Source organism: Trachinotus anak, unplaced genomic scaffold (genome assembly GCF_046630095.1).
Source record: "Trachinotus anak isolate AG129_WGS33_773 ecotype Australia unplaced genomic scaffold, CSIRO_AGI_Tana_v1 ptg000012l, whole genome shotgun sequence".
NCBI classification, from domain to species: domain Eukaryota; kingdom Metazoa; phylum Chordata; class Actinopteri; order Carangiformes; family Carangidae; genus Trachinotus; species Trachinotus anak.
The window spans coordinates 2,415,436-2,702,770 of NW_027273863.1; the positions used below are offsets into that span (position 1 = coordinate 2,415,436).

Consider the following 287,335-nt stretch of genomic DNA (forward strand, 5'->3'; position numbering starts at 1 on the left):
AATAAACGTCTCTCATGTTTTCACCTTTGAAAAACCCGTCAGATAAAGTCAGTGAACTGAGAGGAGCTGGTGGTCTCTGATGGTCCAGGACCAGCAGTGAGGCTGAGTGGATGCTCTTTACTCTGTGAGGATCTCTGAAAGGTGACTGGGTTCAGCCTGCCCCCACTGTCTTTCAAAATAAAACACACTGCACTGAGCTTAATTCAGGGGGAGGAGTAAATAAAAATACAGTAATGTGTCATTACTCAGAGGGAGAAGTCAGGTCATTTAGGAAACTTTATGTAGATTAGAAAACCTAAGGAATTCTGCAGGCGAACCTGAGTCTGTACCTTTATAAGGATCTTTGTATGAAGAAAATATGTAGCCAAGTAAAATATACATATAATAACACATGGAAGACCCTCTGCCTGACTGTGATGACGTGTTCAGGTGCAATGGGACAGTCACTGAAAGAAACCAAACAATTAATGAACCACAACTGAGAAACTATTTCATGTTTTATTTGCTTTTTTCTTTCTAATGTGTTTCACATTCAGAAGCACGAGCATGTGAAAACACTGCAGCAACCAAGGCACTAACACTGACCCTGAATAAGCTCAGAGGAAGCATGGTTCAGGATAAAGTTTACATAACTAACTTCTGTTCAATGACCTGACAGTCAGGTGGAGACTGCCCTCTTCACAAGATGCTGTCTGTGGCTTCACATCTGCTCACAGCTCATGCAGGTGGTTGTTCGGCTGTGATCTGCATCTTTTTGATCATCTCTCCAAACACAGGTACGCCTTAATACTGAGTTCAAAAATAAGGAGGAAAGAGCCTCTCCTTCACAAAATTTTACTTTATCTGTGTGTCACTTCAGCAACTGAATCAGAATCAGAATCAGTTTTATTGCCAAGTATGTTTCCACATACAAGGAATTTGTTTTGGTGATTGGTGCAATTGGAGGTTCTTGGAGGTTCTTGTAAACAACAGGTTTACACAGTTTTAGTTTCTGCCTGTATGTGGGAATCAGGTGGACCATGACATGGTCAGAGTGGCCCAGTGCAGCCCGGGGGACGGCGTGATAAGCACCACTGATTGGGTGTAACAGTGGTCCAGAGTGTTCCCCTCTCTGGTCGGGCAATTAACAAACTGTCTGTATTTGGGCAGTTCGTGACTGAGGTATCATCAATCTTGAATGTCATCAAGCTGGTTTGTGACACCCTGGGTGTCTTGGGGGGAGGGACCACAACATCCAGGGAAGGCATAAAATCTCGCTCCAGAATAAAACAGACAAGCATTTTCTGGTCTGACACGTGTATCAACAGATAAACCTGTCACCCAGAAATGTACTTTCTATACAACTAAACAGCCACAGCAAACCACCAGGTCATGGTTGGGGTGGATGTTGGCGAACATGGTGCACGAAGTTTGCATCCGCATCTTAACCTTACCCAGAATGCTTTTGGTTAAGGTCAGGTCACTGTGAACTTCTCTTGTATTAAACCAGACCAGTATCTTTCACTAACCTGAACCAGGAGCTGTGAGCAGAGGAGGACTGGAACAGACACACACTGTTTGTTGATGTAACAGGAACCAGTTACTCATCTGGCCACTGTGTTCATCAGGGAGTAAAGTTATCCATTTGGGACTGACCAATAAATATGAAAAAAGGTTTAATTATATTATTATTATTAGTAGTAGTAGTAGTATTAGTATTATTGTTATTTACAATTTTCGCATTTGCACATTGCTACAGGAGGAAGTAAAGGCTATGTGTACTGTATAGGCTAGTCCTACAGATATACTTAAATATTTGTATTTATATATATTTATAATTGTGTCAATAAGTTAGCAGAACATTGTAAACTCTGCTCTCTGAACTCTTTCACTTTTCCGACCGCTGTGGACACACAGTGCAGCTGCAGCAGCTCAGTCAGGTGGAGTCATACACAGGTGAGATGATGGAGAGGTCCATCAGCTCTGTCCTGCCTGTTTGGTCACGTTGACTGTTCAGGAAAAAAAAACCCTTGGGCCCCGGAAATGATGCGGCTCTCCTGATGGGCTGTTTGCTGCTGGTGTGGGAGTCTGAACAGAGCAGTTTAATAAAGCTGGAGTCTTTGCTGCAACATCACATATTTTTATGGGAAACAAACATGTCGTTTTAACATTTTATCATGTTCAGTATCAGCATATGTGTGATCCACCTAATGCATCAATGTATAACTCAGCTGAAAGAATAAATCCAACCTGCTGGTTAAGGTTTGGTGTTGATTCATTGACATAAGAGCTAACTTCCTGTCAGTGGACACAGTGACCACAGCTGCTCCAACACAACAACATACAGGTCAGCATCTAAAGATAAACGTGCAGGTGGACATACACTAATGTACAGATGACAAAAGTGATGTTTGCAGATATGATTCATCAGTATGTCACTTGTTTGGATTAAAACTACCACCTCTTTCAGATGAGGGGACCCTCATCGTCATGGTTACAATCACAACCACAAGGTTCAGGCCACGGAGCGATCACAGTTAAAAGAAACACAGCAGGAAACAGGAGGGAAACAGCTGTAAGCTGTGTTGTCTGACATTGTGTTGACCTCTGTGTCCACAGCGACTCCTCACTTTGTGACATAACATCACACAACCTGACACACACAAGGCCGTGACACTGCACGGCCACTAGAGGGCTTTGTCACTGGCATGTTGGTGGGGTTTTTTCTCAACAGTCACATCACTCTGACATAATTTGTGTTTCATCTGAAGATGAACAAACCTTGTGTATCAGCAGGTGTAAGGTCATCAGTAGAGGGGGGGGTAAAGGGGGGGGTCACAGTGGACTGTGGAGTCTCCAGCAGTAAACCTGGTCTGTCCCAGACCTTGACTCAGTGCATTTTGTTGCCTAAAACCTGAACCACAGAGGTGGTGGATCAGAGTCATTCACAGACCCCCTGCTGAGATCAGGACAAGTTAGAGGTGGACTCACTGAATTCCTGGAGGATGATGAGTCTGGAGTGGAATCTGGTTTTCTTCAGGTTGAAACTAATCCCACTGAGACGTTGGTGCACATAAGGATCGATGACCTGATGCTCACTGACACTACATTAAAATCAAACTGAAAACAACAAATGTCATGATTCACTGCAGCATTTGTTTAATCTGAAGTGCACTTCCTGTGCTGTAAGGTGAGAGTTAAAGAGTCAAATCCATATATGGTGTTTTTTTTCTTCCTTCTTCTCTCTCAAAGGGGTTTAAACCAGGCTACAGCTCAGCTGTAAAACCCTGGTTTAAACCCCTCGTGCCCTTCTTTAGTGCTGGACTCAGATACTGAAGGTGAACATGATGTAGTGTGTTTATTTTTTATTTTTATTAAAAGCCTCTTTGCTGCCAAACCAGGCTCCAGCTGTACAGATCTGATCCAGCTCAGGACTGTGGTTCATTATCCAGGTCCTGGACCTCAGAGGCTGCTGTCAGATCCACAGAGAGCAGAAATGAAAGCACACTGTACTCCCCCCAACCGCTGCTGTCATCCAGGGTGTGTGTGTGTGTGTGTGTGTGTGGTGCAGCGTCCAAACAGTTTTTTGTACAGCAGTTCAGACAGTCTTTGTTCAGGACAGTAAAGGTGAGTAGAAAAGATGAAACTGTGACTCACTATGTTTTCAGATGTGGCGATCATTTACCAAATTAATGATTCCATTAAGAACAAATGATCAGCGTCCTGTTCGACCACATCCAGCACAGCCACCTCCCACTTTGGGGACACACACTTTTAAACTGTTTATACACAACTGTAACAAGCCAAAGAAGATGAAGTAACTGTAGAAAACATAAATATTGATCACCATCAATCAAACGTCAAACTATTGATCTCCCACAGTTAACTGCAGAATTCTGGCTCTTGCACTTTCAGTTGATTAAGTACCTAAATACACAGTAGGTGATATTATGCCGCTCTTAATCAAAACAGACAGCATTGGGAGATATCATGAAGCAGCGTGGGATCATGGGAGTTGTAGTCTTTTCCTGGTCAGAATCCTTCAGTGTCAGTGGTTCAGGAGGTTTTGACCTGGAGCTGAATTCTCCACAGAGTCTCCTCCTCTCCACAACAAACAGAGCTGCTGATCAGAACCAGTAGAAACACTGAATCAAACTGTTTCACATTTAAAGTCACTGATTGGTCGACGCTCTTCAGTGACACAGGACGTCTCTGATTGGCTGGAACTGAGCTGTCTAACATTTCCTCAGCTTGTTTCTCTGATAACTTCAGATCCAGTCGTCCGACAACTAAAATCCTTCATCTGGTTCAAACACAGAGCTGAAAACCACCAAGGTGGAAAAAAAGAATCTTAGAGCATATGACATCACTGACAGGCAACCAGTGAAATGGAGCGTTACCATGATTAAAATCACTGATTTCTCTGTTTGAGAGCTGATGGAGACATTTGTGATGATGTGAGAACACAACTCAGCAACATATATAACAGAGGTCTGGTGGTTTTAAGATGGAAACAGCCACACAGACGGAGAGAGGGACGAGGAGGAGTCTGGGAAGATCCAGATCCAAAACATCTGGAAGGAGGTGCTGTGGCCAGGAGAGAGAGAGAGGTTCCAGGACGGCCGATGGTCCAATACAGAGAGCGGGAAAAGACAGGAGGGACAAAAAGGGAGGAGAGAGATAAAACACAAAAACAAATGAATACTCACAGAGGACGACACATCGCTATGAACTGATGTACTCCTTTGTTTCTTTGTAATAATTAAAATCAATGGTTATTCATCCTGTCACCAACAGTAACAGTACATCACTGTTTTCTTCTTCCTGCCTCCATGAACATCTTTGTCCCAAGATTAAATTTGCTGATTTTTGTTTTTAAAACCCAGAATGAACATTTGTCTTTCTGCCCTTTCAAAATAAACTCTTTAACAACATGAACAATAGTGGAACCAGTGAGAGTGGAAAACTGTTTCCTGTCAGAACTAAAACCTGGATCAGTTACAGAGAGGAACACTGACTGCTGCTCTCCACTGTGGGTCAGGTTCCTCCTTTATTAATGGTGGCTTATATAAACCCCTCCCAGCAAATCTGACATCATCTCTCAAGATCAGGTGACCTTGCCAAGGTGTGTCAACCTAAGTCAGGTCACGTTTAGTCTACGTTACAAAACTGATAGCTTGACATGTTATGAAAAAATAAAAATCCAAATATGCTTCATTGTTTGCAGATTATTGTGTAATAACTGTAATTTTACATGTATGAATGTAGTTTTTTCTGCAGCATGAAGTTGCACCATCTAACAAAAGCCAGCACTAAAGGAAGTCTGATGACTGACAACAGCACATCTACCCAGGTACTGTACTTAAGTACAACTTTGAGGTACTTGTAGTAAAATTCCTAATGTATTTTCTTCTCATGCTACTTTATAGTTCTTTATATCTCATGTATTACTGTTTAGCTTACCACTTTTATCTGACATATTTAGGTTCCAGTTACTTTTCAAATTAATTTTCTTACACACAAAACATATGGAAAGTTTTGTTATAAACCCAACACTTTAAACAAGTGCTGCTTGAACGATTAGTCAGTTAATATGTTGGTTGAACCAATAAGGTTCATATTCCTCTGTGCAGCCAGCAACACCAATTTTTTCAGCTACTGAGCAGTGTGGAGTTGCCTCTCTCCGCAAAGGGCAGAGGATGATGTAAGCACCGGATGGTTTAAAAAGATGTTGTAAAGACGTTGTCAGCAGGCGAGAGTCTGTGCTCAAAAGTGAAATTTTTATTAACCAAATACTACAAACAAAAAAAAACACAAATGAATCCCGGGCAATTCAACGAAACAGAACTTAAACCATATCAAACAAATATTAAAATTGCAGCCTCACTCCAAGCTGCCACCTGCTCTACGTCTTTTCCCTCTCTCTCTGCCCCTCAATAGCCTGCACTTAATCTTCCCCTAAGTGGAGCATACCATCTTCCCAGGTAGGTGTGGGGGTGAGCTAAAATGCTCCCCATTCCAAGCACCCCACCCCACACTAACATCTAACTGGATCTGCCAGCCCACACCTGTTTCCTCTCTCCCTGATGGAGCAGCCAATCAACCCCACTCAGAGAGTCCACTGAAAATATCCAATGTAGGCTGACCCTTCCAAAATAAATCACCAAACATCTTCAAACTCATCTATAAAAAAAAATCAAACCCTGAAGAAAAATTAATAGAAACATTTACTCAAACTCCAACAATAATAATAACAACCATGATAATGTGGGGGATTAGGGCACAGTGAAAAGGGAATAGAACCACCTTTTCACAAGCAGTAAGAGAGTGTTGTCTGAACTGCCTTTGGTTCCTACCCAGGTTACAGGTGATGTCTGTGCAGCTGCAGCTGTTGATGGTAAAGCTGGCCCATGCAGCTGCATGGCTCTATTTGTATTCTCCAGATGTGCATGGAGAGAACACCCTCTTCACCTGTAGACACCTGTGTTGTGGTGGGGTTCGTGTTAGTAGTTGCCACTTACAGTCAAGGTCAAAATTATTGGCCCTTGAATTTCATGTACATAATTCAGAATATTAGTGGCTTCCTTTAACATTGTTAATAAAAAATGATGAGGAGCATGAACTTTCTTTCTCTGCATCTGAGTCTCTGTTACATCCTGTTACAATCAGTGGGAAAAAGGCAAATACCACACCCAAAGTTTTATTTAGGACGATAACTATTATATAAGACCATCCATCATGCTCCTCAGTCCACATCAACCTCTGAACCTTTCTCTCTGCTGTTTGACACATTATCTCACATATGAAAGAAGTGCTGGACTATGTTTGGCCTAGCAGACATAATTAATAACTTCCTGGTTGATGGCTGTGTCCCATCTTGCTGACTTAGATTCTTCTGTCCTGAAAAGTCACAAAAGTCACATGATGATGTTATGGCAAACGCAACAAATGAAAAGAGTCAAATCAGCAGCTGCAGCAGAGAAGAAGCTGCTGATTGGATGAACCACCCAAACACACCTGCCATATTGTGTGACCAACAGGTGCATGCTGGGTCAGGCTAAATGCTCAAGTACTGACTGTGGATGCTTCCACTGTGACTTCCATTCAATTTCAATTTCAATTCAATTCAATTTTATTTGTATAGCGCCAAATCATAATATACATTATCTCAAGGCACTTTACAGGGTAAGGTCGAGACCTTACTTTGTTATAGAGAAAGTTGTATATTGGACACGGGCTCACCTGTGACATTAATGTCTGAAACGTCGTTTTTTACCAATGCAGGAAGTAGGTCCTGTTGGAGACCTCAAGTGGCTACGTATGTAGGCTACGCCATGATGGATGTAAAAGTGGAGGACCTGGCACTGGGTGACTTGGGAGTGGTCATCACTGAAGATATAACCGGTGACCCAAATGAACCACCTCTGTTGGGTATGAACATTATCCAGTGCTGTTGGAATGCAGTTGGATCTGATTCACAGGCAAAACATAACTTTGCTTCTGCCCCAACCCCAGTGAAAAGGGCCTGGGAAATGTCATTTGAGGTTTGCAGACGCATTGATGTGGCACCCCCCTCTGGGACCCTTCGGCCACCCTACAGGTCTCCTGTTTGTGTTCCAGGTCACAGTGAGATCTTGCTCTGGACGAGAGCACCATCCAGCGTCCTCGATGGAGATAGTGTATTGCTGGAACCCTTGGAAGAGTCCGGGCTGGTTTCTGCTGCTAGAGCGTTGGCTACTGCCACCCGCGGACGAATACCAGTACAGGTAAGAAACCTGGCCCCTTACCCTATATGGTTAAAGTGCTACCAATCTATTGCCACTGCTTCAGCCTGTCCACCTGACATAAGAGAAATGGAGGACCTCATCCTAAAAGAAGTCAGCCCTGGTGTTGTGGAGGTGGGTGTAGGACAGGTGAGCACCGACTGCAAGGACAAGATTGTACAAAATCTGTGTTTCCAAGGTGATGGCTTGACTAACATCCAACAGGAGAAGATGCAGGCCATGTTGCAGAATTGGGGACATTTGTTTGCCAAGCATGACGAGGACTTCGGGTGTACAGGACAGGTGCAACACAACATCCCCACTGGTGTAGCGGCACCAATCTGTGAGCGGTACCGGCCCATCCCTCCAACCATGTACCAGGAAGTCCGTGGCCTCCTGAAGGACATGTTGAAGGCTGGAATCATAAAAGAGAGCTCCAGCCCATGGGCTGCCTCCATCGTCCTCGTCCGCAAGAAGAGTGGTGAGTTGCGCTTTTGTGTTGACTATCGCAAACTAAATGCTGTCAATCATAAAGATGCCCACCCATTACCACGCATTGAAGAGGCATTAACTACCCTCTCCAAGGCAGAATACTACTCCACTCTGGACCTGGCCAGTGGCTACTTGCACCTCAAGACAGAGAAAAAACTGCCTTTTGTACCCCATTTGGGTTATACGAGTTTGAACGCATGCCCTTTGGCCTCTGTAATGCTCCTGCGACATTTCAGAGGCTGATGCAGAGATGCCTGGGGGGTCTAGTCTCTGACTCTGCATTAGTATACCTGGATGATGTCAGCGTCTACTCTGCTGACTTCGAAACCCACATGAACGACCTCAAAAAGGTATTTAAAAGACTATCTAGTTTTGGCTTGAAGTTACGCCCTGACAAATGTGCTTTATTCCAGAGGCAGTTGAAGTTCCTCGGACATGTGGTGAGTGGGGAAGGAGCGGCTCCAGACCCTGAAAAGATAGCCTGTGTGCAAAACGGGGTCACACCACAGACTGTCAGTCAAGTGAGGTCATTTCTTGGTTTTGCGGGCTATTACCGGCGCTTCATTGCTGGCTTCTCCAAAGTAGCACAACCACTGAATGCCCTTTTAGCCGGTGTCCCCAAAGGTGAGACGAAAGCCATGGTACAATGGTCCACAGAGTGTGAGGAGTCCTTCAAAACCCTGAAGGAGGCACTTGCCCAAGCCCCAGTTCTTGGTTTTGCAGATTTTGCCCTCCCCTTCAAAGTTTACACTGATGCCAGCCTCACAGGCTTAGGTGCAGTCCTTGCACAGGTTCAAGACGGAAAAGAACGTGTGATAGCCTATACGGAACGGAACGATGCTAATTATAGTTCGTTCAAGCTTGAACTTCTTGCTTTAAAATGGGCTGTGACTGACAAATTTAAAGACTTCCTCTGGGGCATGCAGTTCACTGTGTTTACAGATAATAATCCTCTTGTTCACCTTCAGTCAGCTAAATTGGGGGCCGTTGAACAATGCTGGGCAGCTCAGCTTGCTAATTTCCACTTTGATGTGAAGTATAGGCCAGGAAAGGAAAATGTGCTGTCTCGACTCCCAACACAGGTCCAAAGCTCCCATCCCCCAAAAGAAACCTCTGAGATCGAGGCTTGTACAGTGCATGCTGTATGGGCTCCTGGCCACTGGCAGCCATTACAGGAGGGAGACATCACCATTCAGCGCCTGAGGTATTACATCAGCAGAGAACAGCCACCTACAAAAAGAGAGCGCAGTAAAGAGCCGGCAGCCGTGACCCGACTCCTCAGGCAGTGGGACCACCTTGAAATGGTGGATGGAGTGTTGATTCGGTGGGTCCAGGACCCCGCCTCTAAAGAATTAATGTCTCAGATTCTTGTCCCCCTACAGCATCGTTGGGCCACATGGGATGAGTACCACAGACGCCAAGGCCACTTGGGTGCTGCAAAGATCTGTTCCATCCTCCGTAGAGCTTTCTATTGGCCTCAAATGGAAAAATATGTGGCCGAGTGGACATCCAGGTGTGAAAGATGCATTCGACGAAAAGCAGGACAACACCCTACCATCCGGAGGGCAATGCCACCTGTGAGCGTTGGAACCAAACCCTGCTCAACATGTTGGGTACCCTGGAAATCGAACAGCGTTCAAATGGAGGTACCATCTGGAGTGTGGAGGCCCACCACCATGGTTACCACAGAACAGTAGGTACAATGTCACCGTGAAAGACTGGCCTTGGCCTACCAAAAAGTGGGTGAGAATCTTGCCAAGGCTTCCTCCAGGGACAAGGAGCGCTATGACAGAAAGGCAAAGTCTCAGCCTTTTCTCCCTGGTGAGCGGGTGTTGATACACACAACTCGCCGCTACAACCAAGGGAAACTCGGGGAACCACATGTCTATGTGGTGGTCAAGCAACCTGCCTCACCTGGGGGACCAACATACCAAGTACGGCCAGAAGGTAAGGAGGGTCCCCTCCGAACCATCCACCGCAATAGATTACGTCTGTGTACTTTCCATATTCCTGTGCACGAAGAAATCCAACCAATCAACGACGATGCCGGTGGCCCCATTGCAGACCTGGCAACTCAATGGCTGATGCTAGCCTCCCAGAGGACAGTCCATGAGGCCAGAGAAGATGACCGTCCGGTTGATCCAACCAGACGTTCACAAAGAACAAACCTAGGCCAGCCACCGGAGCGTTATGGCTGGTGAGTGCAAAATATAACTGACGGGGGGAGGTTGCTACCAGGACCAACAGGAACAATTGGGTCCCCGAGGACGTGGACAGGAAAAAGTTGGGGAGTGTGTCATAACATGGTGTTTTCAACCAGCCATTGTGTTCTCTGGATATCCTACAGTGTCAGTGCACCTGAACGCACCATGAGGAGCTGGAGGTGACAGCTGCATTAAATTGACTAATCAGTGTGGAGTGGTGAAAAAGACTGTGTTTTAGGCATTCAGTGTGAGGACTGGCTGTGAAGAGGAGGCTGCTGTGCTGTGCTGTGCTGTGCTGTGCTGTGCTGTGCTGTGCTGTGCTGTGCTGTGCTGTGCTGTGCTGTGCTGTGCTGTGCTGTGCTGTGCTGTGCTGTGCTGTGCTGTGCTGTGCTGTGCTGAAGAGGATTGGAGCTGGTTCCACAGGAGAGGAGCCTGATAGCTGAAGGCTCTGCCCCCCCATTCTGCTCTTACAAACTCTGGGAACCACAAGTAGACCTGCATTTAGAAAGCGAAGTGTCCTATTGGGAAACTAGGGAACTAGAAGCTCTTTAAGGTATGATGGTGCCTGACCATTAATGGCTTTGTAGGTGAGGAGGATTTTTAAATTGTATCCTGGATTTTACAGGGAGCCAATGCAGAGAGGCTAACACAGGAGAGATGTGATCTCGTTTCCTGCAGCATTTTGGCTCAATTGGAGGCTTTTTACTGAATTTTTGGGACATCCTGACAATAAAGAGTTACAGTAGTCCAGTCTTTAGGTAACAAATGCATGAACTAGCTTTTCAGCATCCTTTAGACACAGAATGGGTCTGATTTTTGCAATATTGCACAGGTGGAAGAAGGCTGTCCTAGAGACTTGCTTTATATGTGAAGTAAAGGACAAGTCCTGGTCAAAAATGACACCAAGGTTTCTGACTGTAGCACTGGAGGCCAAGGTAATGTCATCCAGAGTCAGTATATTATCACATAATGTATCTCGTAGGTGTTTGGGGCCAATTACAATAACTTCAGTTTTGTCTGTATTTAAGAGTAAGAAATTACTGGTCATCCAGGTTTTTATGTCCTTAAGACACACCTGAAGCTTGGCTACCTGGTTAGTCTCACCTGGCTTCATGGATAAGTACAGCTGGGTGCCATCTGTGTAACAATGGAAATTTATCTGCTGCCCCCTAATAATGTTTCCTAGAGGAAGCATATATCGACTGAAAAGTATTGGTCCTAGCACAGAACCTTGTGGAACTCCATGACTGACTTTTGTGATGAAGAGTCATTATAAACATGAACAAACTGGAGTCTGACAAATATGACTTAAACCAGCTTAGTGCGGTTCCTTTAATGCCAACCATATGCTCTAGTCTCTATAATAAAATCTTATGATCGATGGTGTCAAATGCAGCACTAAGATCTAGCAGGACAAGTATAAAGACAAATCCATTCTCTGAGGCTATGAGGAGATCATTGGTAACCTTAACCAGAGCTGTTTCTGTGCTATGATGGACTCTAAAACCTGACTGGAAATCTTCAAACAAACCATTCCTGTGCAAATAATCACATAACTGGTTTGCAACGACTTTCTCAAGGATTTTGGAAATAAAGGGGAGGTGGGATATAGGTCTATAATTGGCTAAAACATCTGGATCAAGAGTAGGCTTTTTAAGTAGAGGTTTAATTACTGCAACTTTAAAAGCCTGCGGTACATAACCTGTTGATAAAGATAAGTTAATCAGACTTGATATAGAGGTGTCAATTAAAGGAAAAACTTATTTTAACAGCCTTGTTGGAACAGGGTCTAGAAGACAAGTTGGTGGTTTAGAAACTGTTCAAGAAACTGTTGAAGTGAGCTCAGAGAGATGTACAGGGGAGAAACAGTCAAAATATAAACCAGTTACAGTGGACTCTGAGGCTGCTGAACTGGACAGTACATCTGAGTCAGCTGTGGGGAGGAGATGGTGAATTCTTTTCTCTAACAGAGACAATATTATTTGTAAAGAAGCTCATAAAGTCATTACAACTGAGGGCTAAAGGAATAGATGGATCAACAGAGCTGTAGCTGTCTGTCAGCCTGGCTACAGTACTAAACAGAAACCTGGGATTATTCTTTTCTTTTATTAATGATGAATAATAGGATGTTCTGGCTTTACAGAGGCTTTTTTTTAATACGCCAATAGGCTGTCTTTCCAAGCCTTTAGAGATTCTTCCAGGTTAGTAGAACGCCACCTTCTTTCTAGCTTCCTTGAGTTTTGCTTTAAAACTCATGTTTCTGAGTTGAACCATGGAGTGAGTGAGGCGACATCATTGGTTGATTTCAGTGTGGTTCTCACCTGGAAACAGCAAATTAATGCAATGAAACACATACACACCTGGTGGCCTGCAGAAGTCATTTCAAACTGGAATAGTTTTATTATTATCAGCATATTTTTTACCACTCTTCTTCTCCCTTTTAAAAATGTAACACAGTAATATTTACACACTCAGTTTTCCTGTGCTCTGTCCACCCCTGATTGATACCGTATATGAAATAGGCCTGAGGCTCCTTCATATGATGGCAAGTCTCACTAATATAAGTGGTATAAGGGCTCTGTTCCATTACTGTGGCTTATGGGATTCCCTGCTCCATAACCAAGGTAACTGCTGCTGAACTAGCCTGCTCTGTAGCCTGCTAATGTAGCTGTGTTTCAATTAATTTCCAATGTGGAAATTGGTTAACTTCCCCCCACCACCACAAAACCATAGTTTGAAACTTTTTTCCTAAATTATGAAAAAAAAAATGTGTAGGCTGTGTTTATGAATGGTACAGGACAGAGTGATGAGAGTATTTATGTAGATGTTTGAAACAGTGCATTGTCACATTGATAATATAGACTATCAATCATATTTATGAATCATAAAAGAAATAACTAGCCTAATTTCAGGCCCACATCCAAGTGAATAGATAGAATATTAGCATGATCAATCTGCTGATTGTTGCCTTGGTATATATTATTGCTTTATTTTATAATACAGGCCAACAGAGACCATAACATAGGCTACAGTTGGAAATATGCACTTAATTTAAAGAATAGGCGTTTTTTTGCCTTTGTTCTTATAGCCACAGTGAGAGAGAGGATGACATGCAGCAAGTGCCACTGTTGGACTCAAACTCGTGACACTATGGTTACAGTATGTGCTCTACCAGGTGAGATATCAGAGTACTTTGAGGGCACAGTTTAAAAGTGAAATGACATGTACAAAAAAAACAGCAGCAACATTTTATTTCCATATTATACAGGACGGGTGAACCCTAGACCCTGAGAAGAGAACAGATCTTGTTTTCCCTTCTTTCTGCGATAGGATCTTCTTTTCAACAATGGACTGTTCTGGTCTGCTTATATAGTCTGTGCGCACACATAATGCACTGGTTCAAGTTAACGCTGACTAGGCATGGCTAGATTATGTGTAAGCTTGAGCCTGAAGTGAAAGTCAACGTTAACTGAAACTGGGCTTTTTCAAGTGAGCACAGATTTCCTTAGACACATTGATGGACTACCCCCCAGGAAGGGACTGGTCCAATTCAATTCAATTTAATTTTATTTGTATAGCACCAAATCATAATATACATTATCTCAAGGCACTTTACAGGGTCAGGTCGAGACCTTACTTTGTTACAGAGAAAAACCCAACAGTTCCCACAAAGAGCAAGCACCACAGGTTTCACTTTGATAAGAAGCTGATCACAGTGACAGTGGACTGACAGCATGTGATGACTGTACACATCACATCACTGAACATCCAGCACTTTGACTGTGTGTGTGTGTGTGTAGGAGAGGGAAAGAGGCTCCACTACCATATAAAGACAGGCTCAGTTTGCTCAGGGGGCAGGTCTCTCACATACATCTGTACTTGTGTTTTTTTATGTCCACTTCACTGAAACGTCCAACAGTCTGTTCCTAGAAAACTAAATCATTCACACGCCACTCGGCCAAATTTGACTCTGGCGAGTTGCACAAGATTAACAGTGTGGCTGTTTTCATAGACATGTAGAAAAATCTTTGATATGAACTTAAAACTGTTCAAACTCCTTTCATCAGGAACTCTGTAAGTGAGTGAATTTTATTCCTACAGAGAAAAAAATCACAAAGTGCTTTACATCATAAAAAAGTACAAAAGTTCAAGATGAAGAAACAGGACAATAAAAACCATAAGATAAAAAAGAAGAGGTATTCAGACTGATGGACCAAAGCCTGTCTGAACAGAAATGTTTTCAGCTGCTTCATGAAGACCTCACAGGAGTCTGTGAGGGCCACACTGAATCAGAGTCAGGATGGGGGGGGGTCATTAAAAAGGGCTGGCAGCTACCCCCTGATCCCCCAGGTTAACGTCCACTTGTTTTATCATGACAGGCCTCTTCTATGGACTGCACGGCCAAGTGTCCAGGGAACGGGACAGGAGCATCCAGTAGCTCTGTTGAAGCAAGTGCCGCTTTACATATGACCTGGCAGACTGTGTCTGTTCTGCATCACCTACAACATGCACAACGACAGGAAGTAAATTGACATAATGCAGCACAGTCTGTAGGACTGTGAGTGCAGAGCTGCTACTCGTCGCACTAACGATGTACCACTCCCCTCTGATGAGTATCAGCATCTCCTACAGATGAAGGTGATGATGTCACCAGTCTCTGAACGCTCAACCCTCCTGAGAGACTCTCACAACCCCCACACTGAGCTCTTTTATACACGATGATCTGTCGATCTGAACTTAACCTGCTCTGGAGCAGGTTAGGAGCTCAGCTTCAGTTGCCATGGTGATGTAACCACCTGAACACCCAGGGTTAACCTGAGCCATAGTGCAGGTCTCTGGTTTGATAACCTCTGGCTCCAGTTACACTGTGAATGTTTGAATGATGTTTTCAATATGGACAAGAACAGCAATGATTTATGTGATCAATTAAAACAGACTGTGTTTGTTCATTATTGTAACAAAAATCTGATCATATTTTAAGACTTTATACATAAATGCAGAGGGTTCACTCACTTTTTCCCTATTCCTTTACTTTCTTTTTTTATTATTATTGATGCAAAAAGCTTGTTAATTGGAGAATTTACAGTTAGTTCCTTAATAACCAACCAGAGACAACAGGACTCTCCTCAAATTCACATCACATATTAATATTCACTCTTTGTTTGGAGCTGTTGTGGAGCCGCTCATTAGCAGTTTATTAATTATCAGATTGTTCCTGATTTGTTCACTAACTGCTCACATTTCTGTGTTAGCCAACAACAATTAGCTGAAGACGTAACCAGACGATTGTTAGATGATGACGGTTGAGCAGCTGCAGAGTCTCACTGCAGCAAACAAACAAATAATGACTTTTTTCCACTGAGACACAGGAGAATCATTCCTTCACAGTATCAGACTCAGAGTGTATGTCTCTGATGGTGTTGTGTGTCTCCCATGGTGTTGTGTTGTGTAACTCTGATGGTGTTGTGTTGTTTAACTCTGATGGCGTTTTGTTGTGTAACTCTGATGGTGTTGTGTTGTGTTGTGTTGTGTTGTTTTGTGTTACAGTTTTTCACAACCGCTATGACCCGTTGTTCAATACAAAACGCTTTTTCAAAACTCTTCACACAGTTACCACAACATCAGCCTGTGTGGGCTATACAATTAACACAATTCTTCTTCTTTTGACACAAAATACACACATTTTACATGTTTAAAATGAGTTTTAACTCCTTTTACACACAAGCTCAATCAAGACCAAAACAGTAGATGTTAACTGGTGAATTTTCAGTTGCTTTCACACGATTTGTCAAAACAGAAAACCTCATGTTCAAAACTAATGGATTGAAGATTACATTGATCACAGCTGATTCCCGTCTCACCCAGCTCAAGTGCTGGGCTTTTTTCAATCACATCACCAATCACATCACCTATATTTATAGGCGGATCTTGTGAGGGAAAAGAACAATAGATAAGACAAGGGACAAGGTGGAGGACTTGCAAAAAACAAGTGAGAAAAATACCTAGAGGTAGAGGTAGAGGGAGAGTTAGAATGCGTGGTGGGGCTCAAAGAAGGGCCAGAGATAGGGTGACAGATGAAATACGAACTACCATCATCGACCATGTCATCTACCATGGGTTGTCACATAGAGAGGCTGGAGAACGTGTGCAGCCAAATCTCAGCCGGAGCACAGTGGCATCCATTGTCCAGATTTTTCGAGCAACCAACAGGTAGATTACAGTATTCACTGTATTGTATAAGGGCCTTTCCTACTGAACAGTGTAACATGAATTACAGTAACTGTATTCTTCTGGCCCCTACAGTAATATATAACCTTGTCCCTCTAAGGGTTCAACGTTTACGTCCTTCAGGGGGCAGGGGCAGGCTTCTACATGAAGAACAGGAGCTTGCCATTGTCAACATGGTGATTGCTAACAATGAAATAAAACTGAAAGAAATTCGGGCCAATATTTTACAAGACAACCTTGTCTTTGAAAACATCAGCGCAATCAGCCTTACATCTATTTCTTGGACTCTGGCTGAGTCCTGATGAAGAAACTTTATAAAGTCCCTTTTGAAAGGAACAGTGTTCGCATCAAGGAACTCCATCACCAATATGTCCAGGTAAGGTTATTACTGTAAATCCAAAATACACTGTACTAATTGTGCGTTTTGCAGTAAACTACTATGACCCTATATACGTATAGTACTCTAAATCATTTACATACATTTTGTTTGATTGCTTACAGAGAGTCATGGAGTTGGAGACCAATCAAGTCCCACATAACATAATATACCTTGATGAGGCTGGCTTCAACTTGGCCAAAAAACGTAGGCGGGGCAGAAACATCATTGGTAAAAGAGCCACAGTTGCTGTGCCAGGCCAGAGAGGAGCCAACATCACCATGTGTGCAGCAATATCTAACAATGGTGTGCTCCTGCATAAAAGTCAAATTGGCCCCTACAACACCGAACGCCTTCTCCAGTTTTTAGAAGAGCTGTATGATAGACTGGTACCTGAGGGGGAGAGGGGACAGGGTGAGTTGGGGGGTAACTTGCTAACATATGTGATCACCTGGGACAATGTGGCATTCCACCATGCACATGCAGTTACAGCTTGGTTTGATGCCCATCCCAGGATGATGTCCCTTTTCCTTGCCCCTTACTCCCCTTTCCTCAACCCAATAGAGGAGTTTTTTTCAGCCTGGAGGTGGAAAGTATTCGATCACCATCCACATGACCAAATGTCCCTCCTGGATGCAATGGCTGCTGCATGCCAGGACATCACAGCTGACAACTGCCAGGGCTGGATAAGGCATGCAAAAAGATACTTCCCAAGATGCCTGGCCAGAGAAGACATCAGATGTGGCCCAATGCTGACGACCGAGCAGATTAGCTTTTTTTTCTTCCTCTTTTACAGTGATTTCTTCTGCTCCTTTTTCTTTTTGTGTATTTGACAATACAGTAATGAATGACAGCTAAATGCTGATTTTTTCCCTCTTTACTCTACTGCAAGTCATTTTCATTTGCAATACAGTAAAGTGTTTACTGCAAATCCTGTCATTTACTGTCTTCTTCTTTCATAAAAATTCTGCAAAGCTGCTCTGACATGGGTCGTTCACTTTTTGTACTGAGTGTTGTACAAAAAAAGGAACAAAATTCATGCCCAACAAATGAAAAATGAAGAACATAATCACAAACATTAATTTACATGTATGATCAATACAATAATCTATTGATTGTAAAAGAAAAAGGAAAAAAGTAGATTTGACACATGCAAAGTGATTCAGTTTGTGTTATTCCATCAGTTGTCAGTGTTTTTTATGACACTGTGCTGTGACTGACTAAATGTTTCTGTTGGAAGACAACGTGTGTCAGTGCTTTGATAGATTTGGTGAACTGTGTTAGTGTATTATTGTATTTTGGAAGTGTGTGTCTGTGTTTAGTTACACTGCGTGATTTTGAGCATGAAATTAACTGTTTGGGGAATTGTGTGTTTCAGGTGTGATGTGCGTTAACAGTTTTGAAAAAGTGTTTAAGGTTCTGACAAACGGGTCATAGCGGTTGTAAAAAACTGTATGTTGTGTTGTGTACTGACGGTGTTGTGCACCTCTGATGGTGTTGTGTTGTGTAACTCTAATGACGTTGTGTACCTCTGATGGTGTTGTGTACCTCTGATTGTGTTGTGTACCTCTGACGGTGTTGTGTTGTGTACTGACAGTGTTGTGCACCTCTGATGGTGTTGTGTTGTGTACCTCTAATGGTTTTGTGTACTGATGGAGTTGTGTTGTGTTTTGTTGTGTTGTGTTGTGTACGTTGTGTAGCTGCCCTGGCAGGACGGCGAGCAGCTCTGATACAGCATTTGAAAAGAATGCATCAGACCTACACCCTGATCATGAGGAACCAGCTGCTGCTCCAACAGCTCAGGATCCCACTGACCTCATCTGTTTATGAGCTGCTCTCATGTCTGTCATGATATATGAAGAGAGTTGAGTTGTTGTGAGACAACAGTAGTTTTCATTGTGTTGTTGACAGTTTGTGGTGAGAACTGTCAGCAGCTCGCAGCTGGTGTATTCCTACCACAGCAGTCTCTCTGGTTCTGAAACCTTCGCTGGTGTGTGTTCAGCTTTAACAAGAGCAGCTTACAACATGACGGTATGTAACAGTATAGTAAAGAGCCTGTACCCGCTGCCCCCCACCCACCACCCTCCCCCACCCACGGCTGAAGTCATTGTTTCTATAAAAGCAGAGTGACGCAGCTCTCCTGTGTTTTCACTGGCTGATACACTAGAGCTGATAAAACACAGAGGGAGCCAGAGTGGTAGAGAGACACTGAGAATGAATAGGGCCTTGCAGCTCTCTCTCACACACAGTTAGACTCCCATATAAAGTCCAGTGATGGATGATTAGGAGCTTGTTCCCAAGTTGGCACCCTCCGGCTGTTTTTCTGTTGTCCCAACATCGTCCAGTATTTTCCTACTTTCATTTAAAGGGAGAGGAAACGACGGCTCGTTACCTTCCACAGTCAGGTCACAGTCCAGGGCTGAACCTTGCTCTGGTTGGGTATGAGTCTGTGTTTGAATAAACTGCAGCTTCATGTGACCCTGCAAAGACCCCAAACAGCAAAATATCATCCCAGCTCATAGCTGATGTTTTCAATCAGCAGAGACGTCATCTGGAGACATTCAGGTGCTGCTGGACACTATTAAAATCAAGGATTCAGCAGAGCTGTGGACAGTGGTGGCCCGTCAGTAGAGTGCTGCAGGAATTAATCCAAAAACATGGAGAGCAGTTGCATATCAGCACCTCCGGTGCCTTTGTCCTGACATTTACATTGATTCATTCTGCAGATACTCTCCTCCACAGAGACTCAGTGAGGTGGATCAGTGAAGCTTCAGGTCAGTAGTGAAGGAGATCAGGTGAAGAAAGTGAGAGTCAGAGTCAGAGCTAGTTAGACATGTTAGGGTGTCAGAGGTGTTTGGAGAGGAGGTGCTCTCTGAAGAGAGGAGTCTTCAACAGGGTCTTGAAGATAGAGAGGGACCCCCCTGCTCTGAGAGACTTCAGGAGCTGGTTCCACCATCAGGGAACCACAGACCAGAACAGTCTGGACTGAGACTGTCTGTGTGCAGGGACGGTGATGACAGACCACATTCATTAGAGGAACACAGTGGAGGAGAAGGAGCATCAGGCTGGATGACTGAGTTCAGACCCAGAAGTCTCTCTGAAGGCAGCATCAGAGACTGGATCTGGTCAGGGGTCGTTATTGATGAGTACCAGAGTGACATGTGATTGAAGACCAGACCGGCTGCTGCGTTCCGGACCATCTGTAGGGGTTTCACTGTGTGTGAAGGGAGGTCTGACAGAAGAGCACTGCGGTAGTAAAGATGAGAGAGAACCAGGACCTGGACCAAGAGCTGCTTGGTGAGGACTGAGTCAGGTAAGATGGTAAATGTTTCTGATGTTGTATAGAGAAATGAGACATGACCTGGAGAACCTTGATACAACATGGTCATCAAACATGACACCAGGGTTCCTTAGACCTTAATGGTTGGGGTCAGAGATGAGGAGGAGATTTTAATATTGATGTGATGAAGAGACTGATTGGCTGGGATGACTAAGAACACAGTCTTAGAGGTTAAGTTGAAGGTGTCGTGGCTTCATCCATGTGGATACGTCAGATACATATATGGGTAGTTTGAATGTGTTTCTGATCGATGACTGAAATAAAAAAATAAATAAAATCAGTGTTTAACACAAGTTAAAGACAGTTTCAGGTTTTATTCTTCATATTTAAATCCATCAGTAAAGTAAACCCCAGTCCAGTCCTTTCCATGGTTAAGGCCTAGAAGTTGTAACAGTCTGGATAAGAGATCAGGTGAAAAATACAAGACAGTTGTGAGGAGACGACAGCTGAGTGCTGCTGTGTCCCTCAGTGAAATTCAGTTCGTCCATTAGTCCATTAATTTAGTGCCAAACCTTGATATCTGGAGGAGATAACAAGCACTGCCTACTCAGCATAATTATTTTCTGAATCTGTTTATCTATGTTACATTAATGTTTGTGCTATGTGGCTAAGTTAGCTAGCTGTCTAGTAGCCAAATGTCAGAAATGGTTTTGATGACTTCACACTTCCCTTCGTAGTCTTGGATACAGCTGGATATGTACAGATTACATCATTTTTGCCTTTGCTTGACGAGGTGGATTGGATCAGGCGGTGCACATCACTGACGTTGAGTCGTGGGCAGCGACTATATAACGACATCTTCACCAGAAACGTCGGTGCTGGCTTGTGGAAAAGCAGGAAGTAACCTGTGCAGATAGGGAATTGTGTGTTTGTGTTTCTATTACATAAGCAGCAGACCTTTTAGCAGAATATGACAATCAGGTCAAGACAATGTTTTATTCTGTTCAAGAAGATGAACATTTAACTTTTATGTTTAATTGTCTGGACTTTTTTTTTCCTATAGGATGTGTCTGCTCAGCTGAATGACGTCAGGGTGGAGCTGCTGGATCAACAGGTGGCTTTTCTCTTTAAATGTGACCCTTTTCTGTGGCTGGAGTCGAAGCTAATGCATCGAGCTAAAGCATAACAGTGGCAGTGTGCAAGCAGGAGTCTGACGTTTTAAAACTTTTACTTCACATGTATCTAACATGTTCATGTGACCTCGAGGACACACACAACACTGGATGTAAACACAACTTTCTTTCTTTACTTTGACCTTTAACCTTAATAATGGACAATCTTGGATTGTTTGATGCTCAGATTTCCATGCTCCTCCACAAACTCACAGTTGGCAAGAAACCAGCAATACACTAGTGAAGAAGTGGCAGACTGAACTCAGTGTAAAGACAGCCGGTCCAGCATCACCCTGAACTGTGAAACCCAGATTTTTCACTAGATGGCAGTGTTTTAAACTGAATGGGGACAGCCAACCCCTCCCTCATCCAGCTGACATATGCTGGACTGCTGCTGCTCACTTCACTGAGTTTATGAACATGACTGGTTTACAGGCTTTTCTTAAAATAGAAATAACCTGTAACACCGATCAGTGTTGGTATCTGTTACTTTGAAAACCAGGCGGTGCTAACTTGTTCTGTTGTGTAGAAACTGACAGACGTGAATCCAGAGGCTTCAAATTACGTGACAAATGACGAGGGAAAGGAAAGCAGAACAATGGTTTTAGCTGGATGTTGTTGTCCAGCTGCATATTGTTGTTTTATTTTTTCTGGATAGTTAACACAGTCACCACAGACTCGGACAAAATCATCATCATCATCTGCGAAGATTCTTGGTCTTCAGGTCGCAGTTATCCAAGACGCGTCACTGCTCATCCGAGAGTCTTCTTCACGTCTGTTCATTATCAGTACAGAACCAAGACATTCAGCGTTTGAACCTCAAACACATGAAGAACAAGTCATTTCTTTAAAAATTACACTTTCAACGAAGAATGAAACAGAATTTGACATCAGTTATAAATATTTACACTGAATTCCAATCTACTAATAATCACTATTATTGATAACTTAACAACCCTGTGCAGCTGGAGTTCTGTATTAGCAGAGTCAGACGATACTCTCCTGGGTGATGAGGGCCAGCCCACAGTCACCTTGTTGGATTCAACTTTTTTTCCTGTGTTTTGCTGGTAGACTGCTGATGAGCTTGTGTGCAGCTGCTGAGAGTCCAGTAGGTAGAGCTCCACCTGTCTGAAGCAGTTTAAATCTTTGTTGACATGTGAACTGGATTTCACATCATGTAGCATGATTTCCATGAACCTCTCTGTGTTTCTGGGGAGTCATAGATTATGTTTATCAAAGCTGTGATTTCACTGATCTTGTTTTCATATAGGCTCATTTAAAGTGTTCTAAAGCATCCTAATTACCCTGATTCACTGGGAACAGCTGTTTTAATCAACTCAACAGGTGAAACAACAGCTCTCTGCAGTTGGTTTGTGGTCGGTCATGGCTAAGACAAAGGAGCTCAATGAGGACCTGCGGCTGCTCACAAGTCAGGAAAGGGCTATAAGGCCATATCTAAATGTTTTCAAGTTCCAGTGGCTACAGTGCAAAGTATTATCAAAATTTACAAGACGTTCTGCACTGTAGAAAATCTCAGAGGACGTGGTTGGAAGCCAAAAGTGACACCTATGCTGGCCAGGAGGATAGTGAGAGAGGTGAAAATGTATCCAAGGATCACCACCAAGGCCATCCTGGTGAATCTGGGCTCTGCTGGTGGCAACGTCTCAAGGCAGACAGTCCAACGGACACTGCACACTGCTGGGTTCCACGGACGCAGACCAAGGAGGACACCTCTTCTCCAGATAAGGCACACAAAAGCCTGCTTGGCCTTTGCAAATGCTCATCTGGACAAAGAAGAAGACTTCTGGTCTTCTGTTTTATGGTCAGATGAAACAAAAATTGAATTGTTTGGCCACAATGATGTATCCTTCATTTGGCGTAAAAAAGGAGAAGCCTTCAACCCTAAGAACACCATCCCCACTGTCAAACATGGTGGTGGGAACCTAATGCTTTGGGGTTGTTTTTCAGCCAATGGACCAGGGAACCTAATCACAGTAAATGGCACCATGAAAAAAGAGCAATACATCAAGATTCTCAACAACAACATCAAGCAGTCTGCAGAGAAACTTGGCCTTGGGCACCAGTGGACATTTTCAGCATGACCACGACCAAAAACACACAGCAAGAGTGGTGAAGAAATGGTTAGCGGACAAAAACATTAATGTTTTGCAGTGGCCCAGCCAGAGTCCTGACTTGAATCCAATTGAGAATCTGTGGAGGGAGCTAAAGATCAGGGTGACGGCAAGGAGACCCTCCAACCTGAAAGAGATGGAGCTCATTGCTAAAGGTGAATGGGCTAAAATACCAGTGGAGACATGCAAAAAGCTGGTCAGCAATTATAGGAAGCGTTTGATTGCTGTAATAGCCAATAAAGGCTTTTCTATTGATTATTGAGAATGGTATTTGAAAATTTGCCAGGGGTATGAATAATTTCGGGCTTGACTGTATATATGTTTTAATGCAGTGGCCTTAAGTGAACTCTACAGGTAGTGTTTAAATGAATAAATGAATAAACATGTGGCAGCAGATCTCATGAACTGTGGATCACTTCCTGTGGCAGACCTGCACTCAGACAGGCAGCAGTGAAGGTGGACAGTTAAGTACAAGTTGAGCCGTGTTTTTGCTTTCAAAATAAAAGCATACTACTTACTGCTTTTGGGTAAAGTAACGTTGTCATATGTGCTTACTGTTAAGAGGCCAATTTTAATAAATCAACAACAATCTCATTCACAGCAGTTACTGTCTTGAATATATTGTTGCTTTCACTGCAGCTCTTTGGTGCCCATATTACATGTGCAGCTTCAACGGCAGTGAGAACAGCTGGTGTCATTTCTAAATTTAGAAACCTTAAGAGCTTGGAATAGATTTTTTTTTAATGTCTGCACAGGGAATACCCAGGCACATTCAATTCCTGCCCTACTCAAATGGTTGCAGGCAGCATTTGTTATATTTTAGTACAAGTTCTTTTACCAACAGCCTTTCAAATAACTATGGGAATTCTTCCTATGACCCCCCCAAAAAAAAAAAATTATATCAGCCTTTTGTGGCTGCTCTCATGTTAAGCTAGACAATTTAACATAATAATGTATGTAAATAATTATTACTGTGATTCTTGGAACAGGAGGAGAAAGTTGTATTTACCTTTGCACAGATAAACATATGCAACAAGAACAAACAAGATCCAGGTAGTTACAATTAATTATATAAAGTAAACACAAAAAAAACAAACACAGAGGATTCTCACAGTGACAGAGAAACGAGGCTGGAACTGGCCTCCAGGGTCACACTGACACCTGTCTGTACAGGGGTCAGGACCTTTATATAAATTACTGGACACAGCAATACCTGCAGGGTCAGAATTTCAATGAAGGACTTCTCTTTGGACTGCTGAACATTTGGCAAAGTACAGTAAAGATTTAAATGATGTGCAGTCTGCTGTTTGCACGTGTTAAGAACAGACCTCTACCATAATTGCTGTTCTATAGGTCTCAAGGGCCCCTGGCTCTGAGTATAAAGTATGCATTAATATAATGTATTAATTAATGTATTTAATTTAACACCATGAAAATCTTTCTAATTGACAGAGATTTTGTCAAACTGTTTAGATGCTAATCCTTTCAAATCTCTGCTTGTTTGAGTGGACCTGGACGTTTTATGTATGAACTGTTTCCTGGTTGAGTTCCCAGTGAATGTGTTTATATCACAGTGTTACTATCATGTTGTTTTGACTTCTGCAGTCAGATCTGAGCCCCGTAATACTGGGAAACAGTTGGCTTTTATTTTGAAAGGGCAGACAGGAAGTACCGTCTTGTTTCATCTTGGTTAACTTGGCCGTGTTCAGTTCAGTGAGAGGAGTGGGAGAGACCCCCGGCACTCGGCAGTGGAGCGACTCTGGCAGCCGCGGCGGCCGCCTCTCACCCTCCCAAGTCCCGCTTTCAGTAACCGACACCGCGCTGCCGATGCGCCCAGCCGCCGTCATACCCGGTTCCCTCACACCTTCACTGAGAGCTCTTACCGTCACCGGGGCTTTCCCGTCAACATCACCCCGCTTCTGAAAACACACTGGACTTCACCGTGAGACACCAAGTAGTACTTTACCCTCCGTTTCTGAATGACGGGCGGTCGGTTCGACTTTGACGATGGTGGCACCTACTGCGGAGGCTGGGAGGAGGGCAAAGCCCACGGCCACGGCGTGTGCACGGGACCCAAGGGCCAGGGCGAATACTCGGGCTCCTGGTCCAACGGGTTCGAGGTGGTCGGCGTCTACACCTGGCCCAGCGGGAACGTGTACCAGGGGTACTGGGCGCAAGGGAAACGCCACGGACTCGGCGTAGAGAACAAGGGGAGGTGGATTTACCGGGGGGAGTGGACACACGGGTACAAGGGCCGGTACGGAGTCCGGCAGAGCCTGAACACACCGGCCAGGTACGAGGGCACCTGGAGTAACGGGCTGCAGGATGGCTACGGCGTGGAGACGTACGGTGATGGAGGTGAGGAGGGGGAGGGGAGGGGAGGGGAGGGGAGGGTGGGGGGCACCATGGGGGCCACCAGGGGGCTTATGGGAGTACAAGTTATTTAATGTGTCTATTATCAGAAACTACAGTGCCCAGTGACCAAACATCAACCAGGATGCCACACACACACACACACACACACACACACACACACACACACACACACACACACACACACACACACACACACACGTGGATCAGGGTTTGTAGTGAATTTCTCAGTTAACACAACAGAACAACTTGTTGGTCTCCAGACTGGAAGCTGTGTCGCTGTGTGTAAACAGCCCCCTGGAAACACCTGTTGTGGAACCTAAGTGTGATTGAAATTAAATTTAGATCAACACACAGCAACACAACTGACATGATACAACACAACTGACCTGATCGACACAACTGACCTGATCAACACACAGCAGCACAACTGACATGATACAACACAACTGACCTGATCAACACACAACAACACAACTGACCTGATCAACACAGTAACACAACTGTGACACTCATTTCTTCCTAAAGCTTTAAGTTGGTAGTTTAAGACTTTGACTCAGTCACCTCTCACTGTGTGGGAGGTCTGGGAGTGTTTTTATATATATATATATATATATATATATATATATGTGTGTGTGTGTGTATGCAGCTTGCAGTGTGCAGAGAATACATGGTGGTAGTTCTCACTCAGCCCCAGTGTGTGTGTCTCATGTATTCACACACACTGAGGCCACAGAGGGAACCTGTGACAGGTAATGGACCTGTGGTGTTGGTGAAACTCAGAGGTTCATTTCAAGACTGACTCTGTTCTGATATTAAGCCCCAGAGACCGAGCCATCTGACCATCAGGAGGAATAAACATTCTGTCCACTGCACGACGAAGAAGACTTTTAATCACTTTGACGAGTTGTGACTGTGTGTCCTGTCCATGTAGCCGGCAGGCTACCATCTTTGTTCTGATTCGTAAACTGAACCACAGCTTGGGAGATGAGTCATAAATCTTTTTTTTTTTCAGTAGATGAAATATTTTTATACCTCCAGGATCCTTCTTTAAAACCAACAGTAAGTTTTTGTGATGACTCTATGGGTGTTTCAGGCACATTCAGTTCACTATTTGTGAAAGAAACTGGTGGTCTCCTCTGTGACCTGAATATATCTTCATACAACACAAACTGAAGCCAGTTTTGCATTAATGATCATCAGTAATGCACTGCTGCTTCACTGTGGATTGTGGGATGTGTTGACAGACAGTCAGCAGTGAGGAGTGAAGGATTGTGGACGTCAGCCTGATGGATCTGATCTGTCAGTGAGCACAATTAGAGTGATGTTCAACTGATCCTGTTCAAACTGATCCGGTTACCAACATGATCAATAACCTACCTGCTTAATTAACAACTGTTTTATTTGTAATACAGTGAATTATCATCAAACTAAGAATGGACAACAACCAATGACGTTTATCCTCAGGAACTCTAACTGACCAGGACTAAGACTTTCCATTCACTATAATCCATAGACTGATTCAACACAGACATTGTTACATTTACCATGATGACTGGAGTTTCATGTGGTGGTTAAACTGGACCAACTGAGGGACACCAGCAGGTGTTCAGCCATGTTCTGGAAGTAAAGAGGGTTCAGTTTACCATTTAGTCCTGCTCTGTCATCAGGTTCCTTCCTGGGTTATTAGATAGTTCATTAGATGGTTTTATTAGATCTGTAGCACGATCACAGACTAGAAATGTGTCCATGTTGAAAAAGTAGATCTGTGACATTTTGTTTTCTGTTTTGCTCGTTCTCTTTTCTCTTTGCTCTCGTTGTCTTTCCTTACATCCCAGTCTTCCTCTGACAGTAGTATTAGGAGTCACTTGTTTTGGAGCAGTGTGACAGTAATGTACAGTCTGTGTAACAGTTCACCTCCGAAAACTTTGATAAAGTAAAAACAGCAGTTTTCCAGATGGCTCATTATGTTTTCAGCCTGTATTTATTTTCTGTATCTACTGTCTTGTGATTAATGGAACCACTCTTTAGTGTATTAACCTGCTCAAGGCTCAGCCAGTTGTCAGTAGTGTGTATATTAAAATCCTAATATTATATTGTGCTGTATTTATTCAGACAAACTGTTTTGGCTTTTTGCTTTAAAGGTCCACATTTCACTCAATGTTTTCTGACATCAGAAGATATGTTTTTAGATTTGAGCCTCTCCTCTGATGGGCTGACACTCAGAGAAACCAATCCTGCAAGGTAGGATCGTGGGTCCTGGTGGTTCTGACATCACAAAGTTCCAGAAGTCCTGACGGCTGGTTTTAAGGCTCAGTTTCTGAATACAGGCTGTGTGCATTTCTCTGTGGACTGAGGCTTTGATACTTTCACAGCATTAATATAGAACCTAGACCTGCTTTATAATCACAAACACATGGACATCTACCTTTAGACTGGATGGAGCTTTAACTCAATGTTGTACTCTGATTCTGGCTTATTTAACTAAAAGTACAAAACTATGTTGAGAGCAAGTGGCAACCCACCGTGACGTCACCCATTGGTTTGTGAATTGCCGTTTTGAAGCCTCGAGTTTGCAATTTGGCCGCCGCCATCTTGATTTTTTGAAACCAGAAGAAACCATATTTGGAGAAGAGGGTGGAGCTGAGTAGGAGCGAGGGGTGGGGCTAACCTGAGAGCCGAGGTCACTATGCCCACCCACCTAAACTGTCGACCTGACAACAGCATCAATCCTTCGGCTATGCAGCGCTGCTGAATCCGAAGTCATTTTCCATAAGTCGAGGTAAACTTTATTACGAAGTGTTAAAGTACTTTTAATAGTTAATAGTTAAAAGGGACAGCTCTTGATTGACGAGCCAAAATGTGTCAATCATACGTTAGCCACGCCCCAATGCATACCTTACTTTATCGTCTATTTTAAATTAAATGGGACTATAATTTTAAAAATGAATATCATGTTGTATTGAAGAAGACTTGAAACTAGCAATCGAGACCATAAACTCGTTATGAAAACGTTCACTGGGGTCATAAACCAAGTGAGAAGTAGGGTCATTTTCTCATAGACTTCCATACAATCTGACTTCTTTTTGCAACCAGTGGAGTCGCCCCCTGATGGTCATTCGATAGAATGCAGGTTTAAGGCACTTCTGCATTGGCTTCATTTTCCGGACCCGGCGTCGATGTCCATTTTTATATAGTCTATGGTTGAGAGTCAGGCAGAGTTTCATCAGTCTGTCTCATCTTGTAAAGGATCCACACTGCAGTGAGCACTGACCACTGCTTTGGGTTAAAAAGTGATGATATATAAATGATAAATGAGATAAATGTGATATTTATCTATCAGAGATTTTATACTGGTTGTACCGTGGCTCGGTACTTGTAACATCTCTGTTGCAGGCAGTGCTCCAGTTTAACCCACTGAGCAGGACTGCTTTATGCCCATGTAGCATTTTGAACCTGGATTTACCAGGTGTTTCTTTTGTTATTATGGTATTAGCTAAACAGAAAAAGACAATTTGCCTGGTCGGCCGGTCCAGGCAGATAAATTCACTCAGTTTCACTTGAGGTGAATCTCACATTAGAAACTTATTTTACTCTTTTTGTCCTCACACCTGTCAGAAACTGAATGGAGACCAGAGGCTTCTCTCTGTGTGCAGCTGCTCAGCTGTGTCTACTGCATGTGAGGTGTTCAGGGAACGTCAGGAAACTGTAGCCACAGAAAATAACCTGGGTTACTCCCTCCCCTCTAAGCTGCATTAGTCTCTGTGTGCACATCAGTCACATGCTGCACCACCACCACTAATGCTCAACCACTGGGAAACACTGAAGAATTACATATAGTTTGTTAATGGAACTTTTTTACTGTCTTCATCAGTGGATTAAGTTCACTCTGTTGTCATGGAGATATCTTAGTGACCAATGCGTGACCCATACTCCAGAGATACATCAGATAAAGACTTAATGAGACTGAATATCAACATTTCCTGATTGATTTTCCATAACATTTGGAACCGTTGGCACCAACATAAATAAATGTGCACAGTCGATTGCATGCATTTAAAAAGACACACAACTGATTGAAACCTATGGAATCCTATAGAGGACAAAATGATAATGTAAACTTGTAAACTTAAAAATGAAAATGTTATTCCAAAATAACATTATCATTTTCCACGTGTGTTTGTGTTTTTGGAGTAAAAATGAAAATGAAATTGCAAAACTCCAATCTGCATTTTCATTTTCCTGTACTTGTATGTAGGGATGGAAATTGATAAGAGTTTATTGATACAATAGATTATCAATTCTGCTTATCGGCCTGATTTTTTATCGATGCCTTTAATGATTCCTGATCAGTTTTCTGTGTGGTACAGAACAATCCTGCCTCTGTCAGACTAAGATTTAGTCGACCTACATAGAACAGAATGAGGTATAAACTATTCACTGAGTAGAATATTTTCAATAGAATCTTTATATAAGTGAATATTAACATTAATGTTAATAAGAAACGGTAGAAAATATAGACTGTAGAAAATGATAAAATATATTAGACTGAGCTTTGGCTCTGCTGCCTGGTAATTACTCCAGTCCTCACAATATTATACAATTAGCTGTAGCTGTACAGCTCACTCACACCAACCCCCCAAGGCTTCACTTTAGAAATACTCAAATATAAGATACTGTTCATACTGTGGCTGAACACATGATGGTGAGTATTTACTGAGAGGTGTGTGTCTGTATTGTTGATTATGTCCAGCTAATCAACATTTTAAATTCAGCATTAAATCAATAGTCAGTGTCAGTGCATGGCTGTAACTGAACAGACGACGACGACATTGTCTTGTTTTAAGTCGATGTGCGTGGTATATTGTCTGGACTGGTCCCCACAGAGGTTTCTTGCTGCTGCAGAGCATGACGTTCATTTGGTGCATGTGTTCACACATGATGTGGTTTTCTTTTCTGAGCTGCCACAAATAAATCAGTGTCTGGAAAACACAGCAGAACAAGGGACTACAAGATGGGATCTTCGAGTCCCTCAGCTTTGTGGAAGAGCAGTGCCAGACTGTCGGACATGCCTTTTAAATTTGAAGCCTTACTAAAAAACTAACCAGACTAAGCTGCTGCATTAAACACTGAAACACTCCTCTTCAGCACTTTAAAGTAAAACCTGTGCTCTTAGATTAGACGGCACTAAAGGGTCTGTGGAGCTACTTTTACCCACTGCTGGTCATATGAAACCGTTTCTCCCTCCCAGCCAGGGGCCTCTCTCTCCCCCTCTATCTTTAGCTCTGCCCTGCACCTTGATGGAATTAATCCACCTGACTTCATCAAATTGTTCTTCGCTTGTTCTTCCATTGGACTTTGTGAGACTGCACTGCATACATTTAAAACAGCAGTGTAGCAGTTTGATTGTAACTTGATTTTTTTTATTTTTTTTTTATTTAAAATAAGTAGAGTGTAGATCTACTTAAACAAACAGAGACAATGCACTTTTTCGATTCTCAAATATTTCTCTGTCTTCAAGTGAGTAACAAGTCAGTGTAAATGAATGTTCAGCAATTAGGTGTCTTATTTGTCAATATTATGATTATTATTGTATTTTCTCAGAAGCAGAACAACAGCAACAACAACATATCTGCAGTATACAGGATATCGTTTCATCGCTGACCCATATCAGTTGACCACTGATCACTCGTGTGAAATCAGCCTGCTGAGCTGATGCGTTTACCACAGTCCAGTTACATCAGGTTCAGTGACCATTTTCAGGCATACCTCGGTCAACTTATAGAGCCATGGACATTTAATTCAATCTGAATGTAGTGGAGTTTTAATTTGTAGGAACTCCAATAACTCAATTTCTCTCTTTGTTGTCGGTAGTTTTCATTTAAGGAACTTCAGGTTTTCACGTGGAGGAGAGAAACTGAACCAAATTACCTGGACTAAAGTAGCTCACACAGTTAATTTAGCATCATTTGTGTTTTTCTGACTTTAACAGAAGTCTTGTTCAGTGAATCTGGATCGGCCACTTGACTGGAAGATTCATGGCCAGTAAACCTGCCAGCAGACACTGTGTTACTATATTTACCAAGGACTCCACCAAATGAATGAGTTTGTTCCAGAACGCTGATTTTTTTACAACATGTAAAGTGAATTTCACAGACGGGTTCTGCTTTTAATTTGACAGAACCATAAAGCTTTTGGAAAGTATTTTTTCCAGTGTCTTCCACTGTGGAGGAGGCCTATTCCACATAGCAAGATAGCTGCCTGGAGTTATGTTTGGCTTCCCAGTGTCTCAAGTTACTTCCATCTTTTAAAATAGCACATTCTCACATTCTCCAGCTGAGGTGTTCAGGGCAGGAGACTGAACTCTCCTAACCAGGCCACGGAGCTGTTTTATCACCTACTGATGCTCACCGGTGCTGGTTTCAGGATCACAACTGCCTCATGTCCCGGCCGTCAAAATACCTTCAAGACGCAAGTGTTGGGCTGTTAGTCAATGATTTAGTGATTGGAAACACAATGTAGATGCCATGTTTGTATAATTTCGCAGCAACAGCTCAAGAATATGATCACCTAATTAGTCTTTAATGTGTTTGTGATTAATAAATAATTAAAGATAAATCTTAGATCACAATTACAGGGACAAAAATTATAACAGTTATTGGTATAATCACAGTTTTGTTAAAATGTGCTGAAAATGTTCAAAAGTAATAACACAGAAACTGAAATCACTTCACCAAGTTTCATAATGGAAACCACAAATTAATAATTAGCGGCACTTTATGTTTACAACACTGAACACTGATCTGTGTCACAGATGAGATGATGCTGACCCACTCTGTAAATAAGGGAATAGCAAATGTATTATTGTCATAATTATTTTCCTGCTGTAAAAACTTTAAGAACACACCTGTCACCTGTCCAGCATGATGCTGTTAAAGCAGAAACATAGCAGCTACACTGCGCTCGGGGATGAAAGCGAGAGCTGCAGCCTCGAAATAAGTTTCAAAAACACAGACTCACTCATGGAAGCGTCTCACACAGAGGCTCCAACACTGACAGGAACACAAACCTAAAATCAATCATTTTCACTCAGTCTTTTCTCTCTCTGTGTGTGTGTCTGTGTGCAGGAAATGACTTTGCTCCCCACAGTTGTGTTTGTGTCCTCTCCGAACAGAGAAAGTTCACTGGTCTGGCAGTGGAAAAGGAGTCAACGCCTTTTCTTAGTGGGTGAACCCGTATTTAAAGAAGCTGCTTATACCTAACTTTGGTGTAAAAAGGTGTAAAATGTGCGGAGAAGCGCCGTCACTGCCTTCCTCCGTGTTGTGACTGACACAAAACAAACCTATGTTGCTTGACGTGCATGCATGTAGGAGAGGGTTGCTGGTTGATGCTACAGTAACGTGAGTTAAAGTAACCACAGTAGTTAACCACAGTTGTCGTGAGAAGTAAAATTTATTTGAAAAAAGGCTGTAAACACAACACTGACACATTTACACAACCAGCAGGCACACTGATTTAGAGTCATGTTTGTATGATGACTCTGAGTACAGTGTTCTCTCTGTTAGCTCCAAGTTTGGCCTCCACCAGCTCCTGGCTCTAACTGGTCGGGCTGGTAGTGGACAGTGGGAGCTGAGCTGAGGGTGAATACAGGGTTAGAAATAACTGTTACGACTAGCAATATCTTTGACGTACAAGTAGTCATGTGACCCACTGTTAAAATAAAAGTGCTGTAGACTCTTTACATGTGGTGGTTAAATAATTGTGACTGAGCTGCTGGTTGTATGGAGCAGGACTTACATGGAGGCAGATACAGAACTTAAGCTACTTCTTCTCAGAGTCATGACTCAGTCAAATCTGAGCACCAACACATGAGGCACATATTTGTAGACTCAGTGTGACTTACACAACTTTTTTTATGCTGTGGCTGAATTGTCTGTAACCAAATAAAACAACCTAGGTGGTAACTCAGAGCATAACTCACTGATGGCAGCATTATCCTTCCTACATCTCTCAAAGCATCATGGGAACTGTAGTGCTGGGGTTGTTCCTTTTAATAAGCTACTGTTGACTGATATATGGTCCTAGCTATAACAACTGTTAAACCACAAGGATGAGGACTCAGAAACCCAACATGGAAACAGGGACAGGGTTCAGTGATGAAAGACTTCTTACGCCAGAAGGTCACAGGTAAACAGTCGGTAAAGCAGGCAAACAAATCAGACAAAGACCAGAGCTATGTCAAATAATCATTAACTAGGATAAAGATAAACACGAGGAAAATATCTCTGGAACGTTTGACTCAAAAGACAAACTGGTTCAGGTGAAGGGATGTCACAAGAACTGATACTTTGGTTCCAGTCCATGTTCTGAAATTCTGAAAATGTGAAACTTTAGTCTCTTCAGTACCAAAGGTAGCACAGATGTGGAAAGTACTGAAGATTTGAGTCTTCAGGACTGACGAGGGAAGTAAAATAACACTACAAGTGTTTTAGTCCGGCATCAAACTCAAAGAGAAGAAGGCACAGTAGACAATCACAACAATAGCTGTGTGGAAATAATGAAAAATATAATGATTAAAAGCTTAAGACGCCAAATTATCAAGTACTGATCCACAGCTTGATTTATTTGGTTCTAGATCAGTGGTTACCGCTGTCAATAAGGAAACAGCACTGGATATTCTTGACATCGTATATAGAGAATATGAGTTGCATGTTTCTTTTCAAGTGTTTCTCATTAGTTAACAAATTAAAAGTGCAAGTTTAACTTTGTTTTTCCAGACACAAAGCTACATGGAGCAGAAACCTGAGGGCAAACAGGGTGTCCTCACTTACCTGTTCTTCTTTTCTAGCCTGTAACTGTCCACCCTGTACTGCTTTCTGGGGATATAACGAAAGTACTATCAACAGATATTTTCCCTTTGGATTTGCAGGGAACTGTGCAGGTCACCAGTGTAAAACAGGCTCTGACCTCTACACATGGGCTCCGAAATGCAAAACCAGGACGTTCTGCAGACACCATGAAGGCAGAGTGTCTCAGGCTTTAGGGCCAAATGTCTGTCTCGGGGATTCTTGTTGCACTTTTTAGTTGCTTTGAGTTCTGTCTTTGTTCAAGGTCAAATTTAACTTGGTTGTGATTTTTTGCATTTTTTGCAAATTTTAAATTATTCCAATAGAAACCTCTAATGAATAAACAGAAAACAAGAGTGTTTGAATACAGACAACCATCATGCTGATGTGATTTCATCCATCAAAGGGTTAAATCCTCCAATTTACGGAGTGCTTTACAGGTGAATCATGATACAGCGATACTGCGATATTATTTATAGGTCATATCGTCCAGCCCTGCTTCACAGTACAGCTTTGGAGATATTTTCTGTCCTACCAGGAAAAACACTGGTATGGCTCACTGGGACACTTACATGCACCTATGACAAGTGAAAACTCTGTGAAGGCTACAGCAAGTACATTCTTAATACATTAATGTGATGCATGTGTTGATGTACTTGGCACATCTTTGTCCTGGTTTTCTAACTGACGCCTTGATACCAGTGGAGATGGTGGTGGGGTGGTGGGGGTTGGGGACTGCACATCAGCCTTACAAAGCTGTGAGGCAGCCAGACCCGGGGACACTGATTAGTGATTAGTTCCTGCACAGCTGGGAGAGACGTGTTAAGATGAAGTGATTGAATATCGAGGGGTTGCACCTTCCTGATTTTAAAGTGATTGGATAATAGCAGGAAGAAGGTGGCACAAAGCCATGAGGTGCAATCACTGTAGAAGCAGCAGCGATTCAAAGATTAGAGGCAGATTTCTCTCACCGAGCTGAAGCCAAGCTGCATTTAAATGAATGTGATCATGCTGACGACCGCCTGACCTTTTCCTCGCTGTGAATAATCCACGGCAGGCATGATTTTATCCACAAGTATCAGAACAATGACATTTAAGACTTCAAGGCTGTTCCATGAGGCTGTTTACATAAAACAGTTTTCACGCACAGTGCTGTAAAGTTTAAAGAGAGAGAGAGCACTTTGTTTCAAATGTTTGTTTCATGAGCCTTTTATGTGTTTGTGTGTGTGTGTGTGTGTTTCTGTAATAGGCGACATTACGTGACAAATGTCATGCTAAAGACCAGTTCACTAGGGACACTTTGTCTAGTTGGGGACATGTCCAGGAAATGAATGCAAGTTTAGGCCGATAATATAATTATACTATTGGGTTTCATGTTTCAGGTGTTTTTTTACAATATATAATTATAGTCAGTTTTATTTGTCACATGCCAGGGTGCAATATACAGTAAGAAAAGCTGTTAAATGAGGGTTGGACTCAGATATAATGATATATAATATTTGATATCATTGAATGTAGTCTGAATAATATCCCCAAACCCATGATAACGTTGTGTGTGTGTGTGTGTGTGTGTGTGTGTGTGTGTGTGTGTGTTATATTGTTTATCTGTCCACTTAAATAATTGTATTACAGCCTGACTCATACTGGATTTTTGGCTGGACCGCAACAGCCAGGCCAGCCCGACAATGTGGAGTGCCCCTCAATGACTGACTGACTGATCATGTTTCCACCACTGGTCAGCTGAATGAATGTCTCTGGCACAAACCGGTTCTATTGGGGGGTGGGGGGGGTGGGGGTTACAGCCTGCAGTGTCGCCAACTTAATGCATTGTCTCTAGATTTAGAGAGTGAGACAGACTGGGTATAAACCTTGTCCAGGTCTGGACTGTGTATTGATGCTGACCAGGCAGTCTACTGAGCTGCTTTGGTTTCCTGGCTGCTCAGGAACTGCAGGGAAGAGGAGGAGCTTCAATTCACTGAGCCCCGCCCCCCATTACAGCAAATAAACTGCTGTGATTACATGAATGATTATTACTGAAGGAGGGATTGGAAGAACTGAACATGAGACACACTGAGCAGAGAGAGAGAGAAGTCAACTCGCTAACTGCTGAAGAAACTAGTAGATCTGAATAACATGTAAACAACAGGAAGTGGGGACAATACATTTCCTGCAGCACAGCGATAAAAGCCCTGTTAAGAAATAAAATTTGGAGGGCTTTTAATTGGAAAGGGTTACAGGAAGTGCTGAGTGTGTATTAACACATAATGCAGAAAACAAGGCTTCGTACTAAAACACAGCTGTGACCCGTTCTGCATGTCAAACAGAGGGAGTTGGACATAAGGAGCTACCTCTGATAAGAGTCTGTGACGCTCTGCAGTTGGATGTAAATAAAAGCTTAACTGTTACAGACCCAGACAGAGGCTCTGTGCTCCAGTCATTTTACAGTAAATCAGCTGAAGTCACAGCTCAGTCTTTGTCTTTGGTTTATGTGTCTGGTGATTCTTTCAGATAGTGCTGTAAGTGCTGCAAGGTATAGAGTGCTCTCTGCTAGATCACAAGTCAAACTTCTGCAAATAGTGTGTTGTGCTTATAGGCTGGAATTACAGTTTGTAAAAATTTTTGTCTCACGTTCGAATAAATGTTTTGAATATAAATAACAGCTGCCTTGGGTGCTGGAAATCCTTGAAAAGACATTTTAATGAGGTATTTTCAAGGCTTGAAAAATGCTTGGATTTTGAAAAAAAGTGCTTGGAACAGCTTTAAATTGTAATAGTTTCACCTTCATAGTAAATAGGTTGGTGACACATTTTGAAACTTGAAGCGTTGTTGCGTTTTCCCCTTTAATCTGTTTTCCTTCTGGAGAGTTTACTCAAACATTATTTGGTTGTTTATAGACCAATAATATTTAATGTGATGAAGAAGTGAAATAATCATTTTGAGTATATATCTACACTACAGTGTATATATACTGTGTGCATATGTGTGTGTGTGCTGTATGAATTAGTAAGCTCCTGGAAAATGTTGGAAATGCTTGAAAAGTGCTTGAATTAGATTACAGGAAAGTTGCAGAAACCCTGTGAAGAGTCATTTCACTGTTCGCTGCCTTCTGATAACACCCTTACTCTGTCTCAGTGCGTCAGCATTTGGTTTTACTGTCAGCAGTAACAGACTGGACTGTAAAATGAGAGCAGCTACTTTTATTGATGAGGGGGCACAAGGACAAACAGAGTGAATATGAATTTGAAGGAGGGAAGTGGTTGTAACTAATGATTCTTGTCATGAAATATGTTTTTGCAAGTTTATTAAAAATCAAAAACTGGAATCTTCCTTTTAAAGTATTGAGTACCTTTAATTCCTGCCACATCCTCTCAGGCATCGTACATTCTTGTTTTCCATATGTTCTTCTATTCAGTGGCTTCAGTATTATCTATAATCTCTTAATGTTGTTATTATTCATCGTCACTCATTTTTATCTACTTACCATTCTATCTCGGATTTTTTTCTGTCTGTAGGTTACAGTTCACTCACTGTGTGTCTTTTCTCTCCCTCCCTCTGTTCCTGTAGGAACGTACCAGGGTCAGTGGACCGGTGGGATGCGTCATGGCTACGGTGTTCGTCAAAGTGTCCCCTATGGTATGGCCTCTGTCATCCGCTCACCTCTACGAACCTCGCTGGCTTCCCTCCGCAGTGAGCAGAGTAACGGTACAGTACTGCGTGACAGCCTGTCTGACAGCCCTGCTGGCACACGTGGAGGCTTCGTGCTCAACTTCCACTCAGATGGCGAGGGTTCAGAGAAGAAGAAGGGTCTTTTTCGCCGTGGCTCCCTCTTCGGCAGCCTTCAGCGACTGCGCAAGTCAGACTCGCGCTCATCAATCTCCAGTAAACGCAGCTCAGCACACAGTGACACCACCATGAGCCGAATCAGTTCAAGCGACGCCAACTCCACCATTAGCTTTGGAGATGGAGACCCGGGCGATGACTACCTGACTCAGGAAGACAATGTAGATGCCACCACCACCGAGTCCTACATGGGTGAGTGGAAGAATGACAAGCGCAGTGGCTTCGGTGTCTCTGAGCGCTCCAACGGCATGAAGTATGAAGGTGAATGGTTGAACAATAAGCGCCATGGCTACGGCTGCACCATCTTTCCTGATGGCACCAAGGAAGAGGGGAAGTACAAGAACAACACGTTGGCCCGGGGCATCAGGAAGCACCTGATCCCGCTGAAGAACACCAAGACCAAACAGAAGGTAGATCGAGCCATCGAGGGAGCAGTGAGAGCTGCAGCCATCGCCAGAACCAAAGTGGAAATTGCCATCTCCAGGTAAAACGTCCTGTGTAAGATCATTTCTGAAGACTACAACTAAATCACAGCTTTCCCTTTTTTTCTGTTGCATTCAACTAAATGTAAAAGATTAGACGGGGAGCTGTAGAGTGCTGAGAGAAAATGAGGGTCGAGAGCAGTGGGGTCCCACAGTGTCTGTTTACACACTGTTCACTGTTTACACATCTGAGTCTATCAACATGAATCTGACATCCTTCCATCATTGTGTGTGCAGTTTTTCAGGGTTATTATTGACTTATATATATATATATATATATATATATAGGATTTATTGGCAGAAATAAAATATAATATTCTTAATGAATAATTATTATCATGAATGTATCACCTGAACCTGGAACTATTGTGTTTTCATTAGCTTAGAGTGCAGCGTATCTACGTAGAAAGTGGGTCCTCTTCCACAGAGTCCACCATGTTTAGCCCATAATGGACAAACCAAACACTGGGTCTAGAGTGGGCCATTTTTACGGGAGGGGAGGGGAATTAATTTGGTTGCAGTCTGCAACCTCACCGTTAGATAGCACTACATCTTACACACTGGTCTGGGCATGTTCATTTTGAATCTTTTTAAAAAAAAAAAGTGTTAGTTAAAAAATACTAACATACAGAGGTTAAAGTGGACTGAACGATACAAGTCTTCTAAACAGAAAGCAAGGCAGACGAGCACACACACAGACAGGTAGGAAGCACCCCCCCTCCAGATCATCACACAAGACCATGGTCCTTTTAACTTCACTGTTACACAAGTGATGTGTCCTGCTGAAAAAGCTCCACGTTATAAATTCATGAGGTTCTTATTAAGACCAGCTCTGCCTGTGATTTAAAAAAAGGTCAGAGGAGTAAAATCATAAATGTGCATCAAGTGTGAACACCCAGGCTGCTGCTCACAGCAACAGAGTCAGACTGGCATTAAGCTGAAAATGAAACAAAGAGGCCAGTCCTCCCTCAGTCCTCAGAGGCTTGTCTGCCTTTTCTTATTCTGCTTCAACACCTGCACTTTTTAGTCCAGTTAAATCAAACCCTGGTTTGTTTGTGCAGGTGTGAAAACAGTAATCACACTCGGGTGCAGACCCAAATAATCGGACCATTTCATTTCTGAAACTGATCCAGGATGTAGAGAATGTCACAGTCCAGAGTGCAGGACCTTCTTCCTGTGTTTACTGTCCTGCTCCCGCCAGACAATCTGACCAATCAGAGGAGTGAACATTGTAGTGATGTATTTTGGTTCATGTTTAATGGTTAATGGTCAGTTAACAAGCGTTGGCTGTTGGTCAGAATGAAATTAGAGATGAGTATTCCTACTTCAAATCAAATGATCAGCAGGGACTCTTCAGGTTGGTTTTCTGTCTGCCTGTCTTTGTGTGTCCGCTGTAGAATTGTTGTGTTAGTTCATAAAGGAAATGGTGTCTGGAGACGGAGAGGACTTGGCTTTCCTCCATGTTGTTTTGGCAGTTTGATCTAATTCCATCAAGTAAGGAGCTCTGCACTGTTCAGACGGTGGTAAAAAACTGTCCACGCAGAAACACCTGAGTCAGATCCAGTCTCTGATGCTTCCTTCAGAGAGACTTCTGGGTCTGAACTCAGTCATCCAGCCTGATGCTCCTTCTCCTCCACTGTGTTCCTCTAATGAATGTGGTCTGTCATCACCGTCCCTGCACACAGACAGTCTCAGTCCAGACCGTTCTGGTCTGTGGTTCCCTGATGGTGGAACCAGCTCCTGAAGTCTATCAGAGCAGGGGCGTCTCTTTCTAACTTCAAGTCCCTGTTCAAGTCTCCACTCTTCAGAGAGCACCTCCTCTCCTAACTCCTCCTCCTAGCTCTGACGATGGGTGAAAGAAGCTGGTCTACATCCTTTAGTGTGTGTGTGATGATTATTAACTGTCCTCTACCAGGCGTCTTCAGTTATTCTGTGTTACCAAACAAGCCAACACACACTCTGCATGAGCTCTGCAGACAGAAGGAGTTATAACACAGAGGAGGAAGTGCTCACATCTGAATACACACAGACACGAGTGCATGCTCAGACAGTGCAGAGCTGGTGGCAGAATGTGGGAAATGGGAGCTGCAGTCTTTGAAGGTTGCAGTGCCGCCATAGCTGAAGAATGCTGTTCAGAACTCAGGAACGTGTGGAGGGGTTTCAGCTTGCATCACTTTTCCCGTCATCTGGGCAAACGGCGAGGGAGGGAGGGAGGGAGGGGGAGAGAGAGAGAGAGAAAGAGTGGGAACAAAGTGAGAAAACAGAGGCAGGTCAGGAGAGTAGGTGAGTGGGCTGCAGAGAGAGAGAAGGAAGTAGGCACATTCTTGGCCAGTTTGCTGGTGTGTGTGTGTGTGTGTGTGTGTGTGTGTGTGTGTGTGTGTGGGGGGGGGGGGTTTACTTACCTGTGTGTCTCTGTGAGGACCAGTTTGAGTGCAGGCCCCTTGCAGTGAGGACATGTGGCCTGTGTGAGGTTGGGACTTGGTTTGAAGATCAGGGTTGGGGTCAGTCGTTCAGCAGTGATGGGTGAGGTTGGAGTAAGGGGTTGGGGAATACATTATGCCAGCGTGCGTCCTGGCAAAGATAGAAGTAGAAGTATGTGCGTGCGTGTGTGTGCGTCAGAAGTAGTGCTTGTCTAAATAAGGCCAGAGAGAAGGACGCTTATCAACAGCTGACAGGAATACTGTCTCACACTGCCCGCGTAGGCCCAGCTTCACACACACACACACACACACACACACACACACACACACACACACACACACTCTCCATCAATCAGTTGTGTGCTTTAACTGGTGTTCTCCACGGTCAGTGTAGACACTGACCTCTGCTTCCTTCATGGTGTTTCTGTAGTGGCTCTGGGTTGAAGCATTTTCCTAGACAGAGCTGCCATGGTTAATACAGAGTCTTCATCACATGTTTCCCTCCACAAACAGCCAATAGGATTTCTCCATTGTGTTTTGGATGATTAGAGAAAATCAGCAACAGTTTCTGATCCTGACAAAGTTAGTAACAGTTTCAAGAAATCAGGACTGAGGGATTTACTGACAGATTTGATGTCAGAGAATCAAACCTGAAAATGTCTTGAGCTGCTGTTAAACACAGACCTGATTTCAGTCATCAAGCAGAAACACAGAGACTTCAGGAGGAGGGAACAGGAAGTGATAACATGTAACTCATTTCTGGGTTTGAGAACTCATTCCTGCAGAACTCTGTACTAACACTCAACACTAAAAGATTGACTAAGTGTAATCAGTTGTAGATGTCTTGTTTCCAGCCATTTGAACATGTGTTTATTAGTCTCTAAACTACACACTGGTGAAACACTGTTTCAGTGTCTGTATCGTACCTAATGAAACTGGTTTGAGGAGTTAGTTGAGTTTTTGTTGATCATGGAACCATTATACAGCAGATGAGTGGGGACATTAATCATTGTGACACCATGAGCCGATGCAGGAGAAAAATGCAAAGGAGAGACAAGAAGTACAAAAAACTGTCAAAGCAACTGGATCACTTCACTTTGAAACACGTGCCCTGCTGCGCTAGCTAAAGACTAGCAGCTAACACCACTGTGTTAGACCACTGTAGTGTGTCCCCACTGCACACCACTGCATGTGGTGTGCCCCACACCACATGCAGTGGGGCAGAGAAAACAGGTCCAAAGAAAACAGGTCCAGGCAGAGATGGACATCCCAGTCAAGTTGTTTTTGTCCCTGATCTTGATCCAAGTCGTTCAACACTGAGTATCTGTCAGTATCTGGTCCTGTCCGGTTCTTAATGAGACCTAAATGTTGATTAAATGAGTATCTGACTCACTGAAATAACAGAGGTAGCTACTAAATCTGACACATTATTTTCCAAGGTTTCTTGATTCAAGAACTTAATACCCTAATTAAAAACTGTGAGGTTTGTAAAGGAGTCTGCTGAACCTGATGGGACAGGATCTGCAGGAGAGAAGACATATCACTCTGCTGCAGCTGTGGGACAGCTGCGCAGTGGTGTCACAGAGTGGAGGCTCTGCACTCACAAACAGTCTTCGGCAGAGGGCAGACATTAAATCAATGGTGGATGCGGAGTGTGGGGGGAGGAGGTCCACTACCTGTGGTCTGCCCAGAGGGGGAGACACAGAGTGCGGTGCATACAGAATTATAGTCTGGGGTCAGTTCTGAAATGTGGCAGTAAAACCTGGGTTCAGTCAGATCAGGTCCTGTAGACCCAGGTCCTGGCAGCACCTCTGTCTCTGGGCTCCTGTTTCCGGACCATGTGTTGAACAGAATCCCTTCTGATAATGAAATGAAAGGAGTGATCCACCTCCTGATGAAGTGCTTTGGTTTTGGTGTAGACATGTAAAGACTCAGCTGCAGAGAGAACAGCAGTAACAGGTGGTGGTTGCAGGGTATGATGGGATGTTACTGCTCAGCTGATTGTCAGTCAGAAATCAAGGAGCGCTGTCTGTAGAAACGTGGGGTCAACTAGTCACTTACATGATGGATGCTGACATCATAGTGCGTGTGTCTTTTATTTGTGTGTCTGTGCAGGACGTCCCACGCTCGGGCCAAAGCAGAGGCTGCAGACCAGGCTGCGCAGTCAGCCAGTCAGGACTCAGACATCGCCAGAGCCGTGGCCAGAGAGCTGTCCCCCAGCTTCCATCAGCCAGGTACTGTTAACAACAACAACACAACAACAACAGCAACACACAGCAGAGCAGGAGTCGTCAGGTGAATTATTTCCTGTTGTTCTCAGTCTCAAGTCCAGAAATGATTGTTTTTGAAAGTGATTCTGTAGCAGTATCCATTCTGTATCACGGGGGTCACCTGAGGTCATGACAGAATCATCACAGGAAGTAATGATGTCATCCTGTTGGCCTGTTGAACTCTCCTGTGTTGTGTCACTCACCACCACTATGTAATGATATTATTGTATTTATTTATTATTGTATTTTATGTTTCAGGTAGAAGTGATGCTGCTACTGAACAGCAGTTCATAGTTTTATGACAGAGCTTCTTCAGATTTGGCACAGATATCCACAGGATGAACTGATTGGATTTTGGTGGTCAAAGGTCAAAGGTCAAAGACTTAAAGGTTTCATATTTGATCTGACTCTGGATAAATAGGATGTGATCTGGGACTAGTCTGAGTGGTGGAGGGATACTAGTGGTGATTCTAGTTCTTAATGTTCTCATGTGTATTTATGATGTCTTCTGTGTCACATTTCAACATGTCAGTATCTCTGCTACAGATTAATACTTTAAAACTCCAGCTGCCTCATGTAGAATATTTACTGAGCTCATAACAAACATAAGCCAGGTACAGAATCCGTCAGGACTCAGAACGCCACCTGTGAACACCTGTGCTGGTGTCACTTTGGGGAAGGTCTGCCGTGTGACCATGAGCACGCGGGGAATGGCTGGAAACCTAGACCAGGTTTCTGAACAAGAGGCTGAGGGCAGGCAGTGAGGTCACTGTGACATCGCGGAGACAGGTTCCTAATAATGAGTCATCAGAAGCAGCTCAGGCCAAGAGATACGAGGAAGTCAGAGCGAGCAAGTCCATGTCTCCAGACTGTCATCAGCTCAACATCTGGCCCTCGCAGCTGTTTCCTCTTCTCTGTATGTGACTAATGCTCAGTCTTCATCTTCCAGTCTGAGGACGCTCACATGATATGAGCAGGTGACTGAGTCACAGCAGCGCTTCACTGAACCACACAGTATACCAGCGCAGAGATGAGGAGTGATGTGTGCCAGGCAGAAGGGTCCACTGTGGTGTTTCAGTCCTCAGGGTTGTGAGTTGTCCTTTAATGCTGTGTTACTTTACTTACTTCGCTCTCGTCCTCTCTCTCCTCCAGGCCCTGACTACATACGGCAGAAGTACAATGAGCCCGTGGAGATGAATGAGGCTCCTGTGGAGGAGAAACAGGAGAAATCTCCCTCAGGGAGCCCTCATTTCTACCGGAAAGGAACAACACCCACCCAGTCTCCGTCTCAGAGCCCAGGTCCCAGCCCCACTCCTTCACCTGCCGCTGTTAAGAAGTCCTTTTTCAGCAGCAAGGCTCCATCAGCCGCTGCTCCTGCAAAGTCTGCTGGGAAAGAAAACAGAACCACAACAGCTGAGTCTTTGACAGCAGGTAAGCAGCTTGGGTTACAGTGAGTCTGAGCCAGAGTCAGAGGTTGAGCTTCTCCTGCACAGTGAGCATCATGGTTACCTGCAGCAGCAGTGACTGTTGTAACAGCCATGTTTGTCAGTCATTTGAGTCTTTGCTTGTTTTGCATATGTACCTAGAGTGACAGTGCACTGGGTTCTGAGAGCTCCCAGCATGCAGCAGTACTGGAGGTCTCCTGCATGGACACTGAAGGAGGAGTAAAGCAGCAGCTGTGCTGCTTGTATAGACCCAGAGTAAAGCTGTGGCATCTTTCTACAGAGTGTATAGGATACCTGAATGTTGGAGAAAATGTCTCGAAGACGCCACTGTCTCCACACACAGCTGCTAAAACAGTTAAAAAATATATTTATATTTTTCATGTCTGTGTCATGTTCAGATTCAGCCTGGACATAGAAAAGTATAGTGGAAGGTGTCAGTTTGATGTGATGCTGCTGGTGTGTCACTATGACATCAACAGGTCTCTTCTCTGTCTGTGTAAAATAAAGTAGGTGAGACTGCAAATCTCTAGATCACATGACGCACAGGTGTGAGACACTTGTGGCCCGCGCACGCCACGCAGCCAGTGTGTTCCTGACCTAACAGCTACACAATCAACAACAGCAGATGTTTCCAACACTTCTAACCCCTCCAATAATCTCAAATAATGTCTGGGGGCTTGGTCGACACGAACAAATACAGGCCGGTCCCCAGATGTCATGTAATGTGCATTTAAAGCACTCAAATAAACTCAACAGTATAATCCAGCTGTTTTCAACCCCGTGTTGTTCTGGATTACTGAACAAAAGTATTTGATTCATTCAGTTTGATCCACTTTTCTCTGACGTCCTTTAATCCTGTCCGGCAAATTTTTCACGATAAAAGCCCTGTGAAGAAATTGATTGTTTCTGTCCACTGAAACGCTAGAGGGCTTTTAATTTGCAACGGTTACATGGAAGTGTTGAGTTTGTTTCAACATGTAATGGAGTGATTTTAACAGGGAAAACAGGAGCGAATCAAAACCAGGCTCTGAGAATTAGAAATAACGACGTGCCTCTAATAAAGACCGCTGTCACTATTTGGGGAAAGTTATTAAAATATTAAGTGAAACATCTGGCTGTAATTTCTTTTTCCTGCTGCTCTGTTCAACCAATCAGCTCGCTCCAGCGTCTGAGCTTCAACCAATAGATGTGTTGTTTCTTCGGTTAACTGTTTCTCTTCTCTTTTCCTTTCTTCTGCTCGGCAGGCATCACAAAGGCAGCATCAAAACTTTCTCTCAAACAGGAAGTGAGGCAACAGGAGGCTCCTCCAGCAGTCAAACCAGCTGTTACCACGACAGTCAGCAGTTACCCCAGCAACGGGCAGATTCACTCACAGTACCACGGTTACTACGTCAAGGCAGACGTTAAGAGTCCACCGCCCGATGAACCGATTGGTGTAGAGGACGACTTCCACCCATCAAGCCTTGCACAGCTGCCGCCACCTGCCAAACCGATTCAGACACCAGCACTAAAATCCCCGCCGACCCCCAGTCCTTCACCGGTCCCACCAAAAGAGAGCGCCAAAGCACCGGAGCCTGCCAAGCCTAGAAGACAGGAATCAAGCAAACCAAAGAGCCTCGCTGAAACCAAGAAAGCGAGCATGGAAATAGCCCCTGAAATAGTAGAGGAGGAGTCGGTGAGTCAGACCAAGTTACCACACAAAACTGCAGCAGGAAAAACACAATCCTGCTAATGCTAATGTCATCCTGTCTCTTAGAGGGTGGAGAGCTCCACCTGACTTAAACCGATCTACTCTGAAATCCGATCAGCGTTAGAAAGTCTGTACTCCTCACAGGAAGTAGACTGTCTAAGCTTTCAGTGTTGGTGCCTTGTTGTACATATTCAACTGTGTCTGAACCACAGCTTTAGCAGTATTCTTATGGCTGTGAGGAAGGAGGAGCTGGGACAAATAAAAGAGCTCTTAAGATGTTGTTAGCAGGGCTGAGTGATTTGAGGAAAATATGTAATTCTCAATTCCCATTTACCAATATTGTTATTTTGGGTTAAACCTCCATCCAGTCTAAAGGTAGATGTCCATGTGTTTGTGATTCTAAAGCAGGTCTAGGTTCTATATTAATACTGTGAAAGTATCAAAGCCTCAGTCCACAGAGAAATGCACACAGCCTGTATTCAGAAACTGAGCCTTAAAACCAGCCGTCAGAACTTCTGGAACTTTGTGATGTCACAACAAAGCAGTCACTACTCCAAGCCCCGCCCACCTGGACCCACCATCCACCCTTGCAGGATCTGGTTTCCCTGAGTGTTTACCTGAAATCTGCTGTATTTTTATTGGATCACTTAGAAAACAGCCAGCCAATCAGAAGATGATAATAGATACAATAATATTATCACAATAATGATACAATAATATTATTACAAACACTGTGTGTCACAGTTGTATGTAATTTTTTTATGAAAAGAAGTGAATCCAACCCTGCAGCAAACGGTAGAAAAATTAAATGTTAATGTCTGTTATAAAAAATATGTCATGACCCAGACTTCTGCGCACAACTGTACATATGCTACAAACACAGTGTGTGCTATGTGCATATGCTAATGTAACAGAGCACATAATCCAACACACTCGTCTCTTGTCTCCACAGGGTCCTAATTCTATACTGGTGGCTCTGGTGATGCTGCTGAATGTAGGTCTAGCAATCATTTTTGTCCATTTCCTCACCTGACCAAACCTGAACTCAGGTAAGACTTTACATCAACCGCTCACCTGAAACTGTGCTGGTCTTCAGGTCATAACACACACTCATCAGTGTGTTTCTAAACGTGCATTAGCATCATTAGCATCATCTTAAAAGATAAATGCACATCAGCTAAACTGGGTTTGTGAGGCTCCTCTGGATCAGGGTTCAATGTGAGTTAGACATTCATTGATATGCAGGTACTAGGACCAACATGGTCCTGTACTGAGTGATGCCACACACATGACCAGTTTAAATCAATAATTATCTCATCATGATCATCATCACATCAGTTAATAACAAAAGAAACATGCTTAGTTTACAAACTTGTTCATCTTCAAACTTTAATTGCGAGGCTTTAATTTTGAAAGGAAAAAAAATAGCTGATGAGGATTCACTGATGTGTTTGAGTGTAATTACCTTGGGAAACATTAGCTGCTAATGCTAACTCTGATATTGTCCAGGAGCTGCTACCACACAGAGAAGAAATTTAACATACAGCTTTTTATTGTAACCACACACAGTTAGTGAGATTTTATTGCTGCATAATGCCTGGTGTCTGCTGTCTGCTGTACATAAGAAGTTAGTCAGCAGGTTAACACACTCGCTTATTTGCTGAATCCATTCTTACACTTTTGTTCTTGTGATTTTGGTTTTGGACATACGGAAGCCCAGGGAGGGAAGTGATTTTTGTTTTTTTCATCTCTTTTTTCATTCAACAAATTCAACAAAATCTGAAAGACAAGTGAAGTTTTTTCTTCTGGGAAGAAAAAAAAATTGAATTTTTAAAAAATTTATTTATGTATTTTCTCTTGCCTCTCAGAAGTTGTTTTCATAGATGAAAAAGTTAATTTCATCAGGACTTTTGTAAATGTTTGCTTTTGTTATACTGATTTTGGCCATGAACTCTAAACACAAGGTACATATAATGTGTGTTAGCAGCACATATGGCTGGACATGCATTTTTTCTTATTTATACATTTATACAGATGAAAAAAAAGGAAAAATCATCCTGGCAAAAAAAAAAAAAAAAAAAAAAAAAAAATTCTCGTGCCCCTCAGGGCTTCCATATGGAAATGATGGAAAACCACCACACAAACATTTGAGCTGCTGTGTTGCTGTTAATGGAGCCACATGCACATCACTGTAACACACAGAGAAACACAGAGACCTGTCGTACCGACATCCAGCAGATGAGCTGTGATTGGATAATCTGAGGAGGGATTCAGCAAAACGGGCTGTAACAGGGGGAATCTGAGCTGAGCGCCTGCTGCTCTGTAGTCCAGGTAAATAAAGCATTTCGCCACATTGTGAACATTTCTATTTATTTCTGTTTATTTCTGACCCTGCAGTGGACTCATCCAAACTAGTCGCCCGAGCTGCTAACCCTTCATCAGCCAACGGGGGCCTTTAAAAAAAAAACCCAAAAAAACGACACCAGTCAGAACGGCAGACACGGGCAAAACGGAGGACTGAAAATAGCCTAGTGAAGGAGGAGGAGGAGAAGTGTGGAGGAGAGAGAGAGAGAGAGAGAGAGAGAGAGAGAGAGAGAGAGAGAGAGAGAGAGAGAGAGAGAGAGAGAGAGAGAGAGAGAGAGAGAGAGAGAGAGAGAGAGAGAGAGGGGAAAAAGCAGAGAGAGAGAAAGATGAAACGTCCACCACCACCACCCGACCCCCCCACCACCACCTGGATGGACTGTCTTTGGTACCCGAGTCCCACCTGATTTGACTGGCGATGATTTGTGACTCCACTCAGAGTGCAGTGAAAGCTGAAGCAAGCAGTTGCTGGTTGGAAATGGGCTCCCGGCCCCGGCTCTGGATTCTCTGTCAGGGTTAGAAATAAGAGGAGGCCTGGAGAGTGGAGTGGGTGAGAGCGAGCGTGAGGCCTGGCATCTACACTGCCTATACATGCCTGTTTATGTGTGTGTGTGTGTGTGTGTGTGTGTGTGTGTGTGTGTGTGTGTGTGCGTGCGTGTGTGCGCTCCTCTGTCTACGGCTCCATTTCCATCCAACTGTTCAGAAAAAGTTTTGAAAATGCTGCAATAAAAAGTTTGTGCCTCGTCCAGCTGAGTTGAAGAGAATTTGTTTCCTAAACGATTCACCGGGGGAGGCGAGCCCCCGAGTGGGTCAGTTTACCCACCGTCACACTGTGGAGAGACGGGACCTGCAGCTGTGGCACTTCAACGGAACTGTGCAGTCGGTTGATGCCTCGCTGCGTCGTGTGTAAGAAAACACTTCCTGCTTAAGGTTTCTGTTGAATTCACTCAACTTTTCTCTCCCACATAAAAATCCACACACAGAGATTTGGACGGAAACCAAGCTTGTGCTGTGTGTGTGCGTGTGTGGGTGGGTGGTGGACTGGATATGTTCGGAGATGCACTTTGAGCTGATGGACGCCAACAGCTGCCTTACCGTTTTACAGAATGACGTGTTGGTGGGTGAGAAGGGCCCGGGCAGGAATGTGCAGCTCTTGGCTGACTCCCCCCCCTTCCCCTCCCTCTCTCCGTCTGTCTATCGATCTGTTGGTATCTGTTTTTATCTGTTTCCGTGGGTCTCAGCACCTGCTGCTTTCTGCATCAGGTGCAGGTTCGTCAGTCAGAGGGAAATTCTCCCAGGGTGCATTTCCTGCCTGTGCAGCCTCTTTTATAAGAGCCCATGTCATTTTGGAGAAGGAATGAGTGACAGATTCTTTGTGACGCGATCATCATGTTTCTGCTTCACTGACACTGAGTTGATGTTTGTAGGTTTTCATTCATGCCGCTGTGTCATTTAACCCTGGCTCCTGTTTATGATGGAGTGGCTGTGTCCAGCTCTCTAAGCCCAGTGTGATACGTTCAGGTTCCCTCCCTCAGTGCAGCGCTACACTCCCAGCGTCATGGTGACTAGTTGAGGGTGTGAATTTTAAGTGAAGGTTCTTCTTAATAATCAAGTCCTGGTTTCATCAGCTGAGAGCTGAGAAATGTTTTCAGCTGGGGATCTGTGGTGAAACCAGTGACCAGTGTGAAGCTGTGCCTGTGTCAGTGCAGTACACACACAGTGGACCCAACATAGCTCAGCAGTTGTTGTCACTTGCTGCCGGGTTCTGTAGTCCGCTCCAGTCTGATCCAGGACCAGTTGAGTCGGTCTTCCCGACCACCACAGACGTCAGTTACGCCTCTTGTTGTGAAGTGAGCTCAGACGTTTGCAACCGACAGTAGCTTCACAGTGATCAGAGTGAAAAACTTTATTAAAACTGAGGAACGACAACAGAACAAAGCAGAGACAAGTCGGTTTTTAAAGCTGAAGTCTGGTGTCAAGTTGCTGTGAGCTCTCAATCTGCTTCACACCACAGCTGACAACAACATCACCTGAAGCACCATGGCGACCGCGACGCTGACTGGATGAGTGTGTGTGAAATGTATCAGTAAGCAAAAACATGTGCATCATGTACAACACAATGCGTCTTTTGTCTTTGAACTATATTTTCTATAGTGCATTATATTTTGGAATATGCAACACACTGAGGCACAACCTTGTTTCTGCTCAGAGCTGAGGTTTGATCCACTGAAGGGCTACATTTATGTTTTCGACTGACTATGTTGTACAATGTTTTTGTACCACTTTAGTTTGTGTTACTGTATTTGTACTGTGGTAGAGCCTTTGTCAGCCTTTGTTTAGTAACACAGAAAAGAAAAGAATCCTGAAATTACTTGGTTTAAGGTATTTTCACTTTCACAGCATATATGCAACAAACATACAAACATATATATATATATATATATATATATAGTATTTATTTATTTATTCATGTTTTAATGTGAAAACATGCGTTTTGCAGCGTTAACCAATCAAATCATTGGTATGCTGATTAAGATGAATAAGAGGCTTGGGCCAATAATTGATCATATCAGATATCGCGATGTTGCCAACCATATGAGGTATTTCAAAAACTGCTGAATAAAAAAATCAGACTTTGAACTGCTGTTGAGTGGTAGCATCACTTATACCTGAAACATAAAATACAATAATATCAGTATATATTATAAAAAAACAACTGACGTGTTATATTATTATTATAGGATATGGTATACAGTAATATCGCGATATTTGGGCTTTGACTGTATGAAGATATTAAATTTTGGATTGAGCCCAAGCCTGATCGGGTGTCAGGTGTATTTTACACCTCTGAGATTCCTGTTGTAGGTTTTTTATGTTCTTGGTGATCACAGTCAGGGTTTGATTTAATCTGTTGGACAATGTTGATCACTCTGTGGGATCCTGTTGGGATCTGATCAGGCAGAAGGAAAGACTGGGATTGGGAATGTGATTGGGTGGAGGGTGTGCGTCATCATCGTCACTCACAGCTGGAGTACGACCTCCTGCTGGGAGAGAGCAGCAGCTGTTTGAAGATGTAGAAGGTTTGATTGTTGGAGAACAGACTCTGTAGGAACAGAGGGTTTCACATCAGTGATTTACCAGCTGAGGAACATTTTTCAAAGCTGCTGGTGTGTCTTCAAAATAAAGTACTGGCCTGTTGAAATCAACCACTGCTGACACACGATGTTGAATGCTTTCATGTCTTTGGATGACTTGGTTTGGATGGGAATATTTGAGCTCTTAAGTTTACATTAGGAAAAGAAGAAGCGTTGTCTTAAATCTGTTTCCACCCTGATGGTTGGATTTAACTTATTTTTGTTATGATATGATTGTGGTGCCTAGTTTAGCATGCAGATACTATCTGGTTGTGTTGTGTTAGATTAAATGCCAGAGTAAAGTGTTGTATAAAGTGTGCATATTCAGTCGGTTTGGGATGGAAAAGGTCACTTTTAGTTTTCTTGGATTTGTTTGCAGCTTTGGTTTTAGGTGAATATCTTGATTAAAAAGCTCCATTCCCGTTTGATGACCGGTTCCCACTGAAACTCCACCAAAAACTCCACCAACATTTATCTTCTTCATTCCTCCACTGGTAACGTAGTTCTGTCCACAATCTGCAGGGAGAGAGAAAACCAGATCACCAGCTGTAAACTATCAGGATATTACAGAAGCCCAGACAGGCAAGTTGTCTTTTTTTGTTTTTTTTTCATCTGTGAAAACATGATTTTTTTTTCCCACTTGCCCTGAGATGCAAGTGACATGAATTTATTTATTGTCAGGATATTTCTAAGTGTGTGTTGTTGTAATACTCATTCCAACCACAGGAGGCTGTAAGGCCAGTCTAAATGGAACCAAAAGCATCTGATTTTTAATTTCTCTGCTTTGTTCTAAACAGGAGGTACAAATATAATGTGTCTTAGCAAGTTACACAACTTTTTTGGCAGAGATGTATTTTAATCTACAAAATTTGGGAAGTCAGGTGAGGGAATGTAAAGAGAGATAAAGTCCACACAAAGAACAGGCTGTGATGGGAGGATGGATCACGCAATTTTTTTTTCTCACATTTTCACAGATGAAAAAGAAAACAGAAAAATGATTCTATAATTAAATAAATAAATAAGCCACTTGCTTTTCAGGGCTTCCGTAGATATTTGAACCACAGTATTGCCGCCTGTGAATAGTGTAAATAGCTCAGAGTATATATCATAATCTGGAGGTTGTTTCCACTGTATCACCACAGGTTAGTGGGAGATACAGGAAGTGGTTTTAAAGGTTTCAACAACCTTTAATGGCTCGGAGAAACCAGCAGCAGATATTCAGTCTTTAAAGATGGCTGCATTTGAAACCTTTCTCTGAGCCCCATCTTAAAGACTTTAACAGTAGAACTGAGGTTATGTACATAACTATTCTTTAGACCTAAGACTGAAGAAAGAGGTGGAGCCAGCAGTTGTTCACATATGTAAAGGGGGTGTGTCCAAGATGAAACAGGGCATTAAATCGTTCTTTAAACAGTCAAACTCCACTGCAGGCCTCCCGCCCAGCGACTGTAGGAGGCGTGGCCTCGTGGCGACGTAGCATGGGAAGCCAGTGTGAGACTGCCACAATTAAGGTGGAAACAACCAACCAAACAGAGCGAAGACTGTGTCCTTTTATCATGATGGTGAGGGAGGAACCAACCGAACCTGCAAATCTTAGCAAACAGACACAATATGACTCTGAGCAGAAAAAGCTCTATGAGTACGAATTGTGTTGGAAACATCACCATCGTATACCAACAAATTAAACGGAATTGAAGTCAAAATATACAGTCCAAAAAAAAAAAAAGTGAGTAGTTCCTCTTTAAGCATCTTGAACCTCGAGCTATTGGACAGTTTACATGATGTCACCTGACACGTTGCACTCAGACAGTTTTTGATGTAAGTGATAAAGTGGTAAACTGGAGCTTTTTGTTAGTCTGGATTTTTGTACATGTTACTTTGATAAACCTTTAAGTTTTTCTTTTCCCAAAGCTGGTTTCCAGTTTGTGGTGGCTCAGGCCCAGGAAGTGACCCTTCAAAGAAATCAGTCAAATTAAAAGCCATTAAGTGGGGAAAAACCAATAGTTTGTATTTAAGATCATTTATTACAAAGAAAGATGCTTTTTTTTAGTTTTAGTTGTGGTTTTATTTCTTCTCTCAAACAGACGACAGCGGATGGAAGCTGCAGAGCTGAGATGAGCTGCAGACGTGATGAACGGAGTATGTGAGCAGACCTCAGGTTGATTATGTGTTCCAACCTTTTTTACTTGAGTTTGTTGATGCTGTAGTGAAAGATGAGCAGAGTGGACAGTGATGGTGTGATGTCATCGACGCTGCCGCCGTAGCTGTGTCCAGTTCGGGGGCCGCATCCTTCAGAGGACCTGGTCTACGAAAGTTTGGCCCCTCGTAGCCGTCGTAGACCTTGAAGGCTGAACTGAAATGAGAGGGTCTGGTCTGCGGAGGATTTCCATTTTGTGTCACCAGCTGTTCCCGCCCTGACTATTAAGTCTCAAAGCATGGCTCCTTTTGCCTAGCAACCTTGACAACACGTTACTTTTTTTCACAGAAACTTGGGTTTTAAGGTCCTTGGTTTTAACAGTTGTACCATTACTGTTGAACTGAGCTGAAACACAATACTGACAGTGTGATCCTCAGGGTCTCTGTCAGTGGTGTTTGCTGACACATTATTTTCATTACTGGTGTGCAATGAATCTTGGGATATGTCGGGTCACGAAGGATCCACCTGTTGGACCCTTGGTTGTCCAGGTAAAGAAGGACACATCTGAAGGAGTCTTTGAACTGGGACACAGCTGCTGTGTGTTCAGTAGGAGGAGGTGACCTGAAATACACTGTGGGAAACATGAAGATGGTGCTGTGCAGTTGTGACTGGTGGAGGACCAGTTCGGTTTATTGGTATTGTAGTAGGTGAAGTGAGTCGACATCATGGTATTAAAGCTCAGAACTGGATTAGACCCACTCTCCAGCAAATTCATGACTGTTTATAAGCCCAATAAAAAGTAAACATGAAAACCTTCCTCAGGATTGTTGTATCGTTTTAGCCAGGTCTACAACTGGCTGTATTTATTTCACACGTGTATTTCACACATGTGGCCAAAGTTACTGGTGCCCCTCCTTATTTAAAGACTGACTCTCTCTCGGTCTTTCTACCTCACCTTGAGTTTACCTTCCTCTTTAGTCTTGTCCATGTTCAGTGTGGCGCACACAATGTTAACAGCAATGAGCATTATCATCACCTCATCAGTTATCATTACGTCTGAGGGTTATCAGTCACTTTGTCCAGGCAATGATTCAGCTCCTCTCTCAGCTTCTTTGCTTTATTCTGAGACAAATCAAAGACTCAGAGGTAAACCCGACAAAGAGCTTTAATTTCAACACTGTACAGGAGGAGCCTTGTTTCACTGAGGTGTCAGGCTCCCTGTGTGTTTGTGTGTGAAACAGGAGACGATGCCGCATTCATCTTTTTGATGAAGTATTGAGCAGCTGTAGCACAACTCCTGCAACCATCAACCCTCTGATATGACCCAGAAGAGTGTCTCCTGAAATAGCTCCTCTACGGCAGAAAGCTTACCAGACCTTGGTTGTCACGGTTACAATAATAAACATGTGGACTGTACTGAATGCCATACCTACCTTCATCACCATGGTTACTACAATAATGGTCATGGCTTGGTTAGGTTTAGGAAAAGATAGTGATTTGGGTTGAAATAAGTACTTCCTCAACATTAGCTGACCTTTGTTGTCATGGTTACAATAATAACAACGCACAGTTATGGATAATAGAAACAACACAAACTGCTACTGTCACATGGGAATCGAACACCGCTCTCCTGTGTCATATTCCTGTGTTTAGTTGGGCTTAGTTTGGTTTTGACATTAACACACAGGACGGCATCTTCTCACCGTAGCAACATGTCGACACCAAACAGACTCAGTGAGGAGGAGGAGGAGGAGGAGGAGGAGGAGGAGGAGGTGTTTGGGCCTTCATCAGTGTAGCTGATGGATGCAGCTCGCTCTGAGGACGACCTGTATCAGGACGGAGGTTAACTCTCAGGTCCTTTGCTGGAGTGTGGGTGTTGTTCAGTTTTCAGCAGAGAAAACACAAACACCTGCTTCTGATCTCAGAGGAGGTTGTTGGAGAATGAGGTGGTGTGAGGAGGGAAGAGACAGAGGATTCACACAGCAGAGGTCGGTGACTCTGAGGAGGGAAGAGAAGGTGAGAGGGAAAGCTCAGGGATGCCAGCAAATCTGAAACTGAACCTGGAGGTACAGATTAAATGAGGCTGGAGGGAGGTGCAGGGTGGAGCCTGCATGTGTACAGTATCGTTTCCACTAACTCTACCTAACGTGCCGTCGACAGGACAATCTATGAGGACTCATGTCTGAAACGACGATGACAATCCTTGGTTTTCTACGTCCCTGTGTATTGTGTTTGGGTTTTTAAGGCGTTTAAAGAGCCTTTTTCTAAAACTCTTCATGACTGTACTTTAGATATTTGTCTTGTTTCCCTGAATTTAACATGTTGACTGTTGCTGGTGATACAGTACACACACTACTATAGGTTATTTTACAGCATTGTGTTTTTTTTTTTTCCTGTTTTGTTTTTGTGTTGTTTTTCGGCTGTTGTTTCTATGGAGATGAATTAAAAAATGGGTTTACATTTTACATCATGTGTCTGTGTTTTTTTGTGTATCACTATCACTACGCTGCAGTCTTATCCAGTCAGACAGTGGCGGGGGGAAAAGGGGGCGGTCCCTACTGCTGAAGTTGGCCTGGCCCTCAGCGTGCTGTGTTCTGGTCCATCACAGATGCTCAGACTCTGTAGTGTGAAACTTGGCTCGACTCTCCTGTTACTGAAATAGTCCTGATGGCCGACAGCTGCTGACCTGCCTGGAGACGGCAGCACAACACTGACGCTGTCAGGGGGGGCGGAGCTTCAACACAGAGTTAAACGTGAAGAAGAACCGAAGTGATTGTGACTCTGCAGAGTTAAAGCTCCATATTTGACTCTTCTTCTGTGTTTTATCTGAAGTGTTGATCTCCATCAGAAGATCTGTGGTTTTAAGAACCAAAAACCCTCTCAGTGTAGTTTTACATCTCCTCTTTCAGGCTTCTCTCTGGAGCTCTAGTAACAACAGGTCAGCCAGCCAATCAGAAGTGAGGATCTGAGCCTCTCTTCTGATTGGCTGACTGTTTTCTGAGTGATCCAATAAAAATACAGCAGATTTCAGGTCAACACTCAGAGAAACCAAATCCTGCAAGGTTGGATGGTGGGTCCAGGTGGGCGGGGCTTGGAGCAGTGACTGCTTTGTTGTGACATCACAAAGTTTGACAGCTGGTTTTAAGGCTCAGTTTCTGAATACAGGCTGTGTGCATTTCTCTGTGGACTGAGGCTTTGATACTTTCACAGTATTAATATAGAACCTAGACCTGCTTTATAATCACAAACACATGGACATCTACCTTTAGACTGGGTGGGACCATGTTCACTATTATCATTAGTTTAGTTCAGTTGAAGTTGACAAACTCTTTTGTGGAAAAAGAGGTGGTACACAGCATGGCTGCAGAAATGTATATTTGTCTCATGTGCCACATTCAGTTACAGCTAAAACCTCTTTAGAGAAAAGCATCATGGGTGAATGAAAGTCACAAATTATTCTTCAAGAACAGTGAAGCTGCTTCATAAAACCCAGCTGACAGATGTGGGCTCAGGCCTGTGTCGTCCTAACAGCTGATTCTCTGTGAAATGAGCTTATTCTGCAGAACACCTGGGTCCCTGACCTCCAGAACCCAGAACAGCTCAGTCACAGATGTGTCTCTGCTGCAGAAATACATTTTCACAATGACTTGGCCTTTGCCAGACCTGCTGAAAACAAATCCCCGACCCATGAAGAGCTGGGCTCAGTTGACCCAGGACATTTGGGGGGGTTTTGGGGGGGCTCAGACATTCATCTGCCAGTCTGTCTGTGCTGTCAGGATAGGATTAGGGTGAACTTAGTCCACGTTCTACGGTTCGGGAAGAGCGGTATTTCAGTGTGAGGATTGCCAAGGTCAAACAGCATCGGTTTCAGGCTGCCACCAGAATGTGAAGAGAGACAGTGTCAAACCTCAACCATGTCCCGATGCACACACCCTCTCCTATTTCACAGGTCATCACTTCTGTGCTGAGTGATACCACACACCGTAACATTTGCATTGGTTTTCACCAAGCAGGGAGCAAGTGGCCCGGGACTGAGGACCGTGGTCCACGAAGGAAACAGCAAGAACCGAGCACAGGTTCTGCAAACGCTCTGTGAACAGCTGAGTGGAGCAACAAGCATTTTGATTCTTGTATCAGACTGTTTTTCTCTCTGAGAGACGTCACCATTTTTTTAAGAGCAACACTGAATCTGCTATATGTAGTAACAAATGATCCGTCTGTATTGTGTTGTATACACTGATATATATTATATGTGTCTTGACAAAGAGACAAAGGAAGATGAGAGAAGCAATATGAGCAAATACATAAGGTAACAATGGTTTCATACCTCCCTCTAATTTTATCATTGTAAGTAATTAAAATGATCAAAGGATCAAATATTTGATATTTATTGATAATTGATCAATATTGATATTGATAAACTATGGACAGTGGACACCGAACAGTTGTGACAGTGGATTAAATTATGTTCGTTATGGTCTATTTTGACTGTTAATGTTTGGATGGTTGTTGATTTCCTGTTTTATTTTGACATAACTTCCCTTGGTTGCTTTACTTCCTGTCTGTGTCCAGTTTTCCCTCGTTGTGATTGTCTGCCCCGCCCCAGAGTGTCCCACCTGTGTCCAGTTACCCCCTGTGTCCCTAGTGTCTCCTGGTGGTTGTGGTTGTTACTGTGCTGGAACATAATGTTATCATCAGTGACAGACAGGACAGGCTGGTCTGAGGCAAAACACCAGCCAACAGGTGAGCAGAGTGCAGGAACTGCAGTGGCCCTGAGGGTCAAACACAATAATATTTCAGAGCACAGAGAGTTGGAGGACAGGAAGTGATGTTCTTTCTCTCAAAGAGATTTTATCTTGTGTCAGAAATTGTTCACGTGTGGAGCGACCACTTTGTCAAAGGTAACGTGACTTATGTGGCTGTGTTTATGAAGCTAACTGCGTCTTTTCTTTGTAATGTTGGTTTGTAGCAACGATGACTAACACTAACTACAAAGTGTTTGCAGGGTTCAGCCTTTTTGCTACAACACTGAGTGTGCAGACCGGGTCCCCACAGTGAACCTCTATTATCACAAAGGCGAGACCATGACGTTTGATTCTCAGCTCCTCCTCCAGTCTGCAGTGCATTTCATTCACCATTTACCACATCAGAGGCATCGTGGAACAGACCTGGCTTGACCTGTAGACTTCATCTGAAACGTTGCTGAAGCTTCCTGTCAGTTGATTTATTTGGTAACAGGTAGGACGACCACATCCACATAAATCAGCTGACGGATAAGGCTACAGCCTCAGGCAGCGGCGCCAGCAGCAGTAATCCTGTAGCACTGTATGTAGTTTTTTATGATTGTGTTTGTTAATTTAGCTCAATGAGGGAATCTGTTGCTGCTTCACGTCAACTTTTGCAACATTTTTGGAGATATCAAAATGCAGATACACACTCTGTTATAACCCAACAATATCAAGGGTAATAACAAATGCAGTGTACTACAGCTTGATGATGACGCAGATGACTTGAAACCCCAGATCAGGTTAAAAAAAAAACACCTGTCTTTATATCAATCAGTGAATTAAAAAAAAACCTCTTCTGTCTACATGATATACATGATATAAATACAGGTATACAGGTAATCTCTTCACTGTGAATTTCAGTGCCCACACTGGGCAGTCTGCCTCATCACTGAGGATGAGGATGATGTCACACAGGTCAAGGGCCTCACTCACTGCACCGCTTCATGTTGTTGATGCTCAGCACAACTGATGTAGTTTGTCACAATTCAATAGTCAGCCATGAAAAAAGAGGAGACTGTCTTCTATGATCCCTCCATGTGTCTGTCAGTAAGGATTAACACTGAGGTACCCATGGTGCATCTCCACGCCCCACTAACAACAATCATCACTTTTTGGCCAGCATTAAGTTTGCTAACACAACCAGTCCCGAACCACCTCACCAGACTGGGTCGCTCAGTGTCATGGTTTTAATGCGTGGATCAGCTGATGCAGTCAGGAGGTCAGTGTGCGTCACAAACCGTGACTTCCTGCCTCCACCTTATCCAAGCTTTTCACCAACAATAATTATGTTGTTGGTAAAAGGACCTGTATTTATATCAATGCAAAAAAAATCTAGGTGATGTGTCTGCAAAAAATAATTTAGTGTGTATTTCCTTTTAAGTGCACTAAACCTACTTCATAATGTTAAAAAGGTCATTTATTACTGAAATGAAACCAGTGTTAGTGTTATAACACACTCTCGGTTGGTTGTTAATAATAGGTACAGTGTTATATCTGCTGCTTCCTGCAGGCAAATCCAGCAGATTAGGTCTCACTTACCTACTCAGGACTGGAGCTCCTGTCTGTGCCTCACATTTTGAACACATGTAGCCTGTGTACAAGTGCACTTTTGTTACTCAAGCTTGATTGCACACGCTCAAACACACACACACCTCCCTGTCTTGTTGCTTCTGAGAAGGGCAGTAATTATATCTGGAGCTCAGAGGGCTCCTAATGAATGACAACAGTGAGCAGCTGATTATGTTCCTCTGTCCCACCGACCACAAACCTGCTAATTATAAACTCAGTTCATATATAACATCACAGTGTGTGAGCATGAAGCTGGAAACGCAAACATTAAGTCAGAAAATGTCTTGCCACTTCAATATAATGAGAAGAGTTAGTTCACCCAGATCAACAGACGATGACGCAGTCAAAAGAAAAGCTGTTGACAAGATAAAGAGCCATTAACACAACACAACCCTCACACAAAGCTGTGGATAAATACACACCCACAGTGTCATGGGCTGATCACACCTGTGACCTGTCATCTGCAGTGATATGTCATTCATCATCATCATCATCATCATCATCAAACTCGTCGATAATGTTGTAGTTTTTAGCTAAACTGACACTGAAAGAAAGAGTGTTAATATAAGATCAGATGAAAAGAACACAAAGAAATAAAATGTCAAATAAAAAAAATAGGAAAATCAACATAATCTATAGGAGTTAAGATCATTTTTATACTTTCAGTTCCACCATCAGAGCCCTCCAGTATGCTGGTGTGAAGTACATTACAAGATCATTCAAACGTCCTGTTAACAAGATTTTAAACAATAACACAAGAAGGAAAAACAACTATTTTCTATGTAAAGGTTGAGTGGAGTCATGGTGTCCTGAGCAGAGAATGAATTCCCTGCCGTCTGCTTTGGGAGCTGGTCTGATTGCACGTGCATGTTAATGCATGTGAGTCCCTCCTGTTAAACCACTGGTCCTCCCCATGTTTAAAAACACACAGGCTGAAGAAGAAACCACGTTTTCATTTTAAAAGCTTGCGACAAAGAAAGAGATGAGACCAGAGCACAGGAGGACTGGACTGAGGGATACCGGCTCAAATCCTGGTCAGCCGATGGACCATCACAACATCCAGAAAGTTCTGTACTGGCTCCATCAGTGTCATTCGTGCAGCCGGTCCCAGTGGATCAGTCCAGGGCTCAATGTCTTTCTCAGCGACCGTGGAGCTGACACTGGTCTGTCTTTACTGAGATGGAGAAGACAAGCTGCTAAAGTAAAATTTCACTCCCAACTCCTGCCAAGGCAGTAGAGGCATATTCATTCATCCATGTCCCTAGGATTAGTCTGCCACACCGTGGATCCGCTCACCCATCGCCTATTGCCTGGTCTGCAATACACCCTACCCCAGTGTTGATCCCAATGGGTGGTGGGTCCACATGGCTGACGAAGCGTTTGGTCTGAGATGCTGGTGGTCTAATGCGACATAGCGGCAGTGATGATTGGTTACAGAACCTTTAAATGTTTATAAAGTACTTAAATAATCTATAATCCATCCCTCCATTTCATATATGCTCCGGGATGAGCCAGCCTATCCCAGCATTCACTGGGTTGCAGGCAGGATACACCTGGACCAGCCCTATTTTCTACCATAGGAATCATGTCCATACCAGGTGATTTGGCACCTCACAATCTTCATTCAGCTTTGAAAAGCATGTGTGCCTTGAGATGAGACTTGAGGGTTCATACTGTGGTGCTAAGCTTGAGTTCCTCTGGCTAGGTGCTCCAAAGTCAGGGGGACCTTGGTGAAACCACCACAAACAGAAGGAGGTCCTTGCCGGAGATCCCCAGGTTGTAATCTGGCTCATGAAGGGTAAAGAGTTCAGAAATGTAGTCAGAGCAAAGACATTGTTTAGCTTTGAATGTAACTAGTAAGATTTTATAAACCAATTATAAAATTAATGGTGAAGAAAGGCAAAGGTAGGGGTGATGAATGGATTAGTCAAAATCTTCACTGTTGCACTTTGACAAACTGCATGAGGAAGAACTTTGTCTCAAGAGTAAATGGACTTACAGTAGTCCAAACGTGGCAAGATAGACATGAGTATGACTTTCACTAGGTCAACAGAGGATTAAAAAATTAACTTTGGTTCTATTTCTTAAATGGAGGAAGCAGGAAGCTGAGGTCAGAGTCAACAATGACAGGTTTAACATGTACTGATGGTCCTTCAAGGTGACTGTGGATACCCAAGCCAAATAAAACAATGATCTGCTTCCTCAGTCCTTCACTGCCCCAGTCTCATATTATCACCTTATTATCTACAATCTGGAAGCTCAGTGTTTCATTTTGGGTCCAAAGCAGTGTAGGATCCAATATTATGATGAAACAAGTATTTTAATATAATTCTTGTCCTGTAATAAGTAACAACTGTCATATAATCATGAGTTATTCACCCTGCAGAGTGTATCCGCCCACAGGCAATGAACAGGAAACAGCTCCCACAGTTATCCAAGATACAGCAACAGCAATACACAAAAGACTACAAACTAATGAGGGTTCCACTCCTGATCAAGAGGCAGGTGGAAGGGAAACCCCCACCAATACAAAAAAGGATGTGGAGTGTGTTAGGAGGAGGAGGAAGGTTTTTTTTTTTCTTGCTTTTGATTTTCTTCACTTTTACCAGAATGTCTTTACCACTGTCTTTTTTTCAATAAGGGACAGTTGTATGTGTGTTGTTTCATGGTGCTACAGTCTAAAGTACAATTACAGACGGTGACAAATTAAAGGAGAAACAAACATAAAGTGTCATACTTGGGGGGCGGCCCGGTAGTCGAGTGGTTAGGGTGCGTACCATGTTGAGCACAAGACGCTCTTAGCAGGGCAGTCACCCGTCCGACTCTTTCCTGCATGTCATTCCCCTCTCTCTACCCCCTTTCCCGTCAGTCTTCACTAACCTCTAACCTATAATAAAGGCATAAAAAGCCCCAAAAAAGAAGTGTCATACTCAGGTGTTGTTCCACCACATTCCAACAGCTTCAATGCTCCACGTCTCTGAACTCTACTGGAGGATGAATACTGTTCTTCCTTAAGATATTCCCTCTTTTGGTGTGTTGATGATGTTGGTGGAGAAGCTGGACTGAGATCAGGTGACTGTGAAGACCATAACATTTAATTCATATCATTTTCATACTCATCAATCCATCAGTGATGCCTGTGACCTGTGGATGGAGACACAGAAAGCTGCAGGATGATGTATTTCTATGGTCCAACCCTGAAGTCATTATCACCATCATCTCTGTTGTGTTTTGGATGATTAGAGTAAATCAGCAACAGTTTCTGATCCTGACAGGTTTTGTTCAGCTGGATAATCTTCACTAATGACTCCACTTTATGATGTTTGAAGCCTAAATACAATCAGCAGCAGTAAAAAGCTCATGTTAGGCTCTAAACCAACGACACCACAGTCACATGACTTCACCGTCACCACCACTAAACTTCAGCTTGTAGTGTGATTTAGCTCTGAGCTCTTCTACAGAAGCCTTTCCTCTGACAGAGTTAGTGACAGTTTGTAGAAACACAACGAGGCTGTAAAGGTGGACTGGTGAGGAGATCGGTTTTCATGTTGAACAGGAAGTGATAACATGGGTTTTAGGACTCGTTCCTGCAGAACTCTGCTATCGCCCTGGCTCTCTGCTCATTTTTCATTTTTTTCCTTTAATTAGTCACCATCACTTTCATTTTCCTCTTCCTGTCTTTCTCCTTTTCATTCATTTATTACATCTAACACAAACATCAATACAACAATAACTCCTGTTGTGTAGTTCCATCATATGTTAACATCTCAGCACTACTCCAGATCTGTTCACTTTTATCTGAGTTAGACTTTTACCATTCAGCCGCAGGTCTTCTCCCACAGTGTCACATACAGACTGTAAATACAGATGGACAATGATACAGTGACAGTCAACTTTTTGTTTGACTGAAGCTGTTAAATAAATGAAGTGTAGTACAAACTACAATAATGTAGAAAGAAATGCAGCGGAGTGGAAGTATAAAGTACTATAAAATGGAAATACTCAAGAAAAGTACAAGTATCTCAAAATTGTACTTAAGACAGTACTGAGTGTAAATGTACTTATTTACTTTCTACCATTGCTAATACAATTACTGAGCCTTCAGCACACATGGATTTTAATGTAGTTAATGACCCAACAGGTAAAACTCCTGAAGAGTGAAGGAACATGGAAACTCTGGGTTCAAAGGTGAAACAGCTCTGATCATTGAAACGTCGTCCCACCCATATTCAATTTAATCCTAAAATTCACAGGTAACATGTGCAGAGTCTCCTCTTTCAGACTAGACTGATAGTCTGCCTGCATCATTCTGCATCGCTGCAGAGTTGAGTTTTTCCTGCTGGGCTCTGGATGAAGGGGGTTACAACCAGGTCTGGAGGACAGAACTACTTCTTCTTTTTAATCATGTTGTAGTCTGCACCAGTGGATGGAGCCGCCCTGTTGTCATGGAGATGATTCAGGTTTACTCGTTTTGTTTTATTGTTTTGTAACTTGCGCAAATAGAATGAAAAATCAAAAAGTAAAAATAACACAAATCACCACTTTTTACATGTTGTACATCGTAGATATAGAATATGTGGTATCGGTTGAAATGAACCTCCACTTGTATTTAAAATACAGTTCTGTAGACATGAACAATTCTTACCTGCACAACATCACTGTGGTTCAGTGTAGTGGTGTGTGGACTCCAGATAGATGTCGTGTCGCCCACTGGTGGCTGAAAAACAAAACGTCAGATGTGGAGGGATCTGACAGAAAAATGCCTCATTTAGAATCTCCCAGGATAAATCTTAACCACACAGATGGACAGAGGAGAGAGAGTCCACAAAACTGAAGTAATTATTTTCCAGAAAAGGCCCACAACCTAAAGAACACTGTAAACCTTCCTACTGAACAAACAAACAACCACACACGTCGAACTGAAATCAGATCAACACTGGCTGTGTAAAATCTAAAAGATCATTGCACATCATGCCAATAACAGCCTGACACTTCAGTGTTACTGCTTCAAAAGTATTACTTTTCTCCAGAGTATAATCCTGTTATTTTTAAATGCAGAGTGGTGATGTTAGTTTGCGTTGGTGAAATGGACTAAACAGAGATCATGGTAAAGTTACAGCACTGACTGCTCAGAGGAAAGAAAACAATTTTGTACGTTGTAGCAAAGACTGGGGACAATTGCAACACTCTGTATTTCTCTCCCTTACTCAGAGACTATTTGAACCAGACCAGTGGTTCTCAACCTTTTAAAGGTCCACTGGAAAATATACTATGCCTCAAATGTCCTGGTGGGAGGCTCAGGGGCAGGCCCAGAACACGATGGAGGGATTGTATATCTCATCTGGACTGGGAACACCTTGGAATCCACAAACAGGAGAAAACAGTTGGTTGGATCCATCCATCCATTTTCTTCCATTTATCCAGGGTCAGGTCCTGTTTGCAGCAAGCTAAGCAGGGCATTCCAGACATCCTTCTCTCCAGCAACGCTTTCCAGCTCCTCCTGGGGGATCCAGAGGCGTCCCCAGGCCAGATAGAATATATAGTCCCTCCAGCATGTTAGGAAAGGGCACTTCCAAAGGAAGGCACCCAGAATGCATCCTAATCAGACGCCCAAACCACCTCAACTGGGTCCTCCTGGAGCCAGACTGGCAAGGGGAGCTCAGCAGCGAGTGTCTGGTGGCCGGGCCTTGACCCATGGGGCCTGGTTGAGCTCAGCCTGAAGAAACAACATGGAGCCGCTGCCATGTGGACCCACCACCCATTGGGATCAACACTGGGGTAGGGTGTATTGCAGACCAGGCAATAGGCGATGAGTGAGCGGATCCACGGTGTTGCAGACTAATCCTAGGGACATGGATGAATGAATATGCCTCTACTGCCTTGGCAGGAGTTGGGAGTGAAATATGGTAAGGCCAAGTGCTGCAGGATCATGGCTGTGGTCGAAAAGTCTAACTAATCTCCTTTCCTAACCACCTTTCCTTGACTTTGATGGAAAATGTCGTGAGGTCAAGGAAAGACATGAAGGAGAGGTCATAAGGACTTAAAGAAAAGACAACAGCGATGCAGAGAGAATCAGACTGAACCTTCACTGCTTTTTTTTTTTTTAAACCAGCTTTATGTATAACACATGGACAATAAAACCATAGACTGTATATAAAAACACATAAAACATAATAAAACACATGCAGAGAAAGTTGATCTATTAAAATAATAATCAAATAAAAATAAGGAACTGAACAAAAGGTCAGAATGAATTATATTCAGACATAGAGTTTCCCAATATGGATGCTTTTGACCTTTTTATACATTTTTTAAATGGAGAAAATTGTTTTGAAAAGTTTATTGTTTTGCACAATGGGAGAGGTAAAGTAAAATGACATTTATGTAAATAGTATTTTGTTATGATGATATTCTTTCACTAGAAACCTGGACAGATTTAAAGAGAGTAAACCTATATTTATGGATTTGGAGCTCAGACCAGGATTTACACCAGTGTTGGATCGTTTCACCAACATTAAACAGATGCTCTGATGTTTCTACATTTATGTGGGTCAGCTGTGGTGATGGTGCCCCCAGTATATCTACAGGTGCGTTGTTTTAAATGTCGCTGCTGCAAGGAATTGTGGGAAGGACATTTTCTCCTTTTGTTTCGTAAAGGAAACCCCCTGCTTTTCATATACTAAAGGATTGAAGCTCCTTATCAATTAAAGAATTGGAATAGCTGTTATCATGACTGCCACTTAGATACTTCCGGGTCATTTCATCCGGTTATGATCCTTCTTAACTAAATCAGTCAGGGCTGTGAAGCGGCCCTTTAATTCAGGGTTACGCCTGTACAAATAGATCCGCTCCGAACTGCAATCTAGCCCCGACCTGTGGGGGCAATGTGCCGCAAGTCTCCCGGAAACCCGGGGGGGGGGGGGGGGGAAGAAGAAGAGGAGCCACCACATCCGTTTTCAGCAGCACCACGGAGACTGTGGGGTTTTAATCAGGACTCAGTTTCTCCTCAGCTCTGCTTTGACCTCTCACCGGAGGACCATGCTGAAGCTCCAGGGTCTGAAGGTTTTCATCAACCAGCGGCTGACGGCGGCGGTGGAGGAGGTGATCGACCGGTTGGAGAAGGCTATAACCGAGTACGAGGAGGAGCTGGAGAGCCGCCATCAGAGGCTGCTGGACTCGGAGCAGCACAGAGCAGGTCGGTGTGAAACCACTTTACTGTCCTGTTACTAACGAAACTAGCCTCTTTATTCAGCTATCTTGTTTTCACCTGGAACCAAAAACACGCCTATTTCCTCCCTTTTCCTCTCATTATCCGCAAATATATGAACTTTTATTTTACTAATATCAACCTGGATTTTCACAATAAAAGTATGATAGCCAACAGGTAATGTGCTGTCTGTCTGTCTGTCGGACACAAGTTAGAATTTCCTGCTGCTCATGAACTGCTCAAACATGGACTCATGTTTGTATTTATGTTTTGAATCAGCTGATGAACCTCACGGTGACGTCAGAGCTCACCTGTCTGTGTGTCTGCAGCTGCAGCTCATTTACCCTCCAGGACGCGTGTCCTTAGATGAATGGCCTGTACGATAATAACAGAACATTTCACTCACTGGCCTCAGTTCAGAACATATGAATCCCACATGTTACTAATGTCTGTGATGATAAATGTTTGGACTTATTTCAGATCAGCTGATGTCACAGGGACACATGATGTCTGAAGATATATCTGAATATATCATTAGTTGACTCCTGTTCACTCTGCCAGAGCTGCAGCTGCTCACCTGTCCCATACACCTGTTCAGTAGCTCCGCCCCATCTCTCTGTTCCCGCTGACTGAGGCTTCCAGTTGTGTTTATGGAGGATAAATGCCGAGAGAGATCACACCTGAAGCAAAAAGACTCATCCCAACGTGGGGGAATCCACAGTGTTTCTGGAACGACTGATTGTCTAAGACTTCCTGTTTTCAGACGTCACCAGATTCACCAGTTTCCTGTTGACAGATCTCGTAGTCCTTCCAGTCACATGTGGGTTATTTTACAGCCGTGCTGACGCCTCAGTCAGGCTGTACTTTAACGCTAACGTGTTGGTGCCAATAGCTTGTACATTTACTCTGTTCACCATCTTACTTTAGTGTGTTAGCATGCTAACTGGCCCTAAACATAAACAACAGCTGAGGCTGATGGGAATGTGAGTGGCTTTGCAGGTTTTTGGTCATAAAGTATTGTACTGGACAAAATAAATATTTTGACCTGATGATGGTGCAAAGTTATGACAGTTCATCGTGAGGGGAACAAGCATGAACCACATTTCATGGTGATGCCTCTAACAGCTGTTGGGATATGTCACTGTAGACCAGAGTGCAGCACTGACAGACTGACAGACAGTGTAGTACTGTGTTACTGCTTTCCTGGTAACAAGCTGTGTAAACAGGTTTGTCTTTGGTTAATAAAGTTAGCAAAGGTTTAAATCTTGGGTTAACTTAAACTGGACTCTGTGTCTGTATTCCAGTGTTTTCTGCAGTTGTGCAGCAGCAGCTGGTGATTAAAGAAGAGGCTCTGTCTGAGCAGCAGGAGTGGAGTCCAAACCTGGACCAGGAGGACCTGGAGCGCCCACACATTAAAGAGGAGAAACAGGATTTCTGGAGCAGTCAGGAGATCACGGCTCAGGTGCAAGGACGACATGAGGACACGGAAGCTGAGCAGAGCCGAGAGACAGAGGCTCCAGCCTGCAGCTCAGCTGAGCACGTGAAAACAGAGGCTGAGGAAGAGGCCTGTGGAGGACCAGAACCAGAGAGGATCTTAGTATCTGGTTTGAAATCTCTCTCTGGATCTGATAACAAGAGCTCACATTCTTATGAAGCTGAGACTGAAGACAGTGCTGATGACTGCAAGAGGACCAGGAAAGCCAAGACAGTAGAGACAGTTCCTGTCAGAGATGCAGGACGTAACAGCAGCATTAAAGCCTTCAGCTGCTCAAAGTGTGGGAAAAGATTTGGTCAGAAGCATCATTTACAGACACACATGAGATGTCACACCGGAGAAAAACCCTTCAGCTGTTCTCTGTGTGGGAAGAGGTTCGCTCAGAAAGGAAACCTGACCCAGCACCTGACCGTCCACACACGGGAGAAACCGTGTAACTGTCCAGTTTGTGGGGAGAGGTTCTCTCAGAGAGGAAACCTGACGCAGCACATGACGGTGCACACACGGGAGAAACTGTGCTGGTGAGAGACGGACAGAGAGGACAGGAGCGCAGCCGTCACACAGCAGACTCACAAAGAGAGGGACGCTGTAGGGTGTTGGTCCAGGTGAAGTCCCAGCACCAACTGTGTAAATGTCCATCTACTGAGCTCTTCTAGAAGCTTCTCTGTATCATGTCAGGGCCTGAGGTTCACCTTTAACATCTGCAACGTTTTGAATTTCCCTTTAGGATCAATAAAGTTTTCTTTATCTTTCATCTGGGAAAGTCACAGCAGCTCACAGATGTCTCATCATGCTGCTGGCAGACTCTCCACAGTGTTCAGTGGCAGTTGTGGCCATGTTTACAGCCTGAACCTGCAGCCTGACGACAATATGAGCTTCATGATAAAAAGAACATTTATTAAACCTGTGGCATAAACAGCTGTAACACGATCAGATTAAAATGTTGACGTATCATTTAAACATAAAGTTGAGCTTTAAGCTTCAGCTTTATAAAATGTGTCATGTTAACAAACCAGATCATAAGTAAGTGAATCAGTCTGTGCTGAGAGTCACAGTCACAGTGAGAATACAGTTCATCAGCATGAAGACTCAGTGTGTGGACTCCTGAGGACAGGAGAGGGAGTTTACTGTGTGATCATGTGCTCATCAAACACTCACACTGAGTCAGCAGGTCAAGTGATGACATCATACTTCAATAACAAGTCATATATGAGTTACCATCGACATCACAACTCCTGTTCAGATGATGTAACAAGGTGAAGTTAACTCCAGCTGAACTCTTTATACCTCACCATCTAGTTTCTCTTTGTTCTCTGGGACAGTGACATCACTCAGGCCTCCAATCATTTTATTCTTTAGCAGTCTGACTCCATCAGCATGCCTTTGTTTTCCGGTTCAAACCAGCTGAAGTCCACACAGGTCTGCAGGTCTACAGATCAGGTCTGCAGATCTATGGGTCTACAGGTGGGTCTGCAGGTCTACAGGTCTACAGGTCAGGTCTGCAGGTCTACGGGTCTACAGGTCTGAAGGTCTCTGAGTGTCACCTGAACACACAAAACATTGGTTACTGCAGATGCATCATATATTAACTGGCTGGTTGATTTGACCTGAGACCAGTTTCATAATTAACATCACATGTACCTCAGATATCTGTGACATGAGTCTCTCGCAGTGGAGCATTTTGTCCTGCACGCACAGGAGATCAGGGATCATGACTCTGAAGAGCATCTAACAGGTTTCAGTGGTTTAGAACCACAACAGGAAAACGAGTCAGGGATTTTTATGTGTGTTGAAGAACCAATAAACAATGAGAACACAATGTGACACATTTGTCATTGTCGTTATTTAAACACATAGTGAATAAATCAGTTCTACCGACAGGCAACTCTTCTATTTATTATGTATGTGCCACTAAACATCAGAGATGACAACTGTTTACAAACACCACAATAACCTGTGCTGTCAGACTTCACAGTCTGACAGCACAGGAAACCCTCAGATCATAGAGCATCGGATCAAAGAGGAAAAACTCCTCAAAAACAAAAATGGAGGAAACCTGAGGAAGATCCACAGAGGATGGATCCTTTATTTCTAACTCTGGTAGTTCCTCAGGTCTTCAGGTTCTGGATCCAGATGGTAAACTTTCCTCTGAGACTCTGCTCCATGTTGACAGACTGCATCACATTCATGTTGCAGGTCTCCTGTTCTACCACATCCCAAAGGGGGTCTACTGGATCCAGGTCTGGAGACTGAACTGGACTCACTGTCATGTTGATGAAACCAGTTTGTGACATGGAGCATTATCCTGCAGGGAGTAGCCATTAGAAGATGGTGAACTGTGGCCATGAAGGATGAACATGGTCAGCAACAACACTCAGATAGACTGAGACATCCAGACCAGGACTGGCTGGTTCTATGGCCCAAAGTGAGTCCAGAAAAACATCCCCACACCATCACACCACCACCACCACCACCTGGACAGGTTGGGTCCATGGATCCAGACTCTGATTCTACCATCTGCTGCCTCAGCAGAAATCCAGATCCATCAGACCTGGTCTTCATCAGTCCAGTGTTGGTGAACCTGTGTCCACTGCAGCCTCAGGTTTCTGGTCTTGCTGTCAGGAAGTGGAACCTGATGTGGTCTCTGCTGTCGTAGTCCATCCACCTCAGGGCTGGACGTGCTGTTCACTCTGTTCACCTTCAAACTCCTGAGGACGATGCCAACATCACATTTACGGTTGTGTATGTTTGACATGAGGAAAGTGAATCTGTTTAAGTTCCTGATCAGCATCAGTGTTGGAGGGATTTTATTTTTTCTTATTTGGACAATGTGTATTTGTTTCTTCTATATTTACTTAGTTTTATTATAGTACAGATAAACCATCTCTGTGGTCTTAGTTGTTAGGTCACATTCCATGGTCCAAATTCTTTTTCAGAACATTTTTAACAAATTACGAAATCGTCCATTTCAGAAAGTGGTGTGGACATGCCCCCACCCAGAGAACAAAATAAATCCGGCACATTCTTGGGCCACATGCTGGTTTTCATAGGACCCAGGCATATGTTGGGCCAGAGGTTTCTTTTCTATCAGGGCACCGTCCTCACTCCTGAATTTAGACCCCTTCACTTTGTGTACATTTTGTTGTGATGTAGATTTAGTTTTAGAGAGTAGATGAACTAAAAAAATATCCATTTAAAATTAAATCTACAACACAGCTCAGTGAGCAAAAAGTGAAGTGGTCTAGTTCCTGAAACACCAGATGAATCTGGGGTCACAGGGTGTTTCAGGTCAGTCCCCTGCTTGTATCCAAGTAGCACACTACATCATGGATCAACAACCACCTCCACTTGTTCTGCAGCATCAATGATGTTTCCTGCAGCCCTCTGATGTGCAGGGGACTGACTGGTCCGCAGAGCCCCTGTAGCCCTGCAACAATCCTGCGGGATTCTTTCCACAGTGCTCCCTCAGGATTGAATTTCCTGTGGGACTTGTTCTGATTGTGAAGATGTTGTATTGAAGTTTATGAAACATGATCAACGATGACCTCAAATACTGTGTGTGATGTGCTGTTTAACTTGATGGTGTAATGAGGTGGGGGTGTGAGTGTTCTGTTGTTGTGTGACCCTCATGTAAAGGGGGTGGGGGTGGGGTTAGTGACGTCACAGAGTGGTAGGCGAGCTAACTGCAGTAGGAAGGTCGGAGAAACAGGTTTTTCACATTCTGCTGTCCCAGGGAATATGTCCACTCTGCGGACGGTGAAAACTTTCATCCACCAGCGGCTCGCCGTGGCGGTGGACGAGATATTCGGGCTGCTGGAAACAACCATTTCAAACTATGAGGAGGAGCTCGACCGCCAGCGGAGGCTGCTGGAGGATGATAGGTCCGAGTTCCGGACCAACAAAGCAGGTGAGAGAAGTGTCTGTGGACGTGTCCGGGTCTGGGTCTCAGTGACGTCACGGCTCAGGCCTCAGGTATTGTCTGAGCTGAATGAATGAGGAGCCGCAGCTGTGTTTCTGCAGCGTTGAAGAAAAACGTTTTTCCGCTTCCCGCCGCCGAGTCAAGCCAAAACACATTAAAGGCGGAAGTTGAGCATTTAGGGCCTTCAAAGTAAAAGCAGAAAAAGAAACAACAGCGCACTGTGTTGTCGTTGTCGTTATTGTTGTTGTTCAGTAAAAGATGTTGTTCATCATGTTGACAGAATTTATCGTTATTTTTAAGTCAATGCCAGTATCACACTCTGTCTCTGACGTCAGGTTTTCTACGCCATGACCTTTGTAGTCGCGATGAAGGGGATGATACCGGAAGTCATTCCCAGCCTCCAAAAATCCTAAATACGACACAGAGTTACGTTTATGAGACATTAGAGGAGAAACAATTTAGGAGAACCAGTGTCTGAAGTTCACAGCAGCAGCAGAGGAGGAGGTGGATTAAAGTGAGCTGCAGAGATTGTTTTACAGCAGGAGATGCAGAGAATGAGCGAGAAGGACAATGTCTGAACAAAAGATTATGTGACTTTGTGGGAATACTGTGATTAGGTTTTTTTTGTTTTTGTTTTGTTATTCTTTCCAGCTCAGACTGTTAATTTTATTTTGATTATGATGGGGTCCTAGCATTAATTGTAGGCTCCATATTGACACCACCAGCATGTAACCAGTTTGTTCCTTTTCCAACTCATGACCCACTTGAAAATGTAAAAAATGTTGGTGGTCCACATCCGGCCCCGTAACAATACCAAGGACAAATAATACATTCTCATTATTTTAATGATTCGTTCTTCACCATCTGTCTCTGTGTGGTCCAGCCTGCAACAACATAAACGTTTCCTTCATTGACTTTTTACAGTGATAGGCCTTAAAACAAGAAGGAAAAAAATTTGAGTTTTTCAGCATTTTTATGTTTTTGTAAAGATCATTTCGTGTTAAAACATTTAAAAACGGTATTGATATTTTTATTATTTAGAATTACATTACATCTTTTCACCAGAATTGTACTGTTTTGCAAATTATTTGTTGTGCCACTTGGAATATCGTTGCGGACCACCAGCATATTAATGGAAACACACCTAGTGACGTGGTCATTCCTCTGTCAGCTTGTGTTGGTTTATGTGTGTCCATGTTCTTTAATGAACAAAAACAGATGAATTCAGTTTGTGGTCATGGTGAGAAATCCTGGTTTCCTGGGAGACAGATGTCATTGTGTCGACGTGTGACAGCTCCTGTCTTTCCTCCTCCTGCAGATATGCAACATGCTGTGAGATTTTCATCAATCATGATATCAAGAAGATAACTTTCCAAAATGGCCTCCCCTCGTCTGTGGAGGACATGATCAAAGTGTTTAAACAAGCCCTCTCCATCACCACAGACACTGGCCTTCAGTACAAAGATGCCAACTTTGACGACTTCTTCACTCTGACCTCTACGAGTGACCTGAAGGACAAAGACACTCTCAAAGTCGTGCATGTGCCACCACGCATAATTATGACGTCAGTCCCTCAACCCCGACACCTCTGACATGTCTTCAGTAGATGACATGTCAGAGGCACAACCTGTGACCTGCCGTCTTTCCCATCCCCACCTTCAAAGCCTCCAATACAAGTGTGCAAACTACCGGAGCAAACTGAAAGCGCATGGGAACCCCGAGGTGATGATAAACACAATGAAACACAAGCAGGAGGGCAACAGGAAGCCCGCCAAGAACATCTAGAAACCCCACAAATCAGAGGTGAACTTCCTCCCCCCACATCCTGCCGGGGAGACGGACAGCAGCCTGGAGAGCCTTAGACTGGAGCAGGTTGCAGTGAGCAGGACGAAGGACAACACGCACACGATCAATGACATGATGTCCGGGACGTACAGCTGCAGGCGCAGGGAGGTGGTGGGCCAGTCCATGCAGGTGGCAGAGCTCAAAGAGAGGTGGCCCGCCCTCTTTGACCCAGTGCAGGTAAATAAACCAACTCAGTGGTTCTCCTGTCACACCAGGAAATACAAAACAACCAGCTCAGGACTTTAGACTCAGACCAAAACCACCTGGAGACACCTCACACACAGACTATGTCTCAGTTTACAGTAACCCTACATAAACAGGTGATGAAGATCAGCAGAACAAAACACCTGCTCGTGAGTCATGTTTATATTGTTTTGTAATGTTAAAGTCTAGTTTTTATTTACATGACAGATCAAGTGATGATGTTATTGTTGTCATTGTAGTTCATGGAGGAAACCTGTGGTTCAGTGGTTCATCACCAGGATCAGTCAGGTTGTTCCTCCAGCCTCGGTCCGTTCGAGATATTGTGGTGCAGACTGAGACTAGTGTGTCCTTGTTGTCCAGGCTGGATCACACCTGACCCGCCTCATCATCTGAGCCGAGCTGACAAGCCTTGGTTTCTGAAAGTTCACTTCCTCATTTCTTTTCAAATATCTCTTAAACGACATCCTCGGCGTTAGTGGAAATTTCTCCTGTAGAAAGTTGGGATGCTTGTGTCTGTCTCTGAGAACTGCTGCTGTTGCGTCACAGTCTGTTCTTGGTGCAGGAGAACCGGATCACATGTGTTACAGCATGTCTCAGTGTTTTTAATCCTGTGCTACAGATAAACGATGAGTTCCGCAGGTGTAACACCGTCCCCCTGGAGTCGACCTTCATCTCCCAGCTGGACAGGTACACACCAAAGCTCCTGGAGCTGTTCAACTCCAAGCGAGGAGCTGTGGGACAGCGCATGAAGATTGTGTTGGTCGAACTGATAAAGGTGAGGACGGATCCTGATCTTTTTTTTTTTTTTCATTTTTGGGACAAACTGATGGTACTTAACAGAAATAAGAGAGTTGCATTCTGGGATGGAACAGATTCATGATCCACTGATTAACTGCAGGACCCTGATGTAGTGAAGAAGAGAGACATGACCCTGCGGTGCCTCATCGAGTACATGGGGGAGAGTGTGCAGGAGCTCATCTCAGACTACTCTGTGAGTATCATCACTGGGTTCAGGTCTGGGCTTTAGGTTCTGGTTCTGGTTCTGGTTCTGGCTGCTGACTGTTGACTGTGGTACCACTGTACCCGCACACACTCAACAACATCTATGTTAAACACGTTGAGTCAATCAGCAGAGCACAGTTCCCTTTTGTAATACTGACTTCAGCCACCGGAGGGTGAAGTGCTCCACCCGCTGGTCTGAGCGGGCCTGAAAGTGTTCATGTTTCTTTCTTAGTGATTCCTAATTTCTCCACACACTGAACACAAGGTACATGTTAGCAAGTTATGTAACACTACAACGAGCCCACAGCAGTAATAAGCTGTGATGGGAGAACAGTCCTGTTATGTTTATTTCGTTCACTTTTCTTTTCTTTTTTTTTCTTTTTGCATTTCAAACCTTTCCTCCAGAAAAACTTGAAGGCAACAGGAGCTGCAGGCGCTGTCATGGACGCCCTGACAGACTGCCACACAGAGGTCCTCTAAAGAGACAGACTGAGACGTAAACACTTCATCATGAAGGCTGAAGAGAGAGAGAGACGCTAGTGTTTAGAGAGTGAATTGTTTACCTCCTACCTCAGTCTGTCTCTTTACCAGAAAACTTTTTTTTTCTTTCTCTTTTTGGAAAAGCTGTGAAAACAGTCCTCCTTATTGTCTCTCAGATGTTGTTGACACAGATGAAAAAAACAAGAAGTTAGAAAAATGATCCTGGAAAAAAAAAACTGGCTTCTGGAGCCGAGGGTCTCATTTATCAGGGTTCCCTCATCCATGAGGAAAAAAAAACAAGGCCTTTAAAGTTTTTTAAAATATACAACTGTTCTTCTCGCACATCAGCTGAGTCTCACGTGAGTGTGTGTGTGTGTGTGTGTGTGTTACAGAGAACACCAGAGGACAAAGTGCACGAGGACCTTAAAGCTCAGAGTATGAGGATCTACATCTGTCAGCAGCCTGTCGCAGTGGGCATCATCATCGACGGGACCCCGGTCCTGACGGGTCTGGACAACGTGCCCAGAGCCTGCTGCCTCCTCCTGGGCCTCACCTGCTCCCTCAATCTGGATTATCCTCCCAAACTGGCCGAAACCTTCAAGGTCTTTCAGAGACAGAGACTGCAGCTGAAACCAACATCCAAGTACATCAGCTTGAAGAACAAGCTCCTGAGCCGAGCCGAGCAAGGACACTCATCACACCAGACTCGGGGTCTGAGGAGAGTCTCTGGATTCTGCGGAGTACTCTCAGTTTGACTGTGGTTCAGGTGTGAGACCCACCACCATGAAACGCTGACCTCAGACTGTCCACATCACTTTAACACCAGCTCTGAGGGTCTCTGAGGGTCTCAGATTCTGTGATGAAGTCCTCATCCTCTTCCTCTCTGAGCGTTCAAGATTGTTTCACCAGGTCTCTGAGGGTCTTCTGCTGTTTCATATAAACTGTGAAGTGTATTTTCTCACCCGATTAGTTTTGTACTGAGCTGTGGCTCAACTGTCTCCTGAGGGAAATGACTCTGAAACAGAGACTGATTTTATACATTTGTAAACTGATGGTTCAGAGGTTGTTCACTGTTGAAGAGGGTCACACCTGGTGCTGACAGGTGGCAACCAGAACAGACACACAGAATTAAACCTGTGTTTAAAAAATAAAATGCTCTGAGTTTATTCATCTGTGTCTGGATCATAAATCTGATCTCACACTTCCTAAGGTTTCATGGAGCATCACTGACCTCAGATCAGTCTAAAGAACATTATAGATAAAAATTGACATGGTTTGGCCAGATTATTGTGAACACAGGTGCTGAAACTGTGGGTGCGTCTGGGCCTGAGCACCCATGTGTGGGAGCGTGTAGTCGGGGCCAAAATTACACTGATTCAATGACAAACTCCCCCTAACTGTCCCCACCAATCACAGAGCACTGCTCCAATGTAGAACGAACCACAACCCCCCGACCCAGCACACTGGGTTAACACAGCTTAATGGTGTATTGTTTTAATTGTTTTCAACTTTTCATTTCCAATTCCTCTGTGTGTGTGTGTGTGTCGGCCATCGCTGTTCATTTCCTACAGTGCTGAAATGCCTGTATTTGACTTTTCCCTATCAGTACAGCATGAAGTCATGTAGGCTGTTGTTTGTATTGGGCGTGGGGGTGGGACACAGTCTGTCTTGAGCATCCACCGGTAGAGACATAAATCACACCTATCATTAATTTCAAAATAAAGACATCCTGGATCAGGCTGGATCACATCTCAACTGTCTCATCGCCTGAGCCAAGCAGATAAACCAGTTTCTGAAAGTTTTACCTGGCGAGCTGGGACGCTGCCTCAGGAGTTCTGGGAGCTCTATGCTGATCACTCCTTTTCTCCAACCAAGAAAGAGTCCAGCAGTACAAAGCCCCATTCAGTGGAACAGTATAATACCTGAGCAAGACTACTAGTGGTCCACTACAAACCTTTTAACAAAATATATAACACAAAATATAAAATGAATTCTACACCTGTTGCAAAATATTCAGTACAGGGGAAAAAGAAAGTCTGATTGTATTGAAGTGGGAAAATGTCTCTACTTCTCACTTGATTTATTACCTCAGTAAACATTTTCCTGATGAGTTTCTGGTCTCAGTCTCTAGTTTCAAGTCTTCAACACAACATGATGTTCATTTCTTAAATTATGCTCTATTTAGAGGAAAATAGACCATAAATCAGGTGATTAGGGCGGGGCTACCGTGTGATTGACAGACTGTATCTGACAATCAGGATAGAGGACAGAGCAGGTCAGCTCCACCCCTCACTCCTCCTCAGCTCCACCCTCTCCCCCAGATATGGTTTCTTCTGGTTTCAAAAAACCAAGATGGCGATGGACAAACAGGAGGCTTCAGAACAGCAGCTCACAAACCAGTGGGTGATGTCACAGTGGGTTAATACTTTGGGAAATCTAACTACAGAGACCAGACTCCACTTGTTACCACAGGAGGCCACAAACCCTTTACTGACCCACAATAGTCGAGTATAACTGAGGTTAGTAAACAGTCAGTAAACAGTCAGTGTGTGGGTAATATGATGTGTTGTGTGATGCAGCAAATTAAAGAGACAAAGGAGGAAGGTGTCCTGGACCCAGAGAGAGAGGGGAAACCCAGAGGACCAGGTCTGAGCAGACGAGCCCCCCCCACCCCCCAGCTCCACCTACCGACTCCCCACAGAGGAAACAGTCTGAACCCCTGTACAAACGAAGCCTGTCTCCTGCCACAGTCACATGACATCATTGGTACCTCAGGTGTTTTCCAGTCGACCTGAGCAACACAACCGTCACACCTGTCTTAAAGATATGTAGAAACTTCTGGTTCTGTCAGATGAGTTCAAACTGACGCAGACTCACAATCAGCTGATGTATGTTTTATTTATAATGTACAAACCTTGTTGAAAAACAGATTAAACATAAGGCCGTGTGTCTGATGGAGATAAATAATGACGAAGTGAAGCTTCCTCCTCTTTTTTAGTGGCTGGATCCAGTTGTCATCACGATCTGCCTCCTCGTATCTTTACATGAGCTATCATCATAATGTTACTCAGTTACACAACTTTCAGACTATCATCATCTGTGTAATGATGAAGGAATACTTTTTTTTTTTTCAAACAAGACAACACCTGCAGAGGAAAGTGTGGTGGTGATAAGTGGAGTGTCCATCTCTAACTCTGACACAGCTGCCGGATCCTCTCTGCCAGCTCCAGGCAGTGCAGGATCCGGACTCTCTCTCTCTGCAGATCCTCAGGACCCACCTGGCCTGCCAGCTTGGCAGAGAAGTGGATCAGGTCCTGCATGAAGAGGCCCACGGCTCCTCTGGGTACAGGAGGGATCTGGGTCAGAGTGCCAGACTCAAACTGGAAGTTGATGTTCTTGGCCCTGGGGAGGCCTGGCCCCCGTTCCTCGATCCACGTCAGAGGTCTTGGAAGACACAGATGAAATGGATGTTTATTGTTTGACAGGTAACAGGTGTGTGAGTGGGCGGGGAAGCTCAGGTGGATGGAGAGTGGCAGGTGGAGCCTGAGTCGGCGACTGTGACACGTCTGTCCATCCTCTCTCACCTGTTGTCAGAGGTTCGCAGCTCTGCGGTCATCTTGCTGTAGTTCCCAGAGTCGCCCTCCATGGTTGCTGTGGTTACTGAGAGCTCACCGAACAGCTCGACCAACCAGGTAAGGCGAGCGATGCCACTGAATGCTGGGAAACCAAACCCAGGCTTCAGAGTTCCACCTGCAACAAATTCAAACAAACAACAAGCTCCAGCTCCAACTAAACCACAAACACACAGTCAGGACTTATCTTTAAGCTGAGGCGTGTTGTCACGGTAACCACGGACACACACACACACACACACACACACACTCCATCCTGACCTGTGAAATGAAGAGCGCCCTCCTGCAGGGTTTTTCCCTCCACCTCTCTCTTCAGCTGTTTGTAGTCCTCTGTCAGCAGCTCTATGTGCTCCTCATGGAGAATCAGCCCTGACACACACACACACACACACACACACACACACACACACACACACACACACACACTTATTTACCCCAGACATCGTCCTCACAGTGAGATGAAGATGTTGCTCACTATCCCCAAAACATGTCATCACTAGCACTGATGATGATGATGATGATGATGACGGTGTATCTTGGGGATACAGGAGGCACAGCGGCAGATTTACAGGTGTGCAGAGACACGCTGTGAGCCTGCAGCCTGCAGGTGCACACACACCTGTGAGTGTTAGCACACTGTTAGCAGTTAGCATCACCTTTCTCCTGGGCGAGGTCCCACAGCTCCACAGCAGCCTTGTGGCTCATGGTCATGGGATACTCGACGCAGACGTGTTTCCCTGCCTGCAGAAAAGTTCTGATGAGAAAGGAGGAGTTCTCAGGGTCAAAGGAGGTGACAGGAAATCATTCAAATCTGTTTCTCTGCAGGAGAGGACAGTCTGTCTCAGTGTGGTAGAAGACACTCTACCACCAAAGACAACTCATATCATCACTTTATCAAGCTACAGATTTACACTTTCAGCAGCCTTACAGTAACATTAAAGCTCCACATTTTAACTGAACTATTTTAACATATTTTAACTATATATTTGTGGTTTTAAGAACCAAAATCGGACCAGATCTGATTGGCTGACTGTTTTCTGAGTGATCCAATAACACTCAGAGAAACCAAATCTTGCAAGGTTGGATGGTGGGTCCAGGTGGGGGGGTTGGGGCGGTGACTGCTTTGTTGTGACATCACAAAGTTCCAGAAGACCTGACGGCTGTTTTTAAGGCTCAGATTGAATACGAGCAGGTGAGGAGCTCTGTGTTTTACAGGTGGATGTATGGATTAGACAAATCTAACTGAGTGAAATAAATGGTGGTATTGAAGTGCAGATGGTTAACGTATAGGTCACTGTAATGACAAAAAATTGGGAACAGAAACACAACAAAAGGATCTTAAACAGGCCATCACCTGGCCCTGGCTTCATGTCTGAGCTGCTGTGTTCATATTTAACTCTGAGAAAACTCCCCACACATTCACAGACTGTCAAGTCCATGAGTTCTCTCTTACGTTATGCCTTTATACACACTTCTTGTATGTCTGCATTTCTGCAGACTTAGCTTTACCCACAGTTCATAGCCTTGAGACATTAAACATGAGGTTACCATGGTTACCATCCATGGGACGCCCAAAATATCTCTCTCTCTCTCTCTCTCTCTCTCTCTCTCTCTACCTGACACTGTCCTCATGTGACACATTCTCCGTGCAGACGAAGGCCACCTGGATGTCCTCTCTGCTCACAGCCTCCTCCACTGAGATCTGACCCACCCCCTGATGAGGGTCCAGGCTCCTCCTGTGGACACAAACACACCATCACTATCTCACTCACACACACACACACACACACACACACACACACACACACACACACACACACACACACACACACACACACACACACACAAACACACACACGGTGGACAACAACTGACAGTCATATAAAGTGTGGCTATGCCTTTTGACACTGCCGCTGAAACAGCTCCACTGTAACAACCCCAGAGGTCTGATGTTGCATGGAAACCAAACACTCGAGTTAAACAGGAAGCGTTTGTCCAGATGTACCAACTGTGCGAAACAGGCATTCATAAGAAGAGTGTGCCTGGGTTAATGCAGTGTGTGTTTTAACACTGTAACCTATTTTAAACTAATGCAGTTTATTGCAACAGCTGTGCAGGAAATTCATAAACAACAGGACTCAGTCGGCCCTTCAGGCTCAGGGATCAGCTCAGTTTCTTACTGTACACTGAACCTCATTATGTGATAATAAAACTATGAACTGCTGTTTAGTGGCAGCATCACTTCTACCTGAAACACACACTCACCAGCCACTTCCTTAGGTACACCTTACTAGTACCAGGTTGGACCCCTTTGCAGAGATTTTGGTCCATAATGACATGACAGCATCACACAGTTGCTGCAGATATGTTGGCTGCATGTCCATGATGTGAATATCCTGTTCCACCACATCACAAAAGTTCTCTACTGGACTGAGATCTGGTGACCGTGGAGGTCATTTGAGTTCAGTGAACTCATTGTCATGTTCAAGAAACCAGTTTGAGATGATCTGAGCTTTGTGACATGGTGCGTTCTGGCTGTTCTCCTCTGACCTCTGGCATCAACAAGGCATTTTCTCCCAGAGAACTGCTGCTCACTGGATATTTTCTCTTTTTCAGACCATCCTCTGTAAACCCTAGAGATAGTTGTGCAGGAAAATCAGTTTCAAAGCAGTTTCTGAAATACTCAGACCAGCCCATCTGGCACCAACAACCACGTTCATTCTGATCCCTGGTTTGAACTTCAGCAGGTCTACGTGACTAAATGCATTGAGTTGCTGCCATGGGATTTGCTGATTATATATTTGCGTTAATGAGCAGTAGGTCTAACTAATAAAGTGCCGGTGAGTGTATAATACAATAATATACACTGTTGCTCGTGTTTACCTGTGCAAGCTGGATTACCTGGATATGAATCCTTTGACGCTGAGGTTCTCTGCAGGACTTCCCGGCAGTGGAGCCAACATGTCTCTGATTCTCACCCATCCAGCTGTGCCGATGCCGACCACCACAGCTCCAAACATCCTGACTGAGAAACAGAGGAACCAGGTCAGAGAGTAGTTACGTGAGTTCAACTGGGTGTCCAGACATTAAGAAATATAACTATAGAGAACCAAGTGAATCCTTTTATATCTAAAACCAAGATTATTGAAAACACTCAGGTCATAAACACAAGAAGTCACATTCACATCCTGAAGAGACATGAAATACATCTGTAAACATTTTAAAGGAGATTGATTCTCCTCCTTTTTTATTCTGGACTCCACCAGAGCAGCTTCACAGGACTGTACGTTCAGTCCAGAAGCAGCAAGGACGTCAAAGTGACCAGAGGTTGTCCGTTTTCTGTGTGAGCCGGCGTCTCTTGGCAGCGAGCAGCAGCAGCCGTCTGTGGTATGGGCATCAGGAAAAGTTAAATTCAACTTTATGGTAATGAGCTATGATGCAGTTTTGCGACAGCCAATCAGAGTGTAGAAGTGCTCCCCTCTGGAGAACACTTTTGTTCTCATCAAACTTTTGTTTCCAGCACAGTGGAGGAGAAACTGATTATTTCAGTTGTGGGTTTCTTCTTCCTTTACGACGTGTCCCTCTGTGGACAGGGACTAAAATAAAAAATAAAAATGCAAAGGTGTGTGATACTGTAGGTGTTCCAGGTGTAGCCTGGGACATACTTTGTGATAATAGGAGGGAAGTGCATGCTAACTAGCGCTTTAGCATGAAAAATAGTGTTGTGCCTGTAATGTTAATGTAGCTAATTTAAAGACTTTGTGTCTGTTGTGTCTGTTTGCTTTGTGGGTCCTTTAAATAAAGTCAGTAATGAGTATCCTGGACAAACTTGCTCATCTCCGTCCGGGGCAGGGCAGACACTGTGGGTGTGCACATGCAGGCACAGGTGAGGAGGTCCTGAACGCAAAGTGTGAAACTAACTAACTAACTAACTAGAAACCAAAAATAACAGGACAACTTCTCATATCCATCCATACGTGTCCGAATCAGACAGTGGACAGAAGCAGAGATCAGTAAATATTTGGCCCTTCACCTTCTTATGGTGACAGAACTCTGGATTTAGTTTCAGTTGGTTTCATGAGCTGAGCTGTGACTGAAGAGAAAAATCTGCTAACAGGAAATGACTAAGCTGATGTTGCTAGTGCAATGTTATTGTACTGAACAGTGAAGCTGCATTAGACTGGAGAACGAGCTGAACTTTACTGAACTGAACTGAACTTTAACTGAAACTGTGGCCGCGTTAAACATGAACATCTGACATTATATTTATCTATCTATCTATATACATACATACATATGACAGGAAATAAGGAAAACAGATCTCCATTAATAATATAAGTTATAGAGGTATGGTGTGATGTAAAAAAAAACATTTAAAAGAACCATAAAACAATGTTAAAGGACAGCTTTGCTTGCTGACATCTTCCTCATCTGAGAACTCACAATACAAGTTGAATGCCTGGAGGGAAAACTTGCAAACTGAGACCAGTGGGAAAGTATCTTGCTCTAATGCTCACACCAACTCTATAAACACACGCCTTAAACTAACACAATAGGAATGGGTAATGCAGACGTTATGTGACATTGGTGGAACTACATCAATATCACAAAAACATGCCAGACATATACACAAAATATACGGAAACTAAGGGATTTCTGTCTTACTGTATGTGGCAGTGTAGGAAGATTAAAATGTTCCAGAGGAAGTGAGAGTTATAATGCAAAAGATTATTTCACAACACATTTTACTGGGTCCTGAACTATTTTTGCTGGGTTATAGTATAGTAAAAATGAATGAGCATTCACAGACCTCAGTTTGCTTCATGCCAAAAAATGCACAGGACTGTTATAGAAAAAATATGTTAAAGGCTGAGCAGCACATATTTGAGAGCATATGGAGGCTCTTCATTAATTGCGTTAAAGATTTAGATTTTACAGGAGATCAAGTGATCGACAAATTTCTGTTTCTGTAATGTTATTCTTTTTTTCGCTCTTCTTTTAAACACCTGTGTCAGACCTGCTTCAGCCTGCACGAGGAAACACAGAGTAAAGAGTCGAAAGTCTCCTGCTGTCGACTTTCTATTAAAAAACATTATGTTTCACTTTAAATCATTAGTGTAAACCCAGAGACACCAGGGCAGGCAACTGCTTGGGGCCCCTGGCTGTCAGGGGGCCCTTGAGGGCTGACAAACTTTGCTCCACAGCAGTATCTCAAAATGCAGCTCCCTCCCCCTTAAACGACCAATCACATCAGTGGGAATAATTGCTGCAGCACGAGTACTGACAGGAACTAGGAAACGGGATCACATCTCTCCTGTGTTAGCCTCTCTGCATTGGCTCCCTGTAAAATCCAGGATAGAATTTAAAATCCTCCTCCTCACCTTCAAAGCCATTAATGGTCAAGCACCATCGTACCTTGGAGAGCTTATAGTTCCCTATTTTCCCAATAGGACACTTCGCTCTCTAAATGCAGGTCAACTTGTGGTTCCCAGAGTTTGTAAGAGTAGAATGGGGGGCAGAGCCTTCAGCTATCAGGCTCCTCTCCTGTGGAACCAGCTCCCAGTGTGGGTTCGGGAGGCAGACCCCCTCTCTACCTTTAAGATCAGGCTTAAAACTGTCTTGTTTAGTAAAGCTTATAGTTAGGGCTGGCTCGGTATGTCCTGACCCATCCCTTAGTTATGCTGCTATAGAGCTAGACTGCTGGGGGATTCCATGATGCACTGGGCGCGCTCTCTCGCTCTCGCTCTCTCTCTCTCTCTCTCTCTCTCTCGATGACTTTATGCCATTAACTTTGTATTTTTTCTCTCCCGTAGTTTGTGCTTCTCCTCTCTCTCTCTCTCTCTCTGTCCTCATTCTGCAGGTCTCTCTGCCTCGGGAGCAGCAGGATCCAGATCCACCACTACTCATCTTTACTATTAACCACTGTTACCTGTCATTATTATTGATAACACCATTACCTACACAGCTGTCCCTGGTCTCTCTCTCTCTCTTTTCTCCTCTCTCCTCCCCCCACCACCCCCTTTTCTCCTCCTAAACCCAACCGGTCGAGGCAGACCCCCCCCACCCTGAGCCTGGTTCTGTTGGAGGTTTCTTCCTGTTAAAAGGGAGTTTTTCCTCCCCTCTGTCGCCAAGTGCTGCTCTTTGTGGGAACTGTTGGGTTTTTCTCTGTAACAAAGTAAGGTCTTGACCTGACCCTGTAAAGTGCCTTGAGAAAATGTATATTATGATTTGGCGCTATACAGATAAAATTGAAAATTGAATTGAATTGAATAAGGCGAATAAGGAATATGACTCATTTCTTTCCTGTGCTGGTGAGGCAGGCAACGAGCTAGTGAAGCACACAGGGACCGTCTACAAAGTGCAACACTGAAAACAGATATATCATATAAATATATCAAATATATCACAATCTTCCTTCTCACACACTGTAGTGTCTCAAAAATCACTTCACACTTAAGCAGTCTCCTGTTGGTTACTGCACTACACTCTTATAGTACGACACTTAGTTCATAACAGAAGCCTGAAGCACAAAGTGTGTGTAACCGACAGGAGAACCAGGTTGGGCTGATTTCTCTGACACTACTGTGCATGACAGTGAATTTACTGAATATTAGAAAAATGTAACCAAAAATTAACCAAATTTATGTAAAAGCACATCTTTCCACCTGAAGTGTTGAGGGATACCCATCAGGAGAATGCTGACGTGTGAAGGGATTTCTGTGACTCCACAGTTACTGACCAGTGTTGTTTCTCCAGCTCGTTTTGATGAAAACTAGGCTGTCGCTCGTTGTCTACCTCCCTACGGCAGGAGAGAGGGGTCATTTGGATCACAACAACAGAGACTCTCCATGTCCCAACACAAGCATGAAGCAGGACTTCATCAAATCCTGTAAATGGGTCCTATTCCCTATTCTCAACGTTTCACGTTTTTATATACAGTCTATGGTTATAACACACAGAGACCGGGACACAGAGACCTCCGTGCAGGTGTCATGGAGATGCAGTTTGTTGTGGACCTTGGTCCGGATCCAGCCTCGGTCTGTGGAGGAGACAGAGGACACGTCCCTGCCTCCTTACCTGCTGCTTTTTGTCCCACACGAAGAGATCCAGCTCCCGCCGCTGAGCGCTCCTCTGTTAGCCTGCTAGAAGTGACATAATGGAGAGAAACAGCAGTTGTCTAACCACCGGTCTGCGCATGGAGCTCGTTTTTAGCATTACATAAGGAGCGTTTGTTATGCTGCACTGGTGGCACAGGCACCGGTGGCAGGGGGGCGGGGCTGCTTTTAAATGCCTCTCCTTCACTAATTACTTAATATTATAATCAATATTGAATTTATGAACATGACTCATGAATGGACTAAATCATCCGCTAAACAAGTTGGTTACAAATGGTCATTTTTGTTTTTGTCAACCAAGCAGAACACTGAGACAAACAAAACAAACAAACAGGACCAGACCCTGCAGCATCACCAAATTCACTATTCCCCAAAAATAAACCAGCAACAAAAAGATACAGATCCTGGAGAGTCTTTGATCCAATCAGAGATCTCTTCACTTATTAATCACTTATAGATTCTGACTGAATGTAGAGAAACAACACGAGACTGACTGTAAACAGAATGTGTGGAGACATTTAAACCTATGATAAAACCAGCAGATGGAAACAGAAGGAGCCTTTCACTGGTTCACTGCCAACATATATTCACAGTTAAGACTTTTTACTGTGGTACAGTAGTAAGATTTTAGTCTACTGAGCTCAGAAACCGCCTGAGACACACCCGGGGAGTTCCCTGGGCTGTCCTGCAGAGATAAGACAGTTTTCAAACTGTCCCCTCCTGTTCTTCTAAAGCAGTTTTAGAGCCATGAGCTCTGGTCTCCCTGCTGCATGTCTTTCAATAAGAGGCTCATGATGACATATTTAGTCTACAAATCTCTGGGAACACATCTGGGTCCAGGAGGCGGGGGGAGCAGGGCGGGGGCAGGAAGACACATCACTGTGAGAGGAGGAACAACCAGGGGTTTAAACAGCCATAGTGATGTAATAATCAGGGTGTGTGATCAGCAGTGCTAACCTGGCTGACGTTAAATGCTAATGCTAATGGAACAGCTCAGCTGACTAACTCAGTTTATTATCATCACATCAAGAAGCTGGCTCACTCCATAGATCACCATGGTAACAGATGCTGCATGGCTCACCTGTTCTAACAGGTGGACTTCAGAAGATGGGCCTGACTACAGACTGATCACATCACAATCAAATCACTTCCTACAACAATGTGACGAGTAATAACGACTGACTGTCATCAATCACTATAACTACATCATAACCAGTATAGCTTCATTTGAACTGAACACAGATTCTTTAATCCTGACAGTAATGAAGCTGTGACTCTCCTCTTCATCACTGCAGCTCAGAATAACATGATAACAATATTAAAGTCTCTAATCTGTGTTGATCCTGTTCAGCTAATTTCTTCAGTAAACAGAAACTTCATGTGTATTCTTATTTATTTTTTTCTCACTTTAAAGTGAGATGTGACGTTCTCAAACTCTGCAGTAACGGAATGACGTCGTACAGCAGTACAGACGCCGCCTGGTCTAACTTAAGCGTCACACGCCAGAGTACGATTGGAGCGAACCCACACCCGATTGGCGACAGTCAATGTGACGTTTACGGAAGTAAACGGAATCGCGTCGTCCTACCGGTTCAAAACAAGGTGAGTCTCTTTATCATTTTATTTCAAGTGAGGAACAACGACCAGTGTTAAAAGCTTAACCACCTGACCTTGACAGTCAGAGGTCAGAGGTCACTGCACATGAGCGCTGAAAACGTTATCCTTGAGCTGCAGCGAGGCTCTGGTTTCTGTGAGTTTCCGCTCAACTGCAGCTCTGTGTGTGACCGGGGCGGAGGGATACGGACAGATGTGTATGTGTGCCAATGCTGTAGCCTAGACAGAGAGAGAGAGAGAGAGAGAGAGATGCATCACTGCTGAATATTTACTTAATGTATTGACTTGGTTAAATCAGGACCTGTGCCAAACTTCTCAGATTATCCGCTGACATTTTACACTTCATGTGCTACCAGCAGGTAATGTGCTGCGACTCTTACTCCTTCTGTCAGTCTGTTGGACTCAAGTCAGAGTTTCCGACCTCAGCACCGTGATCAGTCGCTCTGGAGGAATCAACATCAAAACAAATCCTGACCACCATATACACCATACTGATTTCTGAAGTCAGCTATTCATCCATCTAGGTGTGTGTGTGTGTGTGTGTGTGTGTGTGTGTGTGTGTGTGTGTGTGTATGTGTGTGACATAGGAGATATTAAAATATCTCTCTGCATCTACCTGCAAGGCACGTGTATTTCTACAGCACCATTCAGAAATTTCAGTGCTTAACAGAGGCATGGTAAAACATTAAATAAATAATAAACATTAAACAAGAAAAACAAATGTGAATAAATGAAATAAAAATATTTGAATAAGTCATTTTAAAATGATGACTTAGCTGACAGCCTCAGCAGACCTCAGGTGTTCAGAAAGCTGGTTCTACAGGTGAGGAGCAGAGGAACTAAAAGCTACATCACCTGGTTCTGGTTCAGGGAACACTGAGTCAACCTGTCCCAGATCACCTGAGGGGTCTTAGATGCTCATCCATGGAGACAGAACTGAAACAAACCTGACTGAGCTCAGCTTCTTTTCTTATTTCTCCAGTTCCGCTGAGGATCAGGATGAAGGCAGTTCAGGGCCTGATGTGAACAGCTGACGACGTCTTTCTGCATCTGAAACAAACGCCTGTCGCCTGTAAGTGCAACAACATGACTCATGAAACCTCAGGCTTAATTTGGATGGGCTCATGTAAAACACAGGGAGCTGTAGAGGTGATGTTAGCTTCATTTCAGCAGGAAAACCTCAGAGGCAGACATGATTCATGTCTACGTTTATTTTGAAAGGGCTTTTATTATTATTATTTATCATTACTTACATTATTTCCCTCCCCTGCACGTCTCACACATGCACAACATGGACCTTGAAGGTGTGGTTAGTCTGACATCACCTGTCTGCTGGATGAAGGTATGTTCAGCTGTCGCTCCTACAAACCTTCTATCTGCCTCTGTGTGTGTTCATGCTGCTGCTTGTTAGTGCAGCGTTTAGAACCAATAGTTAAACCATGATGGTTCTCAGTTCTGGATGGTGGTACGTTATTAACACCATCTTTGATCTGATTTCTAATTACACTGATGAAGGTTTATTCTCGATTTGCTTGGGAAGTCTAATTCACAGTGAATCTAACATTTTCTAACACAGACACAAACGTGTCTCTTCCACCTCATGCAGCATCTTCGCCTCTATATCTCTGGTCCTGTAAACCTCAGGCCACACACTCTTCATCCAGCTGACTTCAGGCTGAAGCTGAGCTGTCGTGAGTTTTGTGTGTTCACATGTTTCCCAGTGAGCTGACCCAGTCGTGTCTGTGTGTTCACACTCACAGGGAGGGAAACATACATGAGGGTTTCCACCAGTCACCTGCAGCAGCTCGCCATCTTCACCACCGTGCTGACGGGCGGGGGCGTCGGCACCATGTACTACCTGCTGCAGAGTGAGTGCGGACAAGGGGGGGTTGACACTTAGACCGGTCTACACACCTTCAGAAAGGGTTAAGACTTTAAGAAGGAGTATTTCATTCTATTTCATCTGTTCTTTTATCCTTTTCTTTTAATCTGTTCTTTTATTATCAGAATCAGAATCAGAATCAGTTTTATTGCCAAGTATGTTTTCACATACAAGGAATTTTTTCTGGTGATTGGTGCAATTGATCAGCAACAGTGGGGCTCTCTAGCCTTGTTGATGAGGCTAATAGCAGATGGGAAGAAGCTGTTTTTGTGGCGAGAGGTTTTGGTCCTGAAGGACCGCAGCCTCCTGCCAGAGGGGAGTGTCACAAAGAGTTTGTGTCCAGGGTGGGAGGAGTCAGCTACAATCTTCCCTGCACGCCTCAGAGTCCTTGAGGCGTACAGGTCCTGGAGGGACGGAAGATTGCAGCCAATCACCTTCTCAGCAGAGTGGATGATACGCTGCAGTCTGTTATTGTCCCTCTCCGTGGCAGCAGCGTACCAGATGGTGATGGAGGAGGTGAGGATGGACTCAATGATGGAGGTGTAGAAGTTCACCATCATAGTCCTTGGCAGGTTGAACTTCTTCAACTGCCTCAGGAAATACATCCTCTGCTGAGCTTTTTTGATGAGGGAGCTGATGTTTAGCTCCCATTTGAGATCCTGTGTGATGGTGGTTCCCAAGAAGCGGAAATGCTCCACGGTAGCCACGGGGGAGTTGCACAGGGAGATGGGGGTGGGTGGGGCTGGGCTCTTCCTGAAGTCCACTATCATTTCCACTGTCTTCAGAGCGTTTAGCTCTAGGTTGTTCTGCCTGCACCAGGTCACCAGACGCTCAGTCTCCCACCTGTAGGCAGACTCATCGCCATCAGAGATGAGTCCAATGAGAGTGGTGTCGTCTGCAAACTTCAGGAGCTTGACAGACTGAAGGGTGGAGGTGCAGGTGTTGGTGTACAGGGAGAAGAGCAGAGGAGAAAGAACGCAGCCTTGCGGGGATCCAGTGCTGATGGTCTGGGAGTCAGACACATGCTTTCCTAGCTTCACGTGCTGCCTCCTGTCAGACAGGAAGTCGGTGATCCACCTGCAGGTGAAGTCAGGCACGCTCAGCTGGGAGAGCTTGTCCTGCAGCAGAGCCGGGATGATGGTGTTGAAGGCAGAGCTGAAGTCCACAAACAGGATCCTGGCATAGGTCCCTGAGGAGTCCAGGTGCTGGAGGATGAAGTGGAGAGCCATGTTGACGGCGTCATCTACAGACCTGTTGGCTCTGTAGGCGAACTGCAGGGGGTCCAGTAGTGGGTCAGTGATGGATTCGAGGTGGGACAGGACAAGGCGCTCAAATGATTTCATGACCACAGAGGTCAGGGCAATGGGTCTATAGTCATTTAGACCTGTGGGCCTTGGTTTTTTGGGGACAGGGATGATGGTGGAGGATTTGAAGCAGGCTGGCACGTGGCAGGTCTCCAGTGAGGCGTTGAAGATGTCTGTGAACACTGGAGACAGCTGATCAGCACAGTGCTTCAGGGATGATGGAGAGACAGAGTCAGGACCGGCTGCTTTGCGGGGGTTCTGCTTCTTAAAAAGCCTGTTGACATCTCTCTCCAGGATAGAGAGAGATGTTCCTTTGGTAAGGGAGGAGGGGGGTTCTGATGTGGCTCTGATGTGGAGGTTAGTGTCAGGCTTGTCCCACTGTCTTTCAAAGCGGCAGTAGAACTCATTCAGATCGTTGGCCAGACGGAAGTCGTTAGTGGAGTGGGGGGGTTTAGGTTTGTAGTTTGTGATCTTTCTGAGCCCTTTCCAGACAGAAGCAGAGTCATTGGCTGAGAACTGGAGCTGAAGTTTCTCAGAGTACAGACGTTTAGCTTCTCTCACCGCCTTGCTAAACCTGTACTTGGACTCTTTTAGAGTCATTATTAATGATTAATTAATGATTAAGCACTTTGAACTGCACTAACCTGTTATACAAATAGTTTGATTGATTGGTTTGAAGGTGAGATGTACATGTGTTACATTAATTCTGTGAAAGCCTCAGTCCACAGAGAAATGCACACAGCCTGTATTCAGAAACTGAGCCTTAAAACCAGCCGTCAGGAGTTCTGGAACTTTGTGATGTCACAACAAAGCAGTCACTGCCCCAAGCCCCGCCCACCTGGACTCTGGTTTATAGCTCCACCCAAATCCAGCTGGAGCATTTTAGCCTTAGAGCTGGACTCCACACTCTCCCAGCTCCACTGCTACATCTGGGGCAATCCCCCCCCCCCCCGCCCTATTAAGGCAGAGATGAGCTGCCCTGCTGGGACAATGTCTGCACGGCCCAGGGACTCTGCACAGTTGTTCCCAGCAATGTCCCGCCGCATGTCCTGTCCATGGCTCCTGTTTCCTGAGCAGATCAGAACAAGTATGACTGGTTGTCTCCAGAGGACGTTTGCATCATGATGAATCTGTCTCTGCTGGGATGTTGGACTGTGGGTGTGAGGTGACAGTCTGTGGGGCCTCTGATGTGTCAGTCTGTATCTGTGAAACAGGGGCCGCTCTTCACCTGACAGAGCTCAGTCTCACTGACCTGCAGCTGCTCTCACCTCTGATCTGATCACCTGACAGTCTGCCTGGTTTGTGTTTTCATCACTTCCTGTTGGTATCACTTTACAACCCTCTGCCATGTCTGCTGTTTAACCAGAGAAACTCTCTGGATCAGCCTACCACAGACTGGCTCTGCAGAAGTTGGAAGAATGTCCAGTTGCCATGGAAACCCTCGGGGCCCCGCCTCTAAAAGTCTACAACATCCACCTGAGTGACAGACACAACCGTATGGATCGGGACACTGCACAGGTAAGATGATGGAGAAGTGTGAGCTCAACACACTGCAACTGAAGAAAACACAACACATTCAGAAAACATCTTCAGTTGGTGAGTGTGTGTCGGTCAGGTCCCTCACTCTTTTGTGTGCCCTGGAAACACTTCTGTTGTCAGCTGTGCTACTTGCAGTATGAATGTCTGTATATTTGGTTGTGTTGTGAGCATCTGCACCACATGTTTCCTGAATGTGTTTGTGTTTTGTGTGTTTGCATAAGTTGCAGTGTGTTGAGCCCTCAGGGCCACTGTAGCCTTTCCCTTGCCTTTATAAGACGCCCCTGGATCCCCAGAGATTTGCTGCTTCAGGTCCTCCATGATGTGTCATGTGACTCTGACCCTGATGGTGAACTTTGTGTTGCAGATGAAGATCCCTGTGACGGGGTCAAACACTGGAGGTTACCTGTATGTGTCCTCAGTGAGAGACCCTGATACCAACAGGTCTGTATGCTCTGCTCTGAGCTCACTGTAAATGATCTTTTAACTTTGCTGAGACATGGTGATGTTGTTAGGATAATGACAACATCTTCACAGAGAGGCACAGCAACACATGAAGCTGATGTGACACGTGTGGTGGTGATGTCTCTCTGTGTGGTGTCTTGGTGCTCACCTCATTCATGTGAAGCAGCCGTTCGTATTTTGATGGAAATTCAGATGTGTTTAACCACGTCTGACTCTGTCACACACCGATCACACTGATGCCAACAAGAACAAGGTAAATACTTTACAGCAGCACAGTTATGAAAGAATACCTCCAGCACAGATGAATCAGTGTAATGTTGCAGCAGGAGCATCGTTAGTCTGCCAGCAGTGTTCTGGACACGAGATTCTTCAGTGTCTGTTATGTATCAGCAGGACTGATGATGAATCTGCAGCCTGCATTTTAAAGTGCCGCAGTGACCATCACAAAACATAACACAACATTCAGTTTGTTTAGGTCGGAGACGTTGAGTCACAGAGGCTCAGTAATCCTGTCTGTTTTTTGTTTTTTTACTTTTACTTCATTTATTTTATTATATTTAATTTTCTTCCCGCAAACAGAGACAAAAAATAACACTGACTGATAAACTCAAAAACACAAAAACACAGCCTCCCGCCCGTCCACCCACCCCCACCTCCACCCCTTCCCCCACCCCCACCTCTGTTCAAAAACAGGACATAAAATGAGAAAAGCACAATAACAAAAACTAGACGAGACAAAAACCACAGCGTATCATCGGCATCAGCAGCGTAACCAATGGAGGGAAACCCACCCTCACCAACAGACTGATCAGGAACCTGCCCAACTGTTGTGTGGTACATCAGGATGACTTCTTCAAGTCATTACTGCTCTGGACATGGACACCATGATGAGCACCATCTACGCATGGTTGGAGAACCCAGTAAAGTTTGAGAAGTCGCATGGCGTTAATAACACCCTGGATACCGAGATCGTTCCAAAGTCCGACCCTAAGGAGGAGGAGACTCAAATCCTTATTGTGGAGGGCTTCCTGCTTTACACCTATGGACCTTTGATCGATGTGCTGAACCAATGTTACTTTATTTCCATCCCATATGATGAATGCAAAAAGAGGAGGTGCTCGAGGAACTACTTGGTGCCAGACCCCCCCGGCCTGTTTGACGGCTATGTCTGGCCCATGTATTTGAAACACAACGAAGAATAGCTGAATTAAATATCATGGAACAGGGGCCTTAATTCAAGTTCAGTCAAATCTGGGGCCCCTAATGTTGGGCCCCAGATGTGAGACCTGAGACCAGTTCCCTGAAGCACCTGTAGGAAGAGGAGGATTATCCTCCTTTTGATGTACAAAGACAGGTTCAGGTTCAGTCTGTAAATCATGAAGATGCTCTGCCAAAGAGGGAAAGTCTTAGACACAGGGCCCAGAGTTACTCCTCAGCAGTTCAGACAGAGGGTCTGCACAGAGGTCAGTGGTCACACCAGTGGTTCTCAACCCTTTCAACATGTGGACCACTTGAAAGTCTCACATCTGCCCCTGTAACGATACAGAGGCCAGATAACACACAGCCACGGAGCACTTTTTATTTCAATGAACATTCAGGACTGAACAGAAGCTCAGTTTTTCCTTCAGTTTGGCGAGGGAGAGCTCACCTGTCTCTGACCCTGTAACTTCCTGTTGTTAACCAGCTACTGATTTGATTCTTCTTCTTTCGGCTGTTGATGTAATCTTTTAGTGCACTCAGTCAGACGGAGATAGTAAACAGGTGTATGATGTGGTTCTGAGGTGACAACATATTGGTTTATCACAGTGAGAGGTCTTAATGTGAGAAAAAAAACTACCTGCATCCTCTGATCTATGCATGACTGAAGTGAATCAGCTGCAGTCTAACACTGACTGAACCCGAACAGACCCTCTTTTCCACCTCCTCACACATCCTCTGTATACTGATGGCATATCAGAAAACAGTGACACGACTTCTGAAACAAGATGTTTAGATCCAAGATATGGTTTCATCAAGACCATCATAGACAGAGTTCTTCCTGGGTGGGTTTTTTAAGTTTTCAGAATCATTTTAACCAAATGTCTGACTGGTAAATAGAGAAAGTGTCAGCTCCTTAAACAGAGATTGTTAATATAGATGTTTGTGCTGGACGTCAAACCTTCATGAAACAAACAGGAGACTTTACAGAGAGTTTTGCAGGACAAAGGTGCCGTCATTCAGCTGATGCAGTGGATAATGTTTAGTTGAAAACAAGTTTCTCACTGCATGAGACTCCAGCTGCGGCCACTGGGGGCATCAGAGAGCTCTCCTGTTATAAACTCTGACTGCTCAGTAACAATGACGGAGCCAAGTGTCTGTTCTGTAAGGGATCTAGCTACGCTAGGTAGAGGTTGCTACGGGGACCTGTTTATGGGACGCACAAGAGAGTTAAGAAAAATACAAGTTTGTACTCTGGTCTCCGTCTCGTCATTGTTGTCGTCCGACATAAGACATAACACAACAGTGTCAACCCACTGTGACATCACCCATTGGTTTCTGAGCTGCTGTTTTGAAACCTCAAGTTTGTAATTTCTACATTGCAATCTTGGTTGTTGTTTTTTTAAACCAGAAGAAACCATATTTGGAGGAGAAGGTGGAGCTGAGGAGGAGTGAGGGGTGGATCTGACCTGCTCTGTACTCTATCCTGATTGTCAGGCAGGTCACTGTGTGTGGTACAGTCTGTCAATCACACAGTGGCCCCGCCCTAATGCATACCTGCATTATGGTCCATTTTCCTCTAAATGGACCATAATTTAAAAAATAAACATCATGTTGTATTGAAGAAGACTTGAAACTAGAGACTGAGACCAGAAACTCATCAGGAAAACGTTTACTGAGGTAATAAATCAAGTGAGAAGTAGAGACATCTTCACATAGACTTCAATATAATCAGACTTCTTTTTACAACCAGTGGAGTCGCCCTCTGATGGTCATTAGATAGAATGCAGATTTATGGCTCTTCAGCACTGGCTTCACTTTTCAGAGTCTATGTCCAGGTTTATAAACAGTCTATGGTTTGAACGCCGGCAGTGGAATATTTTGAAACAAATACCTGGGGAGTGACACTATTTTGATCACATTTAAACGTTCTGTAATGTAGGAGAGTAAATGGCAGAGAAAAGAGGAGAAGACCTCCAGGAATTAATATTTTTCTTACATGTGTCAAGCAAAAGTTGTGGAGCTGTGGATTTACACGAAGAGATGACAATAACCAATAACCTTTAAATTCCATTATTGCCACTGCAGACATACAGCACAAGGCTGTAAATAATAATAAGTAAATCATGTTGAAACCTCCACCCCTGTAACCTTAACATATAGTCTGTGTTTCCATGTACAGTGGCAACAATGGTGGTGACTTTAAATCCCTCACTAATGACAGTGACAGAATCTCACCCATTCTTGAAGCACCACCTCCCAGGTACACCTCCAGGTACAGGAACACCTTGGTGGACTATTTTCAGATAAACTTGGTGTAATTTTTTTTTTTTTTTTTGGAGGATAGAGGTTGGCTGAGTATTGTCAGTCCTTTGTGTGCACTGTTCCTGACTTGTGTCTTTCCTCCCTGCAGGTGGAGTCTGGAACAGGCAGTGCTGAAGCTCCGGGAGGGAGCCACCATCAACCTGCTGACTCCTCCTCCACCGGCAGCAACACACACCCAGACGACAGAGCACACACTGGGGCTGGACACAGGTCACTAACACTGACCAACTGCATGCACTGATGAGAACAGTGAAACAGGAAGTTGTCCTGCTCCACCAGCTGCTGAGGAGACGTCTAATTAACCACCAAATGAGGAGACTCGGGTCCAGTATCATCCTGAAGAGATATCAGTCAGACCTCTGACACTCTGATCCCTATCCTTGTTGTGTTCGTGTGGTTGGTTTAGAGTAAATAATGTGATACAAACATGTTGTTGTTGCACATACTCATTTTTTTCCTTTTTAATTAATTCCCTTTAAAAAAACATTAAATTATGTGTCACAGGTTCAGACCTGAGTCTGTCAATCAGTTATCTTTTAGTAACAGCATTTTTCAAAGTAAGTGTGTGTGTGTGTGTGTGTGTGTGTGTGTGTGTGTATGTCATACAGCAGGACACAAACTTGTGGTTTCACTGACTTATTTCACCGCAACCCCCTGTTTCCTGTGCAGATGTAGATACAGGAAGTGCTGTCATTTCACCCACGAAGTGTGTGTGTGTGTGTGTGTGTGTGTGTGTGTCCCTGTTTTATTGCATAAAGAGCCGTATAATAATCTTCCAATGAGCATCTTTGTGTTGTCACAAAGGCCCAGAAATATCTTCATGATTTGGGCTCAGCATGCCACCACATTGGATTTGAAATGAAACAACTACAACGGAATTGAAGTGCAGACTTTAAGGTTTAATTCAAGGGGTTGAACAAAAATATATGATTAAACATGTAGGAATTGTAGCTATTTTTATACAAATGCTCCTCATTTCAGGGGCTCAAAAGTAATTGGACAAATGAACATAACCCTAAGTAAAATGTTACTTTTCAATATTTTGTTGAGAATCCTTTGAAGGCAATGACTGCCTGAAGTCTGGAACCCATGGACATCACCAAACGCTGGGTTTCCTCCTTTGTGATGCTTTGCCAGGCCTTTACTGCAGCTGTCTTCAGTTGTTGCTTGTTTGTGGGTCTTTCTGCCTTAAGTTTTGTCTTGAGCAAGTGAAATGCATGCTTGATTGGCTTGAGATCTGGTGATTGACTCGGCCATTGCAGAATATTCCACTTCTTTGCTTTAAAAAAATTCCTGGGTTCCATTTGCAGTATGTTTTGGATCATTGTCCATCTGTACTGTGAAGCGCCGTCCAATCAACTTTGCTGCATTTGGCTGAATCTGAGCAGAAAGTATATCCCTATACACTTCAGAATTCATCCGGCTGCTTCTGTCTTTTTTCAATTTATCGATAAACACAAGTGACCCAGTGCCATTGGAAGCCATGCATGCCCATACCATCACACTGCCTCCACCATGTTTTACAGAAGATGTGGTGTGCTTTGGATCATGAGCTGTTCCAATTCTTCTCCAAACTTTCTTCTTCCCATCATTCTGGTACAGGTTGATCTTAGTCTCATCTGTCCAAAGAATGCTGTTCCAGAACTGGGCTGGCTTCTTCAGGTGTTTTTTGGCAAAGTCAATTCTGGCCTTTCTATTTTTGAGGCTGATTAATGGTTTGCACCTTGTGGTGAATCCCGTATTTACTCTCATGAAGTCTTCTCTTTATGGTAAAGGCCGTGGACGTCCAGGCCTTTTTGAGTTCACAAGCTCACCAGTGCACTCTTTTTTTCTCAGAATGTACAAAACTGTTGATTTGGCCACTCCTAACATTTCTGCTATCTCTCTGATGGATTTCTTCTTTTTTTCAGCCTCAGGATGGTCTGTTTCACCTCCATTGAGAGCTCCTTTGACCGCATGTTGTGTGTTCACAGCAACAGCTTCCAAATACAAACACCACACCTGGAATCAACTCCAGACCTTTTAACTGCTTAATTGATGACAGGTTAACAAGGGAAGAGCCCATGCAGCCTTGTTATTTTTTTTTTGCAGCCTTCTGAGTCAATTGTCCAATTGCTCTTGGTCCCTTGAAAAAGAGGCAGCTACGTATTAAAGAGCTGTAATTCCTAAACCCTTGCTCAAATTTGGATGTGAATACTCTCAAATTACAGCTTAGAGTCTGCACTTTAAGCCCATATTGATTATATAATTGTATCCTGAATATGTTTTCGTAAACAGCTAAAATAACAAAACTTGTGTCACTGTCCAAATATTTCTGGGCCTAACTGTAGGTTTACTGTGGTGATGATGAAGACTCAAACTGTTTCTGTCATGGACTCTCAGACTTCACCATGTGTGAAGCAGCAGAATCTCACCTGAAAAAATTATGTTTTCAAGAAACTCTTCACACAAGACGGCAAAAAGAAAAATACTAGAGCTAGAGCTGTTGCCATAGCAACAAGTCCTTAAGACCAGCTTATTCATGGGTCATTGCCACATATGATGACTGTCTCAGATTGATTCTTAGAATTCTTAAACTCTTATTATGTGTTTGTGTAATGATCACAGTTTAATTTTCACAAATAAGAACAAAATAAAATAAACACACTTCAAAATACAATCCACGCACAGTCTGAGATATTTAGCTTGGTCAGATTTCAGGGGCCGCATCCTTCAGAGGACATGGTCCGAACTCAAATGAGGCGGTCTGGTCTACAGAGGAACGTTGCTCTGTGTCACTGTGCCTGCCCCCACTGTTGCGTAACATTTTCTCAGTAACTTGAGGTTTTCAGGCATTTGGTATCTGTTAACTGAGCTGAGACACAATACTTACATTTAACAGTGTGATCCTCAGGCTCTCTGTCAGCGGTGTTTGCTGACATATTATTTTCATTTTAAAACTGAAATGAATGAAATGTTCTTGCACTATAAACACAGACGGCATTTAAGGTTTATATAAATCCAGTGATGTGTGGTGTTTTATAGTAATACCACACATCACAGGCTGTGTGGTGACCTGTGTGTGACAGTCACTGGGTTATTCCTTCGAACTGACACTAAACTTATCAAATGTGAAATATAGAAGAAAGATATCTGTAGCAATCTTCAAAATATTTTCACTATCTGTCTCAAGCTTACTGCAGACCTTGCACGGGGAAGCCTACACCTGTCACACCTGTACACCTGTTGCTATCGGCTTCGTCTCTCCTCACTCCTCTGTGTTCCTGCTGTTTTCCCTTTCTTATGTGTCCTGCTTGTCCTCAGTTTGTCTTTGTCTCAGTTTGTCTCTGTCTGTTTATGGTGTTGGGCCTGGCCTTTGCCTCTGATCACCTCATCATCTCAACCAGCCCCTGCAGTAGTTTAACCCCAGCTCTTCCCTCTTCATCACATCATCTGTTCACTCATGTGGTCCCACGCTACGACCAAAATCCTAGATTCTGACTCCATGTTTCCTCGTGTTGATTTTACTCCGGCCCTAACTGTTGTCTGCCTGCGCTCCGGGTTCACCTCCACCCTGCCTCGCCCTGCTCCTCATCACCTAAGCTCCAGCACTCAGCCAGCTCTGTTCATCCTCCAGCCCAGTCCTCAGCTGCCTTACACCACTGACCTGCCAAAACACTACATTTAATTCAAAACATAACATCTAGATTAACAGACAGGAAAATGTGTGAATATGAAAACTAAAAAGTAGAACAGAGGGAGTGATTCACAGCTGCTCCACATTACACCCCAACTCCTCATGATCACACATGTTGAACAAGATGATTACAAGGACAATTTGAGATGATAAATCAGTATAATTCAGTTTAGATGCTGCGGAGCTCCCCGAGAATCTGACCACTTAGCAGTTAATCTGACCACTTAGCAATTCTGCTAAATCCCACTTACATCAAATGGCTGATGGCTACCCCATCTACAATCAGGACTGTTAATACATGGACTGATAGCGGTCTAGCAAGCCCGCAGGACCAGGTTGAGCTACAAAAGTCTGTTAGAGCTCCAAAAAGGGCATACAATCTGTCACTAACTACAGGAGGAACAGAAACAGGAGTCAGACCCGAGACACCACCCACCAGACAGCCTCAACCGTTTCTAGAGTATCTTCACAAATGGCATCACTGCCTGGTTCAGTAATTCCACTCAGGCAGAAAGGAGAGCTCTACAAAAAGTCATAAAGACTGCAAGGAGGATAATTGGAGTTGACCTCCCATCCATGGACACTCTCTACACACAACGCTACATAAAAAAAGCACAGAGCATCCCCAGGGACACACACCACCCAGCACACTCTCTGCTTAGGCACAAACACTCTACATATGACCTGAGACACTGCAGACCGGATAGCATTATCACACACAAAACAAGTTTTTGGAACAGCTTTTTTCCAGCTACAGTCAGACTGATGGCAAAACACATTACAGGAGGAAGGAACCTGTTTGCTCTCTTGGCTGCCCCCCTCTCTGGTCTCTGTCATCAGGACACGTCCACAAGAATGACAGAAACTGTAGATACGGCTGTAGTCAAACCAAGCATCAACCCCCGACTGAAACATGAAGCCAACACTAACATGCTATTAGAGATTTATTTTCCCTCTTCAATAACTTTTTATTGAATGAAATGGTGCAGAATATTGAACAAAATGCCAGTGGCAAGTAAACAGGAAGTAAAGATGAGCTGCCAGTTGGCTAGCAAGTTAATGGTTAGCATACCAGCTAGAGCAGCTTCACCATTAGCCAGCTTTCAGGCCCACTTTGTGGTGTGACCCCATTACACAGTGAAAACCAACTTATGGTGGCACAACCTCATTTGATTTCTATGGGAAATAAGCTATAATAACTTTGCAAGGTATTGTGGGATTCAAGTCGACTGACCAGTAATATAAAAAACTTAATTTTGAAAAATTCAACTTTATGCATATGAGGGCAACATTCATAGTTACACATTGTTTTGCCAAAAAACTGACAACAAAAAAAGTGGTGATGTGAACCAGCTAAAAATGACAGAAACCATCATTGGGAAAGTGTCCCATCAGCTAACATGGAGAAGGCGGGGCTTATAGCCACCAGGGGGCAATCCAGATGTTCTGGCTTCACTTTTTGGGAAGCTGTGATGTCATTCATCTTTATCAAGCATCAACCTCTGGATCTGAAACATGAAACATCAACAGTGCAGAGCTAAAAGCTGCAGTTCCTCTAATGGCCACTAGAGTCTGGCTCCAGCAGTGAGTCAGTCCCCATAGACTCCCATGTTAAAATGTCCAACTTTACAGCAGAAATAAACATGTTTATTCATGCACCAATCACCAGCACAAATTCCTTGTATGTGGAAACATACTTGGCAATAAAACCGATTCTGATTCTGATTCTGATTCTGATTTACAGCCTGGGACAAAAAACAGTTGAATTGGCTTGTAGAGGGTTAAGACCTGGTTTTCAGATTCCGTTCGAATCAGTTTCAGGTTAGGGTAAGTTATTTATCAGTGATGGTTAAGGTTAGGAGCTAGGGAAGGCATTACGTCAAGGATAGTTCCCCATAAATATAGTAAGACAGGGATGTGTGTGGGTGTGTGTGTGTGTGTGCATCATCATGGCAAAGTGTGTCCCTGTGACAGGATCTATCACAGAGGTGGTTCTGAGTACTTTGGCTGGTGTCCTTGAAACTTCACAGGTGTGTAGTTGAGACCAAAATGAAGGTCAGGTCCAAAGCTGGGTGCAGTCCAACCCATGAATACTGAGCGCTCATGTTATAATGTAGTAATGACTAAGTATTGTTAGTATATTGTTAGGTGGTGGATGAGCTGACTCAACCTTTCTCTTCATGTGAGCAGAAAACTGCAGTTGTGTTTTTGTGTTTTCTGTGAGAAGAGAAGCAGAGGCTGGTTCACAAAATACAACAGTGCATGTGAACAATAAGGAAAACCTCAATGGCCCAGCAGGCAGTGGTTAGAGGGTAGCTCCTTTATCACTATATGTTATCTATATTATATATGGAAATTATTTTGCATTTTAATAAGATTACAAGTAATGACTTTGATTAGATTAGATTGTTTTACTGAGACAGTCCCACATAGATTTTTTTTATGTGTGGGGGCAGAAGTGTGAGATACTGAACAAGAAAAGAGTCTTAAAGGAAATGAGCTGGTGTTTAACACCTTTTGTTCACAGCTGTCAGTTCCAGGAAGGAAATTTAAAAAAAATGTAATATATGTAAATATTTTCATTTTCATGAGTGTGTTTCCATCCTTCAAATCACTGTGTGTGTGTGTGTGTGTGTGTGTGTGTGTGTGTGTGTGTGTGTGTGTGTGTGTGCGTGCGTGTGTGTGTTCAATTCACTTCAATCTATTTAAATGATCTATCTTATATTAAAATAACTCATGATAATGACTAAACTTGTGATCCACATGTGAACAATGGAAATGGAAAGTGAAGGTGTTGTAATTCATTTGAAGATCAGTGGTTTGATCCTCCAGGCCCTGTGTCGAAGTATCTTTCATTCCTCAGCATCAGACATCTCTGTTGTCATGGTTACAACAATAACAACAAACAGTCATGGATAATAGAAACAACATAAACTGCTACTTTCACATGGGAATCAATCCTGTGTCATATTCCTGTGTTTTGTTGACCCATCCATCCACCCCAACCTCCTCCTGACGTGGACTTTGTTGCTCTATAAACTACGTCACTGCACTTTTCCCTTTGCTCCTGTCATCATTACTACGACCACTAGATGTCGCCTAGCAACAAAACCTAACTTTGGGTCATAATAACCTACTGACAGACGACCTGTGGGCTCGTTTGTTACTGGAGGATAGTCTTGTTGTCTCCTAAAGTTGATCAACGTGTCTGCAGACTGAACCAGGGTGGAGTTCGAGGGGGGGATTGGGGTTTCTGTCAGGAGTTGTGCCGCCACTGTTGTCAGTTGGTGAGGTTGAATTAGTTGGAGTGGACTGTCGCTGCTGCTTCTGTTGCTGCTGCTGGGTAGTTATAAGAGTTGGGGGTGTTTGTGTTATTGGGGTTTGTAGCTGACTGGGTGGTGGATGCTGGGACTGGCCCGATTCTTTCAGGAGGCAAAGAGCTGGGGGTAGGGCCTGGAGGTGTTGAAGGTGAACAGGTATTTTGGTGCTGGGCTGCTGAACATCAGGGCAGTCTGGGGAGCTACCCCCAGGCTTTGGTGGGCCAGAGTTAGGAGGGAAGCCAGTGGGATTTAGCTGATGCTGTTGCTACTGTTGTTGTTGCTGCTGCTGCCCAGGCAGTGTCCCTCTTGTTGCCTGGCTCTGGTGGACTGGGGACACAGTTGGGACCATCCTGTGAGGGAGGAATCTGTCCTTGAGGGGGCATACCTGCCAACTTTCCCCCCATTTTGTGTCCATGGCCACAAACCGTGCCTCTTATCATGTTTATCCCAGGATCCATTCCTCCTTCCATGGCAGACAGAGGGGCATGTGGGGGCAACTGCAGCCTCCACCCCCTGGTAACTGTGGGCTGTTGAATTTCTCTGAACATTCCTATATTGTACGGAGGTGCAGACTGCAGGAACCTAACCAAATATGTCCTTCCTCTGGTTTCAGATGAACAGGAAAGAGAACTGAAATACCAACGTGGTGGAAAAGAGGAAGAATAAAGGAAACTGTATCAGATAAGATCACAATCTTTTTACCTAGACGTTCTGCACCTCTTTCACACATTATAATTTTTTCTGAACTACATTGGGTCAATTATGCATGGTGTAATATATATGTAAATGTGCACACAGCTCATCTATTAACTGCCTGACACTGGGCATTATGACAAACCAACCAAACTCTCTTTAAGACTAAGACAGCAGCTCACATGCTCTGTGTTCTTTGCATTTCTGATCTATCCCCTTTTCTTCCTGTGAGAAATATACAATAAAATACAATATGTCCTGTGACGGACTGACAACCTGGCTAGGGTGTACCCCACCCTTCGCCCAGTATCAGCTTGGATAAGCTCCAGCCCCTCCTGTGACCCTCAAAGGATACGTAGTAAAGCTAATTGAAGGATGGACGACATAATATGTGGCCATGACCCTGAAACTGGTCCAGTACAGCTTGTTAAAGACCAAGCAGAGGGATGTACCAAGTGACAACTGGGTAACTACTACAAAATGTTTTTCAGATATACTCTCAATGATTATAATAAGAATAAGCCCTTGTTAGTGAACAAGTCAAATGTTTGGGTGATTCCTATCTTGTATTGCTCTTAAAACTTAAATCCAGTTTTCCTCTATCTGGAGAAAATATATAATAATGAAATATATGTTGGTGTGAAACAGGCAGTTCCTTCATGGAAAAATATTTCAGCCATTTCATCAGAGTTATTACACAGAAGACAACATTTAAATATTTTCTGACAGGTGTATCTGTGTTCACCACACAAGATGAAGGCCTGTTAGCTACATATTAAAGGTCCCATTCAGTCTTAAGTTAGCTGTCCATGTGTTTGTGATTATAAAGCAGGTCTAGGTTCTATACTAATACTGTGAAAGTATCAAAGGCTCAGTCCACAGAGAAATGCACACAGCCTGTATTCAGAAACTGAGCCTTAAAACCAGCCGTCAGGACTTCTGGAACTTTGTGATGTCAAAACAAGGCAGTCACTACTTTCAGCCACGCCCCAAGCCCCGCCCACCTGGACTCACCATCCAACCTTTCGGGATTTGGTTTCTCTGAGTGTTTACCTGAAATCTGCTATATTTTTATTGGATCACTCAGAAAACAGTCAGCCAATCAGAAGAGAGGCTCTTACTCATCTGGCAGGATATCAGTAAAGCTTAAGTAAAAAGTGCATAGTTTGTGCTAGTTACACACACACGTTAAGGTCTGAAAACCACAAATATATCTTCTTATGGATATGAACACTTCAAATAGAACACTGTGTAAAATATGGACCTTGAAGTCAACAATGTTTATAGCCAATACAAATACAGTAAAAGCTGACTGCTGACTGGCCACCAAAATCAGCTGACTACCACAGAAACTTCACACATACTATGGTAAACTCGTCAGTTTTAGGACAGCCCCTTGAGCAGATACTGGCCACTTCAGCTCAATCAGCTGCAGTGAACACTCCACAGTCACCCAGTGCATTGTTATACTTCTTCTGCTGCGCCCAATCAGCTCCATCGGTGAGTTCATTACATTAATCTTTATTATGAGATTTACATATGTTTATTTTATTGGTTAATTCATGTGTAATATTGTGGTATTTATAAATGCATGGTGAAATTGACGTGTCCCTTTAAATGTGAGTAAGATGAACTTTCAGCTTCACACCGAATCCTGAAATGACTCAGTGAGGACATGTCTCAGAAGTGAAATGTTTTTAATTACCTAGAAATGTGTCAATCACAGTTTGTTGTAGTGATTGAAAATAAATTCATGGTTTTATCTGCTACTGTCAAACTGCAGAAATGTGAATGGTAACACTGCAAACTACACACCCGTAATTCATTATAAATCACTATAAAGCACTGATTACATTTACTGTGACCATTTTTAATGTAAAATATACAAAACGCCAACAAGACACCTAACATTAGTGAATATTGTCATGTTTTCAGATGTTTTATTTATAGTCTGAAGATCTCATCTGATCATCATATTTTCTCCTGAGGATGTATAAATGAAGGATAATCACATTTTAAAGGCTGAGTAGACATAGATGTTAGAATTTAAGACTTCAGAAAAATCATCAATGGATGGCACCTTTTAATAATAATTAAAAAATAAAAGAAAATTAAAATAAAAAACTTTATTGTATATTTATTGGTCTGGTTGAAAGAGAGCCTTGATACATAACAAGCATCACAAAGAGAATATGAGTGAATATGAATATACAATGAATATTTATTAATTAGTAATCAACCTTTGCAGCTGCATTAATACTATATAGAAACACAAAGCTCTTTAATTACTAAAAGCATTTGGGGGCAAAAAAGAAGACGATAAATACTGATGATGATGATGCAACAAGTCAGGGACAGGAAATGAGCCTCGGTGCTCCTTCACAGTGACACAGAGCAGATTAATGAAACCAATTCTGTGTAAGAACATATGAAATATGAATAAATCATATTTCCATCTACTTTGCAACTTATCATAAACCCACAAATGGTTCATTGATGACTAAACAACAACAACACAACCTCATCATGTGCACATATAAATTATCTCTATGATAAATACTATAAATTAATACACAACATCAAACAACTGTACAAGAAAATAAACTTACAGCTTTCCCACAGCTATACCTGAAGTGAAAAGAGACTGAAGTAGACGGCTTCACATAGCTCTGCTTCCATAGCTACAAAACTGCACAAAGGAAGGTGAAGAACTACTTCCTGTTTCCTGTAACGACCCAGCGCAGACTGTGACACCGTGCTGCTTACACCAAGATTTAAAACTGTGAAACATTACAGTAAAATTTATTAATTCCAGTGGGATCACCATGATCTGCAAAAATGTTCCACACAGAATTGAACTTTGACATTTCAGCTGTTGACTAATAGCAAGCACAAAAGATCAATGTTTTACACACAGTTTTGAGATTTGATGGTACAAATGTCTTTTTGATAAACTTAATCAACTTCTTATCCTATTAGCAACAGAGCTATTAGAGATTATTTTCCCTCTTCAATAACTTTTTGCAATTTGACCAGCTTTCAGCCCCACTGATGTCACTTGTCAAGGTATTGTGGGATTCCAGTCAGCTGACCTGTAATTTGCAAAAGATTTTTAAAAAATTAAACTTTATGCAAATGAGGGCAACATTCATAGTTACATATTGTTTTGCCAAAAAACTGACAAAAAAAAGTGGTGATGTGAACCAGCTAAAAATGACAGAAACCATCTTTGGGAAAGTGTCCCATCAGCTAACATGGAGAGGGCGGGGCTTATAGCCACCAGGGGGCAATCCAGATGTTCTGGCTTCACTTTTGGGGGCTGTGATGTCATTCATCTTTATCAAGCGTCAACCTCTGGATCTGAAACATGAAACATCAACAGTGAAGATCTAAACCTGCAGTTCCTCTAATGACCACTAGAGTCTGGCTCCAACAGTGAGTCAATCCCCATAGACTCCCATGTTAAAATGTCCAACTTTACAGCAGAAATAAACATATTTACAGCTTGGGACAAAAACTGTTCTGGTCTCTAGAGCTAATTTCCTCCTTCATGAAAACTGCACTGGCTGAATTTTTATATTACTCACCTGTTTACATTTTATTAAGGCTGCAAAGTGTAAGCTTCACACACACCGCACCTCTTTGCCCATTTTTGGATTAGCTGTGAGTTAGGCAGAGCCAGGCACTGCCATGGTGGCAATGGTTGAGCAGCTCACTCTGAACTTCAAAGCTGGCCACGTGTATTGTTGTTAAAAGAGCAGGCTTCTTTTTTACATGTTTGCTAATGAACAAGCTGCTCCACAGTGTGCAAGCAGTGGAACAACCACAGCGATGAGCATGATATGATTAGGTTAAGTGGAGGTTCAGTGGAGGTTTGCTATATTAGCAGTGAATACCTCATGAAGTCCAAGATAGGCAGTTATCACAGTGAGCCACAACAGCAACCAAGATGGACACCACTGTTCCAGATTTAAACATGCTAACCCTCTGCTGTCATTACTGTGGGCTATTGTTGACCTCAGCTTTTGCAGTTTCTCAGGTGTAGATGTGATGCATTCTGCTGCATTTATAAAACAGATGCAGTGCCCTCAGAGGTATTTTCACAGTGTCTCCTGTCTGTCTGCAGTGATAGAATATTTGCCCTGGGCCAAACCAATGCTGAAATTCAATATTTCCAAAAACTGCACCAGCATCTACTGCAGCTGGTTTTAAGCTTGGGCAGTGGTCTCAATAAAGTGGACTTGACCTGCACCCAGCAAAGAAGAAGAGCAGAGCAGAGTAGCACAGTCTGGGAAAAGTTGGGGTTAAACACTGGGCACAAATAGGACCATCAACCTACCGCACTGTTAGCAGAGGGCTAGCATGTTGTCAAGGTCCAGGTATTGTTTTTGTGGGAAACTCACAGGAAAGTTGTTAACTACAGGGATTGATACTCCTACAACACCCCTCATAAAGTATAGCTACTCTTTGAGTTCAGAGGTGAAGAGCAGAAAGCTCAGCCCTCTTCAGCCTGAGTCATTTCTGGGAACTAGTATTTCACAGCTGTTGAGAGAGTCAGGACTTTTTCTTAATGCTGAACTAAGCAGTTTCTCTTCCCTATTTTGAAGATCTAACAAAAAAAAAATCAACATAAGATGATGGAACAGACATGAATCATTCATTAGCAGACATTTATTTCATAACGCGACTCATTTTACCTTTGACACATTACTCTCAGGGTTTAATGTTGTTTGGATCCACTTCAGTGATTGTCATTTCTGCAGCTGAGACACAGAATGGTTACTAATCTAGTCCAACAATACAAGACAGAAAACCCTCCAGCTTGATACAGTCCTCACTGTCTGTTGGAGCTTTTACTGGACACTGCGTTGAACATTGAGCAACATCATATCTGAGTATCTGAAAGGGAACATACAGCAGCTGTCACAATTCAGAGGCTACATCTGCATACTGGTGCGTCACAGCGGTGCAACTAAGTTGCCCCAGTTCAAAGGCTCCTTCAAATGTGTCCTTCTTTTCCTTGACAACGAAGGCTCCAACAGGAAGATCCTTCGTGGCCCAAGATTCATTGCGCACTGGTAATGAATATAATATGGCAACATTGACAGAGAGCCTGAGGAGTTTTTGTAAAAATCATTACATTATTGTCAAGGTTGCTAGGCAACAGGAACCATGCAAACATCAGACATAGATGTTTATCAAAGCGAGTGTACAAATTACTTTTATATGTTAGTTTACTTGCATGTTACCACGCAGGTACTTAGATTTGGCCAAGCTTCAAGCAAACAGTGGAGGTCAGATGTGTGGGGTGTTTGTTCAGTGAGAGGTTCGAGCTGAAGTCAAACACTAACCTGAGTCTTTAACGTCTTTGTGCCACAGGTCAAATTGCAGCCATGAGCGACGATGACCAGTTCAGCTTCTTCATGGAACTCTTCAATGACACCGACACCAACACGACTGACCCGAGCTACGTGGTCGACAGGACTGTCAAGCTCTGCACAAAGACCAGTGTCAACCAGTTCGGTGCAAAAATTATCCCAGTTTTCTACTATGTCAACTTCCTCCTGAGTTACCTTGGCAATGGGCTCGTCCTCTTCATCATCTACAAATATGAGAAGCTCCACACGGTGACAAACATCTTCCTCCTGAATTTGGTCCTCTCCAACATCATCTTTGCCACCAGCCTACCCTTCTGGGCAACGTACCACCTGTCTGAGTGGATTTTTGGCCTGGCCCTGTGCAAGATTGTCAGCAGCGCCTACTTTATCGGCTTCTACAGCTCCATCCTCTTCCTCACGCTCATGACTTTTGACCGCTACCTCATGGTGGTGCATGCAGTGGCAGCTGCCAAGAGCAGGAAGAAGGCATATGCCATCATCGCATCAGTGATAGTTTGGTGCATCAGTATCGCGGCAAGCGTGAAAGAGTTGGTTCTCCGAAATGTGGGGGAGAATCCGTTCAGTGGGCTGATGTGCGAGGAGTCCGGATACCCTGAAAGCACCATGCAGCGCTGGCGCCTGGTCACCTACTACCAACAGTTCCTGCTCTTCTTCCTCCTCCCTCTCTTCATGGTGATGTACTGCTACATCAGCATCACCGTCCGCATCATGTCCACCCGCATGAAGGAGAAGTGCCGCGCCATCAAGCTCATATTCGTCATCATCTTCACCTTCTTCATCTGCTGGACACCCTACAACATCGTCATCCTCCTTCAAGCGTTACAGATATCCAGTGCCAGTGAGGACGACTCCTCGTGTCCAGACTTAGAGAGGTTGGACTATGCTCTATATGTGACCAGGAACATAGCCTACCTGTACTGCTGCATCAGTCCTGTGTTCTACACATTTGTGGGGAAGAAGTTCCAGAGTCACTTCAGGCGGCTGCTGGCCAAGAAGATCCCCTGTCTGAAGAGACACATGAGCCTGAACAGCCAGAGCACCAGGACCACATCACAGAGGTCACCGTACTCTGAGTACTAGCCAGACAGACAGACAGACACACACACACACACCACACACACACACACACACACACACACACACATTATTGTAAGGACCCTAACATAAACCTAATTCTAACCCTAAAACTGAAAGGTTCTCACTCTGTTAGGAAAATGTTTTTGGTCCTCACTATGTAGCATTTATAAACACACAAACACACACACACAGACACACACACACACACACACACACACACACACACACACACACACTCACACTGTACAATCATACAATCATATAATCATCAATATTATATTATACTCTGGCATAAGGATTACAGGTTGTTAGGATTTAGAAATATACTTTGTGTTGTGACAAACTGTTATTCTCTGTTGCTTTAGCTCATTACAAAACGAGAAAATTCAATTCACTTGTGTTCTTCAACTGCAGATGAAAAGTTTCCTTCCTGTCAGATAATCACTTACAAACAATCAACTCTTCTTTCATCATTAACTTCATTAGATAAGCTTCAAAACGACTGTTTCAAAACTGCGTCACTTCAATCAGTCATTCATCTTTTATCATGCTGTTTTTTTGCATGTTGTATTTGTGTTAGAAATGATGAAGGCTTGCTGTGTGTCCCTTTAGCTACTGTACACAGCTATGAAATGATTCTGCTGTTGATCATATGTGGATATAATCTGGATCTGGTTAGTCCAGGGGCCCTGAAAACTGGTTTGTGATAATTTCATTGAAAATCTAAATACACAATATGTACATTTTTGATGCTATGGGTCTCAATCAGAGCAATAACAGAGGGAGTAAAGTGGTGATGTGGGATCATGAGAGTTGTAGTCTTCCTCTGGTCAGGATCCTCAGTGTCAGTGGTTCAGGAGGTTTTGACCTGGAGCTGAATTCTCCACAGAGTCTCCTCCTCTCCACAACAAACAGAGCAGCTGATCAGAACCAGTAGAAACACTGAATCAAACTGTTTCACATTTTCACTGATTGGTCGACGCTCTTCAGTGACACAGGACATCTCAGACAGCTGTCAGACGAACACAACACTGACACATGAGCAGAGAGGATATGACATCACTGACAGGCGACCAATGAAATTGAGTGTTACCATGATTAAAATCACAGATTCCTCTGTTTGAGAATTGATGGAAACATTTGTGATGATGTAAGAACTAAACAACATGTAGAACAGAGGTTGAGTTGTTTTTAGACATTTTAATGAAGTTACAGGTTATAACTTTAAGCACCTTAAAATCTGACATGATAAAGGTCTTAAAGTCTAAGACCAAAACCTGTCTGCCTCTCAACACTTTCCGGCTCCATACCCTGACAGAGGCTCTCCCTTGGTCCCATTAGTTTCTGCTAAAGACATAAATCTTTCAAACAGCTCACAAATTCATTGTTTTATTTTGTTAATGTGTTCAGAGCACTGACTGAATGACTGGGCTCTGTAGTTTTCACTGAGCATCATTTAAACTCTGCCTCCCTAGCAGGAGACAGAGATGATTTTGTGGGACGTCACTGTTAAAGCACTTCCTGTCCTGTTGATTCTGTGTATATGTTTGTAGAGATGTATTTGTGAAATGTATGTTGACTGTCCAATAAATATGTCAAAATGTTCTCCTGTGACGTCTTAGCTTTTATGGAAACGATCTGTGTCTCTACTGCTGTGTTTTGTGGGCTTGAACGAATGAGTAGCTTGTTTCCCTTTTCTGTCAGAACATCTGGAGCAGCTTCCTGTCAGCTAAGCACATTTCTCTGGTGAATCAGTGCAGTGAGGTCTGAGGAAACAACATGAAATGTCGACATAGCAGGAATATACTGAGCCAAATGATTTAGCATTAAACCGGTAACATTTCATCCCTACAGTGTCACATTTGAAGTATTTTAAATATAGTTTAGTATTGTACTGCTATGAAGTCCCAAGAAAAAAGGAACGGTCAAAATCAGGCTCATTGGATCATTGGTTGAGCTCCAAAAACCCTTGCATCCTACATCTCCCATAACGCAGTTGGATAGCGTTTGTTGTGTAGCCCCACCCTGACTGATAAATGCCATATTTCCAACTCCACCTGTCCAGTTTGTGATGCAGGTTTTCTTCGGTTGTGTTCACACTGACACGTTTTCAGTCCCTGTCCAGATGAATGTTTTAGCTACGGATCGGAAATAATCTCTGTCCACACTAACACACCTGAAAACACATCACATGACCAGTCAGTACCTGAGCATGTGCGAGCTGGTTTAAACAGGAAGCAGATTGTCTCCTCTCAGTTGGTTAGTGACAGTAAATCCTCTGAAGGAGAAACAGCAAAGACAATTGTAGAGTTCAAATACAGAACTGAACTGAACAACAGCTGCTGCAAAGACAAGATCGGTAACACCTATTATCCATGTTGTTTCACCACTGGTAGTCCAGGCTGATAAGAGCCAATCAGGAGCCACTGTGGGTGTCTACATCATTGTTTCCAAAGGTCTCTGCCTCTGTCCGTCCAGACTACAACACAACCTGGAGTTTCAGACTAAAACGGGTCCAGCAACGTTTCTGAAAGTCTCTGTTTAGACTAAAACATGGAAGAAGAGATGAGTCTTAAACGTAGTAGAGTGGATGTAGCCTAACATTTATACATTTCCCCAAGCTGAGATAACCCTGTTAACATCATCATGACATCATCAGGGTTATTTTCTCAGGTTTGTCAAAGATCCACTACAGACACAGATGTTCACTACACAGATGTTTTAACAGGCACTCGTTTACATGTTTCCATGGTTTTCACAGTTTGTTCTCTTTTTCTTTATATTTTTAGACATTGTCTGTGAGTATTTATAGTATTTTCATTCAATCCATCACACAACACCACCTCTTCTTCTACAATGACAATCATTATATTGGCAAAGTCAGCAGAGACACAATATTGTTGAGAACAATAAATACTGGAGTATGGAGAATTATACAAATAGAAGGGACGACGGGAATTTATCGTGGAGACCACAGAAGAAGAAGAAACTTGAACTTAAGATAAACAGACAGGGTTTGTAGGTCTGTCTACTTTGATGGATATTGTGTAATTATATTAACAGGAGGTGACTGTACATGCACAGACTCACATCTGCACCACCAGTTTGTACAGTTCATGACCCCAGACACCATGAGAGCAAGAGCCAGTTCATTGTCCTGCTTCTCGTTCTCTTACACTCACACTCTTGAGTCAGACGCTCATACGTCACCAGTCCTACGGTTTGTTCCACAGCTGGAAAATCACAACAATAAACTACGGTGTTATCTGTCCTTTCCCCTTATAGGCATTGTCTCTACCTGCAGTTGTGCCATCTTTATCTTTATCATATTTCCATACTAATCATTAGTTTGAGAAAACAGGAAACTGCTCTTACACCACAACACTCACCTCTGACTTCCTCAGCCTCTGCATCTATTCTCTATGTTCTCACATTTGTCTGCAAATCACTTACACTTCTTTGCATCATACACATACTTTATTTATATTTTTACCTCTTATTTCTTTTCTTTTTTCTTTTTTCCAGTATATCTAATTTGTATTAGGCTAGTTTTTTATTGCTGAGTTGACGGGATTCTTGTCAAACACATTTCATTGCTCTGTTAACCTTGTGTTAACCAACATATGACCAATAAACTTAACTTGAGCTTGAACAATGACTCACTTGCAAAATCACAAGGAACACAAGTCACTAACACAAAGTTACACAACCAATCAGTTATCTAGATTAGAATCAGCTTCACTGTGATTGCAAAAATTACACACCAGTAAAATGAAATGCAGTTAACCCAGAGAGTGAAAACAGCAGTACCAGTGCGTGTAGTGACATCTGTTGTGAAAAATGTACAGAATAAACACTAACAGAAGGTTAGTAACTGTGATATATACAACCAGAATTATTGTCTCACAGTTATATGTCTCAGGGTTAATTACCATCTGAATTGCTGCGTTATGGCCAAAAATGTGTTTTGTGTGACAGTGACCTATGACCTTTGATCACCTAATCACTAATCAGTTCATCTTTGAGTCCAAGTAAAGACTTCTACCAAATGTGTGTGTGTGTGTGTGTGTGTGTGTGTGTGTGTGTGTCTTTGTGTCTTTGGGGATGATGCACTGGTGATGTGGAGCAGGGGCTGCTGGGAGGATTCATCAGGGTGACAGCTGGTCCTGAGGCTGCTGGTAGCACCTCCTAGAGGGGAGGAGGGAAAACCACCAGTCCATGGCGTAGGTTTGACTTGCTGAAGAGAGGAGAGTGATGATGGAAATGATGTCAGTCAGTTAAAATGTTTTAAGACTAGTTTTGCCAAATGTTTCATACAGATGTCAGCTCCCTGTGGTGGCCGCTGCCCTGAGCCTGGACCCAGCAGAGACCTGAAATCCCAGTGAGTTTGATCTGCTGCCCTGGGGCGCCTGTAGGGCCCGACAACCACCAAGAACCTGGACAAAAGGCCCAGCGTGGATTTTTCCTTATTGATTTTATTTCATGCATCAGGCACCTGCTGATATTTTTTATGTCTTCTATCTTTATCTTTAATGCTGAGATCTTGATATAACGCCTCTGTGGCATTTATTCCTGCTCTGCTCTGTTCTGCTCTGTTGTTCTGCTCTGTTCTTTTGAGAACATCTGGTATCTATGTTATTTTCCCAGACTTTTATATCCCACTAATGACGAGCACCGAGCTTTGTGTTCTTCTCTGGTGTTCCCCCCGGGGTATCGTGCGGACTCTTCAGCCCCCCCCCAATCTCAAGGAGTCCTGTATTGTTAGGCCTACATATCGGATCATACCAAGTGCGGCAGAGACCGGGGGTGTATTGATTAGTCCGGCAGCTCTGTGGTTAGACAGCCCGTCTGACCATGCACCTGGAGCCCGAGGCCCGGCCCGCTGCACAACCGCGTTCTGCTCACAGGCTGGTCCCGGAGGTTGTTGGTGAGACCCCGCTGCAGTGCCGCTGGGCAGGCTGAGGAGAGGAGGGAGGAGGGAGGACAGTACGGCAGAGCGCAGCGGGCGGACAGCCATTGCTTTTTTTTGCCGTCGCTGCTAAGAAAGAAAGCAGCGTCTCGGCTGTGAACCACCGGAACAACAGACAGCCCAGCGGAGGCAAGCCCGCACCGAGACCCGCACCGAGACCCGCACTCAGACCCGCACCCTGACCCGCCCGGACCCGCCTGTCTTGACTTGGATCGTGTGGGTTTTCTGTGAGGATGTCTTCTGTGACTGCGCTGTTGTTGCTGCCAGTCCTGTGGAGCAGCATCAGCACCTCCAGCGCTGCAGCCTCAGCATCCCGTAAGTAGGCTAGACACACACACGTACACACACACACACACACACACACACACACACACACACACACACACACACACACACACACACACACACACACACACACACACAACATGACAACCGTGGCTAATTTGGTGGTTTGTTCTCTGTGCAGTCAGGGATGGGGACTACAGTCAGGACTCATGAGGCCAGAGCACAAGCATAAACAGCAGAGCTGGGGATCATACAGTATCACAATGATGACAACACACACAGACACACACACACACAGTCATCATCACGACTTATATGGAGGAAAACATGAACCTCAGTGTCATCAGCCATGTACTTCTAATACTGAAACAAACACTTTCAAACACGTTTATTTCTGCACACATCCAGCCTGTGTCATAATCTGTTCTGAGCCATTACAAACTGCTCAGACATGAAGATCAGTTAACTGAGCCTTTTCTTCTGTCTGAAAAAGAAATATGATGTCATCAGGGTTATATATATATTTTGGGTCATTTTGGTCTGAGAAAGTCTTTGTCCTTTCAGATGAAGTAAGATAAGAAAAACTTGATTGATCCCACTTAGGGAAATTCATTTCACTGAAGAGGCATTGAAGGTCCAATGAAAGATACTGTTGAGATGCATTACGGAAACTGTAGGATCCAAGCTGTAATTAGCAGCTGGTACTTAGCTAAAAATTTGAATATTATGGAGCCTTCTCACTACTGCTCACTGTTCCACCAGCTGTCGTTTGCACTTGTCTATTTTCTAGGTGTAATTCTCAAAAATTAATATAAAGAAAACAACATGGTTTTTATGGTTTTATGGTTTGATAAGGACATTGTACTGAAAATCTTTTTGAGACTAAACTCCTGTGGGTTGCGATTAATCATAAACTAACATGGAAACAACATATTGATCATATTAAAGAAAAAATACCCAAGTCAATAGTAATTTTGTATAAATCTAGGGATATGATAAATTGCAAGGCTCTGTATTTAATTTTTTGTTCACTTATACTTCCTTATACTTACTGTGAAGTCTGGGGATTGACCTATAGAACCAGTATAAATTCAAAATGAGCCGTACGTATCATTAATAAGGCGCGTTACCAAAATCACACTAGTCCATTGTTTCTAAATTCTCATGCTATGAAATTTAATTATATAGTTTATTAAAAAATAATGCAAGAAATGTTCAGAGCTAAATCAAAGCCAAAGTCGCTCCCAGACTGTAGAAAAGTTCTTTTAAATACAGAGGAGTAAATATGATCTGAACGAGGTTCCTACCCTTTTGGTGGGTAGGTTATACTGATAAGAATGCAGGCAGGTATATATGAGCATGTCGCTTCGGCCTGAGCCTGTTCACTCACTACTGTACACATAAACCGTTGACTGTGTTGTTTTTTTTTGCTCTCTGTACTGTTTATATTCACTGAATAAAAACTACAAAGTACATGCGGCCGGTCGTGCTGTGCACCAGAGACACAGTCCACTCAGACTTTTTAAACATCAGAGTCATAACAGTGATCGTCTCAGTCAGACAGTAAAGAAACATGGTCCCACCTCAGAGTCACACCAAAAGACTGACATCAGTTTAATATGGATAGGTTTGGTGTGGCTCAGCACAAAGGACACAAACTTTCCAGCTGCTTCACACTTGTCTCATTTCCACCTGTGTATCTGACAGACGCAGGAATAGCAAACATGACCGTGTGTTTAGAGCAGAGGCTTGAACTCGACCCCTGGTTCAGGTGCAGTCAGCAGCTGTGGTTACCCTCTGTAGTTACTCTAGTGGTCGTTAGAGGAGCTGCAGTTCACTGAGCTCTGTGTGGAGTCATGATGGTCTCTAATGAGATATGACACAAATGATAACTTAATTGTTGGAAGGGACAGTTTCTGTCCACCTGTTTTAAAATTTAAAAAATCCAAAATATTGCAAACACACATGACTTTGGTGCAGGAGTGTGCATCTTGATGGAGAGAAGAACACCACCCTGGTAAGAACCAATGAAAAGATTTGTCAGAGGTGCTTGAGTCATGAAGGTGACAAAGATTCACTAAGATTCCTGAATATTAGTTCAAATTAGCCAGAAAATGTGATACAAACATAACCAGCATTGACAGATGTGGACAGCTACAGCTGACAGGCGGTGATCTGAAGAAATCACCTTGGTTCAACTCAGAGATTTTTAAGCTCAAAGGGTTTTTATTTATTTTACAGAATCTCACTTCACTGTCAGAGCCTCACATCCCTCTTCTCTCCTCCCCTCTCCTCTCATCCCTGTGTCCTTGAACGGCACAGTCTGCTTGCTGCCTCTCATGCCCGTCATCCTGCTGTGGACTGAGGGCAGAATAGTGAAATCACCTCGATTCAATAACAGTTTTTTTAGTTTCTGCTTTTATATAGTTCCTCGTCCTCAGTAGCCTCCTAGAATGGGATTAGATGTGTGCTCAAATTTTATTTACCAATTTAACGTCATTAGAACTGGATCCAGTGCTGTTTGTCTTTATCTGTTTTGTGAACAGCACAGAGCCACAGATGGCTTTTGTTTTAGGAAACTCAGCACTTCTCTGCTTCTCTCTCTGTGCATCTTCACAGACCAGCTGGTTCGTCCTTTACATTCAGTAGGTGCAGTCCTGCACTGTAACAACGATCCACCATCTTTTTTATTTATATCTAGTGAGGAAGCAGAATATTCTCAGTTCACATAATCTGGTAGAAAGTCAGATACATTTTTTACAGGCGGCTCGTGCAGCTGGAAATGAAAGCTAGCTTAGCTACACTTTCATAGCCCGGCTTGTTTCTAGCTTTTTGGGGGAACTATGCAAACTCTTGTTCAAAGTCCCCACCCTTCAAAGCACCCATGAATGCACATAGAGTCTGTATCATATTCCTTATAAATAGAAAAATGACCAAATGCTACTTTTTACATATAAAAAAAACTATAAAAATGTGTCCTTAATGTTGCTTTTGACAAGATATTTAAAAAGCATTTTTCTTCAAACTTAAATCAAAACATTGCAACTGAAGTTATTCCTGTAAATACACCACATAGCAACCTCCTCCAACACTGAGTGAAGCTACTGAGTTAGTGCCTTTCTCTGCATCCTTACCTATAACACCTTGGTCGCTATGGTTACAGAGGATAGAAGTGGCTCCGTCTGGACACTATCAGTCTTAAAGGAAGTTAAACATTGAACAGTATGATTCTCTGTGACCCGCACCCTTGGAGTGTTAGTGTGTCTGCTAAGTAAGAATAGTAGACTAAAGGTTAGAGTAAATGCTAACATGCTAACAGCCTACTACATTTAACACAATTTATAGATGTTGGCTGAAATATTCTCTCCTTGATGACAGTGTTCATAAAGTCAGTCTAACATTTGATCATCTGAGCAGTTGCAGTTGACTAATGTGTGTAAAGTTGCCACTGAAGGAGCAGTAGTTACATAACCTTTGAAATGAGCCATGATTTAAAGGAACTATTTATAATTTTGCAATTGCTATATCGCTAATATTAGCATTAACCTACAGGTTACAGCTGACTTGTTAAGAGAAAGTTAAGATGTCACTCACTCACAATCTCTGCAATACTCCTTAATCCCGCTGCACAGAACTTGTTTAAAGGAGCTATTTGTAAGTTTTGCTAGTGCTACATAGCTAACATTAGCATAAACAGCTGTTTACTTACCAATATTACCAAGATCTCCAGCCATCATTGTGTTAACAATATATACATCCTCTGCAGCACGTACTTCTTCAGTGCAGACTGGATGCTACAGTGACTCGGTATCAGAAAATGATGTGGCAGGAGCTAGCTGGTTAGCATGCTAACCTCAGTAGAAAAAAAGATGTGATAGAGTCACCTCTGGAGACAGATGTTGGTGAGTAAAGGATGAAGTTTGATGCTGAATTCACAGTGTTTCTTCCTGACTGGTAAGTAAACAGGTGTCAATGTTAACATTAGGTATATAGCAACAGCAAAACTTACAACTAGCTCCTTTAGCCTTGCACATGCATGCAGTGTGTGCTTTTTATTCAGCAAACAATCATTTTAAAAATGTATAATTCTTCCCTAAACAGAGAGAGAGAGAGTACTGCCATGAAAAAATAGACGTTGTTGTGAGGTTAGCTTGATGAAGTTTCTCCCATTTAGACCGGAGAAAGTGTAAAAACTAAAGTCTAAAGAAAGATAGAGGGGGGCATCAGAGTGGCATCTGTAGACCTGGCAGGACGTTAGAGTTGGAAACATTAGGGAAATGAAAAACAGAGACCTGGTACCAAATCCTCTTTTACACCAGATCCAGATGACACATCCTCACCTCAGAAACTAGACATTATCAGAACACTGAGCAGTGTCATCTTCACTAAAATATGTGAATATAAACTAAATGACCGCTGTGACTCTCTTCATACGTTATCACAAAAGTGACACTACACGTTAGTGTTACTATGATTCACACAATCAATGCAATCGAGTCAACGAGTGTTCATCTGTATTGATGGTGCAGGTCCAACATTTCTGATCTCAGGTCAGTCAGACGGGGACATTCAGTCTTTCAGTCGTACAGGCTCCCGTTTCATGTTTGTGTACTACACTGAAACGTGATCATGTAGAAGTTTGCGAGCTCATTTGAGTAGAACAGTTAGTGTCAGTGGTGCAGTTAGATACATGACGACTCACTGTCAGTCACTCGACCTAAATAGAAAGTATATTTTACGAAGTGAACCAATAAATGAGAGAAGAACAGGCAGCGAACTAGAAGCGGTCGAGGCAGACGGCCGCCCACCCCGAGCCCGGTTCTGTTGGAGGTTTCTTCCTGTTAAAAGGGAGTTTTTCCTCCCCCCTGTCGCCAAGCGCTTGCTCTTTGTGGGAACTGTTGGGTTTATTCTGTAACAAAGTAAGGTCTTGACCTTACCCTGTAAAGTGCCTTGAGATAATGTATATTATGATTTGGTGCTATACAAATAAAATTGAATTGAATTGAATTGAAGCTGGATTTTCATTAATGAGAAGTAGAAAAAGTTTGAACCACTGACTGAGGAACCAGCCTCACAGTTAGACTTTATTCATTGAGGGCTTCATGGTGTTCATGGTGCAGCTGTTAGATCTCTACATAAAATAATTTCATCTCATGGAGGTTAAAGAATAAACTCTGTCTATATGTCATTTCAATAAGTCACTCCATCACACAGAACATTACCAAAACAACAGTCCCTGAAGACCTGGTCAAACCTGATTCCAACTTCCTGTCACTTCCTGCTGTGGTTGTCTGATCTCATCCCCAGGTCTGAAGAAAGAGTCCACACAGGAAATCATTTTTACTCTGTGTCTTCTCTGGTGTGCTGCATGTAGTGTTTTATCCACAGACAGCTGTGTGGGCTCTCTTTGGACCTGTACCCTCCACTACAGTCACCTGTCAGCCTCCATGTTCTCCATCACTTGACCAGCCCTCTGTCCCCGCTCAGAGTCACATTGTCTGGGTTTGGTCCTGGTCCTGGTTCTGGTCCTGGTGTGAAGAGACCTGTTCTTTGTTCATGCTGCCAGTAATACCAGCATCTGTCTCCAGCTGTTTGTATGTAGTGAACTTATTAACACTTTACTATTATTACCACCACTACTTACAGAAGCCTTTCGGAAGAGGCAATGAATTGTTTTTTTTTTTTTCTGGGAAGAAATTTTGTTTGGAAGATTTTTTGCTTTTCCACAAAAAAAAAAGTTTTTTTGTGATTACTTTTTTTAATCTAAGTTTTTTTTAGTATCTATATAAACACCCCCTGAGAGGCAAGTAAAAAAATATTTTGGGAGGGGGGTTAATTTCTCTTTTTAAAATGAACTTGCCTCTCGGGGGTGGTTAAAACAGGTGAAAAAAACAAAAACTTATCTTGGTTTAAAAAAAAAAAAATCTAAACAATTTATCAATCAATCACTAAATAAAAACAAGTCTAATATCAGCCTGTGTCGTCGTCCTGGAGAAACACTGGAAACAGTTTCTGCTGGGTAGACGTGTGATTTGAGTCCGTCTGGCGCAGACAGTTTGGCTGGCAGCTGTCCTCTCAGCTCCTCAGGAGCTGCTGCTGTCAGGACATCTGCCTCTGAGGAGGGATGTGGCTGAGCAGAGGTCGGGGAGTGTGAACAGATGGATGCTTTGGTAGCGCTGCAGATATCTTGCTTTTCATATGGATTCACAGTAACAGTTATTTCTCTGTCTGTAAGTTGGCATTCATACAACCATCTCTTCCATGCTCCTCAACGGTCGTGTGGTAATTTCCCTTTTTTCTTTCTGTGACATCATCTTAATCCCTCCCACAAAGCTCTCTCCTCCAGCCAATGAGCAAACAGCAGACCAGTTTGAATCTGGACATGTGCATGGTGTGGGTGGTGAGTATGAAACCTGACATGAAAACCATCAGCTGACTCATGTGATTTCAAACTGATAAATAAAAAAAACTTCCTACTTCAACAAATTCAAATAACAACACAAACACCAGGAAACTGTCCCCTGCTCTTCATGTGGTCTGTCTGTCTGTCACACTGTCAGTGGATGTTCAGAAACGTCACCGTGACATAGAATCTGGGGTTTTGCAGGAGACACAGGAAGGAGAATATTGTTCCACTGATAAAACATCACTTGATGTAGAACATGTTCTGTGTTCTCCTCAGACACGAGGATGTGAGCTAGTGTTCTCCAGGTTCTGTGGAGCAGATCATCTGTACACTGCTCAATACAGGCTGGGCTTGTTTTGTGATGCATATGAGAAAGCTCATTACCATACCCTGCACCTGTCTCTCCCTCACACACATACACACACACACACAGCGCTCCCACCCCTCCCCCGTCCAAAACTCCATCTTATATCAACTGTGATGAATGTGTTGAGAACAAAGACACACACACACACACACACATCCTTGTTTTCCTATACTCATGAGGACCCATCATTGACTTAATGTTTTCCCTAAACTCAACCATCTCATCTGAGCTGTGGCTCAGGAGGTGGAGGTCCTCCAGCCCACATGCCGAAGTGTCCTTGGGCAAAACGCTGAACCCCAAATTGTCCCTAATGTATCATCGATGTGTGAATTTGCATGTATGGTGGAAAGTGCTTTGTGAGTGGTGGTGATAATGATGAGCTGAGCTGTGTCTCTTGTCTTGTCTCTCTGGTTCAGGGAAGTGTGAGGACAGCCTGGCCACCCCTCTTCCCTTCAGCTCCTTCACCAGCTCATCAGTGTTCACCCGAGGACACGGAGCTGGTTATGCCAAACTCAATCGAAAACAAGGTAGGACTGAGGCTCACCCAGAGGAGCGGTGTGACTGGATGCACTTACCACTGCATGCTGCTGACCGAACAACGGTCAGGAGTTCCTGCTCCTGTTCTGGGCCAGCATTCATGCATTCATTCATTCGTTCATTCATTCATACATTCATCTACTCACTGACTCATCACCTACTTTGTTCCCACCATGGATCTTGTCCAGTCACGGAGCAGTAATCAGTTCTATCAGACTTGCTTTTCATTAATATATGAATGAGGCTTTGCTGAGCTGTAATGATATTGTGGTTAATATCCACAACCCCTCATATCTTGTGAGTAAATAAGAAAGGGCCTGAAAACTATGACTACACAGTTAAAGTAAAGAGAAAAAAAAACTTTTCACAAAGTAGCTACATGTCTGAACATGGCGTCACCTACTGACAAAGCTCAGAGACCTGAGTTGTAACAGACGTCATCAGATGTTGATGAGAAAAACAAACCTTAAAACCATACAGTTACTTTGTCAGCCCACAGCTGTGTCTCCTGAAAGAGCGTCCCCACAGCAGCAGGCATACCAGACCTTCGTTGTTGTGGTTGCAATTATAAACATGCACACTGTTTTGAAAGCAGCGTACTCATCTTCGCTGCCATGGTTACTATAATCACAGTCATGTCTTAGTTAGATCTAGGAAAAGATGGTAGTTTGATTTAAAATAAGTACTTCCTCAACATCAGACGATCTTTGTTGTCATGGTGAACAGTCATGGATAATAGAAACAACATAAACTGCTACTCTCACATGGGAATCGAACACCACTCTCCTGTGTCATATTCATCCATCCACCCCAACCTCCTCCTGATGTGGACTTTGTTGCTCTATAAACTACGTCACTGCACTTTTCCCTTTGCTCCTGTCATCATTACTACGACCACTAGATGTCGCCTAGCAACAATGCAGCAAGGAATTGTGGGACTGTGTTTTCTCCTTTCCTTTCGTAAAGGCAGCTCCAGTATTAAAGGAGATAAGATAGGACGCATTGAAGCTCCTTTCCTCAGCTGTTGTCATGGCTGCTGCTCAGATACTCCAGCTCACTTCCATCAGTTTGAACCTTCAGGAGAAAAACAGACTTTAAGACCCAAAGCCTGAGACTCAGCCATGTCCATTTTCCTGCTCCTCTTCCTTTTCTCTTTCTCCCACCTTTCACCAAGGAGCTGGAGGCTGGTCGCCCCTGGATACGGACCGTTACCAGTGGTTACAGATGGACCTGGGTTCTAGGAAGCAGGTGGTTGCCATAGTGACTCAGGGTCGCTACAGCAGCTCTGACTGGACCAGCAAGTATCGGCTGCTTTACAGTGACACGCAGAAAAACTGGAGGCCGTATCTGCAGGACGGAAACATCTGGGTGAGGACGAATCTTATGTCATCATCAAATCTAAACTTTAAAACAATTGTTTGCAATTTGTGTCAGACAGCGCACAAAGATGCTACTGGAATCAGCGCAGTGTTGTCTTTATTTGTTTATATATGTCAGCTGTAACTTCAGATTTTACCCAACAATCATAAAGTGTAGATATTTTTTTTTGTGATTGTTGTTACAGTTAGAAAATAATTTATAAAAATTTTAAACAAATTGTAGACTGAAGAAATAAAGGCTCAGGTTTAGCACTTAGCTCATCATGGACTCACTGACACATCCTTTAACCTTCTCATTTGCATGAATAGACGCTAAGCTACACTAATGCAAAAAGCAACAGGAATCACTGCCTTTTCAAACAGTGAGACTCAGAATTTCTGTCTATTTCACACATTCATTTTTAAGATATTTTATTCACAATGATTTATGACTTTTCAATAGAAAAATGTGACAGTATCAATATCAAACCTACACTGCACCTGGTGTAAGCAAAACCTAAAATGAAAAAAGCACAGAAGAAGAAAGGTGACAGTTATAACAGGATGGTACAGCAGGAATCAGTTTATCATATACATTAATTATGTTTGGTGGGATCCTCTCTTTTATCCAGTTATTTTTTTTAAATGATAGAAACGACCTCAGATGGTGAGGAGATACAAGGTGCACTAATACCTTTGCACTAAACTCAGCAGTCTCAAGTTAAAATAAAGTGTTGTATAATGTGTATTGCCCCACTGACACTGACTGATTTCTGAGCAGCCTAAATTAAATAACAATATATGGCATGAAGTGTTCTGTCTGTATTTCTGACTATAATCGAGTTTGGAATCCAGCACTTCCATTTCAGTTTTGTGAATCTGTATATTTATTCACTAGATCCTTGTATAATTAATATCTGTGATAGGTTGTTAAAATTTTAAAATCTATGTTCAAATCCAAGAAGACTGACAGTAAGAAAATTGGGACACTCTTATTTCTGTTCATGCCTTGTGTTGTGACTCAGCTTGTGTCTGATTGGCCAGAGGGGCCTCCCACCTCCACCAATTAAATCTCATGAACAAAAAACCTAATTTTAGAAATTAACTGAATTTATTCAGTTTTCTGTTATTGATATTTTGATGGAATATTGAACATGGACCTGTCCACCAGACAACTGCAGCGTGTTTGTTTGTGTCTCAGACATTTGAGGGGAATGTGAACAGCGAGGGCGTGGTCCGCCATGAGCTGCAGCATGCCATCCTGGCCCGCTACATCCGCTTCATCCCGCTGGACTGGAGCAGGGAGGGACGCATCGGAGTGCGTCTGGAGCTCTATGGCTGCTCGTACTGTGAGTACAAGAGGACGAACTGAACGCACCAACGCACAAACTGTTCCACAGGCAACACATTACAGGCAACAAGACTTAGCAGACACGAGGCGTCGCAGTGTGAACATTCGTTTATTAAAACAATCTAAACCCCAAAAACACGAGAACACATCCAGCTGCTCCCAAACAAGTTTGTTTTTTAAAAGAATAAAATAGAATCAAACACCAGTTTTCTTCCAAACTATAAAAACACACATGGGATTGTGTCTGGTGCTGGCTCCACCTTCCCTCACCCTCCAGCCGACACTCGTAGTGTGCTCCAGCTTGATCAGAGCGTCCTCCTGTTGTGGAGGTTGTGTTTCAGCGCTTCATGTCTGAAAACCTCAGACCGTGAAAACCACAGAATCTGCACCCAGACACACACACACTGGGAGCAAGAGGAATCTGTGGTGAGCCAGCTGTTTACCTTGGTGGTGAAGGGTGTAGACTCACTCTGATGCTCCACTTGTGTCTGATCAGATGAGATCAAGTGCTCGTCAGGATCAGGTCAGCTTCCATGAAGCTGTTCCTCCACGTGGTATCGTTTCATATCATTTTCTTCACCTTGATGAGTCCAGTTTGTGGCAGAGCCTCATGTTAGCACAGCGCTATTACTGTAGCATTTATCTCATTCAGTGGTTCCCAGCCTCTTCCAACTCATGACCCACCTGAAAATCTCAACCCACATCCGACTCTGTAACAACATGGAGGCCAGATAATGTCTTGTCAGAGCACTTTTTAATTTAATGATTCAATTCAATTTTCAATTCAATTTTATTTGTATAGCGCCAAATCATAATATAGATTATCTCAAGGCACTTTACAGGGTAAGGTCAAGACCTTACTCTGTTACACAGTTCCCACAAAGAGCAAGGGCTTGGCGACAGGGGGGAGGAAAAACTCCCTTTTAACAGGAAGAAACCTCCAACAGAACCGGGCTCAGGGTGGGGGGGGTCTGCCTCGACCGGTTGGGTTTAGGAGAAGATAGAAAGAGGGGGAGGGGGAGGAGAGAGGAGAGAAGAGAGAGAGAGAGAGACCAGGAACAGCTGTGTCGGTAATGGTGTTATCAATAATAATGACAGGTAACAGTGGTTAATAGTAAAGATGAGTAGTGGTGGATCTGGATCCTGCTGCTCCAGAGGCAGAGAGACCTGCAGAATGAGGACAGAGAGAGGGAGAGAGAGGAGAAGCACAAACTACGGGAGAGAAAAAATACAAAGTTAATGGCATGAAGTCATCGAGAGAGAGAGGGGGAGAGAGACAGAAATAGAGAGAGAGCGCCCAGTGAATCATGGGAATCCCCCAGCAGTCTAGCTCTATAGCAGCATAACTAAGGGATGGGTCAGGACATACCCGAGCCAGCCCTAACTATAAGCTTTACTAAACAGGACAAGACAATGATGACGACTGAAAAGACTCTGACCCTACCATCTGCTGCCTCAGCAGAAATTCAGATCCATCAGACCTGGTCTTCATTAGTCCCGTGTTGGTGAACCTGTGTCCACTGCAGCCTCAGGTTTCTGGTCTTGCTGACAGGAAGTGGACTCTGACTTCGTCTTCTGTTTATGTGAACGTTAATTGACGCTCTTCATTAGCTACTGGGGCACCTTGCGAGGGGAGCAGCCCGGCAGAGTGAACCTGTGAGGCCGAGCTCAGGGAAAAAAAGGAAAAAACTGAAGTAGGAATGATGAATTTTCTACCTATTGAAACAGAATGCTCTTTTCACTCATTAGTGAAAGATGTTCCATCACAGACTGTAGCTCGTTCTGATTTAGCTTTTCATTTTGCACACACATTAATATTAAAATTCATTTCACAGACTAAACAAAGAGCAAAACTCCATCATTTAAATCTCCTGACATGGTGCTGGTGTGTAATGGTTACTGTCCCTGTGTACCAAACACATTTAAACCAACTGAACCTGGTGCAGCAGCAGCCACAGTCACCAGGTCTGGATCCCAGGATACAGAATTTCTTTTTGTTCCGTCTTCCAGGGGCAGACGTGATCAGTTTCGACGGCCAAGGCATCATCACCTACCGCTTCAGCAGTAAGAAGGTGAAGATTGTGAAGGACGTCGTCTCTCTGAAGTTCAGGACCACAGCTAGAGATGGGGTCCTGCTGCATGGGGAGGGACAACAGGGAGACTACATTTCCCTGGAGCTGCGCAGGGCGCGACTGCAGCTCAGCATCAACTTAGGTAACCTCTGCGGAGTCTTTGGTCTTATTCACATTGTGAGGGCTGTTGTGCAGTGTTGTCAGAGCAGCCACTGTGTGATTCACTCCCTTCTCTCCAGGCAGTAACCAGTACGGCTCCATTCAGGGTCACACCTCTGTGACCAGCGGGAGCTTACTGGACGATGACCACTGGCACTCGGTGGTCATAGAGCGTTACCGCAGGAACGTCAACTTCACTCTGGACCACCACACGCAGCAGTTCAGGACCAATGGAGAGTTTGACCACCTGGACTTGGACTATGAGGTAAAGACTCCCCCAGGCCAGGCCAAACACTAAAGTTTGGTCATGGCCAGACATCAAAGTTCGCTGCACCGCCACGGGCAGATCATTTAACGAAAACTCAAAAGCTTTGCAATGTAGAGCCGCAAAGATCAATAGATTAGATTGATCAAATGTGATGTTGATCTGATCAATTATCAAGGAGCAGTTATGATGCCTGTAAATGGCAAAAACACTGCCAAAATTGCAGATGGCTGACCTCCTTTTGTGTGTGGGTGGAATTGACTTTTTTGTAAGTCTCGACATGCTTCATATGCTCACTGAATTTCATATGTGTAGATGAAACAAAGCCTAGAGGCTGAACTCACTGAAACTTCCTAGTGAGCACTGTTGAGCCAATGTGGACAGTGATGAGTGTTTGATGTTAGTCTCCAGTCTGATAAAAGTCTGGGGCCTGACTGAGCCTCTGCTGCCCCTGCCACAATATCACTTTAAGTTCTCATTACTAAGTTTTCATTCACTATTTTAACTTAGAGTGATGTGTTTCCTGATTGGCTGGTTGCTGTAGTTTGGGTTGAGGTTCAGTGATTCTTGTGTCCTTTCCCCAAGAAGTGGCCCAACCATGTTTTTACCAAAACAACCAAAACACAAAATTTGGATATTATACTGATTTGCGTAAAATTTTAATCTATAAAAATCAAGATGGCTGTCAGGGATGATCCCCAAGTCATTTGTTGAATAAGGATGGTTTTTCATTGAAGCATCAGTTAGACTGCTATATGACCATACCACTACCATCAGCACAAAAGAGAGGAAAGACTCCTGACAGCAAGTGTGTGTTTTGTCCCTTGGTCATGTCCTCAGATCAGTTTTGGAGGTGTGGCTGTGTCAGCGAAGCCGAGCTCTGGAGGCAGAGAGAACTTTGTGGGCTGCATGGAGGGAATCACCTACAATGGAAACAACATCACCAACCTGGTCCGCAGGAGGAAGGTGGACACGTCCAGCTTTGTAAGACACCTCCCTCTGGCTCTGAGTGTGTGTGTGTTTGACAGAGACTTTAACCTCCTCCCTGTCCTTCAGTGCTCCATCATGATCCTCAACAGCTCAGACCTGCTCCGTAGCTTCTCCAGTTCAGCACTGACTCAACACAATTTAAAGTTTCACTCTTAAAATGAAAACGGTCTGAGGAGCTGTCCATCTTCACCTACAGTCCACAACTGAAGTCTTCTCCTGTAACTCCATTGCTCCTCTCTCTCTCTCTCTGTCTCGCTCTGTAGCGTAACCTGACGTTCTCCTGCGCTGAGTCCAACTCCTTCCCTGTCTTCTTCAACTCCACGTCCTTCCTGCGGCTGCCGGGTCAGAGCGACAGCGACACTCTATCGGTCAGTCTGTCCTTCAGGACGTGGAACCCCACCGGGCTGCTGATGTTCACAGCGCTGGCTGATGGCTGGGTGGAGGTGGGACTGATGGAAGGCAAGGTCAACGTCTATGTGAATGTGACGCAGAGGAAGAGCATACGTTACATTGATATCTCGTCAGGTGAGCTCTGCTCATTGCTCATCAGAGTGGAAGCTCGGGAGCCTTCAGTTAGTGTAATCAGTTGTCCCTTGTTGTTGTCAATTTTCTCCAGACTGAAGTGTGTCTCTCCTCTTAGGTTCAGGCCTGAATGATGGCCAGTGGCACAGCGTCCATCTGAACGCACTGGAGTACTACGCCATGCTGACAGTCGATGGAGACGAAGCGTCGACAGTCAGAACGGTCATGCCCATCCACATCCAGACCGGAGGAACCTACTACTTTGGAGGTGACTGCTCAGAAAGATAACAAATCATCTGATGTAACTTTGTGTGTTTCAAGTTGACATTAGCTTCTTGTAGTCAAGTCAAACTTGTTTGTGTCATATACCTGTCGGGTTGCATTCCTCGGTTACCTTGAGGTACCCAACCTTCACTCAGTGTTTGAACCTGAAATCACTACACTCTGCAGTCGGTGGTGACTTCCTCTCTCAGACTCCATAAGGCTCTGCATTTTGCCACTTTGAATTGAAGGCAGGGGGAACTGTAGTTGCCCAGATCGGATGGAGGGAAACTTGGAAGAATTCCCGTTTTGTTTCCCAAAACATCTCTGCAGGTGCTTGTTTATTTTCCTCTGCAGGAGTCTTGTGGTACTGGAGTCAAAGAAGCTTGGGCAGAAGGCCGTGCTGCAATAGTCAGGTCTTAAATTTAACAGGAAGTCCAGATTTATTGAACGTCTTCAGCCCTTCATCATTCTGCTTCAGGGTTGGTGACATTGGCTGCATCTATCCAAAAAGCACTAAACAACTTCCCCAAGCACTTTATCGTCCTCAGTGGATGGGATGACCTCACGCTCAACTTAGAGAAAGAAATTCCTGGACTTCCTGGCCTTGAAGGACATCCTCGTCCAAGCGGCTATGGTGTCCAGGGTTTCCCATACCCATCTTGCTTGACACAGTTGTTATTGTTATGTCACCCGTGATTCCTCGTAGTGCAAGCGTAAATGTAAATGTTGTATTTGCCCTACAGTCACTGAAAAAACTCACCCACCAATGTCTTATTTTTGTTGTAAATCAGTGGGACACTGGGGTCATGTCCTCTGTGTTTTGAGAATTTGACATGTTGGATGCTTCGTGGATATTTTGGAGGTTGATCCCAGAGTCTGTTAGGCCATGAAATAAAACTAAAGGATTCGTAATTTCTCCACTTGAATTTTATTCCTGGCAATGTGGAGAGGACTTTAAAACAATCCTTAGACCTTTCGGTTACAGAAAATATAGACTCATATGTTTAACTGAGTAAATTAAGGGTTTGTTGGTGTCTGTTGTCAACATTTTCTCAAGGTCAGGTGCTTGATCTCATGACCTCAGTATTTCTGAACTCCTGGCCCCCTCGATGCTGCAGACAAACTGTTTCTCCAGTGGTTGTAATAATGACCTTGAACTTTCTCTGCTTGCCTCCAGGTTACTTCTTCCACATTAACACCCGCGCAGCTCAGCGCCCCTTCCAGGGCTGCATGCAGATGATCCACATAGACGACCACCTGGCCGACCTCAGGGCTGTGGAGCAGGGCCTCATTGGAACCTTTGAAAATGTCAGCCTGGATATGTGCGCCATCATAGACAGGTACACCCCTCCAGTCTCTGAACTGGTAGTCCTAGAGGGAACACAGTGGCTCAGTGTTGTTGTTCTCCCTGTGTGAACGTTTCCCTCCACTGTTCACCTGTGTCCTGTCAGGTGTGTGCCCAACCACTGTGAGCACGGCGGTCGCTGCTCACAGACGTGGGACACATTCAGCTGCAACTGTAGTGGGACTGGATACATGGGAGCCACCTGCCATACCTGTAAGTTCACACACACTTACACACACACACACACACACACACTTACATGCACACAGTGTTCTGGTCTGCTGAGCCGTGTGTGGTGTCTCCTCTGTAGCGATGTACCAGCAGTCCTGTGAGGAGTATAAGCACCAGGGGAGGAGCTCAGGGAGCTACTGGATCGACCCTGACGGCAGTGGATCTCTCGCCCCCTTCAGGGTCAGCTGTGACATGACGGGTGAGGTGTCACTGTGAGAGGGCAGCAGGGTTCATCTGTTTAATGCCGCATTCTGGAGCAAACACTGACAAGACCCTCTGCCTTCAACACTTAGGCTGTTACAGCTACATGTGTATATGCTGCACAATCCAGAATTGACAGTCATTGCACATTGTCGTACAATGATATTTGCTGTGCAGCTCTTGAAACAGTTCATTTAGCATATTTATATCATAGATATAGATACTTCCTGATATTTATAGATATTATTGCACATTTCCTCATTGTATTGTTGTGGAGTGTTGTGATGACGTTGGGGTTGTTCTTGTTTTTGTGAAAAGAACAGTAGCTACTGTGATATGGAAACATGCATTTTCTCAAACTGTTTTTTTTTTGGAGTTATGACACATGTGTGTGTGAATTGTCCTGAGGAGACAGTTGATGGTTTGTTTCTGGTGTTTCAGAGGAGAAGGTCTGGACCACTCTGGAGAACAACCTGTCTCCTCAGACTTCAGTCACCCGTGCAGACCAGGAGGGTAAGGCGGCGCTGCAGATCACTTACAACGTGACCGATGAACAGGTACGCAATGAGCGCGCTCCCTGACCTGCTTCACCTGCTGCAGTTTGTTGTGGTCAGACTGGAGCAGGTGGAATTCACTGGTGCTAATGTGTAGCAACAACAGAGTGAACAGAGATGATATAAACATGTTCAACTCATATTGGCTGACAGTGCATATGGAATTACATCATTCTACATCTGTTATTTAGCAACCAAGGCTGCTTTTCTCATCTCATCTCACTGAGGTGTTTTGTTAGATTTTTTCACTGAAACATACAAAAAATGAAACCAAAACAGTAACAGTCACTTGAAGAGAGATGAGTTAGAAGTGTTGGAAACATCTGTAGAAAAATCCAGATGTTCTTTTTGGAAATTGATGAGAGAGAGAGAGAGAGAGAGAGACAGACAGACAGACAGACAGACAGAGAGAGAGAGAAAAGAGTCTGTGTCTACTGACGAGTGTTTTATCATTAAACCAGCACATGGTCAGAGTCATGAGCCTGAGTCAATTGTGTTGGTTGTGTAAAAGCAATAAAAGAGCAGTGATGTGGATGAAAGATGTCAGATAAGAGGAGGAGAAGAGAAGGTTAAGACAGATGAACAGATGAACTGAAGTTTAGTTAAGATAAGCTCATGTTAAACACTTCCTGTCTTCAGTCAGGACACTAATTCTGATCAGGAGCTCCTCGTCTGTCATGACTTTTTTCGTGCTCTGGATGCTGCACTCGAAACTGCGGCTGCACAATTAATCAAAGTTGTCTTGAGTCACTGTGTTGTAAGATGTGTTTGTTTATATATGCCTATGTTGCTGAGGTTTTTTTCCCGAATCCCACACTGTACCCCCCCCCCCCCCCCCCCCCCCAGGAGTATAGTTTGGGTTCTGTTATTTTTTCTCCTCTCCTCTCCACTTGTTTTTTCCCCATTCCTCCTTTTTAAATGGCGCCGCAGATGGCTGCCTCGGTGTTTTGGTGCGCTCTGCACCATTCACCAGAACAAATTCCTTGTACGTGAAAACATACTTGGCAATAAACCTGATTCTGATTCTGATTCTGATTCTGATTCTGATTGAAAACACAAAAATATGGCAAAGTGCAAAATCCAAATAGCAGTAGGTTCATAAACATTATGAAGCATCCAGACCCTCGGGTAATCTGGGACAGGTTGACTCAGTGTTCCCAGAACCAGAACCAGGTGAAGCAGCTTTGAGTGTCTCTGCTCCTCACCTGTGGAACCTGAGGTCTGCTGAGACTGTCAGCTCAGTTAGAACATCACTGTCTGCTGCAGCTCAACAATAAATCACACACTCACATCTTTTTAATTTTGTGCTTGCAGTCGTTTTTAATGTCTTTTATTACTGCAGCACTGCTTTTAAAATGACTTTTTTATTTATTCAAATTAGTTTTTATTGTTTTTAATGCTCTGTTTTTACTGTATTTCCTTTGAGTTGCCTTGTGTCTGAATGGTGCTGTAGAAATAAACCTCACCTTGCCTGAAGGTAAAATGTGTCACAACGTTGTTCTGCATTGTTAGAACCCTAAGTGTTGTAGTGCTGCAGAGACACCGACCTACAGATCATATGCTCCAGACAGAAAGGAACAAAAATCATTTTTCATCATTTTTAAAACTTTTCAGTGAAAATGAAATGAAAAATCACAATATCTGCAAAAATAATCACAATGTGATGTAAAATGTTGGACACATGTTAACTCTCCATTCTGCTGCCCTCAGTTTGTATTGTTAACAACACATCATCATCATCATCATCATGAAGGATCATGAAGGATCATGAAGTGTGAAAGTGTTTGTCCTCTACCTACAGTGATGTGTTGCTATAACTGAAGTTGTCTTGTTAAAATCAGAATAATTAGTGACGTGATGACGTCTGTGTGTCTCCTCCCTGTGTCCAGGTGCTGTCCGTCACCAACAGTGCACAGTACTGTGAGCAGTACGTAGCCTACGCCTGTCGGATGTCTCGTCTGCTCAATGCTCCAGGTAAAGTGATGTCACATCTGTCTCTGGTGTGATGCAGTGGTGTCAGTCAGATTACAGTCTGAAGGAAACTGACTCCAGGTCTTTGGTTTGATCCCAGATGGCGTCCCATTCACCTGGTGGGTAGGAAGAGCCAATGAGAGGCATTCCTACTGGGGGGGCTCAGGACCGGGGATCCAGAAGTGTTCCTGTGGCATTGAGCACAACTGCACTGACCCCAAACACTACTGCAACTGTGACGCTGACCTGAGGACCTGGTGAGTGGGCTGATTCACTTTTAGTCCTTTCTGCTGTACGTTCCTTGTTTCCAGTTGTTTCTATTTCATTTTATTTTACAGGGACTCATACAAACTGTGTGCAGTGTGCACAGTCTGATTAGTCCAGTGAGTGAACGTTTGATTTTGAACCTTGCTGATCTTTTTTTGACAAACTGAACATAAAACTGAAATATTTTACTTCTGAAAAATGTTTGTTGAAGAGTTCTGCCTGAGAAGTCAAATGTGTAAAGTTAATAATGTCCAGAAAAGCTGCAACATAAAGGTTGGAAATGATTATGCTGTAGATGCGTTTACTTCCAGTAGTGGTTGACTTTAATAATGCAACAGACAATTTGACAGACAGGTCAGCTGTGTTTACTTCCAAACTATAATAATTATGAATAGGCTTTATTTCTGAAGTTGTGTACTGCTGTGTGTGTGTGCGTGTGTGCGTAGGAGGGAAGATGCAGGCCTGTTGGTGTATAAAGACCATTTACCAGTCAGTCAGGTTGTGGTTGGTGACACAAGCAGAGCTGGATCTGAGGCCAAGCTGACCATAGGACCACTCAAATGCCAGGGAGACCGTGAGTGTCACTCACACACTCACACTCACACTCACACTCACACTCACACACTCACACACTCACACACACTAATCTTTCCTGAGTCATAACAGGAGTGTTTCCGTCATGCTGTTGCTATTTGAAGGGAACTACTGGAACGCAGCCTCCTTCTCCAGCCCCGCCTCCTTCCTCCACTTCCCCTCCTTCAGAGGTGAAACCAGCACCGACATCTCCTTCTACTTTAAGACCTCCTCCACCCATGGAGTTTTTCTGGAGAACCTGGGAACCATCGATTTTCTCCACATTGAACTCAGAGGTATGTCTGTGCCAGTGACGTGCAGTGAGGTTCATGGCTGGTGAGGCACTGACTTAGAAGACTCAGATTTACAAACATATGAGTAGCTTATTCCCCATTTGACTGGCGGCAGTTAACAAGTTATGTTTAAAACTTCATATCAGCTTTCTTTACACATACAAACTGTTGCACGCAAAAAAAGCATTTAATAAAATTAAAAAAAAAACGTTATTATGGTCTTACCTTTACTTATAAATGAATTCCATGCGCTGCTCCTTCTGAACAAAAGCATCGATAACTTGTTTGTAGAAGCTTTCCTTGTCTTTCTTCAGTTTTAAAAGTCTCTCTGTCTCAATGGAGATCACTGCCAGGGAAGAAAGCCGTCCTTGATCAGTCCTGTTCCTACTGTATGTTTTGAGTCTTTTCAGTGCTGAGAATGACCGCTGCACCGATGCTGTAGTAGCTGGAACAGTGAGCACTAGCTGGAGCAACTTTGTCGCCTCAGGAACACTTTGAATGAGATCCTTCTTGGCCAAAAAGCTGAGAAGCTCTCCAGGAGACTTGCATTCATCCCTCACCATTTACACTTATACATACTTCTCCAACACTCCCAGGACATACTCAGCAATGGCAAGAGCGTGTCTGTCATCACTCACGTCATCAAAACCCAAAAACGCCTCCTTCACCTCACAGTCTGCTTCAGTGTTAGCCACATACCGCAATATGACAGAAATCTGAGCTTGGTTTGTGATCTGTGGTCTCGTCTACTTCTACAGCAACAAATGGGGTTGCACTGAACTCCTTTTTAATGTCATTTCTAATGACATTAGTGACTGCTTCGATTAAATCATTCTGTATTCTATTTGACAAGCCAGAAAATACAGTGGATGTCTCTAAATGTCCAGCTAGCCTGTCATCTTTCTCAGCAAAAGCATGTAAGAGCTCAACATAGTTGCCACGATTGGCAGAGCCTGTACTTTCATCATTTCCACAAAATGCCAGCTGCTGTTTGGCGAGCAAGCAGGTGGCATTGATGAGATCTTTTAAAATCTCTCAGTTCTCTTTTACCTTAGCATTGTGGATGCTGATGTTGAGTCGTCGCTGTTGGTCCAAAGCCAAGTCTATCCTGGACATCTCAAACGTTTTTAGCACGATCTGGCTTTGAATGTGAGTGGTTGATCGCTCATGTTTGACGAGGCTTCTTTGCAAATTCTTCAGGTCACAATTTCCCATCTGAGTCCAGACATTGTCACAAGTTGAGAACAGAAGGCAGGAAAAGCAGAAAAGGCGGTTTCTTACTGGACACCCACACAGCCAGCCTTTTCGGGTGTACCACTCCTTTTGAAAAGACCGGGTCTTCTGTCCCGTAGTCTGAAGCAAACCCTTTAGCTCCGGCGTTGGTCTTCCTTTAATTATTACCACCTGCTTCGATTGAAAGTCCAGTTTAGAAAACTGTTTGAGTTTAGATATGTAATCCTCCATTTTGAAAGTAAGGTCAGACAAGAGGAAAAAATAAACTGATGGCTGCACTTGACTTGCTAACTGTAGGTTGGAGTCGCAAGAAGAATCACTGGGATCATGAGTGCCCGCTACCATGAGGCAGGAGAACTGCGGGCCTCACTTAGTGCCTCTTCGCAGCCGTTTTATGATTGCTCAGCACAAGAAACACGTTACACACTAGGGTTGTCACGATACCAGAATTTCAGTAGTCGATACCAATACCTGTGATTTTCCACGATTCTCGATAATAATTCGATACACAATTTAAAAAAAAACAAAAAAAAACAGGGCGGCCCGATGGCGGAGTGGTTAGGGTGCGTACAGCGGATGTTCTCAGCAGCTGAGCGCCGGTTCGACTCCCGACCGGCCCGACTCTTTCCTGCGTGTCATTCCCCCTCTCTCTGCCCCTTTCCTGTCACTCTCTGCTGTCCTGTCAATAAAGGCAAAAAAATGCCCCAAAAAAATCTTAAAACCCATGTACTTTTAAATCACTATCACTAATTTATTGAAAACTGCTTTAAACTGTCAAGTATTTAATACCACTATCAAAACAAGCAATACTGTGCTTTATGGTAATAAATAACAACAATATTCAACTATTTACATTCAAAAAAGAACAGCAGTGGCATGGAGCCTTCAAGTATATAAAACAAACAATATTCTTCTTATAAATATGCAGATAAATAACTAAACAACAGTGGTGTGGAGCCTGATCTCACATAACTAAAACCTCTAACACCAGGCACTGTTTGCATGTCGGCCTGTTTGTGTCTAGAATTGCTCCGTATTCATCCGCCTCCAATGCAAAATATTTCCACTCGCGACTCTTCGTACCTGTTTCGTCACGGAGCCGACGTGTTGTGCTTCCACTCCCACCTGCTGAAGCCATTGTTATTGGCTCAGGTTTTCTTCTTCAGCGCCGCTGACTGCTCTGTGCTGCTCACACGCGGACACTGCCCCCGTCACTTCCGCCAAGAATCGACACGGCTCGCCGCGGGAAAAGTTGAATATTCGGTTCTGACGGTTCCAGAAAAAAGCAGGTATCGATGTATTTTTGCGTGTTGGTATCGAATTGGTGACAACCCTATTACACACATACAGTTGTTGACAAAAAAACGCTGTACATTAAATACATCTGCTAAACTATGGAAATTTAGTTCATATAGCAAAAGTGTTTGAACATTTTAATAGCGACATACAGAGAGACAGCAATAGGGTCTCACTGCATGGCATGCCAGCACAGTTAGCCGAGTCATTGCGCAATCCATGGTGAGGCTAATCTGACTGCTGCCTCGCCGCACTTCTCTTCTCAGAATTTGAACAGTAAATGTGAAAATTCAGCGATTTTGAATTACAAAAAAATAAATAAATCTAACACTGGTGAAGTTAGATAAAAAATAACTTTATAGTGCAAATCACTGGATAAATATAACCATTTAATTATTTTTTTCATTTTACATTTTTTTCTTTCCATGATGACAGGTGAGGCACGGCCTCTCCTGCCTCCCCTAACCGCATGTCACTGGTCTGTGCTTTGTTTTAGAATTAAGATTTTTAAGCTCAGTACATGAGGAGCTTCGGTGTGAGGTGTACGTCAGTGACCGGAACTCTAAGAAGACCTTATTTTAATTTAACCTCCTGTTCTAGTCAAACAGGAGCATGTTTATATTTAACCAGGTTAACTTTATTAACTGACTAAATATATAACCACATTAGTTCACTCAGAATAAGGTTTTATTTGTTCCTCCCAAGCGTCAGCATCCGGGTTTAAAACATGAATACAGGGCTGAATTTTATAGAACTCACCTGTTTCCATTTTATTAACGACTAACATTATGTAGAATTGAGGGCGTGGCCTCTTTGAGTTGGATGAGGTGGGTGAATTTATGTTTGCCATAAACAGGCATGCACCAAAGTCTCAGCTCTACACATCCCCCACCTCTTTGCCCATTTTTGGATTAGCTGGGAGTTAGAGGCAGAGGCAGGCACTGCCAAGATGGCGATGGTGGAGCAGCTCACTCTGAGCTTCATAGACGCTCTTCACAAACCTGTGGGTGATGTCACAGTTACATCATGTTGTCTGAAAAACCTGGGGAAATAATGCGTGTAATTCCAAACAAAAGCAGAAATCAAGGTTGGAACTTAAACTGTTTCTGATTTTTATCCCAGGAGGCTCGGTGGTCGTCTTCTCCTTCGACATGGGCAGTGAACGGGTGGAGCTCAGCGTTCGCTCGCCGGTGCCTCTGAACGATGACCAGTGGCATCGAGTGGAGGCTGAGAAGAACATCAAGGAGGCGGTGCTGCAGCTTAACGGACAGTACAGAGAGGTCAGGCCCACCCCCCCACAGGGACACACAAAACTGGAGTTCTACAGTGAGCTATATGTTGGTAAGACACACACACACACACACACACCTGATGTACTGTACATGTAATGTCATAAATACATAAATGGTCATGTGACTTCCTGACTTAATGATGAGAGGAGGAGTTGTGAGGACACCGGGCAGAGCACAGAAAGGTGGAGGTGACATGGTTGAGGAAAGCAAACAGGGCCTCAGAGATCAGATCAGGATCAGAGGAACTGGATGCTGGAGTACCAGGATCAGGAGGAGACTCAGGCAGACAGATGTGTTTGTATCTGTGCTGCTGTATACAACATCTGAATGTATACATGTGGTCATAATGATGACGTGCATACAGTGCTTCTTGCAGTGAGAGGATACAACACAAACACCAGTCCAGGTTCAAAATGACATGATGTTATTCTGATCAATATTTTATGAGCTCATATAGACAACATTTATAATTTACTAGATATTAAAATCAGTGAACTCTGTGAAGCTCCTGTAGCTTCATTGTATTTAATGTACAGCTGAACCATATGGATGTCCGGGATTACGATGTCCACAGTGTAGAGTTAGATATGACTCATCCAATCAGCTCAGGCACTCTCTGTGGTTCTATACAGTCAGACAGCAGCAGAACAATGTTTGTTCCTGCCTCCTCCATTGGTCAGTATATGATGTGATGATGCTACTGCTACTGTAGTAACCAGGTGTGTTACTGCTGAGACACATATTTTAACAAACTGACCATTTATAACAAATGGTTTTACAGTTAGACACCCCCCCACCCTCACCCCACCCTTTAACATACATACATGAACATTAAAGGAGCTCTTTGTAAGTTTTGCTATCGCTACATAGCCAATGTTAGCATTAACAGCTGTTATCAGTCCAGAATAGGCTTGGGCCAATATTCAGTGATATGAATATTGCAATTTTTCCTTCCATTTGCAATATTTTTTCATAATATATATATATATAAAAAAACAATCACTGCTTTGCTCACTGTACATTGTACTTTGGCATGTTACACATAAAAATTTCACCTTTTGTTTTGTGGCATATGATACATGATATTATTGCCTCCCACAATAACGTCGTACATCACAATATTTAGGCTGGACTGTATCGAGATATTAAATTTTGGATATCGCCCAAATGTAGTCTATAAGAAATGTCAGTTCAGCATCAAACTTCATTCCTTTATTCACCAACATCTGTCTCCAGAGTCTTATCTCTTGTTTTGTTTCTATTTCTATCACTTCTTTTCTTCTGTTGAAGTTAGCATTCTAACCTGCTAGCTCCGGCCTCGTCACTTTCCGATACCAAGTCAGTGTGTCATCCAGTCTGTCCTGAAGAGGTAGCTGCTCAGAGGATGTATTATAACCTCCTACATTGTAAATGCAACAATGCGTTGGCAGGAGCTCTCTGCAAGAGTATTACATAAACAGCTTTTCATGCTAATGTTAGCTATGTAGCAAATAGTAAATCTTACTAGAGAGGTGAGGGCGTCAGAGGAAGCTGATGTTGGTGTGAGTGTATGAACAGTGACAGAAGTGTCTGACTTGTGCACCTGTATCATTATGACTAAAACACCTGATGAATCAGCTGTACACTTCACCACTAAGGTTACACTTCCATTTCACAGGTGCCTCGAGTGGTCAGAGAGGTTTCCTGGGCTGCATGCGGGCTCTGAGGATAAATGGTGTGACCTTTGACCTGGATGAGAGGGCAAAGGTGACTCCAGGGGTGAGTCCGGGTTGCCAGGGCCACTGCAGCAGCTACGGGATGCACTGCAGGAACGGAGGGAAGTGTGTGGAGCAGTACAACGGGTACTCCTGCGACTGCTCCCTCACAGCGTTCGATGGAGCCTTCTGCACGGATGGTACGACCTCAACGCCGAGCAAGATAATCTGATCATATTACAGCAAGTCAATTAGATGATGTCATCTTTCATTGGCTCAGATGCTGCAAAGAACGATCAACACCTTTCTTCTTCTGCTGTTTCTGTGTCTGTATGTGTGTTAGATGTTGGTGGCTACTTTGAGACAGGAACCTTGGTGCGTTATGACTTCCCATTGGAGGCAGGGCCTTTTGCATTGCGGGAAGTGAAGAGCCTATCAGCTGTCAGTGTTCCTAGTGAGGCCAACCTGACTCAGGAGGAGCTGGTGTTCAGCTTCAGCACCTCCAACACCCCCAGCATCCTGGTCTACATCAGTTCCAGGACTCAGGACTACCTGGCTGTGGTGCTCAGGCATAACGGTGGGCCCATCAACATCCAGTCCTACTTATTTCTGAAGAGACAAATGTTATGAACTGCCATCGCATTGTTATCCTGTGTGTGTACGTGTGTGTGTCCAGGCACTCTCCAGATCCGGTACAGCCTTGGGGGGCTGACAGAACCTTACACCATAGACATCGACCACCGGAACGTAGCCAATGGACAGCCGCACTCTGTCAACATCACAAGGAACTTAAGAGAGATACGACTACAGGTTAGTACGTCCTGCCACTGCTGCAGGACCTGAGCATGTTACACCAAACGCTGCCCACTGCACAAATGTAGGAAACAGGCTGTGGTTAGCTTAGCTTAGGATAAAGACTGGAAGCAGGGGGAAACAGCTAGCCTGGCTCTGTCTGATTAATATCATGTATCTTGTTTACTGAATGTAACGACACGCACACAGAGAAAGGTATCAACAGTTAGTGATTTTTTGGTGGAGTAATTTTCAGCAAATAACTCTTTTGTTTGACGTTTGACAGATTGTAATTTATTTTAATAGTCTGAGGAAACAGGAAGAAGGTACAGAGAGAATGGAAGAATTAATTTAAAGACTGAAGCTGTGTCTCAGTTCAGGGGCCACATCCTTTAGAGGCTGCGTTTGAAGATCGGTTCAGCAGTGTGACTAGGCTCTCCCATTTCAAAGGCTCCTTCAAATCCGTCCTTCTTTCCTGGGCTCAACCTATTCCAAGATTCATTGCGTGACAGTATTGAAAACAAACAACAGTGACAGAAAGTATTGGGTCTCAGCTCAGTTCAACAGCTAATGGTACAATTGTTTAACCAAGGGCCTTCAAACCTCAAGTTTTTGTAATAGGAAATTACATGTTTATCTACGCTGTAGGCAACAGGAGCCCAGTTTTAAGTAAGGGCTGGTGACCGAAAGCAAAAATCCTCCATAGACCAGACTGCCTCATTTTGGTCCGGGCTTCGTGGTCTACGACGACTATGAAGGGCCACGCCTTTGTTGACTAAAGGATGTGGCCCCTGAATTGGTTCACAGCTTGAGTTCTTTGAACTTTGAATAGTTTACTACTTTCTACTGAAGAAGTAGTTCCAGTTAAACCTGCTCACTGTGGTTGAACTGTTGTCATGTTGTCAGATCAAAACCTAGACAAATTAAAACTTTACCATCTGAACTTTTCACTGTTCCTCTGTCTGTTCTCCAGCTGGACCACTACCCAGTGTCCACCTACACCCTGCCTGAGGCCTCCGACACCCAGTTCAACTCGGTCAAAAGCATCTTTCTCGGGAAGGTCTTTGGTTAGTGTGTAGATGAGTGGACGTGTGTGGGTGGGCTTGTTTTACTTTACCTGTGGGATCTGGACAGCTTTGTGGGGAAATGGCTGTTAGAGGGTGCATCAGGACAAGACTTGTGTGAACTTGAGACAGCAGTACCCCAGATTCTGATGCAGGCTCAAAGCTGTAACAAGTTTCATGCTGGGACTGTTATTATATGACTTAGTAAAGTTCTGATAAATGAAAGTGATCAGTCAGATTCTGAACATTTGTCAGTTTATCCAAGTAACGCCTGTTTGGACATTTGCTTTTCGGAGATGTGAGGTCATATCAGCAGCTCACTGAGTACCAGCTGGTCAGTGTGCACCATCGTCCAGATAGAGAAAAGTGTTCTCTCTGCAGCCCTTTGGTCATTTACTGGTGGCTCTGCTGAGTTGAAATGTAACATTTTGCTGCTCCTAGTCAGTCTGAGAAGATCAAGCCAGATAAATCTGTGATTTCCTAGACAGTTTGACAGCAGTGCTACTCTGTGGGCCTCTTATACACACCCACATTTCAAAAATGAAAATGAACAGAGGCAGTGTGGTTCATGTTGAATTCCATTAGATATTTTATATATATTACGGATTGAATATGAAAAAATCTGTCACTACACTCACTCTATTCAGTTTGTGTTCATGGAGATTTGAGTTTAGATGATTTTGACTCAGCTCAGTCAGGTACAGGTGTGTTGAAGCGTCACCTGTGCCGTGCTGAGCTGCTGATAGGAGGTGGAACGTGAACTGCAAATAGTCCTCCAGACCTCAGGAGTCTGGACTTGGGGTACCCTGTACCAATAATGTGTAGCATACAGCAGGCTGCTGGACTCAGCTCCATAGGTTAAAAGAAGGTTAAAGAAGTTATTCAGTGCTGTTTTTATTTTAATTTACACTTGAATATCTCGGTGTTTCTAAAATTAAACCATGAAATTTTTTCGTTCAACCAAATTTATTCTACACTTTCTCACACTTGTGTCATATAAAGTTGTGTAGACTCACTGTCATCAACTCATTATCCGAGCTGAGAGATGAACCTCTTCCATCTTTTACAGTAGCTTTGTTGAACTCTAATTATTTTACGTACAGTAAAATACATTTTTCTAATAATGTAAAGGATCATTTGAAGCTGTTTATGTGTTTTTGCTTGATGAATGATGATATAAACAAAAGTGTGGATCGGCTCTGTCCTGTAGAGACCGGACAGATTGACCCCATCCTGATCGAGCGCTACAACACGCCAGGCTTCGTGGGCTGTCTGTCAAGAGTCCAGTTCAACAGCGTGGCACCGCTGAAAGCTGCGTTGCGCTCAGGCCTGGCGGCGCCCGTCACCACCCATGGGATTCTGGTCCCGTCCAACTGTGGAGCCACGCCCCTCACCATCTCCCCCATGACCTCGGCCAGTGACCCCTGGCACATGGAGGCTGGTAAAGACACAGTTTCAAAGAACACTAGGATGTCTCAAATAAAAATGTTTATGTCAGAATTCAGACAGGTAACAGATGTTTGCATTGTCCACAGCTGGAGCCGTTTTCCCCCTCAGTGAGGACAAAGACAGTGGTGATGGAGTGGATCGCAACTCTGCCATCATTGGAGGTAAATGTTGTTTAAAAGTGTTAGAGCTGCAGCTGGGACCAGGCCTGTAGAGAGCAGACACCAGCAGAGACCCTTCAGTCTGGACAGTCTGGAGGGAGCACACATTAGATAGATAGGTAGGTAGGTACATCTTACACTGCCAGCTGGTCCAGTCTCCTTGTGTTCTTCTGCTGCTCCAGCAGACTGCAGCAGAGAGGAGGACACTCTCCACCACTGACTGATAAAACACTGCAGACGTCAAAAAACCTGAGCTTCCTGAGGGAGAATAGCTGGCTCCGCCCCTTCCTGTAGATGGCCTCTGTGTTCAGGGACCAGTCCAGTTTACTGTCCAGGTGCACACCGAGGTATCTATAAGTGTGCACCACCTCAATGTCCTTCCCTCTAACTCTGACTGGCTGAAGTGTGGGCCTAGACCTGTAAAAGTCAGAGACCATCTCCTTGGTCTTGGAGGTTCAGTAGGAGAAAGTTCTTGTGGCTCCTTCACTGAAGGCCATCATCAGATCCTTGTACTCTGCTTCCTGCCCATTCCTGATCCACGCCACAACAGCTGTGTCATCTGAGTATTTCTGGATCTGGAGACTCTGAGTTGTATTCAAAGTCCAATGTATACAGGGTGAACAGGACTGGAGCCAAAGTCCCCCGGAGAGCCCCAGTGCTGCTCACTACTGTCCCTGAGACACAGTTACCAGCCAGGTCGTCTTGTGAGGTAATCCACACCCCCTTCTGTTCTAGGTTGTCTTTGAGGGGGTTGGATGGTGTTAAATTCACTTGAAAAATCAATGTACAGAATCATCACATAACCACCTGGCTCATTTAAGTAAGAATGGGCCTGATGGAGCATGTAGAGGACGGATCATCCACTCCAACATGTTCCTGTAACAAATTGTAGGGGTCTAGTGCTGTTCAACCTGTGGCCTCAGAAGGTGGAGAAGCAGCTGCTCCAGGTCTTCATGATGTCTGATGTGAGGGCCACCAGTCTATAGTCATTTCTCAGCCAGGTACCAGAACAAGGAGCAGGAGGTTCATATGATTAAAATCTGTAGCCTCTCAACAGTCTCATGAATGACGTCACAGGCGACTGCAGGCGTGGTTGAATGTAAACAACAATGGCGGCGATGTGAGAGAACTCCCTCAGTACATAGTAAGATCTAAGACCGACTGCCAATAATTCAGTGTCCTGACAGCAGATCTTCTCCTTCACCGTGATATGAGTGGCCCAGCCAGAGTCCTGAAACCAATCCATCATCTGAAGAGACCTGAAAATGTCTGTATGTGGTCCACATCCAGCTGGACTGAGGTTGAGAGGGTCTGAGAGAAGAACAGCAGAAAATCCTCAAATCCAGATGTGCAAAGCTTGAAGACTGGAGGCTGTGGTCACGGTCCTGAGTAAAGGGTCTGAGAACTGATGTCACTGATAATTCAGGTTTTCACACAGTCTTTCTCGTTGTCACTATGGAGCGTAGACTGATGGAAGGGGTCAGTCACCTCTGCTCGTTGTATTGTTTTCTGATTTCTTCAGTCTTCACCGTTACCTTGTGTTTTATCAGACGTCTTCACGGGTCCACTCAGTTCAAGACCACACTCAGGTTCCTGTTGGAGCTGGGTCCACATTAAACTCAGTCTGATCAGATCTGGTAGCATCCTGTGTCTCATACCTGAGTGGATCCAAGCAGAGTCTGGATCATCTCTGATGGTCTTTGATCAGGTCTGTGAGGTACTAACAGCAGACAGCACCCGTCACTGCTCCTCTGTTTTGTTTTCCAGGCATCATCTCCATGGTGATCTTCACCGTCCTCTGCATCATGGTGTTTGTGATCCGTCACATGTTCCGTCATAAAGGCTCCTACCACACCAACGAGGCCAAGGGGGCGGAGTCAGCAGACTGCGCCGACGCGGCGATCATCGTCAACGACCCAGCCTTCACCGAGACCATCGATGAGAGCAAGAAGGAGTGGTTCATCTGAGGCTGAACACGGACACCTGACGTTAGGATGTATGTTAGTTTTCTAAGCATAGGGAGTAGTAGTGAGGTGACCCCCCCCCCGCCCCCTCCCACCCCCCTCGGGAACCTGGAGAATGTGCCGAGGTTTATTTCAAAACTTTCTGGACAGTGGACACCGTGGGTTTTAAAGCACAGGGCGCAGCACTGCCTGGCAGAGCCCACGTGGAGGTGTGGAGTGGTTTGTTTTAACTTTATTTACAACAGACAGTGTGACAGGATGACAGGCTTCAGATGGTGGAGAGGACAGTGCCCTGATGAGTGAGTGAGTTTTTATATGTGTATATATATAATTTTTTTTTAATTTGCTTTCAGTTGAACTTGTGCAATTTATTTATCTATTCTTATTTAAGTCATATATTTTTTCATACTTTATTTATTTCTATAGGTTCATATCTTTATGCCTCCATACGATGTGCTGGTATTTCAGATTAGGCAAAGGTGCATTAATGGTAATAATTATTAATCCATTAATCCCAATAATCCTCCACATCTGTAGCAACGCTCATTAACTTTAATATTCAATTTCATCTTTAATTATTTGCCTTATTTTCTATTTATTTTAGTTTCTAGCCTCAAGAGTTTGTGTGTTAGTGTGTGTGTGTGTGTGCTGGCTTGGTGATGTAGCCATGACGTCTGCATCATTTGGACTAAGAAGCAGGAGAAAAAGGAAAACATCACACTTGTATTTATTTTTGCATCTACATATCTGACAGTGTCTTAATGATTAATCAATCTTTGGTTTTTACTGTTTTTGCTGCCAAATGAGTTCAGGGTGAGTTTAACTGTTGAAGAATGAACCCAGTCCTGTCAGTCCACCAGAGCTCCACTCACTGGTTTGTGAGAGCTAATGCTAAAGGGACACTGCTGTTCCTGTTGTTTCAGTGAGAGTCAGCTGGATTTAGAAAAGTCTGAAATGTGACAGAAATAGGAAACACCATTAGAACAAAAAAACATTATAATGATATTAGAAACAAAATATATTTGAGATGACTATCTGTGTTATCTGTGTTGTTCTACAGCTATGGATAATTATCTGGACTTGCACTCAGAACAGTGTTGAGGTATATGATGTGACAGATCTGAGGATCTGGTCACTGACTGACAGCAGAGCAGCGTCCAGTCTGTTGACACAGCAGTCAGCCATAATGGTCAGCAAGAGGAAAAGGTAACTAGTCTCAGTCCAGACCAAAGACACGGTGAGATCTGTACAAGTGAAACTGAAACCCAACAGCTCCGCTGGGCTAACACAGAGAGACAGACTCTGATCAGCTTGTGTAATTCTGCTAAAAATAAACAAACTACAAACTTCCCAGAATGTCCAGAATAAATCAGCGTCAGGTAGGAGTTAAAACTTCAGAGCTCCACACAGTCTTTTCATTTCTAACACAGTAGAGACATTCACCAGGGTTTGATTGGTTTCTCTGAGGTTTTCTCTTCTGAGGACTGAGACCAGCTTCTTCCTGATTGGGGGGGGGGGGGGGGCAGTTACACAAACTCCAGTCTGACTCTTAAGGTGGACTGACAGGACTCTGAGTTCAGGACCCTTCTCATATCTGTCCTTTAAGAACCTGAGCTTCTGGAAGAGAATGTTTGTTACCCACATATGAAACTACAGCTTACATCCTGACATTTGATTGTATTGCATTTGTATTCTTTTGACTGCACTGCAGTGTAGTGGCATGCTGTTTGACACTGAATGACACACACACTTCTGTTGATAAGCCACTGTAGCATCACGTTGCTTTTTCTTCATGTTATATGTATAAACTTTGCCAAACTGTTGTTGTTTTTATAGCTGGTTTCTCATTCTTTGTGCTTTTCTCATTGTCTTGAAAAAAAAGATGCTTCCTAAGTAAAATATGAGAACAAATCTTACACTGGCTCACGTTAGATTTTTGAGCACACACATCTTGAATCGACTACAATTAAATACAACAGTATCAGATCTGGATCCTGCAGCTCCAGAGTCAGAGAGGAGACGCACATATTGCAGGAGAGGTAGTAAATTAAAGCTTTGAGCCTTGAGCGGGCCCTCACACTGTCACACGCCTCGGGGCCACAGGGAGGAGCCAATATGCATCATGCTCCTGTGCATCAAGTGTAAACCAGACCATGAAGATTTCATGTAAATCAAATGATGATTGTCACTAAAGGGTTACTTCCTGTTTTCAGTCGGTGGTGCTATGATTATGATGTCGTATCAGAATGCAGATGTCTTCAGTGTGAGACTGTCATCTAACATGAAGTTTCAAGCAGATTGAGCAGTATAGATTTGATTTCTGACAACTTCCTGTTTCGTGGCGAAACACTGAAATTCACCTCACCACCATGACCGCATCGTCCAATGAAATCTGACCATTTTCACACTGAAGCATCATTGAGGTCTGAAGCTTTTTCTGACCAAGTTTGAAGGTGGTACATTGAATTGGAAAACATTACACTTCCTGTCGCCGCAAGCGGGTGCTATGAGTATAACCAAACACTGGCATGTAGACATTTGGGCAATTCTGGACACTGAGCTGGATTTCAAACAACTTCCTGTCGTTCAACTTTCAGGCCGTTCAAAAGCTTCAGAATTCAGCATCACTAAGATCTTAAGATTAGACTGACCTAATCTGATCAATTTGATCAATTCTGTAGGAGTTTGTTTTAGTAGAACACCCTGAAATTACATCACTACATCTTGCAGATGTAGATGTTTATGATGTTTGAGTTTTTGTGTGTCTTTCAGAAACTTGTGTAATATTTTTACACTTCTTCTTCTATGTTCGCAGTAGTTCAGGTGTAGTCATGTCCAGTCATGTTTTCATGTTTCTTCTCACAGTTTTTTAGAGCAGAACCCTTCATCATTTCGTGTCAGCTGCTTCCTGTCGAGGCTGCTACAACTCAGGTTTGAATGTGTGTGTAGCTCAGTAGAGTCAAGAGGACAGAGAGCAGAGCGAGGAGGGAGGGGTTCAGTGTTACTGCAGCATTTTCAGCTCCAACACGTTTACCTGTAACATTCACCTGTTTTATTTTGATATCACAAACTCTCGTTTCATATTCACTTCCTGCCCTCATGTGTTTCACACTGTTGTGATCGTCTGCCCCGCCCTGATGTGTTTCACCTGTGTCTCATTGTTGTCCCTCTCATGGTGGATTCTTCTTACTTCCCCTGTTGCCAGTTCGTCTTCATCCCTCGTGTCAAACATTCCAGTCTTCTTTCCCAGTGTAGTCGTTTCCTAGTGTGTGGCCATTGTTCTGTTGTTGACCTCACCTCAGTCCACCCTCCTTTACTGAACCGACCACCTGTCTGCTGGACTTTGATTTTTGCCAAACCCTCACCTGGGTCAGAGTTGTTCTTTATCCTCATCCTGTGGTTTCAGTGCATGTGACAAGGTTCTGATCTACAAAAAGAAATCTTAAGAGAAGACAAACCAGCTGACCAATGTCTCTGTGTTACTCATGGTGAGAGAATCAGACCACAACGTGGTCCTTCTCATGTCCAGAGTATCATCAGCAGTGGTCCCCTCTGAACACAGATAGGTCGAGTGACTGTCCTCTGTCTACTGGGACACATGATGATCTGGACTCAACAATAAACCCTGGTTTAATAAAGATATTAAAGAATCCAAGTATGAATTACAGAAAAACAAGCTTGACAACTAACTTAACTCTAACTGTACTAACTAACTATAATGATAGATAAGGTCTGTGGAAAGGAAATCACACATTATAAGGTCTCAGTCCCACTGCGTCGTCCCCCATCACATCCTGCTCTGCCTCCATGTTTAATTAATGATCTGATCAGGAACCTCCTGAGTAGGTGATGTCTATTACAGGAGTCCGTATGTTGGTGGATCTCAGACAAGGAAGCAGGTGGTCAGAGGTCATTAACTCTGGTCCCCCACAGGGATGTGGACTGTATATCCCACTGCTGGTCTGTTAAACTGTTTCATTCTGCCACATTAGGAGGACTAACCTGTGAGATCCAGATAAGGATCTGGAGCTGCACCAAACTAGACAAACTCAGAGATCTTAACACCATCAATATGTCAGATTTTTATACATGAAATTTCAAATATTATTTCCTAAGAAATTGATGAAAATGTAGAAAAATGTTCTCACAATGTTGAAGAAAGTGACAAAAAAATTCCTGATTTCACCCCTTTAATCACATCAGCACTGAACCAATCAGTCCAGTAGTTTTTATGTAATCCTGCAGACAGACAGACAGACATGGGTGAAAACAAAACCTCCTTGGTGGAGGTGATGACACAGTGTGAAGTCTCATCCCTGGTGGAGCAGCCAACAACCTGGAGTTCAGTGTTGAATTGACATGAGACACAGCAGCAGCCTCCACCTTCAGTCGCACATTATCAGGAAGTTCAACAGGTGGAGAACTCCTCTATAAATCGGGATGTCAACACTACAAAGACTTTTCTTTATAAGACAGCTGGAAAAGTTTCTTTATCATGGGAAGGCGTGATGGTGCTGGGACCTCAGACACACTGCATCAGGAATCACAGGCTGACCATCTGACCCTGGGAACAATCTCTTTACCTTCCTCTTTTCTTTTCCCTCCTCCCTGAAGCAGATCAGAACCAGGACAGCCAGGTTCTGCACCAGTCATGCCCTTAATTCCTCAGTCACTCCTGTGCAGTTTCTAGTTTCTGTCTGTAAGTCATTGTCAGGGTTCAGAGTACAATGATACATCAGAGATGGTTCATGGTGCTGACAGCAACCTTATGGGAATTATTAAATTACTTACCATAATTTTTTTATTGCCTTTAAAAATAAATGCATTTGATCCATTTAGTTCATTTAATCTGACTGCAATCCAGATTCGCGTGCAGACTATTACCAGACACCACAATTTACTAATGTGCCCTAAATGCCTCACATGCAGGCAATGGGTTGACACTAACTGCAACACATCATCGGAGGCCTGAAGACTGTATAGTGTCTTTATGAGAGGTTTAAGGGGCTTATAGTTGTCATTGAAAAATGAGGGGTTATTTGGGGCCTGTTTCCCTGTGGGGGCCCCAAGCATTTGCCTGGTTTGCCTCCCCTGAGGATAACGGCAATGTACAATTACATACAATATTTTTCAAGGTGGCATCTCATCATGTGATCCAGGGTTAACCTCCTTCTGTTGTTGTTCAACCTGATCAGAGAAACCTGATCCTGATCCTGATTCTTATTCTGATTCTGATCCTGAGAATGATCCTGATCCTGAGAATGATTCTGATCCTGAATCCAGTGTAGTGACATGTTGAGCACAAACACAACTATCTGAAAAACATTTATTGGTTGATGTGTACAATAAAAAAGGATAAAATATGAAAAGCTGTAAAACTCTCAGAGGGATTATAAACTGCTCGAACAAAACCTGTGATCCTCTGCTTCAATCCCACTTTAACTAAACTGCTTCTTAGTGCTTGAATGATCCATGAGGTGAGTAACAGGTGATACGTCCTGTTCTCTGATTGGTGGAGGAAGGACCTCCTCGCAGGCTCAGGAACCCTCTGAGTTTATCAAGCTGCCAAAGTAAGCTGTGACTGTCTTCAGCTTGTTGTTGAGAAGGTTCTGTTCCACCTCCACCCTCCCTCCTGGACCAGCCAGGGACGCCACCTGCGTAGAGACAGGGAGGGGAATGTGTTACCTGACAGGTGTTTGTTATGGTTACAGGTCCAGAGATGTTCTAACATAGATTGTAATGTAACAGTGAGATATTTTAAATTATCAGCTTTGACCTTTGGCATCTGTCACAGTGTTAATGATAACGACTAATGACCTGTTAACCCCTCACACTCACACACACACACACACACACAGTGAACACACAGACCTGATCCATGTCAGCGTTGCGAGGCAGGAAGTACACGATGTTGTCTGAGATCAGTTTGGCTCGATGGAAAATCTCAAATGTGGAAACTGTTAAGGATGAAAACTATAGATTCATAGAAACACAGTCAATTTAAAAAAACATGCAGAGAGTAGATGCAGAGGAGAGGTCGGGGGTGGGGAGTGGGGTGGGGGTGTTCATGGTGTTCTGAGGCTGTACAGAGGGCGATGGGGTCACTGAGTCATTTCCCAGGGACCTGAACAGTCAGCCTGAGCAGGTGTAATAACAGAGCCGATGGACCTCTCCGTCATCTCACCTGTGTATGACTCCACCTCACTGAGCTGCTGCAGCTGCACTGTGTGTCCACAGCTCTGTCTGTCTGCACTGATCATCAATAATCAATAACAATGATCCGGTGTTGATGAGCGGTCGGAACTTCTAGACATAATTACAGCTCACACCTGTTATGACTGTACAGTCCACGTGCAGCCTCCACTTCCTCCTGGAATAACCTGCAGATACTAAAATGATTTTAAAATATTTATAACAAATTTTTCTTCATATTTATTGGTCAGTCACAAACTTTAGTATTTTGTAATCTGGGTATGTTGAACAGTCTGGTACCTGTGACATCCACAAACAGGGCTAGCCTGCAGCATTAGCGGCCTGATGTTAGCATGAGTGTGGCCTGGGATGGAGTCAGATTCCTGACCCAAATTATTGTTTCACTTCCTGCAGCTGTGATACGTTCAGGTGGTTAGTTCAGTCTGTGGCCTACTATTCATAACATCTGTCATGTTATTTTTCTGTGCACGTGCAAGTGGACACAGAGACTCCATATGAAATAATCACATGGTTTCTCCTCAGTGTGAGCAGAGTCAGCCTAAAACTCAGCAGCTGATTTCAGAATCTCCACAGAGACACAGTGAGGGGTCAGAGTCAGAAACACTGACGGCTTCATTTATAAACCTGCAGGCTTTTAATCCTCACTGAGGACTGTGAGTTAAATCTATAGAGGAGCTGAACAGCAGTGTTTCACTTGCCGAGGTCAGAGGCATCCAGACCGGTGGATCATTTGGTTTATGTTCCTGTTCAAATAAAATATATTGTGTGGATTAGATTAGAAACCACAGACTGGGTTACAGTCTACATCAAAGGATATCCATCAGGCTCCATCATGGTCCTGATGTCAAACACCTCAGCAGTCAGGTAGTTTGGTCCCCCCCAAGGCGGTGACAGGAAGACCACATCGCCACGGAGACGGGACGCCAGCTGCAGGAAGTCGCCTTGCAGGAAGTCAATCTGATCGGCCACGCCGTAAACTGCAGCGTTATGCCGCGCCAAGTCCAACCGCACCGGGTCGATATCGACAGCCAGGACTGAAGGTTCGGCACACAACAGACACACAACAGACACAAAACAGGAGGAACACTGACCTGTAACACCTGCACAGAGACTGGAACATGTGACAGACTCTTGTCAGGACTCACTGGAGAGTCAGGGTGAGAACCTGGGGCGGAAAGTCCTGATCCACCTGGTTTACTGTTCATCCTAATGTCTGGTTTCATTAATGATATTATACAGTGATACCACACACACACACACACACACACTCTCATTAGGCTTACCTCTCTTCCCAGTGAGGGCGAACTGGATGGCGTTGCCTCCCACACCACAGAAGGCATCTACGACCAGCTGGCAGCCACGGAGGCCATGCTCCACCCTGAGGGCAATGTGTTCAGCGATCCTCTCCGGAGTCACAGAGAACCAGCCCTCTACACACACACAAACAAACACCAACACACACACACACACACACACACACACACAAACACAGTGTCAGGTGAGTGTTGTGACAGGTGTGAAGACATTTTGGCTGATGAACAGGAAACAGGAAGCTTCTCTGCAGAGCCTCGTTCGTGACCAACAGACATCATCATGACATCATCATGACACACGGCAGCGACACACCACAGACCACAGAGATCACTCCGACCTCTGAGGCTGTGTTATAATGTTTCACTGGACTGATCCACACATCTGAGGAGCATCTTCATCACACTGTTTGTGTGTAGCAGTGTGTGTGCACGTTGTGCGCTCGCCTGTGTAGGTGCATATTTCTCTCTCTAATAATGAGCCATTAAAACAACAGTGAAACTGCGACACTGACTTCAGACCAGGGCCCGGTGACACAAAACAAGTTTTCTACTTAAGAGTGACACTTAAGGTTTAATTTCTCCTTAACTGAGGGATTCAGGGTGTTGTACAGAATCTCTTAGAAGGTTTCCTTAGTTAAGGAAAAAAGTTAAGTTATTTAAAAAAGTAAAATTCTGCTGTTTCCATGGAGACAGTTTGTTTGTACTCACTTTAATGAAGCTGGTAAAGGACACACACCTCTGATCATGTGACCCAGCACATCGCTGATCTGAGGACAGGAAACACCTGGACTACACCTGACCCACCTGACTAGAAAGATCATGTGACACAGTGCTGTAGAGAGGACAGTGCAGTGATCCAACTGTAGACGGTCAGACACGTCATAAACTGACCTGAGGTCAGATCTGTGATGGAGAACCAGGTTCTCATGGTTCAGATCTGAAACACTCTTCTGTTTATGTTCCTCATTTATCACATTTAAATGACTCTTTAAGTACAAGACTAAGATAAAGAGAAAACCTTCAATACTTAAGCGAATATTTTACGGCGACCTTAAAAAGAGGACTTAAGGGTGTTTTGTGCAACCAAGGAAACCTTAACTCAGACTTAAGGAAATCTTAACTAAGATTTGTTTTGATCACTTTCTACCAACCATGCTCCTGACCACACCTCATGTGAGGACCAACACACCTGTGAACACTCAGGTGGGACAGTGTATTTGTTATTTAAACAACATGGCTGCTGGACAGGAAAATGACAGCTGCCCTTTGTGCTGTGATAGAACCCTGCATCTTAGATGTGCGCAGGTAGCTGATTCCCTGTAGGTAGGAGTCAGTATAGATCTTACGTCCTCTAGTTTCAGACTCTCTCCCCTCCCTCACTGGAGGTACTGGAAATGGATTCATTTTGGCACAAACATTCTCAGAGATGTCTGACGCGGAGCTGACGGCAGACTCACCTCGGTCCAGCCTGATCCCCTCGTCGAAGCGGGAGAAGAGTCTGTAGCGCTGAGCCCAGTATTTAGCCAGGTCCGGCTCTGCTGCCATCTCTGCTGGGACCTGCTGCTTCCTCCTGCGCTTCCTCTTCTTCTTCTTTGGCCTCTTCCCATCTTTCACACTCATCTCTACACATACACACACACACACACACACACACACACACACACACACAGTTTCTCATTAGACTGCCCCAGCTGTCCCAGGACTCTCACGTTTGTCTACAAACACACATCTGCTATCATGTGATAAATCCTGTGCTCACCACTGTTGTGTTCAGGTGCATCAGAAAGGAGGAAATCAGGGACTTCTAGACATGTTAACTGTCTGCCAGGCTCCTCCTCCTCCTCCTCATCCTCCTCAGTCTCAGGAGCAGAGGTGAAGGAGGTGATGGGCTGAGGCTCCTTCCTCCTGTCTGCATCTGAACTGGACAGAGAATTAGAAATGTCTTCCTCCTCATCACTCTTCATCTCCCTCCTCCTCTCCTCCTCCTCTCTCAGATATGGAGGACCATCCTCAGGCTCCTGTGAACTTCTTCCTCCCAGCTGGTCACCTGGACTCCTCTGTGTCTCTAACTGGTTCTTCTTCAGGAAGTTTTGAACCTGTGAGGTAAACACAGCCTCCATTAATTAGTCTTCTACGTAGCATTCACAATAATCAATCAATTATCCCTGCCACTGATAAACCATCTGTTCTCAGCTGCCTCATGTCTCATCTCCATGACAACACAGACCAGGTGATTTAATGTGATGAAATCAAGTTGAACTAAACTTTAAAAATGTGTCATGACTCTGGTGGATCTCTGAGCAGTTTGGAGGACGGTGTTTGACTGGGACCAAGTTCATGGTCGTCCTCGGACTCAGAGGCTGATCTGAATTTCATCTTTAGGAATAACTTGCAGTTTAATATAAACCAAGTTAAACAGAAAAAATATGTAAGGTTTATAAAGAAGAATGGAAACAGGAAATTTGAAAGAAGCCAAAATGTAGAAATGACATCCAAATTAAAGATGATTACTGTACAGACCCGTGTATAAATTACATTTACAGAGAATATGAAGGTAGAACTGCTACTTCACCACTGGCAGATATGAAGACGTTTCTTCCACTGCCCTCTGTAAACTGAATCCATTTGTTTGATAAGATCCAGCTGAAGATCCCTGATGTGTTTTCGTCTTCTGATGCTGATGTGTCGAGTTGGTGTTTTAAGGTGGAGACTTGTTTTGGTGAGGTTTGTAGGAGACAGAGACACTGTGTCCTTCAATATAACTGAATGACTTGATTTGTACTTCACAAGTTTGTTGACGTGCTTCTGATGATTTGTGGATTTGTTATTGTTCAGCGTCTCCTGGGCAACGAGACACTTAAATAAAGAACCAACCAATTACAAAATGTTGTTATTGTGTCTTTTTCTTTTGTGCACACCGATTACAAATCAAACCTGGACCAGGTCTGTCCTCTGTTACAGGTGTTACAGTTACAGGTGGTACCTTGTGGAGGCAGGAGCTGATCTGTGGCTGTGTGTCGTCACTTCCTGTCTCTGAGAACCTGGTGTGTTTGCCAACCGCCCTCTTGTTCCACCGCTGCCTCTGGCCAGCGCCGCCCTTGAAGCTCACCACACTGTTGAACCTGGGACACAGACACACAACCTCATCCAGAGACCCACACCCTGACACCTCACATACACACATACATATCGCTCTGTTTGACTGGCTCACATGAAATTGATGCTGGATGAGCGGCTCAGACTCACCGGGGGTCTGGGTTGTGTTTGAGACCCAGTTTAGTCCAGGCCTCCTCCGGTGTCAGCTGTGGGCTCTCCTCCACATCCAGTTCATGACTGCAGACGAACAGAGAGACTGACACATGACGAACATTTTCACATCCACGTCTCCTCCACACGTTCAGCCCATTTTCTTATCGATGTTTATTTTCCTGTTTCCTGTGAGACACTAAATTCACAGACTTCAAACTTAATTCCTGCACCTGACACGTGTGGATCTGAGGATCATGGGAATCTGGAATCACACTACAGACATGAGGAAACTGTAACTACATGTGATATCCCTTCAAAGCTATGATTGTGATGTTCTTCACCTCAGTGGAGGAGCTCTCATCAGGACCAGTGAGCCAAGACTGTTTTAACACTCACATGATGTGAACACTGTCTCCACAGACATGCTTGTTACCTAGTTTCAAGTATAATCTGGTAACTATGGTAACGAGAAAAAGCCATCAGATCGGGGTCGACTGATATGGTTTCTTCAGGGCTGCTACAGATCGATTATTAGTAACCAAGACAACTGATGACTAGAGATGACCTGATACTGAACCTGTGTCTCGGCTGATACTCAGTACTGATCCGATACCACTGTATGGTTCAGGTCAAAGCCTTTATAAAACAGAGACAGATTCATGATGGAGTCTTTCTTCTATCTAATCTGACTCTTAGTCATTCAAATAAATAAATCTCAGAGGAAGTAACAGTTCCTACTAACACTAGTGCCAGCCCTCCACCTTAAAGCCTCTCATACTGAACACTTAACCCTGTCACATGCTGTCAAACTGGTGTCGTTTTGCTGACATCGCTAACGGCTAATGTTACACTAGTTATTGATTCGCAGCTGCACAGCCCAACTTCCTGTGTGAGCTGCAGTTTACACCTTTATCAGACAGGACAGTGTAGAGAGACATGAAACGAGGGGGCGGGGGACGACTTCATGCAGCTGTGGGTTTGTGTTGTCGTATCAGTTTCAAATATCAGTTATCAGTCTCTGTGATCTATGATAATCAATATCGGCGCTGAAAAAAAACATATGGTGACTTACCTGCGTTTGACTTTAGCATGTCTTCCTCCTGGAGGTTTGTCATCATCATCATCATCATCTTCATCCTCTCTATTTGACCTGTTGTCCGTTGAGCCATACTGTCTGTTAGAGCTGCCAGCAGCATGCTGGGAATCTGAGTCAAAACATACAAGAGATTTACAGAAAACTACAAATACACATTAAATTAATTTGTATTATTCAAAAACTATTACGGCAACTATAATATGTGATATTCAATTAATGAATTGAATTAAAGGGATAAATATTACAACTGTGCTCCAGGCTTGGATCATAAGGTTGATATGGATGTGAAAACAGCTGGTGTTGATGAGCTGAGGCTTGATCTGACAGGTGTCACCTGTGTGTGTGGCTGTGTCCTGCTGTGAGGAGGCAGCAGGTCTTTTGCGGTCATCTCCACCATCAGAGGGGTCGTCGGAGCCACGGAGCTCCACCCTTTCCTTCACACAGCTCCCTGCTGACTCTAACGAGCACCTCTGTCCAAACAGTACACGAAGAGCCTTCACTCCTTCAGCTCCAGTCTGTCCGTCCGTCTCTGTGTCTCTCACCTCTGCTGCTGCTTCTCCACCCGTACACACAGACTGATCAGCAGTCCAGCCCTGCGCTGCCCAGTATGAATACTGCTCCCAGTAGTAGTAGTAGGTGTCTGCGGTGTGTTTGTCCCACAGAGCCTTGGTCTCTGAGTTGTCCCAGGGAGCGACGGCTGCTCCTGGATCTCCTGCAGACAGCAGCTCCGCCTCTGGATGTTTCTCCACCCAGCTGCTCCACAGCAGAGCTTCACCCTGCTGAGCTGCAGGTGGAAACAGATGGAGGCACTATTTAATATCTGAGGTGTTCAATCCCATGTACAACCACCTGGCGTCATACAGTGACAGTACTCAGCAAACCTGAGTGTCAGGTATAAAAACAGGGGCTTCGATTCACAACTTGCAACATTCCTGAATTAAAACATGACCTTTGACCTTTGTTACACGACATGTGAATGAATTTCTACAGGATTATGTGAACTGAGAGTATTCTGTTTCCTCACTCTGAGATATAAAATGAAATGGTTCACACTTCCTGTCTCCTAAGTGGACGGAGCAAAAAGACACTGTGCAGCTGGGATAAATGTGACAGTGGTTAATATTAATACCTGACCTGATCCAGACTGACTTGTCTGAACCTCTGGGAGAGAAACAACAGATACGTTGCTCCTCTTATTTCAGCCTGTTGCTGCACAAAGCGTCAAAATAATACAACACTATAAACAACAACACAACACAAGATACAGTTTGAATTTTTGCACAAATGTTTTGCCACTTTTTTATCCACTAGCTTGATATCTGATCAACCCAGTACAAGATCATATCAGTCAAATAACACTCTGTAATAGTTTTATTAAGCAGAGAAACACATTTTATTTCAGTTGTAACTTTTAATTCATGGTTTCATGCATAAATCCCTCTGAACTTCTGTTCATCAGGTTGGAAAGTGGCGTCTGCAGCAGTGAAACCAGAACCAACAGAGAGAAGAGTTTTCTGTTTCCAGATCTCAGAGTGAGTCCGGGACAGAGACAGGTCTGAATAAAGTTCATTTTCTCCTCATCCATCGTCTGTAAAGTGACATTTTGATGTCAGAATGTTCTGAAGATGAATCCAACATTTATTTTAGTGACTGTAGGGAGAAAGCAACATAGACTGTGGTCATGTTTACTTCTCCCATTGGAGTGAACAGACTTTTGGACCCACATCCCCTCTATGGTAATGAGGTCTGACAGGATCTTTAACCTTGTGCAGAACGAGACACTGTATCTGTTTGCTCTCCAAGTGAGGTACTGAGTCATTTTCATTGGGTGTTAAATTAGCTTTAGATTCATATTGTTACATCAGTGAACAGTCAGAGAGAAAACTACAGCTTTGTACAGGTGTTTCCACTTCCTTCTGCTCACCCCAATAGTTTTCCCAGCCGGTATCCTGGGTCCCTCCTGTTCCTTCCTCTGGTGGATCACTCACCTCCTTCACATCAGCTGGGTCTGAAATCACAGGGCGGCATCAAATGACAGCACATGTAATAACAGACACATAAATACAATCAAATCCATTCACAAAAGCATTAAAAATAAAAGTGGGTTTTAAGAAGCGGTTTCACTGATGTTTCTGATTGGTTTCCGGCAGGAAGAGACTCAGACTTCAGGATTGACGAAACTGACAAAACTCTTGAGACAAACCACAGACGGAAGCTCCTCTCTAACCTGTTCTATGTGAATAATGATTACCTTCGTCGTCAACCTGCAGCTCATCTTCATCCTCCTCCTCTTCATCAGGTTCTGCCCAGTGCATCCTGTTCGACCTCCTCCGCTGTCACATGACCAAAAGCAGCCTTGTTCAGCAGCAGAACATTTCAGGTTCATTATCTCATGAAGTGAAGTCAACCATCATCACACCACAGAGACTTACCGCTCTCCTCCGGGCTGATGAGCTGATGAAGGCCAGAGGCAGACCCATGCTGGCCATCAGCTGAGCCTCTTCATCCAGTGCCTCCTCAGCCTCCTCTTCCTCCTCTTCATCACCTGATTCTGTGAATTAAGGGAAAAGCATATTTTAAATACAGTCTTCATTGACTTCACTCACCCTCTGATATTAAACATGCTGAGATGCTGTAACACACCTCGGTCTGCAGGAGCTGTCGGGTCAAAGGTCAGCAGTCTGTTATCAGAGCGATACAGCTCTCGATCCCTGGACAGAGGAAGACAACACAGACAAATGAGGAAGAAACTCCACAGCTCCAGCTGCTATACTCTACAGTAGAGGTGTCTAAAGGTTAAAAACATGTCCATCATCAGAGAGGGAGGAGAGAGACTCACTGTACGAAGGCTCTGGAGCAGAGACAGTGAATCCTCTCCTCCTCCTGCTCCTCCTCAGTGTGCCTCCTGCGGAAGAACAGATCCGCCACCACTGTCACCCTGCTCCTCTCCAGCATCATCATTGCCTCCGGGCCCCTCTGCCTCTGCAGCGACAACAGTAAGTTCACACACCGGTCCCGTCTGTGTCGGGACCAGCATGGACGCGCTTCAATACCACACTCACGTCAGTAGGCGAATGCAATGACGGCACTTCCGGTTTCTGTCTTTTCAGAATAAAAGCGCTGTTGCTATTGGTGTTGGACTTATGTTATTGGACTTCCTACATTGCATTTACTATATGTCAATTTGGCCTATACTCATAATGTTGGATTATAAAATATAAAGAAAAGCTTGCAACAACTTTTTGATCACTTTTTGTTTTCCATTTCTCCGTAGCCTTCCTTGACTTTCACCCCCAACAGAAAGTTTTATTTCTTTGTATGTCAGGTTGTTGTTTTTTCATCTGTTTTGAGCTTTTATTTTGAAGGTAAAAGAAGCACGCTCCAGGGCCGAAAAGGAAGTTTTTGATTTGTTTTTTGTTTTGTTGCTGGTGAGCGGAACTGGTGACCGCGGTTTCCAGGGACACCAAAACACCCTAACACCGGAGTGTGCCACACTAAAAGCGCTCCGGGTCAGGACCAAGACCGCGGTTAGCTAAATATTTATGTTGTGCTGGTGTGGCATTAAACGTACGGTGTTGTGTTTTTATGGCTCAGCTCACAGTGACTGTCTAAGGTAACGTCCTCTGTGTTCGGTGACGTTCACTCTGAAGGCCACCGTCAACTGTCAGGTTCTCCATTTCACTCCTCATTTAATCTCAGTTAGCTCGCAGTGTCACCGCGGCCCCAGTCTCCTGCTGTCGCCTGTAGTTTCCTCGGGGGTCTGCTCCTCTCAGCGAGGCTGTAATGTTCATTAGGACACTAAAGTTAGCTTCCATTAAATCACATACGACACTGCTGTCAGTGCGGTAAACAGGGCTGAGTGTCGTGACTCGTTAGTGACAGTTTTTTCTGAATCTTACGACCTGCTGTTCTACAAAATGTTGTGCTTGACAAATCTGTCAAAACCCATTAAATGTACCTGTGTTTACCAAACACAAGACATTATATTATTATACCTACATTAAAAGGAGCTCATATTTTCGTCCATGTATGACTTGAGTTACTGTGTGGTTATTGTACTGAGAGTTTTCCTCTCTCCTGTAGTTGACCTGTGTTCAGTTCAGCAGCAGATGCTCTCCATGCAGTGTGCTCCTTCCCCCTGAGGCTGTGGGACTGACTGATCCTGTCTGCAGCCTCACAGCAGGATGTCAGACAGTGGGAACCAGTCCTGTCTGAGCGGAGCAGAGGACACTGTCTCCTTCCTGGTACGAACCCTGTCTGTTCAGCACTGACACTGTTTATTCTCTCAGTTTGATATTTGGAGCTGAAATGCAGCGTGTCTGGAGTCTTTGTAGTTATTCAGTGTTCAGCAACTGGTAACACTGACCAGTACTGTTTAACAACATGAATATCTCATGTTTTAGCAGCTGTTGTGATAGCAGCTCTGTGTATGTTCAGTTTGCCTGCTTCAAGGGTCAGTTCACCCATATCATTTTTTTCTCATTTAACAGCACTGCTGATATTGATAATGCACCAGAAATGAGTTTTTACGTGCTGATGTTTTCAGATCTCCACCTCTTGGTAACTTATCCTGTCAGTCCTCTATAAGTTTGTGCTGTTCAAATTATTGAAAAATTATATGCGGTCAAGACACGAACACTGACAGCACCAACAGTTTGCAGCTCTGAGCCAAAACTGTCACTCAGCTGCCACTTGTATACAAACAGTCAGAGTCATCAGGACCCATCCTCTGGCAGACATGACAGTCTGAACATTTCAAAGCAGCTTCATCCAGCTGTTGAAATGTTTGTGTCTGTGATGGTGGAGCTGAGTATTATGTGTCTTTGTTGGTCCACAGATGTGTGTGTTTCATGCGTGGGAGGAGTGGGCAGGGCTTGGTCAGTTGGAGGACTACCTGAGTGTTCTGGAGTATCTGCTGTGGGTTTTCACCCCTCTGGCCATCGTCTTCATCTTGCCCTTCCTCATCGTCATCCTCCTTTACCTGAGTATACTCTTCCTTCATGTCTATAAGGTACGCACTCTCTCTCTGCTCTGCACCAGCAGGGAATCACAGCTCATGTCATTTACAAAGGATTTAACATCATCCAGTATTTTTATTCATAAATAATAAAGCTGGCTCTTGTAAACCACTCACTTTTTATAGTGAGTAGTCACAAGCAAGTCTAAACTTGCTAACTGCAAATATACTACTTTGATTACATGAATCATTATTACCAAAGGAGGCAGAGGAAGAACTGAATATGAGACACACCGAGCAGAGAGAGAGAGAGAAGTCATCGCTAACTGCTGAAGAAACTAGCAGATCTGAACAACATGTAAACAACAGAAACATCAGCAACAGGAAATGAGACAATACACTTCCTGCAGCACAGCAATATAAATACTGTGAAGAAATAAAGGGTTTCTGTCCACTGAAACACTAGAGGGCTTTTAATGTGAAATGGTTACAGGAAGTGTTGAGTTTGTATTGACCTGGAGTGCAGTAACTTTAACACGACAATCTGGAGTGAGTGAGAATGAGGCTTCATACTAAAACACAGCTGAGACCAGCTCTACATCTACAAACAGAGGGAGTCAGACATCAAGAGCTGTTACCTGCTGCCGGTGAGGTGAATAAAGGCCCTGCCCACTTTTTTGAGGAAATACAATAATTATTACAATACGTTGAGAACTATTGTGGCTGTTGCAGCTGTCAGCATCCTGATAATGTCATAAAAGCTGTTTGTTCATTTTGAAAAAGCAACAGCCAATGGGAAAGGTCCAACACTCTGCCAACCAATGGTGTAACTTCATCACTGAACTCTTATGGCTCAGTCAGTCATGGACATTCTTGGCTGTATCTGTGGCCCAAACACTAAGTTGATAGTGAATGTGAGGTTGATGAATACGTCCAAATGTTTTCAGTCATTTACTGAATCAGATCTGATGAGTGTTTCCAGCCGTGGACCTGGAAGAACCAAACCAGTGACCTGGACAGATAATTATCTTAAAAATAAGCACTGGATTTAATCTTAACAATTGAAAGTCTAATGTTGTTGACTGTTGACTGTTGTTGAGTCACTTCACACCTCATTGGTCCTGATCCTGATCCCAATCCTGATCCTGATCCTGATCCTGATGTTCTCTTCTGACAGAGGAAGAACCAGCTGAGGGAAGCTTACTGCAACAACCTGTGGGACGGAGCCAGGAAGACCCTGGCTACTCTGTGGGACGGACATGGAGCCATATGGCATGGTAAGATTGAGTCCTTTCAGGTTTATACACCGACTGTCACCAAGAAAGAAAAGACGAAGGAGCAGGATTCTGAGGTGAAACTGTTGAGCACAGAGGTCAGTATTAACATGGTAACAGAAGACAAGGAAACGTCCAGGCTCAGTGTCCCCACAGCTCAGCTCCATATGATTCAGACTCCATCATTTATTTCACGTTTTGTTATGTTGCAGCCTTTTGCCAAAAACAAAAAAATAATTTCAGTCTACATCAGGACCCCAGGATGATAAAGTGAAAACAGAATTTGAGTAATTTTGGCAACTGTACTAAAAATGAAAAACTTCAGACACTTTGCTGTGACTGTTCATTAATGTAAATGCTGTGCTTCTTGACCTGAACAAACAAGGAGAGAAACCTAACGAATGCAGATACCTCCCACAGGCAAACTGTAGGGTACAATGACGCAGTTAACATCCAATCATGCTTTGTGGCAGGTATAAAATGATTGATGATTCAACAGGAAAGATCTGAGTGACTTTATTGTTGGGGCTTCAGTCACAGAGATGCTCAACTTGCTGCTGTTTCTATAGGAACAGAGACTAACGTGACATCTGCACTTAGACCTATGGGACAGATGTCAGTGAAGGGGGTGGGACATTTGACTGTGGTGCTGGTGTATTTGTGCATTAATGTGTCCTCATGAACTCTGACCTGTGCACCAGGCTATGAGATCCACGGGATGGAGAAGATCCCCGACAAAGGACCAGCACTGATTGTTTACTATCATGGAGCCATTCCCATCGACTACTACTACTTCCTGGCTAATGTCATCATTCAGAAGGGACGGACCTGCCACTCTGTAGCTGACCACTTCCTCTTCAAGATCCCAGGTGATCACACTGTTTCACACAGGACACACACACAGGAACAAACACAGGGACACACACTCACACGGACACAGACAGGGACACACACTCACACTGACACACACACAGGGAGGGACACACACAGGGACACAAACTCACACAGGGACACACACAGGGACACACACACACACACAGGGACACACACTCACTCAGGGAGGGACTCACACAGGGACACACATTAATTATAAATAAAATAATTCCCACCAAATATAAAAAGTGAGATGAACTGTGTATAACTGGAGTCAAAACTGAGATGGAAGTGTTAGTTCTACAGTCTTTCCACCCACATGTTTTAAATTTACACATAAATTAACTGAGTGTAAAGTGTAAATAAAAAAAAAAAATGACTGAGTGAGTTAAACATCACTAATGTCAGTCAGCTCTTTTCCAATAAGCACTACATTTTGGACAGAACCTCAGTGTCACAGAAAACTGCTGGCCCATGTTTTGAGGCAGGTGTGTAAAGATACAACTTCAAGACACATTTTGCACATAGCCTCAGTGGGACATGCCAAACTACTGGACCATAGTTTTGTATTAACAGGAGTGATTGTTGTCAATATAAACAGCACTTCCTGTTTGACTGCAACCTGTGAGATGTGGTTTCTTCATATTATCAAAGTTTTTATTTGAATAACTTGTGGTCAGGGGAGTCCAGAAATTTTATGTGCAAAGTTTTATTTTGGTCTGCGACATGTTTTCACCATTCTTTACCTCTGCTGAAAATTCCACTTACAAAACTGTCAGTGTACACTGCAGTGCTGCTTTTGTCAATGTAAGAATTAAAAAAAAAATTGCACAGTAAATTCAGAATGGCTGACTTGTTATCATACATCTAGGTGAAATACACCTCAAGTGTTACTAAAATTCTCTGAGGGGTGCTCTCAAGCCATATTGCCACACCCACAAACCAAAAACCACATCAGATATCAAGTTACGCTGCTTCTGATGATGCTAAAAAATGCTAAAAGTAATCAGGGGGCGCTACAGAGCCGACACACCACACCTGCGTCCAAATGTGATATCAGATAGACATGTTTGGACACGGTGCAAAGTTTGGTGAGTTTTTACACATTTTAAAGATCTCTGTTCATGAAATGAAAATTAACACAAAATCCAAAATGGCTGACTTCCTGCCCAGTGAAAATTATGACAAATATCTTCTGTGTTCCTAATGAAGAGCGCATTGAACTCACCAAGTTTATAGACATCCAAGCATCTTTTGCCCAACATGGCCCTGTGTCTGGGGGCATGATGAACCTGCTGGTCCACACCTGAACCCAGCTCTGACCCGTCTGTTAGTTTTCATGAGTTTTTGAGCATTTTTCCAGGAGATCAAAAATAATCTCTGCAACAGGTTCCCTGGTACCCTCAGTGTACGGGTCCTAAATATATAGATACACAAAACAGTTCTTAGTGAGTAACTGAAAACGACATGAAGCATGTGACTGAAATGTCCACTTCAGAGTCAAGAGACAAAAACAAAACTCCAAAACCAACAATGTTGATTTAATGTTAATATTTATTGTTGATCTGGACAAACCAGCTGCCAATGTCCAAGTGTCTTTTACAGACTGGTTCTCAGAATTTGGTTAAAATTTGCACTAGATTTGGACAGAAACTTGTTTCTCTGTTCAGCATGAACAGCTGTTTTCTTCTGTCTCATCCCGTCCTCCTCCAGGGTTCAAGTTACTCCTGGAGGTGTTCAGTGTGATCCACGGTCCTCAGGAGGAGTGTGTGCGGGCTCTGAGGAACGGTCACCTGCTGGGCATTTCTCCAGGAGGAGTGAGGGAGGCTCTGTTCAGCGATGAGACCTACCCCCTGCTCTGGGGCAAACGCAAAGGTTTCGCTCAGGTCGCCATCGACTCTCAAGTGGTGAGTCGTCACTCCTTATATCTCCTGTCGCTGCCTGACGGTGGTTTAGTTCCAGCTTCAGCCTGGAGTGCATGGCTGCGTGGATGATGTTTACTTTATAAATGTCTCTTGATATACGCAGTGGACATGTTTCACAATGTTTCACAGGTAACTTACAGTTTATGTTGTTGGTTTCATTAAAAGACTGATGCAACACAGTCTGTCCCCTCCTCACTAAACAATTACAAAGTACACAAACAGTAAGTAATTCCACATACAACAACAACAACAACGACAACACACGTTCTACATCCGTTAACATTATTTGTGTGAGGTTTTTTTTTGTGTTGAATATTAAATAATTTTCAGTTAAAAATTATTTTCAGAAAGTGAATATAGCTGATCAGGTCTGAGTGTCCTGGCGTCACTGATCACATGACCCACTGTGTCAAAATCACTACATGTTTTACCAGCAGAAGTCTGATGATACTAGTCCTCTGCCTGGTAGATGATACTGTGGGTCATATAGGAGGCAGTTCACTCTCAAGTGGCTCTATAGTCATATTGTTACTGTCACACTGAAAACAGCGGCTCAAAATACATGGATAGTCAGAAAACCACCAGGAGCTCTGTGATAACAGCTGTGTATGTGTTAAAGGTCCACACAGTCTAAAGGTAGATGTCCATGTGTTTTTTTATTATAAAGCAGGTCTAGGTTCTATATTAATACTGTGAAAGTATCAAAGTCTCAGTCCACAGAGAAATGCACAAAACCTGTATTCAGAAACTGAGCCTTAAAACCAGTCGTCAGGACTTCTGGAACTTTGTGATGTCACAACAAAGCAGTCACCCCACCCACCTGGACCCACCATCCAACCTTTCAGGATTTGGTTTCTCTGAGTGTTTACCTGAAATCTGCTATATTTTTATTAGATCACTCAGTAAACAGTCAGCCAATCAGAGGAGAGGCTCACTGACCTTTTGTTACTGGAGCTTCAGAGAGAAGCCTGAGACACTGAGATGGTTTTTGGTTCTTAAAACCTCAAATATATCTTCTGATGGAGATCAACACCTCAGATAAAACCCAGAAGAAGAGTAAAACATGGAGCTTTAAAGAACTGAAGTGTGGTATTAACAATCATCTGTGTAAAGTCAGTGTCAGGTTTTCATCATTTTCTGTACATTTCATATTTGTCACAGTATCAATCACTGGTAACAACAGTTAACTGAAGAGAGTCTAGTAAACAGGTGCAGCATCTTCCTCACCCCTCCTCCTCCTCCTCCTCTCTGACTCTCTCTCTCTCCTCTGCTCTCTCTCTCTTTCAGCCAGTCATTCCAATGTTTACTCAGAATGTGCGGGAAGGCTTCAGGTCTCTGGGAACACTCAGTAAGTTCAATCACAAAGATCAAGTTCACACACACACACTCACTCATACACATACTTGTACTTCTATCTTTGTGAGGACACTCATTGACATAATGCATTCCCTAGCCCCTTACCCTAACCTTAACCATCACAACTGAGTGCCTAACCCTAACCCTGACCCTAATCTTAACCTAAACCTAATTCTAACCATAACTCTAAAACCAAGTCTTAACCCTCAAAATGTGATTTTAAGGTCTCTCAAGTGAGGACCAGCCAAAATGTCCTCACTTTCCCAAAATGTCCTCACTCTGTTAGTAAAATACCTTTTTTGGTCCTTACTATGTAGCAAGTACAAGTACACACACACACACACACACACACACACACACACACACACACACACACACACACACACACACACACACACACACACACACACAGGTCGTTACAGACACGCACTGTATGTTGTGTCCAGCTGTGTGGAGAGTGTAGGGATACACTGTTTATGAGACCGAGTGTGTTTATAGTGATGAGGGAACATGTGATGTAGCTCTGTGGTTCAGACTCTGATACAAACACAGAGAGTCCGCACATGGAGTCTACTATTCTCTCTCTCTCTCTCTCCTTCTCTCTGCCTCTCCTTCTCTCCCTCTGTCACTCTCTCTTTCTCTCTCTCAGAGTTTTTCCGTTGGGTGTATGAGAGGTTTCGTCTCCCTGTGGCTCCAGTTTATGGAGGATTTCCAGTGAAATTCAGGACCTTCCTCGGTGATCCAATCCCATATGACCCCAACATAGATGCTGCAGAGCTGGCAGAGAGAGTGAGTCTCTTCTTCTTTTCCTTTCCTTCTCTTTTAAATACCAACAATAACGATGACTAACTTTATTTGTACAGGACCTTTCATACAGGAAATGCAGCACAAAGCTTGACAGCAGAGAAATGCCCTGCATCAAATACTTCACATGAAAGACCTAAAATGAACAGAAAACCATGTTAAAAACATTAATGTGAAATGAGATGGAATGAGAATAGAAGTGGATTATATAGAACCCATGAAATCAAGTAAGAAACTTTTGTTTTTTCATCGTGTGTTCATTCTTCTGTTAAACGAGCCCTCAGCTCTGAGTCAAACAGCTCTGCACAACCTACAGCATTTTACCTACAGGTGTAATTTCACTGTGGGTTTTATCTGCCCAGAATAAGCAGCCTCTTCATTGGTGGTGGTCAAACACATACACACTGACAATACTTCAATGTGCAAAATCTTAGCGCCATTTTTAAGATATTTTTTGGGGCTTTTGTGCCTTTATTTGATAGGACAGTGGAAAGGGGCAGAGAGAGGGGAGTCGAACTAGCGATTCACCTGACAAGGGCATTTGCGCATGTGGTATGTGCCCTAACCATTCGGCTATTGGGTCATGCCACAGCTAGCCTTTTTAAACAACAAACACATCACTAAATGAAATAGTTGTCATTTCATCACATGTCACAGGTAAAACCTGCAGTTAAATCTCCCAATCAAAAACACCTGATAAAAGAAATGTTACTGTGTGAATCAGATTTTTCCTCAGCAGTTCTGATCCTGATATTGATTAGTGATGTTCAGTGCATCAAACTGTTGCTGCTGTTAGAAGACACAGGTGTCTTTACCTGTGTATGACGGCTTAACTGTCACCTCTGCCTGTGGTTAAATCTGAGGCCTGATGCTGCTGCTGACTGAGGTGGTTCTCTGCAGGTGCAGCAGGCGGTCCGGTCTCTGATAGATCAGCACCAGCAGATCCCGGGGAACATCCTGAGAGCCTTGCTGGAGAGATTCCACACCAAACACAAAGAGCATTAACACCAGCAGGGCGAGCACAGACACAAACTGTGGGTGTGGTCAGTAATGCGTCACCACGGCTCAGAGCGCCGCAGGTTTGGTCTCCTCACGTGTTGGAGCATTTGCACAGTTTCCTCACTCCCCCCAGACACTGACTGCAGCCGAGACTCCTGTTACACACACAATGTTTGTGTTGCATGTTTCTCGTGTATTTTTATCTACATGGACTTCCTTTTTCCCAGGATGCATCTGTTTAAAGCCAGACTTTCTAAAGTGATTTTGCAATAATGAAACCTCAGAAGTGATAAATAAAGAGATCATTCTTTCTTCAGTTCACATAGACACTTTATCAGAGTTCAGCTGACCTTAGATGAAGGAGGCAGCAGTGACACACATGTCCATCATTATCTGTAGATCAGCGTTCTTCAGTTTGACTCCTTCATATTATCAGATTCTCTTTTTGCCATCTGAGCTTTAAATCCTCCGCCATCGTCCTGTCAGTCAACTCTGCTCTCGTCACATGATCAGACTCCAGCTCTCTGTCATGTGACTCTGCTGCTGCACAGAGCAGACACTGTTAGGTTATAACTGGTGTTGATAACTAGTATTTTACAGATGACAGGTTTTTATTTGATGAACGTGGAGCTTCCACTGAGACATGATGATGGTGGGGCTGGTGGGTAAGTCGTGTAATTGGTGTGTACCTGAACACCGTGTAACACTGACAACCATGGCAAAAATTATGGTAACACTTTATTTTTCAGGTCTCTTACTTGTTTAACTTCCTGAAGTGAATCTGTTATGATCCTGTTAATGTCTCTGACATGAAGGTGTGATTATCAGGTGGAGCAGGACAGAGACAGGACGCTCTCTCACAGGGGACGTGTCCTGAGTCTACAGCAGCTTTATCCAATATTTTTATACAGTTTCATTTTCTATGATATTTTATGTGCATAGACACACAGGGTAGACAAAATAATAGTAACACCTGACAATGAAATTCAGTCCAGAGGTCAAATCTGCAAACGCGACCTGGGTCAGACTGTCAGAGTCAGAATCAGAATCAGATTCAGATTCAGATTCAGATTCAGATTCAGATTAATCAGAATCAGTATTAGAATCAGAATCAGAAATAGAACTGGAATCAAAATCAGAAATAGAACTGGAATCAAAATCAGAATCAAAATCAGAATTAGAATTAGAATCAGAATCAGAATTAGAATCAGAATTACAATCTTCTCTCTTAAGTATATGTTGTATGAAATTATAAGTATATTGTCAGGTGTTTCTATTATTATATATTGTAATTATCTATTGATAATTCCACTTGAATTGACTCCAGATGAACCATATCACAGACACATGGTAGAAAACGCCTGATGTGATGAAGCTTTTAAATTCTGCTGAAATCATTTATCAGTTTTTTTTGGTCAGTAAAGCGTCCACTGTTACCTGAGCGGTAGATCCAGAGGCTTCTGTCTGAGGTTGTGTTAGTGTTGGAGCAGCTTGTTCTGAGACCTTCCACTAATCAACACTGAATGAATCAACAGCGACGAAAGTAACTGTGAGGATGTGCTGCTTTCTGCTAATAATTAGCGTTTTACACAATTTTCTGACATTTTACGGATTGAATTGATTAATCGAAAGAAAAATTCAATTGATTAATCAATAATGAAAGTAATCATTAGTTGTAGTAGCTTTAAAAGTTGGACCTTGTGGAGATGAACCTCTGAAAGCGTCACAGTGAGCTGACAGGAGGTTGATGTGCAGCAGGTGCCTTTTATCAAGGTGACAAACTGAGATGAGAGGGCAGCAGGACGACGTTTAGTGAAACAGGAGACAGAAAACAAAAGATATGAGGAGATGTCCGTTCAAAGAAGACGTTAATGATGATGTGAGCCGCTCAGCAGAATCAGGTCTGATGACATCAGCTACTTTTAAATACAGAGATCCAGTTCAGACAGCCTGCCCTCAACAAACACATGACTGTCCATCACTGGGGATTTTTTAAAGTGAACTACACATGTTGTATCCTGATATTCATGAGCCTCCACCACCATGACAAACTAAACATTAACAACACAACTGTCAGGGCCAGCTTTGTTAGAGTCACAGCACAGAGGAGCTGGACTTCAGGTCTTGAGCTGAAAGAGGGACAGAAACGATCAGGAAAACTTGTCACACACTTCAGTCTTCTATAGTTTGTAGGACAGTGTGTGTGTGCGTGTGTGTGTGTGTGTGTGTGTGTGTGAGAGAGAGAGAGAGAGAGAGAGAGAGAGAGACTGCTCATAAAACCATCAGTGTCCCTTCACAAAACTCACCCTTTAATATTTATCATATCAGTACAAATACTGACCCATCACTTGTGACCCAGACTGTGTGTGTGTGTCTGTGTGTGTTAATGATGATGATCATTCCTGGATCCTCAGTGCTGAAACTAAACATGTGTCATGTACAGTTGAATTTTTCTTTGTCATAAGGTGTAATAATCGGTGTAAATATCTATATTTGCATGTAAGAGTAAATATTGTGATTGAACAGATGGTTTTGCACATACAGCCTCAGAGTATCACTGCCAGCTCAGAGCTAAAGAAGAATACTTTGTGTGTGTGTGTGCGCGCGCGCGCACGACTGAAGTTTAACTTTACTTCTGTGAACTTGTTGCCTTTTTCCATATTTGTGTTGTTAGTTTATGTTGAGATGATCTAATGTATTTTTAAATTATGTCAATATAATATAAATGTTGCACCGGTTCAAAGTGGTTAATAAATCTATTTTAATAAGATGTCTCATGTCAATTCCTCTCTATGTCTGTGCGTGTGTGTGCTCCGCCCCCTTTAGTCTCACATCTTCACATAGGAACCATCAACACGTTCCTGTCTGAGGACCTGGTTGGTAGGGGCATTTAATTCAGAAGTATTGTTGGGGCTTTGAGCACTAAAGTTAATAGTAGATTTAAATTGATCCAATATAATTGACTTATAATGATGTAACTCATGAAAAACTAATATCCCAGACAGCTGGATAAAATGTGGAACAGAGAGGTGTGTGATCTCATTGTGGGTGGAGGTGTAAATACAAACAGGACATTTGGAAAAGGAATAACTGACACAATTTCCAACATCAAAGAAACACAAAGAGATCCCTGAACTCCCAGAGAGTTGTGTTCTTGGGCTTCCAAAAATTACTGTCTCTAAGAACTGGTGAAAGTAAACTGGTTAACCTCTGCCTGTTACAAGAGAAACAGCTTATCGCTGGACATTGGAAAACTGTTTCTGTTCTTTGAACCTTTGGATTCTTGAACTTTTTTCTTGCAGAGCGATTAAAAGGCTCACATACATGGCAAAAACAAAACAGCCACATTTTTCAGAAAACATGGGATTAACTTCTCACATGTTTGGAAACAATACCTGATAATCTAACTTCTTACATTTGGTAATTACCACGTTTTTACCTGCTCCATCAGCAGTTCAATTCATGTGGCCGGTCCCAGTGGATCAGTCTGAGGGGGAATCTCTTTCCCAGTCCGGCCGTGGATGCTCGTGGGGGGGGGGGGCTATCTGCCCAGAACAGAGTGTGCTTCAATCATAAGGAGTAAATAAATAAATAGAAGGAGTATCAATAATAAAAATGACAACAAAAATAATTGTAATATAATAATGATAATATAATAATGTTGATGATGATGATGATGATGAGGAGGAGTAGGAGGAGGAGGAGGAGGAGGAGGAGAACACAATACCCCAACCTCACAGACCAAATTACAGAACAAATGAAGAAACTTGAGGCCAGGAAAATGACCACAGTGTACTTTATTAAATGAATTTTGGTAGTTTGTGTTGCATTAGATTCAAATAAAAATTTACAAAAATCCCATATATACAAAAATGTCATTTTGATCATGTTCATCACTCTTGATTTATTTTTACAATAAAATGTTCTTTTTCCCCATTGAACCTTCATCACACAATGCAACTTACTGAAAAGACCAATTTTTTTTTTTTTGTCTTAAACGTTTGTATCTTTTTTTTTTAATACACCACATACACCACATTTATCTTTTTTTTTTCTCTGTAGCATATCGTCATAGTTACAGCCACTGCGGCGGCGTCAGACCTCTAAAGACACCCTTCACAGTCAGAACTCAAAGAGAGAGGAATGTTCTTTTTTAACATGTACACTTTGCATACATTTATTTACAGATAAGCTTTTATGTTGATCGCTTCACTACCTGTGGTACTCCATGTTCAACCAACTCTCTACACAGACATCTGTACAGGATGATTATACAAGTGTGACTGGACTCTTATCATTATTCGCCTGCTGGTTACTGTGCTTGTACTGAGGCTGGGTGATCTCAGCTGGACTGTGGCTGCTGCACAGACCTGGCCCTGACCATTCAACTGAAGACAGCTGTGCTCTTTGGTGGGACAGCAGTGAGCCGAGACTGGCCTGTTGTGTTTGGATGGTAGGACGAGTCCTCTGCAGCAGAGCTCTGGTCCATGACAGGTGGTGAACAGAGAGACGCTCTTAAGACACACGGCCTGGTCACATCTCAGAGCTACAGAGGACATAGAACCACAGGGACGTGACTGCTGCGTGCTGGATATGTGAGCTGAACTGTGTCTGTCTTTGTTAACTCCCTCTGTCGTCCTGTGGAAGGTTGTGTCTCCTCCACAACCTTTATAGAACTCACCTGTTTACATTTTTATCAAGGTCTAAAGTTATGGAAAATTGAGGGCGTGGCTTGTCTGAGTGACAGGTGGGTGAGCGTATGCTTGCTACAAACTTGCATGAACCGAAGTCTCAGCTCCCCACATGCCCCACCTCTTTGACCATTTTTGGATTAGCTGGGAGTTAGGGGCGGAGTCAGGCACTGCCAAGATGACGACGGTGGCGCAGCTCACTGAGCTTCAAAACCTGAGGGTGACATCACAGAGGCTACGTCCATCCTTATTTACAGTCTGTGGGAAAGCCCACTGACCAGCAGAGGCGGAGCAATAAGGACATGATCCCTCACTGGCTTCCCACCGTTGAACAGTTCTGATTAAAGGTGTGTTGGATGTGCCACACGTATTCCATGCACCTCCATCTATCTGGCATCTGTAACATAGCTGTAAAGTTTTTCCTACAGTGACTGATAAACAAAGGGAAACAACAATGTGAGTCTTTTTTCAGCGTTGTGTTCCTACTGTACAGTCCCTCTGTGACAAAGACTCAGTCCTAGTATAAGCACAGTAACTGCTGTTGACACATTATGCTAATGAAAGGTGTAAGAAAAACACACATGTGCACACACTCACACACACACACACACACACACACACACACACACACACACACACACACACTGGGCTAACCAGAAAACCAAGCTGTGCTCTCAGTACAGCCTCAAACAAAGTCTGGGTGATGAGGTCGAACTAAAGACAAAAATAGAAATCTATTCTCTTTAAGGCAAACAAAACATAGAAAGCAGCTTATAAGAGTTATGACCAGAGTGAGGAAGGGAGTCTGTTGATGTGTGTCCTATTTATGAAACACTTCCTGCAGTGAGCAGGATACCCACCACCACCAATCAGATACCAGAGAAGGTGAGCACCTGTGGAACATTAACGGAGGGTTCTCCTTTTGTGACAGCACCTCATTTTTAACAGTGAAATTAAACAAATCAGGAACTGAAGGCAGATCATACCCTCCTGCTGCCACACTTCTGTTCAATAAACTTCAGTTTACCAAACAAATATTTAATCCAAGGCTCAGTTGCATTAAAACTGAGCATGAAGTGCAGCGCTGCCATGCCTGTGCTTAATTGAAATCCAGTCTTATTTAAAGGTCCCATACAGTCTAAAGGTAGACGTCCATGTGTTTTTGATTATAAAGCAGGTCTAGGTTCTATATTAATACTGTGAAAGTATCAAAGCCTCAGTCCACAGAGAAATGCACACAGCCTGTATTCAGAAACTGAGCCTTAAAACCAGCCGTCAGGACTTCTGGAACTTTGTGATGTCACAACAAAACAGTCACTGCCCCGCCCACCTGGACCCACCATCCAACCTGTAAGTGATGTCATGTGAGTGTTTACCTGAAATCTGCTATATTTTTATTTGATCACTCAGAAAACAGTCAGCCAATCAGAGGAGAGGCTCAGAATCTCTCTTCTGATTGGCTCACTGACCTGTTGTTACTAGAGCTCCAGAGAGAAGCCTAACAGAGGAGATGCAAAACTACACTGAGATGGTTTTTGGTTCTTAAAACCACAAATATATGTTCTGATGGAGATCAACACTTCAGATACAACACAGGAGAAGTGTAAAATATGAGACCTTTAAATATTATATTTTAATAAGTGAATGATTTAAGCCCATTTAATAAGATGAAAATGGCTGTTTTGTTGTCATCTGTACATAATTCAAATTCAAATAAAAGTTGCAGTTGCAGTTTCAATTTGGCACATTGTCTGCTAAGATGAAAATGAACAGTCCATTTCTCAATCAATCCTTATCGTTATCTCAGTGTTGTACAGTGAATATCATTCAGTTCACTGTTATGAAGTCAGTGGAGTTGGGTGTAAAGCATCACCTCTCCAACAGGAGGAAATCTATTGCCAATGAAAGGGTGGCGGGTATTCTGTCCATGAAACAAACTGAGGTAGCTTTATGGTCAGTATATATCAGTATACATCATATATTTCAGTGTGTGTGTTTACGAGATGGTGATGAGTTAACAAAGGCTACACTGGATTTGTAGGGAGACACTGCAAATAAACCTACAACATAAATGCTTTGATGTCCCTTTGAAATAACATAAGGCTGCATTTACACAGAGAGAGGATGTCTGCTCTCCAGCCTTTACACTGTCTCATAGTCCATCCACACTGGCAGCGCATTCACTAACTGTCCTTTTATTTCATGAATTTTCTGCCAGATTTGAAGGGATTAGCAGATGAACCCAGTGAGGACCTCTGCTGGTGAATTAGGCAATGACAGGGAGGTCCAGTGTCGGTCCAGTGTGACACCTCAGACCCTGACACTTTCAGCCAATTCATGTAAAACTAATTCAAAATAAGGATAAATAGATTTTTAGGTGTGGACTTGGTGTGATGACTTCCTGATTTACCCCTCCTCATCCCTAAAGTTAGAGCTGAATGTGAGCTCCTGCGGTGCTGTTTAAATGCAGCCTTGTACAGTGTGTGCTGTCCTTGAAGTCTAACAGTATTGTGCCATCCTGAAACCTGTGCTTGTCTATTGGACAGTTCAACAAAAAAAAAAAAAAACACCCTGGTCTATCCATAACCCACACTGCCAGGCAACCACCAACAGTTCAGTCAAATGGAAAATGAGTGGAGTTCACTTTAAAATAAACCTACAGCTCAAAATCAAGTAAAAGGCAAAAAATAATAATTTCAAAGATCTGTGGTTAAAGCAGCTGAAACAGCCAGAACTGTTCTCTACAAACTCCTCAGTACACACACACACACACACTGATGAGAACTCACACACACAGTTGTGTGGTGGCAACAAGGCAAATTAATGAGCCTAAAAAACTATAACTTTAAGTCATGTGGCATACAAACTATTTTATGAGCCACAGGCTAAACTGAAAGAATAAGACACTTCAACTTATGATAAAAGCAGTTGACCACTGTAAACAAATAAAAACCATGACAAATTTAAAGGACCATCCCACAAATTTTAGCTCCAACTACATATTATATCCACATCAAAGTTTTGCAACTGTTTTCCAAGGCAGGCTGCATCCGGTGAGATAATTGGATGTATTTTACTTACAACCTCCAATGGTTTCCTTTCATTCTATATGAAACTGTAAGTAATGCAGTTTAAAGGTCCCATCCAGTCTAAAGGTAGATGTCCATGTGTTTTTGATTATAAAGCAGGTCTAGGTTCTATATTAATACTGTGAAAGTATCAAAGCCTCAGTCCACAGAGAAATGCACACAGCCTGTATTCAGGAACTGAGCCTTAAAACCAGCCGTCAGGACTTCTGGAACAACAAAGCAGTCACTGCCCCAAGCCCCGCCCACCTGGACCCACCATCCAACCTCGCAGGATTTGGTTTTTCTGAGTGTTTACCTGAAATCTGCCATATTTTTATTGGGTCACTCAGAAAACAGTCAGCCAATCAGAGGAGAGGCTCAGAATCTCTCTTCTGATTGGCTCACTGACCTGTTGTTACTAGAGCTCCAGAGAGAAGCCTAAGAGAGGAGATGTAAAACTACACTGAGATGGTTTTTGGTTCTTAAAACCACAAATATATGTTCTGCTGGAGATCAACACTTCAAATAAAACACAGAAGAAGAGTAAAATATGGGACCTTTAAGAGTAGATGGATCTGAAGTCTGCGCTGCATTACTTTGACAATGATTAATATAGATGATGCTGTCTTCAGTTGCATGAAAACAGCAGGAAAGTACAACCAAGTTTCTGAATGATCGTCTCATGGTCTGCTGAGATGTGAAGTCAATGTGACAGTATATTTGCTAAAACATAGAAAACCACTTGTATGGTCCTTTAAAGTGTGTCTCAGCACAAAAATATGTCTAAATAATTCAAGATACTCCAGTGTTACATTTTTGACTTACCACCAACAAAACACAATTATTATAAAAACTATAAGTCGTTAACATTTTTATTTCAAGAGAGAACCCCAGCTGAAAGCTGGATTATGCCAGCTTTTTTCAGGGCACTGGATCACAGAAACTCATCGTCCTGGTTCTCTCTGTGGTCTGGGTACAGTGGGCTACACAAGAATGATTTTAAATGGCCTGTTTGGTGCAATATATGTGTGACCAAAACCATAAGCTGATGAATTGACTCAAGTCTTAAACATCAGCAAACACAGCTGATGCTTCACACACAGAATGATGAGGTCAGAAGAGCTCAGTATGCCTGGGGCTGGTTTGAAGCAGGATGAAGGTCTACAGTCTCATGCCATGATTATCCCATTGACTTGTTTTGTGCTTTTCTCTCCTCTTCCTCATCTTTAGAAAAAAAACAGACATTGCACTTGTGAAGTGAGAAAACACGAAAAACAACCTGTGACTTTCTTTTGTGCAGACGTTTTAAAACACACAGTGTGACCATCTGAAGGACAATACCCTGACAATATTAGTCTTACATGGTGGATTTGACTGACAGCTTATCTATGTGATGATGTCATTGCCTCTGGCTTCCCAGCATTCCCTGAAGTCAAGCTGTCTGGGTTGGGGGTGTAGAAGGGTATGTTGAAGGGGCATCATGACTATTTTCCTGGTACTGTCATTGGGGCCTGGGGATCTTTTCCACCTGTCCAACACTTTGATCAGAGCAAGGTATCTCAACACTGTGGATACTCGTGGGCCCTAGAAGACTTTGGTGACCCCTGACCCCTGGACTAACATTCTGAACCATGAAAAGGTGCAGACTGTCATGACTGTTGCTCTTGATGTAAATGTCTCCATAGAATGAAGGTTAGCAGTGCGACCCTGATCCTTACCTCAACACCACCATCAGTGGTACTTTTTCAGCACCACTACTGATTATGACCTCATACCTCATGACACAACCTTGTGCCAAGGTGTAAATAGCAGGGCTTTAACTTTTAGTCTTGATCCAGGACGTCTACACCACACTGCTGAAGATTTGATCTGATGGTACCTGGACCTTTCAGTCACTAAGGTGTCCATAAACTTTATGAAGATTATGGGATGAATCTTAAAAGTACGAACTTACTCTAAAAATATGGACCTTTAAACATATTTGATGTTTATGACTGGAAGAGGAAATTGACGTCATTGTCGTTTTCATCTGTGACATGAAATCGGTCACCAGTTACAGCACTGACCATGAAAATGGCCAGATGTCATCAGTCCACGATCTGTGTCATGACAGTCCTGAATCAAGCTTTCACAGTGGTGCTTCACCAAAATCACTCTGTTAGCATTTCTCATTCAACACCACCAGCACCATGCTAACCTGTGCTGCTGTTTGTGCAACATGGTTTAAAGGTGATGTCAAAGTGTTGAGGTGAACCTCCACTGACTGATGATGGTGTCCAACCACATGTCCTCCTGAACTGCCACACACACACACATGCATTGACATCCATTCATTGTGGACACCCTAAACCTTAACCAGGACTAGTTCATGCCTTACCCACACCTCAACCAGGACCTCAGACCTCAGACCTCAGAAATGGCGTTTTGCCTCAGTAGGACCAGGTTTTGGTCCCCATGAGGACCACTGGTCCCAACAAAGTCGGTGTTGATACTGGAAAAGGTCTCAAAGAGGTAACAAAAATGTGGGCTCGCGCACACACACACACACACACACACACACACACACACACACACACACACACACTTAACCACAAAACAGAGTTACAGTAACTTCAGTTCCCTCTACATCATCCCTAAAGTAAAAAATGCTGCATGTTGTATCAGAGTACTGTACATCCTGGTGGTTGAGTGGTTTGGCTGAGACAGCTGAGACGATTGCTTGTCTGTGTTCTCTCTTCTTCTCAAGCCTAAACTCATTTCCACTTCCTGCGTGATCCTCTTGTGTCGTCTTCTCTTGGTTCCTCTCCCCTCTACAGTCCTCCACAGACAAGCAGAGACCAGTATCACTGCTCAGCCAGGTTCATGTGGCTCAACTGCAAATAGTTGAGTTGAGCTGCCAGGAAGGTTTTTCTTGGCAATGTGTGAGTTTTCCTTATCGGAGAAAAACCATGAGCTTGTGTCTGTCAGACTTTTACCCCTTCGTTCACGCTCCCTGTCCTTCCATCCGTCCAGGTTTGGTTGATTTCATCCAAACAAAACACAATGACTAAGTGTAGTTGCTACTTTAACCACTGTCTTCACGCAGTTCACTGTCTGACCAGTGGAGACCACAATTATCTAGGAGGAATGACGTGTCAAGGCCAGAGAAGGGCATTTTGGACTACCCAGCCATCTCCAAGGTGTTCCACATCCTCAGGAGCTTGAGGACATTTCCGAGGAACCTTTTTGGCAATAAGAGAACAGGAGTGACGAGCAGTATCATGTGCACGTTGATGGAAGTACTGCCCCAGTTGTGGCTGCTATGGGATCACACAGTGGGACGTCGACATGTTAAGACAGACATGACATTATCTACTGGTGACGAATTAGGGATCACTTCCTCTCCTCATCTCATTAGAGGGATTTCTGTGTAATTCAGTCATTTACGTTAAAGAAGAAATTCTGACGAGTTAATACTCGTCTGGGTGGACGTGGACATATGCTTATTTTATCCCTAACTCAACCAAATGATGCATCAGTCTCTTGGGTTTGAGCCAAGAGTCAAAGAACTCTGTGAATCTGCATTTAGTTTGTACCACACAGGATTTCCCTGATGAGTGGAAGTAAAAATAACAGCAACAACCCTACAAAGAACCCAGCGACATCAGTTGAATTTGTGCCGAATAGCTTCTCCAATCATCACCAACAGAGCCCAATGCTCCTGGGGGGCGCTGACGCCCAAGGATGAAAAATAATGGGAGTGAGAGATGAAAACTGACATTGTTGGTAGTAACAAATTCTTATTGCCACAGTTCCTGTTGCTGTTTGTATGATATCTGCCCCCTGTATGGGTTCTGACAGTGGGGTGGAGCTATAAAGTGGTCTCGTATTCCAGCCTCTCCTGCACCAGAGCGTCATCTTTGTACTGCAGCCGTGGAGGAGTCAGGGAGCAGTCTATGGCCAGGATTGCCTTGCGTATACTGCGGTCCAGGACATGACGTTCCCAGGCCGGGTAGCGGTTCCTGCAAAGGTCGATCTTGATGACAGTCTCCTCAAGGCGTGGAGCACGAGACGATGGAGTGGATGGCACTGTGGGTCGTACCTGAAACACCGGCATGCAGCCATCCCGCTCAGAATACTTCCCCATGTCACGCTCCAGAGTGGTAGTGGCGCCTCTGTTGGAGCGCAGCGAGTTGGTGGCACCTTCTGATGGTAGTGTGGAGAACTGAGCAGTGGGGTCCAGGTCGAGGCCCTGGCCGCTCAGCGAGCGTCCAAAGCGCGGCCCGTTGGGGTGGAAAAAGGCATAGTACATGAGCATGAAAACCACTCCAGTGAGGAAACTGCTGAAAATGACGCAGAGTGCCGGCACTGCGAAGGCGTCGGTGGTGTGAGGCAACCGGTAGAGATACCACAACGCACTGAGAGCAGCATTCTCAACCAAGATCACCAGGTAGTAGATGAACAGCCGACACCTGCACAGAGACATGAGAACCAGGGAAACTCATTTAGGTAGTGAACATGAAACAGTGTTCTTCAGTGTCAGCAGGACAGGTGAATGTGTGGGTGGTGCTTGTAGGACGATTCCTAATGAGATGATGTGATCTCTATCAAGTCAAGACATCCACCTGGACAGTCCAGCTTTCCCTCCCTGCTGACACCAGGTAAAAATGTCAAATTTACTTAACACTTTCATGCTCCTAGAGGAACTCTGGATTTGGTAAACCACAACCTTTTCTACACTGCCTTTCTGAGGTCAAGAGTTCAGGCATTAAAGCAATAATATTAAACTGTTTATGTTCAACCTATCCAGTATTTTGTAAGGGAAGGCTGTAATGAACACTTCAGTTTGTACTGATGGCTGTAGCTGCGCAAATCATTTTTTATACCAATAGGTGAAATGACTGTGTCACTCATAGTCCAGTATCCTCTGGAGCTATGTCCAATACCGAACAATATTGAAGGTCACTGTTTACCAACCTCTAGGGCTGAAACATGAAGCATCAACAGTGCAGAGCTAAAAGCTGCAGTTCCTCTAATGATCATTAGGGTCTGGCTCCAACAGTGAGTCAGTCCCCATAGACTCCCATGTTCAAATGTCCAACTTTACAGCAGAAATTAACATGTTTACAGCCTGGTACAAAAACTGTTCTGGTCTCTTGAGCTAATTTCCTCCTTCATGACAACTGTATAGGTTAATCATAATTCATTTGAAAGCCTTATTCTTAGTCTGTCACACCCAAACTGGAAAACACAAAAACCAGTCCTACTAGTTACTGTATATCGTCCACCTGCCCCTTACTCTGAGTTCTTATCTGAGTTCTCAGAGTTTTTATCTGAGTTAGTTCTCAGCACAGATAAAGTTATCATGGTGGGTGATTTTAACATTCATGTAGATGTTGAAAGTGACAGCCTGAGTATTGCATTTAATTCATTATTAGACTCAATTGGCTTCTCTCAGCATGTTAATGAACCCACTCACTCTTTTAACCATACCCTTGATCTGGTTCTGACTTATGGGACTGACATTGAATATCTAACAGTTTCTCCCAGAAACCCTCTTTTATCTGACCATTCTCTGTTAACATTTGAGTTTTCAGTCATTGACTACACAGCATCTGGGGAAAAAATCTATTACAGCAGGTGTCTGTCTGACAATACCATTAGCAAATTTAAAGAAAGGATCCCATCAGTACTTAGCCCACTGCCATGTATCAATGCAGTAGGGAACAGCTCTCTTAACTTCATATCCACACAGGTTGATGATCTTGTTGACAGTACTGTAGCCTCACTGCGTGCAACTCTAGATACTGTGGCCCCTCTGAGGAAGAAGGAAGTGAGTCAGAGAAGGCTAGCTCCATGGTACAACTCAGAAACACGAGCTTTAAAGCAAAATTCAAGGAAACTAGAAAGAAGGTGGCGTTCTACTAACCTGGAAGAATCTCTAAAGGCTTGGAGAGGCAGCCTATTGGCGTATAAAAAAAGCCTCCGTAAAGCCAGAACATCCTATTATTCATCATTGATACAAGAAAACAAGAACAATCCCAGGTTTCTGTTCAGCACTGTAGCCAGGCTGACAGACAGCCACAGCTCTGTTGATCCATCTATTCCTTTAGCCCTCAGTTGTAATGACTTTATGAGCTTCTTTACAAATAAAATTGTCTCTGTTAGAGAAAAGAATTCACCATCTCCTCCCCACAGCTGGCTCAGATGTACTGTCCAGTTCAGCAGCCTCAGAGTCCACTGTAACTGGTTTATATTTTGACTGTTTTACTCCTGTACATCTCTCTGAGCTCGCTTCAACAGTTTCGTCATCTAAACCATCGACTTGTCTTCTAGACCCCGTTCCAACAAGGCTGCTCAAAGAAGTTTTTCCTTTAATCGACACCTCTATATCAAGTCTGATTAACTTATCTTTATCAACTGGTTATGTACCGCAGGCTTTTAAAGTTGCAGTAATTAAACCTCTACTTAAAAAGCCTACTCTTGATCCTGATGTTTTAGCCAATTATAGACCTATATCCAACCTCCCCTTTATTTCCAAAATCCTTGAGAAGGTTGTTGCAAACCAATTATGTGATTATTTGCACAGAAATGGTTTGTTTGAAGATTTTCAGTTAGGTTTCAGAGTCCATCATAGCACAGAAACAGCTCTGGTTAAGGTTACCAATGATCTCCTCATAGCCTCAGACAATGGACTTGTCTCTATACTTGTCCTGCTAGATCTTAGTGCTGCATTTGACACCATCGATCATAAGATTTTATTACAGAGACTAGAACATATGGTCCGCATTAAAGGAACCACACTAAGCTGGTTTAAGTCATATTTGTCAGATAGACTCCAATTTGTTCATGTTAATAATGACTCCTCTATCATCACAAAAGTCAGTCATGAGTTCCACAAGGTTCGGTGCTAGGACCAATACTCTTCAGTCTATATATGCTTCCTCTAGGAAACATTATTAGGAGGCACCAGATAAATTTCCATTGTTACGCAGATGACACCCAGCTGTACTTATCCATGAAGCCAGGTGAGACTAACCAGGTAGCCAAGCTTCAGGTCTGTCTTAAGGACATAAAAACCTGGATGACCAGTAATTTCTTACTCTTAAATTCAGACAAAACTGAAGTTATTGTAATTGGCCCAAAACACCTCAGAGATACACTATGTGATAATATACTGACTCTGGATGACATCACCTTGGCCTCCAGTGCTACAGTCAGAAACCTTGGTGTCATTTTTGACCAGGACTTGTCCTTTACTTCACATATAAAGCAAGTCTCTAGGACAGCCTTCTTCCACCTGCGCAATATTGCTAAAATCAGACCCATTCTATGTCTAAAGGATGCTGAAAAACTAGTTCATGCATTTGTTACCTCAAGACTGGACTACTGTAACTCTTTATTGTCGGGATGTCCCAAAAATTCAGTAAAAAGCCTCCAATTGATCCAAAATGCGGCAGCACGAGTACTGACAGGAACTAGGAAACGAGATCACATCTCTCCTGTGTTAGCTTCTCTGCATTGGCTCCCTGTAAAATCCAGGATAGAATTTAAAATCCTCCTCCTCACCTACAAAGCCATTAATGGTCAAGCACCATCGTACCTTGGAGAGCTTATAGTTCCCTATTTTCCCAATAGGACACTTCGCTCTCTAAATGCAGGTCTACTTGTGGTTCCCAGAGTTTGTAAGAGTAGAATGGGGGGCAGAGCCTTCAGCTATCAGGCTCCTCTCCTGTGGAACCAGCTCCCAGTGTGGGTTCGGGAGGCAGACACCCTCTCTACCTTTAAGATCAGGCTTAAAACTGTCTTGTTTAGTAAAGCTTATGGTTAGGGCTGGCTCGGGTATGTCCTGACCCATCCCTTAGTTATGCTGCTATAGAGCTAGACTGCTGGGGGATTCCCATGATTCACTGGGCGCTCTCTCTCTATTTCTGTCTCTCTCCCTCTCTCTCTCTCGATGACTTCATGCCATTAACTTTGTATTTTTTCTCTCCCGTAGTTTGTGCTTCTCCTCTCTCTCCCTCTCTCTGTCCTCATTCTGCAGGTATCTCTGCCTCGGGAGCAGCAGGATCCAGATCCACCACTACTCATCTTTACTTTTAACGGTTCTGTTGGAGGTTTCTTCCTGTTAAAAGGGAGTTTTTCCTCCCCCCTGTCGCCAAGCGCTTGCTCGTTGTGGGAACTGTTGGGTTTTTTCTCTGTAACAAAGTAAGGTCTTGACCTTACCCTGTAAAGTGCCTTGAGCTATACAAATAAAATTGAATTGAATTGAAATTTATGGGGAAGAATTTTGGAGACCTGAAGATAAAGATCTTTCTGATGCAGCTTTATTTTACTGAGGTTGATTTACAATATCAAAACTCAGTCAGCTAACCAATGGTGGACCTATGATTACTCAGTCAGTCAGTCACTTGTTCTTGCATCTTGTTTGTTGCACCAGTATCACTGCCCTGCCCTAAGTAAGTGGGTTGTCCACTACTCAGAAGGTTGGTGGTTCAATTCCCATCTTTTCCAGTCTGCATTTCAAAGTGTCCTTGGGCAAATTAGCCTGCTGTATAATCTGTGTGTGAATGTGTGTGTGTGTGTGTGTGTGTGTGGTAGAAAAGTGCTGTATGAATGTGTGTGTGAATGGGTGAATGTGGCTTCCATTGTAAAGCTGAGTGGTCAATAGGACTAGAAAAGCCCAGTATAAGGTGACCGACATGATGATGTTTTAAAGCTGATTTGAGGTGTCGATTTATTGGACTGAGGAAATAATTTTAATTATTTCTTGTAGCTTTTCTGTGAATAATTATAGATGAAGCTCCAAAGGTTACTTCCATACTTCACATAAAAACTACATACAGACATAGAGTATTAAAAAATGACAGAGTTGTAAAGTTCTTTAATTAAATGAAAGAGATTTTTAGCTCAGGTGTACATCACACTGAATCTCACCTGGTCCTTCCTTCCTTGACATTAAACCAGGAGAAGATGTAGATTATGCCCACCACCATGTCAAACACAATCTCCTCCCACTTGCTGATGCAGAAGTCAGTCTCACAGTGGACAATCCAGAAGGTCATGATGCACCAGTGCAGCACGATGAAGATGCCGAAGTAGAGCTGGAACACAGAGGCGAACAGGGCGAAGGTGATGACCCGCGCCGCGATGGTGAAGAAGTGCCAGCAGAACTGAATGATGACAGCCAGGTAGCTGATCGGCTTCTTGTCGTCCCGAGATTCTCGCAGGGCCTTCTGGTAGGAGGCCAGGGCCCAGGCCAGAGAGACGAGCGAGGCTGCTGCTGTCATACCTGCAGCGCGCACACACACACACACATACACATTAGAGAGACACTCTGGAACATATGTTTATTTGGCGCCAACAGTCAGATGAGAAGATGAAAATCTGTGTGTCTGGTACTGTTACATCCACTGATGTCGTAAAGTGTGTGTGAGTGTGTGTGTGTGTGTTTCTCCAAGTGCATTCAAGGGTGTTGCAGGTTTGCCCTGTCCTCCTCCTCTGTCCCTTGCTGGCCTCCTGAACCAGCACACCTGGAGCTTGTGCCAGATCAGTCAGCTGTTCATCGCTTCCTCGTCAGTGGACGTCTATATCAGCCTCCCAGAGCTGCTACTCCTCCCTTCTCTTTTCCCTTTTGGCCACCAAGCTGTTCTCTATCCTGTTGCTGCTGTGGTGCTTTTTTCTTCTGGATCCTGTAAACTAGGCTCTGTCCATGTCCTGGTATATATCTGGTGTCTCTGCCGGGCAAGCCAAGTTAATAATGTAGGGGAAGTTTTTGTAGGGGTTCTCAGTCTTTTCCTTTAACTAATTTTTTCTCCTGTTTTGTGGACAGCCAGGGAAGTCAAAGTTTAGTGTTTTTTTTTTTTTTTTTTTTTTGTTTTGTCAGCGTTAAATGGTTCAGCCTGTACTCTTTATGTTACTCCCTGTATTCCCCTGGACATCCTCTTAAGAGGGTCATAACAAGTACATAGACTGGTACAGGATGTGTCTACCATGGTGGAAGCAGGAGAAGCTGTTCACCTACAGCCATGTTCAACAATGACTGAATGTGAATGTGAATTCAGTAATTTCACTGAAAAGGCTCCTCATGAGTTAACTCAAAGATCTCCACATCACAACAACAGGGGCCATGTTTGTATCTAAGCCTGATACAGTCCAGAACTTCACTGAGGGTTTTCATACATTTCATAGGTAATAGGACAGGTGAGACAAGTGAGACAGGTTCAGTGGCCCTGAGAGTTCAATGTGCTGCAGCTTTAGAAACACAAGCAAAGTCAAAAAACAGCTTCATCAATTTGACAACACATGGACTGTAAATACACACAATACAACCAAATACACAAACACGCTGCGAGTAGCACAGACGACAACAGATGTGTTTCCAGGAGACATAAAAAAGTGACGAACCTGACTTCACTTGTTGTCCAATGATTTGTGACTTTTGAAGTTGAGTATATGTTTAGTTATTCTAAAATCAATATCACATGAGTCAGATTTGATTGCAGATATGTTAACAGGTGTGTTCCGGCCAGGTTCGTCACTATTTTATGTCCCCAGGAAACACCTCTGTCGTCTGTGCTACTCACAGTGTGTTTGGTTGTGTTGTGTGTATTTACAGTGTGTGATGTTTTCTGAATTTCTTGTTTGTACACATTTACTACGACAGGAGGCTGAAAACAAACAGCTGGTATTAACAGAATCTTTACAGTGAGCTCAGGTTTTGCTGCTCCTGCACTTGATGCTATAAAAAAACAGAATAAATAAAAAGATGTGATATGTATGTATAAATCTGGATAATGACCTGATTTGACGTCTTTACACTTCAGATGTGTAAATCATTATAACATGGTTTTCTGAACTGAGTTGAGGGTAATGCATGATCAGGTGATATACAAAATCTAAGAGTAAAACATTTTTCATTCCAGTTGTGTCACTGACTGAGTGATGTTGTTACAGTCTACACAACAGTCTCTGAGCTGCACACCACAGAGTCATGTTTTCATCATCCTGCAAATAAAAACATGATCTTTTTTAACTTTCAGAGACACAGACATTTCTTCTTCTCATCACATCTGGATCTCTGCAGCGGTTTTACTCGTCTCCAAAGTCTCCAGACTATAGCACAACTCTGACTTTTAAACAGAACCTAGAGACTTGACCACATCCCTCCTGTTTCAGTCTCTTCACTCTGGTTCATTTTTGATTTGTTTTTATTGATCACTGTAAAAGCTCTTCATGGTCTCTCACCCAGCTTATCTCTGACCTCTTAGTTCTACACCACTAGAACCTACAGATCCTCAGTAAAGGTGTATTGTCTGAAAACTAGACAGAGCGTTGGCAGTCAGGGTCCGAGGTTCTGGAAACGATCTGCCTGAGGAGACCGGGTTGGCTGAGTCTCTGGTTTTACTGGAGTTTTACTTTAAGTGTTTTATTTCTTTTAGAATTACACTGTATTGGTTTTTATTCTGGTCTTCTTTTATGTGGCTCAGGAGGTAGAGCTGGTCGTCCACTAGTCAGAAAGTCTGTGGTTCGATCCCTGGCTCCTCCAGTCTGCGTGTCCTAGACCAAGATATTTAACCCCAAACTACCTCTGATGGCCTTTTCCATCAGTGTGTGTGTGTGTGTGTGTGTGTGTGTGTTTGTGAAAGTGTGAAACGTGATAAGACTAGAAAAGCTTGATTTTATATCAAGTCTGTTTTATTTTGCTGCCTTTGTCAAACACTTTGTAACATATCATTTTGAAAAGTGCTCGATAAAGGAAATTAAAATAAAGATTATAATCTGCAAAATGTCAAAGGCTTGTTTATAAAGTTAGTTTTGATTAATTACTCTGCTCGATTGTATCATTATTATCTTTATGATTATCCTTTATTATGATTATCTTCCTGATGATTAAGTGTGACATCACCACTGATGAAGAAGTGTTACCTTGAACAGCCTGCAGCTTGTGTGTCTGTATGATGATGCACAGCTGCAGCACCAGTTGTGGTGCGCTCTCCAGAAAGGTGGCCAGTAGGTGCAGCATGCTCACGTCTGCGAACTCGTAGACCATCCTCCAGTAGTAACGCCAGCGCTCCGTCTCAGCGCTCTGACGGCTCCGGATGCCCAGGTAGATGGTGTGGAAATACCTGGAGGAGAAACATCATGCTCCAGCATCAGTCAGGAAAGGATGAGACATGTCATCTAACAGAACATCAAAAAGGACGAAGACACTGCAGCGCACACTGAGAAAAGTAATGGTGACAACAAAGAGTTTAACTGCACTGCTGATTTTTTAGTTTTTAACACAGTGCCTCTGATGAAGATCAGCTGTTTCACCTCGTTAACATCCACATGATGTTTTTATATAATAAAGACATATGATGATTGAAAGAATCAGTCGACGCCATGACTGAGTGTTTCCACCTTCAACTGCAGTGAACCAATGACAGTCTCATATAAACAGATTCAGACAGTCAGGAATTCATACCTCATAGAACCTAAGGAACCAATCCTGTCAACTTGTGGGGACTGGGGACGGGGCTAAATACACCTGAAATCTTGTCAGTACAGAAAGCCAGAGTTAGCATTAGCACAACCACTAACACTGTGTCAGCCACTGCCAGTCACAGGCTAACAAACAAAAGTAGATGAGCTTCAGACCAGTTTTGATTTTATTTCTCACAAACCAGGTTAAACAAAATGTTAACAGCAGATTTTTACTGAGTTTAAAACATGTCTGGAGGAAGTTTAATTTATACACAGTACCTGTGCGTATCAACCTGCAGGCCACAGAGAGCTCCTGGCTGTGGTGAGTTCAGTAGCGTTGCCTAATGATGATGATTTTGTTATCTGTTAACACTTGACTGAAGAGCAGTATCTGTCTGTTTCACCTGTGACTGTAGCTGGGTGTGGTGTGCTCCATTGCACCTGTAACCACACCCAAATATGATGTGTGTGTACTGACACACCCTGGAGTACACCTCTACATCAGTGCAGCAAAATTAGATGTGTGGTTATGCTAACATCTGGAGAAAACAGTGAGGACAGATTTCAATATGAGTGCACACAAACTCAGGATCAGATTTGTTTGGTGCTGGACTTTGTTTGATGCTCACAAAACTACAGTGGCCCAGACAGGTCTACACAATGCAAAAGCCACAATTCAAATGCAAAAGCCACAACAAGAATGCAAAAGTCACAACACTTTGATTTGTGTTGTGGCTTTTGCATTCTTATTGTGGCTTCTGCATTGACTTGACCCGTCTGGGCCACCGTACAGAACACTTTTGTCTATAATAAACTTTAAAAGCAGGTAAAGTACCAGCAGGAAAATATCCACTTCATTTGTAGAGACTAAACTAAAAGTTTCACTGTGCAGTTTCATCAGATTGCAACATGGACATTGCCTGAGCAGCTCCTGGCAGCCCAGCTCCAACTGTACCTCCCCAGACCTGAGGCGAGAGCTCATTTAATGAAGTGAATTCATTTTTACTTTTTATTCTGTCTGTGGCCTATATTTCTCTCTCTCTCTCTCTTTCTTTCAGTCTCCCTCATTCATTTCCATGCTCTCCCTCCATCCCTGAAATATCACCAACACATGGCGGTCGTTTAGCAGCATGCTAATGGCCCGTGAAATGAAGTTCCGTTGTCAATAAAGAATTTGAAAATTAAATCTGGGCTGAGGGCATTAAAGCTGCAGCCTGTTCGTGGACAGAAAGACCTGACACATCTCCCACAGTGTGTGTGTGTGTGTGTGTGTGTGTGTGTGTGTGTGTGTGTGTGTGTGTATGTGTGTGTTGGTCCAGGTCTTTCTGACTCTACTGATAAGACTAGTTAAGCTGCCACTCAGCCACACTCACACTGTGACTGGAGGCGTCCCAGTTCTGACTGCTTCACTCACATCCACTGAAAACAAAAGTCAGGTCATTCACTTTCATACTCAGCCTTCAAGTGAAGCCATCACCATCAGTGCTGCCACTGTTACCATGACAATTGTTTCTTTTCATGCACATGCTAATGCTAGCAAAGACGTATAAATCTGGATATTCAGATGATGAGATGATGACGATCCCAGATGATTCAGATGATTTTTAATGATGGCAAAGGACCATTTGTCCATTTGTCCATGAACTGAGCAGGAAATGGTCTGGCAGCAGGTGGGCTAGAGGACAAGTACAAGAGCTCTACTGATACATTTTCATATGTGTCCTCTGTTTTTCTAAAGAACTCATTGATTCTGATATTTTTATATACAACAGTTCATTATCATTAAGGTTTTAGTTTTAAACTCAGAGCCTGTAACTTCAGCCTCTATTTGTCTCTCAATCAAAACAATAACCAAAGACAGCATTGGGTGATATCATGAAGCATCGTGGGATCATGGGAGTTGTAGCCTTCTCCTGGTCTGGATCCTTCAGTGTCAGTGGTTCAAGAGGTTTTGACCTGGAGCTGAATTCTCCACAGAGGTCTCCTCCTCTCCACAACAAACAGTTCAAATATAGAGCTGAAAACCACAAAGGTGGACAAAGAGGATCTGAAAATTGAGACTTCAAACTGGATAAAAGTCAATCTGAGCTTCTGTCAGACAAACAAACATGAGCAGAGAGCATATGACGTCACTGACAGGCAACCAATGAAACGGAGCGTTACCATGATTAAAAGCACTGATTTTTATGATTGAGAATTGTTGGAAACATTTTTGATAATGTAAGAACACAACTCAACAACATATAGAGCACTTTAAAGATAAATTGTTAAATCCAATGAAGAGACCAAACCAACGATGTGTTCATCCATTACTGAATATTTTGCTCTGTCTGGTTCACAGTGAAGTCGTAAATCTTTAAAAATGGGTCAGGGCACTGTGGAGGCTGAAAGGTTTTGATTAGGTTAGAACCTTAACGTCACTGGTTCCACTGCCGCCACAGACCTGCCTCTCATTTCCTGTCGTCTCTCTACTGTCTGTTGCATTATGGTAGCAGTGAAAGATAAATTGCCCTCGGTGTTAGAGCACTGTGGGCTCTTCATCCAGGTACTCTGCACTTTACAAAGCTGACAGTTGCACAGGAGATGTCTTTTATTTATTATTTATTAAGTATTTCTTGAATATTTTAACGTTTTGTGCGTGGTTCTGTGTCCTCCAGACGCTGCAGTAGCTGCTCCATGTTTGATTGACAGTTGCTGGCAAAACAAAGAGCTGGTGTCAAAAATGTGAAATGAACTGATCACTGTTTGATTAACGAGAGTGAAAATGTATTCTCCCTGCAGTATATGGTGCAATAGAAGTGCAATGTAATGTGCTGATGGAGAGCTCATGTCTTTTCATTTGCCCTCTCCACTCTGTTCGGGCAAACACATCCCCGGGGTCCAAACACCTATCCCAAAGTTCTGAGAGGAACTACAGGATGAGATAGTAAGGAGGAATTGTTTGTGGGTATTTAGGTGTTTAGTTGGGGTTTTAGATTTATACTGTACTTATGTATATTGATTATTTATTTGATGGTGTTTGTGTAAATATTGATAGTGTATTTGAACTAGAATTACCACCTCATGGTCGGCTGCCTCCACCACCCAGAGTCATATAAAATATTAACAATTTCTGTAAAATTTTGTCATAATTGCTGAGTGTAATGGCTAAAAAGTGTTTTGTGAGGTCAAACTGACCTTGACCTTTGACCTTTGACCACCAAAGTCTAATCAGTTCGTCCTTGTGTCCAAGTGGACATTTGTGCCAAATTTGAAGGGATTGCCTTGAGGAGTTCAAGATATTGCGTTCACAAGGCCAAAATCATGTTTTGTGAGGTCATGACCTTGACCTTTGACCTTAGACCACCAAAATCTAATCAGTTCATCCTTGAGTCCTAATGAATGTTTGTGCCAAATTTGAAGAAATTCCATCGAGGCATTACTGAGATTTCACCACGAGAATGGGACAAACGGACGGAAGGACGGATGGATGGACAACCTGAAAACAATATGCCTCCAGCCCTGACTGTCGCTGGTGCAGAGACATAAAAATGGAGAAATGTAGCATGGTTCAATGACCATTTGTAGTAGAAACATCGTTGGTGAGGTAACAGTAATGTCGGCTCATTGGTGGCAGAGTATAAAAGGCTGCTGCTGCTGCCGGAGGCCACACATGCTCCACAGCCACTCCATGTTTCTCTGTGTGGAGTGAATACATCACCAATTGGTTGGTCTGCACCATCCTCTGCCTCAGTGTCACCAGCAGCGGCTCAGTGGTTGCTCTTTACAGGTGGTGTCAGAGGTGGGATCCACACCACAGTGAGAAGGTAGAAAGAACAAAGATGATGATGCAGTGTGTCAATCAGCCGACCAGGGAGGTGTGGCAGCAAGATGGAGGAGCTGGAAGGTCTGGTTAAACCGCTCATTCTGTCTATGCCAGCAGCGCCCAGAACTTCTTCTGGTGAGAAAGATTATTCTCACCAGGAGCAGAGATGGAAAAACAAGCAGCATCAGTATCAGGTGAGCTCAGCTCAAGAGGACAGACCTGATCAACAGGAAGCACAGCCCCAGGAGAGACTGATGCTGATGATGATGATGAGAATGACTCAGACGAAGGGGCCGGAACCACAGTTTCAGGCTGCAGAGGGAACCGAAGATACTCCCACTATCCCCTATTGACACCATCGAAGACTTCCTCACCACATTTGAGAGAATGGCACAGGTTTTCTGCTGGTCCACAGATCAGTGGGCCATTCACCTTCTGCCCCTGCTAACCGGTGAAACCTGCAGCACCTAATACTAATAGACACTGCTGACTCTGAAGACCACGACGGTTACAATTATGAAAACGTGGACTGTACCGAGAGCAGCATATCTACTTTCGTTGTCATGATTACTATAATAACTGTCATGGCTTAGTTAAGTTTAGAAAAAGTGATTTGCGTTAAAATAAGTCTCAATATATCTGGATTTAATACAAACACAACACTTGTGAGTAGGAGTATTCTCAGCCCTATCAGGGGTGGTGGGGAGACTGCTGTAGAAATTGTCTATTTTTGTTTGAAGAACAACAGGGAGGAATAGCACTTGTCGACTGTGAAGGATTGAGGTGTGATCTTCTGAGAAGTTTGTTCACTGTAGAAAAGAGATGCTTGGGGTGAGTTTATGACCATATGAGATGTGAGGTAGGTGCACCAGGTGGGGATGAGAGCAGTGCTGTTGAAGGTGAACTTTGTAGGCTTGGAGACATTTAACCAGCTTTCAGGATGAGTCTTTGAAGCTGGTGCTCTGCAGGAATTCATTTGATGATGTTCAGAGGTATACCAGGGGCTGAATGTGACGACGGATGCTCTACTGATAAGAGAGGCAGTAAGAGCTGAGCAGGTGATGGATTTAACATTACAGTAGCATACAGTACAAACACACTCATCCACACACTCTGCTTGTTGCTACAGCACTCAGTGTGGAGTGTGTACTTGCCACAGTGTCATGATAGCACGGCTCTGCAGAAGGCTTTTAATTTGAAATGACAGATAAAGGGGAGACACAAGGCGAGAAGAGTACAGAGAGAAAGAAGAGAAAAAGAAAGAGAGTAAGGTGGATTAAATTTGCCTTAGATAGATATTTACTACCTATTAATATTCAACATACTACTCACATGCACCAACCAGGTACAACAATAACCCTCACAGTTGACAATCCTGTTGTGGAGTGTCAAAACATCCATGCGTTTTTAATGACCTGCTGTGTCAGTCTCTTTGTGCCTGTCATTCAGGGTGCACATGAGCACGTGCAGCATGTGTGAGCTGGGACTTCACCGACAGAGGTACAGTGCTGTTGGAGCACAGTGGAACGATACTCCACCACTTTTTTTAATCCAAGTGAAGAAATAAAATATTTGCAGTTTGCACAATCAAGTTTAAATTCATAGATTTTTTTAAGATCCAATCATCACTAAACTGTGTTATGTAAGAGCCAATGAAAACAAGTGGAACGGTCCACATTCCACCTTAAAGTTGCCGTTAGCTGCACAGTCAATGAAATTCAGAGATGGACAGAGTACTCGACCCCAGTACTTGAGTAAGAGTACAAATACTACCAGTCAAAATTTACTCCGTTACAAGTAAAAGTAGCTCAGTCTAAATGTTACTCGAGTAAGAGTAAAAAAGTACTTGCTTTTAAAGGTACTTAAGTATCCAAAAGTACATTCTTTTAAATTTACTTTAAGTAAGAGTAAGAGTAAGAGTAAACTTCTTATTTTTCACATCAATGAATTACTATAATTTTTTCTAAATTAATTTAAGGACCAACAATTCTCTTGTTTCTGAGAATTAACTCTTTGAAACCACCTGCACTGATGTGCTTGCTTTTAGAACCACAATGTTATATAAAGCCTGCAGAAACACCTATAAGAACAAATAAAATGAATGGGATCATAAGAGGACAGCAGATGTTGCAGATGCAGTGTTTATTAACAATCATTAAAACTGTAACCAAATGAACCTGCACCGTCCAACTAACTCTCTATCATTTAGCTAAGTTGGGAACTGGAACCCCCTCATAGACCAATGTTGTCCCCAGACCACTGGTTGAGAACCACTGCTTTACAAAAAACTACATCTCTGCTTTCAATAACTCAATGTTGAAGTCACTTGACTTTACAGGAAGGACATGTGCAAGTACAATATAGGAGCACAACAAACTCTGTCTCCCCATGTCTGTCTTGTCTCCCCATGTCCCGATATTATTATCTGCTTTTACGTAGATCCCAGTGGAGAGCGTGCACTGTGATAGGTTTCATTCTTTGACAAACACAGCTTGTGTCCAATAGTATTTTAGAATAAAAAAAAAAAGGAAAAAAAAGAGCAGACCTGAAAGTAACGAGTACTTTTCAGCCTTCCTAGAAATTTACTTGAGTAAAAGTAAAAATATTTGTCTTGGAAATGTATTCAAGTAAGAGTAATAAGTACCAAAGAAATCTAATACTCAAGTAAAGTACAAATCCTCTGGATATGTACTTAAGTACAGTACTCAAGTAAATTTACTCCGTTACTGTCCACCACTGATGAAATTATATTTGTACGTAGCTAACGTTAACGAGTAAAGATGAAAAGAAAGAAAAACATTGTTTCATTCATCGTTCACTCTTCTGACGTTTCTTTATCAGTGATTCATTCACACAGAAACGTGACAGAGCCAGGTACAGCCTGTCAAAACCCCCCAGGCCTGTCAACCCCTCCCACCCCCGGGCCTGTTAACCCCCACAGGCTGATCCTGGGGGTGACATGGCTTTGAATATGCATTAGTGCTCCAGTGAGTCTTGTGTGTGTGAGTGTGTGTCTGCACAGATAGAGGAAGTGAAATCAAGTAGTGCAGGTCAAACGTGTGCAGAACACTTCTGTGAAGGCTGCAGCACTCGAAGTTGGCTATGTTGTGTGCAGGATCTGAAAATGTCTCAGCCTCCCAGTGGGACTCTTCCACATCATTAACCAGAGCCGTTTAGTCACCAGGGGTCAGCACTTACCACCCCACCCCCACCATCATCACCACAGCCACCATCATCACCATGACATCATCATGACATCACATGTGACAGCTGTGAGGAACACCACAGCAGTGAAAGCATCAAATCAGCTGACTGAGAACACTAGATCCAAAACACTCAGTGGAAGAGGTCATGGAGCAGGAGAACTATACAATAGGACATCTGACTCCAGAACATCTCTGCACAGAGACAGGAGGTACCACTTCTCCCCAAACACAGCCGCCTCTTCTCACAGGACCTTCGTTTGAAGCCAACTGTACCTGCTGCTGAAGACGGATATAAACTACACTAAACTGTGCTGTTGTGTTTTTCTAACACAAGCCTGCTGCTGCCATTACAACAATTTCAGAGATGATAAATCAAATGAAAAAATCTAAATCAAAACCCTCTGAACACTAAGGTCTCTGAGAAATCAATCATGAGGTGTCTTTCTGGGCCAAAGACGCCCAGAATGATTGCTGTAATCATGGCACACAGTGTCACGTCCTAATTTCACTGATTAAACATCATCAGCATGACAACAGCGTGTTTTCATCCAGCTGGTTTTAATTTGCATATTAAAAAGGTGAAGAGAGGAGGAACAGTTGATGCACTGATTTAAGGTAAATACGACTAAGTGCAATGGAAACAGATTCAGAGAATAAATGGTGACGTAAAGAAGTCAACACAAAACAAGGCTGTGATCATGGACTTCATTATTAGTGTTTTATAGTAGTTAAGATGCTAATTGGTTCGCCTACTGTAATGTTCTTGATGTTTTTTGTTAAGTTGTAGTTGCATCAGATATTATAACGTTGTTGCTGTCCAGAGGTGATTTGGTGTGTGTGTGTGTTTGTGTGTTCAGAAACATGTGAGTAGAATTGTGTAAATATGTTCAGTTAGAATCACCTGATTAGCATATACAGTTTGCTTGCTTCATGTCAACACTTAGAACAGTAATAAACCAGTGACTTGCTCATGACTTCTTTCTATGGTCATGTCATTTATACAGAGTCAGTTGACAACTCGCATGTACTGTACTGTACTGTAGTGTACTGTGCTGTAGTGTACTGTACTGTAGTGTACTGTGGTGTACTGTAGTGTACTGTGGTGTACTGTTGTGTACACTTCAGGAGTGTTTTCTTCAAACACAACAGGCAAATAAAACGTATTTCTTTACAAGCAGTGTGTTGAACAAAGAGAGATCAATAAATCTAGAGATTCCATCTGTTTTACACAAAATACTCAAATCTCTTTGAAGCTACACATTGCACATATTATTCATACATATTATTATTACATATTACTCTGGGTTTTTAACTGTTTTCTTCAGTGACATTTTTAGAAACGTTAATGTTTTTCATCGACTCATCATCAGTGTCATAAAATCTCTGATTCTTCTGTGTGAGGTCTGAGGCTGACGGGAATGAGAACAGTGTGATCAGATTAACTGTCGTCTCACTTCCATGTCTGATGTTGGAGAGCCAAACTTGAGGATTGTTGCTCAGATGTCTCTGTGTTTCTGGAAGCTGCTGGAGTGAAACCAGTGTCATTCAGACTAAAGGCCCGACTGGAACAACAACTAATATTTCACATGATAATGCAAATTAAAGTCAGCTGCTTACTAACACCTCTGCTCTCTGTGCAGTCCCACTCCTGCAGGGAGGATGTGTTCAGACCGCACCTGAGGTCCCCACTTAGAAACAGCCAGAATGAGCTCACTTGTTTTCCTCCACCAACCAGTCAGGTGCAGCTCACACGCATCTTTCTCCAGACTCATGTAATTGTTAAGCTGAATACTTGTTCTGCTGCAGAGAAGTCAAAAATCTAAAAACCCGACATCCACACAATCACAGCTCCACAACCTGAACACATCATGCTTACAGCTGATGTCAGCGATGAGGCATGAAAACAACACGGTGACGTTAAATTAGCTGACATCCATTTACAACATGTCACCTAATCTATCGTCTACTGTCCACTGCATGTGGCTGGCTCTCATTCTGGCTCCGTCCTGGCCGCTGGACTCAGTCCACTGAGTCTCAGTTGTTCCTCTGCTCTGAATCTTCACAGTCTGGGTCCCTTTTCGCTGGAGCAGCTGGAGCCGCTCTGGAAAGATGAGAAACACCTGAGATTTCTCATCTTTCTGTCCAAGTTATAATATCTCCAATATTTTCTAATCTTTCTGCTGAGTGAGTCAGACAGAGAGTTTCAGGAATTAAGTGTGCATCAGTCTCGACATGAAGAGTTTCAGCAGTGCAGAACCCAGGGGAAAAATATATTAATGTTCCGCCTCTCACCTCTTCACACACACACACCTGGTTCTCAGCTGATCTCTGAACAGCTCAGTGTTTTACTGATGACTGTGATCACATGTGACTTTGACTCAGAGACAAACACGTTTCATGATCCATTTGGTGCTGAAGGAATGAAACATGACTTCTTAAATAAAACATTACATATTTGTCTCCTCTATCAAACACATCATTATTTTATATAAACATATTTAAACAGGCTCAGTTTCAGCTCCGGTCTTAAAATCATCCAGGTAGAGGACGACAGCAAAGACATTTACCAGAAAGATTTTCCCTTCAATCATCAGATCATAGACAATATAACATAAAATGGACAAACTGGACTCCCTGTTTAGTCTCAGCAGAATCACAGAACAAACAGCAAAGGTGAAGGTGGTGCAGATGATATGACCAAGAATGAGATCTTTGACATAAACTAATGTCGGTTAATTCCATTAATACTTTATCCAACCCTGTGTTCATCAACCGTCTCCTTAAAACAATACAACCTTGTGTTCCGTTACATGGCTACGCCCCCTCCAACTAACATTAGTCTACATCTCCCCAAAGTGAAGTTGGATATACAGACGACACGAAATCAAACACTGAGCCTCAGCTCTGTCCACACTGACACGTTTCAGTTTTAAACTCATCTGTTCTTCTACATTTCAGTTTTAAACTCATCTCTTCTTCTACTTTTTAGTTTTAAACTCGTCTCTTCTTCTCTGTTTCCTCCTCCGTCCACTCTCCTCCAGAGTCTTCAGCTCCTCAAACAGAGACTTTCAGAAACACTGCTGGACCCGTTTTAAAATATGAAGAGAGCATGGCTCCAAGAAAGACAGAGAGCAAGGACCATCAAAGTAATCGATCATTAATTGTAACTGAGGTAAAAGTTTGAAATAATCATGATACTGATTGGAGCTGTATCACCCAGCTCTATTGGTCAATATTATTGTAGCTCTATTTCAAACTGACCAGCTCTTTTCATGTAGGTTTGTACCAAACATCAATACTGATGACGATGAATGTAACAATTAATAAACTTCAACCTGTTTTTTTTTTAAATAACAGTAAGTTACTCGTACAAAATGTCGTCTTGTGTCTTCAGCCTTATATTTCAGAGAGGCTCAGATCCTCTCTTCTGATTGGCTGACTGACCTGTTGTCACTAGAGCTCCAGAGAGAAGCCTGAGAGAGGAGATGTGAAACTACACTGAGATGGTTTTTGGTTCTTAAAACCACAAATTTATCTTCTGATGGAGATCAACACTTCAGATATAACACAGAAGAAGAGTCAAATATGGAGCTGTGAAGTAAAATGCAGGTTTGAACACTGACAGTTCAGTGACAGCTGAGCCGATCTGCAGTGGTGAAAAGTCAACATTTTACAATATGAGTCACAGTCATTGTTTAAAGGTGCGTGATTAGTATGCCTCTGCATTCGCTGCTCTTCAAAACATGACAAAGACATTTAGAGCATTAATGTGTTGAGAAATAATCAGATAGTATAACCAGAGGGTTAGTCAGTCATGTTAAAAAAATCATCTACAGTCTCAGGATTTGCTGCCTTCTTTGTCTTTAACTAAATATCTTGGAAGTGTTGGTTTTATTTTGGCAGCTCACTATTTTCTTACATTTGTGGGAAAAATAATTAGTAAGGAAATGAATAATTAAAATAATGACTTTTTACTTGTAGCCCTTTTTCTACTCCTCTGTTTCAGAGGGAAACATGGTCACCGTCGCAATCACTAGTTACTTTAAAGTTTTATAGATTTACACGAGACATATCATCTTATCAACTATGGTGCACCGTCATAGATCAAACCAGCCAACAGTCGATGTTGCCCCACCACAGCAGGACGTTGCTGGTACAGTCCTGCTGTAGAAAGCGAGCCCACAGGTCGTCTGTCAGCAGGTTATCATGACCCATAGTTAGGTTTTGTTGCTAGGCGACATCTAGTGGTCGTAGTGATGACGACAGGAGCAAAGGGAAAAGCGCGTTGACGTAGTTTAGAGAGCGACAAAGTCACGTCACGAGGTTGGGGTGGATGGATGAATATGACCCAGGAGAGCGGTGTTCGCTTCCCATGTGACAGGAGCAGTTTATGTTGTTTCTATCATCCATGACTGCTTGTTATTGTTGTAACCATGACAACAGAGATAGTCTAATGTTGAGGAAGTACTTATTTTGACCCAAATCACCAGTTCATGTGTTTATTATTGTAACCATGACAACCGAGGTCCTGTACGCCTTCCGCCATGGGTCGTTATCAAAGGGTTGAAAAACACCACCTGTGTGGTTGTTCAGAATATTTCCTCCATCTACAGGAGCCTACTTGTGGACCAGCTGATGTCAACCTGCCTCCATGTGTGGCCTCTGCTGTGTTAAGATTCATTCAAATTCATCACTCTATCCAGAAGCTGTTCTCTCCAGAGGGAGACAGCATCAGCAGCATCAGGTCACTGCTGACACAGTGGCCAGCCCCCTGTGTCTCTAACACAAGATGGAGAGGTGTCAGTCCTGCTCAGCTGGTGTTATTGATGAGGGACAGAGGAGAAGTGACCTGATGTGTTGGCCCTGCGGAGGGGAGCATGCTAAAGATGGCAGCTGGTAGCCATGCTGTATGAGCTGGCATCATTCAGAGGCCACCATGGTGCCAAGAGTGCCAACTGCTGTCAGAGCAGCCCTCTGCTCATTCATTCAGTCCACACACACATGAACAAACACATACACAAACCAGCCCAGTTACCCATCCCAAGGCCTCCATCCCAGCCTCCATCCTACCTCCATATCTGGCCCAGCTGGAGGATGTGGATGACGGACTGGCCGAACCAGACGCAGAGGGAGTAGTAGGCCGACCGCTTCTTGCTCCTGCTGCCCATCGCGGTGCTGGCGGTGCTGTTGGTCGTGGTGTTCTTGCTGGCGGTCGACGCCTGCCTCTGCGGCGTGGCCGGGTGGTGGTGAGCGGTAACGTCGCCGTGCGAGGCCGAGCCGCTCAGCAGCTTATTCCCGTCCATGTGGGAGCAATCGGCGGCGGATTCTGCGCCGTCCTCGGTGCTGAAGTCGTGGACGAACCATCTGAAGCTGAAGAGCTGGACCGAGAAGGAGCCGAGCACCACGAAGAAGAGCGTCAGGCCGAACCACCAGTAATCGCGGCGGAGGTAGTAGTCGACCGATAGCCACACGTCGGTACCCACATCGGCCAGATACACGGCTACTGCGGCTACGATCCACAGGCAGTCCCACACCGTGTACTTCTGCTGCTCCCTGCCCAGGCGAAGGCACGTCGAGTTGGTGCCTCCCCCACCGCAGCACCGCGATTCCCCGTTGGCGAAGTCCCCGTCCCCGGTGCCCGCAGAGTCCGGCTGGCCGCCCGGGTGGAGTCCCTGCACCGAGCCGGAGTGCTCCGAGTTCTGCAGGGGGGTGAAGGCCACGTCACTCTTCTTCATCTTCAGGACCCCGTCCGATTTAGCCGCCATTATCAGAAGCTGGTGATATTACTCTATTATTTTTGCTCCCTTCCTCCCCTCCTGCTCTCCTCTACCCCTGCCTCGCTCCGTCGACACCCTTCTGCGTGTCTCTCCTCCTCCTCCTTTCTGGGCAGGATTAGCTCCTCTACGCTGCCGCCTGCTCATAATACAGAATTAAGACAAAAAAGAGGACTGAACGGGGCCCCGGGCTCGCTCGGATGCTTCGGTCCATATCACGTCTTCGCCGGACTTCTCCCCTCGGCTGATGACCCGCTCACATCCAGCCGACAGGAGGGGTTTTCCGCTTTGTCTCCTCCGGCCTACCTGCCCGGATTCTGCCTCTGCGGTTCGTCAGTGTTCGGTCTGGATCAGTCCTGATGCTGGGGCTGATGTTGGGGATGGAGATGGAGGTGGAAACCGGAGCGAAGGAGAAGGTGGAGGGAGGCTGCAGCCATCTGCTTCTTCCATGGTACAGACTAAAAACTATGACATCATCCTCTTCTCTCTCTCTCTCTCCGCCCGACTCTCTCCCTCTCTCTGCCTGTCTCACCGTCTTACAGCACAAACCAAACACTGCTCTCCGTATAATCCTCTATTCACACCTGCACCCCAGTCTACCTGTGAGCTTGCAGCCCGCCATGTGAACCAGGAAATAAATATCAAGTCCTGAGGCTCCAGGCTGGAGTTCAGCACCATGGACAGATCCCGGTGTCGCTGGTTCTCTGCAGCCTCTGCAGCGGCTTCACCTTCACCAAGCTCTGCCCACAGCATTAGCATTATTTACACTGTCCCCTCACTCAGACTGCCGCACAGCTGGAACAACTCATGATCTAAAACAGTATTAGCATTTAGCACCACAGAGTCAGACAACATTATAACAACATTATAACAATGACACAACATTAATACAGCATTATACACAAGAAACCCACTCAGTCTAATGTGAAAGACAAGTACAGTACACGACATGAGGTCAGTATTGCTAAAGTGCTGACCACTGCCAAACTTCTCCTCTTGTAAATAACATATTTATACCTTCATTTTAACTCCATAGGGCACCAAAGAAAAAAAGGTTTCAAGACAACATTTGTTTTACAGTTTGTGAGTAATAGTGGGTAAAAATAAAGCTTCTCAAATGTCAAGTGTTTGACTAAATCACAACACAGAACATCAGAAACATGTGAGAGGGAGGCTCTGCACTGGTGACCACATCTTCATCAGGGCAAATGTTTAAGGGACTCTCAGTCTTAAAGCTTGCACACTTTGTTCATGCAGTTCACAGTCGTTGTTCCCGGTGTCCAAATACACAGGAAGCTCCAACGGCTATAACATACAGCAGAAGCTGGGGATGAATAAATGCAGAGAGCAACCAGCAAGTGAAAATAATAGAAACACGTGTGGGGATTCCAGTGGTGGGAGTATATTGTGACCTGCTGCAGGTCAGAACTAGGGGGCAGTGTTTTCTGCCCTGTCACTGACTCATGAGTCACTAAAAGCGACCCACATGTGACATTCCAGGTCTGCAGGCGATCTGGCATGCATGGGGTGGAGTCATAGGTGGAGCTGAGCAAGAGAAGACAGAGAAATCACTCTTAAAGGGGCCACACACCTACAGCACTGAATCCAGCAGGCAGCATCATCTGATCCTAATGCTTGTTCAGATTGAGAATAACTGCTTCATTGTCAAATTACAGCCATCCTAAAGGTTATCAAGAGAGGAGTTATCTCCTGGTGTCATCACAGCAGTTCGCTTTACTGTCTCAGGCTAAGCTGAGTCACTGTTTCACGTTGTCCTCTGACCACACTGATCTGCTTCTGTGGCCAAACACACATCCCACTATTGTTACTCACTCTAGTGGTAAAGCTGTAGACATGACAACGCCCAGCCAACCTGTGTGTCTGTGTGGGTGTGTGTGTGTGTGTGTGTGTGTGTCAGTGACTCAAGTGACTTGAGTCCAGAATAAAACATATGGAAAACAAGTGAAAATATGGCCCTAACATCTTGTATAGAGAGTCACTGCCCTCAGATGATGGAGCTACTGACTGAGGTGAACCACTGAACTTTCCTCTAGTACCACCAAGAGGTGGAGAGGTGTAGCAGTGAGTGAACAATCAGCTGTCAGATTGTACCTTTCATATCCCAGTGTCATCAGTGAGCTCAGGAAGCTAGAGCCACCTCCACCTGACAGAAACGTGTGTACAGCTCTTTACTTTTAACTTTTTCATGCCTGCACATTGCCTTTGTTTTGGGAGCCATCATAAAACATTTAGGCCAACCGCCATACATCATACTACTAACCACATCCTTTTCTTGTTAACATATGCTGCAGGACTTTGAAACCATAGACTGTTTATAAACCTGAAATTAGACTCTGGGTCTGAAAAGTGAAGCCAATGCTGAAGAGCCTTAAAGCTGCATCTATCTAATGACCATCAGAGGGCGACTCCACTGGTTGTAAAAATAAGTCTGATTGTACTGAAGTCTATGGGAAAATGTCTGAAAAATGAGTTGATACCTGGATTAAAAGCAGACAACAGGCTGATGATCTACACGTCTGGGTGAGTGTAGCTGCCCCATGTTTTTTTTACTGTGATTTACACATTTCATTTTGGATCTTTTTTGTTTTTTTTAAAGATTTTTTTTCTGGGCTTTTGTGCCTGTATTTGATAGGACAGTGGAGACTGACAAGAAAAGAGCGGAAAGAGGGCAATGACATACAGGAAAGAGTTGGGCCGGTCAGGAGTCTGCTAAGAGCATTTGTGGCTCATGTGGTACGCCCCCTAAACATTCGGCCCCCTTTATTTTGGATCTTTAACACCAGCCTGACACTGGACAGGTCACAGGGAATCCTCCCACAATGCTCAAAATGACCAGTCTGGACCTGCCTGCAGACCACTAAATATACAAGTGGGTCAGTTTCTGTGACTCATGAGTCAGTGTAGGGCAGAAAACACTTGACCTTGACTGTGTCCAGTCACAGCAGAGTGCTCGGTGCCCGGGCACTGACCTGCTGCAGGCCAAAAACACATCCCCAAGCCCCTCTGCAGAAAGAATCAAAGGGAAGGAAATCTATAGGACCAACTGTCAGGACAGAAACACATCAGTAACCTCCATCCACAGTACAACGCTTATGTCATCGTTCACATTTAAACCAGCAGGATGTCTCACTGACAAAGTTTTGTGTCTGTGTGTGTTGAATCGTGTTATTTCAAATCAAAATGGTCCTAATACTAATCCTATTATGTTACATGAGATTAGCTAACACCACAGAATGCTACACAGCAGACAGAGAGATGCAACAGGGCTCTGGGGTCCCGGTTGCTGCTGACAGCTGAGCTTTGTCTCTGTGCATGAGGAGATGAGGAAAGAAGAAAAGCTTGTGCACAGCTTAAAGCTGCCCTCAGCCTCTGTCACCCTCATCACGCCTGGCTGAGTTCACATGAATGACCTTATACATTCATGACGGCTATAACAACGGCAGAATTAGACGTTTCTGCCAACGTCTTCTTCCTGCAGCAGAGACCGCAGCACAGTCAGGATTCCCGACAATTTAAACACGAGCTTGTTAATGTGGCAGAACCCGAGCACCGAAAAATAATGAGCTGCAACAAGGGAAATGGTCACAGGACAAAATGTGATGAGCGCAGCTGTTCACTCTCAGTCATTTATATTTGATATTAGGTTGTGATTTTGAAGCTGGAACAGTTGTAAGTAACAAAAGTGACATTAATATAATAAGTGACATTTTAATTCAACAGCATCTGTTCTTCTATCTTCTCAGCAGATCCATTGCTCTGAACTGTAGTTGGCTAACTTACGTTCTCTAGCCTGGTGTTAACAGTCTGGACCAACTGTGAAGAATAATAGGGCATTTTAACATTGCATAAAGAGGAACTTTATCTCTCTTCTGTGGAAATGAACAGAACAAACAGCTGTCCAGATAGTATTATGTTGCCAGAGCTTCCAGACCATTTATGGCTTCTTCAGAAACTAAGTTTGTCCATGTGAAGTCCATTAACGCTGTAAACACATCTCCTTCTCCTTGGCTGTCCTGCGTCAAGACTAAAACAGCAAGTTTGTTAAAACTGAGCCAGATAGTGTAAATGTGAATACACTGGCTTGATGTCTCAGTGTGTACAGAGTAAACACAGCATTAGCAAAATGATGAGCTAAACCACCCCAAGGACTGTTGGGGGTTGTTTGGCAGAGCATTACATTACATTGATTTGCATTCAGGAGCAAGAGCTAGATACCATCCACAACTGGGAGTGTATTCATTTTAACATAAGTGCTGGCCAGGCTTGTTGAGATGTACAGCATCTAGGAGGATGAGCAGTGACTCTGTCCACAGTAAACACACAAAACAATGTTCTGTTATCATTTCCTGTTCCCTCCTCCTGGAGTCTCTGTGTTTCTGCTTGATGACTGAAATCAGGTCTGTGTTTAACAGCAGATCAAGACATTTTCAGGTTTGATTCTCTTACATCAAATCCATCAGTAAATCCCTCAGTCCTGATTTCCTGAAGCTTCTCCATCTGTTAAAAAAGGCCGGTTGATAACAAGTGTCTAAATGAGACGACAGAGGTTGTCGGGGACGTTCAACGTCATCAGTCCAACATGAAAACCGATCTCCTCACCAGTCCACCTTTACAGCCTCATTGCGTTTCTACAAACTGTCACTAACTCTGTCAGAGGAAAGGCTTCTGTAGAAGAGCTCAGAGCTAAATCACACTACAAGCTGAAGTTTAGTGGTGGTGACGGTGAAGTCATGTGACTGTGGTGTTGTTGGTTTATAGCCTAACATGAGCGTTTTACTGCTGCTGATTGTATTTAGGCTTCAAACATCATAAAGTGGAGTCATTAGTGAAGATTATCCTGCTGAAGAAAACCTGTCAGGATCAGAAACTGTTGCTGATTTACTCTAATCATCCAAAACACAATGGAGAAATCCTATTGGCTGTTTGTGGAGGGAAGCAGGTGATGATGACTTCAGGGTTAGTCCACGAAACTATGTCATCCCTGCAGGACTGTAGTCAAACATTGAAAGACCAGGCTATTGTTGACATTTATTTTGACATAGTACAGAACACAACATGCCCTCTGACTGACACCTGTGATTGATTTCTGTCAGTTCTACCATTTAATACAGTACAAAGCAGCAACACTGACATCATCAGCAAGTTACAAACCTGTTCAGCATGAGGTCATGTTCATCAAATTGGGTGTGCTGCTGCATATTAATCACACTTTCACAGCATCCAATGAAACGCAAGACAAAAATCATCTGTACATACTGATAATATTTGATTCTGGTGCAATACTCACATGTCAAGTATAAACATGCACAATTATATTCAGATAATTTTATTTTACACACAATAAATAAAACACAAGAAAGACAAATGTGCAGTAAACAGAATTTCATGGTGTGATTCAACACACGGGGCCAGTATCATAGAGTTATATCAGTAGGTTATTCAGCCATCTTTGGGTATAACTCAGGCTTTCCTGTATCAAGAATCTGGTAAACTGGGGTAGATCACCATGGCAACCTATGCTGCACAGCTAACCTGCTCCACATAGGGTTAGGGTTAGAATCAGAATAATCAGACCAATCAGATCACTCTCCATGTCTACAAGGTCCTGCCAGGGACAAAAGTAGAGTTGACAATGAAATGACGTGTAGATACCAGTAGAATCACCTTGTTTTCATAATAACTACATCAACACAGCCACCTGTGCACTGTGGTTTGAGTTCAGCTTCCACTGTCATGTAGACGATTCAATCTCAGCTGGAACCAACAGTAATTGATCCATGTTATCATGTTCTGCTCTAATGCTAATTAAAAGCAGCATTTGGAACATGACTCACACAAACACTGTCCAGAGGAAGAGGCTGTGGTTGGAGTACGAGCCCACATTTACAGATCCAAAACTTAAAGAAAACTGTTGTCATTGTGTCACTGGTAGCTGAGTTTTAATTTGAAAGGTTGATGAGATCACAGTTATAGGAGACAAGCAACAGGAAGTGAGGCGTTCATTATTTCTTGCGTGGCACCTTGTCACCAAGCGGGACCTCATCCATCAGTTTCTGCAGAGACCAAAGAGGGATGTTAGTGACACCCAATCAAAATAAAATATCAAATAAAATGTATGGAACATATTAGTTCATACAGTGTGATACAGAGAATATATAGAAATAAATCCACAGAGATAGTGTTGTTAAATGATAATGTAGGAATAAGAGCCAATCCATTAACCACCAGCTGCTGAGACATTTCACTCACAACAGCAAATGTTAACCCTCATGGTGGCGCTAGAGGAAACATCTGGGGATCAACTAATCAGAATCAGAATCAGAATCAGTTTTATTGCCAAGTATGTTTTCACATACAAGGAATTTTTTCTGGTGATTGGTGCAATTGATCAGCAACAGTGGGGCTCTCTAGCCTTGTTGATGAGGCTAATAGCAGATGGGAAGAAGCTATTTTTGTGGCGAGAGGTTTTGGTCCTGAAGGACCGCAGCCTCCTGCCAGAGGGGAGTGTCACAAAGAGTTTGTGTCCAGGGTGGGAGGAGTCAGCTACAATCTTCCCTGCACGCCTCAGAGTCCTTGAGGTGTACAGGTCCTGGAGGGATGGAAGATTGCAGCCAATCACCTTCTCAGCAGAGTGGATGATACGCTGCAGTCTGTTATTGTCCCTCTCCGTGGCAGCAGCGTACCAGATGGTGATGGAGGAGGTGAGGATGGACTCAATGATGGAGGTGTAGAAGTTCACCATCATAGTCCTTGGCAGGTTGAACTTCTTCAATTACCTCAGGAAATACATCCTCTGCTGAGCTTTTTTGATGAGGGAGCTGATGTTTAGCTCCCATTTGAGATCCTGTGTGATGGTGGTTCCCAAGAAGCGAAAATGCTCCACGGTAGCCACGGGGGAGTCACACAGGGAGATGGGGGTGGGTGGGGCTGGGCTCTTCCTGAAGTCCACTATCATTTCCACTGTCTTCAGAGCGTTTAGCTCTAGGTTGTTCTGCCTGCACCAGGTCACCAGACGCTCAGTCTCCCACCTGTAGGCAGACTCATCGCCATCAGAGATGAGTCCAATGAGAGTGGTGTCGTCTGCAAACTTCAGGAGCTTGACAGACTGATGGCTGGAGGTGCAGGTGTTGGTGTACAGGGAGAAGAGCAGAGGAGAAAGAACGCAGCCTTGCGGGGATCCAGTGCTGATGGTCTGGGAGTCAGACACATGCTTTCCTAGCTTCACGTGCTGCCTCCTGTCAGACAGGAAGTCGGTGATCCACCTGCAGGTGGAGTCAGGCACGCTCAGCTGGGAGAGCTTGTCCTGCAGCAGAGCCGGGATGATGGTGTTGAAGGCAGAGCTGAAGTCCACAAACAGGATCCTGGCATAGGTCCCTGAGGAGTCCAGGTGCTGGAGGATGAAGTGGAGAGACCTGTTGACGGCGTCATCTACAGACCTGTTGGCTCTGTAGGCGAACTGCAGGGGGTCCAGGAGTGGGTCAGTGATGGATTTGAGATGGGACAGGACAAGGCGCTCAAATGATTTCATGACCACAGAGGTCAGGGCAATGGGTCTATAGTCATTTAGTCCTGTGGGCCTTGGTTTTTTGGGGACAGGGATGATGGTGGAGGATTTGAAGCAGGCTGGCACGTGGCAGGTCTCCAGTGAGGTGTTGAAGATGTCTGTGAACACTGGAGACAGCTGATCAGCACAGTGCTTCAGGGATGATGGAGAGACAGAGTCAGGACCGGCTGCTTTGCGGGGGTTCTGCTTCTTAAAAAGCCTGTTGACATCTCTCTCCAGGATAGAGAGAGACGTTCCTTTGGTAGGGGAGGAGGGGGGTTCTGATGTGGCTCTGATGTGGAGGTTAGTGTCAGGCTTGTCCCACTGTCTTTCAAAGCGGCAGTAGAACTCATTCAGATCGTTGGCCAGATGGAAGTCGTTAATGGAGTGGGGGGGTTTAGGTTTGTAGTTTGTGATCTTTCTGAGCCCTTTCCAGACAGAAGCAGAGTCGTTGGCTGAGAACTGGAGCTGAAGTTTCTCAGAGTACAGACGTTTAGCTTCTCTCACCGCCTTTCTAAACCTGTACTTGGACTCTTTAAACCTGTCCCTGTCCCCACTCCTGAAAGCTTCCTCCTTTTGCCTCCTGAGCTGACTGAGCTTAGCTGTGAACCAGGGTTTGTCATTGTTATAACTCACCCTGGTGCGTGATGGGATACAGCAGTCCTCACAGAAGCCGATGTATGATGTCACAGCCTCTGTGAACTCATCCAGACTGTTGGAAGCAGTCCTGAACACCTCCCAGTCAGTGCAGTCCAAACATGCCGCAGATCCTCTATGGCTTCACTGCTCCACTGCTTCGATGTCTTCACAACAGGTTTACACAGTTTTAGTTTCTGCCTGTATGTGGGAATCAGGTGGACCATGACATGGTCAGAGTGGCCCAGTGCAGCCCGGGGGACGGCGTGATAAGCACCACTGATTGTGGTGTGACAGTGGTCCAGAGTGTTCCCCTCTCTGGTCGGGCAATTAACAAACTGTCTGTATTTGGGCAGTTTGTGGTTGAGGTTCCCTTTGTTAAAGTCACCAAGTACAATAACTACGGAGTCCGGGTTGGTCTGCTCCACACACAGTATCTGGTCGGCGAGCGCCCGCTGTGCCTCCTGCACGTTGGCCTGTGGTGGGATGTAAACACCGACCAGGATGAATGAGGTGAACTCACGGGGGGAGTAGAAGGGCCTGCAGTTTATGATGAAAGTCTCCAGGTCAGGAGAACAGTGCTGCAGGATCACTGTCACGTCTCTGCACCAGCCACTGTTTGCATAAAAACAGATTCCTCCACCTTTGGTTTTGCCGGACAGCTCTGTGTCGCGATCCGCTCTGAAGAGCTGGAAGCCGGCCAGCTCCAGCGCAGAGTCCGGATCGATCCACACAGCCACGTCTCCGTGAAGCACAGGACGGAAGATGAAGAAAAGTCTCTGTTCTTCTGCACCAGTAGCTGAAGTTCATCCAGTTTGTTGGGCAGTGAACGCACCTTGGAGAGAAAGATACCTGGGAGCGGTGTGCGAAGTCCACGCCGGCGGAGACGCGCAAGCGCACCGGCACGTTTTCCTCTCCTCCGGCGTTTCACTGCGAGAGCAACGGTCAGTGACCTCTGACCAAAATGTCCAATAATTCCACAGGTGAGTCGAGAAAAGTAGGAAAAAAATCCACTGGAGTTGTTTCTCTGATATTAATGAGCTCTTCTCTGGTGAAAGAGCTCCGGAAACCAAGGCAGAAAACTGGATTTACAAAGAAAATAAGGCAAAAAAAATGCGCACCAACGCACCGAGGCAGCCATCCGCGGCGCCATGGCAACAGAAGACATGAAAATGAATCTTGTGAGGAACATGAATGTCAGTACAAAACCCGTGGCAGCTCATCCAATAGTCCATCCAACCTACAGACTCACACTGCTGTCCATGCAGTACCGCAAACGCAGACACACACACACTCACCTCTAGCAGTCTGCTGTAGTAGGTGAAGCTGTCCTCTCCGTCCCTGCGGTTGTCGTCCACCTTGTACCTCCTGCAGGCCAGCAGCAGCTCATTGGAGCTGTAGAGGGGGGCCGGGTCAATCGAGTGGCTGTTTATCAGACTGACCAGGTACTCCCGGTAATGTTTCCTGGATATAAGAACACCACCATGTTAGCATGTTCACATTAGCCTGTTCACACACTAGATACCAGAACACCACCATGTTAGCATGGCAGCTTCTGCTTGTACTGATGATAAAACTATGAAGTGATGGTGTAACACATGAAAGGGGAGATGTTGATGTTGTCACTTGTTAAAGGAAAATTGGTGTTGTTTTTACAACCTGGGTCTTTTACAGTGTTGGACATTTTCATTCAGCTTGAGTGCAGAGAGAACCAGGTTTTTATTTGAAACAAGCTTATTTTATAAAAACCTGTTACTACATTCATCATAATGTACATTTCCACAGCTCCTCCTTGGTCTCTTTGACCCCCTGTTCTGTTTTCACTCAGACTGAACATCTTCCTCTCACAGTTTTTGTTTGGTGTCAGTGAGTCTTTGACAGCAGCTTAGCAGTGACTGAAAAACAACAAGGTAGAAGTGACTGGAAAACAGTGTTAGTGTTGAGAAGAGAGCGAGAGTAGCAGAGTGGTGAGAATGACATGACTCTGTTGTAGTGATGGAGTCAGTGCTGAGGAAATGTATGTAATAGTCCATCCCCAGTGACAGCTGTGGACGGAGGCATTATGTTTTCAGTTTGCTGTCGGACTTATGGATGAACTGATTAGATTTTGGAGGTGAACGGTCAAGGTCACTGTGACCTGGCCTTAATTCAAGAATTCATATGTTTATTATGACAAATACACTTAATACCTTTTTTAAAGTCATCACTACACTTCAGTATATATGTTACAAGAGTCTGGACTGACATGAATGGAAACTACAGACTGTACAGGGTGGTAACTATAGTTTTACATGGGATTTATTAAAGAGTAGTTAACTGGTGAACATTAGTTTTCACTGCTGAGACCTGGAGACACAGGGACGAGACACCTGAAATGTCCATTATTAAAACTGTCAGGTATTTACCATGACACTAGGTTTAGTACCCACAGAAACACATGAGGTGGTGATTGTTTGTGACCTTTCACCTCTGCACTGCTGCCTTTTTCTAATGGAAAGTGGAAACACAGGAGACCCAAAACTGCCACACGCAGGTGAAGAACAAGTGCACCTTGGGTAATCCTTGTGACTCAGAGTCTAAGACACATAACTGTGGCACATATAAAAAAGTTGCCATGGTTACAGACAGGAGGCAGTGACACTGAATAAAGCATCATACTCGCAGAGTCCAGCGTGTCCATGTTGGGTATGAGCTCCACAGGCTGAGTCCGGCTGCCCCCCCCCCTCATCCTTCTGCTCTATCACTCCACACAGACCTGAGAACAGTCAAACATGATGCAATTTTAAAATGACATCTGCACTGAGTGTCCATTCTGTTTGTGAGGCTGCTGGTGGTGACAAAAATAACCTGAGCGCCGAGCTCTTGTCTGGCTCTGAGGTGTCTGATTAAACTGTCCTGTTACTAAAACCTCATCCACCTTCACACAATCAGAATTCAGGATTATCAGTGGCTCCAGTATAAACAGGAACAACCACACTAACCATTTTCACAACACACTTGTGTTCAACTTTAATGAAGATGACAAGTGTTTGTCTGAGGTGTGTGTGGTGTCCTGACCCACCTGTCTGTGTCCCAGGAGGGGGCTCAGTGTTGAAGGGCACTTCATTATTCTGTGGGTCACAGATGAGAACAACACTGGTTACTCACATCATACTGAGGAGCAAACACAAATCACAACATTTCACTAAACAGAACTGGGATGGACGCCACTTCCTGTTTGTATCTGACAGAACCAAAGTAAATTCAGATAGATCAGAATTGATCAGAAATACTGTACAAAAGTAAAATGCCACTGAGCTATTGGGCTGAGCTAATGACACCTTTGTCTTTATACAGGTACACAGTGGGAGGAGCTACTTTGGGTTCCCCTGGTCCTGCTCCTTTATTCCATACACACTTTGTCAAATATTGCTGCGTCTTATTTTTTTCTGAAATGCTGTTGTGCTTTGTCCAGTGTTGGCTGCCATAGTTTTCCCACAGAGACACTTTCATTATAATGACTTGAATTTAACAGAATCCTGTCATAAGGCAAAACAAATCCACCTTAAAAAGGTAACTTGTAATTCATCTGAACAGTTTACTGCTGCTTTATGCAGCAGAGAGTTCACAGACCAGACCACGCAAGCTTAACTCCAATCACCCTCATTATACTGGGGTGTGTGTGTGTGTGTGTGAGTGTGTGTGTACCTGGAGTAAAGCCTGCAGTCTGGACGGCTCCCAGTCTCTCAGGTAGAAGAGACAGTCTCTGGGATGATGGGCATGTAGTCCAGACACACTGCACTCGTCCACAGCACAGGTCTGAAGTGAGGTCAGGAGAACAGAAGGCTCCTGTCACTTGTTCACATCTGTCGCATGTTAATCGTTACAATCCCGTATATATATATATGATGACATAATCCTTGGTCTATATTTTTTTCTATTATCTATATGTATTTTTATTTAATTAACAACAACAACAACAACAATAATAATATTAATAACAAATAATAAAAAACATCAGTGGTGAACAACAAATCATGTTTTTTTTTTAGAAGAAAAAAAAATCAAATCCAATGTAATGTAATTTTTGTAATGACAAAAACATACTGGTAAAAGTAGTAATATGTGTGTGATGTGTGGACCAGAATTTAATCTAACCAGATACTACACCGTCTCCATGGTTTTTTGATAACGACACCATGATGAGGAGTGTGTCAGACTCACAGTGTGGAAAGGGTTGTTGCAGCCACTGCAGAACTGGTAGCGACACTGTGAACAGCAGAAATGCATGCAGCCTCCTTTAGACAGCGCGTACTGGAAGCGGCAGTTAGGACAGGCTGGAGTGAGGGAGGAGAGGAGGACGGAAGGAGGAGATACAGACAGGAGGAGGAGGGAAAAACAGAGAGAGGAGGGAGGCAGCGTCAGTACATACACACACTGAATGAATGTGCTGCAACTGTGACTCCTGTGGGAATGTCACACTGGAGGTAAACTGCCCAACTGGGAGGACTGGGAGTCACTGTGAGCCAGGAGAGGATCACCTTCCCAGCCCAGTCCCAGTCTACCCTCTCTGACCACTGAGGTAACTGGACTATTAAACAACCTGAGCCTGAATTTGACAAGAAGGGCTCTGAGGATCTCTGAGGATCTCTAAGGATCTCTGAGCACATTCTTATAACCAAAATGGTTGATTACAACTAGAACGGCTCTGATATAGAGCATGTACATCAGAAAAGAACCTGATTGAAAGTCTCTTTTTTACCACAGATGTGGGGGAGGGGCTCCACACAATTGGACTGGACCCTCTGCCATTTGCAGTAAGACAAAGAGAGAACGAAGATCTGCAAAAACTGGACTAGACCAAAACTCTACACCCTGAGGGCTGAAGGAGGGAGAGAGCCAGGAAAATCCCCTATGTTTACCCAACTTCATTTCAGAGAGCTCAGTAAAGTTTGGTGTGGAGAAGGGTGGTGGTGGTGGTGTGCTGCCTTGGGGGTTTACCAGCCTTTGTGATGAGTCTGTCTTGAAGAAGCAGGTGCTCAGAAGACGTGTCATAACCTTTTTTATTGTCAACACAATGATAGCTGAAGCTGTTGACAAGACTGTTGAGTAAATAGCAGCTAATGCTAACACTGGCTATGTAGCAATAGCAAAACTGACATAAAGCCCCTTTAAGTATAAAAAAATGGATATGTGTATGTGTGTGTGTGTGTGTGTGCTCACTGATGCCGTTGTCTCTAAGGTATCCAGCCAGACCCTGCTTCTGATACTCTGGATCATTCTCTCTCTTCCATGACTGGTACTGTTCACAGGACAGACCTGCATGCTGAGACTCCCACTGCACAGACGAGACACACACACACACACACACACACACACACACACACACACACACACACACACACACACACACACACACACACACACACACACACACACACACACACACACACACACACACACACCCTCTAGTGACCACATGTTCCTTCCCTCATGAAATCATCACTTTAAAAAGGAACTAAAGGAGCTGAGTGTCCATGATGACAGTGGTGCTGAATGTGACCAAACACAAACATATGGCTTTAATTTAAAGACTAAAGAGACAGAGAGTAACATCAGACTCTGACTGTGGCTCAGACTGAAGGACTCACAGGTCAGAGGCCTGGCCACACATGGGTCACAGGGAGGTTACTGAAATTTCAAATACTCTTTTCAGCAGTTAAGAACATTTAACATCAAGCTGCTGGAGCATTTATACAAATCAAATATTCCCATGAATGAGGAATTCCCAGTAAGCGCGGGTCATAAGCTCAAGTTGATTAAGTCCCTACCCTTTGTACATAGTGTTACAAATCTTAAATGAGCCAGTGTGTGTGTGTGTGTGGGGTGGGGGGTGGGGGGGGTGGGGGGGGGTTACAAATCAATACTTACAGGCTTTTTACACTGAGCACAGAAACTGTTGCGACACTGAAAACAGGTGACCTTCAGCTGATCTCCATCATAGATAAACCCATATGAACACTGAGGAGAGGAGACGAGACGAGACGAGACAGTATTATTATCTAATATGAATACTCTGACTTTGAGTGTCAGTTCAGTCTACATATAAAACCATGAAGAGAGTCTTTGTGTTTCGATGAGCTGTGCTGGTTTAATAGAAAAGCAGCTGTTGTTTCATTGAAAATAAGATATCATCACACGTGGCACACTCCACTCAGAAAGGCTAGTACTGAGCCTTTATGGTATGTGATCTACCAGGTGAGCCCCCTAAGACCCAGTTTGAATCACAACACCACCAGCTCGCTTTGCACTGTCTAACTGGATGAACCTCCTCTTTGCGAATTTACACTGGTCGTTGTGAAAAACACAGCCCTTCATGCTGCTGAAGTAAGAGCCTTTAATCATTGTTTTAAAATTTGACTTTATTTTGTTCTCCATATTTTCTGTTGACAAAGACCCACCGGACATGAGTGTACTCACGTGACAGCACCACAGGAACTTGGGGTCCTTGATTAGAGCCTGCTCCGTCAGCTTCTTATGGAACAGCTCATAGACCTCTGGCTCCAGACACTCCCGCAGCTGAAGCAGTAAAACAGTAAAACAAACTGGAAATCAGACTCTCAGCTTCCACTCGGAACTCTTCTGCTTCTTCTTTTATTCCCTCTGAGAGTCTCTGTAACCCCCCCAACCCCAGCAGATCTGACTCAGGGAGACAGAGATGAGTCTTTTCAATTAAGTTTTCCAATATAGTTCAACTTGAACTTGATACTGATCATTCAGTTTTATATAAACTCACTCTGCTGCAGAATAAACTGCTCCATAAAAGAGGCAGGGTCTGCAGACAGTCCTCACTAGTGGATGGTACAAACACATTTAGGTGAATTAACCTGAACACCATAACACCATCAGTCCACATGTTGTCCTGACACTGTTGGAGTGATGTCCCCCTCCTCAGTCCCTCCCTCTGCCTCCTTACCTGGATATCCAGGGTGGAAAAGTAGCTGTTGAGGTGTTCAGGGTCATTGATGTTCGGCTCCCAGCAGACTGGACACACCATGTCCCTGATGTGTTTGTCCCTCACAGCGATGGTGAAGTGCTGCTGGAAACAACCACAGCACACCGAGCACTGACACGATGTCAGAGACTGCATCTGAGAGAGTAGAGAGGGCGGGAAAGCAGGACATGACCTGTGATCTGCTCCAGTCCTGGAGAACTGACAGAAACGGTGACTGTCTCAGTACCTTGCTGTGGGGGAAGACAGAGAGGCAGATGGGACACTCCTTAGCCAGCACTCTCTTGATAAACTCTCTGTCGTGGGACTCTCGGACAGCCTGCACTACATCCTCCAGTGAGTAGGGGGCACTGTGCTCCAGGAGCAGCGACAGCGCCAGCTCACAGCGACCCCAGCTGGGGAGATCGTACACCGCTAGCAGCCTCCGACATATCCGCTGGAAGACAAGAAAGGAATTATATGAATGAGGACAGACTTCAGTCATCCTCCCAGCTGTACCAGCCTAACTACTGCTACACAAGAGTCCTCGTTAGAGTTCAGGTTCAGGTTTATTGGGGGCGGGGGTGGTGGTCTGGTTGTGGAAGTTGTTGTGCATCCTGAGCCTGAGGGAAGCTGTTGCTGAGCCTGACAGAGAACACCTTGATGCTCCAGTGTCTCCCGCTGGATGCTAGGAAGGTGGAGAGGCTGTGGTTAAGGTGGGTGGGGTTCTTCATGATGCTGAGGAGCTTATGGGTACACGAAGCTTCTTAGGTGTGCTGTATGGAGGTTCCTGTACCAGACAGGGAAGCAGGTGGTCAGGATGCTCTCAGTAGTGTCTCTGAAGAACGTGGTGAGGATGGGTCGGTCGATGGGTGGGGGGAGGCTCACCTTCTACAGCGTCCTTAGTGGAGGGGTAAGAAAACTGGAGACTAGACTTGATGCGCTGCAGGCCCAGGCTCTGGAAGCTCTTCATGATGATGGGTGTGAGTGCAGTGGGGCGGGAATCATACATACTGTTGTTGTGATAAACATGTTCGCAGCAGACACAGGTTCATGGCTCAATCACCACAGAGAGGCATGGATCAACCACAGACTGTAAATAAAGATGGATGTAGCCTCAGTGATGTCACCCACAGGTTTCTGAGTGAACTGCTCCACTGTCTCCATCTTGGCAGTGCCTGACTCCACCCCTAATTCAATTCAATTCAATTCAATTCAATTCAATTTTATTTGTATAGCGCCAAATCATAATATACATTATCTCAAGGCACTTTACAGGGTAAGGTCAAGACCTTACTTTGTTACAGAAAAAAACCCAACAGTTCCCACAACGAGCAAGCGCTTGGCGACAGGGGGGAGGAAAACTCCCTTTTAACAGGAAGAAACCTCCAACAGAACCGGGCTCAGGGTGGGCGGCCGTCTGCCTCGACCGGTTGGGTTTAGGAGAAGATAGAAAGAGGGGGAGGGGTAGGAGAGGGGAGAGAAGAGAGAGAGAGAGAGACCAGGAACAGCTGTGTCGGTAATGGTGTTATCAATAATAATGACAGGTAACAGTGGTTAATAGTAAAGATGAGTAGTGGTGGATCTGGGTCCTGCTGCTCCCGAGGCAGAGATACCTGCAGAATGAGGACAGAGAGAGGGAGAGAGAGGAGAAGCACAAACTAGGGGGAGAGAGACAGAAATAGAGAGAGAGCGCCCAGTGAATCATGGGAATCCCCCAGCAGTCTAGCTCTATAGCAGCATAGCTAAGGGATGGGTCAGGACATACCCGAGCCAGCCCTAACTATAAGCTTTACTAAACAAGACAGTTTTAAGCCTGATCTTAAAGGTAGAGAGGGTGTCTGCCTCCCGAACCCACACTGGGAGCTGGTTCCACAGGAGAGGAGCCTGATAGCTGAAGGCTCTGCCCCCCATTCTACTCTTACAAACTCTGGGAACCACAAGTTGACCTGCATTTAGAGAGCGAAGTGTCCTATTGGGAAAATAGGGAACTATAAGCTCTCCAAGGTACGATGGTGCCTGACCATTAATGGCTTTGTAGGTGAGGAGGAGGATTTTAAATTTGATTCTGGAGTTTACAGGGAGCCAATGCAGAGAAGCTAACACAGGAGAGATGTGATCCCATTTCCTAGTTCCTGTCAGTACTCGTGCTGCCGCATTCTGGATCAATTGGAGGCTTTTTACTGAATTTTTGGGACATCCTGACAATAAAGAGTTACAGTAGTCCAGTCTTGAGGTAACAAATGCATGAACTAGCTTTTCAGCATCCTTTAGACATAGAATGGGTCTGATTTTAGCAATATTGTGCAGGTGGAAGAAGGCTGTCCTAGAGACTTGCTTTATATGTGAAGTAAAGGACAAGTCCTGGTCAAAAATGACACCAAGGTTTCTGACTGTAGCACTGGAGGCCAAGGTGATGTCATCCAGAGTCAGTATATTATCACATAGTGTATCTCTGAGGTGTTTTGGGCCAATTACAATAACTTCAGTTTTGTCTGAATTTAAGAGTAAGAAATTACAAGTCGATGGTTTAGATGACGAAACTGTTGAAGTGAGCTCAGGGAGATGTACAGGAGAGAAACAGTCAAAATATAAGCCAGTTACAGTCGACTCTGAGGCTGCTGAACTGAACAGTACATCTGAGCCAGCTGTGGGGAGATAACGCCCAGGTAATCCAAAAATGGTCAAAGAGGTGTGGCATGTGTGGAGCTGAGACTTGGTTTGCGTCAAGCATACATAAACTTGTTTATTTCTGCTGTAAAGTTGGACATTTGAACATGGGAGTCTATGGGGACTGACTCACTGTTGGAGCCAGACTCTAGTGGTCATTAGAGGAACTGCAGCTTTTAGTTTGCTGAGAGAGCAGAGTTTGTGTGAAATCAGATTTAAAACATTTAAAAAGCTTCACAGAGCTGAGGGGAACTTTCACATATATCACAGTCATTTCATTCACTGTTAAACATGGATAAAAACATTATTTAGTGCAGTTTAACAGTAAAATAAAAAGGTGTCATGGCTTCTTCTCCTCTTAAATGATGTGTTACCATGGAGGTTTTAGATTGAAACACATCCCTAAAACTGAAATCATGACTTTTACCACTCCTATTTTTTATTTTATTGTCAGACCTCTTCGTGGTTTTGTGAGTTTAGTTTAACTCATTTATTTGGAGTCTCAGTGGTTTAGGACCAAAACACATCTCTGACTGTCTTTACCCTACCATGGAGAGAGCAGGACGAGTCTCTAAAACCAGACTGGATTCCCACCTGTTTATCGGGGTGGTGGATGTCTACAGGAGGCTCAGGCTTGTCGCTCCAAATGCGGTTGTGGAAGGGCTCCAGCAGGGGTCGCTGCAGCAGGGCGAGGGCCCCTCTCACCTCCCCACCACTCTGTCTCAGGACGTCATGGCAGCGAGCCTCATCGCTGAAGCCCAGTGCACACAGCTCCTTCACCTGAGAGAGGAGGGTGGAGAAAACCAATGACGACATCTCCGGACAAAGAGAAGACTGATGGAGGAGTATCATCTGAGCGTCATCACCTTGGCCAGGCGGTCTCTCAGAGCCTGTTTGGAGGCTCTCTCGGTGTCGCCCCCTGCTGTCAGCCAGGCCTGCCTGGCCTCTGCTCTGGACAGCTGGACCACACCGTCTGTGTCTGCAGGGTGTGCCTCTTTCCCAGCATCCTCTGCAGGAGCTTCAGGTAACCTGTTCTGTGTCAGAGGACAGTGAATCACTGGCGGTCAGAGGAGCACAGAGGTGTGACTGTCAGGACTGAACTGAGAGAAGCCTACTGACTGTGTGCTCTGCTGACGTCTTGTCTCTGAGGTCAGAGACAGACTGGACGGAGGACATCGCCACCGACATCCTGATCTGGTCCAAGAGCAGAGGAAGCTCCACCTTCAGCCACTTACAGGGCAGGATGCTGCTGTCTCCAGCCACCTTCATGCTGGTGTACACCTCCTCTGGACTCACTCCCTTCTTCTCCCCGTCCTGACACAAAGACATTAACATGAACACACACACCACATGTAGTCTAGACCTCATGATGATGGTGATGATGATGAAGGTGATGGATGTGACTTGCTCTGATCAGTTGAATCAGCTTCAGCCCCTCCTCCTTCATTAGCCTCTGTCTCCAGGAGTCCAGGTCTTCGGGGACGGGCTCTTTGGGTTTGATTGGCAGGGCAGGGACCCGTCTGACAGGAGAGGGGGGGCGGAGCTTGGCGGGCAGGGATGCAGGCTCTGGACGAGCCAGGTCGCACATCTCACACACTGTAGCAGGAGAGTAGTTCAGATAGGTGCAGAACTGACAGACCCACTGTGATTTGGGGGGGGGGGGGGGGGGGGTATGACATAAACACATCCCAAGCTGAGATCAGTCTTTGTCATGTGATGAACTTCCACACCTTCAAACACAAACTCAGTGAGGAAGCATCGTCTGCTTTGAGAAGTGATGAGACATGTCAACACCTCAGCAATTATGTTTGTTGTGTTGCCGAATTATTGTAAGATAATTCAGTGCTGTCATTTCTTGGGAAGTTTCCTCCACAACATCTGCTGCTCTCGTGTGTGCTCCATGTTTGGCCCACGTCTGACCCTTCCTCCGCTGCCACTGGCGCCATGGGGGCCCCTCCCATACTGCTATGTAGCCAAGATGGCAACCCTATACTGCACTGCATGTTGCTGTACTTGTCAATCTGAAGGCACTTGTGCTATTACCAGGCTGCCCCAGCTGTCTGCTGCGTGCACTCCCAGTTACGGCCCTGGCTGGTCGGGCTGAGGCCCCTTGCTTGCCCCTCTGGTGTGGCCTCTCCTCCACCCTTACTACATGAATATAATAATGATTATCAATAGATATTATCACTTTATATTATTATATATCATTAGTGTTATTGAGTATTATTATGATAATGTGTGAGTGGGCGGCTGTGGCTCAGGAGGTAGAGCGGGTCATCCACTTATCAGAAGGTCAGTGGTTCAATCCCCGGCTCCTCCGGTCCACATGTCGAAGTCCTTGGGCAAGGCACTAAACCCCAAACTGCCTCCGATGGCTGTCCTCTCAGCGTATGAGTGTGTGTGAATGTTAGAAGCACTCCACTGTAGATGTAAGTGCTGTATGTATGTGTGTGTAAAGCGCTTTGAGTGGTCAAAAAGACTGGAAAAGCGCTATATAAGCAGTCCATTTACCATTTGAGTGAATATGTGTGTAAATATATAATATTTTGCTATGTCATTATTATAATGACATTGCACATAATAAAGTTGCTATTATTATTATTATCATTATAATTATATGTTTATATGTTTATATGATGGACTCGAATTACAGTATCCTACCATGTGCACACAAACACATGACCCACAACACACTCAAACGTTTCAGTTTTCACTCACAGTGTCTTGAAAAGTGACTATAGAAAAACAATAAACAGAGGAAGAGGAGGACGACCTACTTCTTAACAAAGCCCCCCCCCCAATGGACACAAATGGACACAAACGGACACAAACGGACACACACTTTTAACTGACCTGGCTGTCAGGGTCACCGGGCATGCCCAGTACTGGTGCTGGTGGTCTTGGGGGGGTGATGGGTGGGTGTGATGGGGTCACCGGAGGTCGTGTAGCCAAACGAGGTCTTTCACACACCTCACACAGAATACTGCTGGCTGCATTCACCATGGTGCAGCTCTTACACTGCCACTCTGAGAGGGACACACACACGGACACACACACACTAATAATGGCCTCGTTAACACAGACATTCTGTTTTGATTTTAAAGTATTGTTAATGAAACTCAACACCTCCTGCAGGTCTGACTGACACTACAGACTGATGGTTGAGCTACAGAAGCCCAGAGAGGACAGTGAGATCAGAATAGAACAGTCAGAATAAATGTATTGTGTATAAGTGTATTGTTGTTGTTGTAATACTCATTTCACACACAAGGGGCTAATCTAACACATGTCTAACAGGATAAAATGACGAAGTGATGATTTTATATCCAAAAGGCCAAAGGTCATCTTCAGTCCGACATCATAATTATTGTCATTATTGTCCGTCATTGTCACAATGACCTTTGACCACCAAATTCTAATCAGTTAATGTCTAAGTCTAAATGAATGTTTGTGCCAAATGTGAAGTTAGTTTGAAGTTCCCTCAAGATGTTACTGAGATATCGTGTTCCTGAGGATGGCCCTCTTCTGGCCCTGACTGCCGCCAGAGTGGAGGGATTAAAAAAAAAGAGAAAAACCCACTTGCTTCTCAGGGCTTTAAAGATTAAAAACACAAAAAAAACACAACAAAAAAATGATCCTGGCAAAAAAATAAAATAAAATTGCTCTGCAGGACTTCTGTAAGAGTCCACACTTAGATCTATAAACCTTTACACATAAAATATTTGAATCAAATGTTACTAGTGACTTGTTTTCAGTCAGCACTGTTCTTCAGTGTGACTGAGTGAAGGGAGGTGTCATAGATTTATATCAATCTGCTTTAATCTGGTTTAGTTTGTGAAGGAAAGAGCAGAATAAAGGAGGAGGTGGGATTACTAAAACCACACAGACAGACCGGTGCTGGTGCTGGGTTGAGAGTCATCTGCTTTAGAGCCGATGGCCTCCAGGTGGGGGCGCTCACACTCCTCACACAGCACATCCTGGACTGAGTTGACTTTGGTGCAGTGAAGGCAACTCCAGGTGGAGGAGCTGCAACAGGTGGAGAGCAACTGTTTTAGTGGTGCCCAGGTGAAAATGTGAAGCAGCTACGCTGTTCAGTGAGTCCTGGACTCAACTGGGACCTGATACTGACTCCACATCCTGGCTGTGGACCAGTGGGACCAGAGCAGTCCCAGGTCATATTACCAGAACCACCGATCCTGACCTGTGACTGCTCCTGTTTCTGGATGATGACGATGATGACGACGATGATGATGGTGTGACAGTTGTTCGACGGTGGTTGGCCCTCTCAGGGTAGGAGTGGTACAGCCTGTCGCACTCTGAGCAGAGGCCCTGGAGGCAGGTGAGGCAGTGGGCGGAGATTCTGAATATCCCACAGATGGCGCAGTTCTCTGAAAAACAGGTAACAACACACTGCACCTCTTAATCTTACACTATAACACGTTCCAGGTCACTGCACAAACAACTGTATGTTGCATTATAAAAGAACACGGGACAAGTACAATATGTAGAAATGTAACATACAGAGAAAAAGGTGGTTTCCTGACCAGAGTCTGATCCTGTTCTTTTATAGGGAGTAAAGTAAGAGGGTGATATCAGTTGCATGTACAGGAAATATCATGATATTCAATATTATTAATTTAATATTAACCTAACAATAACCAGTTACCAGTTTAAATACTGCCTGGATGTTCTGACAGTGTTACCGACAGTTTCAAGATACCAAACCAGGTGAACACAAAGCCTCTGAGTATGAAGGCTTAGACACAAGTCAGTTCTACTATTAATGTAACACAGAACCGATACAATGATCAACACAACATTTATACAAGCTGACACTGCCAGAACCAAAACCACACTAGTGATTATCAGGGGGAAACTATGTGTGTGTGTGTGTGAACACCTGGTAACTGTTACAACAGTAAAGAGTCTGTCTATAATAAACACAGAAGGACTGAGGAGTCAGCAGCAGATCCTCTCCTCACCTGGGTGTTTGTTAGAGGAGGAGAAGACCTGGATGGACCTGAGACTGTGGTGGTTGGAGGACAGGGAGTGACCGCGGCTGCTCTCCCTGGAGGAGCGATGGTGGAGGGGGAATGCTAGAGACTTGGTCTGACCCTCTGAGTGGTAGACCACCGCATCAGTATTAAGACCCACATCCTGAGAGGAGAGGGGAGGAGAGGAGAGGAGAGGACCACAGGTCATCATAAACCAACAGACCACTGAATGGTAAAGAGGGCTCAGACATTTGGACCCCACTGTATATAATCATATATGTTATATACGTAATCATATATATTTAATTCATTAATCAAAGAACAGAGGTTTACTGACAGATTCTGATTCTGTGGTGATTTACAGTCTTTAAAATCAAACATGTAACTGAGGAGACAGAAGTGAGGCAGGGGGTGGGGGTGGGAGGGGTGGGGGTGATGGACTCTACCTTGTGTCTCAGTGTTGGGATGATCCTCTCATAGAACTCAGGGTGGGGGTGAGCCTCCTGGGATCAACCAAACAACAGGTCATACAGAACATGCCACAGACACACAATCACCACACACAGGTCTCTCACATTCTTCTGCAATGATGACAACAGTCTGACATCAGTGTTACCACCTGGGTGATGTCATCAGCACCTGTTTGATCTGGCTCCAACCAAACTACCTTGGTGAATACACACAAACACACACACACACACACAGACACACCTTGATGAGCATTTCCAGCTCCATCCTCAGACTCATCACTTCCAGTGTTACTGCAGCAACTCGGCCCACATCAGGATCTGTGACATCATCAGGGAAGCTGAGCCCATCTGGCTGTTGATTGGAGTAACCATAGAGACAGAGCACTGCTCGCCCTCCCTGGGAGGGACAGAACAAACATGGTGGAAGTTGTGTGTCAGTTCCTGAGATTGTAGCAGTTTTGGGATAAGGCACAGATTCAGGACAAAATTAGAGTGGGTCAGGACAGGTTGAGGACAAGTTGAGGACAAGTTGAGGACAAGTTGGAGACATTTGAAGACAGGTTGAAGAAGGGTTGAGGAAAGGTTGAAAACAGGTTGAGGGAGGGTTGGACACAGGTTGGACACAGGCTGGGGACAGGTTGAGGATGGGACAGGATTGTCAGAAATTAAAGTCACAGGACTGCGTTGAAACAAGTTGCACCATAGAATATCTTCAGGACAGCTTTGTGCCAATCAGAAGCATCACTAATGATGACCATGTCTCTGCTGCCTGACTGTTACTACAACCACAGAGAAAGACACACGGGTGATCGTCAGCAGTCACACATGGAGCTAGACCCTCAGGCGGTCTACGGTGTAGACTGACTGAACAAGCCATCGCTTGTCTGTATTATTATTAGTAGTGGGCGTCTAGTCTTCTTGTCAGTAGTGTCTCTGTTACCTGAATAGCATCGACAGTGGCCCTGAACACTGGGTTGTTGTGTTTCACAGTCCTCCAGTACTTCGGCCTGTTGGGGTTGGTCAGGTTGCAGCCGTATTTCTCCAGGATGTTCAGAGCTGTAGACAAACGCTGGAGTGATGCAAGAGTCTGAAGAAGCAGAGAGATCAGTGCATTCAGTTCGAGTTCAGTCTGGAACTCATGAGGTACATGTGAACCAAACTTTACTGAAGAACTGACCATCAACCTATCACTGTCAGCCGTGTACATTTGGCAGAGTGATGACACTGCAGTACCATGACAGTGAACATCAGTGTGACCACAGTTTGACCCATATCTGAGTGATAATCCAACAACACCTTTAAAGTGATGCTTGATGTTTTGACGCTTTAACCTCCTGATCACATGATTCACATGCTGATGTGCCTCCAGGCTACTGGCAGTGATGTCATGCAGTTTGCAGATGCTGTAATTAACCACAGAAAGTTCAAGTGCAGGCCTGGAGTGAACCTAAAACCAGCTCTTGTGTTCAGCTGAGCATCTGGAGCCCGGGGCAGCACCACACTGTCTATCAAGTCCACGATCAGCTGGTGACGCCCCACAGATGGAGGTGGCTGGTCAGCATGAGGAGCGCCCTCTCCTGGTCACCTACGCACCACATGTTGTGGTCTCTGCACCTACAACCAACAGCCCTGGTTTCCCAACCAGTGTCTCTGTCTGAACAGATGTTTTATGTGTGTGTGTGTGTGTGTGTGGGGGGGGGGGGCTGTGTGTGCACTTGTTCTTTCTCACCTCCTTTCTGTTGCTGCCTGTGCTGTTCTCTATGACCATGGTCTCTGCAACGATGTGGTGGTATTTGGAGCACGGCGGTAAAGGCAGATTGGCCATAGCCATCACCCCAGCCCGCACCTCTACCACCCGGCCCCCAGAATACAGACACACCTCAGCCCGACTCCGCACCTCCTGCAGCTGCTCCGACAGAGACGGCATTCTGGGTGCACACACACACACACACACACACACACACAGTATCAGTGACTGCTTTACATTCACATGTAGTTACTTGGGCTCTAAGTATAAGGACAGATCTCAATAACAACACTAAAATGCTGATGTTCAGCAGGTATCATGTTACCTTCGTTAAGGTGTGCTAATGTGCTAACATTGTTAACTGGTGCTAAACACAAAGTTTTACTTTAAAAAGAAAGGTTAGGTGTTGTCAAGGTTGCTACACGACAGCAGCCAAACTTTTTGACGCAGCAGTAGGACACAGTTGCTGGCACAAAGAGATAATCCTCCGTGGACCAGACCATCTTGTTTTGGTTCGGCCTTCACAGTCTCAACAGGTACAAAGGGCCACACCTTCATAGTCCTCTGAAGGATGCGGCCCCCGAACTGGGACGCAGTCAGTGAGTCGTTATCAGAAAGCGACTTGCTAATTGTGTATTTAATCTACATCAGAGCGCCCGCGAACTCCAACAGGGTCCTTGATTGGGCAGCCAGAGCTAATTTTATCACTCTAGCTGTTTTGGTGTCAACGCACAGTTAATCAAAATCCCCAACAATCAGGAGCTGAAAAAAGAAAAACCAGAGTAAAGAGAGAAGGAGAGAACAAAAGGAGTGAAGAGGCACCAGGTGTGACCAAAGGTGGGGAGCAAGGCAGACTAGCAAATAAAACTTCAGCTAGCTTGAACCTGTAGCAACGTTAGCATGTTCACTTGACTAGATTAACAAAGCTAATGTACTGCAACCTGAGCTATGACGTTGTGTTGTAAAGCTTATATTGAGCAATTCTACATCGACTGAGGCGAAATCTGGGAGAGCTACAGTGATTACAAACACGTTCTCAGAGCTCTTTTTACTTTAATGACTAAACTATAATCAAACATTCAGGACTGAATTGAAAGCAGGGGAAGATCAGTATATATATATATGTGTGTGTGTGTGTGTGTGTGTGTGTGTGTGTGTGTGTGTGTGTGTGTGTAAAAACTACATCTTTTCACCAAAATTGTTTTGTTTTGCAAATGATTTGTAGGCCCACTTTCAATCCCTTCGCGGCCACCAGAGGGCCCCAGCCCACAGGTTGGGAACCGCTTCTTAAATGATAACTCATGGAGTTGCATCCATCCTTGAACACAACTACATACCTGTAAAGTTTATGACTGTATATTACAGGTTGTGACGCTGTCATGGTGACGACATCTGTCCACACACATATACAGACCCACAGACCCACCTCTGTGGTAGCAGTAGGTGTCCCCAGTAGAACATTTTGCCATGATGACACACACACACACACACACACACACACACACACACACACACACACACACACACACACACACACACACACACACACACACGTTGAAACAGTAGTTAAATGCTGGTGAAACACTGCGCAGGTGTACAGCAGTGTGTGACCGGGTGACGGTGACGGTGACGGTGTCGGTAGGTGTCGGTTGGTGCTGGTGTTCTTCTACCTCTGCTCTCCGGTGAATCCCGGCTCTGCTCCCCGCGGTCCTCCGTCAACACCGGGCCGCGGGCCACGGCCTCCCGACCACCGTCACGTCAGTCGGTCCGTGTTACAGCAGTGATGTCCGCCACTACACAACGAATAACGAATAATGTCCGGTTTATAATCCGGTGAAAACACACCGTGCCCTCTCCTCGGGCTGGAGCAGAACATGGACGCAGCGGCGGTGACGTCACCCATACGCTCCGGCTCCAAACTGAACTGACGTTTTTATGATTTTTATTTATGACGTCATTTATAAATCAGTTACACTTAATTATCTCTTCATGCACCGGCAGTTTAATCTGCTTCTTTTGTACAATAGAAATAACATATGTGTCCACCATAATAAATTATTCCGGTTAACATTAATCTTTAAATATTAATTATAATTTCCTGATGTCTTTACTTAGATTATGACTGTCATATTAAATGAAATACACCACACATTGTCATCCACCTTGTTGTAAGTAGATTGAACCCCACTTCCATTACCATGAGTATCTGTAACCAGGAGGTTTTGAGTCCAGGTCCAGGTCCCCACAGTGCAACCCGAGAAAACTTCGAGATACCGGAACATACAGTTTTAATGAGTCAGATTTTTCATGTCTGGGTTTAAGCTGCGGAAACTTAACTTCCCCCAAGTCCCTAAAACCGATAGATTCCATAGATTATGGATATATGCTTATATTGTAGACATGTGTTATTTAAATATATATATCAGTTTGTCATAATATGTTATTGTAAACAGTAGAGTCCAAAGGTGTGAGACCAGAATGTGAAGATGTTTAAAATTAATGCGAAATTAGGAAAAACATATATAAACATATAGAATTTTTACATTTATGTTGTTTTAACAAACCTGCACATATAGATTAAATATATATTATTAACAGATGCAACATGTCATATATATCATACAGATATTCTTTTTATATATGTACATATACAAAAAAATTATTATATATATTTCATATATGTTGTAAATTATATCTTTATACCTAGATATATATATATATATATATATATATATATATATATATATATATATATATATATATATATATGTGTGTGTGTGTGTGTGTGTGTGTGTGTGTGTGTGTGTGTGTGATAATAATATGTAGCCTGATAGGTGACATATACATGTCATATATGTAATGTCTGTATTCCCAAACAGAAACCTGAAGATGTGGCCTCATTGGTGGTTATGGTCCTGGTCAAGATTTGGTGATCTCTCAAATCTTAATAATTATTATTAAAAAATGAAATATATTGACAGATGTCAATATAGAACATGTAATGTAAATAAACTTATGTCAGAAAATCCTAATGACCTTTTGAAGAGGTTCCTGTATTAATGCACAGGATGTAGAGCTCTGGTCTGTTATCTGTGGGTCTGACTTGTAGTCCAGCAGTAATACACACAAGCATACACAGAAACACAAAAACACACAAGACAGACGTAGGTCACATGAACACATTTATTTGTCTTGCATAGTGGTAACTGAATCAATCTCTAAAATCCACTATTATTATGTTGATCTAAAGAAATAATGAATGAGACTAATCATCACACAGGCTACTGATAAACAAAGCAGATGATGGACGAGTGGAACATCAAAGAAACAATAAAAGAGTGAGAGCAGGAGGGAGAGAGGAGCAGGTTTCATAGTGTCTGGTTTGTGTGATTGTATTTTAACTGTACAAAACCTAAGTGATCACAAGAACAGATACAAATGCTTGAGATTGTGCAACATTTTCAGATGATGGTGTGGAGATTAGGTTGTGCATAGGAGAGCCAAAGCAGTGTCCAAGCGGGTCCAATCGACACTTTTTGTCCCGCGGCGCCACATCTGATCAAACTGTCCTGGTCCAGAGTGGAGCGTCCCCTCCACAGGGCTCCACTGTACCTCCCCTCTGTTAGCCTGGGCTAACCTGCTCCCAGTCTGCAGTCTGTAGCTTCTGAAAATTCACCTCAATGATTTAAAATTTATTTTTCACTGTATATATTTGTCATGACCATATGGAATATTTCCTGAAATCTACATTCTCTGTTTATATGTACAAGGTTTTATCAGTGTAGTTGTCCCCTTTAGTTAGCTAATAGTGAGCAGGCACATTGTCATATCAAGAGTAATATTATTACTCTGCTGTGCTTTTTTTTTTTACATTTTAAAGTTTTAATATTGGACCAAAGTGACTGCCCTTCTTTTCAGAACTATATTACAGTCTTTTTTATTTTCGTATATTCACTCAATTGGACAAAATAAAGATTAAGCTGCACGCATAAGATTAGGTTACTGTGGTTAACATTAGATTGACTTTATCTGGGCAGGATTAAGATGAAGGTTTGGGTATAAGGTCCACACAGTCTCTGCTCCTTTATGTACATGTTCAGTAGTGTTTTAAATAAGGGATTTCCAGTGGTTCTGGCCTGCTTTAGACACTGTCTCCCAGAACACATTTAGAAATTAGTGCCCCATCACATCTGGTTATAAAACCTATAAAATAAGGAGTCACACTGCATCTCTAAAGCTGCTGTACAGAGGTTGATGCTGACTGGATGTCACACGTACCTAATATTGTGAACACATGCTGTGTTGGCAGCTGTCTTTGTTACGATTAACCACCCCCCTGCTGAGTGTCTGCAGTTCATACACAGTTTCCTGCTGCAGCACCAGTGAACTAGGCTGAACTCACTGCTGAACCTGAAGCCACTGCTTTCCACAGTCTCATTTGCTGAAGTAAAATGACATTGTGGCACAGTGAGGGTTAAAGTGTGAAGCTAATGCTGCGTGACAACTACATGACTGACACTGACATTGATAAGAGAACAACACAAAGCTGTGACGGTATGCAAACCCTGAGAACCTGAGGATTCACACATCAAAACATCCTCTAAACAGAAAAAAAAAACGAGAGAAGAACAAAAACAGAACAAAACAAAAATCTGGCCATATTGTACAGGTTTTTTTTCACCTTCTCATAAATTGTCTATTTATGAAAAGGCACAATTTTTTTTTTTTTTTAATATAATGGGATATTAACAACAACACACAGCTCCACATCCCTCTTATAAAAATGCAATAAATTAGTTTTAACTGACAACAAAAAATCTAGATAGAGTGAGTGATGGTTGGGAACAAAGATAAATAAATATCATGTCCATCACCACACACTCACTCTGCACTCTCTGTGCAAGCAGTCAGTTGTGCATGCAGTCAAATGTGCGTTTGAATGTGTCATATGTTAAAGCTGATGCACAACTGACCTGATAAAAGGAGACACACTAGGTAAGATTAAACAGAGGCATCAGCGACGCCTGTAGAGGTCACTGTTACACTACCTTTACAATACAGTCAGCACCCATGCAATGAAAATCAGGCAGACACACACTCTCTGTATCTCCCTGCAGTACATGAGCATGTGCTGTTAGAACAGTACAGTGTGTGGAGTCACATGAACTGAGGGGCCACCTCCTTCAGTGGGCGTCACAGGTGACTGAAGGCCAGGACGAGGAACACGCTCCTCCTCCTTCAACCACTCGGTCATATTTCAGTAGTTTTGTCCATCTTTACTATTGGCTCTGATAAAATATTCCCCAAGTGAAATGCTGAGGATATCACAACAACAAAGTCAAGAAACGCATCCAGTCACATGATCAGACAGGCCAACAGTTTATCCAGATTATTTCAGTCACTTTGTTTGGAGGTAAAACTAAAAGTGAAGTGTCACTAATCATCTTTTATTGTAGAGGAGAACTGTAGTCACACAGCTGCAGTAAAGGGGGTAGTGAGACTGTATCTCATGTATGTTTACTCCTGAATAGCCACATGTGAAGGTGGGGTGAAAAGTCTGCCAGTCTCCCTGATCTCTCTCCAGGAACTCTGTGTCTTGTTGTTGCTCCAAGCAGTCCTCCAACCTGATCAACCAACAACCTTCTGATATGATCCCTAACAGTATCTCCTAAAATAGCGTCCCTATGGCAGCAGGTGTACCGGACATCAGTTGTCATGGTTACAATAATAAACACGCAACTTTATTATTGCCATGGTTACTATAATAAGGGTCATGGGTTAGGTTTAGGAAAAGATGGTGATTTGGGTTAAAATAAGTACTTCCTCAAAATTAGATGATCTTTGTTGTCATGGTTACAATAATAATGAACGGTCATGGATAATAGAAACAACATAAACTGCTACTTTCACATGGGAATTGTACACGGCTCTCCTGTGTCATATTCCTGTGTTTTGTTGACTCATCCATCCACCGCCAAACTTGGTTACAATAATTGTTGGATGCAGCCCCCTGCCCCATTTAAATGAGACAGGTACTTTGTTAGAATGTGTAAGTACAGTGGTGGGTCTGATCTATGATGGATGTTATATTCTTGCAGTTTACTTTCATTTTCTGTTCCATATGCGTTTGTTTCTGATCTGTCTGATAGTCTGAATGCTGACGTTTCTTGACCTGTGGTCATCTTTGTATTGAAGTCACTGTGTTCTTAACTATTAACTTGGAAAGTGCAGTATTGTTATTGACAGACTTGATGGTCAATACTACAAAATAAGACCCAAGCTGTAATAAACCTCCATTAATAAGACACTAGTCTCACAGAGACCAAAACAGATGGGGTGTTTGGGTGCTCTTTGTCAATCTGATTCTTCCTGCTCTGCTGATATTACTGGATTTAGGAGGGCTGCCCGAACACACCATTCAATCAGTGACTAGTCAGTTTTTTTTGTGAAGAAGGTCACGTTCGTTAGTTTCATTTGGACTGGGTTAAGCCTCATGAACCTGTCAACATATTCACCACAGAAACACATAACACTGAAGGAGGAGCCCCTGATCTGGGACACAGGTAGAGTGTGCTGACCCACACATGAGTGATCAGTGAACTTGCCCACTGTCCCTGTGCGCTCTTTCTGTGTTTATATATCTACTCATTTCACCTGCCTCCTTATGAGACTCAGGTGTCTCATTTAGTTTAGGATTTTTCTCACTCTAAAGAGCAGTGAATACAACAGCCTTGACATTACTATTATGTTCCCTTTTCATTTTCAAGACTCTGCCTTCGTTTCAGGTATTATGGAAAAAGGAGAGAAAGAAATAAAAATAAAAATAAAATAATAGAAAGATACATAAATGAGAATCTATGGTTGAAGCACTGGGACAAATATCAGTGTTCAGGATACGGAAGATGCTCTTGTACCAACAGAATTATAAGAGTGAGACGTTTTGTCCTGTATCGTGTGCTTGCATTTGATCTGGGTCCCATTACAAGAACATAATACCTGGACAGAGAGAATGACGAGCATAATGATTGATCAGTGATTTTTCAAGTCTTGTAAAATATAAATTTTCAAAAGTTGCTTAGACAAATATAAAAAATATTTTTTCCCTCCACCTTCTGTCTTCCCTTGGTGTAATTAGTCCATCACAAGGAATAGGCCTAAATAGCAAGCAATAGGAAACTGTAAATTATACCTGTTGAGCTGTACACAAAAATTCTCCAGGAAGGTCGTAAATATTCTCATTCACTCAAGGCTTTGTTTATGCTCACATCTGAGCCCTAAAATATCAATCACTTGTCACTGTTTTTCTCTGGAGCATATTATTCTTCAAAGAACAAGTCAGCAACAACTGACATGAGACCATTGTTCAGATAGAACCCAGACCACGGGCGTGTGCTTCTGACTTCCCTCAATGCCCATTAATAACGTCACAACGTGACAACACTGCAGAGATACCTGGTTGCTGACAGCAGTGCTTGCCAAAAAAAGAGACAAGAGTCCAAAAGTCTTGTGGGATACAACAAGTGCATCTCTCCAGAAAAGCTGCACAACTCTTAATGCTTTAAAGTGTTCCCACTGTGTCTTTGTCAACAGGTGCACCACAGGTATTAGCTGTTACAGTGTATTCTGGGTAGCTGCTGTCTTCCATCCCATCAAGCTTTTCCCCAACTCATCTATTTGGCGTCCCTGGCTGTTAACCTCTCTCTGCTTTTGGGCTTACATGCTTGTTTCACAGGGTGGTGTAATGCTTCCATCCAGGACAATGTGGTTTTCTCTTTTCTCTCCGCTCTGCTCTGCTTCATCTCCTCCTCCTCCTTCCTCCCCTCCTGCCATACTTACTAGCTCCTGGGTGCAGTTGAGCGGGCTGGCTTTAGACAGTGGGCTCAGACTGCTGCCTGAGCCAACAACAGACCTCTCCATGTGATTCCTCCCCTGGTGGCTTAAGCCTGTGAGCTGCCCTTCACCTTCTAAGCTCCTGGCTGCTGAGCCCTCACCTCCCCCCTGGGAGTTACCTGGATTGACAGATTGCTGGGCCAGGGACGGAGACTGCAGGATTGCCAGCGGAGACTTAGCTTCCTGTGTTGCAGAGCTCGGAGTTGGAGAAAACCTGGAAACTATATCGTCAGAGAGTAGTTGAGCAAGTTTAGCTGAGCCACCAGAGGCCGGGGTTGCCACAGGTGTCATCACTGCCATAAGCACATCATCTTGGGATCCAATGAAATCAACCTTGAGGGCTCTTGCCTTTTGAGGGCTGCTATAATCTTGCAAGGTGCTGCAGATGCTGCCATAGGTCACTCCAAGGCTTTCCGCACTCTGTGGCATCAAACCCATATCTCCAGCCCCACTTCCTCTGGGGCTGGACACAAACTCATACAAACCCTCTTTGATGATTGTCACTGGCTGGATGCTGTCAGGGCCCCTGTTCACCTCCATGGTGCTGATCTGACTTAGATCCAAGGGAGGGGGGATACGCTGGTGTCTAGCAGCAGTTTGACCTTCAGCACTCAGAAGAAGAGAGCTTGTGTCTCCTCTGTCCACTGGAAAATCATCATCCACCTTAGAGAATTTCCCAGTAATGCTGACCTCAGGTGAAGTTTGCTGGGGTTGTGTTGAGGTCAATGTTTTCATCTCTAGCTGTTCCTCAGTATTTTTTTCTTGCTGTTCCTGGATGGTTGCTCCCTTGTAAGCATCTTCCAGCCTCTTCACGTTGAGGTGTTGAAGGGTGGTTTTGTTTGCTGACAACTTGACCCGTTCAGGAGAGCCCAGCTGAACCACTTCATGGTAATGAGAGTGTTGAGACCTGCCTGGGCTACTCACCTCTGCATTGGAGTAGTGTTTGTGGTAGCTCCAGCGGCTGGGTGACAGGTGATTATCCACAGGACACTTACTGTCCTCTCTCTTTTCCACCAGCACATCTGTAAGCTCCATACTACGTGCAAAAGCATCCTTTAGGTTAATAGAAATAATGCTTCCACTCCGCTTGGCTCTTTCAAGAGCTTCCCTCCTCTTGATGGCCTTCTCCTGCCTCTTCTGCTCTCGGTAGAACTCAGAGAAGTTGTTGACGATGATTGGGATAGGAAGGGCGATGACCAACACACCTGCTATGCAGCATAGCCCTCCTACAATCTTGCCCAGCAGGGTCTGAGGGTAGATGTCTCCGTAACCCACGGTGGTCATGGTAATTGTAGCCCACCAGAAGGAGGCAGGGATACTGGTGAATTTGGTGGCATCCTCGTCCTTCTCAGCAAAGAATACCAAACTAGAGAAGATCATGATGCCCATGGCTAAGAAGAGGATCAGCAGACCAAGCTCGTTGTAGCTCCTTCGCAAAGTGAAGCCTAAAGACTGGAGTCCTGTTGAGTGCCTCGCCAGCTTCAGGATCCTCAGAATCCTCATAATTCGGAAGATCTGGACCACACGGCGTACGTTCTGGAACTGCATCACGCTCTTGTTGGACTCAGTTAGGCAGAGGGTCACATAGTAAGGCAGTATAGCCAGCAAATCAATGATGTTGAGTGGTGCTTTGATGAAATTCCACTTGTTGGGTGCTGAGAGAAGGCGCAGCATGTACTCCATGGTGAACCAGGCAATGCAGACAGCTTCCACATGGGCTAGGCTGGGGTTGTCATTGAACTGGCCAAATTCATCCACCACCTGCAGCTCTGGCAGGGTGTTGAGAGACAATGAGATGGTGGAAATGATGATGAATAGGATGGAGATCATGGCCAGGACCTGCAGAGAAAGACAAGATCATGGGTTACTGCATTAGTATCACTGTATCTCTATGCAGCAAGTTGGCCCCGTTATAGTTTTTAGCCACCCTAGCTGCAAGGCTTTGGGGATGACACTGCCAGCTGGTCTGTCTGCAACTTTGGTTCACGTTGAAATACCTCCACAATTATGAAATGGTTTGTCATGTTCTCCAGAGGATGAACCCTAATGACTGACTAATGGTCCCCTGACTTTTCCTCTAATGGAACCATGCAGGTGAGATGATCCTTTTACTTGTCACCTTTTTCAGTTATCCAACATATAATCTTACTGGATGGATTAGCACAAAATGATGCACTGGTGAACCCTTCTGTTTTATTTTTATAATTAAGTGAATCCAAATCCATAATTACAATAATAAATGGATTTTATTACATAGCTGATTAATAATAATTTGATGTTGTTTGAGTTATACAATATCTCTATTTCATCATCACTACTATTTGAACTAACACTCAAAGCTGCCATTACATCCATAACATGAGCCATATTTTTATACTACATATAAGGACATGATGAGGGGTTTAAGTCAATAGGATTATTGTAGTGTTTCTCTGTTTATTGACTTTTTCTCCAACAGGCCTGCAAAGCCTGCAGAGGTGATGAGCTGCAGCATAGTTCACTGTCTGCTGGGACTATAATGTACACTTTCTTCAAACAAGGATTTAAGACCAGGACTCGCTGGAGCTGCCCCCTCACCCCAACCTTCATGTGAAGGTGAAGCCATTCAGAACACACATGACAAAACTTATTCACATCAATCAGACAAAAATTCTAAAGCAATGTCCATGGCTTCTGGTATTTGCAGTGTTCCTTACACTCCACTGTGCACATTTATTAGATTCAATCAGTAACACACTGATTTGGCTCAGGAGCCTTAACAGTGGGACCTTTGTCCTGAGGGCAGCACTGGAAGAAAGGTCAGCAAAGGTCACTTTTTGACCAATACTCCTGAGAGGATTTAGCTCTGAAAGCTGTGTCATGTTATGTAAAGTGACAGTTTTCCCCCTAAACCTCTTCTATTGATTACCTTTGACTACAAAGCAGAATGAACAGCTAACCCCAACACTGACACCATCCTCAATGGGCAAGATTTTCATGAAAAATACTTACAGCTAAAGCTTTACTTGCTCTGCCATATGTTCTTCTTTAATGGTAAGACCAGTCACCATTAATGCTGTACATATTTGCCTAATGATTGTTAACCATGACCCATGGTTACATTTTATAATTTTATTATTTTTATGCAACATCTAGTGGCCATATCACGGCATGGTAAAAGGAGGAGGAAGCTGGTGTGGATGGATGTTCCCGCAGATGTGGATCCACATCTATAATCAGAAGAACTCAGAGCCTTTATTTAAGTACAGGTATCAATACAACAATATAAAAAGTATGAAAATTAAAAGCATCAAAAGGTACCAACGTGTAGACAACATGTTATTATTGTATTTGCTAGAGGTGGAGATACTTTTAACTACTTCATTTACAGTTATGTAGTTTTGTCCAGTGGGTCCCAACCAAGGGGACGGGCCCCTCCAAAGGGCCACCAGATAAATCTAGGACGTCATGAGATGATTAATGATATATGAAGAAGATTAACTATTGAATAGTTTAATCTCTTTAGGCTTTAACAGTCAAATAAAACCACCTCTGAGGTTGATACTGTATTCTATAAGTGTATCATACGTTTTTAAATGTAGAATATGTAAAGTAGTAACTTCAGCTTTCAGATAAATGTAATGGAGTGAAAAGTATAATGTTTTCCTCAGACATGTAAATACAATTATGAAGTTGGATGAAAAGGAAACACTGAAATACAGTACAAGTACCTCCAAACTGTAATGAAATTCTGTGCTTAATTAAATGTACTTAGTTACTTTCCACCACCACCATTTTTACCCATAATCCACTGGAAAGAATTGGTGACCAGGACAAGCAGACAGTCAAGACTAAATATTACATTTGGGTAGTAAAATGTGAACAGACTGAGTTATTTTTTGCCCCTGCATATTTAAATTCACAGGAGATGTGTGAAAATCTGACCCCCCTGCCCCTGTTCAGTAGCCCCATTTCTCACCTAGAAAATAGACAGAGGGGATTCAACACAACTATCTACAATCTCTGCTCAAAAACGTTACCAAGGAACTCTAATGTCAGAGCCAAGTCAGGTAGCTGAAGCATGTGTGGTCTGAGTCTCTCTGCAGCCCTTGCTAGGACATTTCAGGATAATTGTAATAGGATTGTGTTGCTATCTATAGAAAGGATAGAGAGAGGTTAGAAGTGGTTACTCATTCTTTCCTCCCCCAACAGGAAGAATCAGGCAATTATTGGACACCCCCAAGACAAGCTTTACACCAAAATAAATGAATAAATGAATAAACAAACAGGCAGGTGAGAAATTAAAGGACATACCAACATGAAGTGTCTTAGTGAGGAGGTGTTATTCTACCACATGCAGCCAGAACAGCTTCAATGAGATCTGGTGACTGCGAAAACCATAGCCAATGATTTGCACCAATAACAAGAGCATTGCCTGTATCAAATTCAAAATAACTTGTCTAATTTATGTGGCTGATATCATAATCACTGAGATGGTATGCTTCAGTGAATGGTATTTTTAAAAACATGTTCATCAGTTTTATGCAATTTATCTTAACTGATGTATATATACTATACTCTATAGACTATAGACTATAGACTATATTTGACAGATATTGACATATCAGTACTGACAGACAGGTCTGGTTATATGAGACTACAGTTTGACTAATGTTATGATTTTTTTGCCAGGACAGTGTAAGCCAATTGCTGTTTGTCTGGCTTTCACCAAGAGGCTCAGCAATGTTAGCATAGCTAAATCTGTGGTTTGATAATGCTAACAATTAATGAACTAAGATGCGTTGCCACAACTGACAGGATAGTTTCCATTGCAGCTTCCATCGTAGTTTAAACCTAAACTAACATCAGTTATAAACAGGTGAGCAGTGATATGAGTAACGTTAGACTGGAGATAATTCACATAAACCTGCAAAGTAACAGCTTTTAAAGACCAGACGTGTCTGTGTTGTGTTCTGAACCAGTCATTTGTTGATGTTAGTGTACTCCGTTTCTAAGCTAATGTTAGCTAGTGTCGTAAACTGAGAGGCACCAAGGCAAGGCAGCAGAGAGCGAGCATAAACATCACATACTTTGTGTTTTCTCAGAGGCGCATGTGACACTAAGTTACCAACATTTTTTAATCTTATTATTTATTTTTCTCTCTGGTGTTTGTGCAGCGAAAACCACGAGACCTAGACACATGAAACTTCTTCTTGACACGGTGATTTTCACAAAACTGAACATTAGGTCTTTACAACGTTCAGTTAAAGGTTCCATATGAGTAATAATTGCTTGTTTTGTCAGATTATCAGAAAAAGTTGAAATTTGATGCAGTGACACATAGCAGCATTTTCTAACTTTTGTCAAATTATTGCTTTTTATAACTCAGTCAATTGGGCTGCCAGCAGCTAATCAAAATTCAACAGCTTGTAATTTCCTCATGAATGTACAAAACAGCAGCCAGCCTCAAAAGTGGCAGTACAACAAAGATGTTTACATTTAAACCTGTGTGTCACAAATTACTTGATCTGGATTCAAAATGCCTTTGTGTTCTACTTTCCTGTGATAGACTTTTATCAGTCACCCTTACTTTTAACCTTCCTGCCATTTCAAACTGTCTGTCAGATTCTTCTGAAATCAGTGTGAATCATCAGCACACCATTCTTGCCAAAACCTGTTCAAGAAAATTTATTACATCAAACTAGTTTAAAGAAATATACAAATACATCATAACATCATTCCTTGAACTGAGAAAAATAGTTACTTTTCTGAAAAGAAATAATCAGTCTATCAAACTTTGGGTGTGTCATCATAAAGATGCTTTGTGGAGCTGGTGGTTAGCCCCACTTCCACACGTGGAAGTCAGAAGTCCCCAGGTTGAATCTCCATATAGGTTTGGACTCCAGAACCTCTGGTAGAATCCACCCTCCTGTGTCGGTGACATTACCACAGCCAGCTTTTGTTGCTTTTGAAAAGCGTATGATAGTTTCAAATATAGGCAGTTACCCAAGTTGTTGCTCCTTATCCCATTTGGTTCCGGTGACTGAAATGACCAGGGACTTCAAAATCTCTCAATTGCATCAAAAAGTACATGTTTAACACGAGTAGCAATAAAAAAACAAGTCACAAGCATCTCAGTGCTCATTGTCTGCTTGAACTGGTCTGCTCTGATCATTTCTGCCAGTTATTTAATCTTTGTATCGCTACTTTTTTATTGTGCTATGACAACTGTCCCTAAGGCTCAAAAGAGTTCCTGTGGAATTATGTGATGGAGGGATTGCTTGCTTCCGGTGAGGGGCCGTCTGGCCTATCAGAGTCATGTCAAAGGACACCGAGCATTACAGCATTACGCAGTGTACAGTGTTCCTGCTGCTTAATAATCCTCATTCAGACCGAGCGACTTGGTTTCAGACAAAACTCTGTTTTTAGACAAAACTGCAAAGACAAGCAAGAAAAAGAAAACTGAGAGACAAAGAGAAAGATGAGAGAAAGACGAAAGAGAAGATAGATGGAAAGAGAGACAGGACAAAGGGAGGTAGAGGGCAGGTGTATCAAAGTGTGTCCACCCTGCAGCGTCTTAATGGCTTAATGGCTGCCAAATGCTGTGACCTTGGCACCCAGGGCAGATTTAAAGCAGTACCAGGAACACACAAGCTGCTTTAGAAGCTGTACAGTGGAGGAAGAATTAATGGAGGCTCCACATTTAGGATTCAGCTGATCAATAACACTTTGTATCACAGCGAGTTGCTAACAAAGAAATGAACTGGACCCTGAAAAACATCTTGTCACAGTGAAACTGTGGCAGAGTTAATGATACTTTCACACATTGTTGTGTGAGTACGAAGAAAAACTACCACTTTCTAATGACTTGTTTGGCCCTGTGACCTTTCCTCCCTGAACTGAATGACTGGATATCTATGAAATGTGTTTTAGAAACTCATGGTTCCCAGAGGATGAATCCTAATGTTTTGAAGACAAGACAGGACCATGATGACTCCTTGATTTAATTATTTGGTTTTACCTCTACTGTATATGTCACTGATGAGATACAATATCTACCTCTGAATCATAGACTACTACTATCATCCGACAAAGAGGGGGGTGGTGAACGTGTCCCTGCCAGCTTCAACTTTTTTCAAGATATTTTTTGGGCATGTCACACATTTATTTGACAGGATAGTGTAGAGAAAATGAAGGGGGAGAAAGAGGTAATGACATACAGGAAAGAGTCCGAACTGGGGTCTTGCCTGCTCAGAGCATATGTGCCCACCTGGTATGTTCCCTGTGCTATCGGGTCACCTCACCAAGGTCACAATTAATCCATTTAAACCTATAAAAGTCATGACGCTCAGTTTGATTCTGCACCTTTCAAACAAAAACTTCACAATTCATTCAGAGAGACTTCGGACAGATGGTAAAGAAGCAAATGAGAGAAACAGAAAAAAACAAGACTGGATGAAGAAGTGGATGAAGTGACTGGGCAGAGAAACCCAAGCCCTGATCAATATGTGGAGGTATTTCTGGAACAACAGGCGCAGGATCTGTTGGACAGCTGCTGCTGCTGCAGAGGTCAACACAGTGGATTTATGAAGCCGCTGCTTTCTGCAGTCCTATTGTTGTCATCTGCTGTTACACTGAGGTCACACTAATGTTCACTTATTCATCCTGTAACTAATCCAGATGTTCTGCTTTCACTGCTGACATTAGGAGCACATTGTTAAAAGTGAAATGTTCCCTCAGTACAAGTTGTAATTGTGGATATTCACTACCAGGATATTAAGCACCAAAATCGACAAACCCCAAATCAAATCTCCTCCCTGCTCCCTGTTGATGCTGCTGTGCAAATGTCCGAGGCACGGGCTGTGTTTTTTTTTACAAGCCAGCATGTGGGCATGGCCGGTAATGTTCTAACATTATGATGATGGCTGGATAACTTCCGCCATAACACAGTGCACACACACACACACACACACACACACATACACACACACTGATGCCCTCATACTTTTCAAACATGCTTGATATTTTCATTGTTGGCGCTGTGTTGTTCTACCTGTGTGATGACTTATTTTCACACTGCACCAAACAGTGTGGATGACAACTCTGCGTATCTATAGGATCTGAAAGCCATCATGGTATTCAGCTTTGCTTTTTTGCACAACAAAACATACACATGCTCACACAAAGATAAAGACAGAGAGGGAAGAGGCACAGAGAATAAAGACAGAAAGAGTCAGAATTATAGTAATTACTCCATAGAGAAGCCTCTGGCTGGTCTGTGTGACACGCTGAGCTGTAATTAGCCAAACATGCTATGTTATTAGCCATCCGGGCAGGGTGATCACTACAACACCTACAATGAACCACAACGGAAGGACAACTGTGGAGCTTCTGGTTTAATGTCGCCAATTTTTTTGTGATCTTTGTGATCATGTTGTACTCCAAAGATAAATCAAAATATTTTAGAGAATAATAAACAAGATTTTTACTTTATCAAAACAGGGTGAAGCTACACTACTGTCTTGCATAAAATGCTCACACACATTTTGAACACAATCCCCAAACCCACACACTTCCTGAGATTTCCATGTTCTGAAAGATGGAGGATGGTGCCACAGTCAAACCTACAATTAAGATCAATTCTTTCTCAAGCTGACGAGGAAAACAAAAACACAGCAAATCATACATTATCAGTCACTTAAAAGTTTCTTAACAAACACACAATACATCAGTCGGATGAACAAAATCCTTCTACAAATGAATCAGGGAGGGGAATTTCTCTCCATTTTTCCACAAAAATGGTCAGGTAGTTAGGATGCTTTCAAATTTCGCTAACCACCTACCTTTTCTGCATAAACCACAACAACTGAGTGCATTGTGAAATAAAATCTCAACAAAGCAGCTCTTAGTGAAATTAGTCCCAAAAATTTTTATAATTAACATAACGACAATTTTTCATGAAAGCAGCTACTTTTTAAAAATCAGTAATTTCATTCATTTTCAACATTAAAATATAAGGGGCCAATAGTGGCATATGCTGAAATTAACAGCAACATTTGTGAACTTTGTCACATTTAGCCTACTTAAATCTAAATTTTAAATGTAAATTGAAATTAAATTCACACCTCATAGGCTACTGGTCAAACAGGTTGCATCTAATCACTAATTTAATGACTAATTTAATGCACCACCCACCGACCACAGCAAGTGTCCAAAATCAAACACACCTGTCGTGGTACATGACCAGCAGGTGTTGGCTAAATGCTACATGCTAAAATACTGATGGTGGATCCTTCAGCTGTGACTTCTACATCCATTTCTTCCATCAGTAAGGCGTTCACCACGTTTCTCCTGTTCCTCATGATCCTTGATGTGACTGCAGTGAGTTCTTATCCACTTATTTGGTTTTTGTAGAGCTTTCAGCTAAATCTCATGTTTTTCATCAACAGATCGAGTTTTACTACTAGTCAGTGTCACTGAGAGGAGATCTGTGTTGCAAGATCTCACGAGAGTGTGAGTCTGAGACAGAGAGGGGTCTGAATAAAGTTCATTTTCTCCTGATCTGTCGGCTGAAAAATGACATTTTGATGTCAGAATGTTCTGAAGATCTATGGCTTGTGAAAAATTGATCCAATATTTATTTCTGTGACCACAGGGAGAAAGAATCTGTCATAATCTGTGATCACATTCACTTCTCCCATAGGAATGGACTCAGACCTGCCGCTCATCTCCAAAGGGGTGGGGAGGTGGAGAAACCAACGTGACACATTTACAGGAAATAATGAGAATTAAACGTCTCCTTTCTGTCTCTGTTAAAACTAGAGAAGAGAACAACAGAAGAGAACAAAAACATGTGTTAAAGACCCTGACCCCAGTGTCAAACACATGCAGCTGCCTTATGTCATGCTGCTGTGATGCTGCTGTGATACAGCTGTGATACAGTTGTGATGCTGCTGTGATACAGCTGTGATGTTGAGTCACGGCAGCAGTGACTTGTCTGCAGGAAACTACATTCACAAGACTGAGAGAAATATTGTTTCAAAAGCTCAGTCATAATGAATGTGCAGGTAGCTACAGTAGTGAGCTCGCTCCTCTGATAAAAATAAACCAGCCACACAGTAATAACATTAACATTAATCAGCTGCGGGAAATATCACTGGTGTCTCTCTAAACCTAAGACAAAAGCAGAGAGACAGCCCGGCAGCTTGTATTGTGTGGTCCCCTCACAGACAGACACACAGGCCAATAAAAGATTTACAGATGACAGGATGAACTTTGCTGTAGATGGCGAACCACTTTGGATCAGCCTCTTTCCTGCTGGAGAGATAAATCACGCTCAGTTGAATTAAAGCGTTCAGTATTGGAAAGCAACAGTACATTAGTGAATACACAACATTCTTCTGCTGCTCTGAAGGCACAGCGCCAAAAAACTGGACCTGAGCAGCCACTTACTGCTGCCTGTGAAAACATGCTGCCTGAGCACTGCTGACTGAGACACACACACACACACACACACACAAAAACACACAACCAGTGACTTCCATCATGTCCTGAATTTCAGGAAGAATGAGATTATATTTTGACTACCGTGCTCATGCTCCAGGTTAATAAAAATAAGTCACTGGGGTAACTTGTTTTTCATGAACCACACCACCTGTTGTGGCTTAGAACGGATGCACAGGGTTATACACCTGGGAAACTACAGCAGAGAATTTTAAAAGTATTGTAATTTTTTTTACTAAAACTGATTTTGGATTTGCAGCCTCATCTCATCACAACATCACCACAGTGACATCAGGCCAACCACAGGTGACAGGGTGTAGCCTGCTTGGGAAAAGCTTAGTAAAACTCACTGGTAAATGCAAATGGAGATGGTCAAGTCTGAAATGAGCTGAACAGAAGTCACAGGTCTCTAATATTACTCTCCTTGTTAAGGCTCTGCATCATCTATTGGCCTCCTGACAGCCAATGACTGTGCAGTGTGTCCTCCACATGTTTATGTCTTGTAGCTGCTAGCTGAGCGACAGAATGACTGCTTGGTGTTGTGTTAATAAAGTTAAAACAAAAACAAAAAGGTTGGATGGTAGGTCCAGGTGGGTGGGGCTTGCGGCAGTGACTGCTTTGTTGTGACATCACAAAGTTCCAGAAGTCCTGACGGCTGGTTTTAAGGCTCAGTTTCTGAATACAGGCTGTGTGCATTTCTCTGTGGACTGAGGCTTTGATACTTTCACAGTATTAATATAGAATAATAAATAAACAAGTGAGTTAGGCAGTCTAATCTAATCTCATAATTTAACTGTATCATATAAAGTACTTATGTGGAGATATAAATGAAAGCAAACACACTGGAAAATCTGTTATAATCATCCAGTGTTTATATAATAATAAAACAATACTAGTGAAGCAGGAGGAAGTTTAAAAAAACCTAATGAACATTTTTTATAGAATGTCCCTTTAATAACTTTAATATTCATCATCATTCGAACTGATGTATCAACAGTTAAGATCATGTGGTTCAGCTTGTTCACATGCTGACCTCAGGCTCAGTGTAGAGTCTCTCTGTTCCTACACCTCAATCATGAAGAAGTTGGTTAGAAGTTATACAAAAATAAAAGAAATCTAAAAAACACTGTGGAACCAGATTAAATTTTATCACAGATTAAATTTGATTTAATCTGGAGCCACATTCTTGAATGCCAGGCAGCTCCCTCCACTGTTAAGTCACTCTCTATGGTGATTGGTGAATTTACTGCTATAATCTAAAAAAATATACATATAATATGTACAATAATTATATGCACACATTTTACTACGAAGAATCAATTTAATTTAAATAGAAATATGAGACTCAGATCTGCTTCATTAAGAGCAGATCTAGTGAAGACCACAGAACCTCTCACAAGCCGCCGACTGTGAGAGGAGATGTCATGTTTGTGAACAGAGAAACTCTCCACACAAACTTTCCCCTGTGAGCTGCAGAAAATCTATTTTCACCTCTGGCAAAGAGCAGCCCACAGGAAAACATCCTGAAAGACTGGGGCCACGAGCGGAGGGAGCGTCAGACTCTTCTGTCAGCTATGGACCAGTGGTTCATCAGAGAAACTCTGTGTGTGTGTGTTTGTGTGTGTGCTCTGGGTAAACAAGTGCTCCCTGCAGCACAGTTATACAGCATGAGCCTCAAGAAACTCAGGATTTTCCCAAACCCCAGGAAACGTCTCTCTCCCGGTGTTCCCTCCTCCCTCCCTGCAGCAGGTCGGACAGTGGACAGGACAGAATATCCAACCTGCCAACAGTTAGTCTATTTGCAGCAGCAGCAGTCCTGGTAAAAGCCCCAAAGGAGATTAAGCCATACTCCTAAGTCATACTCTGTGTGTGTGTGTGTGTGTGTGTTTGTGTGTGTGTGTGTCGACTATGAACAGGTGACCATGCATGAAGATGTGCTGTCATAACTCACTGTTGCCTCCACCCAAACTCAGGGTTTGAATTTTATTTTAAAGAAAAGTTTGTGGAGGATGAGACATGTTGTGCTGTGTTGTGTTGTGTTATAATGTTGTTCTGAAAAAATGTGGAATTGAAAAATTTTTAAGTGAAGTATTAAATACATTTGACCTGAGAAGAAACTGAAATTAAACAATCTAATTTGTGTGTGTGTGTGTCCGTATCACTACAAAAGATAGGGCAAGGGGACATGTAAAAAATGTAATCAGAGCCAAAACTAAGAAGATTACACAGATTATGTAAAGTGTATGAAACTAATCTCTATTATTGAAGCATTTAATGCTCATATCATCCAATAAAACTCAAAACTATTATGGATCATTGTCCATCTCGGCTGTGTGTGTGTGTGTGTGTGTGTGTGTGTGTGTGCCCGCTGCCCCCGTGTTTTCCAAAAGTAGCACTGATCTGTACATGTCACCGGGAAGGGGCGCTCTGATTGGTTAAGAGCTGAGCTGCATCACTGCCGCCACAGAGTGACACACGGCGTGACGGTGTGAGTGCAGTGTTGCCTAAGCAGCTTCCCTCCTGCTGACACTACGGTTCCAGCGTGGTCACATGAGGCTCTCGCTGTATTTATAGAGCCATGAACATCTGTAAACTTTTATCATGAGAAACAAGGTTCACGTCATTCACTATATTACATCATACATGTCAGGGAAGACTGGGGGCAGTTGCAAGTCTTATTTCTCCAATCAGAACCATGCTAAAGTGATGACACTCATACTGCACATGCTCAGTTAGACAGAGGCCACGTTCAACATCTGCTGCTGCATTCACTTAAAAAGTTGTTTTGGAGGAATAAAAGTCATTTTTTTGAGAGTTTGAATCATTGTTGTGTTGTCTTGGTTAGCGTGTGTCAAAGTCAGTGTGTGATGCACATGATGGTCTTTCATCGCTGACAGGGTCAAGATGGTTGCAACAAATTGTTGTAACTGTCCCCAAGTTAAACAACCAGATCACAACAGACACACAATAGTGTGTTTCAACATTTTTAGTTCAAAATAGACAAAATCTGCAGCTGATTTTGTCTCAACAGATGAACAATAATTGTTCTTTTTCAAACAAACAAGGTTTTATGGGAATGATTTTGTCAGCCTTTCATGGTCTGATGATATATTTACCTGTTCATCATACACAATAAAATAGATAAATAAGCCAATTTTGACTGAAGGTAGGTTCTATGTTCTACAGAGAGGCTCTGAGCCTCAGCAACTCAGCAACTGAGTGATCCAATAAAAATAATTCAGATTTCAGGTAAACACTCAGAGAAACCAAATCCTGCAAAGTTGGATGGTGGGTCCAGGTAGGTGGGGCAATGACTGCTTTGTTGTGACATCACAAAGTTCCAGAAGTCCTGACGGCTGGTTTTAAGGCTCAGTTTCTGAATACAGGCTGTGTGCATTTCTCTGTGGACTGAGGCTTTGATACTTTTACAGTATTAATATAGAACCTAGACCTGCTTTAGAATCACAAACACATGGACATCTACCTTTAGACTGGATGGAACTTAAAATGGAATTTAAAATGTTCAGGTGTGAGTGATACCTGAACCATTCAAGTTGATCTGATTGGAACTGCACTATAGCTTCTACACCTCCACCCTCCACCTCAGAGAGCAGTCAGGTTGTGTCTGTATATGTGTTTTTAAGGTGTAGTATAGCATAGAGCAAAAGGATGTTTGTTATATTTTCACTCACTCACAACGTTCAATCACATTCATGCATGTGCTTCCTTTGACTCTGAACATGCAGGTTGAATGGGAGGCGCCTTGAACAGGCTGCGAAAAAAGATCCTTCAAACAGCACAGCTTTCTCCACTAAAATCTAATGAACGAATGAATGAATGAATGAATCAATCAATCAATCAATCGATCAATCAATCAACCAACTCCTTTCTTCTGACTGATGGACCCACAGAGAAATCAGACCACAACTGTGTCACACAGATTGCAAACTTTGGATCTAGTTGTGTTGGTTCAGTCATCTCAGCCTCTCTTTCTGCTGCTGACAGGCCTCTCAGACTGGACTGGACCACTCTCAGTCCATCAGCTGGAAACACGATCAGGGGACTTCTCCTCTTTATACTCTTGCTTTTGCTCTTATATCTGTTTTTATTCTTTACATGACAGTTCTTTAGTCTCTAGTCTCTAGTCTCTAATGTCTAATCTCTAGTCTTTATTCTCTAGTCTTTAGTCTCTAGTCTCTAATCTTTAGTCTCAAGTCATAAGTCTCTAGTCTTAAGTCTTTATTCTCTAATCTCTAGTCTTTATTCTCTAGTCTCTGGTCTTTAGTCTCTAGTCTTTAGTCTCTAGTCTTTATTTTCTACTCTTTAGTCTTTAGTCTCTAGTCTCTAGTCTCTAGTCTTTAGTCTCTAGTCTTGATCACATTTTGACTCACATCAGTCTCCTGGACCTGCAGGTGCATCTGTTTCACCTGTTTTGCATGAAGGACATACAATGTCCTGCACTGAGCATTTAGATATAAATGAGTGTAATTGACTGAGAGACCTCCTCTCCTCCTCTCCTCCTCTCATCTCCTCTATCCTCTCTTCTCCTCTCCCTCTCTCATCTCCTCTCCTCTCCTCTCTTCTCTCTCCTCTCTCCTCTCTCCTCTCCCCCTCTTATCTCCTCTCTTCTCTTCTCTCTCCTCTCTCCTTTCCTCCTTTCCTCTCCTCCTCTCATCTCTCCTCTCCCTCTCTCATCTCCTCTCCTCTCCTCTCCTCTCCCCCTCTTATCTCCTCTCTTCTCTTCTCTCTCCTCTCTCCTTTCCTCCTCTCCTCTCTTCCTCTCCTTTCTCCTCTCTCCTCTCCTCTCCTCTCCTCACTGTGGTGAACAGTCAGATGACATATTTATGACAGTGTGTGCTACTCCACAAAGCTTAGAGAAACATTTGACAGACATTGTGGAGCGTGACGAACACACATACAAACACACACAAACACACACACACAGATTATCTCAGTGGAAATCCATACTTATTCATACAGAGAATAAAAGATGCCATCTTTTCATCTGAGCACCAAGTCTTTACTCTCACAATAATCCTCCAACTGATCCCAAAATATGGACACAAAACTTAACTCTGTCTGTTACAGAAACACAGTGTGTTCCTTTTTGTAGGATATAATATGAAGAACACACACACACACACACACACACACACATACACCTGTGTCTATAAACGCTAATGTCTAAGTGGGAATAGGCCAAAGTGCACTGTCACTCTTTGTTGGATTAAACTATTATCACACAATTAAAGTGATGTTTCACCCAAATGACCAAAAACCTCGACATAATCCACAGAGCTGACTGTCAGCGTTTCTCACTGTGTTGTGTGGATTATCCAGTGCAACGGGGGCACCAAACTAAATTCCATTCATCTCCATTGTATTGGACAGAAGGCAGAGATATCTGCATGGATAAATACTGCTACTGGAAAATGAAATGCGGTGTATTTTGTTTTTGTTTGTTTTGCAAAAGATAAAACCTTCACTGGCTTTCCACCAGGACAGTCCAATACAGGAGAGGATGCAGTGAGCTCTCCTCCCCCTCCTCCTCCTCCTCTATGCTCTGCAGGTGAAGGAGGGTTGTGGCCCTTACAGCTTTCTAAAGGCCTCTGATGTTTGTACATGGATCTGCATGAGGCTGCTAATCACAGAGCATGAGGAGGAAACAGATCAGAGCTCAAAGGGTGTCTCAGACTCATTTCAAGGAACGACTGGGGCTGAATACTAATACTCAGAGTATTACACTGTGGGTTCAACACAACACATAACGAAATCCTGCTTACTGGTGGGAAATCAGTAAGTCTAGTTGTGTCTCATCGTTGCTGCTACTATACTTTTTTCCAAACAGCAGTGTAGAAATGCAGGCATGGTTTTACTTTATCAAAGCACAGAGGAAAATATAATATTTATATCAAAAGTAAAAGTTCTCATAATGCAGAATGGTATGCTGTTGAATACTGAAATAAAATTTTGTCAGCTCCAAATAAAGTTAAAACAAAGTGGCGTGAAATTTTTAATGAAACTTTTTAACAGTTTCATTACAATATTTGTAACAGTCCAATGTTTGTGAACTTTTAAATGTTAAATGTTAAATCTAAATATTAAGTCTAAATGTCAAATCTCTAAATGTTAAATCTAACTCTAAATGTTAAATGTTGAATCTAGATGTTAAATCAAAATGTTTGTAACTACAAATATTTCAGTAATATCCAAATTCACTTGTAATGTGATGTTAATGTTAAATCTAAACATTAAATCTAAATGTTAAATGTTAAATCAAAATGTTAAATCTAAATCTAAAGTGTTAAATCTAAACCTAAATATTAAATTAGAAACTAAATGCTAAATCTAACTGTTAAATCTAAATGTTAAATCTTGAAACTAAATATTAAATACTGAATGTTAAATCTAAATCTAAATCTAAATGGTACTTCCACTGACTGACATTTGCATATTAGCTAAATATATTAGCTAACTATATCAGCGAAGTTTCACCAACATTTAAATTTAACATTTAACATTTAGATTAAAATTTTTACATGTTGATTTAATATTTAAAATTAAGGTTAAGATTTAAGTAAATATGACAAAGTTTGGAAATGTTACTGTAAATCTGGTAAAAATATTACTGGAACACATTTTAACAACATACTTTTGTTCATTTCAAAATACTGTGTCATAGTTTACAAGCTGATTGTATGTTTTGGGTTAATTTTTTAAATCTGCAAAGTATGAAAAAATACAAGTCAAGTCCAATTACCTCAAAACTGCGTTTAAATACTGTACATGAGCAAATGCATTGGGAGACTTTCCTCCAATGTAAAATAAATGTAAATTGCATTAGTCACATTCTCCCTATGTATCAAGCTTCACAAACACTGCATCCCACATTTCCCATAATGCAATTCGAGAGTAAACTCCACACCTCCACTTTGTAATGTTCATGTTATAACGCTGTAGTCAAATCTCACTGATGACATCACTATGACATCACCAGGGTCAGACTTTAGAGAGCTCCTCTGGAGACACAGTCAACCTGGTTCACAAATCTAAATTCTTACAGCAGAGAATGATAGAGTGGGATTCTACTGTAAGTAGAACCTTCTTTTACTAATATGTGCAGCGTGTGTGCAGCTGTTGTTACCTTGGCAGCCACAGAGGAGCTGGGTTTCTCCAGCAGGTCCCAGAGCTTCTGTCTCTTGTCGGGGCAGCAGCCCAGGTCCTCCTCCTCCCCCTCCTTCTCCCTCAGCGTCTCCGCCTCCCTCCTCAGCTCCTCGTTCATCTGCTCCTTCTTCTGGTGGTACCGTGCCTGGCAACATGACTCCAGGTAGATTTCATCGATACCCCAGTAGTCCAGTTCCTGGCCGAAGGACAGAGCACACATCTCCTCCATCATGTGCAGCTTCCCCGTTCGGTAGAAGTTGAGGATGGAGGAGAAGGCCACCGGGTGCCGGTCGAAGAAGTACTCGTTCTCAGTGAGGCTGTAGTCATCGCAAATCTCCAGCAATGACTCGTGTGTGTTGCAGTCTCTTAGCCGCCCCAGACGGGTTCTGGGGAGCCGGTCCAGTGTTCTCCACAGCACTTCATGTGTGAGACCTCCGACGTTGAGCCTCACCCGCCGGGATCGGGCCTTGACACGGATGATGTCAATGGGCTCAGGTGGGAGCACAGGAGCTGCTGTGGGCCGGGTGGGGCCTTTGGACACTCTGTCTGTCATGTCTGTTCTGTGTGCTGCTGTCTCACTGTGGAGGAGGGTCAAAATGTGGTTGTGGTGGTGGTGTGTGAGAGTCTGGAGCTCGTGAGGCTCAGTGAGTTGATGATGGTGGTGGTTGGTCCAGGAAAGGTTGCCCAGGTCCAGCAAGCTGACCCGGCTGTGTTCAGACCACCAAACTCTGGGTTTGATACATGGCTGGAAAAACAAGACATCACACATGACACAGGTGCGACCAGAGTGAATGATGAATCCTCCTCAGTCACCACCACATGTTTGTGATGATCAACCTCTCTAAAAATAATGAGCAACAGCCTAAAAAACATCCCTGTGTCCTTCTGGCTGGATTAACCTGCTGGGGCCTCCAGGAACAAATGAATAGCTGGATCCTCATTAATCCTCAACCAGAATTTTCTCATTTCAAATTAAGGTTCCAATTTAATTAGCACAACAGCTGACACACAGGAAGCCTGGAGCTCTCATGGACATCTGGAGCAGTGGGTCTCAAACTTTTCAGGACCCGAAACTGACACAAACTTGACCACAGACCCTCGCGCAGGTTAATCCAGCCATGCCTACTGAAGGGAGCCAGGAGGTGGGTGGCACTGGACAGGCTAAATCTGCTAATCTACATGGCATCATTAGTGTCATGAGTGCACAGATTATTATATTATTCCGATGTTTGTAATCTGTAAATACGTCATAAATAAACTGTAGGTGACTGGAACAGAAAAGTGTGTTTAGAATGTCTAACAATAAAAATCTGTCTTCCAGCCGCCTGTTTTAAAAGTGTCCTGTTTTTCAGTGTTAGATATTTCCCGTCAGACTTTATGATGTTGGTTGAGTGAGCAGCAGAGTTTAACACCAAATCAACTCATCAGCAAATCTGAGCAGATGTTTATGTAACTGTCCAGAATTCTGGTATTGTAACTGGAGAGAATCACTGATATAAATCAGTGAATATTGAAGCATCCTCCAGCTGATTTTCTCATGTAATGAAAACAAGTTTTCACTCAGTCCAGACAATGAATGGAATCAAACTGCTTTCTTCTCAGAAGCTTTTCTCCTGTTGGTCTATTAAGGCTTATGTTGCCATTTGAAGTCCTCTGACTGCGGGGCCTTTATCTGATTGTGTAATGGAGTTCCACAAATCCCAGTAGTGGCATTAGGCTTCGTCTCCCCTGGCTCAGGTCTGCCTTAGTTAATTATAGACCGTCTATCTCCTTCTGGGACACTCATAGGACACATGGCTAAGTCAGGAACCAAGCTGCTACGTCACTACTAAAAATCAGTCTTATCCAGACCTTCACTCCCAAAATAAATCATTTCACATCAACATTTATTCTAATAAACAGACTGCACACTTTATGTCTTCAGCTTATTAAACCAAGAGCCACTTAATTTTCACCAATAATTGTGTAACAGGAGACATATTCTTTATAAAACCAGACCAGAGACAGGTTGAATCCTGGACCCAGACTCCAGAGTCTTTTATTTCTTATCTTATTATTGATGAGACTTAACCCAAGGTAAAGTTTAAACGGTAGAATACAAGGTGGACAGAAGGAAAACCTGGACCAGTACAGACCACTTTCAGCAGCAGCACCACTGTTCCTCACACCCACAGTTTAAACCCATGAGGAGTCCGCACCTACCTCGGTGCAAACTGCTGCTATTCCGGAAACGCCGAACTCTTGCCGGTCCAGGAGGTCCCACCATAGCACCCAGTTAGTTACCCCAGCTGCTTCGCCTCCCCTCCGGCCGCGGATTCACGAAGCCCCCGAGAGCACCACCCAGACCGCTGGAGATCCGCATCTTAGCCGAAAAGAGTCAGTGCAGGAGGGGAAGAGTCCCGGGAGTAGTCGGCGGGAGCGCCATGAGGAGACACACAGCAGGTACAGAGAGAGGAGAGTGAAGCGGCTGGCCCGGAGAGATACCGGCACCGAGGAGGAGCGAATAAACGGATAGGGAGGGCGGGGGGGTAATTGGATTGAGTCGCAGCACCAAGGACAGCTCCAGATCAACAGCTTGTTTCCACCTGAACTCCTGCTGGCCTCCTCCCCAGTCACACGCTCCTCTTTTCTTTTCTCTTTTCTTTTCTTTTCTTTTCAGAGGGGGCGGAGTCAGAGCAGAAATCATCACATTTCACTCATGTAACAGACTCTACTGTGACTGTATCTAGTTTCTTTTGTTCCATAATAACTGAATGAATGAAGGAAAGATTAAAGGACGTTTTTCTTCCTGTTGATTTAACTTTGTATTAACATGTGTCACATACTGAACAGCAGCTGAACCAAGACCTGCATTGATCAATAATATCATGATACATTAAAAAAACAACTCTTACATATGTCCTGATTGACAGGTTTCTCAGCCAGTGACAGTCAATCAGTCAGCCCCGCCCCTTTCTCTGAGCCCGACCCCGCCTTTAAGCCTAAGGGGAGATTGTATAAGTATAAATGTACACCCACATGAAAACATCCCCAGAACAGAGCAGGTGCTGGTCTGTTTGATGACTTATTGATCACTTATTAATGATCACATTCAGACAGTTAATGGATCAGTAGGTCTCTTCTCTTCTCTGATCGAAGGTGGAGAACAGGTGAATGTGACTGAGTGATGTCACACTGCCTTCCTCTACTGCCACTCAGTGGCAGTAGAGGAAGTGCCACTTTATTAGGTACACTTGTTCAACTGCTTGTTAATGCAAATATCTAATCAGCCAATCACATGGCAGCAACTCAATGCATTTAGACCTATAGACATGGTCAAGACGACCTGCTGAAGTTCACACCAAGCATCAGAATGAGGAAGAAAGGTGATTTAAGTGACTCTGAACGTGGCATGGTTGTTGGTGCCAGCACAACCATCTCTAGTGTTTACAGAGGATAGTCTGAAAAAGAGAAAATATCCAGTGAGCTGCAGTTCTCTGGGAGAAAATGCCTTGTTGATGCCAGAGGTCAGAGGAGAACAGCCATGCTGCTTCGAACTGATAGGAAGGCAACAGTAACACAAATAACCACTCAATTCAACCAAGGTCTGCAGAGGAGCATCTCTGAATGCACAACATGTGGAACCTTGATGCAGATGACAGCAGCAGAAGACCACACCAGGTACCACTCCTGTCAGCTAACAACAGGAAACTGGACCTTTAAGATTTTTGAAAGATTGTTATAAGATTTATATTTTTAGATTCATGACTTCAGCGCATTTTAAGACTTGTTTAACCTGCCACTACACAGCAGGTGAAAGTTTATTTTTCATGTCAACGTTCAGTGTGCAGTAAAATGAGGGTCAGACTCTGCAGGACAGACTGTCTAGACTGTTTTTTTTTTTTTTTGATATTTGATATGATCAAATATCAGTCAAAGCCTTGATTCAATAGACATTTCTAAGAAATATGACAAAGTGAAACCTATGTGACCTGTGATGATACCTGAAGGAGTTGGAGTTAGGGAGACCAGCCAAGACTTCAGCATCCTGAAAACAGGATGAAGCTCAGATTTATTGGTTTACAAAGTACACAAAATTCCTTCTCTATCCATATATCATTTATAGAATGCCTTCCATTATCTGTGCATCATAATGCAGCTTTAACATTAAGACTCAACATCAACAGGTGTACATGCATAATTAAATAAACAGAAACACAATGGTATTAGAACATATAAAATTGCATAACTCATCCTACCAGCATCGTATTTTTTAATAAAAAAAGAATCATTACTAAGAGGAAGTTAGACAAGCAGTAAACAGAGACGGGGAGATGCTTCAGTTCCTCTGATCCTTAAAATCAAATTCATCTTTTTCTTTTTTTTTTTTTTTTTAAATCTATGAAGGTGAAAAACAAAAGTTATGTTTAGTTTTCTGAACGCTGTTTTGCAATGGCGTGACACAGTGGAGTGCAAACAGAAAGTACAGGAAGAAGAAAGTGGGGGGGGGGGGGGGGTCTGGTCATATACATAAGAACAATACTGTGGTCCCAAACACTGAAACAATAACACCACCCTGAGCCAAAATATAATGACAGCTCCAATTCAGAAGTACAGGAACAAAATGCATAGAAAAGTCTGCGTCCAGATCCTCTGATGGGACTGATGGTGAACAGCAGGGAGAGAACACGGGGGAGAAACACAACCTAAATATGTACATCCAGACAATAGTAGAGCACTATCATTACACCTGCTTTTTTCCTCCTGTTTCAAGCTCAAGTTTGTTGGTCTGTTTGTGCTGAGGTAACACTTCTCCAGCAGACGACGTCCAGCTCTTCACTTGTGTTCCAGTCGCAGCAGCTGCTCCTTCCCGTTAATGGTTAGTGACCGCAGCTGCCCGTCCTCCTCCACCTCCACCCGCTCCTGACCGTTCTCCACGATCCTGCCGCCACAGGGAGGAGAGGAAGGACACCAGGGTTTAGACTAGACTGCACTGACACAGACACAAGTTCAGCATGATGACGTTTAACGTCCCCGACAACCTCTGTAGTCTCAGAGTTGCATGTTATCACTTCCTATCCCTGCTCCTGAAGTCTCTGTGTTTCTGCTTGATGACTGAAATCAGGTCTGTGTTTAACAGCAGCTCAAGACATTTTCAGGTTTGATTCTCTGACATCAAATCCGTCAGTAAATCCCTCAGTCCTGATTTCCTAAAGCTTCTCCATCTGTTAAAAAAAGGCCGGTTGATAACAAGTGTCTAAATGAGACGACAGAGGTTGTCGGGGACGTTCAACGTCATCAGTCCAACATGAAAACCGATCTCCTCACCAGTCCACCTTTACAGCCTCGTTGTGTTTCTACAAACTGTCACTAACTCTGTCAGAGGAAAGGCTTCTGTAGAAGAGCTCAGAGCTAAATCACTAGGGTTGCACATCTCTCTGTGATAAATGATTCGATATGAATCTAGATACACAGGTTATGATTCAATTCAAAAACGATATCCTTTTATTACAGACCGATTCGATACGAATCGATTCCATACAGTGTAAGAACGATAACCAGGTTACAGGCCGGAGTCAGTTATAGTTTGAACCCGCTGACACAGTGAAGGTCATTAAATAATCTATTAAATAAAAAGGCGGTTGTTGTGAGCGGATGACAGGTGGTGACCTGCAGTCAGGATGAGACACTGCTGCTCACACATCACAGAAACTATCACATAGAAGCTCAATGACTTAAATTAAAATACCTGAAGAAAACTGTTACTGAGGAAGTTATGAAAAATCATAACAGCGTCTTAGTGAATCCACTTATGCGGCGAATATATCGATTAAAAACAACATTCCTGAAAAAAGTGTAAGAAGTGACGAATAAATGCGGCTAAAAAACAAAAAAAAAACCACAATGAAGCTTGATGTGTGTAGAAGAAAACTCGCCTTTTGTTCTGTTTATTCACTTTTCACACTAACTTGTTCTCGTCCTGACGACGCTAGCAGTAACCTAGCAACCATGCTCGTTCCCGAGACACAGCGGGACCGTGGACGTACACAGTAGCGACGTCTTTGAAAAACTTTTACACAGATTAAAACCCAATGGCTTAAAAATATACATTAGAAAGACTGATATTTGGCTGTGTGCACAGCTGGAGGTGTCCTGTTAACAGTTTTACAGGCCTCTCTTTTACTACTGCCGTCTATGGAAAAATACTTTTTGGGCCACAGGGGGATTTTTCACTGCAATACCACGAGTGGCCACTAGACAAATTGGCTGCAAGGCTGAGTGGCGGCGCTGTATCCAGGTCTTATAATACATCTATGGTCATCCCTTGTTTATCACTCATGCTAATACATGCTAGGCAGCTATGGCGTTTCGCGGGCAGCCTCAGCTCTCACATTGTTTTAGAGAACTGGCGCGTGTGTAATGCCGCCAACCGATTCAAAGTCTCGCGATACCCGATCCATGACTCTATAACCGATTCATCTAGGAATTCATTGATAATTCGTATCGATTGAGGAGGCTGCTACCGATGCAGCCGTATCTCTCACTTGTTGAACCGAATATCCGGTCGCATCGGTTTATCGTTCACAACCCTATAAATCACACTACAAGCCCAGTAAATCCCTCAGGACTGAGGGATTTACTGGGACAGGAAGTGAAAACATGCAACTAAAGAAAATACCTCACTGTCAAACAGCACTTTCCTTTGGAACTACATTTTTTCAACCACTGAACTACCATATTCCTACGCACGAGCATGAGATGAAGTGGTGAAAATATTCAGAATAAAGTGAACACTTCAACTGATATCAGTGTTTTTCTGTGGACGTTTTCCTCAGCTGACTCCGCCCACAGCTCCTCTGAACTGAATCTACTGCAGGTGAAACCCTGACAGTGAATCAGACCCTCACACAGCCTCACGTCAGGTAAACAACTTTAATGGGAGCCAGGAAAACCTCCTTTGATCCTGGGCTCATTCAGTGGTTGTGGCTGTGGACCAGCTGCTCAACAAAGATGCTACTGGATACAGAAAACAGTCAAATATCAACACATCTGTGCACATCTGGTCCTGATTGGCTGGATTATGGATGGTTGGTTTCACCAATCGTGTGCAGTTAAAGTGACACCAGGTGGAGCAGCTTTAAGTTTTCACCTGTTCACTGTGTGTGTGTGCGCAACTCAGACGCTTTGACATGTGAGCTGGAGGAGCCAGAGACCAAACCACCAACGCCTGACCTCTGACCCCTGCCCCTCTCCCGTCAGTCAGTCTCTACCTTTTAGTGGTGATCTTCCTGCCGTTGATGATCTTGGTGGAAGTGGACACGGAGCGGAAGTTGCCCATGCCTCCTCCACCTCCTCCCCCCCCAAAGGAGGTGGAAGAGAAAGAGGTGAAGCCTCCACCTCCCAGACTGCCCATTGTTGTCATGTGACCCATGTGACCCATATGACCCATGGTGCTCATGGAGCCAAAAGAACCAAAGCCTGTGAAGAAGAGGACAGAGAGAGAATCAGTGTCCATGTCAGCACAAAACACCTGTCCCGTCAGTGCTGCGCTTCTTACCTGGGTCAAAAGGTGAGAATCCAGCACCAAAGGGAGGAAAACCAACAAAGCCTCCGAAGAAGGAGCCACCTGTCCGGCTGCGACTCCCCCGACTCTGGTGCTGCCGGCCGCTGCCGAAAAAAGGGTCGTCACTAAAAGGGTCTGGACCTGAGAGGACAGGAGGAGGAGACAGATGTGATGCTTCAGGCCGGTACAGACGGAGTCAGTGATGCTGCAGCTTCACAACCTGAACCTGCTCCACTCACCAAACAAGTCTGCAAACGGGTCCCTGCCCCCGAAGAATTCCCTGAAGACGTCCTCTGGGTTGCGGAATGTGAACTGTTCGTGGAAATGGTCTCCGTTGTGGAAGTGGCTCCCTGAAACATCACGTCAAAGAAAACTCAGGTCAACACTGAACCTGCACTGAAACCAGACTGAGTCAGTGTTTAGGTTCACCACTGCAGCCTCCTGTCTACATGGACACACACTCCCTAATCACCTGATCACACCTCTTGTGTTCCCAGACTCATGCTGTAAAACACACACTGAGCCAGATGTGAGTGACAGCATTCAGATCAGGAGGCAGACAGAATCCAGATGTTTTCCTCTGCTCCTCTCTCTGGTTATGCCTGACAGCTACAGACACTGACATTCAGTAAAGACTGTACACTGGTTGTTGAGGTTTTCACATCTGTTTTAACTACGGTGGCCAGAGGGTTTGACTCACTGCAGCTTCAGAAAACATCATCAGTTTGACAACACATGAGCTGAACATACTCACTACACAACAGAAGTGTTTCCAGGGGACACGAAACAGTGATGGACCTGCTGGGACACACTTCCATGGATGTTTTATAACACATGTAATCTGCAGTGTGTTTGTGTATTTGGTTGTGTAGTGAGTATCTGCAGCTCATGTGTTGTCAAACTGATGAAGCTGTTTTCTGAATGTGTTTGTGTTTTCTTCAGTTGCACTGTGTTGAGCCCTCAGGGCCACTGTAGTTAAGTCTTTCTCTTACACATGGTGTAAAGTGAAACACACGTGTCTTAGCTGGTTTCAGACCGACACAGTTGTCGTTTTCCCGTTTGATTAAATAGCAAATACACACGTGTCCATCCTTTAAGTTCAGGTGTGTCCTGACGCCACTATGACTGTTCACAGCACAGAGCCGCTACACACAGCTGTTCACTGTTACCTTACACCAGGCTGCACTTTAACCCCTCACACCTCTGCATACATCAGGTATGACCACATGGACACGCCCATACAGTCCGTGCACCAGCTTGTGCTGAGGGTGCAGAAGTGCACGCTGATCCCTCAGCTGTGAACGGCTCTTTCTTTCTGTCTACCCGGTAAAGTCACTATTAGAATCCACCAAGGTGCAACTCATCTGGCTTTTAAAGGGCCTGGGAAATGCTGCTCTGATTGGCTTATTGAATGTTACACTGAAACACTCCCTGGATTAATTAAGGGACTAAGTAAAACCTTTTTGTCTGCTGTTGAACTGTCAGAAGTGATGTGGACGTGTCCTGAATGGACTCTTTGTCAACACAGAGCCTTAATGATGTTCTTCTGTGTTGCTGCTGTTTTTGTCCAGAGCCTCATGACATGACCTCTGAAGTGTGGCTGGGTGACTGGACAAATTTATCACTGACTGGCTGAGTCCATCACTGGTTGGTTTTTTGGGTGATTTTGGTCATTTTATTTTGCTAATTTAAGGATCTGACTCCTTCAGAATTCAACTCAGCAAATAGTTCACCTGTAAAAACACAATTCACAGTGTAATAGGAAGTGACAGTTGGAGTCATATTATGCACATTCTTGTAGCACTGATTTCTGTCTTTATAGGCTGCTGTCTGATTGATTGGTGCAGAAAAGTTAATTCATAAATCACATCTGAGAACTACACCAAAAACTGTATGTGCGGTTGTGCACCCTGATCATCTGACAGCATGTTATCCTCACCTGTGTAAAGTGGAGGCTTCTTCATCTGACGGCATCAGACTTTTTTTCCAAGTAGACTCGGACAGCTGCTCGCCCTGTCTCTACATCTCAGCAAGATGGTGGATTCACAAATGCTCATGCAGACTGGTAGTGTTAGAATCTTTTGCTGGCACTACACGTTTACAAAGACGGCTAACTGCTTTGTTTAAGTCCAATGGTTTGGTGGTTGTGTCAGGTTTAAAACCAAAATAATCCCAAACAGGTGATTTGGGTTTTTTTTGTTTGCTCTTCCATGATTGCATTCACTGATTGCGCAAATATATCTGCAAGCGGTTGCTGGACTGACGGTGACCTGTTGGAAAATTTTACATATGGCCTGACCCTCCTCTGAAGTCTGACAAAGGGATCCCTCACCTCAGATGGACTAGACTAGTCTGTTGTGAGACTAACAGTTCAACCTAGACTATTCAGTGTGAGTTAGACGGCTGTGTAAGAACAAAACCTCACTAATTTCAAGCCCTGGAGTTAAAAGTGAAGCCAACCTGCTGACACCTGAGGTCAATGTTAGCATCCTGACAGAGGAAAACGTGCTTCTGTGTGTGACCCATCACTGAGCAGTGACACGTGTTAGACTCTCCACAGCTGGAGTCGAAATGAGTCATTCCTCAGTGCAGCGTCATGTTTGATGCACATGTTCAAACACACACAGTAAAGGTCAGGGTCCTGTGAGTCTAATAGCTTTACCTCTTCCTCCGTTGCTCCCTGTCAGCCCCTCTTTGCCGTAACGATCATATATGCTCCTCTTGTTGGCTGCAGGAGGAAAGAGAGTTGTTTGAACTGCTCTGCTGTTGCTGTTAGTTTCCCTCCGTGAACAACTGTGTGTGACTCAGATACAAACCATCCGACAGGACTTCATACGCCTCTGACAGCTCCTTGAATTTCTTCTCGGCCTCCTCCTTGTTCTCTGGGTTTTTGTCGGGGTGCCACCTCAGAGCCAGCTTTCTGTAGCTGCACGAGGAAAACACACAAAATACTGTGTTTACACACTTTATCCTGCTGCAGTGACAAGAGGAACAGAAAACACGCAGCTCATTGTTTCTTTATTACAATTTTCTCATCTTTTCATTGATCATAGTATTTCTTTGATGCTGTTGTTGAATGTGTTTTTACTGTTGAATTAAACAGTTTTATAATAACGATAATAAGTGTGTCCTGTCTCCTGTGGGACAGTCTGAGACTTTATCTCCCTGTGACTGAAGCCTGTATTGTCTGTCAGCTGATACAAAACCAACATTTCCTGCTGCTCCTCTGACTGAAGGTTCAAATGTTGAACCACAGCGTGGCTTTTATTGTGAAGGAGCCTGGGGAAATGCGACGTATCGCAGAGGTTAGTGAGACTCTGTTAGCAGAGCTGCTCACACTACAAGATATTTATTTATTTATTTATTTATTTTTTTGTAACTGATGAGTTTTAAATATCACGAAGAATCAATGAAAGTGAGCTGCTGAATAAAGAGCTGCAAGGAGAACACGTGCACACACACACACACAGAGTTACTACCAGTAACACCAGGGGTCAGGAGTATAACAATCTCAGGTAACAGATCAGCGTTTAACTGGCACCCCCCCCATAACTATTTGCACATTTCTCATTAACATTCTTGTTTTTCATACTGTAACTACGGTATTGTACTATTACACATTCCTAAATTCATATTGTACATTGTACAGATTTGTACTATATTTGGATTTTTTTATAATATTTTTCACATTTTCATTGTAAATATTTCATTAAGAATTTCATTCATTTTTTCTTCTAACTGGGTTCACTGTCAGGAACCAAAGCTTGTCAATAAACCTGATTCTAATCTGAAATCAGAATAAACACTGTCTTCGTAATTATCTCAGTTATATTCAGAATTAGCTCCATCACTGACAACGGTGTCACTCACAGCAAAGCCAACTGTGTTTATTTAGGAACAAGCTGAAAATGTGACGATGCTCAGTGTAGGTTCCTGTTGATCATAACAGCTGCTATTAATGAGCACAGAACAAGAACGGGGGGGGGGTGCTAACACACTCTAGCTTGTTCTGATTTTACACATTTGTGTTTTCACTCTCTGCTTGTTTGAGTTCACTCAGCAGTTCAGGTGTTAATGAAGCTGTGTTTGAAGGTGAAGATGAGAGTAAGTCGCTCGCTGTCCAGCTGACAGAGACGAGGTGACAGCTTCTCTGTGCAGATGTGTCAGAGCATCACGGCTGACAATATGAACTTCAAAACTTTATGAACTCACGCTTTCTTTATGTCGTCTGCAGAAGCATCTCTCCGTACTCCTAAGACCTGGTAGTAGTCCACCATGATGAGTGGATGAAGGGAGAAACCTCAACGAGCTGGATGAACCTGGAAAAACAAAGATGGTCGCTGACTGTAGTTACACAAACAGCTGTGTTAGATGAGTCACTGATGTCAGCGCCATGAGCCTCTCTGGTCAGTGTCCAGAGTCAGAGCAGCTCCAGAACATGATTTACCTGTGTCTGATCACAGGTGATCATCAGTCTTTGTAATGACATACAGTGTACCATCATAAATATCAATATATGAATAGTGCAGAGCTAAAATGAGGTTCAATAAATTTGGAGAATACAATAACTGGCTGTATGGGTGAGTACCATTCGATCAGAGAATAGAAAATGTGAGATCACACATGATAAAGTGAAGTAAAGCAGCGTCTCCTTGTGTCTGTGAGCTGTTTAACCACAAGGTGATGCTCTCCCCTCTCTGCTCACATTGTTTCATTTTAATGTGCAGAGACAGAGGTGCACATGGTTGTGTGTTTAACAAAGGCTCCTCTGTAGCTGCTGGTACACAGAGGAGCCTCTGGTTCACTGAGTTAGTCTGAACTGGTCTGAAGCAGCAGCAGCAGCAGCAGCTGGAAGGACGGAGGTGGACCTCTGTCTCAAGTGGACAATGAGGACATTCAACAACCAAATAAGCCATTTGATGATTTAGTCATTGTCCTGATATCACGCAGAACATTTTGTAGATGATGCTATGACTTTTCTGATTAGTAACTGAGTTTGTTTTACCATTATTAACTTATAAAAACAATCCCACAGACACACATTGTAGTTACGTGTGTCAATCACTGTCTGTGTACAAACTTAACTGCTGCACACTGGTCACACTGTCTCTATATTGTTTATAAATTTAGAAATGATTTACATTCTGTGGAGTCCTGTCCACTCCTTATACATTCACCATATCAAGATCAAAGTCACAGTATTAACCCTGTTGTTAATGCAGATACACTCTGATCTACATAACGACAGCTCATTATCATGGATGTTAAGTTATTTTTACGCAGTTTAAGGCATGTAGCCAACACTCCCGTGCAGTCAGTGCTGTACCTTCAGATGTGTACCACTCTCAGACAGAGGCAGCAGTGTGTTGCCTCTGTGCCTCCAGCAGTCACATGGATTTTCTCCAGCTGCTGTGGAGCAGCTCTGCTCCACCGACCACAATAACTGTGGTGGAGCTCAGTGCTGCTGCACAGCAGCTGAACCGGCTCTTTGTCCTGGATTATCACCACTCACTCGTTATCTTGACCCATGTGAGGCTTATTAAAATGTGTGACACCTGTGCGGCCACCATCTAACCCGACCTCCGTACACCCCGCCTCGGCTGCCTGCGTGACGCTAGCTTGTTTATTTCTGTGACCCTGAATGGCTGCTGCTACCTGGTTAACAGTGATGAAGAGAAGGAGCCGGGGACGGTGCCGTTAACGGGGGTTACTCACAGCACAGCTTTAACATACAGTGGTGTCCGGTAATTCCCGGTGAAGTGGTATTGTTCGTGGTGGTAGCCGCTGTTAGCTGCTCGTTTTAAGCGAACCTAACACAAGCTGCTCAGAGCGCTAGCTTAGCAGTAAACAACATTAGCCATATTAGCTGCGCTATCAAATTCTTACCCGCTTCAGGCGCGACTGTCCGGGGCCTCAGCAGATGTGCAGGACTGACAGACAGTTTGAGACTGAGGCTGTGAGAGAAGCTACACAGGTTTTTTCATGTTCAGCGGTCAGCAGCTTCTCAGATCGGACGCAGCCTCTTGCTTCTCTTCTTCTTCACCCTGCGACTGTTTACTGTCGGTTAATACAGCTCACAGCGACACTACCCCCACCAGGTGGACACATCCGGCAACGGAGACAGGAAACAGCATCCTGTCAGCTCATTGACACTGAAATGATGAAAGCTAAGGCTGTTACAGTTTTAAATAAAGAAAATTTAAAAACTAAAAGATGCTATTACAGGCAGGAGGATCCTGTCCCTCCTCAGTTTGATAACACACACAGGTTCAGCAGCTTGGAGAACAGCTGTTACACATTTGAATGTGGACTGATGATACAGTGAAGAACAGTCACCATTCTGCTGTGATGTAAAGCAAATTATCTACTGTGTATTTACAGATACAGCACATTCATTTAGGATGTCTATATAAATTACACATTATTTTTTCATCATCTGTATCTTGTTGAAATAACCACAGCAAAGTCTATTCTAATGACAGTTTGACAACATTAAAGATCCTGTAAAGCAAATTCACAGATTTGTTTATGAAATCAATATATATGTTGGAGAACTATTCCTGAAAACGTGTGAAACATGTGAAACTTGTGTGGTACTGAATTGTGCAGTTATATGTTAAACTGCGTTTTTTCGGGCGGGGCCTAAACGGGGTACTGGTGACGCACTTGGACCCCACTTAGCATACCCCGCCCCTAAAGCTGTAACGGCATAAAGGTATGAAATGTACCAGCATCAGTGGTTCTCCTGCTCAGTGTTATTGCTGGTTAGCTGAGCCTTCCCTCCCAAAATGTGTCTTTCCTAGAGGCTGCAATACCAAAGGTGTGGTGTTATTAGTAATTAGAGAATAATGTATGAATAGATAATTAGCTATTCACTCATGACATTTCCCTTCTTTTCATGACCAGAGGGATAGTTCCACTTCATCCTCTCATGAAATAGCGGGTAAACGCGCTATCAAAAGCCGATACACTTCTTTTCCACCGCCAGTCGAGTTTGTCTTTCTGTTCGGACTCAGGACACACAACTGCAGGGAGCGATGTCACCTCTGCACTTAGAACACACACACACACACACACACACACACACACACACACACACACACACACACACACACACACACACACACACACACACACACACACACACAGTGGAGGGAGAGTGAGCTGCTAGCCGCCCTGCAAACTGGTGAAAGTCTGTCAAAGTGTCGGAGCCTCCGTATGAGATGTTTCGGTCTGTGATTGTGTTTTTAAAGCTTTCAGAGCTGCAGCTCACTCTGTCATCCCCACCATCAGTGTAGCTGTGGAGTTTCTGGTATCACGGCATACTGACATTTAAAAATACTATTAAATACTATAAAAATATTATTTGAAATTCAGATAAACACGTTCAATGTTGTGTTACGTGCATTTAATGTAACCTACTGTGATGCATTTAGTGTTGTGTAAGATGAAAAACAGAGAAGAAAAAAAAAAGCAGGAAACCAGCCCCTGTGATGCCTTCACCTCTAATGGGGAATCAGACCAAAGCCAATTTTTAAAACTACAGTTTTATTATTTTGTTGAAGCAGACATGGATCAGGATGGAAATGAAAAATAAAGGCTGGGACAGAAAACACAGCAGGTTGTGTCAAACAATTAATAAAGTGTCTGGAAAAAGAAGTTTGTGTTATCGTGTTTGAAGGTGCTGAAGGTGGAAATGGTATCTTGGTGACTGGCTTCATTTGAGCAGCTTTGCAGTTGCCATGGAGGTCATGGTGGTCATGGTGGTCATGGTGATGGTGGGCACGGTGATGTCTTTGAAGATGGGCTGTGTGACACCAGAGTAGGACACTTTGTTCTCACTGAGAGTCCCAATGATCATCTGGCGCATTTCCCTGCTGGCATCACCACGCACCGCCAGCAGCGCCTGGATGTGCTCCTCCCTACGGAGACCAGGAAGGACAAAAAAAAAAATACAAAACAAAAATGTTAGTAGCGTTTAGCTAATGTGGCGTCAACCTGCTCTGTGATTACCACCTGATCAGAGTTTAACATTTCCGTAAAAACTCCTCCAGGACACCTGTAAGAGTCAGTGTCATTATAATCATTATTAGTGGCTGCATTCCATTTAGATGTGCCAGTTTAGGGCTCTGGTACACTGCAGGGACAAATGGATGGTTTCAAAGCAACGATGTTCATGTGTCAGAGTGGCAGCACACACAGGTCATTTTTTGATACCAACACTGGGAGTCAGATGTGTTCAGATCCTACATAAATGAGCTTTAATTTTTTTTCTGTTGATAAAAAAACTTTATAATAATAATAATAATAATAATAATAATAATAATAATAATAATAATAATAATATAGTTATAACATTGGCCTCATACTCTGAGTATCATCCAGGGGTGTGTGTGTGTGTGTGTGTACCTGATGTCAGGATACTTGGACACCAGAGTGGTGACCTCCAGGAACAGCAGTGTGGGGTCAGTCAGCTTAAACACTTCTGCTATGGCGGCGATGGCGCCGCAGAGCCGGTCAGTGTCTTCACCCTGCACACGACAATCAGCTGAGCTTAGACCCCGCCCCTCCAACCTGAACAGGTGTTCCTTTCATTACCATAAGGTCTACACTGGCTGAGCAGTGAGAGCAGCAGCTGCAGTCGTCCACAGAGAACTGCTCTGTAGCAGAGAGTGTTACTACGGCTCTGACAGGTTCGTTACACCTGGTTACACCTGTAGTGTGTGAACTGAATGTGAGAGATGTTGCGGTGCAGAGAAACTGTGACGTGTGAACTCACAGCAGCCAGTTTTCTGAAGAGGAACTTGAACTGATCAGCCTCTTTGATCATCCTCTCTGCTCCCTCCCTCCTCTCATCAGCGTTTTTAAAGGTGATCCTCTTCTGCATCACCGCTTTAATGTACTCCACCACCACCCTGCGCAGGGCCTCGCTTGTCATCTCCTGCACACAGCACAGCCAGCACCTCATCAACATCTCAGGTTTCACAGGAAGTCATTAACCCTTTACGCTGCGGACAAATGGCGCTCCTACCTGGTTGAAGGGTTTCTTGATCTTGTTGAAGTCGTTGAAGTAGTCCTCCACCGTGACACAGATCGTGTCCACAGCATGAGAGCCGGTCAGCCACTTCCTGGTCAACAGCTCATTCAGGTGATGCTGTCGATGCACATTAGTAAGTTAGACACACTGTGACTGAGAAACAAATATGTGAAATTAATATGAAAACCATTAATGTGAAAGCACTGATGATGTTGTTTTGACTGGTGATCCACATAAACACTCTGCAGTTACTGCGTCTGTGAATGATTTCAGACCACTGTGCTCTCTAAAAACAAACCTGGACTCATTATCAAATGGAATGAAGACTTTTGATTCAAACAAAATTTCCTGCATTGATGAGGTAGAAGCTGTATGGTAAATGTCCTTATTTAGTATTTTAGATAAGCCTGCACTTTTAAAGTATAAAATAAAAGGCTGAAATGATCAATGGTTCACTTTTGTGTCATGCGCAGAATAAAAGGAACAAATCCTGGGCTGCAGTATTAGTTAGAGTATTAGTTCTGTGCCTCCACTAATGGTGTTAATGACCCCAGAACATGCTGGAGATCAATTACATCTTTACCTGTTCTGCATCGTGCATCAGAGTGAACTCAGCTGCTGTGTCTGACAGACTCACTTTGTTGGATTTTGTCAGTGTGCGTCTGACTGTGTGACATAAGGACACCTTATCTACAGGTCACTGCAGACCTCTTACATTTATAATCTTACCTTTGACACAGATGAGACTGTTAAAGTGTGGATGTCAGTTCAGTTCCTTCCTCTTTAAATAATTACAGGCCTGTTGTCAGCCTTGTTGTCTGTTACTGCACTGAGGGCTGATATGGTTGAAGCTTTGGACAAGAAGCTGAGCTGTTCAGCTTTATTTATTGATTTGTCTGAAGCATCTGACATTGTGATCACTGATTATCACCTGCAGCTTCATAACCTGCATCACCTCAGACCACAGGACCCAGATCTGTCCTGGTTTCTGCTGCAGCCACTTGTTTTAGTTTCATTAAGGAACTTTGTATCAGAGACTGAACTCTGAACGATTTTTTACTATCTCTGTTTTTGGCTTATTTGAGCCTTTATCCAGTGTGACCTGCTTTTCAGTATTGTTTATTTGTGTGTCTGTTGTTGTATTGTCCTGGGAACTTGTGATGCTGCTGTCTTGGCCAACCTGGCTAACCTCAGAGGGATTTAACTGGTAAATAAAAAAACTCCTACCATACATCCTTTAGTTTTCAATGAAATTGTCCACAACAGGTAAATAATCCACAGTAAGAAACTGTCCATTGTGACATGATGTTGCTGTTCTGTAGCACAAACCAAATTAAATTAATCTCAGTTGTACTGAGGTGATGACAGAGTCACAGCAGAGGTAACCTCACAACCTCACAGTTCACACAAATCTGTCTGACCAGGTAACAGAGTGAGAGTATGTGTAGTATGTGTATTTTTTTTCCCATCACTTCAGCAAAATTAAATCTTTGTCTGATTCACATGTATTTTATAAAAATTATCAACAGTTTTTAAAACAGAAGGAAGACTTTGCTACAAACACAACAAACAGCCTTTAAACTGTTCAGAACAGAGGAGCCCCTCCTACCTCCAGGTCGAGGAAGACTTCGTCCAGCAGGAACTGACACCCCTCCTTGGCCACCTCGTTGAGCGTCCTCTCGATGGCGGCGTCACTGTCAGTGGACTCCGAGGACTGAGAGTACTTCCTCTTCAGACTGTTGATGGACTCTCTGAGGAAACACAGGAGAACATCAGGCATCACAACAACATTAATACTGAAGACAACATGAAATGAATCATCATCATGGGAATAAGTTTAAAATATAAAATGAGTTTTATTGCAGGATTATTTAATTCCTATTGGCATTTCTCATTGACACACACTGATTTTTATTCACATGTGTCACCTCTGAAAAACACAGAAACTAAATCTTTCTCACTTGAAAGTCTGGCAGTTGTTGATGATGGCGATCATGTACTGAACGTAACACTGAGGCAGCTGTCTGTCTCTCAGGTGATCCTCTTTGTAGAGCACTGCCTCCTCCCTGTACCTGCGCGCGCACGCACGCGCACACACACGCGCACACACACACACACACACACACACACACACACACGTTAGGTTTCCATAGAAACAATATTTGATTTAGTTCTGGATGTAGGCAGAACACAACTGTGAGCAGTCTGGGTTTGACGTGAACTTTAAATAGACTTTGATTGTTTCTTCACTGAGTCTGTGGCCTGGTGGTGATGATGGAGTGAATCCCAAACATCTAAAAACCTTTATTCAAATAACCTTGATCTCAAAGAAAGAAAGTCAAGAGAGAAGAGCTACCTGATGAGGAAAGAGTTCATCTGCTTCAGACACAGCTTCAGAACCTGCTCTTTGAAATCTCCATCGATCTGTGCAGCAACCTGCAGGTTCTGCTCAAACATCTGACGGAGACACATTCAAATAGAGAGGAGAGGGAAACATTTTTACCACACACATCAGAAAGCAAAACCTCTCACTGACCATATGTCACAGTGGCTAAATGTTCAGATGTATTCAAACTGAAACACAAGTACTGCACCTGATTTACATGAGCTCAGACTCGATGCAAATCTGGATCCTTGGTTCTTCAGATCTCATCTTATAAACAAACCTGCTCTAAGTTCTTTTTTAACAGGGGAAGCAGAGACCAGCTTTAAACAGACCCCTGACTTATTATCACCAACATGGTAGAAAACACCCTGCAGACTCAGAGCAACATTAAGATTCATTCACTGGTCTCCATGTGAGGATGCAGTCACTCCCTTTAGCTCTGGTTTGGTCTCCACACACTCCTGAGGGAAATATCAGTTCACACTGGCCTGGTCTGACGAGACAGATCAGGTCCAACCTTCAGCCCACTGAAAATGTGTGTGGGGTACCTGAAACACGATGGCGGGCAGTGTGGTCTGGTAGTATCCGTCCTGGTCAGCCTCAGGCTCTGTCTCTTTCTGCCAGTCCTTCTTATCTGTCTCCAGAGCCTTCCGCAACCAGCCTGTTATATTGGACTGAACACACACACACACACACAGTTAACACAAAGATGGTTTCTAACACTGTGTCTGTGCCACCGTAGCCTGGTTAAATTCCTCATGTTAGCATTTTGCTGATGTGAATGTAGATTTGACAGTTTATAGCTGTGTGCAGAGGAAGGTGTGAGGCTGGGGGTGGGGCTGTGAGGGGAAGGTATACTGTCAGTGCTCGCTCAGTTGAATTATGTGCGGTTCCACCAGCAGGTGTAGTGTGTGTAATAACTTGAACATCTCTGTCCTTGTGTGTGGAGCTTACTGTGAAAGTTTGGACGTATTTGCTAAGAAGGTCGTCCACCACATCCTGAGGCAGCAGAGACTCCAGCTGGTTGATATCACACTCTGCCCGGAGCTCTGGATGGCCCATCATCTCCACACTGACACACACAGAGACACACACACACACACACACACACACACACACACACACACACACTGTAACATACTGGTTTGTGCTGATAAGAGCCAATCAGGAGCCACCATGGGTGTCTACATCAGTATTCGTTTCTGAAAGTCTGTTTGAGGGGCTGAAGACTCTGGAGGAGATTGGACAGAGGAGGAAACTGAGATGAAGAGACGAGTTTAAAACTAAAACGTGTCAGTGTGGACAGAGCCTGTGACTCAGCAGGGAAATCAAACTAAAAACAGCATCTTACTGCAGCTGAATCACTGCAGTAAATGCAGACGAACTGATGATGACGGTAAACAACATGTCAGTTGTCACCAGGTGCAGAAATTGACCCATGCTGGCAATTACATGCTCATGGAGGCGTCTCTCCGACACGTCAGTGGAGTTCTGTCTGATTTTGATTTTTCATGTTTGAGGATTCAGCACTGATGTATACACACTGAGGTGGAGCTAACACGTGACAGAGGTTACCATGGAGATGTCACAAATCAAGAGTTTGAACAGACTCCACTGTGAAAATACACTTAACTCCACTAAATGAACTGTGACAGTACAGAGTAGAAATGAACGAGCCCCACCACTGTGACAAACCTTTTTCTCTCCAGAGTTTGTCAAAGTGTGTGTGTGTGTGTTTACCTCTTATATGTGTTGAGGACCCATGTCAGCAGGGACACAATCTCATTTGCCTCCAAGTCCTCAGCTGCCAGTTCTTTGACTCGAGTGGACACAGCATTGTGGTAGAGACTGAAGAACCTGGAACACACAAACACACCTGTGAGACAACACTTACTGCACCTGAACATGTGTTTAACACATAAATTCAGTCTGGTACGTGTTACCTGTTGAAAGTGTTGTAGTGTGGGGGGAAGCACTGCACCATGAGGTTCTTGACAACGATCAGATCATCCAGAACATATTTCCTGGTTATTTCCAGAAGACGAACCAGCCACATCTTATCAGCCTCTCTCGTCAGGGCCTGGGTACCCTCAATGCGGGTGCTGACTGTTCCCTCCAACACCTGCAGCAGAAACAGATCAAAGACGTCAGGATCGGCTCAGAGGAGATAACCTCTTCTTCACAGCTGTCTGCTGCTGGGTTTGGATCATGTGGCAGCTCCTCTCCTCTGAGACAGCCGGCCTCCTGCTGCATAAGACAGTGACAAATGAACTGGGTGCAGAGGTGAGTGAGTTCGGACGCTGAGGTTGTAAAGATGCACAGGTTCACTCAGCTCTGATGTTAATAATTGTTACCAAAGCAGTGAAGAAAACATCAGCTCCTCATCTCTGCACTGAGCATTGCTGTCATTGGCTCAGATAACAGACGTGGCTGGTGACACCAGCTGTGACTAATTATTAAATAAGTTCATTCAGCTTAGTGATGAGCTGTGCTGTTTTCACACTGCCGCCAGTACTTGTCAAGGATTGTGTGTGAGGGAATAAGCCCCCTTCTGTAACACCACTGTACAACCACAAATGAACTGAGTGTTTCTTTAGTTCCAACAAATCCAACAGAGTGAGACATCTTCTTTATAGTGGATCACGTCACTGTCACTGAACTTTCATTCATGTCATCAGTAATTTAAGCTTCTAGATTGTGTGTTTTTAAACCAAGACCGTCAACAAGTCATCAGCCTTTTCTGATATTGATTTCATTATTTAAACATATATTTTAGGGCTGAGAAAGAAGTAATATTTCTAACACTGAGCTACATGACAGAGAAATACACAATTGTAACATTAGGCTACTAACATGTTTCAGATGAAAAGCTATGTTTCAGGTTGACAAACAGCAGGTGAGTGTTTGCCTTCAGAGTTCACACTGGGATCACCCCTATCCCCTTAAAATGATCCACACTTTGATTTCCTGCCCGACATACTGGGATGCAGTTACTGTATCAGACCAATCAAAACTTGGCCGACTACTAGAGGCCTCACTACAAAATGACAGTGAAATTCAGTCAACAACATGTTCCACTGTGAGACCAAAGCCTCTCACTCCTACCAGGAGACATTACTTTGAATCAGCCTCCATATAGTCTGGATATTTGAGTAGAGACCATTTGAGACCAGACCTGCCAGACAAGACTTCTGTGTAAAAATCAAGTGATGTTTCAAATAAAATAAAGGAAGAAAGAGAAGATAAATATAAAATCAACACTGGATGCCAGCCAGGCAGGAGTGTGAGAGGGAAAATTAAAAGAGTCAGAACTTCAGAAGAAGAAGGAGAAGAAGAAGAAGAAGAAGAAGAAGAAGAAGAAGAAGAAGAAGAAGAAGAAGAAAAAGAAGAAGATGTAGTTAGAACACAAGAGGAAGAATAGTTGAATAAAGAGGAGGAAAAGAATGAAAGATAAAAGGGAAGAAGGTTTGAATAAGGAAGAAGAATCAAAATAACAGGATGAGTCAGATGAAGATGAAGGGTCACAGAAGAAGAGGAAGGAGAGTTAGATGAATCAGAAGTAGATGGTGATGGTGATGATGATGATGATGATGATGATGATGATGAATGAAAACAAGTAGATATGTTAGAAGCCAAATTAAAGAGTAAGAAGAAATAATCAACTTAAGTCAAACTCTAAACTTCTTCATAATTTAAAAGAGTATCCCTCAGATCTCTCCTCGTACATCGAACATCTTGTCCTTCCACCGTTTGGGTCGCCCCGGCGGGATGAACCCAGTCTGCTTCTTACGGTCGACCATGCGCCGGTCGATCTTCTCCTCCCGCTCAATGATGCGAACCACTGACACCAGCATGGTGGGGTCACGACGCACTGTTACCATGGACCTCTGCAGTACCATCCACAACTGTTTGGCCAGCTCATCTGACAGCCCCTGAACCTGGAGGAAGGAGAACAGCACCAGAATGAAGACTGAGCACAACAAGTCCACAATACAACTACACAATAATGAGGCTCACTGTTTGCAAATAAGTGGATATTTTGAAATGGGACAATGTCGACATGCAAACACTTTACCAGTTTGTGTATAAAGCTTTGTCTTAGACCAGGTGACCTGCACTCACACAGAGCTTTTCTAGTCTTAGAGACCACTCAAAGGGCTTTATAATACATGCCACATTCAGCCATTCACACACGTTCATACATCACATCCAGACACACTGATGGGACAGCCATCAGGTTTCAGTATCTGCACTCACGTCAGGATACAGGTAAAAGATTAACTGAGGTGGAAGTTTGTTTTTATGCAACTTCATAAATTCAATATAATATACCTCAAACCTGAAGCTGGTAAAGAGTCAATGTAAAGCGCGAACAAATTAAGGCTGCTAATAAAGGTTGGGTAGAAAAATGTTGTGTGGGATTTACTTTTCCTGACATAGCAAATTCAGGATAATGTACTTTTCCACAGCAATAATTTCATTAGAACAACAACAGTCACGTCATCCTCACCACCAAACTGAAAACCCCTTCTCTTCTAACACTAACACTGTTTTTATTCAGTTATTATTTCTACATGTTTCTACTTTTGGATCGTTGAGTTATCATCAATGGAAGCTGCTCCTAATAGTCGACTGAGTTTTGATTGGTCTGTTGAACACAGGAGAAAAAAAATTTAACTTCACAGTCATCACAGACAGATGTCTGACAACTGGACACATTTATAATGAATAAATAAAATACTAAACAGGACATGGAGATGTAGAATGATGAAGTGCAGCAACAACTTCCTTAAAATCTGTTTTGTCTGACACACACACATCAAGAGGGACTCTGTCAACAAATCCTGCCGGCAAACATCCACCTATGATTCATCGACCTCAAACATGACTTATCACTTCAAACATAGCAGCCTAACGTTAGCCACTTGCTAACACATTCAGAGTCATTACTGATTTTGCTGGTGTTTTTTGTGTTTAAGGCTCATTGTTACAGTTTTGTACTTCTCTAATGTAGCTCAGTGTTAGCAATGCTACACCTTTCTCAGCTTAACATGCAACAACTAGTCAACTAATGGTTTGAACTAACGACCACCAGTTGACCAGGAAAATCTTTGGCTGGGGGCAGTGCTAAATCTGTCCACACTAAGTCTATGAAGAAGGCAGAAGACTTTTAATGTGAAACATGTGAGCAGGAAGTGTTGAATTATTGATGGTAGGATTGAAGGCAGAGTCTCATTTTTTACTGCTACCTGAGGACAGATAAAGTCAGGTTGATGCTTCCCTAACGATGGTGATGATATGTTTGATATTCAGTTGTGTTACAACACTTTACTTACATCTTCAAAGTAGATGGAGATGAGATTCATGTCGCTGGCGTTCTTGCTGTCCATACGGTACTGCTCGTACATGAGGTCGTCCCGTGAACACTCCAGCTCCATCAGCTTCCTGTGGGCCTGCAGCAGCTCCGCCTGCTCTATGAGCTGCCGCGTCTCGGCCACAATCTCTGGGACTGTACACACAGTGACAAAGACACACAGAGCAGAGGAGGAGAAGAAGACTCACCACAAGGAGTCTGAGTGAAAACGCCATGGACAGCGTCGACATCATGACCTGTCTGAACCTGAGCTGTCTCTATGGCATAGGTGTCAAATTTGGCCCGCAGTGTAATTATATCTGGCCCAGGAGACAGTACCCAATGACTACTAGAGCTGGTCCGCCGGTATTATACAGCGCATGTATCGCTAATACTACTACGACCTCATGCTACTACTGGCACCGTGCTACCCCTCCCAAAAATGGTGAAAAGAAAGGCAGAAAACAGGAGTAACATTATTATTAGTTAATTGATTTATTGTTGTTATTTTATTTTTTAATTTATTATTAGCCTGTGGAAAAAGGTTACTGTTGAAATCTAAATCAGAAAGCTGCAAATAAAAAAAGAGGCATACAATTTTTATTTAAATTTTATTTAAGAAATGAATGCCATTGATGTTTTTTTTTTAATTTGAAATTCGATTTTGCATGTGTGCAATATTAAGTTATATATTGTATAGTATTAAGCTTTGCTTGTTCCATATTCAATGTTTAAGCAAAACTTGTTTGGGTCCATATGAAAAGGTTCATTGCTATATCTGGAGGAAGATTTTTTCAATAAATATCAATGTTGGCCCGCGACTTTGCCCAAGTTTTAAATTTTGGCCCACTGTGTATTTGAGTTTGACACCCCTGCTCTACGGTAACAGTAGTTTGTCTGTGATTGGACACACGGTGTGAACTGAACTCACCAGAGAAAATGTTTTTAAGGTTTTCCACAGCGGAGGCCAGTTGACTGTGCTGAACTACAGCATCCTTGACATCCTTCAGGTTCTCGATGGTGTTGATGCTCTGCCTCCAGTCGTTATTCACATCAGCCAATGAGCTTTGGATGTCTTTGACGTCCAGCAGGGCGCTGTGCAGCTGGGTCAGTCCAGTGCGAACGCCATCCAGCTGGGACTGGATGGCTGCCTGAAGAACATCAGAGGTCGTCAAGAGACGGGTATTACTGTTAATTACTGAGGTTAGTATTTTTATCAATATTTGTGTCCATTAATAACAACATGGCACATGATGAGTGCTGTCTTACTATGTGTCACATTACATTAGAGCAGCTGACTGTATACTATGTCACTGTACATTAAAGCACTAATCTGTAATCAAGTACAAATACTGAGGCTCTCTAACCAAACAACTGTCATTTTAAACTTTGAACTTTGGGTTTTAGCTGGTCGACATTTTACTGACAGAGCAGTTGTTGCTGAGAAGAACAGGTTACACTGAACCAGCCTGTCTGCTAACACGTCACCTTCAGCCTGGCTTCCACAGAGGCCTTTTTGCGAGCCTCTCTTCTTCTGTACTGCTCCACTTTGTCCAGCTGGTCCGACCTCTGCAGCATTCCCGCCACACGCTGCACTGCCGTGGCGACCGCCTCCCGACTCGTCTCCTCCATAGTGTTTCTCAATGATTTACAGTACCAGTCGTGTCCAAAGGCTTCATGCAAAGGCTGTTGATGAAAGAGAAAAATACAGTCTGTCTCATTAATACCAACAACTGAAACCATACTTAATTTATATTATATACCGTCACACTAATAGAAAAAAACAATAGATCTGGAAAAATGTTTATGAAAGTGAATACAATACCTCAATATTCAGCAATTCAGTGCAACCTGAATGACAAGCACACAGAGAGTCCACAGGAGTGTGCAGCCTGTCAAAGCTGTATTACCCAGTTTGCGTACATTTACAGCTGTAATTCACGCAGTTTATAGCTTAATCAGGCTTGAAATTTACATGGTTATAGGCAACACTGTTCCCGATGTTTATCTGTGTTTAGTATGGCTAATATCCTAGTTTATATTTGGAAACAAGGCTGTAATTAGCATAGAGGTTATATATAAAATAAAGACATAATCTGCAGTTATCCCTCTATCTTTAAAGAGCCAATACCACATATTAAATGCACTTTTCTCAAAATAACTTGCTTTCACTGATGATTGTATTAGACTGTTTCTAGCCCACACAATCCCTTTTACCTGTTGAAATTACTTTGAAAGCCCAATACAACACATAAAACTTTTTCACTTTGCAAAAAGTGACTGTAGCTCCTACTATGTGACTGAAAGACAGTAAGGGAAGGAGGGGCTGAGTGAATCAGTGTGTAGCTCTACAATGAACCCATTTGATTTAGTAAAAAATAAATAAATAAAAAAATTATACATATATATATATATATATATATATATATATATATATATATATATATATATATATCTCAATGTGGTGGTCAGTGTTGTGGTGATATTGCGATATTGTAAATCAGCATACGAGAAACACTGCTGTCAGACTGGTTGTTCTTTGTTCTCTCTACATAGACATTGTGGCGCAGTAAAATCTATTTCATGTGGCTGTTCAAAGGTTAAAACCACAGTCACATCAAGTTAATTAGTCAACATTTTACAGCTGTGATGTGAGCCAATTAACAGCTAGTCAATCATGCGGCTGGACAACAGTTTCAATAATGAACATCAGAGCAATTGCATGGAGAAGTGGTTTTAAAACAAATAAACATCACTCAAAGCCCTACAGTGTTTCTTCCGAGGTGTGGTTCTCCATCTTCATGATGAAGGTGAAGAGGATGTTTAATTCCTATCATAACAGGACACAACCAGATACTGGACAGACCAGACAGCGCAGAGGGACAGATGTGACACAGCCCGTGTATGTCCTCAGCTGTCAGTTCCACGGTTCCACTGGTGTCAATGTAGCATCGAGTAACGTTAGTACAGTGTAAAGTAATGGCAGCGACAGTTAACTGTGACACACAACATGTCGAACAAAAACATTAGGCAACCCTGTAAATTAACTTCAATCTCCAGGCTCAATAAACATAATAGCATAAGCTAAGCTAACACCGTACATGAGAGGGCTGACGCTGTCCTACTGCCTGTGAAACAAGGTAATTATACAAACCCGAGAAATATTCTTACCAGAGGCATTTAAGGGATAAACGTGGTGAAGATGAAATACATGTCTACAAATCTAACATTAATATTTGTAGCCGAGTTGTGTTATTGTGGCTCCACTTCCTGCTTCGAGCTCCGCCCAGTAACAGCTGCTTCTGCTTCTTCTTCTCCTCTCTCTTCGGCAGTTGGCCTCGATTGTGTTGCGTGACTGCCTTCCTCTGGTTTTACACACACACACACACACACACACACACACACACATATGAGGTTCAGAGAACGACCTCTACCTACAGGAGCTCACTGAACTGAACAACCCCTCCGTTAAGGCCAGTTTAGGTATTTGCAGATTTGCATGTATTGGAGATCTTTAAGGAGACATCGTTCAAGTGTAGAAACAGTGGAAAAGCAAACTTTTCTTAAATAAATCACAAAGAAGTAGACTTCTCGATTACATAGCAGATCGTAGCTGCCCAGAGGGTACTACAAAATCAGCCAGATATATCAGACTTGATAGATTATATCTTATTAATGTGTTCAGTTAAGATGTAAGTCTGTGTCATGATCCACTGATTTTGTCTGAGGTGCTGAACAGTCTGATGACAGTGGGAACAGAGGATTTCCTGAACCTCTCAGTCCTGCAGCAGAGAGATGAGATGTTGGCTGCTGCTGTTGCTGCTTCTCTGGCCTTTAAGGATGCTGTGGAGAGGGTGGTTGGTGTTGTCCGAGATGCGGCTGCAGTTTACAGTGCTTGTATTTCTCCACCACAGTCCTGAGTGGGTCCACCTTGTCCTACCAAGCACAGACCCAGCCTCATTAACTAGCTTGTCTAGTACTGCCCCAGCACCACTGAATGATAAAACATGAATTAATTTAATGAAATATAAATAATAGATAAAATGGGTAATAAATAATATGGACAATAATAAAACACAATTAATTAAAAACAATTCAGTTAATGCTAATGCTATTTGAAGCAAGGAGGACTATCTCTTTATGTGATCATACTTTTCAGGACACTGTGCAAACCTGTAAACCAGCGTTCAGAGAAATATCAGTACTTTTTCAATTACTGTTATAGTTATCAGCAATGATTTGAGATTGTACAGTTAGTCAAAATATAGATAGGTTTGTCTCAATATTACATAGAGTCTAATGGGTCAACTCAGAAATAATGAAACAATTAAAACTATATTTTATAGATTGACAACATCATGGAGAATGCTCTTGTTGTGTTGGAGGCCATTAAAAGGCAGGACTCCAGTCTTGTATGTGAAAATGTAACAGCAGCTCAAAATAAATAAGATGCCCAAATCTGCAAAACAGGCATGTTTTCATGTAGGAGACTGGGTACTGCGGAAAAATGTTTGAAGCCCACAAAAAAAGGGTGGAAACTGGAGAGTAACTGGACTGGTTCTTTTAAAATAGTTGCCATTGACAAGAAGAGCACAGACCTACAGTCTGACATGCAGTTTACACCAACATCCCCGGCACCACGTATAGCCATGGCCCCAGCACCAGTACCACCAACAACCACAACCCCAGCAACATTAACAACCCTGACACCACCAACATCCAGGGCCCAGAAACACCCACGGCCCCAGCACCAGGAAGAGCCCCACCTCCAGCACTACCAACAGCCACGGCCAAAGCAACACCAACAGCCATGTCCCCAGAACAACAACGCTGAACACCCCACAGAATTAAATCCCAAAAAGAAAATCAACAGCTATATCAATGACCCCAGCACCACCAACAGCCACAGCCACAGCAAAAGCCAGAGCCATTGCCACAAGCATTATAGGAATGCAATGGAAAGTTTTTCTAATTTTGATTTGACAGATGATCTGACAAAGCTTTGTTTCCACTGTGGAGAAGCTGATGTAGATGATGGTGAGGAGACAAAGCTGACATGAGTATTTTATTTTATATCTATAGTGCAGTCACTGCTGGTTACATTTCCAGTGACACTTCAAATTATTTAGTAAAGTCTGTTTTACCAATTATTCATGTAAATGCCAGTATTTCAATTTCTATTAAGATGATATCTCCAGGAATTACAAGCCTTGGTTCCAGTGCTGAGATCATTTCATGGGACAATGTCTTCAGAGATATGCTTCTTTGTTGCCATACTGTATTGTTAATACTTTCTGATATTTTATTTTTTATTCATTTTGAACATGTTTAGCCAATATGAAGTAGTTTTTTTCAAGTTTGAACTTGAGATATTTTGTTTAGTGTTGTCACCAGCAGATATTAGGTTCTGGTAAATGCTAGTGATTTGAAGAGCTCAGATAAAGCTACTAAGTGTTCATTTGAATTCAAATCATTATCATTTGAATTAAACTTATTATCACTCATGCAGTCTCAAGATCAGCGTGAAGATTTTTTAACTGTATTTTAGATATTAAGTCATGGATGGCAGAGGACAAAACAGAGGTCTTAGTTATCAGTCCTGAGGATCAGAGAGAGAAACTCAATGACAAACTTCAAGCACTTGCACTAAAACTCAGTCAGCATGTGAAAAACCTTGGTGTTTTATTTGACTCTGATCTTAACCTTGAACCACACATTAGGACAATAACTAAAACAACATTTTATCATCTGAAGAACAATGGCAGAGTGCAACTATTTCTCTCCCAAGCCAACACAGAGACACTAATCCATGCTTTTATTTCCAGCAGAATAGATTACTGTAATGCTCTACTCTCTGGCCGTCCTAAAAAAAAAAATAGCTCAGTTACAGTTATTACAGACTCAGCTGCACACTGCTGCTGATGAAGACCAGAAAGAGAGCACACATAACTTCAAATATAAAATCTGCCCGTGTCCTTCAGGATTGATTTTAAGGCCCTTTTACTGGTTTACAAAGCTCTTAATGGTCTTAGTCCTACTTATCTGTCAGATTTGCTTTTATCTTATGAGCCCTTGAGAATCCTCAGGTCCTCTGGTTTTAATCATCACAAAAGTTAGAACAAAAACCCACAGTGAGGCATCTTTTTATTACTATGGCCCATGTTTGTGGAACAGGCCTGTCTGAAGACCTGAGGGCTGCACAGAGTGTTGATACTTTTAAAAGCAAACTTAAGACTTACCTTTTTAATTTGGCTTTTAACTAGATCTTAGTCTATTTTAGGGAACATTATTTATTTATTATTTATTTTTTATCTTTAGTTACTTTTATTTGTCATTTTGTCTTATTGCAATGTATTCTTCTTTTCACTGAATTATCTTTTTGTCACATCGCGGTGAAGTCAAGTTGGGTTTTTGTCCTGTCTCCTTGTCTTGTCTTGTCATTTCCTGTTTTATTTTGAAAAAGTAACTCTCCTCTCGTTTCAGGTCACTTGCCCTCCCTCGTGTGTCTTGGTCTGATTGCCTGTTGAGTGTTTCCACCTGTCCCTTGTTACCATGTGTATAAGAGTCTGCGTCTCCCTTTGTCTTGTGCCAGTGTGTCGTCTTTGTCGATGTCTGCGTGCGATCACCCTAGCTTACCACAGTCTCGTCGCAAGCCTGTTCCCAGTACCATTTGGGTTTTGCTCAGGTTCCTCCTCGTTGAGTGATTTTCTGTTATAAATCTCATAGTCTAGTGCCTCCAGTTTTCAGGAGAGTTTTTTGTTTGTTCGATTTCTTTTGTTACTTCTTGTCCCTGCTTCTGATACTCGGTCTCGGAGGATTCGAGTCAGATTCGGTGATAAAGACTTTTATTGAAACTATCCTGCATCTGTGTCCTGAGTCCTAGCCTGGTTGTGACACTTTTAGGGTTATAATATTTTATTCTGATGGATTATATCTTAGTATTTATCTTATGTATTTTCTCCATCTTAATGATGTCTTATTATTATTTACTTTGTTTTAATTCATCTTTTAGTTATATTATTTAATTATGATATATTTCTTTTATGGATTATCTCTTTGTATTTATCTCATTTATTTCCTCAATGTTCCC

General features: G+C 43.5%; 15 protein-coding genes and 1 long non-coding RNA gene across 33 annotated transcripts in view; 7 read left to right on the top strand and 9 right to left on the bottom strand.

Moving 5' to 3' along the window:
- The window catches only part of LOC139629574 (peptidase inhibitor 15-like), a 14,036-nt gene extending 13,866 nt beyond the window's left edge, over positions 1-170 (bottom strand). The window contains exon 1 of the mRNA XM_071492283.1: positions 1-170. This exon is cut by the window's left edge and continues 245 nt beyond it. Coding sequence (XP_071348384.1) covers positions 1-16 — 16 coding nt within the window. The 5' untranslated portion in view covers positions 17-170.
- Positions 171-25,327: 25,157 nt separating this feature from the next.
- On the top strand, positions 25,328-49,621 carry LOC139629872 (junctophilin-1-like). The gene is made up of 7 exons (XM_071492802.1): positions 25,328-25,984; positions 38,410-39,169; positions 43,703-43,821; positions 45,010-45,288; positions 46,547-46,977; positions 47,945-48,041; positions 49,390-49,621. Exons 1-6 carry the CDS (start codon positions 25,606-25,608, stop codon positions 48,023-48,025), a joined length of 2,049 nt encoding a protein of 682 aa, XP_071348903.1. The 5' UTR covers positions 25,328-25,605; the 3' UTR covers positions 48,026-48,041; positions 49,390-49,621.
- Positions 49,622-66,799: 17,178 nt separating this feature from the next.
- LOC139629873 (zinc finger protein OZF-like) lies at positions 66,800-71,506 on the top strand. Of its 2 annotated transcripts, none has more exons than XM_071492803.1 (3): positions 66,800-68,175; positions 69,492-71,138; positions 71,188-71,506. In XM_071492803.1, the coding sequence occupies exons 1-2, from the start codon at positions 68,019-68,021 to the stop codon at positions 70,205-70,207; spliced, it is 873 nt and encodes a 290-aa protein (XP_071348904.1). In that variant the 5' UTR covers positions 66,800-68,018; the 3' UTR covers positions 70,208-71,138; positions 71,188-71,506. The 2 variants fall into 2 exon arrangements, with proteins under 2 accessions (XP_071348904.1, XP_071348905.1); XM_071492804.1 differs by having other exon boundaries at positions 69,492-71,122; positions 71,180-71,506.
- A 1,914-nt stretch (positions 71,507-73,420) lies between these two features.
- Positions 73,421-78,897, top strand: LOC139629293 (uncharacterized). The gene is made up of 6 exons (XM_071491830.1): positions 73,421-73,563; positions 74,920-75,142; positions 75,387-75,623; positions 76,270-76,425; positions 76,549-76,641; positions 77,525-78,897. Exons 1-6 carry the CDS (start codon positions 73,421-73,423, stop codon positions 77,885-77,887), a joined length of 1,215 nt encoding a protein of 404 aa, XP_071347931.1. The 3' UTR covers positions 77,888-78,897.
- A 1,114-nt stretch (positions 78,898-80,011) lies between these two features.
- blvra (biliverdin reductase A) lies at positions 80,012-88,001 on the bottom strand. 3 transcript variants are annotated; one of them, XM_071492118.1, is made up of 7 exons: positions 87,842-88,001; positions 83,666-83,789; positions 82,381-82,500; positions 81,421-81,518; positions 81,026-81,133; positions 80,717-80,882; positions 80,012-80,576 (listed from the first exon to the last, which is right to left on the bottom strand). In XM_071492118.1, exons 2-7 carry the CDS (start codon positions 83,782-83,784, stop codon positions 80,321-80,323), a joined length of 867 nt encoding a protein of 288 aa, XP_071348219.1. In that variant the 5' UTR covers positions 83,785-83,789; positions 87,842-88,001; the 3' UTR covers positions 80,012-80,320. The 3 variants fall into 3 exon arrangements, with proteins under 3 accessions (XP_071348219.1, XP_071348220.1, XP_071348221.1); XM_071492119.1 differs by lacking the exon at positions 87,842-88,001 and adding an exon at positions 87,504-87,608; XM_071492120.1 differs by lacking the exon at positions 87,842-88,001 and adding an exon at positions 87,430-87,570.
- Positions 88,002-89,372: 1,371 nt separating this feature from the next.
- On the top strand, positions 89,373-98,711 carry coa1 (cytochrome C oxidase assembly factor 1). Of its 11 annotated transcripts, none has more exons than XM_071491953.1 (8): positions 89,373-89,481; positions 90,476-90,565; positions 90,798-90,835; positions 91,254-91,361; positions 94,064-94,197; positions 94,583-94,659; positions 98,060-98,140; positions 98,291-98,711. In XM_071491953.1, exons 4-8 carry the CDS (start codon positions 91,268-91,270, stop codon positions 98,418-98,420), a joined length of 516 nt encoding a protein of 171 aa, XP_071348054.1. In that variant the 5' UTR covers positions 89,373-89,481; positions 90,476-90,565; positions 90,798-90,835; positions 91,254-91,267; the 3' UTR covers positions 98,421-98,711. The 11 variants fall into 11 exon arrangements, with proteins under 11 accessions (XP_071348054.1, XP_071348053.1, XP_071348050.1 ...); XM_071491949.1 differs by having other exon boundaries at positions 89,383-89,481; positions 94,046-94,197; XM_071491950.1 differs by lacking the exon at positions 89,373-89,481 and adding an exon at positions 89,487-89,629 and having other exon boundaries at positions 94,046-94,197.
- An 8,548-nt stretch (positions 98,712-107,259) lies between these two features.
- Positions 107,260-113,972, top strand: ccr12a (chemokine (C-C motif) receptor 12a). Its single transcript, XM_071492031.1, has 2 exons — positions 107,260-107,391; positions 111,271-113,972. The coding sequence occupies exon 2, from the start codon at positions 111,285-111,287 to the stop codon at positions 112,368-112,370; it is 1,086 nt and encodes a 361-aa protein (XP_071348132.1). The 5' UTR covers positions 107,260-107,391; positions 111,271-111,284; the 3' UTR covers positions 112,371-113,972.
- A 3,234-nt stretch (positions 113,973-117,206) lies between these two features.
- cntnap2b (contactin associated protein 2b) lies at positions 117,207-150,205 on the top strand. Of its 2 annotated transcripts, none has more exons than XM_071491539.1 (25): positions 117,207-117,651; positions 124,811-124,921; positions 126,106-126,299; positions 127,491-127,638; positions 129,651-129,854; positions 129,952-130,136; positions 130,977-131,120; positions 131,390-131,651; positions 131,767-131,916; positions 133,090-133,252; positions 133,364-133,470; positions 133,568-133,687; positions 134,131-134,246; positions 136,133-136,217; positions 136,315-136,471; positions 136,928-137,055; positions 137,180-137,350; positions 140,999-141,217; positions 142,826-143,062; positions 143,206-143,439; positions 143,539-143,672; positions 144,628-144,721; positions 145,929-146,159; positions 146,254-146,328; positions 148,093-150,205. In XM_071491539.1, exons 1-25 carry the CDS (start codon positions 117,570-117,572, stop codon positions 148,290-148,292), a joined length of 3,951 nt encoding a protein of 1,316 aa, XP_071347640.1. In that variant the 5' UTR covers positions 117,207-117,569; the 3' UTR covers positions 148,293-150,205. The 2 variants fall into 2 exon arrangements, with proteins under 2 accessions (XP_071347640.1, XP_071347641.1); XM_071491540.1 differs by lacking the exon at positions 117,207-117,651 and adding an exon at positions 120,237-121,523.
- LOC139629128 (uncharacterized) lies at positions 134,256-138,553 on the bottom strand. 2 transcript variants are annotated; one of them, XR_011692911.1, is made up of 4 exons: positions 138,398-138,553; positions 137,573-137,693; positions 135,299-136,330; positions 134,256-134,993 (listed from the first exon to the last, which is right to left on the bottom strand). It is a non-coding gene; the product is annotated as an uncharacterized lncRNA (long non-coding RNA). The 2 variants fall into 2 exon arrangements; XR_011692910.1 differs by lacking the exon at positions 138,398-138,553 and having other exon boundaries at positions 137,573-138,309.
- A 3,396-nt stretch (positions 150,206-153,601) lies between the features above and the next one.
- Positions 153,602-163,245, bottom strand: tgs1 (trimethylguanosine synthase 1). The gene is made up of 15 exons (XM_071491435.1): positions 163,000-163,245; positions 162,804-162,871; positions 162,593-162,711; positions 162,412-162,493; positions 162,085-162,168; positions 160,495-160,944; positions 160,137-160,269; positions 159,062-159,148; positions 158,799-158,937; positions 157,575-157,911; positions 157,273-157,437; positions 155,786-155,932; positions 155,318-155,536; positions 154,161-154,237; positions 153,602-153,943 (listed from the first exon to the last, which is right to left on the bottom strand). Exons 1-15 carry the CDS (start codon positions 163,119-163,121, stop codon positions 153,827-153,829), a joined length of 2,346 nt encoding a protein of 781 aa, XP_071347536.1. The 5' UTR covers positions 163,122-163,245; the 3' UTR covers positions 153,602-153,826.
- A 375-nt stretch (positions 163,246-163,620) lies between these two features.
- On the top strand, positions 163,621-174,631 carry tmem68 (transmembrane protein 68). 3 transcript variants are annotated; one of them, XR_011692901.1, is made up of 10 exons: positions 163,633-163,773; positions 164,244-164,404; positions 164,998-165,171; positions 166,295-166,394; positions 167,093-167,260; positions 168,978-169,171; positions 170,477-170,537; positions 171,195-171,334; positions 171,409-171,576; positions 172,250-172,388. XR_011692901.1 is itself a non-coding variant. In XM_071491437.1 (9 exons), the coding sequence occupies exons 2-9, from the start codon at positions 164,345-164,347 to the stop codon at positions 172,352-172,354; spliced, it is 1,002 nt and encodes a 333-aa protein (XP_071347538.1). In that variant the 5' UTR covers positions 163,621-163,828; positions 164,244-164,344; the 3' UTR covers positions 172,355-174,631. The 3 variants fall into 3 exon arrangements, 2 of the variants coding, with proteins under 2 accessions (XP_071347538.1, XP_071347537.1); XM_071491437.1 differs by lacking the exon at positions 171,409-171,576 and having other exon boundaries at positions 163,621-163,828; positions 172,250-174,631; XM_071491436.1 differs by lacking the exon at positions 171,409-171,576 and having other exon boundaries at positions 172,250-174,631.
- A 1,475-nt stretch (positions 174,632-176,106) lies between these two features.
- On the bottom strand, positions 176,107-205,952 carry xkr4 (XK related 4). The gene is made up of 4 exons (XM_071491775.1): positions 204,636-205,952; positions 192,015-192,214; positions 189,024-189,378; positions 176,107-184,558 (listed from the first exon to the last, which is right to left on the bottom strand). The coding sequence occupies exons 1-4, from the start codon at positions 205,328-205,330 to the stop codon at positions 183,958-183,960; spliced, it is 1,851 nt and encodes a 616-aa protein (XP_071347876.1). The 5' UTR covers positions 205,331-205,952; the 3' UTR covers positions 176,107-183,957.
- A 4,424-nt stretch (positions 205,953-210,376) lies between these two features.
- rnf31 (ring finger protein 31) lies at positions 210,377-232,311 on the bottom strand. The gene is made up of 24 exons (XM_071491611.1): positions 232,061-232,311; positions 230,373-230,571; positions 229,584-229,730; positions 228,885-229,040; positions 228,620-228,676; positions 228,162-228,336; positions 227,381-227,567; positions 227,072-227,205; positions 226,033-226,205; positions 224,588-224,821; positions 224,299-224,493; positions 224,046-224,213; positions 223,774-223,959; positions 220,760-220,966; positions 220,495-220,668; positions 219,999-220,097; positions 219,450-219,539; positions 218,742-218,856; positions 217,743-217,855; positions 217,227-217,337; positions 216,601-216,649; positions 216,198-216,294; positions 214,838-215,003; positions 210,377-211,413 (listed from the first exon to the last, which is right to left on the bottom strand). The coding sequence occupies exons 2-24, from the start codon at positions 230,568-230,570 to the stop codon at positions 211,363-211,365; spliced, it is 3,282 nt and encodes a 1,093-aa protein (XP_071347712.1). The 5' UTR covers position 230,571; positions 232,061-232,311; the 3' UTR covers positions 210,377-211,362.
- Positions 232,312-233,555: 1,244 nt separating this feature from the next.
- Positions 233,556-258,431, bottom strand: LOC139629167 (potassium voltage-gated channel subfamily B member 2-like). The gene is made up of 3 exons (XM_071491612.1): positions 258,129-258,431; positions 255,907-256,671; positions 233,556-240,119 (listed from the first exon to the last, which is right to left on the bottom strand). Exons 2-3 carry the CDS (start codon positions 256,477-256,479, stop codon positions 238,104-238,106), a joined length of 2,589 nt encoding a protein of 862 aa, XP_071347713.1. The 5' UTR covers positions 256,480-256,671; positions 258,129-258,431; the 3' UTR covers positions 233,556-238,103.
- A 1,513-nt stretch (positions 258,432-259,944) lies between these two features.
- On the bottom strand, positions 259,945-269,536 carry LOC139628877 (dnaJ homolog subfamily B member 6-like). The gene is made up of 8 exons (XM_071491012.1): positions 269,356-269,536; positions 267,682-267,788; positions 266,286-266,395; positions 266,132-266,197; positions 263,709-263,819; positions 263,464-263,610; positions 263,177-263,384; positions 259,945-260,847 (listed from the first exon to the last, which is right to left on the bottom strand). The coding sequence occupies exons 2-8, from the start codon at positions 267,744-267,746 to the stop codon at positions 260,742-260,744; spliced, it is 813 nt and encodes a 270-aa protein (XP_071347113.1). The 5' UTR covers positions 267,747-267,788; positions 269,356-269,536; the 3' UTR covers positions 259,945-260,741.
- Positions 269,537-270,995: 1,459 nt separating this feature from the next.
- Positions 270,996-283,558, bottom strand: exoc3 (exocyst complex component 3). Its single transcript, XM_071491011.1, has 16 exons — positions 283,417-283,558; positions 281,734-281,931; positions 281,177-281,396; positions 280,229-280,401; positions 278,618-278,830; positions 276,836-277,014; positions 276,633-276,749; positions 275,847-275,964; positions 275,441-275,566; positions 274,863-274,963; positions 274,468-274,578; positions 274,116-274,257; positions 272,501-272,623; positions 272,249-272,410; positions 271,879-272,000; positions 270,996-271,391 (listed from the first exon to the last, which is right to left on the bottom strand). Exons 1-16 carry the CDS (start codon positions 283,423-283,425, stop codon positions 271,187-271,189), a joined length of 2,319 nt encoding a protein of 772 aa, XP_071347112.1. The 5' UTR covers positions 283,426-283,558; the 3' UTR covers positions 270,996-271,186.
- Positions 283,559-287,335: the final 3,777 nt, after the last annotated feature.

Excerpts from the sequence above, each read along its gene's own strand:
- LOC139629872 (XM_071492802.1), top strand. The coding sequence starts at position 25,606 with ATGACGGGCGGTCGGTTCGACTTTGACGATGGTGGCACCTACTGCGGA. Across the intron at positions 25,985-38,409 it reads GGAGACGTACGGTGATGGAG|GAACGTACCAGGGTCAGTGG; the intron begins GTGAGGAGGGGG and ends CTGTTCCTGTAG. Across the intron at positions 45,289-46,546 it reads AGCTGAGTCTTTGACAGCAG|GCATCACAAAGGCAGCATCA; the intron begins GTAAGCAGCTTG and ends TCTGCTCGGCAG.
- LOC139629873 (XM_071492803.1), top strand. The coding sequence starts at position 68,019 with ATGCTGAAGCTCCAGGGTCTGAAGGTTTTCATCAACCAGCGGCTGACG. Across the intron at positions 68,176-69,491 it reads CTCGGAGCAGCACAGAGCAG|TGTTTTCTGCAGTTGTGCAG; the intron begins GTCGGTGTGAAA and ends TCTGTATTCCAG.
- LOC139629293 (XM_071491830.1), top strand. The coding sequence starts at position 73,421 with ATGTCCACTCTGCGGACGGTGAAAACTTTCATCCACCAGCGGCTCGCC. Across the intron at positions 73,564-74,919 it reads AGGCTGCTGGAGGATGATAG|ATATGCAACATGCTGTGAGA; the intron begins GTCCGAGTTCCG and ends CTCCTCCTGCAG. Across the intron at positions 76,426-76,548 it reads TGTTGGTCGAACTGATAAAG|GACCCTGATGTAGTGAAGAA; the intron begins GTGAGGACGGAT and ends GATTAACTGCAG.
- blvra (XM_071492118.1), bottom strand. The coding sequence starts at position 83,784 with ATGTTTGGAGCTGTGGTGGTCGGCATCGGCACAGCTGGATGGGTGAGA. Across the intron at positions 82,501-83,665 it reads GTCAAAGGATTCATATCCAG|GAGGAGCCTGGACCCTCATC; the intron begins GTAATCCAGCTT and ends TTGTGTCCACAG. Across the intron at positions 80,577-80,716 it reads CTGCGAACCTCTGACAACAG|ACCTCTGACGTGGATCGAGG; the intron begins GTGAGAGAGGAT and ends GTGTCTTCCAAG.
- coa1 (XM_071491949.1), top strand. The coding sequence starts at position 91,268 with ATGAGGGTTTCCACCAGTCACCTGCAGCAGCTCGCCATCTTCACCACC. Across the intron at positions 91,362-94,045 it reads CATGTACTACCTGCTGCAGA|AGAAACTCTCTGGATCAGCC; the intron begins GTGAGTGCGGAC and ends CTGTTTAACCAG. Across the intron at positions 94,198-94,582 it reads TGGATCGGGACACTGCACAG|ATGAAGATCCCTGTGACGGG; the intron begins GTAAGATGATGG and ends TTTGTGTTGCAG.
- ccr12a (XM_071492031.1), top strand. The coding sequence starts at position 111,285 with ATGAGCGACGATGACCAGTTCAGCTTCTTCATGGAACTCTTCAATGAC.
- cntnap2b (XM_071491539.1), top strand. The coding sequence starts at position 117,570 with ATGTCTTCTGTGACTGCGCTGTTGTTGCTGCCAGTCCTGTGGAGCAGC. Across the intron at positions 133,471-133,567 it reads GGGAGCCACCTGCCATACCT|CGATGTACCAGCAGTCCTGT; the intron begins GTAAGTTCACAC and ends TCTCCTCTGTAG. Across the intron at positions 137,351-140,998 it reads TCTCCACATTGAACTCAGAG|GAGGCTCGGTGGTCGTCTTC; the intron begins GTATGTCTGTGC and ends TTTTTATCCCAG.
- tgs1 (XM_071491435.1), bottom strand. The coding sequence starts at position 163,121 with ATGATGATGCTGGAGAGGAGCAGGGTGACAGTGGTGGCGGATCTGTTC. Across the intron at positions 160,270-160,494 it reads GGACACAGCCACACACACAG|ATTCCCAGCATGCTGCTGGC; the intron begins GTGACACCTGTC and ends GTTTTGACTCAG. Across the intron at positions 157,438-157,574 it reads TGCACCTGAACACAACAGTG|AGATGAGTGTGAAAGATGGG; the intron begins GTGAGCACAGGA and ends GTGTATGTGTAG.
- tmem68 (XM_071491437.1), top strand. The coding sequence starts at position 164,345 with ATGTCAGACAGTGGGAACCAGTCCTGTCTGAGCGGAGCAGAGGACACT. Across the intron at positions 169,172-170,476 it reads TCGCCATCGACTCTCAAGTG|CCAGTCATTCCAATGTTTAC; the intron begins GTGAGTCGTCAC and ends TCTCTCTTTCAG. Across the intron at positions 171,335-172,249 it reads CTGCAGAGCTGGCAGAGAGA|GTGCAGCAGGCGGTCCGGTC; the intron begins GTGAGTCTCTTC and ends GGTTCTCTGCAG.
- xkr4 (XM_071491775.1), bottom strand. The coding sequence starts at position 205,330 with ATGGCGGCTAAATCGGACGGGGTCCTGAAGATGAAGAAGAGTGACGTG. Across the intron at positions 192,215-204,635 it reads CAGCTGGGCCAGATATGGAG|GTATTTCCACACCATCTACC; the intron begins GTAGGATGGAGG and ends TTTCTCCTCCAG. Across the intron at positions 189,379-192,014 it reads CAAGCTGCAGGCTGTTCAAG|GTATGACAGCAGCAGCCTCG; the intron begins GTAACACTTCTT and ends TGCGCGCTGCAG.
- rnf31 (XM_071491611.1), bottom strand. The coding sequence starts at position 230,570 with ATGCCGTCTCTGTCGGAGCAGCTGCAGGAGGTGCGGAGTCGGGCTGAG. Across the intron at positions 216,295-216,600 it reads CCCTCCTGGGACACAGACAG|GTCTGTGTGGAGTGATAGAG; the intron begins GTGGGTCAGGAC and ends GACTGTTCTCAG. Across the intron at positions 215,004-216,197 it reads GGACACGCTGGACTCTGCGA|GAAACATTACCGGGAGTACC; the intron begins GTATGATGCTTT and ends TCTTATATCCAG.
- LOC139629167 (XM_071491612.1), bottom strand. The coding sequence starts at position 256,479 with ATGACAGACAGAGTGTCCAAAGGCCCCACCCGGCCCACAGCAGCTCCT. Across the intron at positions 240,120-255,906 it reads GCTCCTCTGTGGCTGCCAAG|GTCCTGGCCATGATCTCCAT; the intron begins GTAACAACAGCT and ends CTTTCTCTGCAG.
- LOC139628877 (XM_071491012.1), bottom strand. The coding sequence starts at position 267,746 with ATGGTGGACTACTACCAGGTCTTAGGAGTACGGAGAGATGCTTCTGCA. Across the intron at positions 266,396-267,681 it reads GCAGACGACATAAAGAAAGC|CTACAGAAAGCTGGCTCTGA; the intron begins GTGAGTTCATAA and ends TTCCTCGTGCAG. Across the intron at positions 263,611-263,708 it reads CCCGTTTGCAGACTTGTTTG|GTCCAGACCCTTTTAGTGAC; the intron begins GTGAGTGGAGCA and ends CTGTCCTCTCAG.
- exoc3 (XM_071491011.1), bottom strand. Across the intron at positions 280,402-281,176 it reads CCTTAAAAACATTTTCTCTG|TCCCAGAGATTGTGGCCGAG; the intron begins GTGAGTTCAGTT and ends CTGTGTGTACAG. Across the intron at positions 276,750-276,835 it reads CACTACAACACTTTCAACAG|GTTCTTCAGTCTCTACCACA; the intron begins GTAACACGTACC and ends TGTGTGTTCCAG.